Raw genomic sequence first — 288,358 nt, 5'->3', positions numbered from 1 at the left:
GAGAATGTTTAATCCCACGGATAGGTCCTACACGTTCCATTCGGCGGTCCATGGGTCCTTCTCTCGCATAGATTATATACTGTTGTCCACGTCTTTGCTCTCTGACACCACGGATGCCCAGGTAGGGGATATTGCTGTCTCTGACCACGCACCGGTGTCAGTCACACTCAGTGCTCGCTCTATGGGCTCCCGCCCCTTCTGGCGATTCCCCTCTTACCTTTTCCACTCAGAACAGTTCAAAAAGTTTCTTAGACTAAAATGGGCGGAGTTCTCGGATGACAATCTGGAACACTGGGACAACCCTGTCTTGTTTTGGGAAACGTCCAAGGTGGTAATGAGGGGACACATTATGTCATATGTAGCGAAAAGAAATAGGGTAAATAAAACACAACATGATGACTTGCTCCATACTATGCGGACACACTTGGCAGCGTACATCTCAGACCCTAATTCCCTCACTCACAATGCCTATGTCGAATCCCGCCGACTGTACGATAGTTTCTTGGTAGCACAGGCTCAGCAAAAACTGGACTACACTAAACAAAAATATTTTCGTTGGGGAAACAAAACAGGGACTTTGCTAGCAAACATGACCAAAAGCTTTAAGCGGCGTGGACACATTTCTACTATACTTGACAATAACACTAATACACTACACACTAAAACTGCGGATATCACACGGACATTCCAGGACTACTTCCGTCAGCTTTACACACCGACCCCACACGACCCGGTTTTGTCAACCAAACTATTAGATGAGGCGAATCTCCCTTGCATAACACCCTTACAGAGGGAGGACCTCGAGAAAGCGATTACAGAGGAGGAGATTGCTAAAGCAATCTCCTCTATGCATCTCAACAAAGCACCGGGACCGGATGGTTACTCCATAGAATATTACAAACTCTTGCACCATGATGCTGTCCCAGCATTACATACACTATACAGACATATCCAATCAGAATCTCCTATGTACCCCACTTTCAATCAGGCTTTTACAACCCTTTTACCAAAACCCAATAAAGATCACTCTCTACCATCCTCCTACCGGCCCATCACACTTTTGAACGTTGACTTCAAAATCTTAGCTAAAATAATGGCAGATAGGCTCCAATCCTTTTTAGCGTCCATGCTCACAGAGCACCAACTGGGCTTTACCAAGGGCAGACATTCAGTGAAAGGAATTCGTACTGCCATAGCTGCGGTGATGGCGGCGAGCCTCCAGACTGATACTCCGAATATGCTCTTAAGCCTAGATGCGACTAAAGCATTTGATATGGTCTCTTGGCCCTATCTATATGACATATTAGAGAGGAGGGGTTTTGGACTAACATTCCAATCTTTAATAAAATTTTTCTATAACCAACCAAACACCTCATTGCTGATTAACGGGATAAAGGGGGATAATATCGAACTTACCAGAGGGACGAGACAGGGTTGCCCCCTTTCACCCCTGCTTTTCAACCTGGCATTGGATCCTATGTTACGAGTATTACAAAATTGGCCTCAATTTAGAGGCATCAGTATTGGGGTAGAGGAGGTAAAGATATCTGCATTTGCCGACGATGTCATCTTATTCCTGTCAGAGCCGAGGAGGGTCCTGGGGCCGCTGATGGAGCGTGTTAAAGAATTTGGACGGGTGTCGGGGTTTGAGGTTAATTTTGAAAAATCCACGGCCCTGTATTTAAAACCAGGTTACGCACGCCCGGGTTGGTTCAGGGAAGCAACAATTGGATGGACAACTAAAGCGATCACTTACCTAGGGGTACAGATCCCAAAACAATTGAACAACCTGTACAGTCTCAATCTGAAACAAATCGTGCGCAGTATGAGGGAAGATACTGAACGCTGGAGACATCTTAAAATATCATATTTGGGCAGAGTGAACTTGGTGAAAATGATTCTATTTCCTAGGCTTTTATACCCATTGCAATCCCTTCCTATTTTACTATCTAGGAATGCCACAACAGAAATTAACAAAATAATACGTACATTCATTTGGAATGGTAAGCGAGCACGAATTAGCTTGGTGAAATTGCAGCAGCGTCGACACAATGGAGGTGTAAATCTCCCCAATGTGTTGGAATATAGTTACGCCTCCCACATACGTTATTTGAGAGATTGGCTACACGGTGAGAATATGTACTCCAATACGACCTTAGAGTCTGCCTTCTTGGATGGTGGTAGTATTATCTCCTTCTTGCATTTACACGAGGAAGAGATACCCACCTCGGTTCGAGCGAATCCACTATTAATGTCCACTCGGAAAGTCTGGCACATCTTACGTTGTAAATGCTCATTGAACCCACATGTATCCCTTTTCCTCCCTCTAGTCCGCAACACTCGCTTTCAAGACGGAGGTGCAAGTCATCCTTTCACTCTCTGGGAAAGGTACGGCATTACTTCTATACGACAAATTACAAGTGGTGAATCGCGAAAACCTCTCACGCTGACACAGGCAGTGGCACTCTTTCCAATATTGAATAGGTTCCCCTTAGCATACCTGCAAGCTCAGCATTACGTAGCTGCTGTCTCTAGATTATTGTCCCCACAGGATTATGACAACCCGTTAGATAAATTGCTACTGACTAGGAACCCCTCTTCCAAGGCGATCTCTACTCATTATTCATTCTTACACACGCCCTTACAATATGCTGATGTAACGACGGGGATGGCGCAATGGGTGGGCCATTTTCCGTCTCTTACTATGAAAAATTTGCTGAAGTATCTCGAACTATCCATCAGGCTGATACCTGCTGCATCCTACACTGAACTCTTTTTAAATGTGTGGCATAGAACATATCTATCGCCACACCGTAGACATCTAATGGGCTTGCTAGAAGACCCTTCATGCCCTAGATGTGGTATGCAACAAGCTGAGATATTTCATTGCCTCTGGGAGTGCCCTATAATCCGGAGATTCTGGGTCCAGATATGGAGATATGTTACCCAACACCTAGTTAATTATTTACCGCTTACCCCTGAATGGGCAATATTTGGTATGATGCCGGAAGGTACTAGGGTGGCACAGGGCGTTAAAAAATTGTTGATGATAACCTCCGCAGCTGCCAAAAAATGTATTTTACAGATGTGGATACAGCCCACTGCCCCGCCAATGTCACTTTTCCTAGGGAAGATCTTTCACGTTTTCAGAATGGAATGGCTGGAGGCTTCCTTACAAAAGGAAAAGTTTACTAAATTTTTTTTCGAAACATGGGAAAGCTATATAGAAACCCTGTCCCACCCTTTGAGGGAACAGGTGTGGAAATGTTTCCACAACACTTTATGGTACGAAACTAGAGTTTACGAACAGGACCCCCCAATCTCACTTGTGGCCGGTTAGTTTATTATCATGCTTAATTTAGGGGGAAACATAAAACCTTGCCCTGGGAGAGAGTGGGTGTGGATGTGGGTGAGGGCACGGATCCGGGCTCATTTTGTCTGTTCTTTTTAATTATTTGAAAGACACCCTGTTGTGACTTATATATGCATACTGGTCCTAACAGTGAATCACAATGCTACTTTGTATCTATTGTGTGATAAACCAATGTCTACGCTATAGATCTTCCTAAAGATATATTTTACTGTACTTTGATATACATCTTTGTTATGCTTCAATTGAAATAAAAAAGAATTTGAAAGAAAAAAAAAAAACATTGGGATAAGAGGTAGCATCAGTGGATTGGCACCAACGATCAAAGCTTGCGGCCTTCCAGAATGCAACAGACCAGTCCCCTATATCCCCGCCTCCTGGCTCAGGCAATTCAGTTTTTTTGTTGGTGCGGCAGGAGCCGGACCACAATCTTTGGGTGAAGTTTCTAAAAAGCGTCTTACATGTACCTTAGAAACAGTCGCTCCAACAACTCTCCGCCGGGTCGCGACAATGCTTAACCATGTGTACAGTGCTGTTTTCGACTGACGTCTGTGTAGGATGTGTGTAGCAAGTCCAGCAGACATTACCAGGCTGTAGCCGAAGCATGGGGAGAAGGTAAGGCATCAGTTCCGCTTAGCAGGGGAGATGCAAGACACAGCCACACCATTTCGGGAAGGAGACTACCGAACAGTCGCTGACGCGGCTGCCACCTTGGCTGCACCAGCACTAGGACTCAGGGATTAGAGGCTCCAGGGATTAGTGTGAGGATGCGATCCCTAGGGTTGATGTCAGCAGTAGGGATTAAGACGCTCCCTATGTCACCACTCCCCTCTGTTCATGACCAGTTTCCTCCGAGTTTCCTGCCATGAACTGATTTCCTGCTTCCGTCTGAGACACTGTGTATCTAAAGGACCCAGTCGCAGCATAGGCAGCTGTGTGACTGGTGAGTCGGTGTTCTCTTGGGCGTCTGTGTTCACTGTGGGTTCGCTGGGCGTGTGTACACTATTGGCGTCGATCCTGGAAGCGGGGTGAAGTCTCCCTGTATCCCACTTTCCTGAGCTAGGTGATACAGCACTAAGGGGGTAATTCAGACCTGATTGCTAGGCTGCGTTTTCGTACAGCAGGCGATCAGGTCTAAACTGCGCATGCGTATGCACCACAATGCGCTGGCGCGTGCACAGGTACAAAGCGGATCGCCGCTCAGCAATGGGTTTGTGCGTAGGATCCATTCGCACGGGTGTTCGCAAGGAGATTGACAGGGAGAAGGCATTTGTGGGTGGCAACTGATAGTTTTCTGGAAGTGTTTGGAAGAACGCAGGTGTGTCCATATGTTTGCAGGGCGGGTGTCTGACGTCAATTCCGGTCCTGAACAAGCTGAAGCGATCGCAACGGCTGAGTAAGTCCTGAGTTGTGCAGACACTGCACCAAATCTGTGTGTACAGTTCTGCTACACATGCGTTAACACACTTGCACAGCTAAAATACACTCCCCCTGTAGGTGGCGACTATTTGATCGCAGCAGTGCAAAAATCGCCTGCTAGCGATCAGGTCTGAATTAGGCCATAAGTCTCTACCTACCATTAAGTACGAGTAGTTGGATAAGTGCCTGATGCATAGGAGTCTGTAAACTATTGCTGCTGTTTTCTTTCGCTGTGCGACTGAATACGTTTAAAAGTCCTATATAAGATAATGCAGTAATATGTTTCTCCTACATACTTGAAATTTATCTGTAGTTGAATATGTGCTCATATTGCTTAATATACTAATGTATAACTTGTGACTGATTGCTAGTGTGATTGCTGACTTTACTATTCACTGTCAGTTTCTGTGTATATACCGATCCTCAATGCTGGTGCAAGGCAGGGAGGGATCGGATTGTATGTCACTTTAAAGGTTTTAAAGTGATTTCAGTCACAAATTGTGTAGTTAACACTGTACAGGTGTGTGATTGTTTGTCATGTCTAAGAGTTGCAAGGCTGAGGAGAATACACTCTCCACAGCAGCACCAATACCGATTTCATGTTTGTCTTGTGAAGCTGGGTTAATCTCTCTGGATCTGGTTCAAAATGGATTACGTGTAAATTGTTTTAGCTTTCACCAAATCCTCCTGAATAATCCAAGGCAGGCACAGGTTCAAGTTGAACCCCCATGGGCTTCTTTTGCACAGACATTATCCAATATAGCTGAGCGGATAATGCCAGCTCCTATACCAGTCAGTGGCGGAACTACCGTCAGTGCAAGCAGTGCCTTGCACTGGGGCCCGCCACTGTCCAGGGGCCCAAAGCAGCGCGGCATGTAATGAGTCAAACTGACTCATTACATGCCGCTGTGTGCTGCGGGCCACCGCCGCCCGCAGCACACAGCCGCCCGCCGAGAGGAGCGCAGCGGCTATGGGGGAGAAGGAGGAGTCAATGTAATTTGATAATCTAAACGAGATCGTTCATATCTGAGTAATATTGCCCAGTGTGTAGAGCCTATTAGACCAGGCTTTGCAAACCTTGGTCCACAAGGCACACTAACAGTGCAGGTTTCAGTGATATCCAGGCTTCAGCACAGATGGTTACATCAAAATAATTGAGTTACTAATCTAATTGGTTGCTTTGGGCAACACCACCAATTTTCATTTTTAGAAGCTTTAGTAAATTTACCCCTGTAGACTGTAATGGTGGAGTTTGGGAAACTCTGCCCTAGCCACAAGATATAACAGGAACAGACAGTCTGTAGACCTCCAGGAGCCATGGAAATGTAGAATTTGATGGCAGATAACCACTTGGCCCATCTAGTCTGCCCCTTTTGTAACCATATTGTTACCTCAAACCCTATTTTATCCTTATTTTTTTGTAAGGAAATCCTTATGCCCAGAGGTTAAAGTGAGCTGGAACGGGTAGAACTGCATTCCGTCAGTTCCGTTTGGAACCCAGAATGTCAGCCGGCGTGCAGGAAGATGCCGGGTGCCCACTGAGAATTTGTTGCCAGCGGGCGCCTGGCTCTTTCCCCACAGACCAGAGGGAGGAGCTCACTCCTGCGCTCCAGCTTCTGGCAGTGTGCGCTATGGGAGAGGTGTCATGACGTCTCTCCCATAGTTCTGAGGAGCAGGCAGCAAGGAAGGATGGCAGTGGTCGGATATAGGAGCGGGGCTTAAGTTGAGTATATTGTGGGGGGGGGGGTTGTGTGTGTAAGCGGTGCTGCTAGATGGGGCATATTTACTGGGGGCAATACTATATGGGGGCATTACTACTGGGGGCAATACTACATGGGGGCATTACCACTGGGGGCACTACTAATGAGGGCATTGCATAGGAGGCACTTTATAAGGGGCATCATTTCTGGGGATATAAGAGGCACTACTACTGGGGGTACTGCATAAGGGGCACCAATACTATGGGCTCTACTGTTATGCACACCAGTGCCTGCAGGAAAGTACTGGTGTCAGAACTGTTATGCACTCCAGTGTCTGCAGGAATGTACTGGTGTTTGAACTGTTATGCAAAACAAATGGACTCACAGACAAACTGGGGAATATGACATAACGTACACAGAAGGTGATAGGGTAACAAAATACACACAAAGTGAACAGAGAAGCCCAGAGGCTAAGGAACTGGGTATCTCCCTTGTATTAGAACTGCTCAGATAGAAAAAGCAAGATGTTGTGTTTTAATACGTAGAGAACCCGAAATGCTGTTGCTAAGGGCAACAGCAAAACCCTAAAGGGTTACCAACGGGTGTGGCAGTAAACTCCTTGGTCAGAGATGGAATGATAGACACAAGGAGAGTCTCCACAATCCTATTTCTCACTTGCAGTGCACAGGTTTTAGCTTACTGCCACTAAACTGACCCCTGACACCTAGCACAGTGAGACAGGATTAGACAGGCAAGTCTTAGAATACAGCCGCAAACTTGCTAAGTTCACAGAGTAGTAACAGAACCCCAGCAAGCTAAACGACTGACTCCAGTCTTACTGCTAGGTCTGGATTGGCAGAGTGTAATACCAAATCCCCAGGCCTATTTGCAGTAAGCAACAAACAAATACAAAGCTACACAGTACTGGCTAACTTTCATGAACTAACTAACCAACAAAGATTCAGCAGCATCTGCTTACTCTGAAAAGAGGCCTTATAAAGCAGGTGCTGTCCACGCCCCACTCAGACCTCACAGACTGTGAGCACAAAAACCAGCACCGGATCCCCTGCCGTGCACAGAGCCTATAACCACTGCACAGCAAAAGACCCGAACCGGAGTATCAGCTGCGCTCAGGTTACTCCACTAGCACTTGTCTCCCGGTTGCCATGACGACGTGGCAGCACAGGGCAGGAGACCCTAACAGTACCCCCCCTCTGACGAGGGGTCAAAGAACCCCTACCACCGGGTTTATCGGGGAACTGCGAGAAGAAAGAGCGTATCAGTCTGGGGGCATGAAGATCACAACTGCGCACCCACGACCGCTCCTCCGGGCCATACCCCTTCCAGTGCACCAAAAATGACAGCTGACCCCGAACCACCTTGGAGTCAAGAATCCTTTCAACAACAAACTCCCTCTGGCCACGTATCAGAAGAGGGGAAGGTCTTCCACTGGAAGAAGGATTACTAATCGCCCGTTTTAAAAGGGAACAATGAAATGTTTTATTGATACCCAAAGAACGGGGCAGATCTAACTGAAATGCCACCGGATTGATAACCCTGGTGATCTTATAAGGGCCGATGAACCGGGGGCCTAACTTATGAGATGGCTGTCTCAACTTCAAATTCTTGGTAGACAACCAGACAAAGTCTCCTAATTTGAAGCTGCAGGGTCTTTTCCGCTTATCAAAAACCCTTTTGGTCACTAATGACACAGACACAAGGGCTTTCTTCACTTTCCGCCAAATACCTCTAAGGACCGAAACCACAGAGGAACCACCAGGCGTGGAGTCCAGGGGGTCAAAAGAATTGGCCTTAGGATGATGCCCATACACACAAAGGAAGGGAGAGATCCCTGTAGCAGAGTGAGCCGCGTTGTTATAGGCAAACTCCGCCATGGACAGATGAGCAACCCAGTCAGTCTGACACTTGGAGACATAACACCTGAGGAACTGCTCCAAGGACTGGTTCACCCTTTCAGTCTGCCCATTAGACTGTGGATGGTAGCCTGATGACAAGCTGACAGAAATCTGGAGATCGGAACAAAATGCCCTCCAGAATTTGGCCACAAACTGGGATCCGCGGTCAGAGACCACATCAAGTGGCAACCCGTGGAGACGCACAACATGCAGCATAAATAATTCAGACAGGCGTCTGGCTGATGGCAGCCCAACCAGTGGAACGAAGTGCGCCATCTTCGAAAACCTGTCAACGACAACCCAGATGGCTGTCATCCCCGAGGATTTGGGCAAGTCCACCACAAAATCCATTGAAATGTGGGTCCATGGCTTAGATGGAATAGAGAGTGGATGTAATGGGCCAACAGGAACCCCTCTAGGAGTCTTATTTCGGGCACAGATGTCACATGCCCGAACCCACTGATCCACATCCTTAGCCACCGAGGGCCACCACACCGCCCTAGATAGCAACTCCCGAGTTCTGGCAATACCCGGGTGACCTGCCGACTTCTTGGCATGGAATTCCAGGAACACTCGCTGTCTTAACCTAGGAGGCACAAACAAAAGACCTACCGGAAGGTCTGGAGGAGCCTGCTCCTGTGCTCTAAGGACTAATGATAAGAGGTCCTGGGTAATGCCCACTTTAATACATGATGGGGAAACAATGGGCAACGGCTCCTCGGTGGTCTCCTGGATTGGAGCAAAACTCCGCGAGAGCGCATCAGCCTTGATGTTTTTTGACCCAGGGCGATATGTTATCAAAAAATTAAAGCGAGCAAAAAACAAAGCCCATCGTGCCTGCCTGGCATTGAGACGCTTCGCTGACTCTAAATATGCCAGATTCTTATGGTCAGTGAGAATTGAGACCACAAACTTAGCCCCCTCAAGCCAGTGTCTCCACTCCTCGAGTGCATCCTTAATAGCCAACAATTCCCGGTTACCCACGTCATAATTCATCTCGGCAGGCGAAAATTTACGGGAAAAGTAAGCACAGGGATGAAGGCGATTATCAGACACTCCCATCTGAGAAAGCACTGCCCCAATACCCATCTCAGAGGCATCCACCTCCACCACAAAAGGACGCTCTGGATCTGGGTGTCGCAGCACCTTGGCCGAAACAAATGCCCTTTTGAGACGGGCAAAAGCCGCTTTAGCCTCACAAGACCAGTGAGCAACATCCGCCCCTTTCTTAGTGAGTGCCACCAAGGGCGCCACTATAGACGAAAATCCAGCGATAAATCGTCTATAAAAATTCGCAAAGCCCAGGAAACGCTGAAGCGCCTTCAAACTAGTGGGCTGCACCCAATCCAGGACTGCCTGTACCTTGGAACCCTCCATTTGGAAACCTTCTGGGGAGATAATATATCCTAGAAATGCGATTTGCTGAACTTCAAATTCGCACTTCTCCAGCTTCGCCCCAAGCCGGTGGTCTCTGAGTTTCTGGAGGACTAAGCGTACATGCTTCCGATGTTCCTCCAGGGAATGGGAGAAGATTAGGATGTCATCTAAGTATACAACTAAGAATCTATCCAAATATTCCCTGAGCACATCATTCATGAAATCCTGGAAGACTGCCGGGGCATTACAGAGCCCAAAAGGCATCACCAAATATTCATAATGCCCTGAGTGGGTATTAAAGGCAGTCTTCCATTCATCCCCCTCTCTTATTCGGATTAGATTGTACGCACCGCGTAGGTCAATCTTAGAAAAAATGGTGGCAGTACGAAGCTGGTCAAACAAGACCGAAATGAGAGGCAGTGGGTATGAGTTTTTAATCGTGATACGGTTCAATTCCCTGAAGTCGATGCAGGGTCGCAACGAACCGTCCTTTTTACCCACGAAGAAGAACCCCGACCCAACTGGAGACTGTGAAGGTCTGATAAATCCCTTAGCCAAGTTCTCCTGAATGTACTCTGCCATAGCCTGAGTCTCAGGACGTGACAGGGAGTACAACCTGCTCTTGGGAAGCTTAGCATTTGGCAACAAATCAATGGCACAGTCATAGGGGCGATGGGGAGGTAGTACCTCTGCAACTTTTTTGGAGAACACGTCCGCAAAATCTGCATAACACCCTGGCAATCCTGGCAAACTTAGCTGCGAGAGCCTGACTGGAAGGCTCAAGCAACTCCTGAAACAATCAGTACCCCAACTAAGAATCTCCCCAGAGACCCAGTCAAATTGAGGATTGTGGGCCCTTAACCAGGGTAACCCCAACACCAATGGGGCAAAAGTACAGACAGTCACATAAAAGGACAATTTTTCAGAGTGTGTGGCTCCAATAAACAAAGAAATCTGGCTAGTGCAAGAGGTAATTTTACCTTGGGATAATGGTTCCCCGTTTAACCCACAAATCTCAATTTCCGATGCCAAGGGTACTAAGGGAACAGAGTGTTTCAGGGCGAATTGGCGGTCCATAAAAACCCCGTCGGCCCCACTGTCCACAAAGGCCTCAGTCTTGACAGTTTGACCGAGGATCTTCAAGGTCACCGGAATGATAAAAGTCTTCTTGGGAAATTCTGACTTCTGGCCTGACAGGATATTTCCCATCACCCTCAGGCCCTGAAGTTTTCCGGCTTTTCTGGGCATGATACTACCACATGACCTTTATTCCCACAGTACAAACACAACCCCTGCTGTCTCCTCCGCGTCTTCTCACGCGAGGAGAGGCGGGTAGCCCCAATCTGCATAGGCTCCTCAGAAAATTCCTCAGAGTCTGAGGTTCCCTTGGGAAGGAAGGAAATCTCAGTCTCCCTTTCAAGCCTACGCTCTCTCAGCCGTCTATCCACCCGGATGGATAACTGCATGAGCTGATCCAAGCTATCAGGCAAGGGATATTGTACCAGTTGGTCCTTTATCTGGTTAGAAAGACCTCTTCGGTACTGGTGTCTCAGGGCTGGGTCATTCCACTGGGTATCATGGGCCAACCTCCGAAACTCCGTACAGTAAACCTCAACTGGCCTTCGCCCTTGCTTAAGGATCGAAATCTGAGCCTCGGCTGAGGCCGTCTTGTCAGGGTCATCATACAACATGCCCAGTGCCGTAAAAAAAACATCAACACTTTTAAGCGACGGACAGTCAGGCTGCAACCCATATGCCCAGACCTGTGGGTCTCCTTGTAGCAAGGAAATCACTATGCCCACCCGCTGAATCTCCGACCCAGAAGACTGAGGCCTAAGCCGGAAGTATAGCTTGCAGCTCTCCTTGAAACAAAAGAACTGCGAGCGATCTCCAGAAAAACGATCCGGGAGATTTACTTTCGGCTCCTTAACCCCTGCAGGTGCTGCTGCTGCGGGAGCTCCGCCAGCAGCCTGGGAGGTGTGCATTTTAATGGACAAATCATTAAATTGTCGAGTCAGGACCTGCACCTGATCGACCACCTGTTGCAACGTATTTTGAGGGGTATGCTCCATATTCCCACAAAATTTCAACAGGAGTATTGGGCTGCTGAATATGTTATGCACACCAGTGCCTGCAGGAAAGTACTGGTGTCAGAACTGTTATGCACTCCAGTGTCTGCAGGAATGTACTGGTGTTTGAACTGTTATGCAAAACAAATGGACTCACAGACAAACTGGGGAATATGACATAACGTACACAGAAGGTGATAGGGTAACAAAATACACACAAAGTGAACAGAGAAGCCCAGAGGCTAAGGAACTGGGTATCTCCCTTGTATTAGAACTGCTCAGATAGAAAAAGCAAGATGTTGTGTTTTAATACGTAGAGAACCCGAAATGCTGTTGCTAAGGGCAACAGCAAAACCCTAAAGGGTTACCAACGGGTGTGGCAGTAAACTCCTTGGTCAGAGATGGAATGATAGACACAAGGAGAGTCTCCACAATCCTATTTCTCACTTGCAGTGCACAGGTTTTAGCTTACTGCCACTAAACTGACCCCTGACACCTAGCACAGTGAGACAGGATTAGACAGGCAAGTCTTAGAATACAGCCGCAAACTTGCTAAGTTCACAGAGTAGTAACAGAACCCCAGCAAGCTAAACGACTGACTCCAGTCTTACTGCTAGGTCTGGATTGGCAGAGTGTAATACCAAATCCCCAGGCCTATTTGCAGTAAGCAACAAACAAATACAAAGCTACACAGTACTGGCTAACTTTCATGAACTGACTAACCAACAAAGATTCAGCAGCATCTGCTTACTCTGAAAAGAGGCCTTATAAAGCAGGTGCTGTCCACGCCCCACTCAGACCTCACAGACTGTGAGCACAAAAACCAGCACCGGATCCCCTGCCGTGCACAGAGCCTATAACCACTGCACAGCAAAAGACCCGAACCGAAGTATCAGCTGCGCTCAGGTTACTCCACTAGCACTTGTCTCCCGGTTGCCATGACGACGTGGCAGCACAGGGCAGGAGACCCTAACATCTACATAAGGGGCACTACCAAGGGCGGATTGGGAACAAAGAGCGGCCCTGGAAAAAATTGTACTAGTGGCCCCACATGGGCAGCACCAGAGGTGTAAGGTCTAGCCATTCCAGATAGTGGGCATGTCCAGCATCAAGGGGGAAGTTAAAAAGAAATAAAATTAAATATGAGCACATTATATGATACACTGTCAGAATTTAGGAAACTACATCATTCTTTAGAAAGATATATTTTCTTGCTTATTACACCAACCGTATCCCAATCACTATTCACTCAATCTTATATGTCAGCCAAGCAGGTAGACAGAGCATACACTAGATCATCTGCAATCACAGGCTAAGTGGCAAAGTCATTTTCATATATGCAAATTATTTAGCATCTTATTCATTATGCAGGGAACTACTCTCTGGGTGTGAAGGCATCGCCACTGTGCTATGTTTTCGCACCTTTAGATTTAGCACATCTACGATCAGGTATGAATTAGGCTCTCTGGGCAGTGCCATCTTCCCAGTGATATTTAGGAAGATGGAGCATGTGCACCAGAGAGAACAGTGCCAGAATCTTTGCTTGCACATTGCGAAGCCATCTTCCCGAAGAAGTCCCTAGGAAGATGGCGCCACAGAGGAGACATGCGGAATCTGGATTTTTAAACTTGTTTAATATTCTAAAATTCCCCGACACGGCTGCCAGGGAAATCAGGAAATTGCCCCAATATATCATTAGTGTATAGGGGCCATAACATCCAACCTTTATCGATTCAGGTGCAGATTTCATGTGGAATCTGTTAAGATATGTAGCCTATTGGGGTGATCACAATAAGCATACCTCCCAACATCGGGAGGAGAGAAGGAGGGACGCTTTGGCGCGGCGAAGCCGCGGCCGCCCAGAAAGAGGCATAACCTATAGAAAAGGGGGCATGGCTTCACGGGAGTGACTCGATCGCTAGCCACGCCCCCATTTCCCGTCAGTATGGGGGCATGGCCACCGCTCATGGAGCTGCTGGCATGCCCCCTGTCCCTCCGTCTCTGCGCACAGCGTCTATTCACCTCTGCTCTGAACTGAGCAGAGCAGCGAGTGTCTGGAGCCTCCCAACTGCCCCCCCCCATACACACACACCGCGGGACACTGTGGCCCGCAGGTAGGACAGCGGGACAGTCCTAAAAAAACGGGACTGTCCCGCGAAAATTGGGACAGTTGGGAGGTATGTAATAAGTGCACCCCAGATGTGAAAGTGACTGCTAGGCCACACAGAGAGTTTTTAACCATTGCGACCCACGGGAGGGACAGCGGGACAGTTGGGAGGTATGCATTGCCACTCATCCCAGAGTTGTCTGATAGGATTAAGGGACCAACTTCTTTTTAATACCACTTTTAGACTGAATGAGGTGGGTTGCACCCTGGAGCCTGACACAGGTGCTTCCCGGCTGCTACCCGCCTCCGGCCCCTCGCCAATGCTGTTTCCAACTCGGCACATTGCCAGGTTAGTGACGTCAGCGGTGATGCGGTGGGGGCGGAGCTTGGAGATCCCATCCACACAGAGTGAATGGGAAACGGGTCGCATCGACCCGGCTTCCCGTTTACACAGTACAGGGAGTCAGTACACAGTACAGCGAGTCAGTACACAGTACAGCGAGTCAGTACACAGTACAGAGAGTCAGTACACAGTACAGCGAGTCAGTACACAGTACGGCGAGTCAGTACACAGTACAGAGAGTCAGTACACAGTACAGCGAGTCAGTACACAGTACAGCGAGCCAGGTTTAACCCGTGTTCAACCCTGCAAGGTACCCGAATTGGAATACCGGGTCACTCGACCCGGATTATTCCAACTGGGCCCATTTAAACCGCACAGCAACATGGGTTATGCGCGCTTATGTGCAATAATCCTTGTTAGAAGCTGGCGGTGTGAAAGGGGTATACATTGGATCTCAGGGGGATTTACCATCAGATAAGAATCAGGAAAGGTGCCAAATGGTAATCTACCTTTAACCCCAGAGATGGGAAGGTTGAGCATATGGTTATAACCCAGCCTTTGCAATGCCCCTGCAGCCTTTTAAAAATATGTCAATATAATCTTCAGAGATGTTTTATACCAATTTGTGATAGTTTACTTGGACAGCATATTCATTTCCACTCAGATCCTCCAAGAACACAGGAAACATAAGGCTGAAGTATCGTGGCACCTACTGGCAAATCATTTATTCTGCAAGTGTGAGAAATATCTCTTGGAACAATGGGGGTTATTCAGGTCGCAACGAGAAACGAATGCAATAACCCCGGTTCCAGCGCATGCGCAGGTCCCATCGTGTGCGTGTGCGGTCCGGCCAATGCAATTGCATCACATTGGCTGTGAATGCTTCTACTCGATTGACGGGTAGAGGCGTTGCCGGTGACAGAACATTGTGGGGACAGCATGTGGAAAATGGGGGCGGGTCGGCTGCATTTTTGGGGGTGGCTGCATGACGTCACACACAGCCGCTCCAATGAGAAAAATGGCGGCGGACCACCTGCATACGCAGCCTAGCTGCAGCTGCAGGGGGTCGTCCACAATTGCTGTGACTGCAATCTGACTGCGATAGCCGAGGGGCAGGAGTTAGCATGCTGGGCGGCCTTGTCCTGCAATGGGCGGCTCACAGCACGCTACAGAAGGGATTGCAGATTCTACTTTTCAGCAGAATCTGCAATCCATACTGAATAGGGTCCAGAGTCAGTTGCCCCTCTTAGGGGGGAATTCAACTGGGAACGAGGTCTAGTGAGAAAAAAACTTGCGTACCTCGGGCCCAGTTTTGGATTGCCGCTGGTATGCGCACCCCTGATACCTGCAGTATCCTATAAAAAATAAAAATAAATGGTTGTGTGGTTTTCAGTGCTGAAAACCCCATGGCGTTTAAAAAAATAAATAAATGACACTCACCTGTCCAGTGGTCGCTGTGACTCCAGGTGGTCTATCCTCCATCTTTCAACTGGGCAGAGGGCTGCTGGGAGGCGCAAGAGCTGCTGGGAGGTGTCGTTTTCCCAGTAGCTGGTTCCAGGGGGCTCACAGACACATAATGAATGATTTCGATATTAAGGGGGGGGGAAATCAGACTTGCTCTGGAGGTGAAAGAATAAAAAGACACGGTGAAATCACTACTTGTCATTTTAAATCCTGTAACTGAATAAACCCAGTGGCAATTGTCTAAACTCTTGTCAAACCTGTTAATCTTTGTATTTTACTCAGTACAACCTGCCGATTACATTACGGCCGGGAGAGTAGAACAAAAAAGCAGATGGTCTTTCACGCTCTTTTGATCCATGTGATGAAGACCCTTAAGTCATACTTGAACCTATTCTGAATCCAGATAATCTCTTGTCTGTTACTTCAGTGACCAGCCATAAGGTACTGGTGAGTAAAACATTTGTTCTTCCTAGGCTCCATGATTATGCTCTGGGGTCATGTCTCTCAATTTTCACGACAGGCTGGAATTGAGAAGACTTCAGGATTTATTCTTAGAAGATATTGGTGAATTTCATCACCGATTTGCCACCTTGTTGTGGATTTATTGTCACCTGGGTTGTGGTGGATACTGGATAGATTCTCCAAGGCTGCTTCATTCAGCTCCTAGACTGACTGCGTGTTTTATTAAAGAACTTACATGGATTTCCAATAGCGAGAACCTCAGACCAAGGGATTCAAGCCCTCATTCAGCATGGATCGCATTTGTAAAGCTGCTTGCCGGCAAATGCAATCCATAGTAATGCAAATGCAGTAAGAGGTGTAAAACACCTCCTTGCTGCATTTGCGATCCCAGTGCTGCGACCGCATTGCAGCCTGGGATCAAGATCGCAACCGATGGTCGTTATGTTCCCCGCAGACTGCCTGCTGAGTAAGCCTTAGCTTACTTGTCACGCCTGAGGGTTGGGTTTGGATTGGGCAGGAGTTTGTGGATGGAGCCAGAGGCGTCACCGGGTGTGGTGACACCCGGTGCGCACCCTTGAAATACCAGCGCTCGTGACAAATAAAGGGGCGTGGTCGCAAATAAAGGGGGCGTGGCCTCACAGGATCGTCACTCCGGGGGCATGCCCAGCATCTCCGGAGATGCTGGGCTGCCCCTGGAGACTGTTGCGCAGCGCTGTCAGCTCCTCTTCTATGACAGGAGCCGGGTGCTGTAGCGGACTTTCACACTGCAGCACCTGGCTCCTGTCACTGCGGAGGAGCTTACAGTGTGGTGTTACCCCTTCCAGGCGTCACACCCGGGTGCAGGCCGTACCCCCCGCACCCGTCTTGTGACGCCACTGGATGGAGTGGACACAGAGGGAGTATAAATAAATTGAGGAAGCTTTAACCAGGTATGATGCATGTACTTGAAAGAATCATTGGTGTTCTAGCAGTGACAAACCCAGAGGTAGATATAATAATAAATGAAGCTTTTATTAAAGAACAACATCCATGATTCACTGCAGATACTGTATGCTGACAATAGAAATGATGGCCGGAATGGAACCGGATTGGTCTGAAAAGACAAAGTTCAAATAACAATAATATCCGGAATGGAACTGGAACGAACTGGAGTGCTGACCAGGCTTAATCCAGAATCTTAAGACTGGTAGTATTGAAGAAAGACACAGTTCAAATAGCAATAGCATCCAGAATGGAACCAGAATGGACTGGAGTGCTCACCGGGTTTGATCCGGAGTATTAACACTGACAGCATTGAAGAATGACACAGTTCAAATATAATAGCATCGGAATGGAACTGGAACAGACTGGAATGCTCACCGGGCTTGGGGGGTAATTCCAAGTTGATCGCAGCAGGATTTTTGATAGCAATTTGGCAAAACCATGTGCACTGCAGGGGAGGCAGATATAACATGTGCAGAGAGAGTTAGATTTGGGTGTGGTGAGTTCAATCTGCAATCTAAATTGCAGTGTAAAAATAAAGCAGCCAGTATTTACCCTGCACAGAAATAAAATAACCCACCCAAATCTAACTCTTTCTGCACATGTTATATCTGCCTCCCCTGCAGTGTACATGGTTTTGCCCAATTGCTATCAAAAATCCTGCTGCGATCAACTTGGAATTACCCCCTTGATCCGGAATATTAACACTGATCGCATTGAAGAAAGACAAAGTCCTTATAACAATGGTAGCCGGAGTGGACTCGGGACTGACTGGATCATACAAAGTCACTGGAATGAATTAGCTCAGCACAGAGCTGTTACTTCCTGGATAGAGACTGTTGTACTGACAGTTTCTGAGAGCCAGAGGCTGGAAGATAAAACCCTGGGTTAACTGGGATAGGCTAGATGGAATCTGGTGGTGCAGGGAAGCTCAGACAGTCACATGATTGGCTGTGCAGCAGCCAGGTGATCAGAACTTGTCACAGCAGTGCTCCAGGCTTAAGCTCTGATGTGGAGTGAGGCCTAGTAGGCCCAAACACTAGGAAGCAGACAATACGAGTAAACACACTTAGAATTTATACACATTATGCTGAGAGAGCTAGGCAGGAACAGCATGTACAGACTTTACTGCCAGCTGGGCGTGATGAACAGAGAGCCCAGTTGCTGAACATTGGATCTTGGCAATTACTCATACAGAGGAATTCCTACTGAAGTGCTAATCATCAGTGCCATAACTAGGCATTTTAGCGGTGTGTGCAAGAAACGGCATTGCCCCCCCCCCCATGCAAGATAGGGGCAGTGCGCGCCGTAGGCGCTCTAAAAATATGTAGGGGCATGGCTTCATGGGGAAGGGGCGTGACCACAAAATAATACCAATTCATACTACGGTGCACAGTAGTCTCCATTATTCAAATGACTCTGCACAGTAGCATACCTCCCAACATGACACTCTCCAGGAGGGACAGACTATTCTGCTCCTGGACTTTTCTCTTAATTTATGATTGCCCTCACCTGTGCTGAAAAACCTTTCTTATCCATTTACCTGTTCAAAACAGGTGCAGACAATCATAAATTAAGGAAAAGTCCAGAAGCAGAGCATTGTGTCCCTCCTGGAGAGGGTCATGTTGGGAGGTATGGAGTAGCGCCACTACACCAGGTAGAGCCCCTTTTACACATTATGGCAGACAGTCCCCCTTTTTACACATTACGGCAGACAGCGTCCCCTTTTTACACATTACGGCAGACTGCGTCCCCTTTTTACACATTACGGCAGACAGCGTCCCCCCTTTACACATTACGGCAGACAGCATCCCCTTTTTACACATTACGGCAGACAGCGTCCCCCTTTTTACACATTACGGCAGACAGCGTCCCCTTTTTACACATTATGGCAGACAGTGTCTGTGGCATACTGGAATGTTAGGAGACAGGGCCGGATTGGCCATAGAAGCCACCGGGAGTTTCCCCGGGGGGGCGATTGGGCCGTGGGGCCGCCTGTCCTACGCAGCCCCGCCACCTCTGCGTCACCAGGCTGTCTACCGTTTATTGAAATAACTGCAGGCAGCGATCGCTATGGGGAGAGGTGGCCCTCCCTCCTCCCTTTCACAATACCTGCATAATGTAATGCTGTGGTCGCTGTCAGGAGAGACGGCCCCGCCCTCCGCACATCACCATCTTATGCTGCCCCCCTTCCCCTCAACAACTTATGCCTGTGTGCGGCCTCAGCCCCCCCCCCACGCACGTCACCAGTTCATGCTGAACACCCCCCCCCCCCCGCACGTCACCAGTTTTTTTCTGTGTGCGGCCGCGGGTCGCTATCTAGAGGGCTGCCCCCCCCCCCCCCCCCCGCACGTCACCAGTTTCTTCACACCAGCAGGCAGCAGCTTATTCCTGTGTCAGGTGAGCTGGCCCAGACCCCCCCCCCCCAGACCCCCCCGCACGTCACCAGTTCATGCTGCCACACTCCACCTCCCAAAAGCAGCTTATTCCTGTGTGCGGCCACAGCTTATTACAGAGCTGCCCCCCCCCCCCCCCCCCCGCACGTCACCAGTTCAATGCTGAACACCCCCCCCCGGTCAGCAGCTTATTCCATGGGCAGCTATCAAGAGAGCTGGTCCGAACCCCCCCCCATTTCACCAGTTCATGTTGCCACCCCAGTAGCTTATTCCTGTCAGGAGAGCTGGCCCGTCCCGTCCCCCCCCTCCTCCAGCAGGTCACCAGTTCATGCTGCCACACTCCACCTCCCCCCCCCCCCCCCCATCAGCAGCTTATTCCTGTGTGCCGCCATCAGGAGAGCTGGCTCGGCAACTCACACCCCCTGCACGTCAGAGGTTTATGCTGCCCCCTCTCCCCCTTCTGCGTCAAGTGTGGGCACTGCAGCTGCCAGAGAGCGGCTCCACCCCCACCCAGCTGACCTGTAGAGGAGGTCATCGGCGCGGACCGTGCGGGAAGGGAAGGTGCGGCCACGGTGGGTTCGGTTACTGCAGTAGGAGAGGTGAGGCTTCACGTACTGCAGAAGAGTGATTCCCCTAAATGCATGTTCCTCTCATGAGGTGAGGTGCCTCATGTCATGGGGGTGAGGTGCACCTTTATGTCTTGGGGGGGGAGGTGAGGTGCACTTTTATGTCTGGGGGGGTGTGAGGTGCACTTTTATATCTGAGGGGGTGTGAGGTGCAATTTTATGTCTGGGGGGAGGTGTGAGGTGCAATTTTATGTTTGGAGGGGTGTGAGGTTTAATTTTATGTCTCGGGGGAGGCATCATTTTATGTCTGGGGAGGGGTGTGAGGTGTAATTTTATGTCTCGGGGGGGAGGCATCATTTTATGTCTGGGGAGGGGTGTGAGGTGTAATTTTATGTCTCGGGGGGAGGCATCATTTTATGTCGGGTGTGTGAGGTGTAATTTTATGTCTGGGGGCGGGGAGTGAGGTGTAATTTTATGGCTGGGGCGGTGTGAGGTAATTTTATGGCTGAGGTGTGAGGTGTAATTTTATGTCGGGGGGTGTGAGGTGTACCGTATATACTCGAGTATAAGCCGACTTTTTCAGCACCTTTTTTTGTGCTGAAAAAGCCACTTCGGGTTATACTCAAGTGAGTATTTAGGAGGGACACGGAGGGCACAGCGCGCGGCTCTCCTGTGTCTCTCCGGCGGCAGCGGCGTGTGTGTGTTAAAGGAAGTGCACGAACCGGCACTTCCTTTAACACACACGCCGCTGCCGCCGGAGACGCAGGAGGGACACAGGAGAGCCGCGCGCTGTGCCCTCCGTGTCCCTCCTTTAGAAGACAGCGCGGGAGCGACGGGACAGCGCGGGAGCGACGGAGGGTAAGTAACAAACTGGCACTGTGGGGCATATCTGGCAGCATGAGGGCATATCTGGAACTGTGGGGCATATCTGGCACTGTGGGGCATATCTGGCACTGTGGGGCATATCTGGCAGCATGAGGGCATATCTGACACTGTGGGGCATATCTGGCAGCATGAGGGCATATATGGCACTGTGGGGCATATCTGGCACATCTGGCACTGTGGGGCATATCTGGCAGCAAGAGGGCATATCTGGCACTGTGGGGCATATCTGGCAGCATGAGGGCATATCTGGCACTGCGGGGCATATCTGGCACTGTGGGGCATATCTGACACATCTGGCACTGTGGGGCATATCTGGCACTGTGGGGCATATCTGGCAGCATGAGGGCATATCTGGCAGCATGAGGGCATATCTGGCACATCTGGCACTGTGGGGCATATCTAGGAGTATGAGGGTATATCTGGCACATCTGGCACTGTGGGGCATAACTGGAAGCATGAGAGCATATCTGGCACTGTGGGGCATATCTGGCACATCTGGCATTGTGGGGCATATCTGGCAGCATGAGGGCATATCTGGCCCTGTGGGGCATATCTGGCACATCTGACACTGTGGGGCATATCTGGCATTGTGGGGCATATCTGGCAGCATGAGGGCACATCTGGCACTGTGGGGCATATCTGGCAGCATGAGGACATATCTGGCAGTATGAGGGCTGTGTACGGCTAGAGCTGCATTTCCCACCCTAGGCTTATACTCGAGTCAATAAGTTTTCCCAGGTTTTTGTGGTAAAATTAGGTGCCTCGGCTTATATTCGGGTCGACTTATACTCGAGTATATACGGTAATTTTATATCGGGGGGTGGGTGTGAGGTGTAATTTTATGTCGGGGTGGGGGTGAGGTGTACTTTTATATCTGGGGGGTGTGAGGTGTAATTTTATGGGTGTGTGGTGTATTTTTATGGAGGTGTAATTTTGTGGGTGTGAGGTGTAATTTTATGTCGGGGGATGAGGTGTAATTTTGTAGGTGTGAGGTGTAATTTTGTGTTAGTGAGTAATGAATACACCTGTGCATCTGCTAGGTGACCTAAATAATGTGAGCTGTGTGGGGTCTTGAGGACCGAGCTTGAGAACCACTGTAATAGAATATAGCATGAAGTAGCTATAATTGCTTTACAATTTATTTAGTGAGTGTGCAGAGGATTATATGTCACCTCAGTTTTAATTTCTTAACTAATGCTACAGCACTATACTTTCTAAAGTTTTTAATGTGTTATATCCGGCTAATATAACATGCTCTGCCTTTTGTTGGTGTAACTCCATGTACATTACATTTTGAAGTATTAATCCCTCCTCCTTTGGTATTGGCTCCACCCACAGTTCATTTGGTGCCGCCCACATGAGGCCACTTTTAGAAATTTTTCCAGGGCCACTTTTGTTTCCCAATCCGCCCCTGTTAGGAGACAACAGATTTTGGAAAGTTCCAAAAGCCTTTTGATTCTTTTCAGTGAGTGGGGGAGTTTATGGCCCCAAAACCAGTTACTTGCAGACCCTGTGACATGTAAGAGGGTAGGACAGGAAGTGTAGGGGGTTTTAGTAGAAGGAACAAAGCACAGGCTAGAATTCAGTGTGTGAGCTGAGGACTGAGGATGGAAGGCACAGGCTAAGTGTCCAGGAGAAACGCAGTCTGGGGACTGTGGAACAAGCATGGTACTCCACAGTCCCTGGCATTATAGAACAGCATGTAGGTGCTGCTAGGAAGAGCAAGAGATATCAAGATTTGCAGTGTGAGAGCAGCAACAGCATGAGCAATCAGTGGAAGAAACAAAGGGGATCCCCACCTTCAGGGGTACCCAAGAAGCAGGACGGGAGGTGTGAGTCTTCAGGAGAGAACCTGGGTGAGTGGTAGGAAACCACGTTTGGCGGAAGGCCCCCAGTAACGTGTCCGTGATAGATCCCGTTTAGATAGAACCCCTAGCAAATTGGGGAGAGCACACTGAAATGAATCTCAGTTTGCGGAAGCCGCAGTACTGATTCCCAGAGACTGTACTGGTATGTACTGTACTGTAATGCTGTCACATCATTGTTAATGCTGTTATTGCCAGTGAAGCAAATAAAAAGAGATGTAACCTGATGTAACCCATATGAATATTATGCTGGAGAGAAGAACAAGCTGTTAAATGTTATTGTCGTGATAACTCTGACTGAACTGTGAATAAACTGCTTGCTTATGTGATGAAACGGCCTGGCATGCAATGCTTTTAAAATCACTGATGGATCTGCCGCTGCCCGGCTATCACACGTCCCCCTTTTTACACATTACGGCAGACAGCATCCCCCTTTTTACACATTACAGCAGACAGAATAGATAGAGAGAGACAGACAGACAGATAGGATACTTACCATCTCTCCCCGCTGGCAGTCAGGCTCCTCTGTGCTGGCAATGCTGGGATGAGGGTAGCGCATCCCAGCATTCACAGTAGCGCCGGGCAGCCAATGCGGAAGGAGAGGGGACTGCTGCAGTAGCGCCACTACCAATTACATAGCGCTGCTGCGGCTCCAGTCCCCCTCCCTCCTCCTCCTTCTCCCCTGCCTCCGGCTTTCCCAGCGCGGCGCACACAGCAGAGGCGGCTTGTAATGAGTAAATTTGACTCATTACAAGCCGCTGCCCGTTGCGCCTCAGGGCGACTGCACTGTGTGCCAGGCACACCTGGCACACACGTAGTTTCAGCGCTGCTAATCAGTAAGTAATCAAGACTGCAGTTAGTATGTGAAGCAGATGCATGTTTGCAGAATATGCTGAGGTAAGTCACAGAAATTCAATCAGGATTGTGACATTACTCAGGCTGGCCATAGCAGGAGGCCTTGCGAGGCCAAGAAATCTGCATCTGAGATGCAGACCTTAGCCTCCAGGAACGCCGCCTGTCTCCGCCCCCACCTGCCTCTGCCTGTCAGTCAGACAGAGGTATTTGCAAAAATGCGAGCCACATACAGGACCCACTTTGCACATGTGCAGAAGGGGTCCTGCGCAGTTTCCCAATAATTAGGAAACTGTGCAGGGGATCGCACAAGCGATCCATGCTGAATGAGGGCCTCACTTTGTGTCAGACCTCTGAAGGGCACTGTGTTTGATTGTCAAGCTAAACTTCTCCTTTGCTTATCACCCTCAAATGGTCAGACAGAATGGATTAACCAGAATTTGGAGGTTTCTCAGTGTTTATCTTTTGGCATCTCAAAATATCTGGGTAGAACTTCTACCATGGGCTGAGATGTCTCTTAATAATTTATGCCCTTCTTTATACAGTATGGGCGTATTCTCTTTCTGAAATGTCAGGTTGTCCTTCAGTACCTGTTGTCTGTAGTCTTGTTCAGGATTTCCATCCAGCAGCTGAGAGATCACACAAGCCCGTTGGTATGGTGCAACTGGCCTCAACAGTTTTATTGTGCAAGAAAATAGAAATAAACATCAAAATAAAAGGCCCATTTATCAACGAATGATAAAACGCATTGCGCATGATAATTGGTGTGCCAACCAATCAGCTACCAACTGAAATTTTTCAAGCACATGGCAGTTAGAAGATGAACATATGACAGGAGCCGATTGGCTGGAATATTATTTATTATATGACACGAGTTTTATCATTCACAACAAGTTTTATCACTCATTGATAAAACAGCCCCTAAATACATTGCCGTCCGGCACTAATTATATACAGGATAATGCTAACTCACTAAAAAAAACAATGCAAGAAGTTTGTACCAGGCACAGCTCACTGGATTTCAAGAGTAGGTCTCTCTAACAGAGACTCCATAGCCTCTACTTTTCCGCAAGCAGTGTAAGAGAGCCTTTTTAACACACCCATACAGCTGAGATCCATAACTTTCCTTATTTGAGGCTAAAAGCTCACAGTTCAGAACTGGGCCAAAATGGATGGAGAACCCGCCCTTTCTTCTCACATCCAACCCCAGGACCCTAATCCGGTTCTTGCCAAAAGTTTTCAGTAGAATCAACGCACTATGGGGGTCATTCTGACCCGTTTGCTCGCTGCTTTTTGTCTCAGCCGAGCGAATGGGTCCCTACTGCGCATGCGTCGGCACCGTAGTGCGCCGGCGCATGCCAGATGGCCGAAGGCCGTAGCAGGGCTGCGATCGCCTCTGCCTGATTGACAGGCAGAGGCGATCGCTGGACGGGAGGGGGCGAAACGACAGCGTTTGGCGCCGTTTTGTGGGATCGGTCCAGCCAACGCAGGTGTGGCTGGACCGAATGGGGGGCGAGCCGCAGCGGCTGCGTGACATTACACGCAGCCGCTGCGGGCCGGGGAGCGGTGGGTAGCTCTTGGCCAGCACGCTAAAGCTGCGCTGGCCGGGAGCTACTCTTGAATTGCAAAGGCATCGCCGCTGTGTGATGCCTTTGCACTTCTGCGGAGGGGCCGGCACTGACATGCGGGGCGGACTAGCCCTGTGCTGGGCGTCCCCCCGCATGTCAGTGTGAATGATCGTAGCTGTGCTAAATTTAGCACAGCTACGATCAACTCGGAATGACCCCCCATGTCCTGTGTTTTTAAAACACATAAGTAAGAAAGCTGGGTCAAATATACATGCCTTCCACCACTATTCCAGTGATCTTGTCACTATATAGATAATAATAATAATAATAATAATAATGGAGTTTTGTTATATGCTATCAGGATGTTAGTCGAGAGACCTGTTTATATAAGAGAACACCTTGTTTTCCTTGGTATACTAGGAAGTGGGTTGTATATTGTTGCACATTGTTATGCATAGTAGAATACGCAGGAAACAGTTAAGAGGCACTAAAACATGTATTGTGTCCAAGCAGAAACCAGCTATGCGGTTAGTGTATTTAGCACTCAAAAACACTTCACAGTTTGACACCTATAATAATGGTACTTTATACCTTCACCGGAACATATAGGGGCATGTTTATAAATTTTTGCAGTGTGCCCCTAAAGTGAACGATTCCTTATCGCCATAATTCACAGCCATAAGGAATCTTTAGTCGCAGGAATGTATCATTTCCTGAGTCCCCAGGAGAGGGAGCCCTTCCTAGTGATCAGTAAGAAGCAAAGTGATCGCATATGCATCCCGTGCAAATACCGAGCATGCACTGACATGATATCGTCCAAAGAAATATGTGGTAAATAGCTCATGGGCTAAAGTATATACCCTCTATACCCTACACTACATCCTTGACCTCTCTACACCATACACTACATCACTGACCCCTCTTTCACCCTACACGACATCCCTGACCTCTGTTTTACCCAACACTACATGCAGTGGCGGGTCCTACCTATGTGGAGGAGGAGGGCTGCCGCTGCCTGGTCCGCCGGAGGAGGAAGAGAGCCCCAGCTGCAGCCGCCGCTGGCCGGGTCCCGGCACCTGCATTAAGTGGGCGCTTGACTGCGCTTGCGCAAAACCATGGCTTCTATGGGCTGCATCGGCTGCAGCCCATAGAGGCCGGCTAGGGCAGACAGGGCAGGGAGCTGGCTTCCTACAGAAAGCCAGCTCTGCCTATCGCAGCCCAGTCTGGCAGTCCTGGAGTGAGGAAACACCTCCCAATGGGACTGCCTGTAGTGTCTGTGACAGGCAGGTAGGACTTTCAATAGGAAGTGGCCTCATCTGATATCATCACGGCCACCACAGGGGGAAAAAATAAAAATAAAAAGTCCCCATTTTACACATTACGCAGGCAGGTGTCCCCATTTTACACAGTGCGGCAGGCAGGTGTCCCCATTTTACACATTACGCAGGCAAGTGTCCCCATTTTACACAGTACGCAGGCAGGTGTCCCCATTTTACAGAGTGCGGCAGGCAGGTGTCCCCATTTTACAGAGTGCGGCAGGCAGGTGTCCCCATTTTACACTTTACAGCAGGCATGTGTACCCATTTTACAGAGTGCGGCAGGCAGGTGTCCCCATTTTACAGAGTGCGGCAGGCAGGTGTCCCCATTTTACAGAGTGCGGCAGGCAGGTGTCCCCATTTTACAGAGTGCGGCAGGCAGGTGTCCCCATTTTAAACAGTGCAGCAGGCAGGTGTCCCCATTTTACACTTTACAGCAGGCACGTGTCCCCATTTTAAACAGTGCGGCAGGCAGGTGTCCCCATTTTACACAGTGCGGCAGGCAGGTGTCCCCATTTTACACAGTGCGGCAGGCAGGTGTCCCCATTTTACACAGTACGCAGGCAGGTGTCCCCATTTTACACAGTGCGGCATGCAGGTGTCCCCATTTTACACAGTGCGGCATGCAGGTGTCCCCATTTTACACAGTGCGGCAGGCAGGTGTCCCCATTTTACACAGTGCGGCATGCAGGTGTCAAGTGGAGGGGAAGGAAAGGAGAGGGAGAGAGACTACTTACATAGAAGATCTTCCCGCTCTTCAGGTCGGGCCGCCTCACCTCCCTCGCGCCGGCCGCCTCCTCCTTCCAGGCTTGTCTGCTCCTCCTCCCTCTTGAGTACTCCTGCTCGGGGGGCGGGGTTTCGCGGAATGACGCGATTGCGTTGTGACGTCACGACGCAAACGCGTCATTCCGCGAAACTCCGGCCCCCGAGCAGGAGTGCTCGGGAAGAGGGAGTAGGGGGAGATAAGGACACACAAAGTGCCGCGGCGGGCGCCCCGTGCTCGCCCGCCGCTAGAAACGGCACTGCCTCTATGCCCTAAACGACATCACTGACCCCTTTTTTACCCTACACTACATCATTGACCCCTCCTTACCCGCATTGCCGGTCAGACCATTACACCAGATACGTGGCTGAGTAGAGCAACACAATTAGGAGGAACCTGCTGAAGAGATAGGTCACAGCATCAGGCTGAGGAGTGGCAGGGGCGAGGATTTCACAGTGGGCTGTGAGTTGCAGAACCACCCACATAACCTTCCTAAGCTATCCTACCCAATTATATCCCCTCTATACAGTTCACACATAACTTTACATGAGATATGGTTAGGATGCCGGCGGTCGGTGAATATCAACACTGGAATCCAAACCGCCATCATCCCAAACGTAAGTATGCCGTCGACTCCTAGGTTTTAGCCGCGGGGTGAAGGTTAGGTTTAGGCTGCGAGGGGAGGGTTTAGGTTAAGTTGTGGGGAAGGCAGGGTTAGGCTGCGGGGAGGGTGTGTTAGGGTTAGACACCCCCGGGGAGGGTTAGGTTTATGCTGCAGGGGGGGTTAGGCACCCCTGGGGAGGGTTAGGGTTAGGCTGCGGGGAGGGAGGGTTAGAGAGGTAGGTATGGAGAGGGTGAGCATACTTAAGGTGGGTACACACTAGTAGATATATCTGCAGATCAATTGATCTGCAGATATATCTATGGACGGATCGGGCAGTGTGTTGAGCATACACACTGCCCGATCCGTCGGGGACTGACGTCATGAACTGGCCGGGCGTGTACACACGCCCGCCCAGTTCACCTGTCAATCACCGCGGCCGCCGCAGCATGTGTACGGGCAGTCGGCCGACTGCCCTGTACACACACAGCGACGCGCCAATATATCGGTAGATATATTGGCCGTCGGCTGTGCTGCGTGGCCGACGCGATACGTCTGTGAACGACGGAGTTCACAGACGTATCGGCCGTACACACTGGCCGACGGTCCCGCGATATATCGGCCGTTCAAGAGAACGGCCGATATATCGACCAGTGTGTGCGGGCCTTTACCCTGCTGAGCATTGGGATGCCAGTGTCTGTCTTATGAATGCTGGCATCCCAAATGCCGGTATGCCGTATCACACCCCTATTTCTCTGACGTCCTAGTGGATACTGGGGTCTTGTACTTTAGTACCATGGGGTATAGATCGGGTAGACTGGAGCCTGGCACTTTAAATCCTTTAGTTTGTGTATGTGTGTGCTGGCCCCTCCCCTCTATGCCCCTCCTACCAGACTTGGTTTAGAAAAATGTGCCCAAGGAGCCGGGTGCAGTTCTCTGGAGCTCCAGAGATTTTTCTTTCATTTTAATTTAGTTTATTAGTTTCAGGTAGCTCTGCTTGGCAAACAGACTACCTGCTTCGTGGGACTTAGAGGGGGGACCAAACCAACCTCCTAAGGGTTAATGGTTCGTAATCCCAGTTGTCAGGACACTGAGCTCCTGAGGTGCTGATCACTTATCGTTAGTATGTGTGCCCACCCTCTAACAGATGCCGAAGAGCTTGGTGCGGTGAGTGTTATACCAGGGCCCCAGTTAGCGGGCCCCCTGTGCAGTTTGGCGGCATGTCACGTGGCGGTCATGGGCCTGGAGCTGCGGTGCTCGCCGCAGACAAACTGGCTCAGGCCTGTTGCCCCACAGTGCTCACTGTCTTTAAGGCTTTGTGTGGACTCTTTAATGCGTTTCTCATGTGTTTTACTACTGTGGCCAGTATAATGTTTTTGAGGGACCGCGCGCCATTGCAAGGGGCAGGACTTCCTGGAGCGGGACCAGCGGCGGGAAGGCGCCATTTCTTGCTGCTGCGGATCTGACAGGCTGCATGCACACTGCTCCTCCAGGACCCACGCTGTTACAGACTGTTGAAACTGGTATCAGTGGGTCATAGTGTGTTCTGTGTGCTGGGTCCTCTCCTCGGTGTCACTCCAAGGACTCCCTCACCCTGCCGACTCCCAAGAGGAAGGGGGAGGGGGGGGGGGGAAGAGAGGTGACCCTGATGTGATATTATTAAAAGAGGGGGGGGGGGGGGAGGCACATCGAGAGACATTGATGAGGGGGGGGCATACTTGCCTACTTTTGGAAACCAGTTTCAGGGAGATTCTATACGGTATGGGAGTTCTTGCGGCACACTGCTGAGTGAGGCATGTCATGCTCCGCCTTAAGGGCATGTCTAGCTCCACCTATGGGCGTGCCTACTGCAGGGGGCTGTCCTGCAGTGGCACACAGGTTAATGCCACTCTACACACACAGGAGTTATTGCTAGCCTACATATACACAAACAGGGCAGGGGCGCTTTAAGAGAAGAGGAGGCCCGTGTGCTCCTCCGTTCGGGCTCCCTCCTCTCTGCCGGCAGCGCTGGAGAGTCTGAGCACTAGAGGGCTCAGACTCTACTGCGCATGCGCAGATCACCAGGAAAATGGCTGCTGCACCCTTTTCACAGTGATTCTGTAGCGCTGCTGACTTCGGCGCGGGACTCCAGAGGGGTAAGTATTCAAACAGTGGGTGCAGCGTGTGCCCCCTCTTGACTCGGGCCCGTGTACAGCGCACATACTGCACCCATTATGGATACGCCAGTGACACGGGACAGTGTCAGCTTATACACACATGCCAGGTAAAGCCCCTTTAACACAATATTCCAGGTAGAGCCCCTTTTACGCATTACTCCAGGTTGAGCCCCCCTTTACATATTATGCCAGGCAGAGACCCTTTTACACATTATGCCAGGTAGAGCCCCTTTTATGCGTGTGTGTGTTATATTTATGTTTGGCTCTGGAGAAGCAGCTTCCACCAGCTGGCCCTTTTACACGTGGCTGTGTGTTCTTCACACCCTGCGGACAAGCTGGGAGGGACGGGAAGCTGCAGCACTGCCCGGCTACCTATGTAACAAGTAGCCAGGCTATTGCGGCGGTGGCAGCATGGCTGTGTGGGTGCTGCTGGTGGTTCTGTGCCATCACTGCATATTTGCTGTGTGTCGGCGATGCTGGCACAACCTCCAGTTAATGCTCTGGTACCTATTTACCAATATTAATTCATTAACATATTGTCCAGCCAAATTCTATAAATATAAATATGTAAAAAAAAAAAAAAAAGTCTCAGAGTAAATTACACACACACACACACACACACACACAACACACACACACACACACACACACACACACACACACACACACACACACACACACACACACACGTGGTGGCAGACTAAACACACATACATACAGATGTCAGTGGTGGCAGACTACACAGACACACACATACACACACAGTGGTCAGTGGTGGCAGACTACACATACATACATGGGTCAATGGTGGCAGACTATATACACACACACACACACACACACAGCACAGTGGTCAATGGTGGCAGAGTACAGTACACACACACACACACACACACACACACACACACACACACAGTGGTGGCAGACTACGCACATAGGTCACACACACAAATACAGACACTCCTACCTCTTCTCCTGCCTCTCCTCCGGACTCCCAGGTGCCTCACTCTTTCCACTAGAGCGCTCCGCGACACACCAGATCCCCCATCACTACCAACTAACAGTTGCTCCAGTCCCGATGTGCGGGGAGGAGGAGGGCGGGCAGGGGGAGTGATCATCTGCTGATGCCGCCGGTGATCCGCTGCTGATGCCGCGGTTACACTGCCTTACTGCATGGTCGGGCATCAAGCTCCGCCACCTGTCGCGCCCAGAGTCGCCAATGCTCAGTCCGGTTTTCAGACATGGCTGGGTAGATTCCGGGGGATTGTGAGGGCTTTCCGAGGTAGCGGGACACTGGGCGAGAAAACGGGAGCCTCCCGCAGAATGCGGGAATGTCGGTAAGTATGGGGGGGGGGGGGGGGGCACTGAGAGACAGAGGGGAGGAGAGACATGGGGTGAGAGACATAGAAGGGGGGACACCCTGAGAGACTTAGAAGGGGAAGATAGAGACACACTGAGAGACACAGAATGAAGGGGGGAGACACTGAGAGACACAGAATGAAGGGGAGAGACACTGAGAGACACAGAATGAAGGGGAGAGACACACAGAGATAGAATTAATGGGGGGGAAGACACAGACATAGAATGTGATGGTGTGCTGAGAGACTTTGCAGGGGGTAGGTCAATGACCTAGAAATAGGCCTGGAAAGCACAGTGTCAATCTTTGCAGATGATACTAAACTGTGAGGGGTAATTAATTCGGAAATAGATGTGGCGTCTCTGCAGAATGATTTATCTAAACTTGAAATCTGGGCGTCTAAATGAAGAATAAGGTTCAATATAAAAAAATGCAAGCTTATGCATTTCAGGACTAAAATCAAACTTGCATCCCACGTATTAAATGGGGAAAGTCTAGGGGTAACAGTATTGGAAAAATATTTGGGGGTACTCATTGATAATAGGCTTAATAACAGTATACAATGTCAAAGCGCAGTAAAGAAGGCAAGTAAGGTGCTAGCGTGCATAAAACGGGGAATTGAGACAAGGGACGAGGATGTAATCCTGCCGCTGTACAAATCATTGGTACGTCCGCACCTGGAATATTGTGTTCAGTTTTGGGCACCACAGTATAAGAAAGATATCGATGAACTCGAAAGGGTTCAAAGGCGAGCTACTAAATTGATGTAAGGGCTAGAGGAACTGGATTACGAGGCAAGGCTTACTAGGTTGAATATGTATACACTGGAAAATAGGCATCTAAGAGGAGACATTATTAATATCTTCAACTATGTAAAGGGACATTACAAAGAGTTATAACAGGAATTATTTTTTTAAAAGAACACTGTTTAGGAAACGTGGGCACTTGCTGAGGCTGGAGGAGAGAAAATTCCGTACGCAATGGAGGAAAGGGTTCTTCACTGTTAGGGTAATAAGGAGTTGGAGTTCCCTGCCAGGGAAGGTGGTAATGGCGGACTCTGTAAATGCATTTAAAAAAGTATTGGATACATTTCTGATTGAAAATGATATCCAAGGTTATAACATTTACAATATTGACGTTGATAATCCGGGTGTAACATGATTTATAGTTGTAAACTAGTCATAAAACATTACTTCAGCAGGTATATTATAATCAACTCAACTTAATACAGGTTGAACACGATGGGCATTTTGCCTCTATTCAACCTCAATTACTATGTTACTATGTTACTATGGTGTGCTGAGAGACAACACAGAGTAGGTGATGGTGTGCTGAGAGACGACACGGGTTAGGTGATGGTGTGCTGAGAGACGACACGGAGTAGGTGATGGTGTGCTGAGAGATGACGCAGGGGGTAGGTGATGGTGTGCTGAGAAACGACGCAGGGGGTAGGTGATGGTGTGCTGAGAGACTTTGTAGGGGGTAGGTGATGGTGTGCTGAGAGACGACACGGGGTAGGTGATGGTGTGCTGAGAGACGACACGGGGTAGGTGATGGTGTGCTGAGAGACGACATGGGGTAGGTGATGGTGTGCTGAGAGACGACGCAGGGGGTAGGTGATGGTGTGCTGAGATACGACGCAGGGGGTAGGTGATGGTGTGCTGAGAGACGACACGGGGTAGGTGATGGTGTGCTGAGAGACGACGCAGGTGGTAGGTGATGGTGTGCTGAGAGACGACATGGGGTAGGTGATGGTGTGCTGAGAGACGACGCAGGGGGTAGGTGATGGTGTGCTGAGAGATGACGCAGGGGGTAGATGATGGTGTGCTGAGAGACGACACGGGTTAGGTGATGGTGTGCTGAGAGACGACGCAGAGGGTAGGTGATGGTGTGCTGAGAGACGACGCAGGGGGTAGATGATGGTGTGCTGAGAGACGACACGGGGTAGGTGATGGTGTGCTGAGAGATGATGCAGGGGGTAAGTGATGCTGTGCTGAGAGACGACGCGAGAGGGAGATGGTGGTGTGGCTGAGAGACGCAGGGAGCAGGATGTGAGTCTGGTGGAACCGCTGTTGTATGATGCTGACCTTGTTAATTATCCTACACAGCACAGGCATCTTCTGGACGATGTGATCTCCTACATGAATAGTGAAAACCGACTGAAGACGCCGTCTGCTTTAGAGGATACAGTTCTTCAGAGGTTCCACATTGTGATCAACCATCATATAGGTAAGGTGCATTTGGAATTGAAAAGAATGTTCCAAGTGTGACAAGAAATAGGCGGCATGTCATGTTGACACGCCCCATTTTCAGTGACCACGCCCTTCTGGTATGTGGCCACACACCCTTTTTTACCGCACGCACATTATTAGCTCTGCAGTTCTTTTTGGGAATGGGGGCCCAACTGGGACCACCCATTATCAAATGTCTAGTTTTGCCTATGAGTCTGATTCTGATCAGCCTAATGTGGATGATGATGATATGGACGAGGACAGCTCTCTGTCCCTTGGGGTGGAGGCTCTCATTTTTGCTGTAAGAGAGGTCCTCCACATACTAGATCAGGAGGCGGAACCAGATGAGGAGTTATACTTTAATGTTAGACCCAAGAGTTCAGCTACCTTTCCGGTGTCTAAAGAGTTAAACTCCCTGGCCAGGGAGGCTTGGTTAAACCCTGATAAAAAATGCAAAATACCTCAGAGGTTTTTATCTACCTTTCCCCTTCCAGCTGAGGATAGGAAGGTCTGAGAAAACCCCCTGTCGGTCAATACATCTGTATCCAGACTGCCTAAGAAATTGGTACTGCCTGTTCCTGGGGCTATATTCCTGAAGGAGCCAGTAAAATTGAGACAACGCTCAAGGCAATTTATACGACAGCCGGCGCAGCACAACACCCCACAATAGTTTGCAGATGGATCTCCAGGGCTGTGGTAAAGTGGTTTGTTAGTTTAGACTCTCTAACCCGGGATGAGGTCATTACTCTGCTGCAACATATACAGGATGCTGCAAATTTTTTGAGCGAGGCTATTAAGGAGTTTTATAAGATAAATGGCCATGCTACTGCGATGGCTGTCTCAGCACGCAGAGCTCTGTGGTTACGTCAATGGGCGGCGGACGCTGATTCCAAAAAGGGTGTAGAAAATCTTCCCTTTACAGGTGATGCCTTGTTTGGAGATGAATTAAATAAGTGGATCTCCCAAGCAACGGCGGGTAATTCTACCTATCTGTTGTCGGCTGCGCCACCTGCTAGTCGTTCTTACTCCGGACACTTCTTGCAGTCCTTTCGTGTGGCAAGGTTCAGAGGCAGGGGCCTCCACCACTTCCAGAGGATCTCGTGGTAAGCCCCGTAAACCTAAACCTGCTGTCTCCCTGGACCAGACCACTGGATCCCTTGCCACTAAGCCTTCTGCGTGACGGTTGGCCCCAGCGACAAAGCAACTTTCAGGTAGGTGTTCACCTTCAACACTTCGCCCAAGTATGGGTGGAGTCCTGCCTGGACCCTTGGATAAGGGAACTCGTTTCCCAGGGATACCGGTTGGAATTTCAAGCACTTCCTCCATAAGTCAGGTTTACCAGCTTTACCCGCAGCAAAAGTTACCTTACAAGAGGCTATTCAAAAACTTTTGAATACAGGGGTGGTAGCTCCTGTACCTCCTCCATTACGCAACAGGGGTTTTTACTCCAGTCTTTTTGTCGTTCCCAAACCAGACGGTTCGGTGAGCCCCATCTTGAACCTGAAGTCTCTAAACCCGTATCTGCGGGTGTTCAAATTCAAGATGGAGTCCCTGCGGGTGGTGGTGTCCGCTCAGGAGGAGGGGGGAGTTCCTGGTGTCTCTGGATGTCAAGAATGCTTAACGACACATTCCCATGTGGCCCCCTCATAAGGCTTATGTTAGGTTTGCCAGCTTGGATGACCATTTCCAGTTTCAGGACTTACCCTTTGGATTATCCACAGCTCCGAGGATCTTCACCAAGGTCATGGTGGAGATGATGCTGCAGCTGCGCAGGATGGGTGTGAACATAGTCCCCTATTTGGATGATCTCCTAATAAAGGCTGTGTCCAGGGAGCGTCTACTGCACAGCATCGATCTGAGTACTCACCTAGTCACGGATCATGAGTAGATCCTAAATTTTCAGAAATCTCACCTGGAACCGACACAGCATCTTCAGTTTCTGGGCATGATACTGGATACGGTATCTCAAAAGGTGTTTCTCCCGATGGACAAAGCCTTGACTATCCAGGCTATGGTCCGCTCGGTGCTCAGTCCTCGCAGGGTGTCCATACAGCTTTGCATCTGATTACTGGACAAGATGGTGGCTGCTTACAAGGCAATCCAATACGGAAGGTGTCATGCCCGGCCATTTCAACTGGATCTGCTAGACAAATAGTCGGGTTCTCCCCTTTATATGCATCAGGAAGTGACCCTATCTCCGAAAGCCCAGATTTCTCTATTATGGTGGCTTCAAATTCCTCACCTGGTAGAGAGCAGAAGTTTCAATATCCACTCATGGATTCTACTGACAACGGATGCCAGCCTCCGGGGTTGGGGAGCAGTGACCCAAGGGGCCCAGTTCCAAGAGTTATGGTCAGTTCAGGAATCATCTTTACCGATAAACATGCTGGAACTCAGGGCAATTTACAATGCTCTTCTACAAGCCTCCCATCTCCTGAAGGGTTAGGCGATCCAGGTTCAATCGAACAACGCCATGGCGGAGGCGTACATAAACCGACAAGGGGGAACAAGAAGCAGAGTGGTGATGTGAGAGGTATCAAGAATCCTCCCCTGGGCGGAGGCCAGCACAATGGCCATCTCCACCATATTCATTCCAGGAGTGGATAACTGGGAAGCAGACTTCCTCAGCAGGCACGACCTCCATCCGGGGAAAGGGGCCTACATCCACAATGTTTAACAGTTTGTTCACCGTTGGGGCTGTCCACAGATATATCTGATGGCTTCTCATCTCAACAAGAAGCTATGCCATTACTGTTCCAGAACGAGGGATCGGCAGGCTGTAGCAGTGGATGCGCTGACGACACCATAGACGTACCGGTTTCTGTACATGTTCCCTCCACTACTGTTGATCCCAAGGGTGCAAAAAAGGCTAAGAAGGGAAAGCGTTCAGGCAATTCTAATTGCCCCAGATTGGCCTCGACGGGAATGATACTCGGACCTCCTGGCCAGGTCGCTGGAGGATCCCTGGCCTCTGCCACTCCAAGACGATCTTCTTCAGCAATGTCCGTTCGTCTACCCAGACTTACAGCGGCTACGTTTGACGGCTTGGAAGTTGAAAGGGAAATTCTAGCAAGAAAGGGTCTTCCCTCCCGGGTTATTTCCACCATGGTCCAGGAAGATGGTTACGTCGAAACATTATCATCGTATCTAGAAAAAGTATGTTTCCTGGTGTGAAAGTAGAAAAATTTCTCCCGTGGAATTTAGAATTGGTCGTTTTCTACTTTTCCTACAAGCGGGAGTGGATATGGGCCTACGTTTAGGCTCCATCAAAGTTCAGATTTCGGCGCTCTCTATTTTCTTCCAGAAACAACTTGCCATGTTACCAGAAGTACAGACTTTCCTGAAGGGTGTTCTTCATATGCAACCGACCTTTGTACCTCCCACGGCTCCGTGGGACCTCAATGTGGTTCTGTCCTTTCTCCAATCGGATTGGTTTGAACCCTTACATAGGGTGGAGTTGAAATTTCTCACCTGGAAGACGGTAATGTTATTGGCATTGGCGTCTGCCAGACGTGTCTCTGAATTAGGGGCCTTATCCTGTAAGAGCCCTTATTTGATTTTTCATGAAGACAGGGCAGAACTTAGGACTCGTCCTCAGTTTTTGCCGAAAGTTGTGTCAGCTTTTCATGCGAATCAGCCTATTGTGGTTCCGGTGTTATCTGATGCTTCCGTTTGTCCCGAGTCCTTGGATGTGTTCAGGGCTCTGAAGGTTTATTTCAAAAGGACGGCCCATCATCGGAAATCTGACTCACTGTTTGTCCTTTAAGATGCCTCCAAGATTGGTCAGCCAGCTTCTAAGCAATCAATTGCTCGTTGGCTCAGGTTGACCATTCAACAGGCCTATACTTCGGTGGCTCTACCTTTGCCGACGTCTATTCAGGCCCACTCAGTGAGGTTGGTGGGCTCTTCCAGGATGGCTGCCTGGGGTGTATCGGCCCTACAGTTCCTGCTTACCTGTGTAAGTATTTGGTTGGACAGACATTGCAGTCCCATTATGTTGTTGGGATAGCCATGCTATCTGGGTTAGGTTGGTGTTGCTATCCTCTGTTCTGGTTAGCGCCCTCCTTTCGTTCATGGTTGTGTGTTGGCTTGTTGCCTCACCGCTGTTGTATTGTTCTTCTCTCATATTATGTCCGTCTCCTCGGGCACAGTTTTCCTAGACTGAGTCTGGTAGGAGGGGTATAGAGGGGAGGAGCCAGCACACACATACACACACTAAAGGTTTTAAAGTGCCAGGCTCCAGTGGACCCGATCTATAATCCATGGTACAGAACCCCAATATCCACTACAGACTAGGAGAAAAGGAATTACCGGTAGGTATTAAAATTCCTATTTTCCTCTTTCTTCCCTTTCACTTTATTTTTACACTGCAATTACATTTGGGTTTGGATACGCCCCTCACACATCTAAAGCTGCATACATACGGATAGATTTGGCAAACGATCCAATATCATTAACGATTTCCAGGACAAGCGATTTGTTGTCAAATAGTGAACGATTGGACAAACGATCGATCTTTACCAATTGATCTTTAACGATTATCGTTTACACAAAAATACACAAGATTGATCTTGTCTTGTAAAATGTAAATAAAGGGTGTAACTGAAGTAGAATATATTAAAAGCACCTACCATTTTAGCACTGCATAAACAACGCTGGCCAGTGTCTGGGGGACATTTGTCACTGTGCAGAAGCCTATAGGGAGTGGCATGAGGGACACCTGGCCTAATTCAGGCCTGATCGCTGCTGTACGTTTTTGCACAGCGGGTGATCAGGTCTGAACTGCACATGTGCAGGTGCCGCAGCGCGCTGGCGCATGCCAGAGAGGCTATGAACATCTCAGCCCAGCTATCGCCACTGCCTGACTGACAGGCAGAGGCGCTCGCTGGACGGGAGGGGTCGGGCCGGTGGTGATGGGCCGGCATTTTGGGGGCACGGTCTGGGCAATGCAGGTGCGGGGCGGCCGCAACGGCTGCATGACATCACATGCAGCCGCTGCGACCCGGAGGGAGACGCTTTTGTACCTGTGTGGCAGGGGGAGGGCCAGACATGTGGGGCGGACTAGTCCTGTGCGGGGCGTCCCCCCGCATATCAGGGTGGCTGATCGTAGCTACAATCATGTCTGAATTAGCCCCACAGTGTGCAGAGTCATGGGGGACACTGCATAAACAATGCTGGCCAGTGTCGGGGGGACATGCTGGGGGACTTTACACAGGTATAGGACATATTGGTGGATGGTGAAAAATACATTGCTGCAAGGTTTATAAATACATTGGTGGCCATGAGACTTTCAGCAACATGTACACGCTGCTTGTAGATACTGTGAAAACAAAACCAATGAACTGCTGTCTGTGTCTCTTCTCCATCCATCCTGGCACAGAATGAGGAAATGGTGGTGGGGAGTGGTTAGCCAGTCGTTCAGCTTTCACCAAATTGTTCATCGTGCATACACACGAAACGATTTGAACACAATGCAAAAGATTGGTCTATGATCTTTCCGCATGCATGAAAGATCATAGACCCCTATAAACTAACGCCAGGTATGCGCATCAGCAGATATATCTTTCGGACACGGAGCGATTTCAAAGATTGGTCGTTCTTCCAATCAATCGGGAACACCCACATCTTATGTCAAATCTATCCGTGTGTATGCACCATTAATCTCTCTACACATGTTACATCTGCCCCCCACCTGTAATACAGCATGGTTTCACCCAGGTGCACACTCTCATGCTTTTTTTTTTTTTTTGCTTTATGCCTAACTCAGAATCAGCCCACAATGCAGTTTCAGAAGTATAGGAAAGTCTATTTCTGTAACTAGGCAGAACTGTCCCACAATATAGTCACTGCATTCCACATTTGGCCTTGAAATTTCACGTTTTACCGGTAGAATTTAGCCTTGCGTTATTCTTGTCCTACCAACCTCACAGCAGAATAAATTTACCATTGTCGTCCCACCTCTGAGCCTGATTCAGGGCTGACGTGCCCCTGTTTTGTAAAACGGTACCTGACGCCACCCCCCTCCCTGCCCCCAAACAGCTGCTGACTGTCACTCAGTGCCAGCGATGCGTCAGAAACGCACAATTCAAATCACATGGCACTTTTTATACACACCCATGACACTTACATGACTCTCCCATAAGTCAGAGTGGCTACGTGCAAACCACCCAGTTCACATCAAAAAAACGCCTATTTTGCAAGTTGCGTCTGACCCAGAATAGGACGGACATAAAAATGCATAAACATTCAATTCTGCACATTAGTAACATGCAAAAAATTTCCATTTGCGTCAGTGAAGAGAGATCCGTGCAAGTAAGAATCAGCCCCACAGTGCAGAATAGTAAAGCACAAGCGGAACTTAAGCTTTAAACTTTGCGATATTCCTATTCCTCCCCTTACTGCTGCCTGTTTCCCATATGCTATTGCCATACAGAGTAATATAAAGTCATTATGGAGGTGAATGCCTTCCAACTGTCCCGGTTTATGCAGGATAGTCCCTAATTTGGTGCTGTGTACCATAGTCCCGATAATGCTTCACACATACCCTCCAACCTTTTTAGCAGGTACAGGACCTTTTTTTTATGGTCTGTACTGATGTTTGGCTCTCCAAACTCATTTACCCGTGGCCGCCCCTCTTTTTCGAATTTGTACCAATTTTTATGTGTAAAATGTTGGAGGGTATGCTTCACAGGCAGCCAGTGGCGCCGAGAGAGAGTGTGGGGGGGGGGGGGGGGGGGGGTACAAATTACCTGGGCCCAGGTCTGTTGTTGGGGCCCAGTGGGGGCCCAGGTCCATACCTCCTGTGATTAGGCCAAGCCCCCTGAAAAGTACCTGGGCTCAGCCAGGCTGGTAGGCATGCCATGCTCCTGTGAGTGGGTGATTCTCATATGCTAGACACGCCCCCAAAGCGGTGTGGCCATGCCCCAGCAGGCTGTAGTCACACCCCCTCCAGGGGGGTAGGGGGGAGTCAGAAAGTTGTTACACCAGGGCCAAGGATTTCTCTTGGCAGCCCTGCAGACAGCAGACCAGCATCACATACAGAGCTGCCATCAGAAATTTTGGGTCCTGGGACTGACAAAATAGACAGGCACCGCCCCACATAAAAAAAAAAAAAAAAAAACATTCTGCTGCACTGATCCACTCCATGTGAGATGTCACATGTTGTGTTATTACGTATAGGGCTGATCACAGGGATGGCTTGTTGCAAGAAGTCCTCCCTGTGCATCAGCTCACTGTTATTGCGCAGCCTGGTGCAGCTCTCCAGGTATCGGTGACAGGAGCCAGGAGTAGGCCCCCCTCTCTGTCTGGGCCTACTTAGATTTGTACTTCTATTTAATATTTAGGCGCTTTATACAGTCATTCCCTGCTCCGGCAGTTACTTCTCAAACCACAGGTCCTCTAATGTCACTACTGTCCGTTATCTCTCATACTACATACTGGACTACATACTAATTAGATTTCATTCATCCTGTTACGGCCACGGCTTGGGAAAACACATTTAGAGCGTGGAGACTTTCCTGATATGGAAAGTGGAGAAGGGCGCTCCATCGCTAATATTGAGTCTGTTGTGCTACAGGAGGTAGATGTGAGAGTGGTTAACAGGATGTACAGATCTCAAGCACGCCATAAACATATAGTAGAGGCATATTTACATACCTACTTACCACCTCGCGGGGCGGGGCCATGCTGTCACGTCATTAGGCCCTTATGTGAATTGCACCATTAAGCCCCACCTCCTCCATTCAGCACAGCAATTATGGCGATTTTCTCCCCATTCTGCTCACTTACCGCATTGCGCCACCACTGTATGTGGGGGCCCTCTACGTGTGGCGCCTCCCCCAATTAATCTGGCCCTGGGTAGAGGCTGAATCAGGCATATGTCCAAAGTGTGGGGGCTCACCGGCTGATTTTCTTCATAATTTCTGGGAGTGTGGACCGATCACAACAGTCTGGAATAACTCTCCAGTGTATCTAAATAAACCATTTCAGCTGCATTTACAGCTTGATCCTTTAGCGCTCTTTTGTGCAAACTTTACAGGTTGGGCACTAGGAGTTGGGCGCTTTGGCCTCATCCCATTTCTCACAGTCACTGTGACAGCTGCCATAAAGGCCATCCTCAGACACTGGACTGCACGCTCCTTACCAACAGTGGCTGAGGTAACGCAACAATTGCTGAGTCCTATGTACTATGGTAGACAAGCCACACTCCCAGATGTGGGAAAGGTAGTGATCCATTTTTATCACAAATGGGGATTGTATATTTAACCATGGAACCTGCTATACAGTCCAATATTTTTCAGTTGCTCCAAGCTACTGATTGGTATCTACATAGGAAATTATCAGCTGCGCCTCGGTTTACGTTGCAATTTTCAGGTATTTTTAAGAGAATTTCTAAGTTGACTTTTTACATGTTGATACAAATATGTCCCTCATCCTCCTTTCTTCCCCTTTTCCCTTGTGTGGACCTATGTAACCCTAAGTCTTCCATTTCGACATTTGAGGTTTTATTTTTTCTTTCTCCTTGAGCCATGATGATTTGATATTTTTCCTGTTTGGTATAAAAAGGTACCCAGACCCTATGACAGGATAGTTGGCCTGTACCTATCTACCATAACCGTTTGGATGTTATTTACACTGATGGAGAGTTTGCACTAATACCCTGATATGTTGATATGTTGGAATACATATGTATAACCGGCAGACGGGATGCCGGCTGTCACTATACCAACAGCGGCATCCCTTATGTCAGAATCCCGGCAGCGAGTCCCCATGCGGACTCGATGCGCTCGATATGTTGTTCATTTTCTGCAGTGTACAATTATATTTTGTCTGATTCCGATTTTCTTTTCCTCTGCCTGGTCTGAGGTCCTACTAGGCCATCTTATGGACTTCCTTTGGGAGCAACTGTCCCCTTTCTTTGATGATATAGATATATAAATATAGATATATATATATATATATATATATATATATTACCCAAGACAATTGCCCTCTTTCGTACTGTCTTCCAATGAGGAAACAATGCATTTCACTGAAATCCTTAGGGCAGTCGGCACTTAGGGGTCTATTTACTACAGGGACGTGTAGTCAAGGGAGGCAGGGGAGGCAGTGCCTCCCCTGTCATTAATGATTAAAATAATTAGAAATGTGCAGCGGGCACTTTTCGTGTTTTGTGTTTTGGTTCTAGTTCCATCCTCGTGTTTTGGATCTGTATTGGTTTTGCCAAAACCACCCTTTTGTGTTTTGGTTTTGGATCTGGATGATTTTTGAAAAAAACATAACAGCTAAAATCACAGAATTTGGGGGTATTTTTGATCCTACGGTATTATTAACCTCAATAAAATTCATTGCCACTCATTTCCAGTCTTTTCTGAACACCTCACAATATTGTTTTTAGGCCTAAAAGTTGCACCGAGGTAGCTGTATGACTGAGCTAAGCGACACAAGTGTGCGGCACAATCACCCGGCCCATCTAGGAGTGGCACTGCAGTGGCAAGCAGGATGGCACTTAAAAAAACTAAGCCCCAAACAACACATCATGCAAAGAAGAAAAAGAAGTGCAATAAGGTAGCTGTATGACTAAGCCAGGCATGTCCAAACTGCGGCCCTCCAGCTGTTGAGAAACTACACATCCCAGCATGCCCTGACACAGCTTAAGCATTCTCTGAGAGCAAAACTGTGTCAGGGCAAGCTGGGATATGTAGTTTCACAACAGCTGGAGGGCCGCAGTTTGGACATGCCTGGACTAAGCTAAGCGACACAAGTGTGCGGCACAAACAACATGGGACGTGCTGGAATTTACCCAGATGTAATACACGCACAATATTGGTGGCACAGGAGAGCGTACCCATAAACCACACACGCACGTGGCAAAGCCTGTAAAATTAATTTGAATAGTAATAACCCTTTTATTTGCAGCTATTATAATAATATGCAGCAAAGGCGAGTGTACCCCTACAACACACAGGGCAAACCCTGTCAAAATGATTTGGATAATAATATAAGTAATGTATATAAGCCTTTTATTTGGAGTAAATGATATACAGCACAGGACACCACCACTGGACTTATGGCAGCACAAGACAGCACCACTGGACTGAACTTATACAGCAGTACCACTGGACTTATACGGCAGTACCCCTGGACTTATACGGCAGTACCCCTAGAGTTGTACGGCAGTGTCAGACAGGATGGCATTTTAAAAAACTAGTCCCCAAACAGCACATGATCAGAGGCGTAACTAGGGTTTTCGGAGGCCAGGGCAAGATGGAAAATGGCTCCCCCCCAAAAAAAAAAAACACACTCAAAGAGAAGCATGTGGGCGTGGACACACACCATAAGGGGTGTGGCTACGCTCCAGAAGGGGTGTGGCCACTGAAAATGGCCCACAGTGCCAGTTACATTGCCCCACAGTGCCGGATACATGCCCCACAGTGCCATTTACATTGCCCCACAGTGCCGGATACATGCCCCACGGTGCCGAATACATTGCCCCACAGTGCCGGATACATTGCCCCGCAGTGCCAGATACATTGCCCCACAGTGCCAGATACATTGCCCCACAGTGCCAGTTACATTGCCCCACTCAGTGCCAGTTACATTGCCCCACAGTGCCAGTTACATTGCCCCACAGTGCCAGTTACATTGCCCCACAGTGCCAGTTACATTGCCCCACAGTGCCGGATACATGCCCCACAGTGCCAGATACATTGCCCCACAGTGCCAGATACATGCCCCACTCAGTGCCAGATACATGCCCCACAGTGCCAGTTACATTGCCCCACAGTGCCGGATACAATGCCCCACAGTGCCGTATAAATGCCCCACAGTGCCAGATACATGCCCCACTCAGTGCCAGTTACATTGCCCCACAGTGCCGGATACAATGCCCCACAGTGCCAGATACATGCCCCACAGTGCCGGATACAATGCCCCACAGTGCCGGATACAATGCCCCACAGTGCCGGATACATGCCCCACAGAGCCAGATACATTGCCCCACAGTGCCAGATACATGCCCCACTCAGTGCCAGTTACATTGCCCCACAGTGCCGGATACAATGCCCCACAGTGCCAGTTACATTGCCCCACAGTGCCAGATACATTGCCCCACAGTGCCAGTTACATTGCCCCACAGTGCCAGTTACATTGCCCCACAGTGCCAGTTACATTGCCCCACAGTGCCAGATACATGCCCCACAGTGCCAGGCCCCACTTGGTGCCAGATACTTGCCCCACTGTGCCGCCGGACCCCCCCGTGCCGCCGGACCCCCCCCCCCCCGTCACTCACCGGCCGCTGGCTTGTTGTTATGTGAGGGGAGGAGAGCGCAGCGCCTCTCCTTCCCCTCACCGCTCCAGGTCTCCGGCGGCTGTCTGGCGCCGGTTCGCTAGCCAATCAGAGCTCGCGGACCGGCAGCCAATCAGGAGCCGGTCCGCAAGCTCTGATTGGCTAGCGCCGGAGACCGGACACAGCAGCGCTGCTAGTGCTGGCAGCGGCGGTGAGGGGAGGGAGAGACGCTGCGCTCTCCTCCCCTCACATTTAGGGTTGACGGGGGTGAGTGGGGCATGATGCCCTGGACGCCGGCGGCGCCCCTCTCTCCTGGGCCTGCCAAGGCGCCCAGGGCACGTGCCCCACTCGCCCTACCCTAGATACGCCTCTGTACATGATGCAAAGAAGAAAAAGAGGAGCAAGATGGAATTGTCCTTGGGTCCTCCCACCCACCCTTATGTTGTATAAACAGGACATGCACACTTTAACAAACCAATCATTTCAGCTACAGGGTCTACCACACGACTGTGGCTGAAATGACTGGTTTGTTTGGGCCCCCACCAAAACAGAAGCAATCAATCTCTCCTTGCACAAACTGGCTCTACAGAGGCAAGATGTCGACCTCATCCTCATCCTCCAATTCCTCACTCCTTTCACTGTGTACATCCTCCTCCTCCTCACAGAGTATTAATTTGTCTCCACTGGAATCCACCATCACAGGTCCCTATGTACTTTCTGGAGGTAATTGCTGGCAAAGGTCTTCCCGGAGGAATTTATAATTAATTTTGATGAACATCATCTTCTCCACATTTTGTGGAAGTAACCGTGTACGCCGATCGCTGACAAGGTTACAGGCAGCATTAAACACTCTTTCAGACTACACACTGGAGTGGTGGTGGGGGGGGGGGGGGGGGGCAACTTAAGTAAAATAAAGCCAGTTTGTGCAAGGGCATCCAAATTGCCTATTTTTCCTGCCAGTATACTAGTGACTATCTGACATGCCTACTTGGATGCTGTCACTCATATATTCCTCCACCATTCTTTCAATGGTGACAGAATCATATGCAGTGACAGTAGACATGTCAGTAATCGTTGGCAGGTCCTTCAGTCCGGACCAGGAAATCTTATCTTTTTCCTTGCAGCCCCAGTTGCAGGAGAAAGTGAAGGAGGAGCTGTTGATGGGTCACGTTCAGCTTGAGTTGACAATTTTCTCACCAGCAGGTCTTTGAACCTCTGCAGACTTGTGTCTGCCGGAAAGAGAGATACAATGTAGGCTTTAAACCTAGGTTAGAGCACGGTGGCCAAAATGTAGTGCTCTGATTTCAACAGATTGACCACCCTTGAATCCAGGCAAAGCGAATGAAGGGCTCCATCCACAAGTCCCACATACATTGCAGAATCGCTCCATCTTAGCTCCTTCTTCAATTTTTCCAGCTGCTTCTGCAAAAGCCTGATAAAATAAATATTAATAACCCCTTTATTTGGAGTAAATAATATACAGCACAGGACAGCACCACTGAATTTATATTGCAGCACCACTGGAATTATACGCCAGTACCACTGGAATTATACAGCAGTACCACTGGAATTATACGGCAGGATCGCTGGACTTGACTTATACGCCAGTACCACTGGAATTGTACGGCAGGATCACTGGATTTGTACGCCAGTACCACTGGAATTATACGGCAGGATCACTGGATTTATACGCGAGTACCATTGGAATTATACGGCAGGATCACTGGAATTATACGCCAGTACCACTGGACATATACGGCAGTATCACTGGACTGGACTTATACGCCATGTCAAAGTCAGAAAAATATCACGATGCACACTGCCATATTTGCACCTCATATGTGTCCCTGCTGCGCATGCGTGCGCTCTCCCGTGCGTGCGCATACTCGCTGTTGCGGGCACCCGCAGGCGCACGGTATGCGCATTTACGGTAGAGATTGTATGCGTCTAGCGGGCGACTCGTTCGTTACATATTTTCACCATATAATGTATTTTGTAGATTATGGTCCCTTTGATAGAATCTGAAAGTTTGGTTAATGTAGAATGTTCATGGACAGAGAAATCCCTCTTTGTTTGATACGAAGGGTCAGACAGGAGTAATACAGTGGTGTTTAGTATCCATCGGAAGAGTATTTAATTAGCAATATTCCGGTGTTGGTTTGAAGCGAATTAATCGCTCGTGCGAATAGTTATGGACATAAGAAGTTTATGTCCATTTACTATTATTTGCACTTACTTATCCATGCGGCGGGAAACCTAGTTTCCCACCCACCTGAGCAGTTGGAAATTGTCACAGCCCACCTGTATGAATCAACCTATGACCTTTTGTTATAATGCGAGGAGGAATTCCTGTGTCCAATGAACAATGAGATTGTAGGGACCATTGAATTGTATTGTGTGTGGGGCATAAATAGACAAGCCGATCACATCCAGCTCTTCACTCTTCAACGGTTCTCATTGCTGATAATCGGGAGCTGGATGTCCAGAGGCGCATGCGATCGTTCCCCTTTGTGCGTAAGTTTTCTCCGCAATCATATTGTATTTCTTGTTATTGTGGGCCATATCTCTCTCTCTCTCTCTCTCTTTCTTCTCTTTCTCACTCGTTTCTCTTATATAGTTGTTGTACTGATATTGTATTTCCTGTGTAGTTACCTGGTTAGTTAGTCTATGTTATATTGTAGTGTATGACTTGTACTGTATTATTCTTTTTGCAAGTATAACATTCATATAAGGCGTTAGACCCTAAGCCCGGTAGTTGTGTATTTCTTATAGTGTTAAGTATTCTCAGAGCGTCGGTGACGCTCAAACAGCTTTTAAGTTAATAAGGTTACACTGTGTTGCATCTACACCCTATCTCTACACTAAGGTTTTACTGCATATTACATTGTTTATGGTTTAGATATAAAGGTTTAACATTGTGAGCGTCTGCGCCGCTGGTGATCTCCTCGTGGTCCCGAGCGTCCGCTACGCTATAGCGAACCATTACGTTAGTCGGCAGCCAATAGCGTGCCTGCCTGTGATCTCTTGGCCGTGAGCGAACGTGACGCTCGAGCGTCTCGACCACGGCTTAGCGATTGTTACGCAACGTGCGTACCCTTACGGTACTCCATACGTCAATAGCGTACAGTGTTCTTAGACCTCTTAAAGGGTTTTAAATAAGATAAATATTTAGCTTTATCAATTGGCGGCTCGTCCTGTCCTTCACATATCTCTGCTAGGTAATTTCAGCAGACATTATCCATCAGCAAAGGGCGGGAGATCATATTCTTCGCAGTGCTGACGGGATAAGCGTCTGCTTCGCTTAGTAAAGGGTGCTGAAGGAATCCGGAACCGGAGGTAAGAACAAAACGCTAGTGTCTTTTAAAACTGTTTATTTCTGTCTTGCGTACGCACGCACATATCTGCATTTCTTTTTCATTCGTGTATTTTCATATCACTCTCCTGTTTGCCATTTTATAATTGATAAACGTGCTAAGAGAGATTTGTCGCTATTTCATAGTTAAAGTGTAAAAGTAATATATTAAGGGATAAAGTGTAAAGCACACACGCAGCTCTACCTAAAGGTACAAGGAGAGATTGGTGTGGGGTTCAGTAGAGGATCGAGGATCATCTACATTGATAAACGTGTTAGTTGTGTTACAGTGGACATTGGTTTTGTGTACACGTGTCTCTAACAAAGGGCTGAGACTCGCGTACGCAAAGGCCGACGCACGCAGCGTAAATTACGCTATGGAGCGTCTGGGTACGCCCACGTAACTCAAGTCACACGATAGTGTTGATTTTCAACAGGCGATAAATAGCGCAACAGGCGATAAATAGCGCAACAGGCGATAAATAGCGCAAATCTATTTTAATATCCGAAATTTAAATTAACAGATCCTTCTCCAAATTTACAACACATCTGGTCTAAAGAAAAATTTCTGCGCAGAAATAGAAATAGAAACAAAAGTGTACATGTGATGAGTGAGTGTTTTGTATATATAAGTTTTTACAATTTTGGGGATTGAACCACAGAAATCATCGAGTTCTCGTGAAGTACATACGTGTAAGTGACATACATGGTGGCTAGGGAGGCATCCCTTGTTAAACATATAAAGAGCATTAGAGTGTAGCAGACCAGGAGGTCATACTGTAACAGACCAGGAGGTCAGACCAGGAGGTAGCATAACAGACCAGGAGGTCCAGGTACAGCAGACAAGGAAGTCCGCTATAGAGTCAAGTAGCCCAACACCAAGAAGGGTTGGAGCGGAACCCATATAGGCCATAAAGCTCAGGCTGAAGGAATTCGCAGCTGCTGAATGTCGATTCCACTGGTCGCTCCGTACATAAGATTAGTTGCTTATGTACTGAACGATTGTACCGCACGTAATTGTGTGCATTAGTTAGTCTGACCAGTACCATTTGTGTACGAACCCGGTCATAAACACTATTTGTACATTCTGACGTGATTTGTGTAATTTTTTATTTTTTAAAAGGGAAGTTCGCTGGTCACTCAGGAATTATCCAACAACCCCACAGTTACTGGAAAGGGTTAATGCTCTTCGGATCACACTCACATGTTCCAGTAAACAAAGGTTCATAGGGGCCCTAGGTCGAGTACGCCAGCGCTAAAGCAGTGTGTGGGCGTATTGGTCGGCGTGGGCGAGTAAGTGGGGTACTCGGTAAACCACCACCGTCAACCTATCTTTGAATATTTTGGTTTTTTGTAAGGGTTCGCTGAAGACCCTGATATAAAGGTCAGAGGTAGAGCAAGCAACACCTGCAAATTATGGGGGCCAGTTGTTCAGGAAGGGGGCGATCAACCTCGGTTCGGGTTGATTTAGTGAACCGACCAATCGGGTCGGCAAGGTACGTAATGTGTGAAAAATACGGCTCACACACAGAAGTTTTATGTGATGAATGGGAAAGAATGACAATGCATGACGGGGAGAAATTCCCAAGAGTAGGTAGCTTCAGCCCAGAAGTGTTAATGAATTTAAGGAGGAGGATATATCTCATTAAATCAACAAAGAGACGAATCCAACATTATGATTATTTGCAGTTATGGCAACAGGAGGGTGAAATACAGAGAGGATTGGCTCAGGCGGCGGGATCTAATCCTATCAGGAAACTGGTAGCCACGGCCCCGCCGCCACCATACATATCAGGAGAGAAATTGGTTGCGGAGAATGACGCATCAGGGGGTAACAAACAGGCACTTAGCAACTGTATAAATGTTAAGGATAATGTTAATAAGTTAACCAATGCAAGTATTAACCCGTGCAAGTTGTACCCTGTTTTGAACTTTCCCCAGGAGTGTGATCAAGAGGACGACTCGGCAACAATATCGGCGCTCTCTCTAGCAGCCACCATATCAGAAACAACAGTAGGCACGGCCCAACCCATAAGATTAGTAACAAAGCCCCCTAGCGGAGGGACAGGTGAGGTCGTATCAACGGGTAAGTACGGCACCATACACTATGCTGAAACCATTTCACCACAGACTGTAGAATCTACACAGAATGATGTTGTTAAACTTGCTCCCGTGAGGGTAATAGCAGTTCCAAATGGGAAAACGGACACTACAGGAGTCACTCCTATCAGGAACATTGCCATGTACAGCCCGTTTTCCCGAATGGAATTAAGAACCATAGTGTCTGAATTCCCTGATCCTAGAAAAGACTTAGTTGCTAGCCAGAAATACATCAGAGACCTAGGGAACACTTTAGAGCCCAATAACAAAGACTGGCAGGTATTGCGGAGGGCTTGTTTACCCTCCAATGTCGACGCAGCTCAATTTTTAGCTGACTGTGGACTGGATCAGGATGTACCTCTTACAGATGTGTACAACAAAGACAATGTAAAAAGGATAAATTTACAGTTAAAGGAGTATTTCCCCGCTGTAGCCAAATGGAATAGAATTTTTTCCATTAAACAAAAAGAGTCAGAAAAAGCTGCTGATTATTTTCACCGGGCATTATTAGAAATGGCAAAATACACTGGCATAGAGGACATTAGGACCAATGCAAATCATCAAGAAGTAGCAGTATCTGTGCTAATGGATGGTTTAAAAGAAGCATTAAAGACCAGGGTACAGACCACGCAACCATGTTGGCGAGGTCTGTCGGTGGCTACTTTGAGAGAGGCTGCTATTGATCACGACCGGAATATCACCAGACACAGGGAGTCACAAGGTGATAAGTTAATGGCCGTAAGTATACAGGCCCTGACCACAAAGCAGCCTTTGTATAGATCACCAAACCCTGTGGGTAAGTCAAATGTGGTAACATGTTATTTTTGTCATAAACAGGGACACATAGCACGAGACTGTAGAGCGAAAAATTCACAAAGATCATACCAACCCCCTAGACAACGACATGATACACGAAATTGGGATCAGGATCCACAGAGACGGAGTTATGAGTCACATACAGGGGAAACAAAATGATATCCCCCAAAAGGAGACTGGCAAACTCCTGGCAGTTCCCATTTAACCCCTTCACAAGTAGTTGCTGCCAGCGGGATTCAGGGAGGTCACCATACCCAATAGGGGTGTGGCCATACCTGTAATCTGCAGCCAGTAAAATTGATTGCAAATCTTGGAAGTGAACCCGAAATTGCAATCAATGTAGCTGGTAAATCATTAAACTTTCTTGTAGATACGGGGGCGGCCAAATCAGTGATAAATTCGACAGTGGGCATGAGAACCACTGGTAAGACAATTCCAGCCATGGGAGTAACAGGAGTAGTCCAGCACTACCCTGTTAGCAAACCAGCCGAGATTACAATAGGGCCTTTACATACCAAGCATTCCTTTTTGCTGGCTGCATCGGCACCGACTAATCTCCTGGGAAGAGACTTATTGTGCAAAATGGGGTGCGTCATTTATTGTACTCCTGAAGGTGTATTCTTGGACATACCTGAGAATCACGCTCAGGAAGTGCGAGACATGTTAGACTCCCCATCAAAATTAATGTCACATACCATTATGACAAATAGGACTCCATCCCAAGTAGAAGAAATGACATCCCAGATACCAGAGTCACTTTGGACTAAAGATGGACAGGACACTGGATTAATGGCAAACGTAGCTCCGGTAGTTGTACAAGTAAAAGATGGTAGGATAGCTCCAAAAATCCCACAGTACCCTCTGAAGCCAGAGGTGGAGTTAGGAGTTTATCCCGTAATAGAGCGCTTGCTACAACAGGGCATTCTGGTAAGAACATCCAGCACTGCCAATAGTCCCATCTTCCCTGTGAAAAAGAGTGGGGGGAGGGGTTACCGGCTAGTGCAGGATCTAAGGGGGATTAACAAAATAGTTGAGAGTCAGTTCCCCGTAGTGCCAAATCCAGCTGTCATCCTTATGCAAATCCCTCCCACTGCGAAATTTTTCACTGTTATTGACCTCTGCTCCGCTTTCTTTTCGGTACCTCTGCACCCTGACAGCCAATATTTGTTTGCATTTACATACAGAGGAGTCCAATACACATGGACTCGATTACCACAAGGTTTCATAGACAGTCCAAGTATATTTTCCCAGGCTTTGCATGATTGTTTACAGTCTTTCCAACCAGAGAGTGGATCAGTATTAATACAGTACGTGGATGATCTACTACTGTGTTCTGATTCAGTGGAAGCATCCCTGAAGGATACGAAACAGCTCCTGTTTCATCTTTCAGACACAGGACACAAGGTTTCCAAAGACAAGTTGCAATTATGCCAAACTAAGGTAAAATATTTAGGACACTGTCTAACACAAGGACTGAGACACCTGACCGCTGATAGAATTCAAGCAATTAGAGACATGACTCTGCCACAAACCCAGCAACAGATCAGAACATTTTTAGGAATGTGTGGGTATTGCCGTAACTGGATCCCAGGGTTTTCCATTCTAGCGTTACCTTTGCAGGAGATGGTCTCCTCAAACAAACCTGATCGGATTTCGCATACAGACGAGTCCGAGATGGCATTTGAGAGACTTAAACAATGCCTAACGCAGGCACCAGCATTAGGTATGCCAGACTATGGGAAACCCTTTGAGCTGTACGGAACAGAAAGTGCTGGTTGCGCGGCAGGCGTCTTAACCCAAAAGCACGGTGATGCCAGCAGGCCAGTAGCATACTATAGCGCTCAGCTAGATACGGTAGCGCGATCCCTCCCCACATGCTTGCGAAGCGTTGCTGCGATAGCATTGCTAGTAACGAAAAGCGAAGATGTAGTGTTAGGTCACAACCTCACAATTCATACACCACATGCAGTGTCAGCCTTGCTAAATTCTGCCCAAACCAGGCACGTCTCATCAGCGCGGTTTACAAGATGGGAATTGGCACTAATGGCCCCCGTAAACATCACCATAAGGAGATGCAGTGCATTAAATCCTGCAACATATCTCCCAGGTGTGCCTGGACAGGCACAAAGGGTGGAGGATGAGAGTGGTGGGGAAGGAGGATTTAATACAAAGGAGGACACACATGATTGTATGGAATATTTGACCCAAAATTTTACCGCAAGGCCTGACATCAGTGACAACCCACTGGAAGATGTAGATCTAACTTTCTACACGGACGGTAGTTGTCACAGACAGTCAGACTCGGGAGACTTGTGTACTGGATACGCAGTCGTAGATGACCAAGGCACCATAGAAGCGGAACCGCTAGGCCCACCTCACTCAGCCCAGGTTGCTGAACTGGTCGCCCTAACCAGAGCATGTGAATTGGCTAAGGGCAAATCAGCCAATATCTACACCGACTCTAGATACGCATTCGGGGTAGTCCATGATTTCGGAGCCCTATGGCGCCTCAGAAATTTCATGACGGCAGCTGGTACACCGGTAGCGCATGCAGCTCACATCAAAAGGCTTCTAACAGCGATACAGGAACCCGACAGAGTGGCTGTTATCAAGTGTAAAGCACACACATATAGCCAAGACCCAGTATCACTTGGTAACAGCCGAGCAGACGAAGCAGCTAAGTTAGCAGCCGGTACCCCCAGACAGACAGACACCACACAACTGATGGTATTTAATACCATCAACACACAGAAGCTGTGTGAGATGCAAAATTTGTGTTCCACACAGGAAAAGGCAGTCTGGAAGGCAAAGGGATATGGCCAGGAGTCCTCAGGACTCTGGACGGATGGACAAGGTAAACCGGTGGCCCCCAGAGCATATCTTCCATGTTTAGCTGAGGCAGCTCACGGGCTGACTCATCTGGGCAAGGAAGGAATGTGCAAGTTGGTAAGAGCATATTGGTGCGCCCCAGGATTTTCATCTCATGCAAGTAAGAGAGCAATGTCATGCCTTACATGCTTGAGAAAGAATATCGGAAAGGCAATACCAACAGAACCATCTCATATCCCACCTACAGGCGGTCCTTTTCAGGTAATACAGATTGACTTTATCCAATTACCCCCTTGTCGAAATTTGAAATATGTACTTGTTTGTATAGATGTGTTCTCAAATTGGGTCGAAGCATTTCCTGCGGCCACAAATACCGCTATGTTTACTGCTAAGAAAATTGTGCAGGAATTTGTATGTAGATATGGTATCCCTAGAATTATCGAAAGTGATAGGGGTACCCATTTTACAGGTGATGTCTTTCAAGGAATGTGTAAGTTGATGGGAATTGATAGCAAGCTGCACACTCCATACCGTCCACAGGCGAGTGCGAAGGTGGAAAGAGTGAACAGCACTATTAAAAATAAACTGAGCAAAGTTATGGCAGAGACAGGATTGACATGGCCAGAAGCTTTACCCGTTGTACTGTACAGCATCAGAACCACTCCCAGGTCCCCTCTTAATCTGTCTCCCTTTGAAATCTTGTTTGGTCGACAACCGCATGTTATGATTAACCCTCAGGATGATTTGAAGTGTAACAATGAAGTGACTGTAAAATACTTGATTAACATGAGTAAACAGTTAAAGAATCAAAATGATAATTTGAAGTTGGTGATTCCTGATTTACCAGATAGTAATTGTCATGACATTGAACCTGGGGATTATGTAATGATACGGAATTTTCTACGCTCAGGTTGCCTTATTGACAGATGGGAAGGACCATACCAAGTCTTATTGACTAGCACTACAGCTTTGAAGGTTGCCGAGAGAGAGACTTGGGTTCATTCGTCCCACTGTAAGAAGGTTGCTGATCCAGAGAGGTCCCGTGATAAGGAACAGACGGTAGAGGAAGTTGTATCACTGGAGTGTCTGTTCCAGGAGGACTGAGGCGGCACCTGAGCATTGAGAATCACAAGATCAAAAGCAGTTGTCGATTCCCTGTTCCCTTTTATTGTTTTTCTCCACTTCCCATCCCCTCTCCCTCAAATTATTTTTTCCCCCTTCTCATTCTTCTTCATTTCCTCCTATAAGATGGACTTGCCCCAAGAGACTGTGATCCGGATTTTCCTGTTGACCATGATGTTGACCAGAGCAGTCTGTTCCGGCGAGAGTACCATGGAGGTCGAGAGAGGTTCTGGAATGGGTTCTGATGACAAAAATGGAGGCGTAGTTTTCCAAGAACAACTTAACCAACAAGTAAAGGCGAGTATCAGAAAACGATCCGATAACATAGACCATAGAAGGAATTGTGAAGGATTGTTAGCTGAAGAAAATTGTATCTGTAGGCTCTGTGACAATGTAGTTGAGGATGGGTGCATCAAGAAATGCCAATCCAGTTTTAATATCCACATGGACCGGCATCCCTTGAGTGACTATCACTCCTTAGTGGGTAGTGTGTTAAATCAGACAGATTGTTGGGTATGCTCTCAAGTACCTCAAGGCCATAGTAAATCAGGCTTAGTACTGATAGTGTAGGAGCTTCCGCAGTTTAGTATATATATATATATATTGATTCACGTTTTTCGCATTTATTAAGATATTTACTGTTAATCACAAAATGAGTTGATATGTCCTTAAGAAAAATGTGCAGAGCTGGTCAGAATGTTGTATTTGCTGAATAATCTTGTTTTAAGGCATGACTTGTACAAGACAAATGCAACATTAAATGTATTGGAAATGTATCTAGGACGGACAAAGCAACACCAGATATATCCAAGGCTAATTGAGAAGAATAAAGAAAGAAATCTTTTGAGTTTATGTCCGAAAGACTGATAAACGAAACAATAACCATTTTCAAGGCTGTCCTAGTTGCCACTTCTAACATTGTATAACAATCGATGTATTTTCAAGACATACATGGTGTATTCTGATTGGCTAAATATATTGGCAAGCATAAACCCTTTGTGTTCAAGCTATAAATAATAAAGCCATGACGGCCCCCAAACAGATCAACTATGAACTGCTTAGGTTACACAATGATCCGGTGTCACTTATTCATTCACTGATCTCCAACCGGTTGCTAAGGGAAACAGCATTCTGACTGATGACTGAAGAGAGTTCATAATCAGACCTATTGTTAACATACCCTATCATTTTGGGGATCTCGTCCAGGGATATTCCAGCATCTCCTCCACTGGCAATAAATCCTCTGATCTTTCAGGAACCGCTGATAACAAACAAAACCGGTAAGTGAGATTTACTGTGTAGATTTCTACCTGCTCACTTGAACTCAGCGCTTCTTGTGTAAATCAAGGGGAAGTCCAGTCGAGAAGGTCAGAGAATATCTTAAAGAGCCCAGCGTCAGTCAGAAGAAATTTTTTTAAGGTACCATACATGTATGTTATATTGTTGAATTGTGTTATATTGTTGAATTATGTTATATTGTTGAATTGTGGGTAAATAATTTCAGATAATTTGTCACAAGTGCACAGGGGGAATTAATCAAGTATGCAGAAAACTTTTAAATTGTGCAAATACTGATGTGTGTTTGTTGAGAAAATAGAGCCGTTTTATAAAAGTGGCGCATGGCCAAGATATGTTCTAATGCTGATAACCAGTTTGAATTGATAAATAACCAAAGAGGTGTATGCAAATCTTGTACCTGTGTTGTTGTGTTAAGAAAATATAAAGGGTCTGTAGCACCAAGATTGCTGGCAATTACAGGCACTGAAGTCTCATTTGGTTATGTGGAAAATGATGATGAATTTTATTGTACAAAAGGTTGTCATTTTAAAAAGAGAATTGTTGGAACATTAAGAATGATTGATTTAACATCATAACCTATTGGCCTAGGAACCACATAATTCCAGGTCTAAGACCCATGTGCCGTGCAGTCTCAAACAGCTGCCGTGCACGCAGATAACAGATATAGGATTTACTGTCATCTTTGTTTTTGTATCCTTGCACTGTTATATGTACTCTGTCAATATGTTTTGAAAAGGTGGGGGGGAGTCGGGTTGTCTGCTGAATAATGAAACTAGATTCTCCTACACACACTGATAGGTATTTCTCACATCCAAGCATTCCCGGTGTTAGCTGTTACTTTCTGAAGAGAAACAAGCATTAAACTACAACAGGGATACTGATACAAGCAGGAGTCCATATAGGCAGGGGGATAGACCCTTGGAGTAACTTAACAATAATATTAGGGACGCATCTCAGTGATCCAGAAGAAATAATCTATTATGCAGGTCTCACTTGGGGAGCAGTACTAACAAATTCTCCACCAACACAGGGAGGAAGGGGCAACACTACAACCCCAGTCATTTGTCCACAGACGGATTGAAGAAGCTCTTTTGGAGATTCTTTAACAGGAGATTTTAATTCCCTCATAAGGAGTTATTAAAATACCACATCAGGATGGGTTCAAACCCGTGGATATTGTTAATAACAAGGAGGGAAGCAAAGCTTTAAAAGGAGATTTTAAGTCCCTCATAAGGAGTTACTAAAATACCACATCAGGAGGGGTTCCGCGCACGTTCACCCAGGCATGGGAGCGCGGTCTGTAAAGATGTCAGGGCCCGACAAACCCGTGGATATTGTTAGTAACAGGGAGGGGAGGAAAGCTTTGAAAGGAATAAGTAAAATTTTTAAAAGAGCAGGTTTTCCGTCAGAAGGGACACCAGACTTAGAGAAATGGGAAAAATTTGCCTCCTGTAACAAGAGTTGGATAATTAAGCATAATAGTAGAGATCAAGCATCCATCTGGATCACTGTAGCAAAAGAATTAGGAGCAGAGAATAGAAGAAGAGATGAGGAAAATGATTTCCCCATTGTACCAGAGTACTCAATAGCACCACAACCAGCGTTAAACTCACTGCCTGTAATTGCAGCAACAGCACCTGCACACTATACCCCACCCCTATACCCAGACATGCATGCACACCAAGGTACCCCTAGTATGAACAGAATGCAATTACCTACAAGCTCACTAAAAGTGAAATTAAAAAGATACGAGCAAGGTTAAAAGAGTGACGAATAATCAGCCCTATCTTAGAAGGATCTGTGGTTGAAAATCCGAATGATTTACCTGAGCTATGTGTACAGAGTATGCCCCAGTGTCCTGATACTTCATCACAAGAAACCCCAACAAGGTTAAAGCAAAGAAATTTTCTACCTAATGCTTCCCTCATGTTTAAACGAGTGGTAGACACCTGCAATCAAGCTGAGTCCAGTAAACAATTGTCCACAATCAGGAACTATAGGCGAAAGGGTGCAAATCAGGTGAAGAGGAGAAGCAAGGGGTCAAGACACAGCCTCTACAGCTTTTCATGCCCAGGTGCATAATGTACAGAATAAACTGACATATTTTCCAGAAAGATTGTGTCCGGTATGTCAGTTTTGCGTTCCAGAAGGATATGAACATTGCCCAAATTGTGGAAACTGGATTTCACACCATGAACCACCATGCCAAGATATCTATGCGACTAGAAATACTGAAAGACGGTCATCATTGCTTGTTTCTCTGTATCCAGCACAAGTACAGGGAATACGCAACCCAGATAATGCAGCCAGGACGAACGAACCATACATCGTACAGAGCCAACACCACAAACCATGGTATGGCAATGACCTCGCAAATATAGTTGCAGAGTCCCCAGATCCTAGATAAAACCCAATAGCAGTTTATGCCTATATGGAAAGAATTCAAACCATATGGACACCGGCATGGGTCGACTACCACCAGTTGTGTGAAGCTATACTAGGACCAGCTCAGTAAGCACCATGTTAAAAGCAGATGCAGTAGATGATTGCCCAGCCATAACGGACGTTCCGACAGAGAAAAATAGAACAACGTTTGAAAGTGGAAAGATGTACATGACAAGACTTAAGAGATGGTGTCATGCACAGACACTCAGGGCACCAGCAGCCCCAGATTTGAAACAGGAAAAGACTGAGTCCATCAGAACTTACTATGATAAAGTCACTATACGACACACAAGATGATAGAATATGAAAGTGTGCAACTCCTGTGTCGGCAACAGTGTACTCAGTCACCACTGGCAGTTCGATAAAAGTGACTTTACCCACAGGAGACCCAAGGGTTTCAAGAGCTGTTTTTATGCACAACCAGATTCCTCTACGTTTACTTACAGATCAAGCCATTGCAACGACTGGATTGGGAGGTTAAGCCCTACCCTTGCAAGAAAGCAAAGATGTAACCTGAAATACAAGCTGCTATACAAGACTATCTCTCACAGGAAAAGTAAGACAAAGAGGAACAACAACTCCCAGCATAAACATCATTATGTTAAACACCAGCCTGGGTGGACTTGGACTAAGAAAATGACATGCCAGCAGCAGTGAGAAAGAATATGCAAGTGAAGAAAGGACAAAGTATGAAGAATAATGAATGAAACATAAAGAGAGGTGATTGGAAAAAGAAAAGTTGAGAAACAATATGAAGGTTGCATGAAAGTTTGGAGACTAAAGGAAGTCTGCTTTAAGAAGGACAAAGAAAGACATCTGACAAGTGGTCAGTACTACCTGGCAAGATTACAGAGATAATGCCATGATTTAAAGCAACAGAAGCTCCGGGGTTTAAAGCAAATAATAAGGAACAAGACAGAAAAAGTTCCAGAAAACAAATGAATGATGCTTCTTCTGCCAATATGAAGTACAAGCTCCTTCAGGTACTCCCCAGTGAACATAATATCTCCAGAGGAAACAGCAGAAGGTATGATTACAGTCACCTTGCCCACTGGAGAAATACGTCTGTGCCTAATGAATACTGGAGCCAGCACACGCAGAAGACAGCAGAGGGAGATACCACAAGAACTGGTGATATCAGAAATTCTTAAAGGGACAGGAGATGAGAGAAATGCAGTCACCAATACCAGCCCAATTCTTGACCTTGGAGTACATGTCCAGTGACTTTGCTGAAGCACAATGTACTAAAGCTTATCCAAGGAGAATACAGTACACATCAGCAGAAGTTTAACTTTCCAGCAACTTATCAAAGGAAAGAACAAAAAGCCATTTAGAAGCAAGTTAAAACAGAAGTTCAGTATTGACTCATTCCAGCAGTACCAGTTGTAGAAGAAAGGAAGCAATACTACTGGACCGGAATAGCCCAAGTGATATATCCACAAAACACACAGCTAAATACAGGATGTGAATGAACTGCTGATTGCCACCACTACTAAAAGAAGCACCAAGAAGGGGCAGTGTCCTTAGTGAAGTTTCTGAAAGACCAAGACTGCAGAGCCTCAGAAGGAGAAATTGCAGCTAGTCAAGCAAGAGTTAATCTTCCTAGGACACTCAAGGTACCAGACATCTAACAAAAGTGAAAAGGAAAAGATTCAGACTGCAAGCTAAGATGCCAACTAGTGTCAAGCAAGTCAGATGATCATTCCTGGGCCTAGTAGGACACTACAGAACACGGATACCTCTAGCACCAGTCTACATGCAAGCATTGTATGACAACACTGAAAGGGAGGAGGGTCCGCATCCTACATACAGCAACAGATGAATTAGGCTATTGAACAGTTGGAAACAGCAGTTGCCTCATCTCAAGCCCTAGAACTACCTGACTATTAAAGAAGGAGGCCATACATAGAAGTCCTTATGCAAAATCATGGACTGAGGTGAAGACCAGTGGCCTACAACTTAAGCAAGCTTGACAGCGGTAATCAAAGAGCACCTACCGGCATCAGAGCAGTGATAGCAGCAACAGCCCTAGAAGAGTATAAGAGCACAGACACAGTGATGAATCAGAAGTCCTAGAAGAGGACAAGAGCACAGGCATAGTGCTGAATCATGAACTTATCATCCAGGGTCCACATGCAGGTACAGAGAAGCTTCAACAAGCAAGAACCAAACACCTGTCAGTGGCAAGGCTGACCATGTATGAAGTAGCACTGCCAAAATGTGACAAGTAACCATCAGAAGATGTATTACCCTCAACGCAGCAACCCTTTTCCAACATTAATCAATAAAGGTGTTGAATCTCAAGATTCAAAAGGAGGGAAAATCAGATTATCTACTGATGAATGGGAAAGCCAGAAGTTTCTAATATTCACTCACGAAGGTAAACAATATGGTGGGACACAATTACCCCAAGGGGGAGCCACTAGTCCATCAGATTTCTCAGAGGCAATGGCATTAATCCTGCAGAAATGGAGACCACACTTTACAGACACCCAGTTAGTTCAATATGTCGATGATCTGCTTATTGCTGCACAGACAGAAGAGAAGTGCAAAAAGGAAACAGTATCACTACTCATCTTTTTGGCAGAAGAAGATTGCAGAGTGTCAAAAGACAAGCTTCAGCTAGTACAGAAAAAAGTTGTCTTCTTAGGACACTGCATATCTCAAGGAACAAGGCATCTTACTGATAAAAGAACAAAGGCAATAACTCAAGCAAAAACCCCAAGAACATTAAAAAGGAGGCGTCAGCAGAAAACAGGGACACCATTGAAGAAGCAGTAAGACAACTAAAGCAAACCATAATAACAGCCCCAGCATTGGGATTGCCTGATTACACTGTGTATACAAGTACCTCACGCTGTAACAGAAATATTAAGTCAAGAAAATAGCAAGCATCTTTCTGCAGCCAGACTTACCAAATATGAAGTGATTGCCTAGCCTCATGGAATTAGAGACTTTACCTCTTCCTAATGTCTAAGATACACCACTGGACAATCCAGACATGAACCTGTTCGTCGATGGATCAAGATATTATGATAATGGATCCCCAAAGACAGGATATGCAGTAACAACTGAAACTGAAGTCATAGACTCTGGAGCATTGCTACCAAGTATGTCAGCACAAGAAGCAGAACTCATAGCAATGACCAAAGCCTGCATACATGCTGAAAACATGACAGCTAACATCTAGTCCCAAGATTACGCTGTTATATGGAAAAGTAGGGACTTCAAAAGTGCAAACGGAAAACCCATCAAACATGCCAGTTTGATTATGGAACTCTTCAGAGCATTGGAACTACCTAAAAGAATTGGAATAATCAAGGTACAAGCACATACTAAGAGCCAAACCATGGAAGCTAAAGGAAATGCATTTGCAGATGCAGAAGCCAAGAGAATTGCATTACAATCAAAAGAACTTGAGCAAGTCTTAGTAGCTCAAGACGTGAAGCAAATGCCCTGTGAGAGGAGTTGATCAAAATTCAACAACAAACATCACAAGGAGAAAAGGAGAAATGGAGATGATTTGGGGGCAGAAGAAGATGAACATGGACTTTGGAAATAAAGAGAATTGAAGTACTGTCTACCAGCAGCTCTATTTCCACCCATGTTACAAGTAGCTCATGGACAAGTACACCATTCAAAGGAAGCCATGGTGAATAGAGTACAAGAGCATTGGATAGCTCCAGGCTTCAATAAAGCTGCAACAAACTTTGTAGCAGGATGCTGGATCTGTGGAATCAGCAATCCACGACAAAGAACCAAGACACCTCTAGGAACTATACCCAAAGCCTCTTACCCATTTGAAAGACTACCAATTGACTATATACAGTGGCGACGAAGCAGTCCATATGAATATGTACTAGTAGCAACGGACATGTTTAGTCACTGGGCCGAAGCCTGGCCAGTAAGCAAAAACCACTGCAAAGAAACTGATAGCAGAAGTAGTATGTAGATTTGGGATACCTGAGGTTATAGAATCAGATAGAGGTACACATTTCACAAGAGAAGTCATGCAGCATATAATGAAAGATTTGGGGGTACAGCAGGCCTTCCATGTGCTTTACCAGCCCCAGGCGAGTGGGAGGGGGAACATCTGAACTTTGACCTTAAGCTAAAACTACAGAAAATGACAGAAACCAAAAGAACTTGTCCAGAATGCCAACCTATAGTCTTGTTTAATATTAGGACCACACCCATGAAACCTAGTAAACTGACTCCATATGAAATATTGTTTGGGTCAGCTCTAAGAACAGGTTGTTATTATCCACAACAATTACAACATAATCATGATGATTTTTACAGGTTATGTACAGGAGGTCTGTAAAACATTGACTAACCTCCATGGCCGAGTGTTTTCTTCCATTCCAGACCCAGAAGGATCAGCTACGCATAAGCTAAATCCAGGAGATTGGGTCTATTTAAAGAGACATGTGAGAAAGACCTTTGAACCAAGATATGATGGTCCATATCAAGTGCTGCTAACCATGTCTACCTTAAATTAAGATGAAAGGTCGTGATACTTGACTACGTGCATCCCACTTGAAGAAGTTGACAGTGACTCTCCAGCCAGAAGAATGAAGTTGCTTATCCTTTGATTGTTGTTAGGGGTAATCCCCAAGGTTTGGACTATAAGTCCAGGGGACTGGTTTACTGAAAGAGAATGTTTCAGGCCTAGATAGTGTAGGTAGAATAGGGAGAAAAAGTGGAATCAAAAAGAGGGGAAATGATAGTGTAGGAGCTTCCGCAGTTTAGTATATATATATATATATATATTGATTCACGTTTTTCGCATTTATTAAGATATTTACTGTTAATCACAAAATGAGTTGATATGTCCTTAAGAAAAATGTGCAGAGCTGGTCAGAATGTTGTATTTGCTGAATAATCTTGTTTTAAGGCATGACTTGTACAAGACAAATGCAACATTAAATGTATTGGAAATGTATCTAGGACGGACAAAGCAACACCAGATATATCCAAGGCTAATTGAGAAGAATAAAGAAAGAAATCTTTTGAGTTTATGTCCGAAAGACTGATAAACGAAACAATAACCATTTTCAAGGCTGTCCTAGTTGCCACTTCTAACATTGTATAACAATCGATGTATTTTCAAGACATACATGGTGTATTCTGATTGGCTAAATATATTGGCAAGCATAAACCCTTTGTGTTCAAGCTATAAATAATAAAGCCATGACGGCCCCCAAACAGATCAACTATGAACTGCTTAGGTTACACAATGATCCGGTGTCACTTATTCATTCACTGATCTCCAACCGGTTGCTAAGGGAAACAGCATTCTGACTGATGACTGAAGAGAGTTCATAATCAGACCTATTGTTAACATACCCTATCAGTACCATTTCCTTTAACGATAGGGGAGGTACTTGAGCTAAGTGGTGGGAGGCCGGTGGACAGGAGGTTTAATATCTCCAGTCCTCCTAGTTTGAAGCTCCACCAATATCATGTGGATAGATCCCTAATATGTTTTAACATTTCCAATCCCCGAAAGCCGGGAAATTGGGAAGAGTCATGGAGTAACCAAACCATGACCTTTTCATATAGAGCAGATAGAATGCCTACAGATACAGAGCTTATACGCCACATAGCCAGTAGAGGGAAATCTTTCCGATATAGGTATACCTTAGGAAGTAGGATTACGAGAGTTGGAGAGGTATCACCAGGATACTGTGCACATATCGTACAAGCTGATACGTGTACTAGACAGATGGGAGAATTAGGGTTAGGAGATTTCACATGGAAGATGTGTAATATGGTTATGTCCTACTCCGTCCCATATGTTCTCCCCGATGATGCATATTTCATATGCGGGAGGAAGGCGTATAAGTGGCTTGCCCCAAACTCTGAAGGATTGTGTTATATTGGAAAAGTACTGCCTGAAGTAATGACTGTATCACATGCCAAAATGAAAGATATACACCGTGTTGCCCAAGCTCCTTATACTCACACCCACTACGAGCACGTAGTTAAACGGCACCTGATAGAAAGAACAGAGCATCCGGCCTCTGACATGATCCATGAATCCACCGGGATTCAGTTTCTAATCGCGTTAGACATCACTCGCACCGCCAGAGGAGTGTTGAATTATAAATACATATCTGCGCTCGCAAATTTGTTAGACAATATCACAGAAATGTATGATGACACGTTTAGGTATACTGGAAGAGAACTTCAAGCTTATAAAACAGAACTGGTTCAGCATAGAATGGTTCTCAATTATCTCACGGCAGTAACAGGTGGATATTGTGTCACACTGGCAACGCAGTACGGCGTGAAATGCTGCACATATATAACGAATAGTACCGAGGACCCGGTCGAGGTCATAGACCAAAAGATGGACGATATTCTCCAATTGAAGTGGGAATTTCGCAGGAGACACAATCTCACCCTTGCTGCTGTGAGTAATGAGCTGACTGGTTGGGTGTCATTGTTGAACCCGCGAAATTGGTTCTCTGGTTTAGGAGAATGGGCTCAAGGAGTCATAATGGATGTAGGGAAGTTTCTCCTATGTATCTTAGGTGTTGTCATAACGATTGGCTTGATATTTAGATGCGGTCAGGCTTTAATGAAGTGCAAACGTAGTACTAGGGTAATGAGTTTAAGGAGTGAGGAAATTGTAATTCCAATGGATTTGATTTATGACCCAACTGTAGAAACAATGATGTGATGAAAATGCGATTTCTACGGTCCGTTTCTTTCACCTGTTTTTCCGGTTTTTCCAAGGTAAAAAGACCCAGTTGGACGAGGAATTTGATGATCCTGTATACAGACAACTAATGGATTAAAGAAGAAGTTTTGACAACCTTATACACAGATATTTGATGAACTATGCCATGGACCCCCAGTTTCCCTAGAAATTTTAAAATTACGCTAGCCCAACACTTTTGTAAGTCTATGGACATTGACAAAGCTTTTTTGCCCACACGCCTTTTGGCAAAAGCACAAAGAAGACTGCATTCAACAGACACCGAACAAGACTTCAACCGACAAATGTTCATTAACCTGACATAGAATACCATTGCATTTACCGTAATTATGTCTTTTCTTCATCTCTACAACCTTCAGGTAATTACACACATAGTCGATAGAGAATACCAGCACAGATATCAGCAATCACATATTCCCCCATTCATGTATCATCAACTAAAATGTGCTCCCCATTTTGTTACAACCACAGCCGAAAAGAGCTCGGTAAAGTTTGACAGCCCATCCACAGACCCGTACCACGGGATAAGAAGGAATTCAAATGTATACTTCGCAATACCTCGAAGCTTGATTTAAAACACGTACGGCACGATGATACATGACCCCCAAACACTGATTCATACACACATGCTTCTGCTATCTCACTAGGTCATACCCTTTTCCTACCTTCTCCTCTCCTCTCCTCCCCTACCCAACCACGGAAATGTATTTACACTTGACATATATTTTTCTCTTTTTGAAATGTTTTAGGAAGTGGCAGTTATTGTTGACTGCCAAAGGGTGGACTGTCAAAGTCAGAAAAATATCACGATGCACACTGCCATATTTGCACCTCATATGTGTCCCTGCTGCGCATGCGTGCGCTCTCCCGTGCGTGCGCATACTCGCTGTTGCGGGCACCCGCAGGCGCACGGTATGCGCATTTACGGTAGAGATTGTATGCGTCTAGCGGGCGACTCGTTCGTTACATATTTTCACCATATAATGTATTTTGTAGATTATGGTCCCTTTGATAGAATCTGAAAGTTTGGTTAATGTAGAATGTTCATGGACAGAGAAATCCCTCTTTGTTTGATACGAAGGGTCAGACAGGAGTAATACAGTGGTGTTTAGTATCCATCGGAAGAGTATTTAATTAGCAATATTCCGGTGTTGGTTTGAAGCGAATTAATCGCTCGTGCGAATAGTTATGGACATAAGAAGTTTATGTCCATTTACTATTATTTGCACTTACTTATCCATGCGGCGGGAAACCTAGTTTCCCACCCACCTGAGCAGTTGGAAATTGTCACAGCCCACCTGTATGAATCAACCTATGACCTTTTGTTATAATGCGAGGAGGAATTCCTGTGTCCAATGAACAATGAGATTGTAGGGACCATTGAATTGTATTGTGTGTGGGGCATAAATAGACAAGCCGTTCACATCCAGCTCTTCACTCTTCAACGGTTCTCATTGCTGATAATCGGGAGCTGGATGTCCAGAGGCGCATGCGATCGTTCCCCTTTGTGCGTAAGTTTTCTCCGCAATCATATTGTATTTCTTGTTATTGTGGGCCATATCTCTCTCTCTCTCTCTCTCTTCTCTTTCTCACTCGTTTCTCTTATATAGTTATTGTACTGATATTGTATTTCCTGTGTAGTTACCTGGTTAGTTAGTCTATGTTATATTGTAGTGTATGACTTGTACTGTATTATTCTTTTTGCAAGTATAACATTCATATAAGGCGTTAGACCCTAAGCCCAGTAGTTGTGTATTTCTTATAGTGTTAAGTATTCTCAGAGCGTCGGTGACGCTCAAACAGCTTTTAAGTTAATAAGGTTACACTGTGTTGCATCTACACCATATCTCTACACTAAGGTTTTACTGCATATTACATTGTTTATGGTTTAGATATAAAGGTTTAACATTGTGAGCGTCTGCGCCGCTGGTGATCTCCTCGTGGTCCCGAGCGTCCGCTACGCTATAGCGAACCATTACGTTAGTCGGCAGCCAATAGCGTGCCTGCCTGTGATCTCTTGGCCGTGAGCGAACGTGACGCTCGAGCGTCTCGACCACGGCTTAGCGATTGTTACGCAACGTGCGTACCCTTACGGTACTCCATACGTCAATAGCGTACAGTGTTCTTAGACCTCTTAAAGGGTTTTAAATAAGATAAATATTTAGCTTTATCAGCCAGTACCACTGGAATTATACGGCAGGATCACTGGAATTATACGCCAGTACCACTGGATTTATACGGCAGTGTCACTGGAATTATACGCAAGTACCACTGGAATTACATGCCAGTGCCACTGGAATTACACGGCAGCGTCACTGGAATTACACGCCAATGCCACTGGCCTTATACGCCAGCGCCACTGGCCTTTTACGCCAGTACCATTGGAATTATACGGCAGGATCACTGGATTTATGCGCCAGTACCACTGGAATTATACGGCAGGATCACTGGATTTATACGCCAGTACCATTGGAATTATACGGCAGGATCACTGGAATTATACTGCAGGATCACTGAAATTATACGCCAGTACCACTGGAATTATATGGCAGGATCACTGGATTTATACAGCAGTACCACTGTACTTATACAGCAGCACTGGACATATGGCAGCAGAGGACACAACCACTGTGACTGGACTGATGCAGCATAAGACACTAGCACTGAATTGATGCAGGACACTGAGGACGGAGACACGTCCTCTCTCTACACTCTCCAATGCCGGAGTGAAGATGGCGGCGACGCGCGGCTCCTTATATGGAATCCAAACCCAGTGAGAATCCGACCGCGGGATGATGACATTCTGGTTTCCGAGTCAGACGGGAAAACCAGAGCCTGACTCGGATCCGGGCTCGGGTGGTGAAGTTTGTGCAGGTTCGGTTCTCAGTAGTGATGTGCCACTCCTAGATGGGCCAGGTGTTTGTGTCGGCCACTTGGGTCGCTTAGCTTAGTCATCCAGCGACCTCGGTGCAAATTTTAGGACTAAAAATAATATTGTGAGGTGTTCAGAATAGACTGGAAATGAGTAGAAATTATGGCTATTGAGGTTAATAATACTATGGGATCAAAATGACCCCCAATTTCTATGATTTAAGCTGTTTTTGAGGGGTTTTTATAAAAAACACACCCGAATCCAAAACACACCCGAATCCGACAAAACATTTTCGGGGAGGTTTTGCCAAAACGCGTCCGAATCCAAAACACGGCCGCGGAACCGAATCCAAAACCAAAACACAAAAAATTTCCGCTGCACATCACTAGTTCTCAGGGAACCGAACCCGCTCATCTCTAAAAATAATACAAATAAGATATTTATGACACATATTCTGTGTCAGAAATATCTCGTTTATATTAATTTAATCATTAGTACTGTCTAAATCGGGTTGGGAGACACTGATCGTGGTGCCTCCCGTTGTGAATGGGAAAGATGTGGGAGCGGGGGGCGGGCGGGGTCAAGCCACGGGCTGTAAAAGCACACTCAAAATGTATTACAAAGCGGCACCTACTAAAGTGCCGCTTTGCTACAGGGACGTACTTTTAACCCATGAAAGCACGCCCCTGTCAGTGAGGCCACAGTGATTAGCCAGCGGATCTGTGACTGCATCCGCTGTCATCACTGTGGGTGCGGCGAGACTTGGCGGAGGTGCGGGCTTCAGAGGCAGCGGGATGCGGTGGAGGTGCGCGCGACATTGGCGACGGGGTGCGGCGGAGGTAGCCATAGTGGCAGGCAGGGATCCGAGATCCCTGTCTGCCATTCTGCAGAGTTTGGCAGCGGAGCGGTACCAGTTTAAAAAATGGCGCCTCAGCTTCATTTTTTTAATTAAAGATGGCCGCTGCGAGCCAATCACGGCTTGCCGCGTCATCGCACCGCCCCCTCTGGCTGACTTATATAAGTCAGCGCGAGGCAGTCTGACGGCGGAGGAGGAGCAGTGAAGAGCTCCTGAAGATAGAAGACGCCGGAAGTCTTGGATGGGCAGCAGCTATGCAAAAGAGCTGAACAGCCGCCACCCAGCAGGTGAAGACTCCGGAAGCCCTGAGGAGGCGGCGGCCATGCAAAAAAGCTTAAAGGTCTCTGCCTTCCAGGTGAAGATGCCGGAAGCCCTGGGAAGGCGGCGGCCATGCAAAAGAGCTTAAAGGCCGCTGCCACCCATGTGAAGACGCCAGAAGCCCTGGGAAGGCGGCGGCCTCCCAGGTGAAGACGCCGGAAGCCCTGGGAAGGCGGCAGCCATGCAAAATAGCTTAAAGGCCGTCACCCCCAAGTGTAGACCCTGAATAATTAAACTTAAAAAAATAAAACATGTGGTATAATTTGTTTTTACATTTTCTTTACAGGCAGACTACAGGTGCCAGCGGACCCTTTATGTCCAGGCATGCTTGCACTTGTGGTTCTCCAAGCGCCGGCATGCTGGGACCTGTAGGCCGTCTGTAAAGAACAATATTAGCATACAATGAACCCCGGACCCACCACCACCAGGAGTGCGGGGAATAGCACTGTGCTATCAACCCAGTGCTGGTTGTTGCTCGGGAGGGGGAGGGGACCCCATTTCTATTTTATGGGGGCCCCACTTCCCAAGGAATTCCAGCCCAGGGCTGACTGGTTTGGGGGGTGCATAATGTTATGGCAGGGGGACCCCACGCTGAGTATTTTCCCTGCTATGGCATTACCCCTCCTGGCTGGTTCAGCCTGGTGCTGGTGTTAGTGATATATGGGGGACTACACTCCCCCCCCCCCCTTTTATTCCTCTATGGGAGGGGGAGGGAGGGGTTGGTTAGCTGTCAGTGCCTCCCCAGCATCTGACCTCACCGCACGTCACTGATTTACTAAGCATTGGAGAGAGATAAAGTACCAGCCAATCTGCCCGTAACTGCCATGTTGCAGGCTGTGTTTAAAAAATGGCAATTAGGTGCTGGCTGGTTGGTACTTTATCACCGTCAACTTTATCTCTCTTCAAGACTTAGTACATAGACCCTTTAGTGTTGAGGAATAAAATTAAAATAAAATATTGCCCATTCATGGTCATAGTGCTCCTAAAACATTGGCCCAAATGTATTAAGCCTTAACAAATGATAAAGTGGAGATAAAGCGAGATAAAGTACCAGCCAATCAGCTCCAGTCGTCTTTCAAACACAGCCTGTAACATGACAGTTGGGAGCTGATTGGCTGTTACTTTACCTCTGTCCACTTTATCTATGTCCAAGACTTAGTAAATAGACCCCAATGTCACAGCTTTAGTTTGCCTAATGGAAGCCCTTTTTATTTGTGCCATCTAATCGTGCAGCCAGGTGACGTCATGGCTGGATCCAAGTACGTTTTCCCTCATGATTCCAGACGGTTCGACAATACATCCAGACATTCACCGGCAACCCATGCACACGACTAGACTAATGCAACATAGGGCAGTCACAGTGCGCCCAAACAATAGGGATCTGGTTAACAACATCCTGACAGTTCCAATATGAATTATACATGAGTAACAGCTTGAGGTGTACAGGTGACTGTAACCTAACACTGCCACCCTTGTATAAACTGAAATCTGAAAGAATAAACACCTTAAAAATAATTAATATAATCACCCGTTACCAACAGATTGTATATACACCATGAATATTATACACAGGCTTATAGATGAGTATATGTTAGTAAATAATAAGATGGACTGGGAACTGAGCCAGAGTTAACATTTAACCCTTTCATTCCCTGCACCAGGCTCGCCTTTTATGACAGACCCCAGCCCCTGGAGCTGAATGTAGCGGATAGCATTCCATCACTGCGACACCCACTTTAACCACGCCCCCTTCCTTTCCTATTGGCCAAGTCTCTGCTGGGTGTGCGGTAGCTGTGAAGGGCCGGGGCGGGGTCTGGATGTTGCAGAAGTGAATGTGACGTCTGGATGTGCGGCGGTCAGTGGTGTCCTGGAGAGGGGGCTGAGGAATACAGCAGTCACTGGGGGGAGGAGGGCAGAGGGGGCTTCTTACCATTACATGGATGCACTAACACACTGCCCTGTGCTGGATTTGTAGAGGGTGAGACACTCTGGAGCAACAGCCGGGAGTGCTCTACATTGTGGTGGAAAAGACATCTGGAATAGCACGGACACTGATATGGAGGATGAGTCAGAGAAGGCCCCCCCAGATGGAGTTTATGGTAAGATACTAATTGTTATTCACATACAGACAGCTGCTAATTGTGTTTTACATATACGTACAGTAATGTAGGTCTTACATGTTACCTCTCTTATCTCCCCAATTACTTCATATAACTCCCCTACATTACTACATATTACCACTACCTATTTCTGCTCCCTTTATATATAACATAGAAACATCTCCCTAAACAGCTGTTACTCCTATGAACTCTCCCTATATCTCCTCCTATTACTCCATATAACCTCTCCTTATATCTCCTCCTATTACTCCATATACCTTGTCCCTATATCTCCTCCTATTACTCCATATACCCTCTCCCTATATCTCCTCCTATTACTCCATATACCTCTCCCTATATCTCCTCCTATTACTCCATATAACCTCTCCTTATATCTCCTCCTATTACTCCATATACCTTGTCCCTATATCTCCTCCTATTACTCCATATACCCTCTCCCTATATCTCCTCCTATTACTCCATATAACCTCTCCCTATATCTCCTCCTATTACTCCATATAACCTCTCCTTATATCTCCTCCTATTACTCCATATACCTTGTCCCTATATCTCCTCCTATTACTCCATATACCCTCTCCCTATATCTCCTCCTATTACTCCATATATCCTCTCCCTATATCTCCTCCTATTACTCCATATAACCTCTCCCTATATATCCTCCTATTACTCCATATAACCTCTCCCTATATCTCCTCCTATTACCCCATATACCCTCTCCCTATATCTCCTCCTATTACTCCATATAACCTCTCCCTATATCTCCTCCTATTACTCCATATACCCTCTCCCTATATCTCCTCCTATTACTCTATATACCCTCTCCCTATATCTCCTCCTATTACTCCATATAACCTCTCCCTATTTCTCCTCCTATTACTCCATATAACCTCTCCCTATATCTCCTCCTATTACTCCATATACCATCTCCCTGTATCTCCTCCTATTACTCCATATACCCTCTCCTTATATCTCCTCCTATTACTCCATATACCTTGTCCCTATATCTCCTCCTATTACTCCATATACCCTCTCCCTATATCTCCTCCTATTACTCCATATATCCTCTCCCTATATCTCCTCCTATTACTCCATATAACCTCTCCCTATATATCCTCCTATTACTCCATATAACCTCTCCCTATATCTCCTCCTATTACCCCATATACCCTCTCCCTATATCTCCTCCTATTACTCCATATAACCTCTCCCTATATCTCCTCCTATTACTCCATATACCCTCTCCCTATATCTCCTCCTATTACTCTATATACCCTCTCCCTATATCTCCTCCTATTACTCCATATAACCTCTCCCTATTTCTCCTCCTATTACTCCATATAACCTCTCCCTATATCTCCTCCTATTACTCCATATACCATCTCCCTGTATCTCCTCCTATTACTCCATATACCCTCTCCCTATATCTCCTCCTATTACTCCATATAACCTCTCCCTATATCTCCTCCTATTACTCCATATACCCTCTCCCTATATCTCCTCCTATTACTCCATATAGCCTCCATAATTTGCTGTCTCATCGAGAAAGGAATATCCAAAACAGGCCACTTTCAAATGAATGTTTAAGGCCTGAGCTGTGCGTTATAGCTGTACACTGTATGTACATGTTGGCTTGATCTTGTAAACAGGATGACATCATAAAACTGAGGCGATGGAGACTCTCTGGAAAGATGAGCCACTACATACAGTATGAGTCTCACCAGTGACGGTCAGTGCTGGGTGGCTGATGGAGCAATTCAGTTGTTACCCCGTTCAGAGACAAGCAGCTGCTGGCGCCAGCATTACGGTTTGCATACCCGTTGGCTTTGAGCTGAAATGTGCAAAAAGTCGGCTATTTGGGCACTCAAACTTTTCACGTTGCTCCCAATAGTTTAGTCAGATTTAGCCGAGGCTACACCCAGTCTGTTTGGGCGTGATTGGGTGAAAAGAAACCCCATTTGAATATTGCCCCTCAGATCCTTGCACCACCAGACAGCCCATGTTGCCTGTATATACAAATGTGTCCTCCTTCATCGTTGCTGTAGTCATATTAAACAGTCCTTCTAGATGCGCCTATTCGTTAGCAAGTTTACTAACGCCAAGCATCTTTTCGTGCATTTCCCCCCAGGGCTGGATTCAGGGGGAGGCAAACAGGGCAATCGCTCCCCCTAACACATACCTGATCAAGGTTAAAACCGGAGGTGGTGGAGCCCGCCGCGATGAAGGGGTCTGCTGCCAGCAGCCTGAACATTGCCCAGCCAGCACACTAATCTCAGGCATCCCTGCTAAAAGCCCCTAATCCCCCCCCCCCCCCCTGAACATGCACCTTATTCGCACCGCAATGTGCATAAGACGCACAGGCAGACTTTGCTGATTAACATTATATGCGGCATGTCTATATTCTGTGGGCGACTGCAGCTCTATCTGGATACAAAATGCTTGTTACAGCGCTTTCCAGGAAATTTGCGGGGAAAAAGGACACTTGGCCCTTGCCAAGTCGGACAGGAGCTGGCCGCTCTCATGTGCCCTGTGTGCCGCAACTCATTACGGATGGAGGCTAGATGAGGAAGGACGCATCTGTATGTCAATTGAGAGGACTTCATGCTGTCTCTCCATCAATTGATTATAAACAGATGATCAGTGATGTATAGACAGAGACTGGTGGAACAGGACAGATGTGGGAGGACAGAGACAGAACATGCAGACAACCCGTGAGAATAGGGAATTGAAAGTTATCACATGGCAGGATGTTTGCATACGTGTTTTAGTGCAAAGTTGTAACCAGAGGATGCGTGCTGCTCTGCTGGCACACCTTCATCATAGTCATCCCACCACTGATGTCAATATTAGTGTGAAATGTGGAGGCTCTGTATATTACTGCATAAAATATAGAGCAGGGGTGAGGAACCTTTTTTCTACCAAGGGCCATTTGGATATTTATAAAATCCTTCGGGGGCCATACAAAAATTATCAACTTAAAAATTAGCCTGCCCCCAGTCAGTAGTTATGCCCCCAGTCACTTGTTATGCCCGATTAGATTTGCCTCCAGTCAGTTGTTATGACCCATTAGATATGCCCACTGTCAGTTGTTATGACCCATTAGATATGCCCACTGTCAGTTGTTTTGGCCCATTAGATATGCCCCGTCAGTTGTTATGCCCCATTAAATATGCCCCCCTGTAGTTATGCCCCATTAGATATGCCCCCTGTAGTTATGCCCCATTAAATATGCCCCCTAGTAGTGCCGCTTACACATACACACATTAAAAGGAAAAAAAAAACACAATGCTCACCAGCCCTGCTCCTGCTTCCGAACCGCTGTCCTCCCTCTCCTCGGAACTATGGGAGAGATGTCATGACGTCTCTCCCATAGCACCGCACAGCCACACCTGCCTGAGCCAGAAGCTGGAGCTCAGGAGTGAGCTCCTGCGTCTGGCTGCTGCTGAGGAGCCGGAGCGCCCGCTGGTGGTAAAATCTCAGCGGGCGCTTGGCATCTCTTCTCGTTTAGGCGAGCCTGGCCGGGCCGGATCAAGTGGCTTCGAGGGCCTTATACGGCCCTCGGGCCTGAGGTTCCCCACCCCTGATATAGAGGTTTCCAGCTACATAACATAGTGTGCAATGTGGGGGCACCAGGCTCAATGTGCCACAGTATAAAAGGCCTGCAGGTTCCAGGTTCCTTGTATCACAGTACAAAGGACTGTGGGTTCCAAGATCAGTGTACCACAGTAGAAAAGTCTACAGGTTGCATGCTCCATATATCACAGTACAAATGTCTAGGAGCCTTATTCACGTTGGGTAACCACTTAACTGACGATTTTCCCCCCATAAAACGCTCCAAAATGGTCAGGGTTTTCTTTATGAGTGAATTAGGTGAAGAACATGAATTTAACCCTATCCAAAATGATTTTAGTTTAAAAAAAATATATATGTAAATATTTCTCTGACGTCCTAGTGGATGCTGGGAACTCCGTAAGGACCATGGGGAATAGCGGCTCCGCAGGAGACTGGGCACAAAAGTAAAAGCTTTAGGACTAGCTGGTGTGCATTGGCTCCTCCCCCTATGACCCTCCTCCAAGCCTCAGTTAGATTTTTGTGCCCGGCCGAGAAGGGTGCATGCTAGGTAGCTCTCCAGAGCTGCTTAGAGTAAAAGTTTTAAATAGGTTTTTTATTTTCAGTGAGACCTGCTGGCAACAGGCTCACTGCATCGTGGGACTAAGGGGAGAAGAAGCGAACTCACCTGAATGCAGAGTGGATTGGGCTTCTTGGCTACTGGACATTAGCTCCAGAGGGACGATCACAGGTTCAGCCTGGATGGGTCCCGGAGCCGCGCCGCCGGCCCCCTTACAGAGCCAGAAGAGCGAAGAGGTCCGGAAAAATCGGCGGCAGAAGACGTTCCTGTCTTCAATAAGGTAGCGCACAGCACTGCAGCTGTGCGCCATTGCTCTCAGCACACTTCACACTCCGGTCACTGAGGGTGCAGGGCGCTGGGGGGGAGCGCCCTGAGACGCAATAAAACATGTTTTAAACCTTATATGGCTAAAGAAATGCATCACATATAGCTCCTGGGCTATATGGATGCATTTAACCCCTGCCAGTTTTCCTAAAAAAAGCGGGAGAAAAGGCAGCCGAAAAGGGGGCGGAGCCTATCTCCTCAGCACACAAGCGCCATTTTCCCTCACAGCTCCGCTGGAAGGACGGCTCCCTGACTCTCTCCTGCAGTCCTGCTACAGAATCAGGGTAAAACAAGAGATGGGGGGCACTAATTGGCAGAAAATACATATACAGCAGCTATAGAAGGGAGAAACACTTATATAAGGTTATCCCTGCATATATATAGCGCTCTGGTGTGTGCTGGCAAACTCTCCCTCTGTCTCCCCAAAGGGCTCGTGGGGTCCTGTCCTCTATCAGAACATTCCCTGTGTGTGTGCTGTGTGTCGGTACGATTGTGTCGACATGTATGAGGAGGAAAATGATGTGGAGGCGGAGCAATTGCCTGTAATAGTGATGTCACCCCCTAGGGAGTCGACACCTGACTGGATGGTCGTATGGAAGGAATTACGTGACAGTGTCAGCACTTTGCAAAAAACTGTTGACGACATGAGACAGCCGGCAAATCAGTTAGTGCCTGTCCAGGCGTCTCAAACACCGTCAGGGGCTCTAAAGCGCCCGTTACCTCAGATGGTCGACACAGACCCAGACACGGATACTGACTCCAGTGTCGACGGTGACGAGACAAACGTAATGTCCAGTAGGGCCACACGTTACATGATCACAGCAATGAAGGAGGCTTTGAACATTTCTGATACTACAAGTACCACAAAAAAGGGTATTATGTGGGGTGTGAAAAAACTACCCATAGTTTTTCCTGAATCAGATGAATTAAATGAGGTGTGACAAAGCGTGGGTTTCCCCCGATAAAAAACTGCTGATTTCTAATAAATTATTGGCATTATACCCTTTCCCGCCAGAGGTTAGGGCACGTTGGGAAACACCCCCTAGGGTAGATAAGGCGCTCACACGCTTATCAAAACAAGTGGCGTTACCGTCTCCTGATACGGCCGCCCTCAAGGAACCAGCTGATAGAAAGCTGGAAAATATCCTAAAAGGTATATACACACATACTGGTGTTATACTACGACCAGCAATCGCCTCAGCCTGGATGTGCAGCGCTGGAGTGGCTTGGTCGGATTCCCTGACTGAAAATATTGATACCCTGGATAGGGACAGTATATTGTTGACTATAGAGCATTTAAAGGATGCATTACTATATATGCGAGATGCACAGAGGGATATTTGCACCCTGGCATCAAGAGTAATGCTGCATTCACACCGCAAATGCCGGGTCCTACCCGGTAAGACAAACGTGTACTTACCGGGTGGGATCCGGCATTTGCGCTCCGTTGCAGGCTTCCCGACCCGGCAATATACCGGGTCGGTTGCCATGACAACGGAGGCCGCAGCAGGGGCGGGGGTGGAGGCGGCGTCGGGAGATGAGCTCATCTCCAGCGCCGCCTCTCCCTATCTTGTGAATGGGAACCGTGTCGCATCGACACGGCTCCCATTCACACCGCACCTGACCCGGTAATCAACCCGGGTAAAACCCTTCTTTTTTACCGGGTTGATTTACCGGGTCAGGCGACCCGCTAAATCGCCCAGTGTGCTTTCACATCGCACACTGACCCGGTTCGACGCGGCAATATGCCGTGTCGGTACCGGGTTATTTGTGCGATGTGAAAGGGGTATAAGTGCGTTGTCCATTTCTGCCAGAAGAAGTTTATGGACACGACAGTGGTCAGGTGATGCGGATTCAAAACGGCATATGGAAGTTTTGCCGTATAAAGGGGAGGAGTTATTTGGGGTCGGTCTATCAGACCTGGTGGCCACGGCGACGGCTGGAAAATCCACCTTTTTACCCCAGGTCACCTCTCAGCAGAAAAAGACACCGTCTTTTCAAACTCAGTCCTTTCGTCCCCATAAGGGCAAGCGGGCAAAAGGCCACTCATTTCTGCCCCGGGGCAGAGGAAGGGGAAAAAGACTGCAGCAAGCAGCCTCTTCCCAGGATCAGAAGCCCTCCCCCGCTTCTGCCAAGTCTTCAGCATGACGCTGGGGCTTTACAAGCGGACTCAGGCACGGTGGGGGTCCCGTCTCAAAAATTTCAACGCGCAGTGGGCTCACTCGCAAGTGGACCCCTGGATCCTGCAGGTAGTATCACAGGGGTACAAATTGGAATTCGAGACGTCTCCCCCTCGCCGGTTCCTGAAGTCTGCTCTACCAACGTCTCCCTCCGACAGGGAGGCAGTATTGGAAGCTATTCACAAGCTGTATTCCCAGCAGGTGATAATCAAGGTACCCCTCCTACAGCAGGGAAAGGGGTATTATTCCACGCTGTTTGTGGTACCGAAGCCGGACGGCTCGGTGAGACTGATTTTAAATCTGAAATCATTGAACACTTACATAAAAAGGTTCAAATTCAAGATGGAATCACTCAGAGCAGTGATAGCGAACCTGGAAGAAGGGGACTATATGGTGTCTCTGGACATCAAAGATGCTTATCTCCATGTCCCAATCTACCCTTCTCACCAAGGGTACCTCAGGTTTGTGGTACAGAACTGTCATTATCAGTTTCAGACGCTGCCGTTTGGATTGTCCACGGCACCACGGGTCTTTACCAAGGTAATGGCCGAAATGATGATTCTTCTTCGAAGAAAAGGCGTCTTAATTATCCCTTACTTGGACGATCTCCTGATAAGGGCAAGGTCCAGGGAACAGTTAGAGGTCGGAGTAGCACTATCTCAGGTGGTGCTACGTCAGCACGGGTGGATTCTAAATATTCCAAAATCGCAGCTGATTCCAACAACACGTCTACTGTTCCTAGGGATGATTCTGGACACAGTCCAGAAAAAGGTGTTTCTCCCGGAGGAGAAGGCCAGGGAGTTATCCGAGCTAGTCAGGAACCTCCTGAAACCAGGACAAGTGTCAGTGCATCAATGCACAAGGGTCCTGGGAAAGATGGTGGCTTCTTACGAAGCGATTCCATTCGGAAGATTCCATGCAAGAACGTTTCAGTGGGATCTGCTGGACAAATGGTCCGGATCGCATCTTCAGATGCATCAGCGGATAACCCTATCTCCAAGGACAAGGGTGTCTCTCCTGTGGTGGTTGCAGAGTGCTCATCTTCTAGAGGGCCGCAGATTCGGCATTCAGGACTGGATTCTGGTGACCACGGATGCCAGCCTGAGAGGCTGGGGAGCAGTCACACAGGGAAGAAATTTCCAGGGCTTGTGGTCAAGCATGGAAACGTCTCTTCACATAAATATCCTGGAACTAAGGGCAATTTACAATGACCTAAGTCAAGCAAGGCCTCTGCTTCAGGGTCAGTCGGTTTTGATCCAATCGGACAACATCACGGCAGTCGCCCACGTAAACAGACAGGGCGGCACAAGAAGCAGGAGGGCAATGGCAGAAGCTGCAAGAATTCTTCGCTGGGCGGAAAATCATGTGACAGCACTGTCAGCGGTGTTCATTCCGGGAGTGGACAACTGGGAAGCAGACTTCCTCAGCAGACACGACCTCCACCCGGGGGAGTGGGGACTTCACCCAGAAGTCTTCCACGTGATTGTAAACTGTTGGGAAAAACCAAAGGTGGACATGATGGCGTCTCGTCTCAACAAGAAACTAGACAGATATTGCGCCAGGTCAAGGGACCCTCAGGCAATAGCGGTGGACGCTCTGGTAACACCGTGGGTGTACCAGTCAGTGTATGTGTTCCCTCCTCTGCCTCTCATACCCAAAGTACTGAGAATCATAAGAAGGAGAGGAGTAAGAACTATACTCGTGGCTCCGGATTGGCCAAGAAGGACTTGGTACCCGGAACTTCAAGAGATGCTCACGGAGGACCCGTGGCCTCTACCTCTCAGAAAGGACCTGCTCCAGCAGAGACCTTGTCTGTTCCAAGACTTACCGCGGCTGCGTTTGACGGCATGGAGGTTGAACGCCGGATCCTGAAGGAAAAAGGCATTCCAGATGAAGTCATCCCTACCCTGGTCAAGGCCAGAAAGGATGTAACCGCAAAACATTATCACCGCATTTGGCGGAAATATGTTGCGTGGTGTGAGGCCAAGAAGGCCCCTACAGAGGAATTTCAACTGGGTCGTTTCCTGCATTTCCTGCAAACAGGACTATCTATGGGCCTAAAATTAGGGTCCATTAAGGTTCAAATTTCGGCCCTGTCAATCTTCTTCCAAAAAGAACTGGCTTCAGTGCCTTAAGTTCAGACGTTTGTCAAAGGGGTACTGCATATACAGCCTCCTTTTGTGCCTCCAGTGGCACCTTGGGATCTCAATGTAGTGTTGAGTCTCCTAAAATCACATTGGTTTGAACCACTCACCACTGTGGAATTGAAATATCTCACATGGAAAGTGGTCATGCTGTTAGCCCTGGCTTCAGCCAGGCGTGTCTCAGAATTGGCGGCTTTATCATATAAAAGCCCTTACCTAATTTTTCATTCAGACAGGGCAGAACTGAGGACTCGCCCTCAATTTCTCCCTAAGGTGGTTTCAGCGTTTCACATGAACCAGCCTATTGTGGTACCTGCGGCTACTAGGGACTTGGAGGACTCCAAGTTGCTGGACGTAGTCAGGGCCCTGAAAATATATGTTTCCATGACGGCTGGAGTCAGAAAATCTGACTCGCTGTTTATCCTGTATGCACCCAACAAGCTGGGTGCTCCTGCTTCTAAGCAGACGATTGCTCGTTGGATTTGTAGTACAATTCAGCTTGCACATTCTGTGGCAGGCCTGCCACAGCCAAAATCTGTAAAAGCCCATTCCACAAGGAAAGTGGGCTCATCTTGGGCGGCTGCCCGAGGGGTCTCGGCTTTACAACTTTGCCGAGCAGCTACTTGGTCAGGGGCAAACACGTTTGCTAAATTTTACAAATTCGATACCCTGGCTGAGGAGGACCTGGAGTTCTCTCATTCGGTGCTGCAGAGTCATCCGCACTCTCCCGCCCGTTTGGGAGCTTTGGTATAATCCCCATGGTCCTTACGGAGTTCCCAGCATCCACTAGGACGTCAGAGAAAATAAGAATTTACTTACCGATAATTCTATTTCTCATAGTCCGTAGTGGATGCTGGGCGCCCATCCCAAGTGCGGATTGTCTGCAATACTTGTATATAGTTATTGTTACAAAAATCGGGTTGTTTATTGTTGTGAGCCATCTTTTCAGAGGCTCCTACGTTTATCATACTGTTAACTGGGTTCAGATCACAAGTTGTACGGTGTGATTGGTGTGGCTGGTATGAGTCTTACCCGGGATTCAAGATCCTTCCTTATTATGTACGCTCGTCCGGGCACAGTATCCTGAGGCTTGGAGGAGGGTCATAGGTGGAGGAGCCAGTGCACACCAGCTAGTCCTAAAGCTTTTACTTTTGTGCCCAGTCTCCTGCGGAGCCGCTATTCCCCATGGTCCTTACGGAGTTCCCAGCATCCACTACGGACTATGAGAAATAGAATTATCGGTAAGTAAATTCTTATTATTTCTCATACGTCCTAGAGGATGCTGGGGACTCCGTAAGGACCATGGGGTGTAGACGGATCCGCAGGAGCTTGGGCACACTATAAAGACTTAAACTGGGTGTGAACTGGCTCCTCCCTCTATGCCCCTCCTCCAGACCTCAGTTAGACTTTGTGCTCAGGAATGATGGGTCACACACTAGGGGAGCTCTCCTGAGTTTCTCTAAAATACTTTATGTTAGGTTTTTTATTTTCAGAGAGACCTGCTGGCTACAGCCTCCCTGCAGCGTGGGAGTGAGGGGGGAGAAGCAGACCTACTTCTCTTAGTTCGAGGGCTCTGCTTCTTGGCTACTGAACACCATTAGCTCCAGAGGGTTCGATCACTTGGTGCGCCTAGCTGCTTGTTCCCGGAGCCGCGCCGTCAACCCCCTCACAGAGGCCAGAAGACAGAAGCCGGGTGAGTATTAGAAGAACAGAAGACTTCAGTGACGGCAGAAGACTTCAGTAACGGAGGTACAGCGGTCGCGCTGCGCTCCATGGCCCTCATTCCGAGTTGTTTGCTCGTTAGTGGTTTTCGCAACGGAGCGATTTGTCGCAAACTGCGCATGCGCAATGTTCGCAGTGCGTCTGCGCCAAGTAAATTTGCCAAAACGTTAGGTATTTTACTCACGTCTTAACGAAGAAATTTCTTCGTTCTGGTGATCGGAGTGTGATTGACAGGAAGTGGGTGTTTCTGGGCGGAAACTGGCCGTTTTATGGGTGTGTGCGGAAAAACGCTGCCGTTTCTGGGAAAAACGCGGGAGTGGCTGGAGAAACGGGGGAGTGTCTGGGCGAACGCTGGGTGTGTTTGTGATGTCAAACCAGGAACAAAACTGACTGAACTGATCGCAGTGGCAGAGTAAGTCCCGAGCTACTCAGAAACTGCAAAGAAATTTCTATTCGCAATTATGCAAATCTTTCGTTCGCAATTCTGCAAAGCTAAGATTCACTCCCAGTAGGCGGCGGCTTAGCGTGTGCAAAGCTGCTAAAAGTAGCTAGCGAGCGAACAACTCGGAATGAGGGCCCATGCTCCCACACAACGGCACTCACAGGGTGCAGGGCGCTGGGGGGGGGGGGGCGCCCTGGGCGGCAGGATACTGTCGTTTTATTAAGACTGGCTTTGAAAGCGTGTTCGGTGCCTGGGCACCGTGTCTCATTCCCCCGCCAGCATGTGAGAGCGCGATACGCGCCATTGACCCCCCGCCGCCGGCTTCCACGGGTGCAGGGCGCTGGGGAGGGGAGCGCCCTGAGCAGCAAATTACATGTTCTTAGTTGAGGGCAAAATAGCGCTGCCGGGGCTCCGTGTCCCGGACCCCAGCCAGCGCGTGTTAGCGCACCTCGCGCCTTTTCTCCCCCGCCGCCGGCTTCCACGGGTGCAGGGCGCTGGGGGGGGGGGGGGGGGAGCGCCCTGAGCAGCAAGTTACATGTGCTTTATTGAGGGCAAAAAGCGCTGCCGGGGCTCCGTGTCCCGGACCCCCGCCAGCGCGTGTTAGCGCACTTCGCGCCTTTTGTCCCCCCCCGCCGGCTTCCGTGGGTGCAGGGCGCCGGGGTGGGGGGCGCCCTGGGCAGTATATAGAATATGTAGATGTAAGCCCCTGGCGCCGCACGCGATACCGCCAGTCGTAGCGGCGGCCACGCCGGTGCTCCCACACACCAACGTTTGACTTGGGTGCAGGGCGCAGGGGGGGGGGCGCCCTGAACGGCAGGTTTTCGATGCTATATAGTGTATCTACACTATATCTGAGTCCAGCCTGTATATTTATGATAAGGGGCTAGAGCGCGCCGGGAAGGGGCGGAGCTTAGCCCTTACACAGGAGTCAGCGCCATTTTCCTCAGATCCCAACCAGGACTTGCTATATAGTAAGATGGAGGGGGGGCACAGTGTTTTTAATGCTATATGCGTGTCATATAGCATTATGTTTGATAATGGACGCATAATCCTTGTTGTATTACATAAATTCACTGTTTCCCTGTGCGTTTACCCACTATTGGTTAGTCGACATATGTCGGCAGGTGTGAGGGCTTTGTCACGAGCTGCTGTGGGGATAACTGTCGGCTTCGCCGGTGCATGGCGATACTTGATTCGGAAGATTAAGTATTAGCAGATTGGTGTTTGTGTGCTTAAATCAGTAAACACGATGTGGAAGATACAGTTGTTTGTGGATGCCCTGTCGGCATCAACGGTATTTCCTGGGTAAAAAAATTATCAGGCTGTTATTGCCTTGTACCTGTATATCTATATGTATATTTATAGGTATATGTGGGGGAGTGTGATCAAAATTGTATTTGTATGCTTCCCTCGGACCCCTCGGGGTTCCAAGATTTTTATTATTTTTTGCCCGCTTACTATTCCTTGCTGTCGACTTTTACTAAGTTTCTGTCGACCATAACGTTCCTGGTAGTTCCACATCGGGGGCATGTCAGTACATGGTCATTCACAGCACATTACTGTCACTAGGGACCTGACAGGTCTGGACAATCCACTTGCGTATAGGTTATATCTATATGTGTATATATGTAGATATAGGTTTATATATGCATGGTTAGGATATATGTGTTTTATTGTGTATTACATGATGTATATCCATGAATGCTGAAATAATGGTATTCTTATCATGTGCTGGTCGCTCTGTTGATTAAGCTCTAGCTTGGCCGTGACAAGTTGGTTTTCGATCCTCTCAAGGAGTCCGAATATTATTCTCTTCACAACACGGAGAGAAAATTATGGCAGTCAACTCCTGGTCGACGCAGAGCCCGGTCACAAAGGATCATACACTGGAAGCTAAGTGATATTTTATTTCTATACTTTGACCTTATTTGCATTGCCTGCACATGAGGGAATGTTGTATTCGGGTAGGCATCCGATAGAATTACCCTACACAGAGTGGGTAAGCTTGCCTATGTAGATTCTGCATTATATCATTGCAGCAGGCTGCCACGTGACAGCAGGAGGTGTGACCGGAAAAATGCTGAGGATGTCTCCGGCAGATGCTGCAGGGAGGTATACGGCTGTTTGGTGTGGCCTCTGTTCAGTCAATCTCGGCGGATACCACTGGTAAGTCTAACTTCGTGAGTTAGCCGCCTTCACAACGGTTGGTGACGCACGCTTTTGTGGGATGCAGTCGTTTTAACCGGTTCGATACCGTTCTTTTTTTCCTTTTCTGTGCAGACAGTGGAAGGTGAAGAGGTAAGAGTTCTGCAGCCTTGCTAGGTTCGCAGTAGTGGATGTCTTTTTCTGTTTCCTCCACATCCACCGCTTGTCGCTGAGTCTATAGGGCTGGTCCCCGCTCCGGTGGGCACTCGGCTACTAATTTTCAGTTGGTCCAGGAATAGACTAGGACCTGTGGGTTATTTATAGAGTCCAAAGGGGAACATTCTGAGTTACGGTTGTTTCCCCTTGCTGTTTTTCTAATAGTTCTTGCCATTCCACTCTGGAAGGGAAGGTAGTAAGCAACGCCATACAGAGGTGTGTCAGGATCAGGACTTTGTCCGGTTGTCCCTGTATAAAGGTGCATATCGTTGTTTCTCTCTGACTGTTCTTCGACACAGGGATTGGCTGTTGTTTCCAACGACACAGAGGTCGGAGGTGTTTTTCAGAGTAGATAATGACCGGTTAAGGTTCGCTGTTTTTCCATGTGAAAGGAGGTCTGAAGATTCAGAGTTGGATCGGCTTTACTGTGACACTTCATCTATGTGTTCCGTTACTAAACCGGTTGGGTGCGACCTGAGAGGACTTTTTTTTTGGTGAGCGGGTCTAATGCCAGAGTGGCTTTCAAGAGACCAGTTGAAAAGGTGATCCGGGTCTCACCTGCACACGCACATGAATATAATCCTAACGGCCAGGACATCGCTCCTGTGGGGTCTGCTCTGTTCTCTCCTTCTAGAGGGATGAAGGTTCGGGTTCCGGGTGTAGATCCTGGTGTCCGTGCATACAGATCTCCGAGACGAGGTAGCAGTACTCGCAAGGGACGTATTTCCTGGGAATAACGTCAATTTTGAAAGCATGTCTGCTATAAGCTTTCTTGAATTAAGAGTTAGTTTCGACAAATGTATTCTTCAGGTTCTGCCTGTGTTAGTTCTGCTAGACGACTTGTCAGCAGTGGCGTAAGTAAACCGCTATGGCAGAACAAGGAGCAAAGCGGCAATGGCTGAAGATGCACAGTTTTGCCGTTGGGTGAAAAGTCTGATAAACGCTATACAGTATTAGCAGTCTTCGTTCCGGAGTTGACCGACGGAGAAATTGATTTCCTCTGCTGACGCGATCTCCATCCGGGAGAAATTCAGTCATCATCGAGAAGTTTTCACAGACGTGACAAGTCTTTGAGGAATGTCGCAATTGGATATGTTGGCATCTCGCCTCAACGAGAGGCCTCAGGGATATTGTTCCAGGTCAAGGGGCGTTCAAGCTATAGCTGTGGACACCCTCGTGACACCGTGGGTGTTTTTAGTCGACCTATGTGGCCTCTCCGCTTTCACCTTTTCTGAAGGTGATAAATGTGAGATGAACAAAGGTTCAGGCGATCCTCTTGGATCCGGTCTAGCCAAGGTGGGTTTGCTATCCAGTTTTTCATGACTTACTCATAGAAGATTCCTGCCCTCTTTCTCTACGTGAGGATCTGTTACAACAAGATCAGGGCGTGTTTCAAGACTTACCGCGGCTGCGTCTGACGTTGTGGCGGTTGAATGACATATCCTAAGCCGAAAGGGTGTTCCCAGTGACGTTGTTTCCTCAATTCTTCAGGCTAAGAAAGAAGTAACGGCTACGTTTTACCTCCGTAGTTGGCGTAACTATGTGTTTTGGTGTATCCAGGAAGGCTCCTATGGAAGGCTTTCAGTTAGGTCGTTCTTATCCATACGTTACAAACCGGTGTGGATGCAAGCCTAAAGTTGGGCTCCATTTCAGTGCAGTGTGGACTAATAATTTCTTTACAAAAATTTCTCTCTTGGAAAGTGGTCATGCTCTTGGCTTTGACATCCGCAGGGCGGGTGTCGGAAGTGGTAGTTTTGTCTCACAAGAGCCTTGTTTGATCTTTCATGTGGATAGAGAGGAATAGAGAACTCTGTTAGTAGTTCTGCCAAGAGTGGTTTCTGGGTTTCCCAGAAATCGGTCTATTTTGATGCCGGTGGTTACTTAGGTATTAGCTGATTCAAATTCTATCGATGTAGCCAGGGATTTGAATGTTTAGGTTGCCAATTTGGCTCAGTTTGGAGAAACAGGCTCTGTTTGTCTGGTATGTTCCCAGCATGGTTTGGGTGACTGTGTTATGCAGCCTGTTATATGCTAGACCTGGGATGCTATTTGGCATGTTCGTTCTACGACTGGATTGCTGTCACTGAAGTCGGTGGAGGCCCGTTCTACTGGGAAGATGGGCTCTTCTTGGGCGGATGCCCGAGGAGTCTCGGCGGTTCAACTTTGCCGAGTGGATACTTGGTCGGGTTCAAACACTTTTGCAAAATTCTACAAGTTTGATACCCTGGCTGATGAGGACCTCATGTTTGCTCACTCGGTGCTGCAGAGTCATCCGCACTCTCTCCCGCCCGTTTTGGAGCTTTGGTATAATCCCCATGGTCCTTACAGAGTCCCCAGCATCCTCTAGGACGTATGAGAAAATAGGATTTTGGTACCTACCGGTAAATCCTTTTCTCTTAGTCCGTAGAGGATGCTGGGCGCCCGTCCCAGGGCATACTGTGTCTGCAGTTATGGTTTTTGGTTACACTCTACTGGTGTTTCTTCTCTGTCAGACTGTTGCTGACGTTGTTCATGCCATGGCATGCGGTGTCTTCTTATTGGTTGTGTTGGCACACAGGTTGTGTTACTTATTCTCTCAGCATGTGGCTGTGTATTTTTCATGCCGTAGGCTGGTTTTCTATTGAATGCCACGTTCTGCGGTATGTTCGTGGTGTGAGCTGGTATGTCACTCACCGTGTTTATAAATTCTTTCCTCGAAATGTCCATCTCTCCTGGGCACAGTTTTCTAACTGAGGTCTGGAGGAGGGGCATAGAGGGAGGAGCCAGTTCACACCCAGTTTAAGTCTTTATAGTGTGCCCAAGCTCCTGCGGATCCGTCTATACCCCATGGTCCTTACGGAGTCCCCAGCATCCTCTACGGACTAAGAGAAAAGGATTTACCGGTAGGTACCAAAATCCTATTTTTTTTTATTTTTTTCCCCCAATCATCAAAACATTGACCGGGAACATTGTGAGTTTCATTTTGAAAGCCAGGACAGCCTCCAGGTACACAGGAAGGAAGGGGGAAGGGGGGTTAGGAAGGTTCATTTACACTCCCCAGTGGCTGCTATTGTCTGCAGCCGCTGGAGAGGGTCCTGCTGTACTGACCAATCAGCAGTGATCGGCTGCACGGCCATCAGTAGGGGAGAGTGCAGGGAGGCTGAGGGACCTTCCAGTCCCTCTGACAGCAGCAGCGGATGGAAGTTTCCCTTCCCTGCCGCTGCTAACAAAGTTTATCTGACTGGTCGCATCCTGTGCGACCAGGTCAGATAAAGCACTTGCAGGCAAAAAAAAGTCTCGTTATCATGCAATAACACAGGAGCTGCCGGGTTTCTGGAAGTCCTGCTGCCGGGAGCCGGGGCTCTGTCAAGCTGAGCAGGTATGTGTGTGTGGCATTAGTCATTATATATATCTATATATCTATATCTATATAGTCATTTGTAAAGGAGGGCACTCACCAATTTTTTGTAAAAAAGTCGATGTAGCTTTAATTATCAGATCATCAAGTCGACGTTTCGATCACATCCAAGTGATCTTTGTCAAGACATCACATAATGTTGTAAACAACAGGACACCACAAGCCGCATGTGGTGTCCTGTTTACAAAATTATGTGATGTCTTGACAAAGATCACTTGGATGTGATCGAAACGTCGACTTGATGATCTGATAATTCAGAGGTTCTCAAACTCGGTCCTCGGGGGCACACACAGTGCATGTTTTGCAGGTAACCCAGCAGGTGCACAGGTGTATTAATTACTCACTGACACATTTTAAAAGGTCCACAGGTGGAGCTAATTATTTCACTTGCGATTCTGTGAGGAGACCTGCAAAACATGCACTGTGTGTGCCCCCGAGGACCGAGTTTGAGAACCTCTGTGATAATTAAAGCTACATCGACTTTTTTACAAAAAATTGGTGAGTGCCCTCCTTTACAAATGACTGTCTATTGGAATTAATCGTTCCTTGGAGTGGAGCACCATCTCATGTGGACTTTGATGGGCAGTTTAGTGCGGATACTTTCTTGCTTTTATATATATATATATATATATATATATATATATATATAAAAAAAATCTTTTTTCTAGAGTGTGAAGGCCCATGTGTGGCAGGGTCTGTATATAACAGTATACATTTATACAGATTCCAGGCTCAATGTGTCACAGTGAGGTAGGGATGTCGGACATCAATGGCAGATGCGGCAAGATCCATCGATGGTATGAAACTATGCTATGTCATTCCATCGATGGTCGTTATCATTGAATGTTCAGAATATGCATATACTGAAGAGACGCACAGCTCAGGTGGCTGCAGCTGCACTGGCCCTGCTGCGGCTAATCCACGGAACTCAGGACTTCGGGTACTGTCGCAGCTGCAGTGCTGCTCATTTGTCATTCAGTCAAAAGGCTGGGGGAGGGACCAGGGGCTGGACTGCAAAAGTAAGCAGTCTGCTGGCTGTACGTTGTGGGCGAGGCTGCTGACGGCTGAGCTATGTCAGGTGGCAGGTGGGAGCACACGGCTTGTGGAAGAGCCAGCATAATCATTATGTAAATTGACACTAGGGAGGCCAATCCCGGGATCGTGATCGGCGGGATCCCGGGATTTGGGCCCAAAAATGCCGGGATTCACGGGATTACATTGCGCATGTGCGGGAGGGTGGGTGTGTAAGTAATACTACTTACTATTAGGCGGGCGGCAGCCATAGACAAACGCTGAACGCGGCGGAACTTCAAATGTAGCGCCGGCCGCCAGCCAATCGAAGCTGGCGGACCGGCAGCCAATCAGGGAAGCTGCCGCAGCAGCCAATCAGGAGCGACTGCTGTCGCCGCTTCCCTGATTGGCTGCCGGTCCACAGGCTCTGGTTGGCTGGCGGCCGGCACTTCATTTGAAATGCCACCGCGTTCAGTGTGTCCATGGCTGCTGCCCACCTAATAGTAAGTGGTATTACTTACACCCTCCCTCCGTGCAGTGCTAACAGCCTCCCTCCAGCGCCGCTACCTACACCCTCCCTCCTTCCCGCACCGCTACCTACACCCTCCCTCCTTCCCTCCCCCACCGCTACCTACATCCGTGCAGTAATCTCTCTAACAGCCTCCCTCCCGAGCCGCTACCTACACCCTCCCGCACTGCTACCTACACCTTTCCTCCCTCCCGCACCGCTACCTACACCCTCCCTTCCATGCCACCACCTACACCCTCACGCACCGCTACCTACCCTCCAGATGCTCCCTACACCCTTCTTCACTGATCCCTACTGCAATCCCGGGATCGAGCGTTTTTCAATCCCAAATCCCGGGATTGAAAAAACGGCCCAGGATTGGCCTCCCTAATTGGCACGCGCGGGGGGGGGGGGGGGGGGGGGGGGGAGCGCAGACGACGACAATAATTTGCCTACGGCATCCATCGATGACAGGAAACATTCTGATTCTCAACCATCGATGGTAAAACTAATTAGCATCAGCCATATACCATAGGTGATTTTAAATCAATCGAGGGCCAACCCTACAGTGAAGTAAGGCTCTACCCATCTGTCTCTCCACCTCTCTACAAAACTTCAAACGGGCTCTCAAGACCCACTTCTTCACCAAACCCCGTCATCTCTCCTCCTAACCCTCTTGTCTATGCTCACTGTCTACCCTGTCTGTGACACTCTGGTCTGTTAGCACCTCACCTTTTAGATTGTAAGCTCGCAAGAGCAGGGACTTCTTTCCTCATGTGCCTTTCCTTTTTTTACTTACACTATCTTATACTCCATACTCCCTTTAATGGCACCTAACCCTGGGTTATATATATATATATATATATATATATATATATATATATATATATATATATATACATATACACACACACATACATAATATATATATATATATATATATATATAGACAAAGGATGAGGTGGTAAAGAGCGACCAAAGGTGCCAAATGATACTTAAAAGCAGAATGGTAATATACAAAGAGTGTACAAATTTATTGCAATGAAACGCACTATATATATACACAGGTTGAGTATCCCATATCCAAATATTCCGAAATACGGAATACAGGTTGAGTATCCCATATCCAAATATTCCGAAATACGGAATATTCCGAAATACGGACTTTTTTGACTGAGAGTGAGATAGTGAAACCTTTGTTTTCGGATGGCTCAATGTACACAAACTTTGTTTAATACACAAAGTTATTAAATATATTGTATTAAATGACCTTCAGGCTGTGTGTATAAGGTGTATATGAAACATAAATGAATTGTGTGAATGTACACACACATTGTTTAATGCACAAAGTTATAAAAAAATATTGGCTAAAATGACCTTCATGCTGTGTGTATAAGGTGTATATGAAACATAAACGTATTCTGTGCTTAGACTTGGGTCCCATCACCATGATATCTCATTATGGTATGCAGTTATTCCAAAATACGGAAAAATCCCATATCCAAAATACCTCTGGTCCCAAGCATTTTGGATAAGGGAGACTCAAACTGTATACATTATATATATATATATATATATATATATATATATATATATCCTATTTTGTTATGTCTAGCTGCGAAGGCAGGCGGCTACCCGGCATGTTTTGGATCGGCACCTCCCGCATATGGTGCGGAAAGACCTGCGTTGTCCAGACCACGCCTCCCTCCCCCCGTCCCCTTCCACCCCGCGAACGCCTCTGCCTATCAATTGGGCAGAGGCGTTCGCATATGTGAGATGCTGCTGCACGCGTAGTGCGCCTTCTGCACATACACACACTTCACAGGGCATTAGTATGCGAATGCTGCCACATCATCGTTACATGATGAATTAGGTCCCTAGTCTCTTACGTGTGGAGGATGGAGGCAATTACAAGGGTTTTCCTGATCTGTGTGCATAAAGAATTTCATTTTATCACATAATTCTTAATTCTGCATGATATGTGTAACTTTCAGTATTTATTTTATTCTATACCCATGCACAGAACAGTACCACTTCTTCTATATGACCATTGGAAGCTAGGTGGCGCTAGTTTGCAACCTATTCATGCTCTGTAGTTTGGAATCCGCAAAAGCACCGAAAATCGGGTTCTACGTATGAAATTCATTGTGAAAGCAACAAGTTAATAGTGGAGCCAAGGTGGGTCCTGCTGGAGGCAGGGGAGAGAAGTTGCAGGCCCAAACCTGTGACCAGCTGGAACAGACATTAATTCTGTCCCTGAATCACTGGAACCGCCACTGTAACAGGATGACCTCACTGTGTCAGGCGATCACAGATTGTTGTAGTAGATAAAAGTAGCGGTGGTTATTTGTACTTTAGTAACCTGAGTGGGCTTACTTAGCATAGAAACATAGAAACATAGAATTTGTCGGCAGATAAGAACCACTTGGCCCATCTAGTCTGCCCCTTTTTTATTTTTATCTCTAACCTTATTTGATCCTTATTTCTTTGTAAGGATATCCTTATGTCTATCCCATGCATGTTTAAATTGCTCTACTGTCTTAGCCTCTACCACCTCTGATGGGAGGCTATTCCACTTGTTCACTACCCTTTCTGTGAAATAATTTTTCCGCAAATTTCCCCTGAACCTCCCCCCCTCCAGTCTCAGTGCATGTCCTCGTGTCCTATTGCTTCTCTTCATTTGGAGAATGTTTCCCTCCTGGACTTTGTTAAAACCCTTCATATATTTGAAAGTTTCTATCATGTCCCCCCTTTCCCTTCTCTGCTCCAAACTATACATATTGAGATTTCTCAGTCTTTCTGGGTATGTTTTGTGATGTACGCCATGCACCATTTTAGTTGCCCTCCTTTGTACAGTTTCTAATGTATTAATATCCTTTTGAAGATATGGCCTCCAGAACTGAATACAGTATTCTAGATGAGGCCGTACCAATGACCTATACAGTGGCATTATTACTTCTTTCTTTCTTTCTGCTGCTGATTCCTCTCCCAATGCAGCCAAGCATCTGACTAGCCTTCCTCATTGCCTTGTTACATTGCTTACCTGCCTTTAAGTCATCTGAAATAGTGACTCCTAGATCCCTTTCCTCCTCAGTAGCTTCCTCTGTAGTTCACCACTACTAGGGATTCCCTATCTCCATCAATACCTGCCTGTTACCGGCCGCTCCCACTCCCGCCACTGGCCTCCTAAAACAGCATCTGGAATAGTTTCTCCCTGGCTCCTACCGCTGGCACCTGCAACTGCTTACTTTTGGGTATGCACTGTCACACTGCTGCCGCACCTCCTGGGTGGTGTCCGCTAATTCCCTCTTCTCCCTCACTGTGGACCAGTCTGTACTGGGTAGCTGGCAGCGGGCTTGAGAATGGAGACACAGCAGGCTCAACCCACAACAGCGGCTCAAAATCGCAAAAAAGTGCTCGGCCCTCCATAGATGGCAATAGATCGAGAGAGAGTCTGGAAATTAATAAATATACACTAGATTATCCATACCCTGCAGAAAGGGAGAATATAATTTTAGTTTTCTGTGATTCAAGTTGTACTTGGCTTTACATACTTTTACTCCGAGTCTGGCAAAAAAAATTCACACGATTGTGATGTGATACATGCAGGGCCAGTTCTACATCTTGTGGCGCCTAATGCGAAAGTTTCCCCGCAGTAAAACAGTTAGTGTGCGCCAGAGGCGCGTGGCAAAAAATCGGTGCGTGGCTTCATAGGGGAGGGGCGTGGCCACTGTTATGCCCCCAGATTTGCCCCAAGTAGTTGTGCCCCCAGTAGTTGTGCCCCCTGTTGCTTTGCCCCCAGTAGTTGTGCCCCCTGTTGCTGTGCCCCCTGTACATTTGCCCCAGTAGTTGTGCCCCCTGTTGCTTTGCCCCCAGTAGTTGTGTCCCCTGTTGCTGTGCTCCTTAGTAGCCACTTACAAACACACACAAAAATAAAAAAATACCACTGCCCCGCTCCTGCTTCCCGACCGCTGCTGCTGCTCCGTCTTGGCTCCCGTGGCTCCGCTCTATGGGTGAGACGTCATGACGTCTCTCCCATAGCTGCATTGCATAGACACTAGAGGTCAATAATGACCTCTAGTGTCTGTCACTGGAGCCGGCTGCAGCAGATGCCCACACAGCCGCTACTGCTGCAGCCGGGGTGCGGGTAGGTGGCGGTGCCTGCGGGGTGACTGCAGCCGCGCCCTGGGCGCAGGCACTGCTTGCCCGCACCAAGAATTGCTCCTGGATACATGCAGCCACTTCGGGTACATACTGGCATTACTAATAATGGTATTTACCTGGAAATGCGATTAAAAGCAAAAAGAACAGTTCCCCGCATAAAAGCTGTCCTTTGAGTCTGAAGGACTTCCAGGTTTATGCAGGACGTGCGCTCAGCAGGTGACACTGGGTGGGATCTCAGAATGAATGCGAAAAGAAGCCCATATACATTTATATGGTAACGCCATCTAAAGATGATGGAACTTTGTGGCTAGTACTCTGTTGAATTTTTGGAGATTACCTTAAGTCCTTAAAAAAATAAACAAGTAGAGATAATTTAAAAGCAGTGTCCAGCAAGTCGTGGCAGTGGCCCTGCTCCTGGTGACTGGTTTCAATTTCCAAGGAGTTAAATGCGCTTCTAATGAATTTGTGTTATGTATTATAAAATGGAGGAAGGGTCATGTGTCCCATTTCCTTTCAAGATAAAAATATGTTCTTCAGCGAGAGCCTGTAATTACAGCCTAGGCAGGGCCAAATCATGCCCTTCTGTAGGAAACAGATGTTCAAAGATTAAGTTCTGAAATAGAAAGTAACCCATTTCCTGCCCCACGTAACGGAATCTGGTTCTCCGCACTCTCCCAAGTCCACTACCTGTCCCAATTTATTCTCCCATCCAATTTGCACCTGAACACCACCACACTACTGGTGACGGAGAAACATTTTCTGCCAGGATTTGTGCCATTATATTAGGCTAGTAGCACGGTCACATCAAACATTGGTATTATCTGCTGCAGATGCTGTATAGATTATTGGGTGTGTCTGTGTTTGTGTCCTGATAGAACGCTTGTATACCTTATTCAGTTAGGAGATGGCTGCTAATATCACATCTCTTCAGTCTGTACATACACAGTCATTCATAAATAGATCATTTGAGAAATACATTTGTATTTCTGCTAAGGTCATGCACTTATTCTTAACAATATTTAGTACCATAATATCCAACATTTAAAAAGCATCAACTTCTAGATTTTATTCTATACCATATAAAACCACTATACAGTCTAGAACAGGCATTCCCAACCTCGGTCCTCAAGGCACATTAAAAGTCCAGTTTTTAGTGATATGCATGCTTGAGAACAGGTGATTTAATTAGTACCTCAGTTATTTTGATGAAATTGTATTGTGTGATGTAGGTACATTTCTCAGCGACACCTCCTTCTCTTACTCTTGGATCTAGTGCCCTGTTCTAGCTCACCCGCCTCAGGCTTCGGTGCTCCAGTACAGGCAGGTTTAATAAGAGTGCAGTATGTGTATCACAGATGCAGCCGATGTAGTTGTGTCCAGTAACCAATGTTGAATCGGACAGGTGCCAGACCATGTTTCTCAACTCACACTCCAGAACAGCGCACTTTGCAAGGCAGCGCATGTTTTGACACAAGAGCCGACAGCCTTGCGTTGTGGGACAGTAACGCTCATCTTCTCTTTGCATGGTATTAGTCATCCGTAGTCTGCATCATTCACACTGGCTCATGGTCACATGTCCCCAAGTCTTCGCCATATCACTGACCTATCTCTCTGCATTCCAGAACCTCTTTTTGAAGAATTAATGTGCTCGAGCACAGTCATCATTGATATTCAACAACATCCAAAAAGTCAGAAAAAAAAGCAAATAGTATCCTGCATTAGGAGGAGGTGCAGGTCCTGATATGCCATATGGAGCACTATGGGGTTGCTCCAAGGTAGGTAGTTCTTAGCTTAGATGTATTAAGTAAGGATTTTTCTCTAACGTCCTAAGTGGATGCTGGGGACTCCGTAAGGACCATGGGGGATAGCGGCTCCGCAGGAGACTGGGCACATCTAAAGAAAGCTTTAGGACTATCTGGTGTGCACTGGCTCCTCCCCCTATGACCCTCCTCCAAGCCTCAGTTAGATCTCTGTGCCCGAACGAGAAGGGTGCACACTAGGGGCTCTCCTGAGCTTCTTAGTGAAAGTTTTAGATTAGGTTTTTTATTTTCAGTGAGACCTGCTGGCAACAGGCTCACTGCATCGAGGGACTAAGGGGAGAAGAAGCGAACTCACCTGCGTGCAGAGTGGATTGGGCTTCTTAGGCTACTGGACATTAGCTCCAGAGGGACGATCACAGGCCCAGCTTGGATGGGTCCCAGAGCCACGCCGCCGGCCCCCTTACAGAGCCAGAAGAGGTCCGGAAAATCGGCGGCAGAAGACGTCCTGTCTTCAACAAGGTAGCGCACAGCACTGCAGCTGTGCGCCATTGCTCTCAGCACACTTCACACTTCGGTCACTGAGGGTGCAGGGCGCTGGGGGGGGGCGCCCTGAGACGCAATAAAAACACCTTGGATGGCAAAAAAAAATGCATCACATATAGCTCCTGGGCTATATGGATGCATTTAACCCCTGCCAGAATCCATAAAAAAGCAGGAGAAAAGTCCGCGAAAAAGGGGCGGAGCCTATCTCCTCAGCACACTGGCGCCATTTTCCCTCACAGCTCCGTTGGAGGGAAGCTCCCTGTCTCTCCCCTGCAGTCCTGCACTACAGAAAGGGTTAAAAAAAAAAAAAAAAAAAGAGTGGGGGGCACTAATTAGGCGCAGTATTAACTATACAGCAGCTATAAGGGGAAAAACACTTATATAAGATTATCCCTGTATATATATAGCGCTCTGGTGTGTGCTGGCAAACTCTCCCTCTGCCTCCCCAAAGGGCTAGTGGGGTCCTGTCCTCTATCAGAGCATTCCCTGTGTGTGTGCTGTATGTCGGTACTTTTGTGTCGACATGTATGAGGAGAAAAAGGATGTGGAGACGGAGCAGATTGCCTGTAATAGTGATGTCACCCCCTAGGGGGTCGACACCTGAGTGGATGAACTGTTGGAAGGAATTACGTGACAGTGTCAGCTCTGTATAAAAGACAGTGGTTGGCATGAGACAGCCGGCTACTCAGCTTGTGCCTGTCCAGACGTCTCATAGGCCGTCAGGGGCTCTAAAGCGCCCGTTACCTCAGATGGCAGATATAGACGCCGACACGGATACTGACTCCAGTGTCGACGGTGAAGAGACGAATATGACTTCCAGTAGGGCCACACGTTACATGATTGAGGCAATGAAAAATGTTTTACACATTTCTGATAATACCCCTTTTTTGGTGGTATTCGTATTATGTTCGGTGAGGAAAAACTACCTGTAGTTTTCCTGAATCTGAGAAATTAAATGAGGTGTGTGATGATGCGTGGGTTTCCCCCGATAACAACGGATAATTTCTAAAATGTTATTGGCATTATATCCTTTCCCGCCAGAGGTTAGGGTGCGTTGGGAAACACCCCCTAGGGGGGATAAAGCGCTCACACGCTTGTAAGGGCTCTACCTTCGCCTGAGATGGCCGCCCTTAAGGATCCTGCTGATAGAAAGCAGGAGGGTATCCTAAAAGGTATTTACACACATACACGCCTCAGCCTGGATGTGCAGTGCTGGGTTGGCGTGGTCGGATTCCCTGACTGAAAATATTGATACCCTAGATAGGGACAGTATATTTTTGCCTATAGAGCATTTAAAAGATGCATTTTTATATATGCGTGATGCACAGCGGAATATTTGCGGACTGGCATCAAGTCTAAGCGCGTTGTCCATTTCTACCAGTAGAGGGTTATGGACACGTCAGTGGTCAGGTGATGCGTATTCCAAACGGCATTTGGAAGTATTGCTTTATTAAGGGAGGAGTTATTTGGGGTCGGTCTTTCAGACCTGGTGGCCACGGCAACAGCTGGGAATTCCACGTTTGTACCCCAGGTCGCCTCTCAACATGAGAAGACGCCGTATTATCAGGCGCAGTCTTTTCGTGGACAAGCGGGCAAAAGGTTCCTCATTTCTGCCCCGTGACAGAGGGAGAGGAAAAAGGCTGCAGAAATCAGCCAGTTCCCAGGAACAGAAACCCTCTCCCGCCTCTGCCAAGCCCTCAGTATACGCTGGGGCTTTACAAGCAGAATCAGGCACGGTGGGGGGCCCGTCTCAATGAATTTCTGCGCGCAGTGGGCTCACTCGCAAGTAGACCCCTGGATCCTTCAGGTGATATCTCAGGGGTACAAATTAGAATTCGAGACGTCTCCCCCTCGCCGTTTCCTAAAGTCGGCTTTACCGATGTCTCCTTCTGACAGGGAGACAGTTTTGGAAGCCATTCACAAGCTGTATTCCCAGCAGGTGATAATCAAGATACCCCTCCTGCAACAGGGAACGGGGTATTATTCCACACTGTTGTGGTACCGAAGCCGGACGGCTCGGTGAGACCGATTCTAAATCTAAAATCTTTGAACACTTACATACAGAGGTTCAAATTCAAGATTGAGTCACTCAGAGCAGTGATTGCGAACCTGGAAGAAGGGGACTACATGATGTCTCGGGACATCAAGGATGCTTACCTTCATGTCAAAATTTACCCTTCTCACCAAGGGTACCTCAGGTTTATGGTACAGAACTGTCTCTATCAGTTCAGACGCTGCCGTATGGATGGTACACGGCACCCCGGGTCTTTACCAAGGTAATGGCCGAAATGATGATATTCCTTCGAAGGAAGTGAATTTTAGTTATCCCTTCCTTGGACAATTCCCTGATAAGGGTAAGCTCCAGGGAACAGTTGGAGGTCGGTGTAGCACTATCTCAGGTAGTGTTGCGGCAGCACGATTGGATTCTCAATATTCCAAAATCGCACCTGGTTCCGACGACGTGTCTTCTGTTCCTAGGGATGATCCTGGACACAGTCCAGAAAAAGGTGTTTCTCCCGGAGGAGAAAGCCAGGGAGTTATCCGAGCTAGTCAGGAACCTCCTAAAACCGAGCCAAGTCTCAGTGCATCAATGCACAAGGGTTCTGGGTAAAATGGTGGCTTCCTACGAAGCAATCCCATTCGGCAGATTCCACGCAAGAACTTTCCAGTGGGACCTGCTGGACAAATGGTCCGGATCGCATCTTCAGATGCATCAGCGGATAACCCTGTCACCAAGGACAAGGGTGTCCCTCCTGTGGTGGTTGCAGAGTGCTCATCTTCTAGAGGGCCGCAGATTAGGCATTCAGGACTGGGTCCTGGTGACCACGGATGCCAGCCTGCGAGGCTGGGGAGCAGTCACACAGGGAAGGAATATCCAGGGCTTATGGTCAAGCCTGGAGACATCACTTCACATAAATATCCTGAAGCTAATGGACATTTACAATGCTCTAAGCTTAGCAAGACCTCTGCTTCAAGGTCAGCCGGTGTTGATCCAGTCGGACAACATCACGGCAGTCACCCACGTAAACAGACAGGGTGGCACAAGAAGCAGGAGGGCAATGGCAGAAGCTGCAAGGATTCTTCGCTGGGCGGAAAATCATGTGATAGCACTGTCAGCAGTATTCATTCCGGGAGTGGACAACTGGGAAGCAGACTTCCTCAGCACGACCTCCACCCGGGAGAGTGGGGACTTCACCCAGAAGTCTTCCACATGATTAAAAACTCGACAGGTATTGCGCCAGGTCCAGGGACCCTCAGGCAATAAGCTGTAGACGCTCTGGTAACACCGTGGGTGTACCAGTCAGGGTATGTGTTCCCTCCTCTGCCTCTCATACCCAAGGTACTGAGATTGATAAGATGGAGAGGAGTAAGCACTATATTCGTGGTTCCGGATTGGCCAAGAAGGACTTGGTAACCGGAACTTCAAGAGATGCTCACGGAGGATCCGTGGCCTCTACCTCTAAGAAGGGACCTGCTCCAGCAAGGACCCTGTCTGTTCCAAGACTTACCGCGGCTGCGTTTGACGGCATGGCGGTTGAACGCCGGATCCTGAAGGAAAAAAGGCATTCCGGATGAAGTCATCCCTATCCTGATCAAAGCCAGGAAGGATGTAACCGCAAAAACATTATCACCGCAATTGGCGAAAATATGTTGCGTGGTGCGAGGCCAGTAAGGCCCGACGGAGGAAATTCAACTGGGTCGATTCCTACATTTCCTGCAAACAGGAGTGTCTATGGGCCTGAAATTGGGGTCCATTAAGGTTCAAATTTCGGCCCTGTCAATTTTCTTCCAAAAAGAACTAGCTTCAGTCCCTGAAGTTCAGACGTTTGTAAAAGGGGTACTGCATATACAGCCTCCTTTTGTGCCTCCAGTGGCACTTTGGGATCTCAATGTAGTTTTGGGTTCCAAAAGTCACATTGGTTTGAACCACTTAAATCTGTGGAGTTAAAATATCTCACATGGAAAGTGGTCATGCTGTTGGCCCTGGCCTGGGCCAGGCGCGTGTCAGAATTGGCGGCTTTATCCTGAAAAAGCCCTTCTCTGATTTTCCATTCGGACAGGGCGGAATTGAGGACTCGTCCTCAGTTTCTCCCCAAGGTGGTTTCAGCGTCTCACCTGAACCAACCTATTGGTGGTGCCTGCGGCTACTAGGGACTTGGAGGCCTCCAAGTTGCTAGACGTTGTCAGTGCCCTGAAAATATATGTTTCCAGGACGGCTGGAGTCAGGAAATCTGACTCGCTGTTTATCCTGTGTGCACCCAACAAGCTGGGTGCTCCTGCTTCTAAGCAGACTATTGCTCGTTGGATTTGTAGTACAATTCAGCTTGCACATTCTGTGGCAGGCCTGCCACAGCCAAAAATCTGTAAATGCCCACTCCACAAGGAAGGTGGGCTCATCTTGGGCGGCTGCCCGAGGGGTCTCGGCTTTACAACTTTGCCGAGCAGCTACTTGGTCAGGAGCAAATACGTTTGTAAAATTCTACAAAATTGATATCCTGGCTGAGGAGGACCTGGAGTTCTCTCATTTGGTGCTGCAGAGTCATCCGCACTCTCCCGCCCGTTTGGGAGCTTTGGTATAATCCCCATGGTCCTTACGGAGTCCCCAGCATCCACTTAGGACGTTAAAGAAAATAAGAATTTACTTACCGATAATTCTATTTCTCATAGTCCGTAGTGGATGCTGGGCGCCCATCCCAAGTGCGGATTGTCTGCAATACTTGTACATAGTTATTGTTACAAAAATCGGGTTATTATTGTTGTGAGCCATCTTTCAGAGGCTCCTCTGTTATCATGCTGTTAACTGGGTTCAGATCACAGGTTATACGGTGTGATTGGTGTGGCTGGTATGAGTCTTACCCGGGATTCAAAATCCTTCCTTATTGTGTACGCTCGTCCGGGCACAGTATCCTAACTGAGGCTTGGAGGAGGGTCATAGGGGGAGGAGCCAGTGCACACCAGATAGTCCTAAAGCTTTCTTTAGATGTGCCCAGTCTCCTGCGGAGCCGCTATCCCCCATGGTCCTTACGGAGTCCCCAGCATCCACTACGGACTATGAGAAATAGAATTATCGGTAAGTAAATTCTTATTATTATTATGTGGCTCCTTGCTGGTTAATCATAGACCCAGATTGGGGGTAATGGAGGTGTGGGGCCCCTGGATTGGCTGCGCTGGATGGCTCTAGTGTGGCATACCTTTACATTCTATTAACACTTATCACTTACTAATTTCTTCACTAACATTATTTCTTTATTTTAATTACATCTCATTATTTTTGTATCACTTTCTGTATATATCTTCGGCTTCCTAACCCTAATTTATTAACACTGTAGTTTTTTCACTGGTATGCTGCCCTGGGCTTTCTGGCTTATACTGATTTTTGGGGTGCTGCACCCTGCACCTACAAATAGCGTTAGGGACCGCCAATATACAGAGAGGCCTTGACGCGGCTTGTGGGCTTATTCATACATTTGCGCAAATGTATGTAACCAAGATCTCTGAATTCTAATATTGTGTGGGATTTAAATCTGGTTACTGGTGTCATTTAGGGTTCTGGGGGAAACAAAATGCTTTTTTTTTTCTTGCTTAGAAATACCCCGCATCTGCCACTATATACGTCTTATCCAAAAAGTCTTTAGAATCAGAGGATAAGGGCTGTAACACACACTCCGGTTTTCCCAGATGGTAAAAAGCCGGACAAACTTTGTCCGGCTTTTTGCCATCCGGGAGAAACCGGCAGAGTCTGTCACACAGGACGGCTTTGAGCCGTGTATGATGCTGTGCGCATGCGCAGCATTAGACACGGCTTGGGGAAAAACCGTTGTGTTTGAAGGGGAGCTTTCACACTCAGGGGGAGATGTACTAAGCCTGAAAAGTGATAAATATCACTGTGATAAAGCACCAGCCAATCGGCTTCTAACTGCCATGTCACTTGCTGTGTTTGAAAAATGACAGTTAGGAGCCGATTGGCTGGTGCTTTATCACAGTGATATTTATCACTTTTCAAGCTTAGTACATCTGGCCCACACAGTTTACTGGCTGCAAAGACGGCCAGGCGCCCGCCCGGCAGCCGGACCTTCCAGTGGTGAGACCCGGCTGCAACCCGGCAGCCGGGCCGGGACCGTGCTGTGTGTAAGGACACATTGCGCTGCATGTGTCTTTACATCACGGCAGCGGTTCAAAGCTGGCCGGGTGTTTGCCAGGCGGCGCCAGCCGCCTCGTGTGTTTCGGCCTTTACAAGACTTGTGAACTGATAAAAAACAATCAGCTTTCTCGCTTTGGTTTTGTATTTTATAATCTGGGCAACCAATTCAGACTTCTGATGTAAACTCCAAAGTCCAGCGAAAACTCATACATAGTTTTTTCTGAGACCAAGTTCCAGCGACATTTCCGCAGTGCGCCAACCAATCCACACCGTGCATTTCTGCTTAGTAATGTGACCTTGCGGTCGGGCACAGTAAGCTAACATGGCAGCTTTGCGTAGGGCAGTGGGAGTAAGCCTGGTCAACAGAATTAAAAAAGTACAAAACACTCCAAACATAAACATCACATTTTAATATATTGTTACCACGTCCTGAACGTAACAGACTGGGGAGGGGGTTTGGTGGCATATGCAAAGGTTTAGGCACATTTTTTTGTTTCTTCATGGCCTTAAAACTCGATTGACGTATTAGGCCTTAAATCAAGCCATGGCCTCCTCTAAGCACCTGACAGGTGACTCGAAGACCAGGATAATTCACCATTGCATATAAAAGGGAAGGCTACAGAGAGGTGGGTATTGAGATCCCCGTGGTCGTCATCCAGACGGATCCTAGTAAGAATTTTAACCCTAACCAACCCCTACCACAGCCTAATCCTAACCTCCCCTACCACGCAGCGTCCCCCTAATGCCTAACCATAACCCTTAGTCGGGATGCCGCTGTTGGCATTCTGACCATTGATATCTCGGCCGTCAGGATATTGGCTTCATCCCCTACAGAGAGAGCTATACACTTCCAGCTTGGAACATTCACTGTGGGTAGCATCATTGGGAAATGGAAGTCGTCAGAAGCTTCACAATCTGGGACTCTTGTAGAACTGCTGGGGAGCTGGTCAGATATGGAAAGCAAGACTGACATCACTTCGAGGGACCTGCGGCAAATATTAGCCGACACCAGAGTAGTGGGTCCACAGGGCAACGCTGAGCGCGCAGAAAGCATCTGCATGAGAGCAGTCGTCAGGTGGAACCTTTCCTGTGACCTCATTACAAGAGCCAACATCTGAAGTATGCAAAACATTACACAGATAAGATGGAAACTTTTTGGAATAAAGTACTGATGAGACGCAGCAACTACAAAAGGTACAATTTAAGAGAAAAACAGAACAGCTGACTCATCTGTGGAAACCGATGCATCACCCGGCCTGCAAACATGGGCCTGTGCAGTCGTCCTTAGTGCCCAGTATCTATACTAATGTCTAGTTCAGGCCTGGCCACTGTGACTCTCCAGCAAAATACAAATCCCAGCATGCCCTGCCACATTTTGCCATTAGGAAATGCTAAAACTGTGGCAGGGTATGCTGGGATGTGTAGTTTCACAACAGCTGGAGAACCACAGTTTGGCAAGGCTTGGTCTAGTTTGGCTATTATAAAGTGGTAGGCATCGTGGTCGGCCTATTATGCTTTTTAGTGTTATAGTATTTCAGCAACACAATGATCCATAACACACCCAAAATTTAAACATAGAATTTGACAGCAAATAAGAACCACTTGGCCCATCTACACGGGTTGTGAGCCAATTAACCTACCAGTATATTTTTGGATTGCGGGAAAAAATCCATGCAAGCATGGGGAGAACATACAAACCCCACACAGTTAATGCCATGGTGGGACTCAAACCCATGACATCAGTGCTGTGAGGCAGTTATCTAACCATTACACCAGTGCTTGCAGGAGCAGAAGTGCAAGGTCCTGAAGTGGCTGTTGTGGTCCCTGCAGAGGAATTGGGGAGACATCAGACATGCATTGTATAGAGAGCCTAGGGATAGTCCTGAACTAGAAGCATTCTTTGAGGGAGAGCGAGACACTTCATGAGAGAATGGGAAGATTTGGCCGGCTGCAGGAAACGCTTGGAAACTCCAAATTGTGCCAAAGCTATATATAGCACAAGCCACAGTCACTGCTTTGTTTCCAATCAGATCATTTCAGCAAAGAAAAAGCAATGTGCAGATATTCCCTGTTTAAGCGGTATATTTACTACGGTGCAATTTTTTTTTTAGTTGTATTTTTTTTTTTTCAAGAAGTTGCAATGTTGCCAATAGCTGCTTCTAAAACATGGGTCTTCAACCTGTAGCCCTCCAGCTGCTGTGGAACTGCACATCCCAGCATGCCCTGCCACAGTTTTGCTATTAAGGCATGATAAAACTGAGATAGGGCATGCTGGGATGTGTAGTTCCACAGCAGCTGGAGAGCTGCAGGTTGAAGACCCATGTTCTAAAAGATAATTGCTAGAATCTGATTGTTTGCTATGGGCAACATCTCCACTTCTAAAAAAAATTCACACCTTAGTAAATTTACCCCCAGCCTGTATTATGTAACTTGAGCACAGCTCCCAAAATTTCTGCTGAATGCCAAATGCTGCCTTCCATTTCCTCACAAGTAAGGCAGATTAGAATGCAAAATCAAGTTAGAATGAAAGCAAACAATGAAGCGGTTAAAGTAAATTAGTTCCCCAGCTGCAACCTCTGAAGCTCCCGCCACTGCCCAGTTGGGTTCACTAGTGAATTTGGGTGAAGGGCCAAGTTACCAAACACAGAGGCCATTCCCACCTTTTCCAAGTTACCACACATCTTTTGGCTGTTGACTAGCAAAAAGTCCCAGAAACAATAGTTATCATGCCAGGACAAGTGAGCGATGATTGCATTGGCCGCTAGTCCTAACAAGACGTTGCTGGGACTTAAATATTGGTATCGGTATAGGTCCGGTTATTTCGCAGTAGTGCGTGTCTGTGTGGGGAGGGATGGTCGTGGGATCAATCCGAGCCTACCCTGTAGTTGGTCCACCCACCTGCTTTTGTCAGTGGTATGAACCCCAAAACTTAGGCAGAGGGCTTTTAGATAATGGGCATGTTAAAAAGCCGGAGGCATGGGATCAGTATGTTTTGCTGATGCCGGGATCCCAATGTTTGAGAAGCAGACATGGTGAGTAAGGGGTGTCCCCAAACCCCCCCCCCAACCACCTAACCCACCTTACACGCAGCCTAAACCTAACTTCTGTTGTTCCCTAACCACCCCCTGTAGGTGCCCAGCCCATCCCCTCCCCCACCCCGGGACGCAGCCTAACCACCCCCCTCCCCCCAAACCCGACTTGTGGCATGGTCTGTCATCGTTTGGGACCCCGGCTGACGGTATTCCAGCGTTGGAATGGTGTACCCATTCTGGATGCCGGTGTCGGCATTCAGAAAAGGGTAGGTATTCCGGCATCAGTATTTTGACTGCCGGGATATTGACAGCCGGGATCCTGACTGCATCCCGGAGGCATTTGTAGCCACGATGGAATGTTTTTATTGAGCAGTGACTGTCTTTATGCTAATTCCACGGCCAATGGGCTTCCTCCCAAGAAAGCCACCGACTACGGTGCTAAACTGCCGCTGTGCGTGTTAAGACACACCAGTTCTGTGGAGACACAGAATCTCCGCCTGAATATGGCCACCGATGTCAGTGCAACGTTGTCTTTAGACGCAGTCACTGACCATGACATACTTGCGCTGTGTCTTACATCCCACAATTATACAGCAGTTACAGTGTGATGACTATATACATAAAAGTAATCAGGTGCTAGTATTGCCATTATAGGGCTTGTAAGCATGCGAGCAGGGCCTTCCTACCTCTATGACTGTTTGTTATTACCCAGTTTTGTTTTATCATTGTTGTTTCCAATTATAAAGTGCAACTGAATTTTCTGCACTATATACTGTAAAGGTCCATACACATTAGACGATGTCGCTCTGTGAGCGACATCGTCTAATGTTTCCCCCTACCGGGCCGGCCGACTGTACACACTGAGCGATATGACCGCTCATATCGCTGAGTGACGTCACGCCTCCGCCGAGCCATGCATGCAGGTCGTGGACGACAGTCCAGATTCTGCATGCATGCCCTACTGACAACGAAGATCGTTGCCGACCCAAGCATCGATCGTAGCTGGAGGCATACACACTTGCCGATAAAAATGAGTGACGTCGCTCATTTTATCGTTAAGTGTGTATGGACCTTAAAGGTGCATACACACGGAGAGATTTTAACTATGAGAGATTTTGACTATGAGAGATTTCCTTTGAACTGGCAGTAGGAGATTTTGACTAACTTTACCAGCGATTTTGGCTAACTCATTTAAGCAGGGGGATGCTTTTTCTATTCCAGCGACCTAGCCAAAATTGGCTTGCCTGCACAGTCTATTTTTAGCAGCGATAGCGGCCTGGCGGGGACGCACATCACTATCACTGGCTGTGTACACACAGAGCGATATGCACCAACTTTCTGAGCAATTTTGACTATATAGTCAAAATCGCTCAGCTATATCGCTCCGTGTGTATGGACCTTAAGATACTGTTAATAAATAAATAAATAAAGGTCGAGTTTGGAACGACAGAACGCTGCAGCTATAGGCAGAAGGGCAGGTGGCATAAACAGGGTCCCAGGGGCAAATTCAGTCAGCCATCTGTCGTGCACGGATGCGGTCATGTGACCGGCGGTCAGGATCCCAGCGATCACTATAACGACGCCGGGATCCCAAACAATCAAAATGCCGGCAGACAGAATGCCGACCCATAGGGACTATTCCCATTTGTGGGTGTCCACTGAGCCCACAGCGTGGCAAGCGCAGCGAGCACGTAAAGGGCTTTGTTGCGCACACTCCCCCTGCCACAATTCTGCTGCCAGGATCGGTATGCTGACCTCCGGGATCCCAAGCGCCGGTTTCCCAGCCCCAACCTGTCGTGTAGACAAACTATAATCAGCCTCCTGTGTTGGTCACACTGACTGACTGGCCTGATTTTTGGGCTGTGCAGTTGGTCATACAGAATACCATGTATAATACAGAGCAAGAGATGTGTCACTGGGCCTGATTGGCAGCTGGCCGATGTTTTGTGTAATGCGCCAGAGCCGCAGTGTGCATGCAGCTCTGGTCGCAGAAGACAGGCTGCGGCAGCATCCAAACTGCCGACACAACCTATGGGTTGCTTAGATGTCAGATGTTCGCCACCGTATTGTCAGTGGCAATGCAATGCTGCGTTTTCAGGCGCAGGCAGATCAGAGAAGCCAGAGTTGGGCGGCTAATTACACAAGATACCACTTTCAGCCTTACCATAAACTTCTCTGCCCCACTGCCAAGGTAGACAAAGCACAGACACCACTTGTGTCCACCTCTAAATCAGGCCCACTGTGCAGTTATGCATACACGCAGGATAAGGACATGAACCGAGAATGTCTTGTCTCGTATAGAGTAAGAGAAGTGGCACTGTGCAATTGATCAGCCATACGGCATAAGGACAAATACTGAGATGGCATGTATCACACAGAGCAAGAGAAGTGGTACTGTGCAGTAGTTGGTCATACATCCAGCATATGAACATATACTGAGAATACTGTGCATGTTACAGAATAAGAGAAGTGGCACTGTGCCATACATACAGAGACGGTAATGCAGCCTATGGCATGGTTCAGTCAGTCTGTAGTACACATGAGGAATAAACCTATTACATTTGTGGCAGCTGCCAGCTTTGCATCTGTGTAAATATATATATGAGCTGTTTGTGGCCAGACGTGAGAATATGATCTGTGTGGGCAATGAAGCAGGGAGACAATGCACAGCCTGGGGAGGTGGGTGGGGTGGGGGTTGTGATGAAAAGGGTATGGAGTGGGAGGAGCATGAACACATATCATGGGTGAAGGAATGGCAGTCAGTAACTTACTGACACACCACAGGCAGTACTTTCTGTTGAAGTCTTCACCTGTACTTACCCCAGAATACCAGCCTGTCCCTGTTGTGTTTCTGGCCTATGAGTAACAAGGTCATCAAGCCTTTCACTGGATATGTGGTGGCCCTAATATGCCCCCTTTTGCCCCCCACACACCTTCCATCTCCAGCACCACACAAGTGTGTGCCTCCTTCATGCATCCCCCGCCCTTATAAACCTGACACTAGTTAGACCAGTTTGGGAGGTGTAATTGGGTAGCTGGAAGCAGCTGACAGGGGTGGGGGGGGAGAGGGAGTGAAATAGAGCTGAGAAAGAGCAGGCGGGGGAGACTGCTAAAGGGGATCAGCGAGTGGGCTGCAGGAGGTGGAGAGACCCAGCAGCATGGGGGATCAGGAGAATTACTATGGGAAACATGGTAAGGTGGTGCTGCTGTTATGTATGCTGTGTGAGGTGTCACCACGTCATGGCCTGGTGTATGCTTGTGGGACTCATCGTGTTAAATGTACACAAATGTGGTGTATGATTATCAGCGCTGGCCAACAGCCCGCCGTCATGGTATCATCTAGACCAGGCGTTCCCAACCTCGCTTCTCAAGGCACACTAACAGTCCAGGTTTTAGTGATGTCCCTGCTTGAGCACAGGTGACTTAATTAGTACCTCATTTATTTTGATTCACCCATCTGTGCTGAAGCCTAGCAAACCCTGAACTGTTAGTGTGTCTTGAGGACTGAGGTTGGGAATGCCTGAACTAGACTAATGTCGTTACTAGGTCACAGATTCCTGCTCACAGACTGTCTGAAACTATTACTAATACCTAATTTACATGGATGTATACCTAGTACTGTCTGATAACCTGTCCTGCACTGATATTATTTACACGGATGTATACCTAGTACTGTCTGATAACCTGTCCTGCACTGATATTATTTACACGGATGTATACCTAGTACTGTCTGATAACCTGTCCTGCCCCCTGCACTGATTATCTACACGGATGTATAACTAGTACTGCCTGATAACCTGTCCTGCACTGATATTATTTACATGGATGTATACCTAGTACTGCCTGATAACCTGTACTGCACTGATATTATTTACACGGATGTATAACTAGTACTGCCTGATAACCTGTCCTGCACTGATATTATTTACATGGATGTATACCTAGTACTGCCTGATAACCTGTACTGCACTGATATTATTTACACGGATGTATAACTAGTACTGCCTGATAACCTGTCCTGCCCCCTGCACTGATTATCTACACGGATGTATAACTAGTACTGCCTGATAACCTGTCCTGCACTGATATTATTTACACGGATGTATAACTAGTACTGCCTGATAACCTGTCCTGCACTGATATTATTTACACGGATGTATAACTAGTACTGCCTGATAACCTGTCCTGCCCCCTGCACTGATTATCTACACGGATGTATAACTAGTACTGCCTGATAACCTGTCCTGCACTGATATTATTTACACGGATGTATAACTAGTACTGCCTGATAACCTGTCCTGCACTGATATTATTTACACGGATGTATACCTAGTACTGTCTGATGACCTGTACTGCACTGATATTATTTACACGAATGTATAACTAGTACTGCCTGATAACCTGTCCTGCCCCCTGCACTGATATTATCTACACGGATGTATAACTAGTACTGCCTGATAACCTGTCCTGCACTGGTATTATTTACACGGATGTATAACTAGTACTGCCTGATAATCTGTCCTGCCCCCTGCACTGATATTATTTACACGGATGTATAACTAGTACTGCCTGATAATCTGTCCTGCCCCCTGCACTGATATTATTTACACGGATGTATAACTAGTACTGCCTGATAACCTGTCCTGCACTGATATTATTTACACGGATGTATACCTAGTACTGTCTGATGACCTGTACTGCACTGATATTATTTACACGAATGTATAACTAGTACTGCCTGATAACCTGTCCTGCCCCCTGCACTGATATTATCTACACGGATGTATAACTAGTACTGCCTGATAACCTGTCCTGCACTGGTATTATTTACACGGATGTATAACTAGTACTGCCTGATAATCTGTCCTGCCCCCTGCACTGATATTATTTACACGGATGTATAACTAGTACTGCCTGATAATCTGTCCTGCCCCCTGCACTGATATTATTTACACGGATGTATAACTAGTACTGCCTGATAACCTGTCCTGCACTGGTATTATTTACACGGATGTATAACTAGTACTGCCTGATAACCTGTCCTGCCCCCTGCACTGATATTATTTATACGGATGTATAACTAGTACTGTCTGATATCATTGCAGGGTATCAGGACAGGTTATTATCTACACTGATGTAACTAGTAGTGTTTAATAAGCAGTCATATTCCCTATGGTGGTGTTATTGCCTCCAGTCCGCAAGTACCACCGGCTGGTCATGTTTTGCAGGTGTCTTTAATCATGCACAGGTGAGTTAATCTATTTTGCTGGGTCAGTAGTTACCCACCGGCTATCACATACACAAATTCTTAAAACATGGCCTGTTGGGAAAACTAGAGGGTTGAGAACCACTGAAGTATACTAATGTATAACTAATATATTTACAGTATGTATACTTGGTACTATAGTCTTCATGCTAAGCTGTTCTAGCGTGGCGCCATGCCCTGCCCAATTTTTTTAAAGTGAAAAATGCGTCCTGCTAAAACAGACTGCCCGTAAGATAGATGCCATGCACACGCACGCAGAATCCGTTCACAATAAATGGAGAGCTTGGAGGGATGTCATGCTGGGCACGCATCCATTAGTGACGTTGAGGGGGTTGGACCACCACCAACAGGGATGCCGGTAGGGCCATGCCACCTTTTCGGGCATGCGCGCAACCTGCTTGGCACTCCTGTGCCCTGTCTAGCCGGAATCCTTAGGGGAACACTATACTATCTGATAACCTGATCCATGCAGTAATACTTTTCTATACTAATGTGTAACTATTACTGTCTCTGATAACCAATCCTGATATCCTGCAGTGACCTTATCCTATACTGATAACCAGTCCTGATATCCTGCAGTGATCTTATCCTATACTGATAACCAGTCCTGATATCCTGCAGTGACCTTATCCTATACTGATGTATAACTTGTGCTGTCTCTGATAACCAGTCCTGATATCCTGCAGTGATCTTATCCTATACTGATAACCAGTCCTGATATCCTGCAGTGACCTTATCCTATACTGATAACCAGTCCTGATATCCTGCAGTGACCTTATCCTATACTGATGTATAACTTGTGCTGTCTCTGATAACCAGTCCTGATATCCTGCAGTGACCTTATCCTATACTGATAACCAGTCCTGATATCCTGCAGTGATCTTATCCTATACTGATAACCAGTCCTGATATCCTGCAGTGATCTTATCCTATACTGATGTGTAATTAGTGCTGTATCTGATAACCAGTCCTGATATCCTGCAGTGACCTTATCCTATACTGATAACCAGTCCTGATATCCTGCAGTGACCTTATCCTATACTGATAACCAGTCCTGATATCCTGCAGTGACATTATCCTATACTGATGTGTAATTAGTGCTGTATCTGATAACCAGTCCTGATATCCTGCAGTGACCTTATCCTATACTGATAACCAGTCCTGATATCCTGCAGTGACCTTATCCTATACTGATGTATAATTAGTGCCGTCTCTGATAACCAGTCCTGATATCTTGCAGTTCAACATAACAACATGTAGAAACCTAGGTACTTAAATGTTAGTGGTATCCCTGTGCACTTATTAATGCCCGTTTGCTCAGGTTGATGACTTGTAGTCTGGAGATGATCTGCTTCGGAAGTGTGTATTGTTGTTTGACCGTGGCCGGGCTCACCAGAGGTCCAGACTTCCCTGGGTATGCAGGCCATATTTGTGTTCTCCGTTTCGGAGATAGCCTAGTGAGCCAAGTAAGGTCTCCCCTGTGGCTGAAGGTGGAGGGACATATCCTGCAGGTGCCACTTAAAACATCTTTGCATGCTACCTTGATGCTTCAGTGCCAAGGGTTGCCTACAGCTGTCCTACACTATTGTATAGTTTGCAGTCAGTTTGTTGGCATTCAGAATGTCCTCAAACTATACCACACTCCTAGTGTATAGCTAGTAGTCTGTAGTGATCTTATCCTATGCTAATGTATAACAGGTCCTGTCTCTGATAGCCGGCAGTCAGGGTAAATACATAACTGCTAACAAATGTATTACTGTTTATTTACCGTTATTTAGCACACACATTCCTCTTACAACCTATATATTCTCTACCACATAGACACATATACACTAAGGTTGTTGTTGTTTTGTGGCAGAAGCCAAATCTACGTGGATATTTTTGGATTGTGGGTAGGAAACCCATGCAAGTATGAGAGAACACACAAACTCAACACAGATATGGTCTTTGTGGAAATTCAACCCACTACCCCAGTTCGGTGAAGCAGCAAACTTATCATTGCGCTGCCCCAACTGATCCTAAACTAACCAGCACCCTCTGATTCAGCTGTGATAGCTTGTTATACCCCTTTCAGACTATCAAAAATTTCCCGGGTTATTGCACGTGAACGCGCATCAACCCGAGATTTTGCTTAGTCTGAATGAGTCCTAAAACAATATCCCGGGTCGAGCGTCCCGGCATTTCATGCCAGGTCACGACCTGGGTTGAAGCCGGAATCGACCTGGAATGTGTGCAGCATGAACGAGTAAGCCGGGTCACGGCGACCCGGCACCCGTTCTCTGCATAGGAGGAGGCGGCGCTTGGAGACGATCATCTCCAAGTGCCGCCTCTGGTGGCGTGAGCGGTGATGTCACCAACCCAGCAATATGCCGGGTCGGGCCGCAAGTCAAAAAGGGGTTTCAAACAGGGTCGCACCTGTGTACACATTCCCGGGTGCGACCTGGCTATGTAAGTCTGAAAGGGGTATCCCTGATAAAGGGGAAATGAAAGAGTACAAACACATCCACGCACAGTCCGGGCACACATTCTACAGCTGTATGAATAACAATCCGGTTATTAGATCAGTAGTGACCGGCAGCTTAGAGCAACACAATACTTTAATTCTGCATGTACAGACACTTGGGTTCCTAGCACGCCAACAGAGGGCGGCATGTAATGAAGTCCGAGTTCGGCGGCTGTGCGGGATACCTGCCGAAAGCAGGGGTTTTTTGTTTTGTTTTTTTTAAAGGGGAAACCATTTACAAGGCTAAACCATGCCTTTGTAAATGATTGCCCCTTTAAATAAACCCCCCCCCCTGTGTTCGGCCGGCATCCCGTACGGCCACCGAACTCGGACTTTATTACATCCTGCCCAGTATCTATAAATGTAGCCTTCATCTGATTCTTCTTTGAAACAAAAAAAATAAATAAATAAAAAGATTTAATTCACATTACATATATGTCCAGGTTCCAGGGAACATTCCGGGACCAACCCTGGTCGATTGCAGGGTTGAAATGCGGGGACAGAAATCCCGTGATTTTGTCCCTGTATACCCTTTCACACTCAGAATTTTCCCAGGTTGATGCGCGTTCATGTGTTTTAACTAGAGATGAGCGCCTGAAATTTTTCGGGTTTTGGTTTTGGGTTCGGTTCCGCGGCCGTGTTTTGGGTTCGAACGCGTTTTGGCAAAACCTCACCGAATTTTTTTTGTCGGATTCGGGTGTGTTTTGGATTCGGGTGTTTTTTTCAAAAAACACTAAAAAACAGCTTAAATCATAGAATTTGGGGGTCATTTTGATCCCAAAGTATTATTAACCTCAAAAACCATAATTTACACTCATTTTCAGTCTATTCTGAATACCTCACACCTCACAATATTATTTTTAGTCCTAAAATTTGCACCGAGGTCGCTGTGTGAGTAAGATAAGCGACCCTAGTGGCCGACACAAACACCGGGCCCATCTAGGAGTGGCACTGCAGTGTCACGCAGGATGTCCCTTCCAAAAAACCCTCCCCAAACAGCACATGACGCAAAGAAAAAAAGAGGCGCAATGAGGTAGCTGTGTGAGTAAGATTAGCGACCCTAGTGGCCGACACAAACACCGGGCCCATCTAGGAGTGGCACTGCAGTGTCACGCAGGATGTCCCTTCCAAAAAACCCTCCCCAATCAGCACATGATGCAAAGAAAAAGAAAAGAAAAAAGAGGTGCAAGATGGAATTGTCCTTGGGCCCTCCCACCCACCCTTATGTTGTATAAACAAAACAGGACATGCACACTTTAACCAACCCATCATTTCAGTGACAGGGTCTGCCACACGACTGTGACTGATATGACGGGTTGGTTTGGACCCCCCCCAAAAAAGAAGCAATTAATCTCTCTTTGCACAAACTGGCTCTACAGAGGCAAGATGTCCACCTCATCTTCACCCTCCGATATATCACCGTGTACATCCCCCTCCTCACAGATTATCAATTCGTCCCCACTGGAATCCACCATCTCAGCTCCCTGTGTACTTTGTGGAGGCAATTGCTGCTGGTCAATGTCTCCGCGGAGGAATTGATTATAATTCATTTTAATGAACATCATCTTCTCCACATTTTCTGGATGTAACCTCGTACGCCGATTGCTGACAAGGTGAGCGGCGGCACTAAACACTCTTTCGGAGTACACACTTGTGGGAGGGCAATTTAGGTAGAATAAAGCCAGTTTGTGCAAGGGCCTCCAAATTGCCTCTTTTTCCTGCCAGTATAAGTACGGACTGTGTGACGTGCCTACTTGGATGCGGTCACTCATATAATCCTCCACCATTCTATCAATGTTGAGAGAATCATATGCAGTGACAGTAGACGACATGTCCGTAATCGTTGTCAGGTCCTTCAGTCCGGACCAGATGTCAGCATCAGCAGTCGCTCCAGACTGCCCTGCATCACCGCCAGCGGGTGGGCTCGGAATTCTGAGCCTTTTCCTCGCACCCCCAGTTGCGGGAGAATGTGAAGGAGGAGATGTTGACAGGTCGCGTTCCGCTTGACTTGACAATTTTGTCACCAGCAGGTCTTTGCACCCCAGCAGACTTGTGTCTGCCGGAAAGAGAGATCCAAGGTAGGCTTTAAATCTAGGATCGAGCACGGTGGCCAAAATGTAGTGCTCTGATTTCAACAGATTGACCACCCGTGAATCCTTGTTAAGCGAATTAAGGGCTGCATCCACAAGTCCCACATGCCTAGCGGAATCGCTCCCTTTTAGCTCCTTCTTCAATGCCTCCAGCTTCTTCTGCAAAAGCCTGATGAGGGGAATGACCTGACTCAGGCTGGCAGTGTCTGAACTGACTTCACGTGTGGCAAGTTCAAAGGGCATCAGAACCTTGCACAACGTTGAAATCATTCTCCACTGCACTTGAGACAGGTGCATTCCACCTCCTATATCGTGCTCAATTGTATAGGCTTGAATGGCCTTTTGCTGCTCCTCCAACCTCTGAAGCATATAGAGGGTTGAATTCCACCTCGTTACCACTTCTTGCTTCAGATGATGGCAGGGCAGGTTCAGTAGTTTTTGGTGGTGCTCCAGTCTTCTGTACGTGGTGCCTGTACGCCGAAAGTGTCCCGCAATTTTTCTGGCCACCGACAGCATCTCTTGCACGCCCCTGTCGTTTTTTAAAAAATTCTGCACCACCAAATTCAAGGTATGTGCAAAACATGGGACGTGCTGGAATTTGCCCATATTTAATGCACACACAATATTGCTGGCGTTGTCCGATGCCACAAATCCACAGGAGAGTCCAATTGGGGTAAGCCATTCCGCGATGATCTTCCTCAGTTGCCGTAAGAGGTTTTCAGCTGTGTGCGTATTCTGGAAAGCGGTGATACAAAGCGTAGCCTGCCTAGGAAAGAGTTGGCGTTTGCGAGATGCTGCTACTGGTGCCGCCGCTGCTGTTCTTGCGGCGGGAGTCCATACATCTACCCAGTGGGCTGTCACAGTCATATAGTCCTGACCCTGCCCTGCTCCACTTGTCCACATGTCCGTGGTTAAGTGGACATTGGGTACAACTGCATTTTTTAGGACACTGGTGAGTCTTTTTCTGACGTCCGTGTACATTCTCGGTATCGCCTGCCTAGAGAAGTGGAACCTAGATGGTATTTGGTAACGGGGGCACACTGCCTCAATAAATTGTCTAGTTCCCTGTGAACTAACGGCGGATACCGGACGCACGTCTAACACCAACATAGTTGTCAAGGCCTCAGTTATCCGCTTTGCAGTAGGATGACTGCTGTGATATTTCATCTTCCTCGCAAAGGACTGTTGAACAGTCAATTGCTTACTGGAAGTAGTACAAGTGGGCTTACGACTTCCCCTCTGGGATGACCATCGACTCCCAGCGGCAACAACAGCAGCGCCAGCAGCAGTAGGCGTTACACGCAAGGATGCATCGGAGGAATCCCAGGCAGGAGAGGACTCGTCAGAATTGCCAGTGACATGGCCTGCAGGACTATTGGCATTCCTGGGGAAGGAGGAAATTGACACTGAGGGAGTTGGTGGGGTGGTTTGCGTGAGCTTGGTTACAAGAGGAAGGGATTTACTGGTCAGTGGACTGCTTCCGCTGTCACCCAAAGTTTTTGAACTTGTCACTGACTTATTATGAATGCGCTGCAGGTGACGTATAAGGGAGGATGTTCCGAGGTGGTTAACGTCCTTACCCCTACTTATTACAGCTTGACAAAGGGAACACACGGCTTGACACCTGTTTTCCGCATTTCTGGTGAAATACCTCCACACCGAAGAGCTGATTTTTTTGGTATTTTCACCTGGCATGTCAACGGCCATATTCCTCCCACGGACAACAGGTGTCTCCCCGGGTGCCTGACTTAAACAAACCACCTCACCATCAGAATCCTCCTGGTCAATTTCCTCCCCAGCGCCAGCAACACCCATATCCTCCTCATCCTGGTGTACTTCAACACTGACATCTTCAATCTGACTATCAGGAACTGGACTGCGGGTGCTCCTTCCAGCACTTGCAGGGGGCGTGCAAATGGTGGAAGGCGCATGCTCTTCACGTCCAGTGTTGGGAAGGTCAGGCATCGCAACCGACACAATTGGACTCTCCTTGTGGATTTGGGATTTCGAAGAATGCACAGTTCTTTGCTGTGCTGCTTTTGCCAGCTTGAGTCTTTTCATTTTTCTAGCGAGAGGCTGAGTGCTTCCATCCTCATGTGAAGCTGAACCACTAGCCATGAACATAGGCCAGGGCCTCAGCCGTTCCTTGCCACTCCGTGTGGTAAATGGCATATTGGCAAGTTTACGCTTCTCCTCCGACAATTTTATTTTAGGTTTTGGAGTCCTTTTTTTTCTGATATTTGGTGTTTTGGATTTGACATGCTCTGTACTATGACATTGGGCATCGGCCTTGGCAGACGACGTTGCTGGCATTTCATCGTCTCGGCCATGACTAGTGGCAGCAGCTTCAGCACGAAGTGGATCTTGATCTTTCCCTAATTTTGGAACCTCAACATTTTTGTTCTCCATATTTTAATAGGCACAACTAAAAGGCACCTCAGGTAAACAATGGAGATGGATACTAGTATACAATTATGGACTGCCTGCCGACTGCAGACACAGAGGTAGCCACAGCCGTGAACTACCGTACTGTACTGTGTCTGCAGCTAATATAGACTGGTTGATAAAGAGAAGATGTCTATGTAACTATGTATGTTTAAAGAAGACTGAAAAAAATCCACGGTTAGGTGGTATACAATTATGGACGGACTGCCTGCCGAGTGCAGAGACACAGAGGTAGCCACAGCCGTGAACTACCGTACTGTGTCTGCTGCGACTGGATGATAAATGATATAAAAAATATATATATATCACTACTGCAGCCGGACAGGTATATATTATATATTATATAATGACGGACCTGCTGGACACTGTCTGTCACCAGAATGAGTTTTATTTTTATAGAATAAAAAAAAAAAAAAACACACAAGTGAAGTCACACGACGAGTGTTTAACTTTTTCAGGCAATCACAATATAAGTATACTACTAACTATACTGGTGGTCAGTGTGGTCAGGTCACTGGTCAGTCACACTGGCAGTGGCACTCCTGCAGCAAAAGTGTGCACTGTTTAATTTTAATATAATATGTACTCCTGGCTCCTGCTATAACCTATAACTGGCACTGCAGTAGTGCTCCCCAGTCTCCCCCACAATTATAAGCTGTGTGAGCTGAGCAGTCAGACAGATATATATAATATTATATATAGATAATAGATGATGCAGCACACTGGCCTGAGCCTGAGCAGTGCACACAGATATGGTATGTGACTGAGTCACTGTGTGCTGTGTATCGCTTTTTTCAGGCAGAGAACGGATTATAAAGTAAACTGCACTGTCCTCACTAGTAAACTCTCTCCACTCAGTCTCTACACTTCTACAGTAACAGTACTCCTCCTAGTCAGCTCCAGTAAATCTCTCTCAGTCTCTTATAATCTAAATGGAGAGGACGCCAGCCACGTCCTCTCCCTATCAATCTCAATGCACGTGTGAAAATGGCGGCGACGCGCGGCTCCTTATATAGAATCCGAGCCTCGCGAGAATCCGACAGCGTCATGATGACGTTCGGGCGCGCTCGGGTTAACCGAGCAAGGCGGGAAGATCCGATTCGCTCGGACCCGTGAAAAAAAACATGAAGTTCTGGCGGGTTCGGATTCAGAGAAACCGAACCCGCTCATCTCTAGTTTTAACCCGGGAAATTTTGGGCTATGTGAAAGGGGTATTAGCGAGTTGAACCAGAATTGAGTGTCACTGTGCCACAAATTATTTATTTTTCTCTGACGTCCTAAGTGGATGCTGGGACTCCGTAAGGACCATGGGGAATAGCGGCTCCGCAGGAGACTGGGCACAACTAAAGAAAGCTTTTGGTCTATCTGGTGTGCACTGGCTCCTCCCTCTATGACCCTCCTCCAGACCTCAGTTAGAATCTTGTGCCCGGCAGAGCTGGATGCACAGTAGGGGCTCTCCTGAGCTCCTAGAAAAGAAAGTATATTTTAGGTTTTTTATTTTCAGTGAGATCTGCTGGCAACAGACTCACTGCTACGAGGGACTAAGGGGAGAAGAAGCGAACCTACCTGCTTGCAGCTAGCTTGGGCTTCTTAGGCTACTGGACACCATTAGCTCCAGAGGGATCGAACACAGGGCCCGACCTCGATCGTCCGGTCCCGGAGCCGCGCCGCCGTCCCCCTTACAGAGCCAGAAGCAAGAGGATGGTCCTGAAAATCGGCGGCAGAAGACTTCGGTCTTCAACAAGGTAGCGCACAGCACTGCAGCTGTGCGCCATTGCTCCTCATGCACACCTCACACTCCGGTCACTGATGGGTGCAGGGCGCTGGGGGGGGGGCGCCCTGAGCAGCAATATTAACACCTTGGCTGGCAAAATAATCACAATATATAGTCCTAGAGGCTATATATGTGAAAAATACCCCTGCCAGGATCCATAAAAAAGTGGGAGAAGCCTGCCGAAAAAGGGGCGGGGCTATCTCCCTCAGCACACTGGCGCCATTTTTCCCTCACAGCTCCGCTGGAAGGATCGCTCCCAGGCTCTCCCCTGCAGTTTCAAGACTACAAAGGGTAAAAAAGAGAGGGGGGACACTAAATGTAGGCGCAGTAGTATATATATATATATATATATATATATATATATATATATATATATATATATATATATACATATACACACACACACACACACACACACACACACACACACACACACACACACAGCTATAAGGGAAAATCACTCAGTTATAGTGTTCATCCCTGTGTTATATAGCGCTCTGGTGTGTGCTGGCATACTCTTTCTCTGTCTCCCCAAAGGGCTTTGTGGGGTCCTGTCCTCTGTCAGAGCATTCCCTGTGTGTGTGCGGTGTGTTGGTACGGCTGTGTCGACATGTTTGATGAGGAGGCTTATGTGGAGGCGGAGCAGATGCCGATAAATGTGATGTCACCCCCTGCGGGGCCGACACCTGAGTGGATGGTTATGTGGAAGGAATTACGTGACAGTGTCGACTCCTTACATAAAAGGTTTGACGACATACCAAATATGGGACAGCCGGCTTCTCAGCCTGTGCCTGCCCAGGCGTCTCAAAAGCCATCAGGGGCTCTAAAACGCCCGCTACCTCAGATGGCAGACACAGATGTCGACACGGATACTGACTCCAGTGTCGACGACGATGAGACTAATGTAACTTCCAATAGGGCCACACGTTACATGATTGAGGCAATGAAAAATGGCCCTCATTCCGAGTTGTTCGCTCGCAAGCGGATTTTAGCAGATTTGCTCATGCTAAGCCGCCGCCTACTGGGAGTGAATCTTAGCATCTTAAAATTGCGAACGATGTATTCGCAATATTGCGATTACACACCTCGTAGCAGTTTGAGTAGCTCCAGACTTACTCGGCATCTGCGATCAGTTCAGTGCTTGTCGTCCCTGGTTTGACGTCATAAACACACCCAGCGTTCGCCCAGACACTCCTCCGTTTCTCCGGCCACTCCTGCGTTTTTTCCGGAAACGGTAGCGTTTTTCCCACACGCCCATAAAACGGCCTGTTTCCGCCCAGTAACACCCATTTCCTGTCAATCACATTACGATCGCCAGAACGATGAAAAAGCCGTGAGTAAAAATCCTAACTGCATAGCAAATTTACTTGGCGCAGTCGCAGTGCGGACATTGCGCATTAAGCGGAAAATCGCTGCGATGCGAAGATTTTTACCGAGCGAACCACTCGGAATGAGGGCCAATGTGTTGCACATTTCTGATGTTACCCCAGGAACCAAAAAAAGGGTATTATGTTTGGAGAGAAAAAACTACCAGTAGTTTTTCCTCCATCTGAGGAATTAAATGAAGTGTGTGAAGAAGCGTGGGCTTCCCCCGATAAGAAACTGGTAATTTCTAAAAGGTTACTAATGACGTACCCTTTCCCGCCAGAGGATAGGTCACGTTGGGAAACATCCCCTAGGGTGGATAAAGCGCTCACACACTTGTCAAAGAAGGTGGCACTACCGTCTCCGGATACGGCCGCCCTAAAGGAGCCTGCTGATAGGAAGCAGGAGGCTATCCTGAAGTCTGTATATACACACACAGGTATTATACTGAGACCAGCTATTGCTTCAGCATGGATGTGCAGTGCTGCAGCTGCGTGGTCAGATTCCTTGTCGGAAAATATTGATACCCTAGACAGGGACACTATATTGCTAACCGTAGAGCATATAAAAGACGCAGTCTTATACATGAGAGATGCACAGAGGGATATTTGCCGGCTGGCATCTAAAATAAGTGCAATGTCCATTTCTGCCAGGAGAGGGTTATGGACTCGGCAGTTGACAGGTGATGCAGATTCTAAAAGGCACATGGAAGTTTTGCCTTATAAGGGTGAGGAGTTGTTCGGGGATGGTCTCTCGGACCTCGTTTCCACAGCAACAGCTGGGAAGTCAGCATTTTTACCCCATGTTCCCTCACAGCCAAAGAAAGCACTGTATTATCAGGTACAGTCCTTTCGGCCCCATAAGGGCAAGCGGGTTAAAGGCGCGTCCTTTCTGCCCAGAGGCAGAGGTAGAGGGAAAAAGCTGCAGCATGCAGCCAGTTCCCAGGAGCAAAAGTCCTCCCCCCGCTTCCTCCATGTCCACCGCATGACGCTGGGGCTCCACAGGCGGAGCCAGGTACGGTGGGGGCCCGTCTCAAAAACTTCAGCAATCAGTGGGCTCGCTCGCGGGTGGATCCCTGGATCCTTCAAGTAGTATCTCAGGGGTACAAGCTGGAATTCGAGACGTCTCCCCCCCCCCCCCCCCCCCCCCCCCCCCCCCGCCGTTTCCTCAAATCTGCCTTGCCAACTACTCCCTCAGGCAGGGAGGCAGTCCTAGAGGCAATTCACAAGCTGTATTCCCAGTGGTGATAGTCAAGGTGCCCCTCCTTCAACAAGGACGGGGTTACTATTCCACAATGTTTGTGGTACCGAAACCGGACGGTTCGGTGAGACCCATTTTAAATTTGAAATCCTTGAACACATATATAAAAAAAAATTCAAGTTCAAGATGGAATCGCTCAGGGCGGTTATTGCAAGCCTGGACGAGGGGGATTACATGGTATCACTGGACATCAAGGATGCTTACCTGCATGTCCCCATTTACCATCCTCACCAGGAGTACCTCAGATTTGTGGTACAGGATTGTCATTACCAATTCCAGACGTTGCCGTTTGGTCTATCCACGGCACCGAGGGTATTTACCAAGGTAATGGCCGAAATGATGATACTCCTTCGAAAAAAGGGAGTTTTAATTATCCCGTACTTGGACGATCTCCTGATAAAGGCGAGGTCCAGGGAGCAGTTGTTGGTCGGGGTAGCACTATCTCGGGAGGTGCTACAACAGCACTGTTGGATTCTAAATATTCCAAAGTCACAGCTGGTCCCTACGACACGTCTACTGTTCCTGGGGATGGTTCTGGACACAGAACAGAAAAAAGTGTTTCTCCCGGAGGAGAAGGCCAAGGAGCTGTCATCTCTAGTCAGAGGCCTCCTAAAACCAAAACAGGTGTCTGTGCATCACTGCACGCGAGTCCTGGGAAAAATGGTAGCTTCCTACGAAGCAATTCCATTCGGCAGGTTCCATGCAAGAACTTTTCAGTGGGACCTGTTGGACAAGTGGTCCGGATCGCATCTTCAGATGCATCGGCTGATAACCCTGTCTCCAAGGACCAGGGTGTCTCTGCTGTGGTGGCTGCAAAGTGCTCATCTTCAAGAGGGCCGCAGATTCGGCATACAGGACTGGGTCCTGGTGACCACGGATGCCAGCCTTCGAGGCTGGGGGGCAGTCACACAGGGAAGAAACTTCCAAGGACTATGGTCAAGTCAGGAGACTTCCCTACACATAAATATTCTGGAACTGAGGGCCATTTTCAATGCCCTAAGTCAGGCAAAACCCCTGCTTCAAAACCAGCCTGTACTGATTCAGTCAGACAACATCACGGCAGTCGCCCATGTAAACCGACAGGGCGGCACAAGAAGCAGGACGGCGATGGCAGAAGCCACAAGGATTCTCCGATGGGCGGAAAATCACGTGTTAGCACTGTCAGCAGTGTTCATTCCGGGAGTGGACAACTGGGAAGCGGACTTCCTCAGCAGGCACGACCTCCACCCGGGAGAGTGGGGACTTCATCCAGAAGTCTTCCAACTGATTGTAAACCATTGGGAAAGGCCACAGATGGACATGATGGCGTCCCGCCTAAACAAAAAGCTAGAAAGATATTGCGCCAGGTCAAGAGACCCTCAGGCGATAGCTGTGGACGCTCTAGTGACACCGTGGGTGTACCGGTCGGTTTATGTGTTCCCTCCTCTTCCTCTCATACCCAAGGTACTGAGGATAATAAGGAGAAGAGGAGTAAGAACTATAGTCATTGTTCCGGATTGGCCAAGAAGAGCTTGGTACCCGGAACTTCAAGAAATGATCTCAGAGGACCCATGGCCTCTGCCGCTCAGACACAGGACCTGCTGCAGCAGGGGCCCTGTCTGTTCCAAGACTTACCGCGGCTGCGTTTGACGGCATGACGGTTGAACACCGGATCCTGAAGGAAAAGGGCATTCCGGAGGAAGTCATTCCTACGCTGATTAAAGCTAGGAAAGAAGTGACCGCAAACCATTATCACCGCATTTGGCGAAAATATGTTGCGTGGTGTGAGGCCAGGAAGGCCCCAACGGAGGAATTTCAGCTGGGCCGTTTTCTGCACTTCCTACAGTCAGGGGTGACTATGGGCCTAAAATTGGGTTCCATTAAGGTCCAGATTTTGGCTCTATCGATTTTCTTCCAGAGAGAACTGGCTTCACTACCTGAAGTTCAGACTTTTGTTAAGGGAGTGCTGCATATTCAGCCCCCTTTTGTGCCTACAGTGGCACCTTGGGATCTCAACGTGGTGTTGGATTTCCTAAAGTCACATTGGTTTGAGCCACTTAAAACCGTGGAATTAAAATATCTCACGTGGAAAGTGGTCATGCTGTTGGCCTTGGCTTCGGCCAGGCGTGTGTCAGAATTGGCGGCTTTGTCATGTAAAAGCCCTTATCTGATTTTCCATATGGATAGGGCAGAATTGAGGACTCGTCCCCAGTTTCTCCCTAAGATGGTATCAGCCTTTCATTTGAACCAACCTATCGTGGTGCCTGCGGCTACTAAAGACCTGGAGGCTTCCAAGTTGTTGGACGTAGTCAGGGCCCTGAAAATGTATGTTTCCAGGACAGCTTGTGTCAGGAAAACTGACTCTTTGTTTATCCTGTATGCACCCAACAAGCTGGGTGCTCCTGCTTCAAAGCAGACTATTGCTCGCTGGATCTGTAGTACGATTCAGCTTGCACATTCTGCGGCTGGACTGCCGCATCCTAAATCAGTGAAAGCCCATTCCACGAGGAAGGTGGGCTCTTCTTGGGCGGCTGCCCGAGGGGTCTCGGCTTTACAACTTTGCCGAGCAGCTACTTGGTCGGGGTCAAACACATTTGCTAAATTCTACAAGTTTGATACCCTGGCTGAGGAGGACCTAGAGTTCTCTCATTCGGTGCTGCAGAGTCATCCGCACTCTCCCGCCCGTTTGGGAGCTTTGGTATAATCCCCATGGTCCTTACGGAGTCCCAGCATCCACTTAGGACGTCAGAGAAAATAAGATTTTACTCACCGGTAAATCTATTTCTCGTAGTCCGTAGTGGATGCTGGGCGCCCATCCCAAGTGCGGATTGTCTGCAATACTTGTATATAGTTATTGTTTAACTAAAGGGTTATTGTTGAGCCATCTGTTGAGAAGCTCAGTTATTGTTCATACTGTTAACTGGGTATAGTATCACGAGTTATACGGTGTGATTGGTGTGGCTGGTATGAGTTTTACCCGGGATTCAAAATCCTTCCTTATTGTGTCAGCTCTTCCGGGCACAGTATCCTAACTGAGGTCTGGAAGCGGGTCATAGAGGGAGGAGCCAGTGCACACCAGATAGACCAAAAGCTTTCTTTTAGTTGTGCCCAGTCTCCTGCGGAGCCGCTATTCCCCATGGTCCTTACGGAGTTCCCAGCATCCACTACGGACTACGAGAAATAGATTTACCGGTGAGTAAAATCTTATTATTAAGTTTTTCTTATAGCGCAGCAAATTCCGTTATGCTTTACAATTGGACACAATGATAAAACAAAACTGGGAAATAAACAAACAATCATAAAAGTAGGAAGGCCCTGCTCACAAGTTTACAAACTATAGGGAAATAGGCATTGATACACAATGAAAGCCATTGGCCCTCATTCCGAGTTGTTCGCTCGCAAGCTGCTTTTAGCAGCATTGCACACGCTAAGCCGCCGCCTACTGGGAGTGAATCTTAGCTTAGCAGAATTGCGAATGAAAGATTCTCAAAATTGCGAATAGAAATTTCTAAGCAGTTTCTGAGTAGCTCGACACTCTGCCACTGCGATCAGTTCAGTCAGTTTCGTTCCTGGTTTGACGTCACAAACACACCCAGCGTTTCTCCAGCCACTCCTGCGTTTTTCCCAGAAATGGCAGCGTTTTTTCACACACTCCCATAAAACGGCAAGTTTCCGCCCAGAAACACCCACTTCCTGTCAATCACACTACGATCACCAGAACGAAGAAAAAAACCTTGTAATGCCGTGAGTAAAATACAAAACTTCTTAGCAAATTTACTTGGCGCAGCCGCAGTGCGAACATTGCGCATGCGCAGTTTGCGGAAAATCGCTGCGATGCGATGAAAAATAACGAACAACTCGGAATGAGGGCCCTTATCTATTGCATATTTCTCTGACGTCCTAGTGGATGCTGGGAACTCCGTAAGGACCATGGGGAATAGCGGCTCCGCAGGAGACTGGGCACAACTAAAGAAAGCTTTAGGACTACCTGGTGTGCACTGGCTCCTCCCTCTATGACCCTCCTCCAGACCTCAGTTAGAATTTTGTGCCCAGCCGAGCTGGATGCACACTAGGGGCTCTCCTGAGCTCTTAGAAAAGAAAGTTATATTTAGGTTTTTTATTTTCAGTGAGATCTGCTGGCAACAGACTCACTGCTACGAGGGACTTAGGGGAGAGAAGCGGACCTAACTGCTTGCAGCTAGCTTGGGCTTCTTAGGCTACTGGACACCATTAGCTCCAGAGGGATCGAACACAGGCCCAGCCTCGGTCGTCCGGTCCCGATGCCGCGCAGCCGTCCCCCTTGCAAAGCCAGAAGCAAGAAGATGTTCCTGAAAATCGGCGGCAGAAGACTTCGGTCTTCATTAAGGTAGCGCACAGCACTGCAGCTGTGCGCCATTGCTCCCCATGCACACCACACACTCCGGTCACTGATGGGTGCTGGGGGGGGGCTGCAATAAGAGTACCTTACTGGCAAAATAACACATAATATAGTCATTAAGACTATATATGTGTAAAATCCCCTGCCATATATTCCATAAAAAAGCGGGAGAAGTCCGCCGGAAAAGGGGCGGGGCTATCTCCCTCAGCACACTGGCGCCATTTTCCCTCACAGCTCCGCTGGAAGGACGCTCCCCAGGCTCTCCCCTGCAGTTTCCAGACTACATAGGGTAAAAAAGAGAGAGGGGGGGGGGGGGGGGGGGCACTAAATTTAGGCGCAATCTGTGTAATATCAGCAACTATAGGGGAAATATCACTGTGGGTAGTGTGAATCTATATATATATATATATATATATATATATATATATATATATATATATATATATATATATATATATATATATATATATATATATATATATATATATATAGCGCTCTGGTGTGTGCTGGCATACTCTCTCTCTGTCTCCCCAAAGGACTTTGTGGGGTCCTGTCCTCAGAGCATTCCCTGTGTGTGTGCGGTGTGTCGGTACGGCTGTGTTGACATGTTTGATGAGGAGGCTTATGTGGAGGCGGAGCAGGTGCCGATAAATGTGATGTCACCCCCTGCGGGGTCGACACCTGAGTGGATGGTTATGTGGAAGGAATTACGCGACAGTGTCAACTCCTTACATAAAAGGTTTCGCGACATAGCAGATGTGGGACAGCCGGCTTCTCAGTCCGTGCCTGCCCAGGCGTCTCAAAAGCCATCAGGGGCTCTAAAACGCCCACTACCTCAGATGGCAGACACAGATGTCGACACGGATACTGACTCCAGTGTCGACGACGGTGAGACTAGTGTACATTCCAATAGAGCCACTCGTTACATGATTACGACAATGAAAAATGTGTTGCACATTTCTGATATTACCCCAGGTACCACAAAAAAGGGTATTATGTTTGGGGAGAAAAAACTACCAGTAGTTTTTCCCCCTTCTGATGAATTAAATGAAGTGTGTGAAGAAGCGTGGGCTTCCCCCGATAAGAAACTGGTAATTTCTAAAAAGTTACTAATGGCGTACCCTTTCCCGCCAGAGGACAGGTCACGTTGGGAGACATCCCCTAGGGTGGATAAAGCGCTCACACGTCTGTCAAAGAAGGTGGCACTACCGTCTCCGGACACGGCCGCCTTAAAGGAACCTGCAGATAGAAAGCAGGAGGCTATCCTGAAGTCTGTATATACACACTCAGGCATTATACTGAGACCAGCTATTGCTTCTGCATGGATGTGCAGTGCTGCAGCTGCGTGGTCAGATTCCCTGTCAGAAAACATTGATACCTTAGACAGGGACTCTATTTTGCTAACCGTAGAGCACATTAAAGACGCAGTCTTATACATGAGAGATGCACAGAGGGATATTTGCCGGCTGGCATCTAAAATAAACGCAATGTCCATTTCTGCCAGGAGAAGATTGTGGACTCGGCAGTGGACAGGTGATGCTGATTCTAAAAGGCACATGGAAGTTTTGCCTTACAAGGGTGAGGAGTTGTTTGGGGATGGTCTCTCGGACCTCGTTTCCACAGCTACAGCTGGGAAATCAGCATTTTTACCCCATGTTCCCTCACAGCCAAAGAAAGCACCGTATTATCAGGTACAGTCCTTTCGGCCCCAGAAAGGTAAGCGGGTTAAAGGTGCGTCCTTTCTGCCCAGAGGCAGAGGTAGGGGGAAAAAGCTGCAGCATACAGCCAGTTCCCAGGAACAAAAGTCCTCCCCCGCTTCCTCTAAGTCCACCGCATGACGCTGGGGCTCCACAGGCGGAGCCAGGTACGGTGGGGGCCCGTCTCAAGAACTTCAGCGACCAGTGGGCTCGCTCACGGGTGGATCCCTGGATTCTACAGGTAGTATCTCAGGGGTACAAGCTGGACTTCGAGACGTCTCCCCCTCGCCGTTTCCTCAAATCTGCCTTGCCGACGGCTCCCTCGGACAGGGAGGCAGTGCTGGAGGCAATTCACAAGCTGTATTCGCAGCAGGTGATAGTCAAGGTACCCCTCCTTCAACAGGGACGGGGTTACTGTTCCACAATGTTTGTGGTACCGAAACCGGACGGTTCGGTGAGACCCATCTTAAATTTGAAATCCTTGAACACTTTTATATACGAAGGTTCAAGTTCAAGATGGAATCGCTCAGGGCGGTTATTGCAAGCCTGGACGAAGGGGATTTCATGGTATCACTGGACATCAAGGATGATTACCTGCATGTCCCCATTTACCCCCCTCACCAGGAGTACCTCAGATTTGTGGTACAGGACTGTCATTACCAATTCCAGACGTTGCCGTTTGGTCTGTCCACGGCACCGAGGGTATTTACCAAGGTAATGGCAGAGATGATGATACTCCTTCGAAAAAAGGGAGTTATAATTATCCTGTACTTGGACGATCTCCTTATAAAGGCGAGGTCCAGGGAACAGTTGTTGATCGGAGTAGCACTAGCTCGGGCAGTGCTACAACAGCACGGCTGGATCCTGAACATTCCTAAGTCGCAGCTGGTTCCTACAACGCGTCTACTGTTCCTGGGGATGGTTCTCGACACAGAACAGAAAAAAGTGTTTCTCCCCGAGGAGAAGGCCAAGGAGTTGTCGTCTCTAGTCAGAGACCTCCTAAAACCAAAACAGGTGTCGGTGCACCACTGCACGCGAGTCCTGGGAAAGATGGTGGCTTCTTACGAAGCAATTCCATTCGGAAGGTTCCATGCAAGGATCTTTCAGTGGGATCTGTTGGACAAGTGGTCCGGATCGCATCTTCAGATGCATCGGCTGATAACCCTGTCTCCGAGGGCCAGGGTGTCGCTGCTGTGGTGGCTGCAAAGTGCTCATCTTCTAGAGGGCCGCAGATTCGGCATACAGGACTGGGTCCTGGTGACCACGGATGCCAGCCTTCGAGGTTGGGGGGCAGTCACACAGGGAAGAAATTTCCAAGGACAATGGTCCAGTCAGGAGACTTCCCTACACATAAATATTCTGGAACTAAGGGCCATTTACAATGCCCTAAGTCAGGCAAGACCCCTGCTTCAACACCAGCCGGTGCTGATCCAGTCAGGCAACATCACGGCGGTCGCCCATGTAAACCGACAGGGCGGCACAAGAAGCAGGATGGCGATGGCAGAAGCCACAAGGATTCTCCGATGGGCGGAAAATCATGTGTTAGCACTGTCAGCAGTGTTCATTCCCGGAGTGGACAACTGGGAAGCAGACTTTCTCAGCAGACACGACCTCCACCCGGGAGAGTGGGGACTTCATCCAGAAGTCTTCCAAATGATTGTACAACATTGGGAAAGGCCACTTGTGGACATGATGGCGTCCCGCCTCAACAAAAAGCTAAAAAGATATTGCGCCAGGTCAAGGGACCCTCAGGCGATAGCTGTGGACGCTCTGGTAACACCGTGGGTGTACCAGTCGGTGTATGTGTTCCCTCCTCTGCCTCTCATACCCAAGGTACTGAGAATAATAAGAAGGAGAGGAGCAAGAACTATACTCATTGTTCCGGATTGGCCAAGAAGAGCTTGGTACCCAGAACTTCAAGAAATGATCTCAGAGGACCCATGGCCTCTGCCGCTCAGACAGGACCTGCTGCAGCAGGGGCCCTGTCTGTTCCAAGACTTACTGCGGCTGCGTTTGACGGCATGGCGGTTGAACGCCGGATCCTGATGGAAAAGTACATTCCGGAGGAAGTTATCCCTACGCTAGGAAAGAATTAATTAAAGCTAGGAAAGAAGTGACCGCAAACCATTATCACCGCATATGGCGGAAATATGTTGCGTGGTGTGAGGCCAGGAAGGCCCCAACGGAGGAATTTCAGCTAGGTCGATTTCTGCACTTCCTACAGTCAGGGGTGACTATGGGCCTAAAATTGGGTTCCATTAAGGTCCAGATTTTGGCTCTATCGATTTTCTTCCAAAAAGAACTGGCTTCACTACCTGAAGTTCAGACAATTGTTAAGGGAGTGCTGCATATTCAGCCCCCTTTTGTGCCCCCAGTGGCACCTTGGGATTTCAACGTGGTGTTGGATTTCCTAAAGTCGCATTGGTTTGAACCACTTAAAACCGTGGAACTAAAATATCTCGCGTGGAAAGTGGTCATGCTGTTGGCCTTGGCTTCGGCCAGGCGTGTGTCAGAATTGGCGGCTTTGTCATGTAAAAGCCCTTATCTGATTTTCCATATGGATAGGGCGGAATTGAGGACTCGTCCCCAATTTCTCCCAAAGGTGGTTTCAGCGTTTTATTTGAACCAGCCTATTGTGGTGCCTGCGGCTACTCGTGACTTGGAGGACTCCCAAGTTGCTGGACGTAGTCCGGGCCCTAAAAATTTATGTTTCCAGGACAGCTGGAGTCAGAAAGACTGACTCGCTATTTATCCTGCATGTGCCCAACAAGTTGGGTGCACCTGCTTCAAAGCAGACTATTGCTCGCTGGATCTGTAGCACGATTCAACTTGCACATTCTGCGGCTGGACTGCCGCATCCTAAATCTGTGAAAGCCCATTCCACGAGGAAGGTGGGCTCTTCTTGGGCGGCTGCCCGAGGGGTCTCGGCTTTACAACTTTGCCAAGCAGCTACTTGGTCGGGGTCAAACACATTTGCTAAATTCTACAAGTTTGATACCCTGGCTGAGGAGGACCTAGAGTTCGCTCATTCGGTGCTGCAGAGTCATCCGCACTCTCCCGCCCGTTTGGGAGCTTTGGTATAATTCCCATGGTCCTTACGGAGTTCCCAGCATCCACTAGGACGTCAGAGAAAATAAGATTTTACTCACCGGTAAATCTATTTCTCGTAGTCCGTAGTGGATGCTGGGCGCCCGTCCCAAGTGCGGATTGTCTGCAATACTTGTATATAGTTATTGTTTAACTAAAGGGTTATTGTTGAGCCATCTGTTGAGAGGCTCAGTTCTATTTCATACTGTTAACTGGGTATAGTATCACGAGTTATACGGTGTGATTGGTGTGGCTGGTATGAGTCTTACCCGGGATTCAAAATCCTTCCTTATTGTGTCAGCTCTTCCGGGCACAGTATCCTAACGGAGGTCTGGAGGAGGGTCATAGAGGGAGGTGCCAGTGCACACCAGGTAGTCCTAAAGCTTTCTTTAGTTGTGCCCAGTCTCCTGCGGAGCCGCTATTCCCCATGGTCCTTACGGAGTTCCCAGCATCCACTACGGACTACGAGAAATAGATTTACCGGTGAGTAAAATCTTATTTTATCCACCGGATTGCAAAGGTTCTAGGCCAGTGATTTTCAACCTTTTTCAATTCGCGGCACACCGAACAAGATCTGAAAATTGCCAAGGCACACCATCCGTACCCCACGGAAAAACAACACACACAAAGGGAAATAAAACAAACCTATATTGGTCCCCAAGGGGAAAAACACACACCCATTGTCCCCAACAGTAATTAAAATAATGCACTGGCCCCCACAGTAATGCCACACATTGCCACCACACACACTGTCCCCTGTAGTAATGCCACCACACACACTGCCCCCCAGTAGTAATGCCACCACACACACTGTCCCCTGTAGTAATGCCACCACACACACTGTCCCCTGTAGTAATGCCACCACACACACTGTCCCCTGCAGTAATGCCACCACACACACTGCCCCCCTGCAGTAATGCCACCACACACACTGCCCCCCTGCAGTAATGCCACCACACATTGCCCCCCTGCAGTAATGCCACCACACACTGTCTGCCATATCGAAAAAGCACTGGCTAGTAAAAAAAAAAACACTGGTCCAAACCTTTTAATGTTCTTTTTCCCCCTCAGCGGCGGGAGCGGATTCAGCGGAGCAGCACGGGCGGGATGGTGGCACGGTGTATGTTCTCCCTCTATGTCATAGACACCCACAGAGGGAGAATAGCCTGTGTTGCCGGTATTCCGGCGTCAGCATTGTGATTGCCGGTATTCCATCTTAACCGCTGCTTCTTGAAGGGTAATCATTTTGTGGGCTGAGAAGATAGTCATGAGAAAAGAGCCTTTTAAATCACTAGGCATACCAGTGTCCTCTCTGAGGGACTAAGATCAAGTTCTTGGTGAAGAGAAGATGCAGTCCTGGGAATACCAGTTTAGCAAACAAAATGGCTGCCTTCTGTGTGCCTCAGTGATTCTCATTTAATATTCGCTCCGCTCACAAAATGGCTGCTCCTTTCATGTAGACCATAGGTGTAATTCATATTTTTTGGAGAACTATTTATAATATTTCTTTATTTTATAACAAAAGTACGTACTTTAATCCATCCTATGAAAAACTCTCTGGACAGATAGTAGATAGGCGTACAGCTTTAGCTCTATAAAGATATGTAAGAAATGTTGAGTGCAATAGACTGGGGAGATGCCAAGTGCTGGATTGAGTCCAGTACCTACTTTATCGCCCACAGTTTGTTACTGGCCAGGACTGATGAAAATGGTATTAGAAAAATATCTCGTAAATGGTCTCACTGAGGGATTAGAAAGAGCTGTAGGCTACTCCTTTTATTATTTAAAGGAGTTATTCATATGCAGAAAAACAGATGTCCTGACCATGACTTTTGCCAGTCCTCATGTTTGTAAGTAAAGCAAAAAGACAAGCAACCGTGCAAAACTAAGTTGCACTGCAGGGGGAGGGGGGGGGGCAAGCAAATGTAACATGTGCAGAGAGATTTGGGTGGGTTGTGTTTACGCGGAAATCTAAATTGAATAAGAATAAAGCTGTCTAACATTTGTGGGCTACATGCAAAAGCAGCCAGTATTTACCTTGCACAGAAAAAATATATAAATGTATTTGCTCCCCTTGCATGGCACCATGGTTCCAGACACTTTTTTACATGTTTTTTTTTTTGTTTTTTTTGCTTTACTTACAAACCTGAATCAGGCTGTAAATCCATGTTTGACCCAGTGGGTACCTAGAGCATGCCACCGTCCGATACCGCAAAAGAATTCAAACCAACACACTGTTTTGCCCTTGTTGAGGTTTCTTAGTGCCAGTTGGATATTTTCTGGAAACCATGGCGATGAATAGTAACCCTCTCTAAATTGGGAGATGAGGTCTGACATATGTAATATACATGGCACACAGCGATTGTACTGGCGCAGGTGGTGTAAGGGCTACAGGTGACCTATAGCACGACCCTCAGGAGCCCAAGATGAATGGTAACCCAAATTATTGGATTTGCAAATGTGCCTGGTTTGCTTGGGGAAAATAAAGGTGTACAGTAGGTGACTGTACGTCATTTCTTGACCTCATGTATTTTGCTTTAAGCATCAGCAAAAGCAAAATCTTCCTCTAATGGGCAAAACCATGTGCACTGCAGGGGGGCAGGTAGAACGTGCAGAGAGAGTTGAGGTCCCCATACACTTATGCGACTTCCCAGAGGGGAGAAGTCGCATAGGATTCCCTTGAGCTCCCTGGCAGCTTCCCGGGCAGCAGGATCACATACGATACATCGTATCCTGTTCTTTTGCATACGATGTATCGTATGCGATCCCAGCCAACGCTCCGGGATCCGACACATTTATAGTGCAGCCCTTGCAATCTCTGACTCCGATCCGATGAGCACAAGACCGTGCAACCGATCGGAATCGGAGGTAAAACATCTGCGATTTGACACTTTTCATCCGATTTTTCAGCCCGATCCGTCGAAATCGGATGAAATTGTCCCAAATCGCACATCTGATTCAGGATTCCAGCGAGATTCCTTACACCACGTGAACATGTGGCTGAATATATGTGCAGTGTTTTCGAGTGTCTTGTAGACTGCTTGCAGGAGACTGTGTGGTTACAGATTATGGGGGTAATTTAGACCTGATCGTTGCAGCAAATTTGTTAGCAGTTGGGCAAAACCATGTGCACTGCAGGTGGGGCAGATATAACGTGCAGAGAGAGTTAGATTTGGGTGGGTTATATTTCTGTGCAGGGTAAATACTGGCTGCTTTATTTCTGTAACGTCCTAGAGGATGCTGGGACTCCGTAAGGACCATGGGGATAGACGGGCTCCGCAGGAGACATGGGCACTTTAAGAAAGACTTTGGATCTGGGTGTGCACTGGCTCCTCCCTCTATGCCCCTCCTCCAGACCTCAGTTTGATACTGTGCCCAGTGGAGACTGGGTGCTTTCAGGGAGCTCTCCTGAGTTTCCTGTCAAAGAAAGTATTTTAGTTAGGTTTTTTATTTTCAGGGATCCTGCTGGCAACAGACTCCCTGCGTTGAGGGACTGAGGAGAGAGAAATAGACCCACTTCTCTGAGTTTCAGGGCTCTGTTTCTTAGGCTACTGGACACCATTAGTTCCAGAGGGATCGGTACGCAGGTCTCGCCCTCGCCGTCCGTCCCAGAGCCGCGCCGCCGTCCTCCTCGCAGAGCCGGAAGAAAGAAGCCGGGTGAGTATGTGAGGAAAAGACTTCAAAGGCGGCAGAAGACAGCTTGATCTTCATAGAGGTAATGCACAGCAGTAAAGCGGTGCGCCATTGCTCCCATTCACCTCACACACATCGGTCACTGTAAGGGTGCAGGGCGCAGGGGGGGGCGCCCTGGGCAGCAATATAAACCTCTCCTGTGGCAAATGTACATATATACATGTACAGCTGGGCACTGTACATGTGTATATAAAGAGCCCCCGCCATGTTATTAAGAATTTTGAGCGGGACAGAAGCTCGCCGCCGAGGGGGCGGGGCTTCTCCCTCAGCACTCACCAGCGCCATTTTTCTCCACAGCACCGCTGAGAGGAAGCTCCCCGGACTCTCCCCTGCTTGATACACGGTGAAAGAGGGTTTTAAAGTAGAGGGGGGGGCACATAATTGGTGCATATACATACTTAAAAAGCGCTACTGGGTGAACATTCTGTGTTTTTTCCTGGGTCATATAGCGCTGGGGTGTGTGCTGGCATACTCTCTCTCTGTCTCTCCAAAAGGGCCTGGTTGGGAACCTGACTTCAGAAAAGAGCTTCCCTGTATGTGTGTGGTGTGTCGGTACGCGTGTGTCGACATGTCTGAGGTTGAAGGCTCACCTAAGGAGGAGGGGGAGTGTATGAATGTAAGGTCTCCGTCGGCAGCGCCGACACCTGATTGGATGGATATGTGGAATGTTTTAAGTGCTAATGTTAATTTATTGCACAAAAGATTAGACAAGGCTGAAGCTAGGGTACAGTCAGGGAGTCAACCCATGTCTGTCCCAATGTCGCCGAGACCTTCGGGGTCTCAGAAGCGCCCACTATCCCAAATAGTTGACACGGATTCAGACTCCAGTGTCGACTACGATGATGAAAAATTACAGCCAAAAGTGGCTAAATGTATTCGATATATGATTATTGCAATAAAAGATGTTTTGCATATCACAGAGGAACCCCCTGTCCCTGACACGAGGGTACACATGTATAAGGGAAAGAAACCTGAGGTCACCTTTCCCTCCTCACATGAGCTGAACGAATTATGCGAAAAAGCGTGGGGAAACTCCAGACAAAAAACTGCAGATTCCCAAAAGGATTCTTATAGCGTATCCTTTCCCGCCAAAGGACAGAATACGGTGGGAATCCTCCCCTAGAGTAGACAAGGCTTTGACACGCTTATCAAAAAAGATAGCGCTCCCAACCCAAGATACGGCTACCCTCAAGGATCCTGCTGACCGCAAGCAGGAGGTTACCTTGAAGTCCATTTACACACATTCTGGTACGTTACTCAGACCGGCAATTGCGTCGGCCTGGGTTTGTAGTGCTGTAGCAGCATGGACGGATTCCTTATCAGCGGATATTGAGACCCTTGATAAGGATACCATTTTAATGACCCTAGGGCATATAAAAGATGCTGTCTTATATATGAGGGATGCTCAAAGAGACATTAGTTTACTGGGTTCCAGGATAAACGCTATGTCTATTTCTGCTAGGCGAGCCTTATGGACCCGACAGTGGACAGGTGATGCCGACTCAAAGAGGCATATGGAGGTTTTGCCTTACAAAGGTTAGGAATTGTTTGGAGAGGGCCTCTCGGACCTCGTCTCCACAGCTACGGCAGGTAAATCGAATTTTTTGCCTTTTATTCCCTCACAATCTAAGAAAGCGCCTCATTATCAAATGCAGTCCTTTCGTTCAAATAAAAGCAAAAGAGTACGTGGATCGTCCTTTCTTGCCAGAGGTAAGGGCAGAGGGAAAAAGCTGCACAACACAGCTAGTTCCCAGGAACAGAAGTCCTCCCCGGCCTCTGCAAAATCCACCGCATGACACTGGGGCTCTCCTGAGGGAGTCCGCTCCAGTGGGGGCACGTCTTCGACTTTTCAGCCACATCTGGGTTCACTCACAGGTGGATCCCTGGGCAATAGAAATTGTTTCCCAGGGATACAAGCTGGAATTCGAAGAGGTGCCTCCTCGCCGGTTTTTCAAATCGGCGCTACCGACTTCTCCCCTGGAAAGGGAGATAGTGTTACATGCGATTCACAAATTGTGTCTTCAACAAGTGGTGGTCGAGGTTCCCCTGCTTCAAAGAGGGAAGGGGGGTACTACTCAACTCTGTTTGTAGTCCCGAAACCGGACGGTTCGGTCAGACCCATTTTGAATTTAAAATCCCTGAACCTTTACTTAAAACGGTTCAAGTTCAAGATGGAATCGCACAGAGCGGTCATCGCCAGCCTGGAAGGGGGGGATTTTATGGTATCTCTGGACATAAAGGATGCATACCTGCATGTCCCCATATATCCTCCTCATCAGGCGTACCTGAGATTTGCGGTACAGGATTGTCATTACCAATTTCAGACGTTGCCGTTTGGGCTTTCCACTGCCCCGAGAATTTTCACCAAGGTAATGGCGGAAATGATGGTGCTCCTGCGCAAGCAGGGTGTCACAATTATCCCGTACTTGGACGATCTCCTCATAAAAGCGAGATCACGGGAGAAGTTGCTGAGCAGCGTATCCCTTTCACTGAAGGTGTTACAGCGACACGGCTGGATTCTCAATATTCCAAAGTCGCAGCTGAATCCTACTTGGGCATGATTCTGGACACAGACCAGAAAAGGGTTTTACTTCCGATAGAAAAATCGCAGGAACTCATGACTCTAGTCAAGAACCTGTTGAAGCCAAAACAAGTGTCAGTACATCACTGCACTCAAGTCCTGGGAAAAATGGTGGCGACATACGAAGCCATTACCTTCGGCAGGTTCCATGCAAGGACCTTCCAATGGGACCTATTGGACAAATGGTCCGGGTCACATCTGCAAATGCATCAGCGGGTCACCCTGTCTCCCAGGGCCAGGGTATCTCTCGTGGTGGCTGCAGAGTGCTCACCTTCTAGAGGGCCGCAGGTTCGGCATTCAGGACTGGATCCTGGTGACCTCGGACGCGAGCCTCCGAGTTTGGGGAGCAGTCACACAGGGAAGAAATTTCCAAGGCCTTTGGTCAAGTCAAGAGACTTGTCTTCACATCAACATCCTGGAACTAAGGGCCATATACAACGCCCTACGTCAAGCGGAGACCTTACTTCGCGACCGACCAGTTCTGATCCAGTCAGACAACGTCACCGCAGTAGCTCATTTAAACTGCCAAGGCGGCACAAGGAGCAGAGTGGCGATGGCGGAAGCCACCAGAATTCTTCGCTGGGCGGAGAATCATGTAAGCGCACTGTCAGCAGTGTTCATTCCTGGAGTGGACAACTGGGAAGCAGACTTCCTCAGCAGACACGACCTGCATCCGGGAGAGTGGGGACTTCATCAGGAAGTCTTCGCACAGATTGCAAGTCGGTGGGGACTGCCCCAAATAGACATGATGGCGCCCCATCTCAACAAAAAGCTACAAAGGTATTGCGCCAGGTCAAGAGACCCTCAGGCGGTAGCTGTGGACGCCCTAGTGACACCGTGGGTGTTCCAATCGGTCTATGTATTTCCTCCTCTTTCTCTCATACCCAAGGTGTTGAGAATAATAAGAAAAAGAGGAGTAAGAACAATACTCATTGTTCCGGATTGGCCACGAAGGACCTGGTATCCGGATCTGCAAGAAATGCTCACAGAAGATCCGTGGCCTCTTCCTCTAAGACAGGACCTGTTGCAACAGGGTCCCTGTCTGTTCCAAGACTTACCGCGGCTGCGTTTGACGGCATGGCGGTTGAACGCCGGATCCTAGCGGAAAAAGGTATTCCGGATGAGGTCATTTCTACGCTAATAAAGGCTAGGAAGGACGTGACATCTAAACATTATCACCGAATATGGAGAAAATATGTTTCTTGGTGTGAGGCCAGGAATGCTCCTACGGAAGAATTCCATCTAGGCCGTTTTTCTTCACTTCCTACAAACTGGAGTGAATTTGGGCCTAAAATTAGGCTCCATTAAAGTTCCGATTTCGGCCTTATCCATTTTCTTTCAAAAGGAATTGGCCTCTCTGCCTGAAGTACAGACTTTTGTGAAGGGAGTACTGCATATTGAGCCTCCTTTTGTACCTCCGGTGGCGCCTTGGGACCTTAACGTGGTAAGTTTTCTTAAGTCACATTGGTTTGAACCACTTAAAACAGTGGAGTTGAGGGGCGTGGCTTGTGGCCTGACTGAGTGGACGTGTCCCAGGAGAGCTCCTGCTGGACCCAGCCATAATACATTATTAAACTAGCCCTCATATTGCCTAAACCCCCTCTATATTGTCTTACATCCTATTCTACGCCTAGAGGCACTTGGGGAGCGAGTTGCGGAGCCGGAGCACAGGCCTGCCCTGTGCTTGCAGGTTGCGGCCCTCCCTCTGCAGCGAAGCCGGGACCTCGATTAACCTCCACCCCCGCCCAAGAACGATCGCCCCCCGGCCGCTTTAAAAAAAAAAACACGCTGGAACTTGCCCGGCTGTGCGCCCCTTACCTGGGGAGGACGAGAAGTGTGGCTGGAGTGTGCCCGGGTGCCGCGGAAACTGCAGGGCCGGAGCCGAGCTGCGGAGACCCGGTGGCGGCGGCCATCTTGGATGTGCCGGCGGACCGCAAAAACAGCGGGGGGGGGGGCTTAACTGGGGGTGCTGGGGAGATCAGAAACATTAAACTAACACAATCCCAATGAGGCAAAGCTGTGAATCCCCGTAGGGACACACCTCACACATTGTTGACGGCGGCCATCTTGGAGGTGGCAGGACAGGCCCCTCTCCTTTGAGTTGTGCTGGAACTGAATGGAAATGAGCTCATAGCAATATCAGGCTTATTTTAAAGGCTTTATAAATTCAGAACCTGAACCCTGCAGCGGAGGATATACCTTTCCATATACTCAGGGACAGACGTGTGATAAATCAGGCCGCTCTCCTTGGGATCCCTCTCACTAATTTAACGGATAAATAGGACCCTGGTCCTGTAAATGATGTAATACTACGGATGCCTGACTTCCCCCTCACCCGGACCAACTGTTGAACACGTAACATCCAAGCGGATCATTCTTGTTATCACTCCTTAAACGGTCGGTTTAATCCTACCAGATATTATGAGCAGAGCGAACACCAGAGCAAAAAAAACGGGAGCTTCACAAGATATCTCGCAACACTTCTCACGCCGGGAAAAACTGTCTGACACTTCATCCCCACCCTCACCGATGCCTACCCCCACTATGGATCAGGCGGATGCACCCTCAACTAAGGCGGACATTCAATCCCTTCAGAACATGATCTTAGACCTTAAGAACTCCTTCACGACGGCCCTCCAGTCAGCGATCGGGGAATTAAAATCTGACATGGCGGCTTTAGACTCCCGCACAGCCGCGCTGGAATCTCGGGAAGACCACCAACAAAATTTCCGTAAACAAGTGGGTGAGGACATGAGCTACCTATCCAGCGAGCTGGAACTCCTTAAAGATAAAGTTGAGGACCGCTAAAATCGCGAGAGACTGAATAATTTACGCATCCGCAATATCCCCGAATCTGTCTCTGCCTCCGAACTGGAAGCATACCTTCGACGCTTGTTTCTTCACTTGGTCCCGTCGCTCTCGGATTCTGCCATCTCAATAGAGAGCACACCGCGCCCTGAGACCTAAGCCGAGGGACTCTGACCCTCCCCGAGATGTTATCCTCCGGTTTCTGTCATTCAAGATTAAAAACAGTATCACACTGGCGTGCAGGAATTCAACCTCAATTTTTATTTGAAGACTCCCGGATTCAGATTTACCAAGACTTGTCGCCGGTGACCATTGCCAAACGGCGTGATCTCCGTTCCGTTACCTCAACTCTGCGTGACAATGGTTACAAGTACCGCTGGGGTTTTCCTTTTCGCCTCATTGTGGAGATTGACGGCAAAGTTCACACCATCCGCTCTCCTGATGAAGGGGACAAGCTTCTTCGAAAGCTGCAGCTGTCCCCAGCTGCCACTTCATAGATGTGATGCTCCTTACGGTTACGTTTAAATTCTGTGTTTTTGGAACGTTTAGTATACTTGATTTTGTTCTCTACTTTGCTCAACTGCTATGTAATTCCTGTTCTAGATACCGTTTTTGTATACTAACGACCTTTTTACTTTTTTCCCACAACGTTCTTGTTGGCGGACCTTTATACCTCACGATTGGCCGCGTTGTTGTTTCGCTGGTCTGGTCGGCGGGTTGGGGGCACGGCCTTGTAGTTGGGGTTCTGGATTGACTCTTTTGCCGCAGCCGTGGGGCCTGTCTCGGGCCGCCGGCCTGTTCAGCGACTTTACTGTATGCTCTAGTGTTATTATTTTATTGATACTAGCTGTAATATGATCACTTTTTCAATAGCGTTCTGTATCTAGGATGTTCCGCCTCAGTGTTAGGTCTTAGTTAGATGCAAGACGGTCCATTTTTTTTTTTTGTTTATTAATGGTTTCGGGTGGGGGGCGTCAGTGCCCTGTCTTGATGCATCCTCCCCCGACTCATAGGGATCAAAGTTACATTCAAACATAGTGGGTTGACACCCTCCTTTGCTATAGTGCATTTATATCCCGCAAGTGAGCTCTTTCTTTCTACTATAGCTCAATCTTGGCAGCCGAGTATCCTGCCTATTGGATACTACGTCTGCTTTTTTATTTTTTATTTTTCTCTTATTTGTTTCTCTTTCTCCTATTCTCTTCCTCTCTTAGGCCCCTGTTTCAGTACGCCTGCGAGTTGACATCTCTGTATTCACAGACAGACCTATTTATTAAATATTGATCGTATACAGTAATATACATTTCCATTTTTCCCTTTCTATTTTTCCTTTCTGTTCTTCTCGTCCACCCTAGCAGAGTCCGGGACCCTAGAGATTTCCAGCGAACTACTCCCTCTCTTGCTTCAACCATGCCGTTGACATGCCTGTCCATTAATGTCAAGGGACTGAATACGCCCCAGAAGCGCTCTCATCTCCACAGGTCTCTTAAAACATTAAAAGGTGACGTAATTTTCTTACAGGAGACACACCTGAAATCAGACTCCCATCCCTCCCTGACATCTAAACCATTTCCCATGGCCTGGTACTCCAATCACACAGCAAAAAGACATGGGGTGGCCATCTTGGTAAAGGGGTCGGTCCCTTTCCAATTCCTAGACTGTAAATACGACACTGAAGGTCGCTATATAATGGTGCCAGGAAAAATTGGACACGAGGAGGTGACCTTAGCTAATCTGTACGCTCCAAACACTGCCCAGTCCAAATTCTTCCGCAAATTTTTCTACGACCTTTACTCATATAGACGAGGCAAAACACTTGTTGGCGGAGACTTCAATATGGCTCTCACGAACCTGGACAGATCCGGCCCCTTGCGTAGTAGTCAAACCCTGAACTCCTCAGTATTACACAGGAGCATGGCCGAGGCTGGTTTGTTCGATGTATGGCGTTTCCTTAATCCGACCACCAGGGACTACACTTTTTATTCTAATCCACACGATGTGTACTCTCGCATTGACATGTTTTTGAGTTGTGCACCTCTTTCCCGGACCGCTTGCTCTTCCTCGATAACCCCGCTTACCTGGACTGACCACGCAGCATTAGCTGCGAAATTTGACATCTTTGATATCCCTGACGGTAGACCGACATGGAGACTTAACGAGACATTATTGAAGATCCCTAACTTCCAAGACCTAATTAAAACTGAGCTTCGGGAATATTTTGAGATTAATGTAGAAAGTGACTGCAGTATAGCCACTGTATGGGAAGCCCATAAGGCGGTCATCAGAGGATCCATTATCCAATTTGCATCCTGCCGTAAGAGAAACCAGGAAAACCAAATTACTCTGTTAACAAATAACATTGCAACATTGGATCAGGAACACAAACGTACACGCTCCAAAAAAACTTTAGCCGAACTTTCTAAAGCACGTGATGGCCTACAGTCACTTTTGGCGGAAAATATAGAGCGCTCGCTTCGATGGGCTAATCAATCGTTCTATGACAAAAGTAACAAAGCACACACATTGCTGGCCAATCGCTTACGTGCCAAAAAGGCTAACCAATGCATCCATTCTATAAGACAACCCTCGGGTAACATTACCTACGACCCCAAAAAAATTAATAGTGTCTTTTTTGATTACTACAAGACACTCTATAACCTTGAACCCCCGTCTGACCCTTTAGCACAAGCCGACCAAGCAAAACAATATCTAGACTCGTGCGCTCTCCCTCGGCTAGACGAGGAGACTAATTCAGCTCTCAATGCTGAAATCTCTGCTGAGGAAATTGAAGCTGCACTAAAAACCCAGAAGCCTTCTAAAGCACCTGGCCCGGATGGCTATCCGATGGTGTACTATAAAACCTTCGCCCCTCAACTCATTCCTCACATGGTTTCTCTGTTTAATAAAATACTACAGGGTACTCCTTTTCACACTGACTCCACGACGTCCCGCATTATAGTAATCCCGAAACCCGGAAAGGATCCCTCGCATTGCACAAATTATAGACCCATATCTTTGATAAATACCGATCTCAAACTTTTTGCCAAAATACTGGCATCACGTCTAAACACTGTGCTGCCATCATTAATAGATCCTGATCAAGTAGGATTTGTTCCTGGCCGTCAGGCCTCGGACAACACCAGACGCATAGTTACCGTATATACTCGAGTATAAGTCGACCCGAATATAAGCCGAGGCACCTAATTCTACCACAAAAACCTGGGAAAACTTATTGACTCGAGTATAAGCCTAGGGTGGGAAATGCAGCTCTAGCCGTACACAGCCCTCAGTGCCAGATATGCCCTCATAGTGCCAGATATGCCCCCACAGTGCTGCCAGATATGCCCCCACAGTGCTGCCAGATATGCCCCCACAGTGCTGCCAGATATGCCCCCACAGTGCTGCCAGATATGCCCCCACAGTGCTGCCAGTTATGCCCCCACAGTGCTGCCAGTTATGCCCCCACAGTGCTGCCAGATATGCCCCCACAGTGCTGCCAGATATGCCCCCACAGTGCTGCCAGATATGCCCCCACAGTGCTGCCAGTTATGCCCCCACAGTGCTGCCAGATATGCCCCCACAGTGCTGCCAGATATGCCCCCACAGTGCTGCCAGATATGCCCCCACAGTGCTGCCAGATACGTTCCCTCCCCAAGTGCCAGGTATGCCCCACAGTGCTGTTACTTACCCCTCCGTCGATCCCGCGCTGTCTTCTGGAGGGACACGAAGCACACAGCGTGCGCGGCTCTCCTGTGTCCCTCCTGCATCTTCGGCGGCCGCGGCGGGTCTATTATAGGAAGTGCCGGTTCGTGATCAGAGGTCACGAACGGGTATTTCCTGTAATAGAACCGCCGCTGCTGCCGCCGGAGATGCAGGAGGGACACAGGAGCGCCGCGCGCTGTGCGCTCCATGTCCCTCCTTCACACTGCTCTGCCTCTGCCTGCACTGACTCGAGTATAAGCCGAGGTGGCTTTTTCAGCACAAAAAAAAGTGCTGAAAAAGTCGGCTTATACTCGAGTATATACGGTAATTTGATTCATCAAATAAACTTGACGAAAACACCAGCGATTGCTTTGGCACTAGACGCCGAAAAGGCATTTGATCGCATCTCTTGGCCCTTTTTGTTCTCTACCTTATCTACATTTGGTTTCCATGGTAATTTCATCACTGCAATAGGGGCTCTCTATTCTAACCCCTCATCTGCGGTCTTGACCAATGGCTTGAGCTCACCTCAATTTAGCCTGAAGAATGGTAACCGGCAGGGTTGCCCCCTCTCGCCCCTACTTTTTGCCCTATGCATTGAACCTCTTGCGGCCCGAATTAGACTTAATACTGACATCGGGGGTGTTACAGTGGGACAAAACTCGTATAAAATATCTCTGTTTGCAGATGACGTGTTCTTGACTCTCTCTAACCCTCTGATCTCTCTCCCTAATCTACAGAAAGAATTACTTTTATATGGTTCCCTATCTGGTTACAAAATAAACCACACCAAATCTGAGGCCCTTACATTTAATGTTCCATCCCATACCCGTTTGATTTTAACTTCCTCCTTCCCTTTTCTTTGGAGACCTTCGGCTATTAAATACCTTGGCATATTTATTACTAAATCCTACATCAGCCTATATCAGGCTAATTATGTTCCCATGATTAAAACTCTCACTCAAGATCTAGATAAATGGGACCGTTTATTTGTTTCATGGATCGGACGGATCAATGCCCTAAAAATGAATCTCCTACCACGTATTCTTTACCTGTTTCAGACCATTCCAATAATGGTACCCCGAGTGACTTTGGCTTCCCTACAATCATTGTGCAATAAATTTATTTGGGCTCATCGTAAATCTCGATTGAGACGAACACTGTTGACTAAGAGTGCCACCTCAGGTGGTTTGGGATACCCTGACCTTCAGGCTTACTTTAACGCCTGTCACCTCAACCATATAGTGTCCTGGCATTCCCCCCAAGGGAACAGAAAATGGGTCGATATTGAGAACTCAATATATCAGGGGATACCCCTCGACTCTCTTCCATGGCTCCCCAGGTCCTGCAGACCAGCCTCGGCCTATTCAGTCCCCACGATTAAATTCACCCTTGGACTGTGGGACAAACTCCGCAGTACTCACAATCTATCTTCAGACCCCTCACCTTTATCGCCCATTTGGGGACACCCTGCCTTCCCCCCAGGCTGCGAACGTAGAATAGCGGCCCCATGGCAATCCCAGGGGGTCACGAGATTTATCCATGTTAAAGGCCACTCAGCACCGACCTCCTTTGGAGATTTTCAAGAGCGCTTTGGTATCCCTTCCTCTTGTCAATACCATTATGTCCAAATTCTTAGCTTCCTCAAATCTCAGCTTAAAACTACCCCTTTGAAATCACCCACCTCCTTTGAACATATGTGTTTACTCTCAATTGGCAAAAAGGGGAATATCTCAACAATATACAACTCAATCTTGGCTCCAGATCCCCCGACACGTGAACCCCATGAATTAGCTTGGGAATCAGATCTCTCCCACCCGTTGGAAGATGATCAATGGGAGGAAATCAGAACGCGCATAGCTAAAGCTTCTATTAGTGTAGCACTTAGGGAAACATGTTATAAGGTCTACACCAGGTGGTATCTGGTTCCCTCCAGACTTCACTCCATTTTTCCTACGACATCAAACCTGTGTTGGAGACTCTGTGGAGAGGAGGGCTCCTTTTTTCACATATGGTGGACATGCCCCTCTGTACGCCCCTTCTGGAACACGGTTGGAGCACTTATTGCTCAAACCTGCGGGCATAACCTTACCCTCTCCCCTGAAATCGCTTTGCTTCACGCCCCCATACCGTCACTACCCAAAACCCAAGACAAGCTTACCATGCAAATTTGCATGGCGGCTAAATCACTGATTGCTAAATGCTGGAAAGATCATAAACCACCCTCCAAGGCTGTACTGTTGACCAAGATTAACCACGTAGCCAATATGGAATATATTACAAGCCTAAGGAATAATACTGTGGCTCAGTTCCACAACGTTTGGTCCCCTTGGTACCTCGCACGCTCTTTATTGATGCCCGGACTCTGCTAACATTGCCAACACTGCTCACAATACTATTCCCTCTAACACTTCAATTGTCCCTCCCTCTGTTATCAATACAGAGGACTGTTCCCAACTTCTTACTTCCCTATAGGTAACATTCACTAAGTTCCTCCTTTATCAACATTTGTTTTCTTGCTTCTTCTCTCCTTTCCCCCGCTTTCTCGCTCTTGCTTTTATTTGCCACAGGATTATACTCTGTTTTGATATAGACTCGATCCGATATTTGAAAAAATAAAATGAGACTGATCAAGTACACATTCGGATTTATACAGAACACATATTGCTATTACCTGTTAGCCTATATTACCACAGAATTGTCTTTATTGGTATAGTATAATATGTACACTGCATGTTCTTATGTTCAATACCTTAACCTGTACAACTTTGTTACTGTTACTGTTTTGATTATCGATCATTCTCAATAAAAAAATCTAACTTAAAAAAAAAAAAAAAAACAGTGGAGTTGAAATATCTCACTTGGAAGGTGGTCATGTTGTTAGCCTTGGCTTCGGCTAGGCGAGTTTCGGAATTAGCAGCTTTATCACATAAAAGCCCCTATCGGGTTTTCCATATGGATAGAGTGGAATTGCGGACCCGTCATCAATTCCTACCTAAGGTGGTCTCATCCTTTCATATGAACCAACCTATTGTCGTGCCTGTGGCTACACGTGACTTGGAGGATTCCGAGTCCCTTGATGTGGTCAGGGCTTTGAAAATTTACGTGGCCAGAACGGCTAGGATCAGAAAAACAGAAGCACTGTTTGTCCTGTATGCAGCCAACAAGGTTGGCGGCCCTGCTTCAAAGCAGACTATTGCTCGCTGGATCTGTAACACGATTCAGCAGGCGCATTCTACGGCAGGATTTCCGTTACCAAAATCGGTTAAGGCCCATTCCACTAAGAAGGTGGGCTCGTCTTGGGCGGCTGCCCGAGGGGTCTCGGCACTACAGCTGTGCCGAGCTGCTACTTGGTCGGGGTCAAACACCTTTGCAAAGTTCTATAAGTTTGATACCCTGGCTGAGGAGGACCTCATGTTTGCTCAATCGGTGCTGCAGAGTCATCCGCACTCTCCCGCCTGTTTGGGAGCTTTGGTATAATCCCCATGGTCCTTACGGAGTCCCAGCATCCTCTAGGACATTAGAGAAAATAAGATTTTAAACCTACCAGTAAATCTTTTTCTCGTAGTCCGTAGAGGATGCTGGGCGCCCGTCCCAAGTGCGGACTACTTCTGCAAGACTTGTATATAGTTATTGCTTTCATAAGGGTTATGTTATAGTTTCGTCGGTTTTGGACTGATGATATGTTGTTTTTTCATACTGTTAACTAGATAGTATATCACAAGTTATACGGTGTGGCTGGTATGAATCTTGCCCTTAGATTAACAAAAATCCTTTCCTCGTACTGTCCGTTTCCTCTGGGCACAGTTTCTCTAACTGAGGTCTGGAAGAGGGGCATAGAGGGAGGAGCCAGTGCACACCCAGATCCAAAGTCTTTCTTAAAGTGCCCATGTCTCCTGCGGAGCCCGTCTATCCCCATGGTCCTTTTGGAGTCCCAGCATCCTCTACGGACTACGAGAAAAAGATTTACCGGTAGGTTTAAAATCTTATTTTTTACACTGCAATTTAGATTTCATTTTAAACACACCCAAATCTAACTCTCTCTGCACATGTCACATCTGCCCCACCTGCAGTGCACATGGTTTTGCCCATTAGAGGAAGATTTTGCTTTTGCGATCAACCTTGAATTAGGCCCACAGTACTGTATGTTGAGAACGGATAGGAGTCTATTGTTTTAGGGCCACATTGCGGACATAAACCACCATTCCTTTTTAATACAGTCATACCTCTTTCACACCGCAGCTATAACATGGTAAATTGCCATTTTTTTAAGCCTTCCAAAACGGTTCTAGCGGCGGTGTGAAAGGGCCACTTTGAATTTACTGGTTACAGATTACTGGTATTTTAAAACGGTTGAAAAGCAGGGTCCTACACGGTTCAGACCCGTTTCATTGTGCAATGTGAAAGGCTCTGAAACGGTATTTCCAAACCACAGAAGGTGATAGGCTGTCTCCATGCGTGATGTCACCAGGCAAAAGCAGGAAATAAACTGGAGGAAACACGAGAGTGAAGAAGCATTTTTTTTTTATACAGAATTCAGTTTAAAATGGCAAATTGGAGTGATGAGGAGGTTAGGGAGCTGCTTAGGATGAGAGGGGATGAAGAAATTGCTAGACAAATCACTGGGACAGTGAAGGATGCAGTAATTACAAAAACATGGGGGTAATTCCAAGTTGATCGCAGCAGGAATTTTTTTAGCAGTTGGGCAAAACCATGTGCACTGCAGGGGAGGCAGATTTAACATGTGCAAAGAGAGTTAGATTTGGGTGTGGTGTGTTCAATCTGCAATCTAATTTGCAGTGTAAAAATAAAGCAGCCAGTATTTACCCTGCACAGAAACAAAATAACCCACCCAAATCTAACTCTCTGCACATGTTATATCTGCCTCGCCTGCAGTGCACATGGTTTTGCCCAACTGCTAACAAACTTGCTGCTGCGATCAACTCGGAATTACCCCCTTGGTAAAGATGCTTGAAGCTGCTGGGTTCCATCGTACGACTAGCCAAATTATTAATAATTATTAAGTCCATTTAAAATGACAACCACTGTTTTCTATGGGAGAAACGGGTTCAGTGTGAAAGGTACCAAAACGGTACTGAAATGGTAATATACCAGTTACAACATGCGATGTGAAGGGGGTTTTACTGCTCAGACCCGTTTAAAGAACCGTTTCAAAAGCAGGGTTTGCGATGTGAAAGCGGCATTACTTATATAATGATCACATATTCCACAGATATGTACTAAGCAGTGAAAAGAGTGGAGAAGGTGCCCAAGGCAACCAGTCACCACTGAAGTAACATTTATAATTTGCATACTATAATATTATACGGAGCAGCTGATTGGTTGCCATAGGCAACTTTTCCACTGGCTCACTTCTCCACTCTTTTCACTGCTTAGTAAATCTCCCCCTGTGTTCCTTGTCATATGGACACGCATACACATGACTGGCAGTTTTGTTTTGACCAAAGCCAATTAAACGATCAGTGTGTTTGGATTGTGGAAACCGGAGCACCTTGAGGAAACTCAGACATTTTGGAGGACATACAAACTCCACACAGATGGACCATGACTAGTGCAGTGTTCAAGCTAGTTGGCAGGTTGGCACTCCCCTGTCCGTTTTTGAGGGTGTGGTATAGAAGATCTACAATGTCTAGGTCAATATTCATTAAGTCAACCCCATATTGTCGACATTGACAAAAGGTCATGGCCAAAATTCCTAGACTGAACAGTAAATTGAACTCGTGTCCTCCCTGCTAAGAGGCAATAATGCTAGCCACTATGCCATCCGTGGTATTATGTTCCTAGCCAGCCACTTTAGGGCAGTAATATTACTTGCTTTCTGATTTCTTAATCTGGGGTTTAACATGTACAAATCTGCCCATACAGTCTTTATACCTACACATTATAACCTATGAATTCAAGCCAAAAGCCTGTCGGTATGTTAATCCAGAAGCCACATGACTGACGAAATAAATATTGTAAAAATAAAATGAGGTTCCCTTCCCTATTGCCAGAGGCCAGAGAAATATGGCTGCCAATCTGTAATAATTCATTCACCAGCTTTAAATGGCGGACGATGGTGTAAGCGGGAGGACCAATCGCAAACTGCTGTCTTTTCATTGCAACTTGTGATTGGTCCTCCTGCATCCATTGAATGGATGGCTTTATAATGCCCCTTCAATACAGTTTTTAATAATGTATTTAATATAAAAGTAATGAGTGACTGCAATGGGACAATACACAGGAGCCATCACACTGTGGTCAGGACAGCCCAGAAGACCGGCTGAGCGGCCTCCTGGTTCAGTTGCTGAACCCGGTGAACTCAACTGTCGCTGCCGCCAACTGTTGCTGCTGCCAGCTGCACGGTGCCACCTCTGGCCCCCATTGATCCCTGTGTCCTCCTTGGTGACAGCCGCTAACTATGGGGAACCAGTGCCCTGGCTCTGTGTCCCGCACAGAGCATAATGCAAAATATAACCGGGTACACTTATACTCTGAGCTGGAGGAGGAACATATCGGTGCCCAGGCAGCACCAAAGCCTGCTCCTGAACAGGGACGAGGTTCAGGTAATGTAAATGGCGGACAGGCACATCTGCTGACTGTATAACTTTTCTACAATGACTAGCTCGTCCTCCACATCCCAGCATGACCGCCACATGCTCTTACAGCAAAACTGTGGTAGGACATGCTGAGATGTGTAGTTCCACTGCATCCCTAGTGCCACAGGTTGCCTACCTCTCCACTATACCCTTTAGATTGTTAAGGGGGTACTTACGGAGCGATAATCTAAGCAATCTGACTAGATTGCTTAGATTTTAAGCAGGATCGCTCCATGTGTAGCCCCCACAGTGATAGCGATGTGCAGCCCCGCGCATCGCTATCGCTGGTGCTAGATTGGCCTGCCGTGCAGGCCAATCTAGCAGGCCCACCGTCTCCCCCCGCACGCTCAGCACACATCGCGCTGTGCTGAGCGCCGGGAGATGTGTGCTGAGCGTTTCGCTCAGCACACATCTCTCCCACATCGGCCCGTGAGTACTGGCCTTTAGTTCATTGGGGCAATGGCCAATTCCTGTGTCATGTCATTGTATGGGATTTGTGTCATTATTCATCAATGTACATTGGTAATATATCACCACATAATAAAAAAAGGACAACAGCAGCTGGGTTTTTTGGATCATGTACAGCAGTGGTTCTCTACCTGGTGTTCTTAGTACCCACAGGGCTACTCGCTGTGATGTCTAGGAGTACTTGAGTAATGTACTGTAGTGTTGGGGGGGGGGGAGACCAGGTTACAATAATCTCTTGCACAATAGAACCCTAATAACAAAGTCTGTCTCTGTGCAATAAAGCATTTGTGAACTATATTGTTAATTACATTGTTTTCAGAAATTGTAATGTCCGAAATATACATGAACAGTTTTATCCTATTGTCATATTTCTTTTTTTTGTTTTTGAATCTTCTAGCGCATTTTATTGCTTTCATATATAGCGGTGCCTAGACTATATATTTTTTTTTTTTTTTTGGAATATCAATTATATTCTCGGCATATGTTGGTGCACACAAGTAATGCAAATCTGCTGCCGGAGAGGGGTGGTGGTGGCGGTTCCCAATAGAGGAAAGTGATCAAGAAGCACTATAATGTACAGGATAAAAGGGTCTTTATTTCTCTGACGTCCTAAGTGGATGCTGGGACTCCGTAAGGACCATGGGTAATAGCGGCTCCGCAGGAGACTGGGCACAACTAAAAGAAAGCTTTAGACTACTGGTGTGCACTGGCTCCTCCCACTATGACCCTCCTCCAGACTTCAGTTAGAATCTTGTGCCCGGCTGAGCTGGATGCACACTAGGGGCTCTCCTGAGCTCCTAGAAAGAAAGTATATTTTAGGTTTTTTATTTTACAGTGAGATCTGCTGGCAACAGACTCACTGCAGCGAGGGACTAAGGGGAGAAGAAGCGAACCTACCTAACTGGTGGTAGCTTGGGCTTCTTAGGCTACTGGACACCATTAGCTCCAGAGGGATCGACCACAGGACCCGACCTCGATGTTCGGTCCCGGAGCCGCGCCGCCGGCCCCCTTACAGAGCCAGAAGCAAGAAGTGTTCCGGAAAATCGGCGGCAGAAGACTTCTGTCTTCAACAAGGTAGCGCACAGCACTGCAGCTGTGCGCCATTGCTCCTCATGCACACCTCACACTCCGGTCACTGATGGGTGCAGGGCGCTGGGGGGGGGCGCCCTGAGGGCAATATAATACACCTTGGCTGGCAAATCTACACCATATATAGTCAGGAAGGCTATATAGGTGTAAAAATACCCCTGCCAGAATTCCAGAAAAAGCGGGAGAAGTCCGCCGGAAAAGGGGCCGGGCCATCTCCCTCAGCACACTGGCGCCATTTTCCCCTCTCAGCTCCGCTGGAAGGACGCTCCCTGGCTCTTCCCTGCAGTGTCAAGCTACATAAGGGTAAAAAAGAGAGGGGGGGCACTAAATTTAGGCGCAGTGTGTGTGTATGTATGTATGTATGTGTGTGTGTGTGTGTGTATATATGTATGTATGTATGTGTATGTGTATGTATGTATATGTATATGTATATATATATATATATATATATATATATATATATATATATATATATATATATAAAATATATCTATAAGGGAAAAACACTCATTTATAGTGGGATCCCTGTGTTATATAGCGCTCTGGTGTGTGCTGGCATACTCTCTCTCTGTCTCCCCAAAGGGCTTTGTGGGGTCCTGTCCTCTGTCAGAGCATTCCCTGTGTGTATGCAGTGTGTCGGTACGGCTGTGTCGACATGTTTGATGAGGAGGCTTATGTGGAGGCGGAACAGATGCCAATAAATGTGATGTCACCCCCTGCGGGGTCGACACCTGAGTGGATGGTTCTGTGGAAGGATTACGCGACAGTGTCGACTCCTTGCATAAAAGGTTTGACGACATGCCAAATGTGGGACAGCCGGCTTCTCAGCCTGTGCCTGCCCAGGCGTCTCAAAAGCCATCAGGGGCTCTAAAACGCCCGCTACCTCAGATGGCAGACACAGATTTCGACACGGATACTGACTCCAGTGTCGACGACGATGAGACTAATGTATCTTCCAATAGGGCCACACGTTATATGATTGAGGCAATGAAAAATGTGTTGCATATTTCTGATGTTACCCCGGGTACCACAAAAAAGGGTATTATGTTTGGAGAGAAAAAACTACCAGTTGTTTTTCCTCCATCTGAGGAATTAAATGAAGTGTGTGAAGAAGCGTGGGCTTCCCCTGATAAGAAACTGGTAATTTCTAAGAGGTTACTAATGGCGTACCCTTTCCCGCCAGAGGATAGGTCACGTTGGGAAACACCCCCTAGGGTGGATAAAGCGCTCACACGCTTATCAAAGAAGGTGGCACTACCGTCTCCGGATACGGCCGCCCTGAAAGAATCTGCTGATAGAAAGCAGGAGGCTATCCTGAAGTCTATATATACACACACACAGGTGTTATACTGAGACCAGCTATTGCTTCAGCATGGATGTGCAGTGCTGCAGCTGCGTGGTCAGATTCCCTGTCGGAAAATATTGATACCCTAGACAGGGACACTATATTGCTAACCGTAGAGCATATTAAAGACGCACTCTTATACATGAGGGATGCACAGAGGGATATTTGCCGGCTGGCATCTAAAATAAGTGCAATGTCCATTTCTGCCAGGAGAGGGTTATGGACTCTGCAGTGGACAGGAGATGCAGATTCTAAAAGGCGCATGGAAGTTTTGCCTTATAAGGGTGAGGAGTTGTTCGGGGATGGTCTCTCGGACCTCGTTTCCACAGCAACAGCTGGGAAGTCTACATTTTTACCCCATGTTCCCTCACAGCCAAAGAAAGCACCGTATTATCAGGTACAGTCCTTTCGGCCCAATAAGGGCAAGCGGGTTAAGGGCGCGTCCTTTCTGCCCAGAGGCAGAGGTAGAGGGAAAAAGCTGCAGCATACAGCCAGTTCCCAGGAGCAAAAGTCCTCCCCCGCTTCCTCTAAGTCCACAGCATGACGCTGGGGCTCCACAGGCGGAGCCAGGTACGGTGGGGGCCCGTCTCAAAAATTTCAGCAATCAGTGGGCTCGCTCACGGGTGGATCCCTGGATCTTTCAAGTAGTATCTCAGGGGTACAAGCTGGAATTCGAGACGTCTCCCCCCCCCCCCCCGCCGTTTCCTCAAATATGCCTTACCAACAACTCCCTCAGGCAGGGAGGCAGTGTTACAGGCAATTCACAAGCTGTATTCACAACAGGTGATAGTAAAGGTGCCCCTACTTCAACAAGGACGGGGTTACTATTCCACAATGTTTGTGGTACCGAAACCGGACGGTTTGGTGAGACCCATTTTAAATTTGAAATCCTTGAACACGTATATAAAAAAATTCAAGTTCAAGATGGAATCGCTCAGGGCGGTTATTGCAAGCCTGGACGAGGGGGATTACATGGTATCACTGGACATAAAGGATGCTTACCTGCATGTCCCCATTTACCATCCTCACCAGGAGTACCTCAGGTTTGTGGTACAGGATTGTCATTACCAATTCCAGACGTTGCCGTTCGGTCTATCCACGGCTCCGAGGGTCTTTACCAAGGTAATGGCCGAAATGATGATACTCCTTCGAAAGAAGGGAGTTTTAATTATCCCGTACTTGGACGATCTCCTGATAAAGGCGAGATCCAGGGAGCAGTTGTTGGTCGGGGTAGCACTATCTCGGGAGGTGCTACAACAGCACGGCTGGATTCTGAATATTCCAAAGTCACAGCTGGTCCCTACGACACGTCTACTGTTCCTGGGGATGGTTCTGGACACAGAACAGAAAAAAGTGTTTCTCCCGGAGGAGAAGGCCAAGGAGCTGTCATCTCTAGTCAGAGGCCTCCTAAAACCAAAACAGGTGTCTGTGCATCACTGCACGCGGATCCTGGGAAAGATGGTAGCTTCCTACGAAGCAATTCCATTCGGCAGGTTCCATGCAAGAACCTTTCAATGGGACCTGTTGGACAAGTGGTCCGGATCGCATCTTCAGATGCATCGGCTGATAACCCTGTCTCCAAGGACCAGGGTGTCTCTGCTGTGGTGGCTGCAGAGTGCTCCATCTTCAAGAGGGCCGCAGATTCGGCATACAGGACTGGGTCCTGGTGACCACGGATGCCAGCCTTCGAGGCTGGGGGGCAGTCACACAGGGAAGAAACTTCCAAGGACTATGGTCAAGTCAGGAGACTTCCCTGCACATAAATATTCTGGAACTGAGGGCCATTTACAATGCCCTAAGTCAGGCAAAACCCCTGCTTCAAAACCAGCCTGTACTGATCCAGTCAGAATCACGGCGGTCGCCCATGTAAACCGACAGGGCGGCACGAGAAGCAGGACGGCGATGGCAGAAGCCACAAGGATTCTCAGATGGGCGGAAAATCACGTGTTAGCACTGTCAGCGGTGTTCATTCCGGGAGTGGACAACTGGGAAGCAGACTTCCTCAGCAGGCACGACCTCCACCCGGGAGAGTGGGGACTTCATCCAGAAGTCTTCCAACTGATTGTAAACCGTTGGGAAAGGCCACAGGTGGACATGATGGCGTCCCGCCTAAACAAAAAGCTAGAAAAGTATTGCGCCAGGTCAAGAGACCCGCAGGCGATAGCTGTGGACGCTCTAGTGACACCGTGGGTGTACCGGTCGGTTTATGTGTTCCCTCCTCTTCCTCTCATACCAAAGGTACTGAGGATAATAAGGAGAAGAGGAGTAAGAACTATACTCATTGTTCCGGATTGGCCAAGAAGAGCTTGGTACCCGGAACTTCAAGAAATGATCTCAGCGGACCCATGGCCTCTGCCGCTCAGACAGGACCTGCTGCAGCAGGGGCCCTGTCCCAAGACTTACCGCGGCTGCGTTTGACGGCATGGCGGTTGAACACCGGATCCTGAAGGAAAAGGGCATTCCGGAGGAAGTCATTCCTACGCTGATTAAAGCTAGGAAAGAAGTAACGGCAAACCATTATCACCGCATATGGCGAAAATATGTTGCGTGGTGTGAGGCCAGGAAGGCCCCAACGGAAGAATTTCAGCTGGGCCGTTTCCTGCACTTCCTACAGTCAGGGGTGACTATGGGCCTAAAATTGGGTTCCATTAAGGTCCAGATTTCGGCTCTATCGATTTTCTTCCAGAGAGAACTGGCTTCACTACCTGAAGTTCAAACTTTTGTTAAGGGAGTGCTGCATATTCAGCCCCCTTTTGTGCCTCCAGTGGCACCTTGGGATCTCAACGTGGTGTTGGATTTCCTAAAATCACATTGGTTTGAGCCACTTAAAACAGTGGAATTGAAATATTTCACGTGGAAAGTGGTCATGTTGTTGGCCTTGGCTTCGGCCAGGCGTGTATCAGAATTAGCGGCTTTGTCATGTAAAAGCCCTTATCTGATTTTCCATATGGATAGGGCAGAATTGAGGACTCGTCCCCAATTTCTCCCTAAGGTGGTATCAGCTTTTCATCTGAACCAACCTATCGTGGTGCCTGCGGCTACTAAAGACTTGGAGGCTTCCAAGTTGTTGGACGTAGTCAGGGCCCTGAAAATTTATGTTTCCAGGACAGCTGGAGTCAGAAAGACTGACTCGCTATTTATCCTGTATGCGCCCAACAAGTTGGGTGCACCTGCTTCAAAGCAGACTATTGCTCGCTGGATCTGTAGTACGATTCAGCTTGCACATTCTGCGGCTGGACTGCCGCATCCTAAATCAGTGAAAGCCCATTCCACGAGGAAGGTGGGCTCTTCTTGGGCGGCTGCCCGAGGGGTCTCGGCTCTTCAACTTTGCCGAGCAGCTACTTGGTCGGGGTCAAACACGTTTGCTAAATTCTACAAGTTTGACACCCTGGCTGAGGAGGACCTAGAGTTTGCCCATTCGGTGCTGCAGAGTCATCCGCACTCTCCCGCCCGTTTGGGAGCTTTGGTATAATCCCCATGGTCCTTACGGAGTCCCAGCATCCACTTAGGACGTCGGAGAAAATAAGAATTTACTCACCGGTAATTCTATTTCTCGTAGTCCGTAGTGGATGCTGGGCGCCCATCCCAAGTGAGGATTGTCTGCAATACTTGTAAATAGTTATTGTTTAACTAAAGGGTTATTGTTGAGCCATCTGTTAAGAGGCTCAGTTGTTATTCATACTGTTAACTGGGTATAGTATCACGAGTTATACGGTGTGATTGGTGTGGCTGGTATGAGTCTTACCCGGGATTCAAAATCCTTCCTTATTGTGTCAGCTCTTCCGGGCACAGTATCCTAACTGAAGTCTGGAGGAGGGTCATAGTGGGAGGAGCCAGTGCACACCGTAGTCCTAAAGCTTTCTTTTAGTTGTGCCCAGTCTCCTGCGGAGCCGCTATTCCCCATGGTCCTTACGGAGTCCCAGCATCCATTACGGACTACGAGAAATAGATTTACCGGTGAGTAAATTCTTATTTTACTAAGCTTTGGAGAGAGATAAAGTGGATGGAGATAAAGTACCAACCAATCAGGTACTAACTGCCATTTTTATAAAGCTGGGTACACACTAGATGGTATGTCGTCCGATCTGGCGGATGAGACTGATTTATGGTACATCGTCTAGTGTGTGTGTCCGCTATGTCACTGATGATGGCTCCCGTGTGCTGTCAGTGACATCCTCTGTTGGCCCTGCATGCAGGGACGACGGAAGACATCGTTAGCGAGGGCCATGCTGCCTAATGCCGCATCGTCCCTGCTGTTGCTCCGCCGCTGCTGGCATCATCAAATCCATACACACATCGGCAACTGCACACTGGGTCCCGTCGCCCGCAGTGTCGCTAGGTACACCCATCGTGTAGTGTGTATGCAGCTCAACACCGCCTGTAACATGGCGTTAGGAGCTGATTGGCTGTTACTTTATCTCTGTCCATTTTATCTCTCTCCAAAGCTTAGTAAATCGACCCCAAACTTTGATCTATGGTGATTAACATTAATGGGGGGATTTAAATCTTCTGCATAAGTAATTGACTGTGAATTGGGGGACGTCTGTCTCTTGCATCTGTAGTTCTGATGAACTGGCGGCCTAGCACCAGATAACACTCAACCGGTTGCTGCAGAGGTAGAGCAGGATTTGTGTGTCACTCCCCGCAATTGAGAAGTCACCACAAAAGAAAGTGTTGATGGAGCTGGAATCCTATACTCCAGCCCATACCTGGCCTTGCCCTCTATTAGTCATTCCCAGTGAGGAGATGACTGTACACCAGGTATAAATGCACATAAGCCCCAGGCACTGGCGGCATTCAGAGTATAAACACAGGGTGTTTCCCCCGTACACATGGTAATACACTGCAGTGTCGGTCAATACATGGTAACAAAAGAAAACTCTTTCTGCCAACTGGACGCTGACCTGTGTTTATGTATAATTACAGTGTACATTTGCCACAGCGAGATTCCTTACACCACGTGAACATGTGGCTGAATATATGTGCAGTGTTTTCGAGTGTCTTGTAGACTGCTTGCAGACGACTGTCTGGTTACAGATTATGGGGGTAATTTAGACCTGATCGTAGCAGCAAATTTGTTAGCAGTTGGGTAAAACCATGTGCACTGCAGAGGGGCAGATATAACATGTGCAGAGAGAGTTAGTTTTGGGTGGGTTATATTGTTTCTGTGCAGGATAAATACTGGCTGCTTTATTTTTACACTGCAATTTAGATTTCAGTTTGAATACATCCCACCCAAATCTAACTCTCTCTGCACGTGTTATATCTGCCCCCTGCAGTGCACATGGGCCCTCATTCCGAGTTGATCGGTCGCAAGGCGAATTTAGCAGAGTTACACACGCTAAGCCGCCGCCTACTGGGAGTGAATCTTAGCTTCTTAAAATTGCGACCGATGTATTCGCAATATTGCGATTACTAACTACTTAGCAGTTTCAGAGTAGCTTCAGACTTACTCTGCCTGTGCGATCAGTTCAGTGCTTGTCGTTCCTGGTTGACGTCACAAACACACCCAGCGTTCGCCCAGGCACTCCCACCGTTTCTCCGGCCACTCCTGCGTTTTTTCCGGAAACGGTAGCGTTTTCAGCCACACGCCCCTGAAACGCCGTGTTTCCGCCCAGTAACACCCATTTCCTGTCAATCACATTACGATCGCCGGAGCGATGAAAAAGCCGTGAGTAAAATTACTTTCTACATAGCAAAGTTACTTGGCGCAGTCGCAGTGCGAACATTGCGCATGCGTACTAAGCGGATTTTCATTGCGATGCGATGAAAAATACCGAGCGAACAACTCGGAATGAGGGCCCTGGTTTTGCCCAATTGCTAACAAATTTGCTGCTACGATCAGGTCTGAATTATCCCCCCCCCCCCATTTTCCCATGACATGCAGTATGTGACTGCCTGAGGGCTGTGAATGTGACCATTCCATTTAGGCCCAGCATTGCAAACTTCCTATTACATAATTAAAGGCACACACTAGTCACTACTTTGCATTTGCTGTCTTTTTCATAACTGGTCACGCTTGCACCCACACACCCACACACACACACACAATCACTGCTGACGTCACATGCATTCATTACATCTTTATAAAGTTGTAAAGTGAACTTTGGGAGTAATGGGTAAGAGAAGAAAAACAATGACATCTGTACTAAATAGTAATCCCTGTGTGCAGATTTACTAAAACGCTGTGGAAACTATTCCTGTATTAAGACAAAGTCTGCATATGTCCCATTAGACAAATGCAAATAGAAAAGTATGTATCACAGTACAATATGCAGAGTGGTAATATAAATAGCATTGTGTTGGTTTAGAGATCCAATTTTTATCCATGGAATAGGTTGCTAGGACATATATGTCTGTCTTTATACATCAGCTGTGCTGAGCCAGTGGGAGGAACATGCAAAGTATGAGTGTATCCAACATTAACCACTGCCAGATAACTGTGTATTTCTGTTGGTTTCCCTCCCAGATTATCTCTTCCACCCTCGTCCTTTATTCTTGCACACAAGGCGACAATGGGGGTAATTCAGACCTGATTGCTGCTGTGCGTTTTCACACAGCGGGCGATCAGGTCTGTATTGCGCATGCGTATGCACCGCAGTGTTCCGGCGCATTGGACGACTGCACCGAGCATCGGTGCATAACGACGGGATGGTGCGAAAAAAGCGATCGCAAGGTGACTGACGACTGACAGGGAGAGTCCGTTTGTGGGTGGCAACTGACCGTTTTGTAGGAGTGTCCGGGAAATTGCAGGAGGGACCAGGCGTTTGGAGGGAGGGTTTCTGACGTCGGCTCCGGCACCGATCATCGCAGCGGCTGAGTAAGTCCTGGGCTGAGCAGAGACTGCACAAACTCATGTTTGTGCAGCTCTGCTACAAATGCGGTCGCACACCTGCACACAGCAAATACCCTCCCCCTGTAGGCGCCGACTACCTGATCGCAGGGATGCAAATAACGCACCCTAGCGATCAGGTCTAAATTACCCCCCATGTCTTGGTTCAGAATCTGCACAAGCCACAGATCATACACATAGTGGTGGTGGGATGATAAATGGTCTGGCTTTCCCACTATGATGCGTGTTGTATAAGGAAAGCTTTAGTATCCTTGGGGGATTACTATGGCATTCCAAATATCTGGTCTTCCAATTCTGACAAAATAAAACTGTGCATCCATCTTACACTTCTCCTCTGTACATAATAAAGGATGAACATTTTTTTTTTTTTTTAGGAGAACCAAAGAAATACGATCCAACTTTCAAGGGCCCTATACATAACAGGTAGGTGGCCAGCATGAGGGTGGGTGGTCTGCATAATGCATTGGCTCGTGGGTGTGTCTGTTTTGAGAATGAAGTCCCAACTATTCACTGTACAGCATTCCTCAATGATGTTACTAGTAAATTGATAGGCTGAACACGTTCTCCATCCCACAAAATGGCTGCCACTGTTTAGTTGTGTTTTTTGTTTTATTAATGCCTAATAGTGAATGTGTATTTCATAGGCAAAACATGGGAGTAAGTGCATGTGACGTAAACCAGGTGCTGCCAATCCAAAGCCACCTCGGCATATGTGCGGTTAATATCATTAATTTGATTTATTAACTGTTTCTGATATAGCGCAGCAAATTCCCTTGCACTGTACAGTTAGAAACAACAATGAAAACATGAAATTGGGTAATAACAGACAGTAATAGAGGTAGGAGGGCCCTGCTCACAAGCTTACAGTCTATAGGTAAATAGGCATTTGTACATAAGGATAGGTGCTATCTATTGCATAGTTGCAAAGGTTCTTGGTGGGCTGCTTGATATCGCATCACAGCTATGATGGCCCGTGGTCAGGAGGATGGGAAAGTGAAGAAAGAGAAAACTTGTGAGGATGTGTGGACTGTACATTGGTGATGCAGTTGGATAGGAAAGTTTATGATGGTTATGTGGCAGCACAGAGATGAAGGGGGTCAGGGAGAGTGAGCCGGGGGTCAAGAGTAATAAAGGGACCTGACATGTGGCACCAGGTAGGGGGCGCTGTGGTGAGAGGACCAAGGATGAAATTAGTTAACCTGATATCGGGTACCAAATAGGGCAGATGTATTATGCCTGGAGAAGTGATAAAGCAGTAATAAGTGCAAGGTGATAACGCACCAGCCAATCGGCTCCAATATGTAAATTCACAGTTAGGAGCTGATTGACTGGTGCATTATCACCTTCCACTTATCACTGCTTTATCTCTTCTCCGGGCTTAATACATCTGCCCCGATATTGTCTACTAATGACCTTAACTGTAATCTCCTCAATTGCAACACTTATGGAGGACTCCAGGGTATTAGAGCAAATTATGTTAAAGGTATTGGCTCCCAATGGGTATCAAAGAGTCAGCTTTCTATGCTAGTTCTTGTACATGTACGGCAGGAAGTTGTGGGGTCAGTATTGTGGTAAAGGCGAGTTGTAGAGGTTATTAGGGGTTGTCAGTGCAGTAGCGTTCCATAGATGTGGGGATTACCAGAGAGTGACAAATGTGCAGATATTGATAGAACACGGCATTATTATTTATTATTATTATTATTATTATTATTATTATTATTATATTATATTTATAAGGCGCCACAAGTGTTTTGCAGCGCAGAACAAAGGACAGTACAGGGAGACAAACTTAGCATTACAGTAAATAAATAACAAAAATAGAGTGCAGGTAACAGAGAGCACCACAATTCTCATACATAATACAGCTTAGATGTAAGTAGCGAGGGAGTAATCATTGTACTACTTGGGGCTGGCGGCCATAGATAGAGAGGAGACTTTACCAGCAGGAGAAAATGCGGGTAAAGATGGTCACTGAGTAAGGGAGAGATGCGAGTGAAATGTGAGGAGAAAAGGGCTTTGACAACAAGAGGAAAGAGGGCCCTGCTCTGAAGAGCTAACAATCTAGTTGGAATGGGCGACAGACAGATGACACGAGGTGCAAGCAAGTGGGAGGTAGCCTGATGGCAGTATGTAAGCAAAGCAGAGATGTTTGAGGCAGGGGGATGGAGGAGCAGCCTCAGGACTAGGTTATGCATCGGAGGGGTACGCTTTGATGAGTAGATGGGTTTTCAGTGCCCATTTGAAGCTTTGCAAGGTCGGGGAGAGTCTAATGGAGCGGGGTTGCATGCAGGATTTTCCCTGAATCTCTGTGAAGAAAGTGATGCAAGGTTGCTATGTTTCCGCCACATTGGCACACGTCGTCACCATACCAGCACTCCCCTGAGCGGAGGAGTAGCAGCCTGAGGGTTGCTGACTGGAGCCATGCCATCACTGTTGGATAAGCTTATTAGCTTTAACCATAGAAATGAGGTAAAACCCTATAACATGAATACTTGGTCACCTCTTAAAGAGGAAATAGCCCTATTTACAGCACGTTTACCGCTCATTTTTTCAGTAATATTTAGTGTTTGGTGTATGGAAGTGTCCACTGATAAGTAGCTCATAAAATGTGTTGAGTATCCGATTCCCAGAACAATGTGACAAAGCTCAGAGAGAGATAAAGTACCAAGCAGTTGGCTCCTGTCATTTTTCACGCAGCCTGTAGCATGGCAGTGAGGAGCTGATTGGCTGGTATTTTATTGGTCTCCAAGCTTTGATTAAAACTAGCCCGAAGTCTGTGGGATTTCAGTCCTGTGTAACTGGCATATGAAACTGCCTCATCAACCCTTTAGTGTAATGTAAGGGAGTAGTTATTTCATCGGAGTAGGGCAAAGACGGCAGAGAGACGGGAAGGGTTCATTGTAAAGTGTATATGCTGTACACTGCGCACTGAATCCGTGGATGAAGAATGTATCCCTCCAAACATTCAGTGACTGATGACCCAATCTTCTGATTACTACCTGGGCTTGAGAACGTTCAGATATGAATAACAGGTAAAGTACGCTGTTACCCTGACCTTCTGCTGCATCCCTGATAAAAGAGTAAATGATTTCTTCCACACTCCACAACAGACGCCTTAACCTTCTACTACATCTTTAGTTTAGCGACCTGAAAGGGTCTCGTGCACTTCAAAATCTGTGAATAAAGGTAACAGAGTTTCAGGGGAATCGGACTCCATTGTGTTTCATGCCCCAGCCCACATTGTATTTCTGCTAAGTCAGAGAATCCTCTCCCAGCCGGCTGCAGAGGAGTGTCTGCCGGTATGATGCACTTACATTATCAAGTATATCCAGTTATATTCTGAATTGTAATTATGGGGATACGGTCATTAGGTCGACCACTATTAGTCGACATGCATTAGGGCGACATGGTCATTAGGTCTACATGAGTTTTTCATATTATTTTTTTTTTAATGTTTGAACTTTTTCATACTTTACAATCCACGTGGACTGCAATCGGGAACGAGGCACCTTGCCCGAAGCATGGCGAGCGCAGCGAGCCATGCAAGGGATCACGGTGCACTAATTGAGGTTCCCCGTCACTTTACGAAGAAAACAACACCAAAAAAAGTTAAAAAACCCCCACCTCATGTCGACCTTTTGACCTAGTGACCCTGTCGATCTAATGCATGTCGACCAATAGTGGTCGACCTAATGACTGTCGACCTAAGGTGTGACGACCCATACCCTAATTATGTTAGGTACAGGATAGATTTTTCCATATAAATGTAAAATACTTTCTTGTTCTGTTCAGCACTTAAAATCAAGCTAGAATTAATTATAAAAATCTATATTGTTTATATAGAAGTGTATAGGGCATCAGAGACAGGCGAGGCCTAGCTACACCCATGTCATTAATGCCCATTTTTTACCAGTGTTATTCGTGCATAATATGTGCTGTAATATTTTTTCATCACATCGATTTCCTGCATATTAATAATGTATAAAAATGCACTTTCCTGTATTACAGAGGCTGCACAGACATCCTCTGCTGTATCCTGATTGTTCTGGCCATTATAGCATATGTAGCGGTGGGAATTGTGGGTGAGTATTTAGTCCGCTGCTTCCAATATAACCTAACGCTCCAAGTCATGCCCGTCATTATTGGTACCTAGAAACCTAACCTCTCTCCTCCACTCCCCCATCAAACCCTCCACCCCACAGGCCAGAAATGCATTCCAACAGGGGCTACTGCAGTAAAATAATCCCCATTTCCACCCTTTTAAAAACCATGGTTGGTTTACATGGTAAGCATTATTGCCTCATAGCACTGAGGTCATGGGTTCAATTCCCATCATGGCCCTAGCTGTGTGGAGTTTGTATATTCTCCCCGTACTTCCGTGGGTTTCCTCCGGGTTCTCCGGTTTTCTCCCATAATCCAAAAATATACTGTTAACTGGCTCCCAACTAAATTAACCCTAGTGTGAATGTGTGTGCGTGTACATGTGATAGGGAATATAGATTGTAAGCTCCACTGGGGCAGGGAATGATGAGAATGGGCAAATATTCTCTGTACAGCGCTGCGGAATATGTGTACGCTATATAAATAACTGGTAATAAAAAATAATAATGGATTTGTATGTGTATCCCATGTAAGTATGGAGCATGTTCATAGGATATACTGACTACAGAACACTGGAAGTACATTTTGGCTGGACATCACATATCCTAAAGGCATTGGCGTGTGACTATATCTTCTGTCATTTCTGTAGCCTGGACCTATGGCGATCCACGGAAGGTTATATACCCTACTGACAGCAAGGGACAGTTCTGTGGACAAGTCGGCACCCCCAACGAGTAAGTGACCATGATGTTATAAACTAGAGGCAATACCGTGTGGTGTGAGAGACTGGGAGGGGGAATTACTGAATAACTATTTTAAATAAATTAACACCGCTATTGTGATTCAACACAACAGTCCTGCAGCCCGTAGGTAAAAGCCACCACTGGTGGTGACCATCAGCCCCACACTGCTGGCTTTGTAGTGAGTGCCTCTCTTGACTGTGGGTCTAATTCAGACCTGATCACAAAAGCAAAATCTTTCTCTAATGGGCAAAACCATGTGCACTGCAGGTGGGGCAGATGTAAGAGAAAATTAGATTTGGGTGGGTTATTTTGTTTCTGTGCAGGGTAAATACTGGCTGCTTTATTTTTACACTGCAAATGAGATTTCAGTTTGAACACACCCCACCCAAATCTAACTGTCTCTGCACATGTTACATCTGCCCCACCTGCACTGCACATGAGAGAAAATGTTTGATGTTGCGATCAGGTCTGAATTAGGCATATATCAGGAATGTGCTGCATTAGGCGGTTTGCATAGACACCGCTGGTGGGTATTACTGTCCTCTACCTGTAGGCCACCTAAAGGAGATGCAGTGTCTTACACATTCCATGTACACTTACAGACCACAATAACTTACAGGGCAGGACATGGGCCCTCATTCCGAGTTGATCGGTCGCAAGGCGAATTTAGCAGAGTTACACACGCTAAGCCGCCGCCTACTGGGAGTGAATCTTAGCTTCTTAAAATTGCGACCGATGTATGCGCAATATTGCGATTACTAACTACTTAGCAGTTTCAGAGTAGCTCCAGACTTACTCTGCCTGTGCGATCAGTTCAGTGCTTGTCGTTCCTGGTTGACGTCACAAACACACCCAGCGTTCGCCCAGGCACTCCCACCGTTTCCCCGGCCACTCCTGCGTTTTTTCCGGAAACGGTAGCGTTTTCAGCCACACGCCCCTGAAACGCCGTGTTTCCGCCCAGTAACACCCATTTCCTGTCAATCACATTACGATCGCCGGAGCGAAGAAAAAGCCGTGAGTAAAATTACTTTCTTCGTAGTAAAGTTACTTGGCGCAGTCGCAGTGCGAACATTGCGCATGCGTACTAAGCGGATTTTCACTGCGATGCGATGAAAAATACCGAGCGAACAACTCGGAATGAGGGCCATGGTTTTAACTCCTGGAATAACATATAAATTAAGCTCTGCAAGCCCTACCGTCCATCATCGTGCAACTTCCTTCCCTGGAGCCTTGCAGTGTACCTAATAAATAAACGTGCCTTCTAATCTCTTTGCAGAAAGAAACCTTTCTTGTTCTATTTCAACATCATGAAGTGTGCGAGTCCACTCGTCCTCCTGGAGTTCCAGTGTCCAACCACTCAAGTGAGTGAGCGCAGTCAGTGTGAGTCTGTGTACCCCTCACTGGCAGTACGCGGCTTACGTTATGTGTGAGGGCAGGAATCACCAGAGCAGTAAAATAAGGGTTCACTACGGCTGGCCGGCGGTCGGGCTCCCGGTGACCAGCATACCGGCGCCGGGAGGCCGACCGCCGGCTTACCGACAGTGTGGCGAGCGCAAATGAGCCCCTTGCGGGCTCGCTGCGCTCGCCACGCTACGGGCACGGTGGCGCGCTACGCGCGCCACACTATTTTATTCTCCCTCTATGGGGGTCGTGGACCCCCACGAGGGAAAATAAGTGTCGGTATGCCGGCTGTCGGGCTCCCGGTGCCGGTATACTGAGCGCCGGGAGCCCGACCGCCGGCATACAGAAGACCACCCGTAAAATAAACCTGTTGGGCTGATTTGACGCTTGCCTCTTCCATATATTCGTGCCTGCAGGACGATAGGCCGGACTCAGGTGAATGCTATGCCATACCTCCCAACTTTCTTTTCCTGTGGAGCGGGACACTCGCGCGGCGAAGTCGTGCACGCTCCCGAAAAGGGGGCGTGGCCTACGAAAGGGGTATCAGGACCGTGTTCTGGGCGTCGCCTAATCAGTCACTGCTCATTTGTTTGCAGCTGCAGAGGTCCTGGGGTGTTAGGTGAGCAGCTGAGTCTGAGACAGCATAGGGTCACTGGAAGGTCCAGTGGTGCAGCCGACATGCACCTGTGTGCCCCCCTGGATCAGGCCCGTTGTTGCTATTATGGGACTTCCTTTTGCAAATAAAAGCTGGCATACAGGAGCTGATTCAGAGATGGAGGCGGCACACATAGCACAGCTGCTGTATGTACACGCTGAGGTGCCTTGTGTTACTGATACCCCTTTCACACAGAAATGTCTGAAAGTCCCGGCAATGGCGGGTAGTTTTGCCGGGACTTGCCTGATTTCGCCCCCTTTCACACAGACATGCAAATTGCTGGGTCGAGAATTTCAACCCGGTAATTTGCAGATCAACACGGGTATTTTGTCTGTGTGAAAGGGTCAGCCTGTGTCATAATTCCCGTATCTCCGACCCTGGTAAATTCCAGGGTCGAACTCCCAGGAATTACAACACGGCTTGACCCTTTCACACAGAAAAAGGACCTGTGTGTTTCATGAAATTACCGGGTGGAACTATTTAATTGTCTGTGTGAAAGGGGTATTAGCGTCTGTGATCCGCTGCTGCGTCTGAGCACTCTGCATTTCATCTCTGTACAAAACCATCAGCCATCTGACTAACCATCAGGTTACAGGATGGCCGGAGTTCTTGCCTTGCTGTGGTCAGGTAATCTACAGGCACTGGCCTTGGCACACCTGCAGAACAGGAGCGACATGCCCCTGCTTTGCAGAACTCTCCCCATCGTCGCCCCCAAACGACCACAGCATGTCATTCTTGCTGCCACTTGGGGGCAGTGTGAGCAGCGAAGCAGGACCCGTTCTGCACATACGCCGTCTTCAGAGAAGTACGCAAACCATTGGGTTTATGGACCGCATATCAACAATGATTATAAAATATCGTGCTCAAGCAAATCTCACATACCATTCACAATAATATATCACAGTGAATCTGATGGGATGAAAACATGGTATATGAGATTGGCTTGAGTGCTGGTTTTATATTCATGGTTGTTCTACTGTTTTTTCTTGGGGATTGACTCTGCCCACCCCCCTTACATCAAACAGCTGCTGGAGACAACCCACCCTTGGTAGCGCCTGATTAGAGCCATGCCTTATGTGTCTCTCCTTGCATTGGGCTTGCATACTACTGAATCTGACCCAGGGTTACACATGCACCAATATCATGGCTGCCACTGATAATGACGTGGAGAGTTTGTGCCTTATCCAGTACTTTTGGGAACGTATTTCTGCAAGTACAAGTGATGCAGTGTCCTGTGTATTTCAGACACATCTGTGTCCATGGAACGGTAGGCTGCGTAGATTTGGCCTTAAGCACACATATTTCTCTATCGTCCTAGTGGATGCTGGGGTTCCTGAAAGGACCATGGGGAATAGCGGCTCCGCAGGAGACAGGGCACAAAAAGTAAAGCTTTTCCGATCAGGTGGTGTGCACTGGCTCCTCCCCCTATGACCCTCCTCCAGACTCCAGTTAGATTTTTGTGCCCGGCCGAGAAGGGTGCAATCTAGGTGGCTCTCCTAAAGAGCTGCTTAGAGAAAGTTTAGCTAGGTTTTTTATGTTACAGTGATTCCTGCTGGCAACAGGATCACTGCAGCGAGGGACTGAGGGGAGAAGGAGTCAACTCACCTGCGTGCAGGATGGATTGGCTTCTTGGCTACTGGACATCAAGCTCCAGAGGGACGATCACAGGTACAGCCTGGATGGTCACCGGAGCCGCGCCGCCGGCCCCCTTGCAGATGCTGAAGACAGAAGAGGTCCAGAATCGGCGGCTGAAGACTCCTGCAGTCTTCTAAAGGTAGCGCACAGCACTGCAGCTGTGCGCCATTTTCCTCTCAGCACACTTCACACGGCAGTCACTGAGGGTGCAGGGCGCTGGGAGGGGGGCGCCCTGGGAGGCAAAATGAGTACCTATAAAGGCTAAAAATACCTCACATATAGCCCTAGAGGCTATATGGAGATATTTAACCCCTGCCTGATTTCTCAAAATAGCGGGAGACGAGCCCGCCGGAAAAGGGGCGGGGCCTATCTCCTCAGCACACGGCGCCATTTCCTCTCACAGCTCCGCTGGTCAGGACGGCTCCCAGGTCTCTCCCCTGCACTGCACTACAGAAACAGGGTAAAACAGAGAGGGGGGGCAAATTTATGGCGATATTTTTATATAACAAAGCAGCTATAGGGGAGCACTTATTATAAGGCTATCCCTGATATATATATAGCGCTTTTGGTGTGTGCTGGCAAACTCTCCCTCTGTCTCCCCAAAGGGCTAGTGGGTCCTGTCTTCATTAGGAGCATTCCCTGTGTGTCTGCTGTGTGTCGGTACGTGTGTGTCGACATGTATGAGGACGATATTGGTGTGGAGGCGGAGCAATTGCCAAATATGGGGATGTCACCTCCTAGGGGGTCGACACCAGAATGGATGCCTTTATTTATGGAACTACGGGATAGTGTCAACACGCTAAAGCAGTCGTTTGACGACATGAGACGGCCGGACAATCAATTAGTGCCTGTCCAGGCGACTCAAACACCGTCAGGGGCTGTGAAACGCCCTTTGCCTCAGTCGGTCGACACAGACCCAGACACAGGCGATGACTCCAGTGGTGACGGTGACGAATCAACCGTATTTTCCAGTAGGGCCACACGTTATATGATTTTGGCAATGAAGGAGGCGTTACATTTAGCTGATACTACAGGTACCACTAAACAGGGTATTATGTGGGGTATGAAAAAACTACCTATAGTTTTTCCTGAATCAGAAGAACTAAATGACGTGTGTAATGAAGCGTGGGTTGCCCCTGATAAAAAGCTGATAATTTCAAAGAAATTATTGGCATTATACCCTTTCCCGCCAGAGGTTAGGGAGCGCTGGGAAACACCTCCTAGGGTGGACAAGGCGCTAACACGCTTATCTAAACAAGTGGCGTTACCCTCTCCTGAGACGGCCGCACTTAAAGATCCATCAGATAGGAGGATGGAAAATATCCAAAAAAGTATATACACACATGCAGGTGTTATACTACGACCAGCTGTAGCAACTGCCTGGATGGGCAGTGCGGGGGTAGTTTGGTCAGAATCCCTGATTGAAAATATTGATACCCTGGACAGGGACAATATTTTACTGTCGTTAGAACAAATAAAGGATGCATTTCTTTATATGCGTGATGCACAGAGGGATATATGCACACTGGCATCACGGGTAAGTGCTATGTCCATTTCGGCCAGAAGAGCTTTATGGACGCGACAGTGGACAGGCGATGCGGATTCAAAACGGCATATGGAAGTTTTGCCGTATAAGGGGGAGGAGTTATTTGGAGTCGGTCTATCAGATTTGGTGGCCACGGCTACAGCCGGGAAATCCACCTTTCTACCTCAAGTCACTCCCCAACAGAAAAAGGCACCGACTTTTCAACCGCAGCCCTTTCGTTCCTTTAAAAATAAGAGAGCAAAGGGCTATTCATATTTGCCACGAGGCAAAGGTCGAGGGAAGAGACAGCAACACGCAGCTCCTTCCCAGGATCAGAAGCCCTCCCCGGCTTCTACAAAAGCCTCAGCATGACGCTGGGGCTTCTCAAGCGGACTCGGGGACGGTGGGCGGTCGTCTCAAAAATTACAGCGCGCAGTGGGCTCACTCGCAAGTAGATCCCTGGATCCTGCAGATAATATCTCAGGGATACAGGTTGGAATTAGAGACAGATCCACCTCGCCGTTTCCTGAGGTCTGCTTTACCAACGTCCCCCTCCGAAAGGGAGACGGTGTTGGAAGCCATTCACAAGCTGTACTCTCAGCAGGTGATAGTCAAGGTACCTCTTCTGCAACAAGGGAAGGGGTATTATTCCACTCTTTTTGTGGTACCGAAGCCGGATGGCTCGGTAAGGCCTATTTTAAATCTGAAGTCCTTGAACCTGTACATAAAGAAGTTCAAGTTCAAAATGGAGTCACTCAGAACAGTGATAGCGAACCTGGAAGAGGGGGACTTTATGGTATCCTTGGACATCAAGGATGCGTATCTCCACGTTCCAATTTACCCCTCACACCAGGGGTACCTCAGGTTCGTTGTACAAAACTGTCACTATCAGTTTCAGACGCTGCCGTTCGGATTGTCCACGGCACCTCGGATCTTTACAAAGGTAATGGCCGAGATGATGATTCTTCTTCGAAGAAAAGGCGTATTAATTATCCCATACTTGGACGATCTCCTAATAAGGGCGAGGTCCAGAGAACAGCTAGAGATGGGATTAGCACTGTCTCAAGAAGTGCTAAAACAGCACGGGTGGATTCTGAATATTCCAAAATCCCAGTTAATGCCGACAACTCGTCTGCTGTTCCTAGGGATGATTCTGGACACGGTTCAGAAAAAGGTTTTTCTCCCGGAGGAAAAAGCCAAGGAGTTATCCGAGCTTGTCAGGAACCTCCTAAAACCAGGAAAGGTGTCTGTACATCAATGCACAAGAGTCCTGGGAAAAATGGTGGCTTCTTACGAAGCGATTCCATTCGGCAGATTCCACGCAAGAATTTTCCAAAGGGATCTGTTGGACAAATGGTCAGGGTCGCATCTTCAGATGCACCTACGGATAACCCTGTCTCCAAGGACAAGGGTGTCTCTTCTGTGGTGGTTGCAGTGTGCTCATCTATTGGAGGGCCGCAGATTCGGCATACAGGATTGGATCCTGGTGACCACGGACGCCAGCCTGAGAGGCTGGGGAGCAGTCACACAAGGAAGAAACTTCCAGGGAGTATGGACGAGCCTGGAAACGTCTCTTCACATAAACATTCTGGAACTAAGAGCAATATACAATGCTCTAAACCAGGCAGAACCTCTGCTTCAGGGAAAACCGGTATTGATCCAGTCGGACAACATCACGGCAGTCGCCCATGTGAACAGACAGGGCGGCACAAGAAGCAGGAGGGCAATGGCAGAAGCTGCAAGGATTCTTCGCTGGGCAGAGAATCATGTGATAGCACTGTCAGCAGTGTTCATCCCGGGAGTGGACAACTGGGAAGCAGACTTCCTCAGCAGACACGATCTTCACCCGGGAGAGTGGGGACTTCATCCAGAAGTCTTCCACATGCTGGTAACCCGTTGGGAAAGACCAATGGTGGACATGATGGCGTCTCGCCTCAACAAAAAACTGGACAGGTATTGCGCCAGGTCAAGAGATCCGCAGGCAATAGCTGTGGACGCGCTGGTAACGCCTTGGGTGTACCAGTCGGTGTATGTGTTTCCTCCTCTGCCTCTCATACCAAAAGTATTGAGAATTATACGGCAAAGAGGCGTAAGAACGATACTAGTGGTTCCGGATTGGCCAAGGAGGACTTGGTACCCGGAACTTCAAGAGATGATCACGGAAGATCCGTGGCCTCTACCTCTAAGGAGGGACTTGCTTCAGCAGGGTCCCTGTCTGTTTCAAGACTTACCGCGGCTGCGTTTGACGGCATGGCGGTTGAACGCCGGATCCTAAAGGAAAGAGGCATGCCGGAAGAAGTCATTCCTACTTTGATTAAAGCAAGGAAGGAAGTAACCGTGCAACATTATCACCGAATTTGGCGAAAATATGTTGCGTGGTGCGAAGATCGGAGTGCTCCGACGGAGGAATTTCAACTGGGTCGATTCCTACATTTCCTGCAATCAGGATTGTCAATGGGTCTCAAATTGGGATCTATTAAGGTTCAAATTTCGGCCCTGTCGATTTTCTTTCAAAAAGAATTGGCTTCAGTCCCTGAAGTCCAGACCTTTGTTAAGGGAGTGCTGCATATACAGCCTCCTGTGGTGCCTCCAGTGGCACCGTGGGATCTAAATGTGGTTTTGGACTTCCTAAAATCTCATTGGTTTGAACCACTAAAAAAGGTGGATTTGAAATATCTCACATGGAAAGTGACCATGCTTCTAGCCCTGGCTTCTGCCAGGAGAGTGTCAGAATTGGCAGCTTTATCTTACAAAAGCCCATATCTGATTTTCCATTCGGACAGGGCAGAACTGCGGACTCGTCCGCATTTTCTCCCTAAGGTGGTGTCAGCATTTCATCTGAACCAGCCTATTGTAGTGCCTGCGGCTACAAGTGACTTGGAGGACTCCAAGTTACTGGACGTTGTCAGAGCATTAAAAATATATATTGCAAGGACAGCTGGAGTCAGAAAATCTGACTCGTTGTTTATATTGTATGCACCCAACAAGATGGGTGCTCCTGCGTCTAAACAGACGATTGCTCGTTGGATCTGTAGCACAATCCAACTTGCACATTCTGTGGCAGGCTTGCCACAGCCTAAATCTGTAAAGGCCCACTCCACAAGGAAGGTGGGCTCATCTTGGGCGGCTGCCCGAGGGGTCTCGGCATTACAACTTTGCCGAGCAGCTACGTGGTCAGGGGAGAACACGTTTGTAAAATTTTACAAATTTGATACTCTGGCTAAGGAGGACCTGGAGTTCTCTCATTCGGTGCTGCAGAGTCATCCGCACTCTCCCGCCCGTTTGGGAGCTTTGGTATAATCCCCATGGTCCTTTCAGGAACCCCAGCATCCACTAGGACGATAGAGAAAATAAGATTTTACTTACCGATAAATCTATTTCTCGGAGTCCGTAGTGGATGCTGGGCGCCCATCCCAAGTGCGGATTATCTGCATAAGTTGTACATAGTTATTGTTAACTAATTCGGGTTATTGTTGAAGGAAGCCATCTTTCAGAGGCTCCGCTGTTATCATACTGTTAACTGGGTTTAGATCACAAGTTGTACGGTGTGATTGGTGTGGCTGGTATGAGTCTTACCCGGGATTCAAAATCCTCCCTTATTGTGTACGCTCGTCCGGGCACAGTACCTAACTGGAGTCTGGAGGAGGGTCATAGGGGGAGGAGCCAGTGCACACCACCTGATCGGAAAAGCTTTACTTTTTGTGCCCTGTCTCCTGCGGAGCCGCTATTCCCCATGGTCCTTTCAGGAACCCCAGCATCCACTACGGACTCCGAGAAATAGATTTATCGGTAAGTAAAATCTTATTTTTTTCCTGGAAGTATAGGCTGGTGCATGTCTGATGACAAGTAGAAAACCATGCACACAGGGGGACACACACCATAACTTTGTATTTTGGTGACTTGTCACTTCTACTTAAGGCTTTTTATCTCTAGTATCAAAATATAGAGCTTTGGATTTGCATGAATTACAGAATCCATGAATATAATATAAAGGAGTGGCAGCCAGTTTGGGTCATCAGTTGCAAGTATCTTTCATCACACTCACAAAGGATATAGGTGAGATAGCCATTTAGACAAAATGCAGAATAGGCAATGCCTGGAACTGATGACACATATTGGGAGAGATAAGAATACTAGGTGAGATTCCTCAGAACCATGAATTGCCCATTCCACACAATAGAGTACCAGACGATGCCGCCAGTGTGGAGATAAGACCTACAAAGATGAAATGAACAGTTACAAATTGGATACTCACCGCATAAGTAGTTTAACGGGTTGTTCATCCTGCCCCTGAAAGTACCAGGTGAGGCAGCCATGTAGGGTGCACTACACAGGGTACAGTGGGCAGGATGGGCCATTCATAGAAGTGTAACATTCTGTGGGAAATTACAGAACAAAGAACATTAGGTAGAAGTGGATGCACATACTGGGTAGGTGGGATTGGGAAGAAGGGGTACATTGGAGGGATAGTAGAGTATGGACTACATGATGTGCAAAGCAGTCAGTATATTGTACATAGTAGCTGAAGCAGGCTGCACAACATGCTCTCTACCTGCCCCTGCTGCAGTGACTGACCTTGGCATGTTATAAGATGTGACCATTAATCCCTACTCATTTAAACATAACTGAATAGTTGTAAATGTTGCTGTGTCTTTGACAGATTTGCGTGGAGAAATGTCCGGACAGGTTCCTCACCTACCTGGCGGTGGCTACAGCTCAGGAGAATTTTAATTATTATAAGCAGTTCTGCAGAGAAGGATTCAATGACTTCTCCAAGGTAAGGATCCATAGCGCAATAGCTTTCAACTTGCCAAAAGTGAGTTTGGCTTTTTTTTTTTTTTTTTTAATTTGTTTGGGGTTTTTTGTTGAAGTGGGGGTTTGGTGTGTGTGTGTGTGTGTGTGTGTGTGTGTGTGTGTGTGTGTGTGTGTGTGTGTGTGTGTGTGTGTGTGTGTGTGTGTGTGTGTGTGTGTGTGTGTGTGTGTGTGTGTGTGTGTGTGTGTGTGTGGTTTTTTTTTTTTTTTTTAATTTGTTTGGGTTTTTTTGTTGAAGTGGGGGTTTGGTGTGTGTGTGTGTGTGTGTGTGTGTGTGTGTGTGTGTGTGTGTGTGTGTGTGTGTGTGTGTGTGTGTGTGTGTGTGGTTTTTTTTTTTTTTTTTTTTAAGGCAAACCAGGTTGGATTTGCCCATTTAAAAAAACAAAAACAAAACAAGCCTGGCGCTTTATATTCAGTGGCAAGTCATAGTAAAATTATCAATTTTTAGAATGTCCAAGGGGTATATGCAATTCTGGGCGAATTGCTGCACTTTTTCGCCCGTTTTTAAATTCGACCGTCGAATTCCGGCCGGCGGGTGCCGGAATTTGACATATTCAATAAAAAACGGATTCGACAGTCCCGCTGTCGAAAAACGGACCAATTGACTCGACTTTTCAGACGGTACAAAAAACACGAAAAAAAATTGCGTGGGGTCCCCCCTCCTAAGCATAACCAGCCTCTGGCTCTTTAAGCCGGTCCTGGTTGCAAAAATACGGGGGGGAAAATGACGGGATCCCCCGTATTTTAACAACCAGCACTGGGCTCTGCGCCTGGTCCTGGTTCAAAAAAAAAGGGGGACAAAAAGAGTACGGGTCCCCCGTATTTTTTGTACCAGCACCGAGCTCCACTAGCTGGACAGATAATGCCACAGCCGGGGGACACTTTTATACCGCTCCCTGCGGCCGTGGCATTAAATACCCAACTAGTCACCCCTGGCCGAGGTACCCTGGAGGAGTGGGGGTGTCCACCCCCCCCCCAGCCACCCAAGGGCCAGGGGTGAAGCCCGAGCTGTCCCCCCCCCCCCCCCCCCCCCATCCAAGGGCTGTGGATGGGGGGCTGATAGCCATGTGTAAAAATGAACGAATATTATTTTTTGCAGAAGAACTACAAGTCCCAGCAAGCCTCCCCGCAAGCTGGTACTTGGGGAACCACAAGTACCAGCATGCGGGGGGGAAACGGGCCCGCTGGTACCTGTAGTTCTTCTGCAAAAAAAATACCCAAATAAAAACAGGACACGCACACCTTGACAAGTACAACTTTATTACATACATGCCGACACATACATACTTACCTATGTTGACACGATGTTCGGTCCACTTCTCCAAGTAGAATCCATGGGGTGCCTGAAAAGAAAAGATAATTATACTCCCCTAAATCCAGTGTCCAGTGATATTTGTAATCCACGTACTTGGCTAAAAAAAACAAAACTCATACCCGATCCACACGGACTGAAAGGGGTCCCATGTTTACACATGGGACCCCTTTCCCCGAATGCAGAGACCCCCCGTGACTGCCGTCACAGAGGGTCCCTTCAGCCAATCAGGGAGCGCCACGTCGTGGCACTTTCCTAATTGGCTATGCGCGTCTGAGCTGTCAGACGCGCATCGCACAGCCCCTCCATTATAGTCAATGGTGGGAACTTTGTGGTCAGCGGTGAGGTCAGCGGCTGACCGCGGGTAACCCCACCACTGACCGCAAAGTTCCCACCATTGAAACTAATGGAGGTGCGATGCGCTGTCTGCCAGCTCAGACGCGCACAGGGAATCAGGAGAGTGCCACGACGTGGCGCTCCCTGATTGCCTGAAGGGACCCTCTGTGACAGGAGTCACAGGGGGTCTCAGCATTTGGGGAAAGGGGTCCCATGTGTAAACATGGGACCCCTTTTCAGTGCGTGGTCCGGGTAATGCGTTTTCTTTTTTTGCCAAGTACGTGGATTACAAATAAAAGACCAGGACACTGGATTTAGGGGAGTATATAAATTTTATTTTCAGGTACCCCAGACGTCGACAGATGGAGACGTGGCCAGAGTCGGCGTGTCCACATAGGTAAGTATGTGTGTGTCGGCATGTATGTAATAAAGTTTTACTTTCACGGTGTCTGTGTCCTGTGTTTTTTTTTTTTTTTGCAGTAGAACTACTGGTACCAGCGGGCCCGTTTTACCCCCGCATGCTGGTACTTGTGGTTCTCCAAGTACCAGCTTGCGGGGGAGGCTTGCTGGGACTTGTAGTTCTGCTGCAAAAAACAATATTCTTTAATTTTCAACAAGGCTATCAGCCCCCCATCCGCAGCCCTTGGATGGGGGGGACAGCCTCGGGCTTCACCCCTGGCCCTTGGGTGGCTGGGGGGGGACCCCTTGATTGAAGGGGTCCCCACTCCTCCAGGGTACTCCGGCCAGGGGTGACTAGTTGGGTATTTAATGCCACGGCCGCAGGGAGCGGTATAAAAGTGTCCCCCGGCTGTGGCATTATCTGTCCAGCTAGTGGAGCTCGGTGCTGGTACAAAAAATACGGGGGACCCCTACTCTTTTTGTCCCCCGTATTTTTGGCACCAGCACCGGACGCAGAGCCCGGTGCTGGTTCTGAAAATACGGGGGATCCCCTGTCATTTCCCCCCCCGTATTTCTCTAACGTCCTAAGTGGATGCTGGGGACTCCGTAAGGACCATGGGGATTAGCGGCTCCACAGGAGACTGGGCACAACTATAAAGAAAGCTTTAGACTACTGGTGTGCACTGGCTCCTCCCACTAAGACCCTCCTCCAGACCTCAGTTAGATTCTTGTGCCCGGCTGAGCTGGATGCACACTAGGGGCTCTCCTGAGCACCTAGAAAGAAAGTATATTTAGGTTTTTTATTTTCAGTGAGATCTGCTGGCAACAGACTCACTGCAGCGAGGGACTAAGGGGAGAAGAAGCGAACCTACCTAACAGGTGGTAGTTTGGGCTTCTTAGGCTACTGGACACCATTAGCTCCAGAGGGATCGACCGCAGGACCCGACCTTGGTGTTCGTTCCCGGAGCCGCGCCGCCGTCCCCCTTACAGAGCCGGAAGCACGAAGAAGGTCCGGAAAATCGGCGGCAGAAGACTTCGGTCTTCACCAAGGTACCGCACAGCACTGCAGCTGTGCGCCATTGCTCCTCATGTACACCTCACACTTCGGTCACTGATGGGTGCAGGGCGCTGGGGGGGGGCGCCCTGAGGGCAATAAATAACACCTTGGCTGGCAAAATATACATCATATATAGTCCTAGAGGCTATATAGATGTAAAATTACCCCTGCCAGTATTACAGAAAAAGCGGGAGAAAGTCCGCCGAAAAGGGGGCGGGGCTTCTCCCTCAGCACACTGGCGCCATTTTTCCCTCACAGTTCCGCTGGAAGGAAGCTCCCTGGCTCTCCCCTGCAGTCTGAATACTACAGAAGGGTAAAAAAGAGAGGGGGGGCACTAAATTTAGGCGCAGTATAGATATTATATATATATATATATAATATATATATATATATATAATATATATATATATATATATATATATAATATATATATATATATATATATATAATATATATAAAAAAGCAGCTATAGGGAAAACACTCATTGATAGTGGGATCCCAGTGTTATATAGCGCTCTGGTGTGTGCTGGCATACTCTCTCTCTGTCTCCCCAAAGGGCTTTGTGGGGTCCTGTCCTCTGTCAGAGCATTCCCTGTGTGTTTGCGGTGTGTCGGTACGGCTGTGTCGACATGTTTGATGAGGAGGCTTATGTGGAGGCGGAGCAGATGCCTGTAAATGTGATGTCACCCCCTGCGGGGTCGACACCTGAGTGGATGGTGCTGTGGAAGGAATTACGTGATAGTGTCGACTCCTTACATAAAAGGTTCGACGACATACCAAATGTGGGACAGCCGGCTTCTCAGCCTGTGCCTGCCCAGGCGTCTCAAAAACCATCAGGGGCTCTAAAACGCCCGCTACCTCAGATGGTTGACACAGATGTCGACACGGATACTGACTCCAGTGTCGACGACGATGAGACTAATGTAACTTCCAGTAGGGCCACACGTTACATGATTGAGGCAATGAAAAATGTGTTGCACATTTCTGATGTTACCCCCGGTACCACAAAAAAGGGTATAATGTTTGGAGAGAAAAAACTACCAGTAGCTTTTCCTCCATCTGAAGAATTAAATGAAGTGTGTGAAGAAGCGTGGGCTTCCCCCGATAAAAAGCTGGTAATTTCTAAGAGGTTACTAATGGCGTACCCTTTCCCGCCAGAGGATAGGTCACGCTGGGAAACATCCCCTAGGGTGGATAAAGCGCTCACACGCTTGTCAAAGAAGGTGGCACTACCGTCTCCGGATACGGCCGCCCTGAAGGAATCTGCTGATAGAAAACAGGAGGCTATCCTGAAATCTATATATACACACACAGGTGTTATACTGAGACCGGCTATAGCTTCAGCCTGGATGTGCAGTGCTGCTGCTGCGTGGTCAGATTCCCTGTCAGAAAATATAGATACCCTAGACAGGGACACTATTTTGCTAAACGTAGAGCATATAAAAGACGCACTTTTATACATGAGGGATGCACAGAGGGATATTTGCCGGCTGGCATCCAAAATTAGTGCAATGTCCATTTCTGCCAGGAGAGGGTTATGGACTCGGCAGTGGACAGGTGATGCAGATTCCAAACGACACATGGAAGTTCTGCCTTATAAGGGTGAGGAATTGTTCGGGGATGGTCTCTCGGACCTCGTTTCCACAGCAACAGCTGGGAAGTCTACATTTTTACCCCATGTTCCCTCACAACCAAAGAAAGCACCGTATTATCAGGTACAGTCCTTTCGGCCCAATAGGGGCAAGCGGGTTAAAGGCGCGTCCTTTCTGCCGAGAGGCAGAGGTAGAGGGAAAAAGCTGCAGCATACAGCCAGTTCCCAGGAGCAAAAGTCCTCCCCCGCTTCCTCTAAGTCCACAGCATGACGCTGGGGCTCCACAGGCGGAGCCAGGTACGGTGGGGGCCCGTCTCAAAAATTTAAGCAATCAGTGGGCTCGCTCACGGGTGGATCCCTGGATCCTTCAAGTAGTATCTCAGGGGTACAAACTGGAATTCGAGACTTATCCCCCCCGCCGTTTCCTCAAATCTGCTTTGCCAACCACTCCCTCAGGCAGGGAGGCAGTGTTATTCAAAAAGCTGTATTCACAACAAGTGATAGTAAAGGTGCCCCTACTTCAACAAGGAAGGGGTTACTATTCCACAATGTTTGTGGTACCGAACCCGGACGGTTCGGTGAGACCCATTTTAAATTTGATATCCTTGAACACATATATAAAAAAATTCAAGTTCAAGATGGAATCGCTCAGGGCGGTTATTGCAAGCCTGGACGATTGGGATTACATGGTATCACTGGACATCAAGGATGCTTACCTACATGTCCCCATTTACCATCCTCACCAGGAGTACCTCAGGTTTGTGGTACAAGATTGTCATTACCAATTCCAGACGTTGCCGTTCGGTCTCTCCGCGGCTCCGAGGGTCTTTACCAAGGTAATGGCGGAAATGATGATACTCCTTCGAAGAAGGGAGTTTTAATTATCCCGTACTTGGACGATCTCCTGATAAAGGCGAGGTCCAGAGAGCAGTTGTTGGTAGGGGTAGCACTATCTCGGGAAGTGCTACAACAGCACGGCTGGATTCTAAACATTCCAAAGTCACAGCTGGTCCCTACGACACGCCTGCAGTTCCTTGGGATGGTTCTGGACACAGAACAGAGAAAAGTGTTACTCCCGGAGGAAAAGGCCAAGGAGCTGTCATCTCTAGTCAGAGGCCTCCTAAAACCAAAACAGGTGTCGGTGCATCATTGCACGCGGATCCTGGGAAAAATGGTAGCTTCCTACGAAGCGATTCCATTCGGCAGGTTTCATGCAAGAACTTTTCAGTGGGACCTGTTGGACAAGTGGTCCGGATCGCATCTTCAGATGCATCGTCTGATAACCCTGTCTCCGAGGACAAGGGTGTCTCTGCTGTGGTGGCTGCAGAGTGCTCATCTTCAGGAGGGCCGCAGATTCGGCATACAGGACTGGGTCCTGGTGACCACGGATGCCAGCCTTCGAGGCTGGGGAGCAGTCACACAGGGAAGAAACTTCCAAGGACTATGGTCAAGTCAGGAGACTTCCCTGCACATAAATATTCTGGAACTAAGGGCCATTTACAATGCCCTAAGTCAGGCAAAACCCCTGCTTCAAAACCAGCCGGTACTGATCCAGTCAGACAACATCACGGCGGTCGCCCATGTAAATCGACAGGGCGGCACGAGAAGCAGGACGGCGATGGCAGAAGCCACAAGGATTCTCCGATGGGCGGAAAATCACGTGTTAGCACTGTCAGCAGTGTTCATTCCGGGAGTGGACAACTGGGAAGCAGACTTCCTCAGCAGGCACGACCTCCACCCGGGAGAGTGGGGACTTCATCCAGAAGTCTTTCAAATGACTGTAAACCAGTGGGAAAAACCACAGGTGGACATGATGGCGTCCCGCCTAAACAAAAAGCTAGAAAAATATTGCGCCAGGTCGAGAGACCCGCAGGCGATAGCTGTGGACGCTCTGGTAACACCGTGGGTGTACCGATCGGTTTATGTGTTCCCTCCTCTTCCTCTCATACCAAAGGTACTGAGGATAATAAGGAGAAGAGGAGTAAGAACTATACTCATTGTTCCGGATTGGCCAAGAAGAGCGTGGTATCCGGAACTTCAAGAAATGATATCAGAGGACCCATGGCCTCTACCACTCAGACAGGACCTGCTGCAGCAGGGGCCCTGTCTGTTCCAAGACTTACCGCGGCTGCGTTTGACGGCATGGCGGTTGAACACCGGATCCTGAAGGAAAAGGGCATTCCGGAGGAAGTCATTCCTACGCTGATAAAAGCTAGGAAAGAAGTAACCGCAAACCATTATCACCGCATATGGCGAAAATATGTTGCGTGGTGTGAGGCCAGGAAGGCTCCAACGGAAGAATTTCAGCTGGGCCGATTCCTGCACTTCCTACAGTCAGGGGTGACCATGGGCCTTAAATTGGGTTCCATTAAGGTCCAGATTTCGGCTCTATCGATTTTCTTCCAGAGAGAATTGGCTTCACTACCTGAAGTTCAGACTTTTGTTAAGGGAGTGCTGCATATTCAGCCCCCTTTTGTGCCTCCAGTGGCACCTTGGGATCTCAACGTGGTGTTGGATTTCCTAAAGTCACATTGGTTTGAGCCACTGAAAACCGTGGATTTGAAATATCTCACGTGGAAAGTGGTCATGTTGTTGGCCTTGGCTTCGGCCAGGCGTGTTTCAGAATTGGCGGCTTTGTCATGTAAAAGCCCTTATCTGATTTTCCATATGGATAGGGCAGAATTGAGGACTCGTCCCCAGTTTCTCCCCAAAGTGGTATCAGCTTTTCATCTGAACTAACCTATCGTGGTGCCTGCGGCTACAAATGACTTGGAGGCTTCCAAGTTGTTGGATGTAGTCAGGTCCCTGAAAATCTATGTTTCCAGGACAGCTGCAGTCAGGAAGACTGACTCGCTCTTTATCCTGTATGCGCCCAACAAGTTGGGTGCACCTGCTTCTAAGCAGACTATTGCTCGCTGGATCTGTAGTACGATTCAGCTTGCACATTCTGCGGCTGGACTGCCGCATCCTAAGTCAGTGAAAGCCCATTCCACAAGGAAAGTGGGCTCTTCTTGGGCGGCTGCCCGAGGGGTCTCGGCTCTTCAACTTTGCCGAGCTGCAACTTGGTCAGGGGCAAACACGTTTGCAAAATTCTACAAATTTGATACCCTGGCTGAGGAGGACCTGGAGTTCTCTCATTCGGTGCTGCAGAGTCATCCGCACTCTCCCGCCCGTTTGGGAGCTTTGGTATAATCCCCATGGTCCTTACGGAGTCCCCAGCATCCACTTAGGACGTTAGAGAAAATAAGAATTTACTCACCGGTAATTCTATTTCTCATAGTCCGTAGTGGATGCTGGGCGCCCATCCCAAGTGCGGATTGTCTGCAATACTTGTGTATAGTTATTGCTTAACTAAAGGGTTATTGTTGAGCTATCTGAGAGGCTCAGTTGTTATCATGCTGTTAACTGGGTATTGTATCACGAGTTATACGGTGTGATTGGTGTGGCTGGTATGAGTCTTACCCGGAATTCAAAATCCTTCCTAATTGTGTCAGCTCTTCCGGGCACAGTATCCTAACTGAGGTCTGGAGGAGGGTCTTAGTGGGAGGAGCCAGTGCACACCAGTAGTCTAAAAGCTTTCTTTATAGTTGTGCCCAGTCTCCTGCGGAGCCGCTAATCCCCATGGTCCTTACGGAGTCCCCAGCATCCACTACGGACTATGAGAAATAGAATTACCGGTGAGTAAATTCTTATTTTTTTACAACCAGGACCGGCTCAAAGAGCCCGAGGCTGGTTATGCTTAGGAGGGGGGACCCCACGCATTTTTTTTTCAGGTTTTTAACCCATTCCATAAAAAAAAAAAATACTTGTGCCTCCTAAATAGACAAATCAAGTACCTAATCCCTTCTAATATAAATAGATATGCTATTAGCAATAAAAAAAAAACACAAAAAAAATGTTTTTAAATTTTTTTATTACATTCCGCCAGCAAAGTGAGGCGGATTGAAAATGACGAATTTACTGTCGAAAAGCACTGTTGTCGAATTTACATTCTTCAATTGAATATACTTTTGTCGAAAAGCCACATTTGTACCATTGCAGAAATGTCGAATTTGTCAAATGTCGAATTTCAAAAAGTCGAATTTGAAAAGTCCTTTTTCTCTGACGTCCTAGTGGATGCTGGGAACTCCGTAAGGACCATGGGGAATAGCGGCTCCGCAGGAGACTGGGCACAAAAGTAAAGCTTTAGGACTACCTGGTGTGCACTGGCTCCTCCCCCTATGACCCTCCTCCAAGCCTCAGTTAGATTTTTGTGCCCGAACGAGAAGGGTGCACACTAGGGGCTCTCCTGAGCTGCTTAGTGAAAAGTTTAGTTTTAGGTTTTTTATTTTCAGTGAGACCTGCTGGCAACAGGCTCACTGCATCGAGGGACTAAGGGGAGAAGAAGCGAACTCACCTGCGTGCAGAGTGGATTGGGCTTCTTAGGCTACTGGACACCATTAGCTCCAGAGGGATCGAACACAGGCCCAGCCATGGAGTCCGGTCCCAGAGCCGCGCCGCCGGCCCCCTTACAGAGCCAGAAGCAAGAAGAGGTCCGGAAAATCGGCGGCAGAAGACATCCTGTCTTCACCAAGGTAGCGCACAGCACTGCAGCTGTGCGCCATTGCTCCTCAGCACACTTCACACTTCGGTCACTGAGGGTGCAGGGCGCTGGGGGGGGCGCCCTGAGCAGCAATAAAAACACCTTGGCTGGCGAAAATACATCACATATAGCCCCCAGGGCTATATGGATGAATTTTAACCCCTGCCAGATTACACTGAAAAACGGGAGAAAAGGCCGCCGAGAAAGGGGCGGAGCCTATCTCCTCAGCACACTGGCGCCATTTTCCCTCACAACTCCGTTGGAGGGAAGCTCCCTGGCTCTCCCCTGCAGTCACTACACTACAGAAAGGGTTAAAAAAGAGAGGGGGGCACTAATTAGGCGCAGTATAAACAATACAGCAGCTATAAGGGGAAAAACACTTATATAAGGTTATCCCTGTATATATATATAGCGCTCTGGTGTGTGCTGGCAAACTCTCCCTCTGTCTCCCCAAAGGGCTAGTGGGGTCCTGTCCTCTATCAGAGCATTCCCTGTGTGTGTGCTGTGTGTCGGTACGTTTGTGTCGACATGTATGAGGAGGAAAATGATGTGGAGGCGGAGCAAATTGCCTGTAATAGGGATGTCACCCCCTAGGGGGTCGACACCTGAGTGGATGAACTGCTGGAAGGAATTACATGACAGTGTCAGCTCTTTACAAAAGACAGTGATTGACATGAGACAGCCGGCTACTCAGCTTGTGCCTGTCCAGACGTCTCATAGGCCGTCAGGGGCTCTAAAGCGCCCGTTACCTCAGATGGCAAATACAGACGCCGACATGGATACTGACTCCAGTGTCGACGGTGAAGAGACAAATATGACTTCCAGTAGGGCCACACGTTACATGATTGAGGCAATGGAAAATGTTTTACACATTTCTGATAATACGAGTACCACCAATAGGGGTATTATGTTCAGTGAGGAAAAACTACCTGTAGTTTCTCTAACGTCCTAAGTGGATGCTGGGACTCCGTAAGGACCATGGGGAATAGCGGCTCCGCAGGAGACAGGGCACAAAATAAAAGCTTGAGATATCAGGTGGTGTGCACTGGCTCCTCCCCCTATGACCCTCCTCCAAGCCAGTTAGATTTTTGTGCCCGGCCGAGAAGGGTGCAAACTAGGTAGCTCTCCAGAGCTGCTTAGAATAAAAGTTTAGTTAGGTTTTTTTATTTTCAGTGAGTCCTGCTGGCAACAGGCTCACTGCATCGTGGGACTAAGGGGAGAAGAAGCGAACTCACCTGAGTGCAGAGTGGATTGGGCTTCTTAGGCTACTGGACGTTAGCTCCAGAGGGACGATCACAGGTTCAGCCTGGATGGGTCACCGGAGCCGCGCCGCCGTCCCCCTTACAGAGCCAGAAGAGACGAAGGTCCGGTGAAAGCGGCGGCAGAAGACATCCTGTCTTCAAGACTAAGGTAGCGCACAGCACCGCAGCTGTGCGCCATTGTTCTCAGCACACTTCACACTCCGGTCACTGAGGGTGCAGGGCGCTGGGGGGGAGCGCCCTGAGACGCAATATAACACACATATACCTTAGCTGGCAAAAGGAATACATCACATATAGCTCCAGGGCTATATGGATGTATTTTTTCCCCTGCCATTTTACACAAAAAAGCGGGAGTTAAGGACGTCGTGAAGGGGCGGGGTCTATCTCCTCAGCACACTGGCGCCATTATTCCCTCACAGCTCCGCTGGAAGGACGGCTCCCTGATTCTCCCCTGCAGTACTGCATCTGATTCAGGGTAAAAAAGAGAAGGGGGGGCATTTTGGCAGCAAATAACTAGATTAGATTAACAGCAGCTATAAGGGATTAACACTTATATAAGGTTATCCCTATATATATATATAGCGCTGGGTGTGTGCTGGCAGACTCTCCCTCTGTCTCTCCAAAGGGCTAAGTAGGGTCCTGTCCTCTATCAGAGCATTCCCGGTGTGTGTGCTGTGTGTCGGTACGCGTGTGTCGACATGTATGAGGAGGAAAATGAGGTGGAGGCGGAGCAGTTGCCTGTGTTAGTGATGTCACCCCCTAGGGAGTCGACACCTGACTGGATGATTGTGTTTAAGCAATTAAGTGATAATGTCAGCAATTTACAAAAAACTGTTGACGACATGAGAAAGCCGGCAAATCAATTAGTGCCTGTTCAGGCGTCTCAGACACCCTCAGGGGCCCTAAAACGGCCGCTACCTCAGTGGGTCGACACGGATCCAGATACAGATACTGAATCTAGTGTCGACGGTGACGAGACAAACGTAATGTCCAGTAGGGCCACACGTTACATGATCACGGCAATGAAAGAGGCATTGAACCTTTCTGACACTACAAATACCTCAAAGGCGGGTATTATGTGGGGTGTGAAAAAACTGCCAATAGTTTTTCCTGAGTCTGAGGAAATAAATGAGGTGTGTGATAAAGCGTGGGTTTCCCCCGATAAAAAACCGCTAATTTCTAATAAGTTATTAGCACTATACCCTTTCCCGCCAGAGGTTAGGGCACGGTGGGAAACACCCCCTAGGGTAGATAAGGCGCTCACACGTTTATCTAAACAAGTAGCGTTACCGTCCCCTGATACGGCCACCCTCAAAGAACCAGCTGATAGGAGGCTGGAAAATATCCTGAAAAGTATATACACACATACTGGTGTTATACTGCGACCAGCAATCGCATCAGCCTGGATGTGCAGTGCTGGAGTCGCATGGGCGGATTCCCTGACTGAGAATATTGATACCCTGGATAGGGACAATATTCTGTTAACTATAGAACATTTAAAGGATGCATTGCTATATATGCGTGATGCGCAGAGGGATATTTGTACCCTGGCATCAAGAGTAAGCGCAATGTCCATCTCTGCCAGAAGAGCATTATGGACCAGACAGTGGTCAGGGGACGCAGATTCCAAACGGCACATGGAAGTATTGCCGTATAAGGGGGAGGAGTTATTTGGGGCTGGTCTAACAGACCTGGTGGCCACGGCAACGGCTGGAAAATCCACCTTTTTACCCCAGGTTACTTCACATCAACAGAAAAAGACACAGTCTTTTCAAACTCAGTCCTTTCGTTCCCATAAGTACAAGCGAGCAAAAGGTCACTCTTTTCTGCCCAAGGGCAGAGGAAGAGGAAAAAGGCAGCACCATGCAGCCGCTTCCCAGGAGCAGAAGCCCTCCCCTGCTTCTGCCAAGTCTTCAGCATGACGCTGGGGCTTTACAAGCAGACTCAGACACGGTGGGGGCCCGTCTCAAGAATTTCAACGCGCAGTGGGCTCACTCGCAAGTGGATCCCTGGATTCTACAGGTAGTATCACAGGGGTACAAACTGGAATTCGAGGCGTTTCCTCCTCATCGGTTCCTGAAGTCTGCTTTACCAAAGTCTCCCTCCGACAGGGAGGCAGTTCTGGAAGCCATTCACAAGCTGTACTCCCAGCAGGTGATAATCAAGGTACCCCTCTTACAACAGGGGAAGGGGTATTATTCCACACTATTTGTGGTACCGAAGCCGGACGGCTCGGTGAGACCAATATTAAATCTAAAATCTTTGAACACTTACATAAAAAGGTTCAAATTCAAGATGGAGTCACTCAGAGCGGTGATAGCGAACCTGGAAGAGGGGGACTATATGGTGTCGCTGGACATCAAGGATGCTTATCTCCACGTCCCAATATATCCTTCTCACCAAGGGTACCTCAGGTTTGTAGTACAAAACTGTCATTATCAGTTTCAGACGCTGCCGTTTGGATTGTCCACGGCGCCTCGGGTCTTTACCAAGGTAATGGCCGAAATGATGATTCTTCTACGAAGAAAAGGCATCTTAATTATCCCTTACTTGGACGATCTCCTGATAAGGGCAAGAACCAAGGAACAGTTAGAAGTCGGAGTGGCACTATCTCAGGTAGTGCCAAGTCAGCACGGATGGATTCTAAATATTCCAAAATCGCAGCTGATTCCAACGACACGTCTACTGTTCTTAGGAATGATTCTGGACACAGTCCAGAAGAAGGTGTTTCTCCCGGAGGAGAAGGCCAGGGAGTTATCCGAGCTAGTCAGGAACCTCCTAAAACCAGGACAGGTCTCAGTGCATCAGTGCACAAGGGTCCTGGGAAAAATGGTGGCTTCTTACGAAGCGATTCCATTCGGAAGATTCCATGCAAGAACTTTTCAGTGGGATCTACTGGGAAAATGGTGCGGATCGCATCTTCAGATGCATCAACGGATTACCCTGTCGCCAAGGACAAGGGTGTCTCTCCTGTGGTGGCTTCAGAGGGCTCATCTACTAGAGGGCCGCAGATTTGGCATTCAGGATTGGATCCTGGTAACCACGGATGCCAGCCTGAGAGGCTGGGGAGCAGTCACACAGGGAAGGAATTTCCAGGGCTTGTGGTCAAGCATGGAAACATCTCTTCATATAAACATTCTAGAAAAGGGCCATTTACAATGCCTTAATTCAAGCAAAACCTCTGCTTCAGGGTCAGGCGGTGTTGATCCAGTCGGACAACATCACGTCAGTCGCCCACATAAACAGACAGGGCGGCACGAGAAGCAGGAGGGCAATGGCAGAAACTGCAAGGATTCTTCGCTGGGCGGAAAATCATGTGATAGCACTGTCAGCAGTGTTCATTCCGGGAGTGGACAACTGGGAAGCAGACTTCCTCAGCAGACACGACCTTCACCCGGGAGAGTGGGGACTTCACCCAGAAGTCTTCCACCAAATTGTAAACCGTTGGGAAAGACCAAAGGTGGACATGATGGCGTCACGTCTAAACAAAAAACTGGACAGATATTGCGCCAGGTCAAGGGACCCTCAGGCAATAGCAGTGGACGCTCTGGTAACGCCGTGGGTGTACCAGTCAGTGTATGTATTCCCTCCTCTGCCCCTCATACCGAAAGTATTGAGAATCATAAGAAGGAGAGGAGTAAGAACTATACTCGTGGTTCCGGATTGGCCAAGAAGGTCTTGGTACCCGGAACTTCAAGAGATGCTCACGGACGAACCGTGGCCTCTACCTCTAAGACAGGACCTGCTACTGCAGGGGCCTTGTCTGTTCCAAGACTTACCGCGGCTGCGTTTGACGGCATGGCGGTTGAACGCCGGATCCTGAAGGACAAGGGCATTCCAGAAGAAGTCATCCCTACTCTGGTAAAAGCCAGAAAGGAAGTAACCGCAAAACATTATCACCGCATTTGGCGTAAATATGTTGCGTGGTGTGAGGCCAAGAAGGCCCCTACACAGGAATTTCAACTGGGTCGTTTCTTGCATTTCCTGCAAACAGGACTGTCTATGGGCCTAAAATTAGGGTCCATTAAGGTTCAAATTTCGGCCCTGTCGATATTCTTCCAGAAAGAACTGGCTTCAGTACCTGAAGTTCAGACATTTGTGAAAGGGGTGCTGCACATACAGCCTCCTTTTGTGCCTCCAGTGGCACCTTGGGATCTCAATGTTGTGTTGAGATTTCTAAAATCACACTGGTTTGAACCATTGTCTACGGTAGATTTAAAATATCTCACGTGGAAGGTGTCGATGCTGTTGGCCTTGGCTTCAGCTAGGCGTGTGTCAGAATTGGCGGCTTTATCATGTAAAAGCCCTTACCTAAATTTTCATTCTGACAGGGCGGAATTGAGGACTCGTCCTCAATTTCTACCTAAGGTGGTTTCTGCATTTCACATGAACCAACCTATTGTGGTACCTGCGGCTACTAGGGACTTAGAGGACTCTAAGTTGCTGGACGTTGTCAGGGCCTTGAAAATATATGTTTCCAGGACGGCTGGAGTCAGGAAAACTGACTCGCTGTTTATCCTGTATGCACCCAACAAGCTGGGTGCTCCTGCTTCAAAGCAGACGATTGTTTGTTGGATTTGTAGTACAATTCAGCTTGCACATTCCGTGGCAGGATTGCCACAGCCAAAATCAGTAAAAGCCCATTCCACAAGGAAAGTGGGCTCATCTTGGGCGGCTGCCCGAGGGGTCTCGGCTTTACAACTTTGCCGAGCAGCTACTTGGTCAGGGGCAAACACGTTTGCTAAATTCTACAAATTTGATACCCTGGCTAAGGAGGACCTGGAGTTCTCTCATTCGGTGCTGCAGAGTCATCCGCACTCTCCCGCCCGTTTGGGAGCTTTGGTATAATCCCCATGGTCCTTACAGAGTCCCAGCATCCACTTAGGACGTTAGAGAAAATAAGATTTTACTTACCGATAAATCTATTTCTCGTAGTCCGTAGTGGATGCTGGGCGCCCATCCCTAGTGCGGATTGTCTGCAATACTTGTATATAGTTATTGTTACAAAAAATTCGGGTTATTATTGTTGAGCCATCCTTTCAGAGGCTCCTTTAAATTTATCATACTGTTAACTGGGTTCAGATCACGAGTTGTACGGTGTGATTGGTGTGGCTGGTATGAGTCTTACCCGGGATTCAATATCCTTCCTTATTATGTACGCTCGTCCGGGCACAGTATCCTAACTGGCTTGGAGGAGGGTCATAGGGGGAGGAGCCAGTGCACACCACCTGATATCTCAAGCTTTTATTTTGTGCCCTGTCTCCTGCGGAGCCGCTATTCCCCATGGTCCTTACGGAGTCCCAGCATCCACTACGGACTACGAGAAATAGATTTATCGGTAAGTAAAATCTTATTTTTCCTGAATCTGAGAAATTAAATGAGGTGTGTGATGAAGCGTGGGTTTCCCCCGATAAAAAAAATGATAATTTCTAAAAAGTTATTGGCATATATCCTTTCCCGCCAGAGGTTAGGGTGCGTTGGGAAACACCCCCTAGGGGGGATAAAGCGCTCACACGCTTGTCAAAACAAGGGCTCTACCCTCTCCTGAGATGGCCGCCCTTAAGGATCCTGCTGATAGAAAGCAGGAGGGTATCCTAAAATGTATTTACACACATACTGGTGTTATACTGCGACCAGCAATCGCCTCAGCCTGGATGTGCAGTGCTGGGTTGGCGTGGTCGGATTCCCTGACTGAAAATATTGATACCCTAGAGTAGAGCATTTAAAAGATGCATTTCTATATATGGGTGATGCACAGCGGGATATTTGCCGACTGGCATCAAGAGTAAGTGCGCTGTCCATTTCTGCCAGAAGAGGGTTATGGACACGACAGTGGTCAGGTGATGTGGATTCCAAATGGCATATGGAAGTATTGCCTTATAAAGGGGAGGAGTTATTTGGGGTCGGTCTTTCAGACCTGGTGGCCACGGCAACAGCTGGGAAATCCACGTTTTTACCCCAGGTCGCCTCTCAACATAAGAAGACGCCGTATTATCAGGCGCAGTCCTTTCGTTCCCATAAGGGCACGTGGGCAAAAGGTTCCTCATTTCTGCCCCGTGACAGAGGGAGAGGGAAACGGCTGCAGAAATCAGCCAGTTCCCAGGAACAGAAGCCCTCTCCCGCCTCTGCCAAGCCCTCAGCATGACGCTGGGGCTTTACAAGCAGACAGGGAGGCAGTGTTGGAAGCCATTCACAAGCTGTATTCCCAGCAGGTGATAATTAAGGTACCCCTCCTGCAACAGGGAAAGGGGTATTACTCCACACTGTTGTGGTACCGAAGCCGGACGGCTCGGTGAGACCGATTTTAAATCTAAAATCTTTGAACACTTACATACAGAGGTTCAAATTCAAGAGAAGGGGACTACATGGTGTCTCTGGACATCAAGGATGCTTACCTTCATGTCCAAATTTACCCTTCTCACCAAGGGTACCTCAGGTTTGTGGTACAGAACTGTCACTATCCGTTTCAGACGCTGCCGTTTGGATGGTCCACGGCACCCCGGGTCTTTACCAAGGTAATGGCCGAAATGATGATACTCCTTCGAAGGAAGGGAGTTTTAGTTATCCCTTACTTGGACGATCTCCTGATAAGGGTAAGATCCTGGGAACAGTTGGAGGTCGGTGTAGCACTATCTCAGGTAGTGTTGCGACAGCACGATTGGATTCTCAATATTCCAAAATCGCAGCTGGTTCCGACGACTCGTCTTCTGTTCCTAGGGATGATTCTGGACACAGTTCAGAAAAAGGTGTTTCTCCCGGAGGAGAGAGCCAGGGAGTTATCCGAGCTAGTCAGGAACATCCTAAAACCGAGCCAAGTCTCAGTGCATCAATGCACAAGGGTTCTGGGAAAAATGGTAGCTTCCTACGAAGCAAAGCCATTCGGCAGATTCCACGCAAGAACTTTCCAGTGGGACCTGCTGGACAAATGGTCCGGGTCGCATCTTAAGATGCATCAGCGGATAACCCAGTCACCAAGGACAAGGGTGTCCCTCCTGTGGTGGTTGCAGAGTGCTCATCTTCTAGAGGGCCGCAGAGTCGGCATTCAGGACTGGGTCCTGGTGACCACGGATGCCAGCCTGCGAGGCTGGGGAGCAGTCACACAGGGAAAAAATTTCCAGGGCTTATGGTCAAGCCTGGAGACATCATTTCACATAAATATCCTGGAGCTAAGGGCCATTTACAATGCTCTCAGCTTAGCAAGACCTCTGCTTCAAGGTCAGCCGGTGTTGATCCAGTCGGACAACATCACGGCAGTCACCCATGTAAACAGACAGGGTGGCACAAGAAGCAGTCAATGGCAGAAGCTGCAAGGATTCTTCGCTGGGCGGAAAATCATGGGATAGCACTGTCAGCAGTATTCATTCCGGGAGTGGACAACTGGGAAGCAGACTTCCTCAGCAGGCACGGCCTCCACCCGGGAGAGTGGGGACTTCACCCAGAAGTCTTCCACATGATTGTAAACCATTGGGAAAAACCAAAGGTGGACATGATGGCGTCCCGCCTAAACAAAAAATTGGACAGGTATTGCGCCAGGTCAAGGGACCCTCAGGCAATAGCTGTGGACGCTCTGGTAACACCGTGGGTGTACCAGTCAGTGTATGTGTTCCCTCCTCTTCCTCTCATACCAAAAGTACTGAGAATTATAAGACGGAGGGGAGTAAGAACTATACTCGTGGCTCCGGATTGGCCAAGAAGGACTTGGTACCCGGAACTTCAAGAGATGCTCACGGAGGACCCGTGGCCTCTACCTCTGAGAAGGGACCTGCTCCAGCAAGGACCCTGTCTATTCCGAGACTTACCGCGGCTGCGTTTAACGGCAGGGCGGTTGAATGCCGGATCCTGAAGGAAAAAGGCATTCCGGATGAAGTCATCCCTACCCTGATCAAGCCAGGAAGGATGTAACCGCAAAGCATTATCACCGCATTTGGCGAAAATATGTTGCGGGGTGCGAGGCCAGTAAGGCCCCGATGGAGGAATTTTCAACTAGGTCGATTCCTGCATTTCCTGTAAACAGGAGTGTCTATGTGCCTAAAATTGGGGTCCATTAAGGTTCAAATTTCGGCCCTGTCAATTTTCTTCCAGAAAGAACTAACTTCAGTTCCTGAAGTTCAGACGTTTTGTAAAAGGGGTACTGCATATACAGCCTCCTTTTGTGCCTCCAGTGGCACCTTGGGATCTCAATGTAGTTTTGGGGTTCCTAAAGTCACATTGGTTTGAACCACTTGAGTCTGTGGAGTTAAAATATCTCACATGGAAAGTGGTCATGTTGTTGGCCCTGGCCTCGGCCAGGCGCATGTCAGAATTGGGGGCTTTATCCTGTAAAGGCCCTTATCTGATCTTCCAGACAGGGCGGAATTGAGGACTCATCCTCAATTTCTCCCTATGGTGTTTTCAGCGTTTCACGTGAACCAGCCTATTGTGGTACCTGCGGCTACTAGGGACTTGGAGGACTCCAAGTTGCTGGACGTAGTCAGGGCCCTGAAAATATGTTTCCAGGACGGCTGGAGTCAGAAAATCTGACTCGCTGTTTATCCTGTATGCACCCAACAAGCTGGGTGCTCCTGCTTCTAAGCAGACTATTGCTCGTTGGATTTGTAGTACAATTCAGCTTGCACATTCTGTGGCAGGCCTGCCACAGCCAAAATCTGTAAAAGCCCATTCCACACGGAAAGGGGCTCATCTTGGGCGGCTGCCCGAGGGGTCTCGGCTTTACAACTTTGCCGAGCAGCTACTTGGTCAGGGGCAAACACGTTTGCTAAATTCTACAAATTTGATACCCTGGCTGAGGAGGACCTGGAGTTCTCTCATTCGGTGCTGCAGAGTCATCCGCACTCTCCCGCCCATTTGGGAGCTTTGGTATAATCCCCATGGTCCTTACGGAGTTCCCAGCATCCACTAGGACGTCAGAGAAAATAAGAATTTACTTACCGATAATTCTATTTCTCATAGTCCGTAGTGGATGCTGGGCGCCCATCCCAAGTGCGGATTGTCTGCAATACTTGTACATAGTTATTGTTACAAAAATCGGGTTATTGTGGTTGTGAGCCATCTTTCCAGAGGCTCCTCTGTTATCATGCTGTTAACTGGATTCAGATCACAGATTGTACGGTGTGATCGGTGTGGCTGGTATGAGTCTTACCCGGGATTCATAAATCCTTCCTTATTGTGTACGCTCGTCCGGGCACAGTATCCTAACTGAGGCTTCGAGGAGGGTCATATGGGGAGGAGCCAGTGCACACCAGGTAGTCCTAAAGCTTTACTTTTGTGCCCAGTCTCCTGCGGAGCCGCTATTCCCCATGGTCCTTACGGAGTTCCCAGCATCCACTACGGACTATGAGAAATAGAATTATCGGTAAGTAAATTCTTATTTTTTTTGACGACAAGTACTGTATTGCATTGTCGATTTTTTATTTTATTTTTTTGGGGTGAAAAAGTCCAGTTTTTCGACATTTTCGGGAATTCGACCGCAATTGCATATACCCCCAAACCTATAACATCTGGCTTACAAATTTCATCACCAAAACAATTACTAAAAAATAAAATGTATTATTTATATAGTACCAACATTTTATGCTGTGCTGTACAGGGTATACCCATTGGAGCTTACAGAAACCCAAGGAGAAAACATACAAACACCACACAGATAGGACCATGATCGTGAATTGAACCCATGACCCCATCAGTATGAGGCAGCAATACGAATCACTTTGGCACTGTAGTACTGTTAAACTAAACTACTACTGTTTCTCTGTCTGGCTCTCCAGTCAGACTGAGCATCCGCAAAAGATCTGGGATCCAGGAGATAATGTCTGGTAAAGGTAGGAAGAGATGACCACCCATAAACTGCCCATTGAGGCCTGCACGACCAGGAGGTCACCACTGCTCCTGTACAATGCGCCTTTATTCCTTATGGCACCTCTGCACAACGCCATCCTTCATCTATCCTGCAGGAGTCTCCTTGGCACAGTCCTGCAGGAAAAACAAAACAGTTGATGGTTTTTTCCTAATTTTTTTTGTTCTGGAAAGATGCAGAGAAATTACCTTGAGAACATCCAAGGTATTGAATCGTATTTCTCGATTGTTGGTTGCAGATACAGTAAAGGAAATATAAATTCCAGATTGATATGAGAAACGGAAGCTGCCTTTTGGGTAAAAAAATAATGTAGGATAAGTTAGCAACACCACCATGTCTGTATAGAGTTTTAGAAAAGTATCTGGACATCAGAGATCATGGAGCTCTGCTGCTGGCGGGGAAGATGCGGTTACCACTGGGATCTATTTAAATGTAGGGCGCATGAGAGGGACATCTTAAAGGTCATGGGGATCAGACATTTGAGCTTCTAATACTGGATCAAAAAGTGTCACAAAATCCTTCATGATGTCTAAATGACACCTCAACTATCAAGATGATGAGGGCAAAACTTATATACAATCCATTCTGAAGGAAGCCCAGAGTCTGTGCAATGGTGGTAGAATCCAAATGAAATAATTTAGTTTTGGACCAGAGAATTAAGGTCTTCCAAATCCTACGGTAAATAGAGGAAAAAAATTGCTTTCTAGTTTTAACAATTATCTCAATTATTGTCAGTCGTTTTACTTCTAGTAATGACTGCTCGGTCTCCATGCCCTCAAAGATTGTGCTTTTGGATTTGGATGCAGGTACGACCCCTGGTGAAGCAGAACTGACTGAGGTGGAAGAGACCAGAGCAGTCCCAGAAACCTTCACCCAGCCCCCTGCAAGCTACGGGCAGTGTGGTCAATATGGAAGTGGTGCTAGAACTTCTGTTCTTTTGCAGAGTGTGGGTGATGAGATGGAAAGGAGGGAATACATTTCCTAGTTGGAGATGGAGTATCTATTCCTTGGTTCTGGTGTCCCTATAGATTTATTACCTTGGTGTTTGATGGTGTGGCTGTCAGATCTAATTGAGGGAGTCCATTCTTCTGCACTCAGCATTGGATACAGTAAATCTCTTCATGCAAAGCCCAATCTCCTGGTTGGAGTTGATATTGATTGAGAACCCTTTATCTTGAGGACTTTGCTACATGCAATGCAAGGAGAGAGTTCAATGCTTTACAGCCCATTACATCATAGATACTTCCATCATCTTGGTCCATTTCTTGTGCCACATCGGTGCTTTATTTAAGCAACCACTATCTGATTGTTAGTGAATATCCTAAGACTTGTGTCTTGAGAGGCTAGAAATGCTGAATCCCATGTCGTACTGCCCTCATTTCTGCAGTGTTTGTATACAGAGCTATCTCATTCTATAGCTGCACAACTTGTGCAAATAGACGAGAACCTCAACCTCTGGAGCTGGAACCTGCGGTGATCTTCCTGCTCTGACAGGGACACTTCATAACCTTTCACTCTTGGATTTTAGCATCCTTGGAAATATTTCTTTAATCTTGACCGGTTGGAAAAGATTTAAAATTGAGAGATTATAATCCTTTTGAGTAGGCCTAGTTCAAGATGTTTTAAGCGTAAATGGTGAATAAAGACCTTCCAAGGACATAAGAGTCTATTTATTAAGCCCTGGATGGAGGTAGTCGCTGGAGATAAAGTACCAGCCAATCATCTCCTAACTGTCGTTTTTCAAACACAGCCTGTGACATGGCAGTTAGGAGCCGTTTGGCTGGTACTTTATCTCCAACGACTTTATCTCCATCCAAAGCTTAGTAAATAGACCCCATAGTCTCAGAAAGGGGTGCTGTTAAGAAAGTGTCTAAGGGTTCCATTTAATAATGATACTTAATGCAGGTGGTATATTTCTTTTAGTACTGCAGTAATACGTCACCGCCATTTAACACTACTTACCTGTCTGGTGTGGTCATCTTCAGATTGTTAACTAGTGCACATGTGTGACAGATGTCTCGTCTCGTCTCATATTTGGGAGTCAAAACCTTTTGCCCCTCTGTCACAGGAACAGGGGTCATTTTCTAATAGTCTGTAATTCCTTCCACTCTACTGGAAATTATGGAAGTCAGGATTTTCCGCAGGGTATAGGATAGAATTCAATCTTGTTCTTTATATGGTTTCATCTTTTAAGATAAAATTGCAATTGTCTGTGTGTTCCCGTTCCTTTTTTAATGAGCTCTTTAACAATTGGTGTACTATAAAGACCCTTCTCTGCTGATCCTAAAGAGCGGATCTTGGAGAGAAGTCACGCTATCATTGATCCCCCTGCTATCCATTTCAACACTAAGGACGAGTGGAACTTGTCCTCAGCAAGTACTTCAAAAGTGTTAATACAGAGTCCTGCTTGTTTCGGTATTGCAAGACTTCTGTGCGATAAATAAGTTTAATTGTTAGACCCCTAGGCACTTTTTATTATGGCATTACTTTTCTATTGCTGCATCAGTGGCCCCAAATATTTTGTAATGCCAGATAGTGTGTGTGTGTGTGTGTGTATTTATCTTCCAGCCACATAACCCCGGTCCCAATAATGCCAGCCTGTGTGCCAAATGGCTTGAACTTACCCAGTTTGGTAACCAGGTGTGGCTCTGAGTGGGGACTGTTTAGCCTGAGTATGAATAATGGATTACAATGTACAAACATAGTGCCAACATTTTAGGCTGTGACTTTCACTCTGTGAAACCACATGCTGAAGAGCAGCAGATCTTGGTTAAGTATTCGGCATGATAACTCTAAGGCAGGGAAATATATGTGGTGATAATTATGAGGCAGAGAATGTAATGAGTAACCATTGCAATCCTCATATCTTCTAGAGTCCTGTGGAAGTGCTGAGAGATAGAGATTGTCCAGCTATGATTACACCAAGCAAGCCATGTGAGTATGAAGTATAAACAATCACCCTATGGCGGGAGGGACCGATCCCATGTCACATAGCTCCCTCCTGTCTGTGTCACCCTGTGGTGGGAGGAACAGACCCCATGTCACATAGCGCCCTACTGACCGTGTCACCCTGTGGTGGGAGGGACAGACCCCATGTCACATAGCTCCCTCCTGTCTGTGTCACCTTGTGGTGGGAGGGACAGACCCCATGTCACATAGCTCCATCCTGTCTGTGTCACCCTGTGGTGGGAGGGATAGACCCTATGTCACATAGCTCCATCCTGTCTGTATCACCCTGTGGTGGGAGGGACAGACCCCATGTCACATAGCTCCATCCTGTCTGTGTCACCCCGTGGTGGGAGGGATAGACCCTATGTCACATAGCTCCATCCTGTCTGTATCACCCTGTGGTGGGAGGGACAGACCCTATGTCACATAGCTCCCTCCTGTCTGTGTCACCCTGTGGTGGGAGGAACAGACCCCATGTCACATAGCGCCCTACTGACCGTGTCACCCTGTGGTGGGAGGGACAGACCCCATGTCACATAGCTCCCTCCTGTCTGTGTCACCTTGTGGTGGGAGGGACAGACCCCATGTCACATAGCTCCATCCTGTCTGTGTCACCCTGTGGTGGGAGGGATAGACCCTATGTCGCATAGCTCCATCCTGTCTGTATCACCCTGTGGTGGGAGGGACCGATCCCATGTCACATAGCTCCCTCCTGTCTGTGTCGCCCTGTGGTGGGAGGGACAGACCCCATGTTACATAGCTCCCTCCTGTCTGTGTCACCCTGTGGTGGGAGGGACAGACCCCATGTTACATAGTTCCCTCCTGTCTGTATCACCCTGTGGTGGGATGGACAGACCCCATGTTACATAGTTCCCTCCTGTCTGTATCACCCTGTGGTGGAAGGGACAGACCCCATGTTACATAGTTCCCTCCTGTCTGTATCACCCTGTGGTGGGAGGGACAGACCCAATGTTGATTCATAGTTCCCTCCTGTCTGTATCACCCTGTGGTGGGAGGGACAGACTCCATGTCACATAGCACCCTACTGAGCATGTCACCCTGTGGTGGGAGGTACAGACCCCATGTTGCATAGCTCCCTCCTATCTGTGTTGCTTGATGGACAGCATCAGACAAATGTTTTTCACTTGTTGGATTTTTCAGTCACCAGAAGGTGTTTCCCAGCCCTTAATGTAAACAAAGGGGTGGTCATGGTTGGGAATTCAACAACGTTCGATGATGGAAGAGATCAAAAACAACGTAATGTGTCTGACCTGTTGGAAGGAGCCAAGTGAGTACACAGGGTTACCACTCTCATATCTCAGAGACTATGTGCCTGTTACTGCCAGTATACTACAAATGAATGGATGATTTTTACACACAGAAAGGCCAATGTGGTGCTGGAGGCCCGGCAGGTGGCTATGAAGATATTTGAGGACTACACCGTTTCGTGGTACTGGATAATCCTGTAAGACCATTCGTCTTCCTCTGCCTTAGGAAGACCGGTTCCTGTTGCCTATGTACATAATCTGATGTTGGTTGTTATCCCTCACAGAGGTCTTGTCATCGCCATGGTAATCAGCTTGATATTTGTGGTATTACTGAGGTTCCTGGCTGGAATTATGGTCTGGGTGATGATCGTTTTGTTGATTGCCGTCATGGGTTATGGTGAGTACCCCACATGAGATACCACCGGCTTGCATCTCCCTATTTAAGTTGGCCTTCATTTTCATATACTGCAAGCTAAATGTGTCCTCTCACTTCTGCCCCCTGCAGGAATCTTCCACTGCTACATGGAATATGCTCGATTGAAGGGTACAGCCGGGTCTGATGTCAAATTGACGGACATTGGGTTTCAGACAGATGTTCGGGTCTATTTACACCTACGGCAGACTTGGCTGGCATTTAGTGAGTCCTATCCCCTCATTTTGTTTTTGGCGGCGGGGGGTGGTTACGGGTGAGGTTTTGCTATTTGGCACACTGGCCAGCTGGATTGGGCATACTGATGCTAGATGTGATTGCGCTAGGCTGGTTCTGCAATGTCTCACTGTTCTGTTTCTCTTGCAGTGATTATTCTGTGCATTATGGAAGTGGTTGTCATCTTGCTGCTGATATTCCTCCGGAAGAGGATCCTAATTGCCATTGCACTTATCAAAGAATCTAGCAGGTGAGGAGGCAGCAATACTGTGTGTGTGTGTGTGTGTGTGTGTGTGTGTGTGTGTGTGTGTGTGTGTGTGTGTGTGTGATAGATATAGAGTGAGCATTGTATCTGGGGGATGATGCTGTGGTACAGCTTGTTAGGGGTGCATGTTTAAGCTCGGTTGTATGATTTCTTGGAGGAGAGAAGGGGGTCTTGTGTCTTGCAGGTGGCAGATACAGATGCAGGCAGTCGTTGTGTGTGTGATGGACCAGCTGGTGAGGCATGGGCAGTCGGGGTGTGTGAGAATGGACCAGCTGGTGAGGCATGGGCAGTCTGGGTGTGTGAGAATGGACCAGCTGGTGAGGCACGGGCAGTCGGGGGGGGGAGGGGGGGTGAGAATGGACCAGCTGGTGAGACACGGGCAGTCGTCGTGTGTGAAAATGGACCAGCTGGTGAGGCCTTGGCAGTCTGGGTGTGTGAAAATAGACCAGCTGGTGTGGCATGGGCAGTCGGGGGGTGTGAGAATGGACCAGCTGATGAGGCATGGCCAGTCTGGGGGTGTGAAAATGGACCAGCTGGTGAGGCATGGGTAGTCGGGGTGTGTGAGGCATGAGCAGATATGGAGTGTGAGAATGTCATGCCCTGCTGCTGAGGCACGGGAAGTTAGGTTGTGTGAGAATGTTAGCACCAGCTGGTGAAGCATGGGCATGCAAGTTGTGTGAGAATAGACCAGCTGGTGAGGCACAGGCAGTTTTGGTGTGTGAGAAAGTCATGCCCAGCATCTGAGGCACAGGCAGTCAGGTTGTGTGAGAATGTTAGCGCTGGCTGGTGAGGTACGGGCAGTCCTGGTATGTGAGAATGTCCTGCCCAATTGGTGAGGCACAGGCAGTCAGGGTGTGTGAGAATGTTGGCGTCAGTTGGTGAGGCACAGGCAGACAAGGTGTGTGAGAATGTTGGCGTCAGTTGGTGAGGCACAGGCAGTCAGGGTGTGTGAGAATGTTGGCGTCAGTTGGTGAGGCACAGGCAGACAAGGTGTGTGAGAATGTTGGCGTCAGTTGGTGAGGCACAGGCAGTCAGGGTGTGTGAGAATGTTGGCGTCAGTTGGTGAGGCACAGGCAGACAAGGTGTGTGAGAATGTTAGCGTCAGTTGGTGAGGCACAGGCAGTCAGGGTGTGTGAGAATGTTGGCGTCAGTTGGTGAGGCACAGGCAGTCAGGGTGTGTGAGAATGTTGGCGTCAGTTGGTGAGGCACAGGCAGTCAGGGTGTGTGAGAATGTTGGCGTCAGTTGGTGAGGCAAAGGCAGTCAGGGTGTGTGAGAATGTTAGCGTCAGTTGGTGAGGCACAGGCAGTCAGGGTGTGTGAGAATGTTGGCGTCAGTTGGTGAGGCAAAGGCAGTCAGGGTGTGTGAGAATGTTAGCGTCAGTTGGTGAGGCACAGGCAGACAAGGTGTGTGAGAATGTTGGCGTCAGTTGGTGAGGCACAGGCAGTCAGGGTGTGTGAGAATGTTGGCGTCAGTTGGTGAGGCACAGGCAGACAAGGTGTGTGAGAATGTTGGCGTCAGTTGGTGAGGCACAGGCAGTCAGGGTGTGTGAGAATGTTGGCGTCAGTTGGTGAGGCACAGGCAGACAAGGTGTGTGAGAATGTTAGCGTCAGTTGGTGAGGCACAGGCAGTCAGGGTGTGTGAGAATGTTGGCGTCAGTTGGTGAGGCAAAGGCAGTCAGGGTGTGTGAGTGTGTTAGCACCAGCTGGTGAGGTATGGGCAGATAGGGTGTGTGAGAACGTTATGCCCCATTAGTGAGGAGCTTGTGGGTAATGTGTTTCTTCTCTCTCTCTCTCTCAGGGCGGTCGGACATGTTATGTGTTCCTTGGTTTTCCCTCTCTTTACCTTCACACTGATTTGTCTCTGCATCGCCTACTGGGCCATCACCGCAGTGTATCCTTTGTTGTCCTGCATCCCGGCCTCAGTGTCTTACATATTCTGCCGCTGATAAGCAATTTAAGCGGGTAAGCGCGTCTCAAAGCTTTTAAAAGGTGATCCTAAAACCTTTTTATAGAAACCATCATCATCCTGCCTCTTAATTGGGAATAGCTGCATCTTCAGACATGGCTTGTTGAAAGGGTAGAGTAGTCCCTTTTGATGATAGAGAGCTGCAGACAGACTAGAAATAAAACATTGAGCTTGTTTTTATTAAGTTGGCGCCAGGAGGTACTTTTGGTACAGTTTTGTTTCTTACATATTCACCATAAGAAGAGTTTTTCTGTGATCTCCAGGATTCTTTCTCTCCTGATACGCTCGGTTTTTCCCCATGAACGTGTTTTTGCTGTGTGTGAACAGACACGATCCAGGTTAAAGTCTGTGTTTTTAGACCCGGGTTGGAAGAAAACTGTCTGATTGGCTGTTCAGCTAGTAGTTATAACATGACCCAGCTAAGTTTAAACTATTACACAGAGCTCAGAGCCGGATTATGGGAGAGGCGACATGGGCAGCCGTCCCGGGGCCCCCACAGACCCCTGCTTTTTAAATTGAAACCGTCTCCCGCGGCCGCGTGGAGCTCCGGATACAGCACACGCTGGTAGCGGCCGCTGAGGAGCTCTGTATTCAGCACACGCCTGCGGCTCAATCCGTGTCTCGTGGATTTCCCTTCACTATCCCGCAAGACACTGACAGAGTCGCCGGCGTGTGCTGCTGTCACCATCCAGAGTGTGTGTGTGTGTGTGGAGGGGGGTTAGTAGGTAATCTGTAGCAGCAATTGATGTATGTGTGTGCGTATAAACACTGGTGGGGAGCATTGCGTTTACACACGGTGGGGGGGGGGGTCTCCCACCAGCAATTTTAGTAGTAGTGAAGGGGGGGGGGGGGGGGGGGGGTCTCACAGCAGTTTTAACAGTGGGGGGGGCCCCCACACGTTTGCTACCCGGGACCCCCACCTGCCTTAATCCGGCCCTGCTATGCTGTATACTTACAGGAAGTTCACACATGATAAGGGCAGATCTGACACTGAGGAATGGTAATACTGGATGATAGCTGGGTGTGGGAGGGGGAGTGTGAGTGGGAGCAACTTAGTAAGAAAAAAATAATAATAATAATACTTCCCTAGTAAGTAGCACAGCTTTGAAGCAAAATGTATTTAAATAAGAAATAAAGCCACAAATTTGGCACTAACCGATATCGAAGGCTGAATAATATACATGAAAGCATCCCCTTTAAATACACACAAAATTCCAGGGCAGACCCAGGTTCAGTGTGAATGCATCTGACCTGGGAATTTCCGGAGTTTTGGTGTAGTGTGAATGGGGGGCTCGGACTGAGACGCAGGAAATTTCTGGGTTGATAGACCTGGGTCGTACCCGTGTATTTCCCAGGTCTTATGTCTGAAAGGGGTATTAGAGGGGTATGGGGTCCCACCAGGAGGCACTTAGAGGTCTATTCATGAAGCAGTGAAACGTGTGGCAACCAATCGGCAGTGAAGTAACATTTGTAATTTGTATACTATACAATTGTACGGAGCAGCTGATTGGTTGCCATGGGCAACTTCTCCGTAGGCTCCCTTCCCCACTCTTTTTACTGCTTCATGAATAGACCCCTTAGTCCTGAATGCTCAGCTTGGTCGGCATGTGACACACATGTAACAGCTCACAGGCCTTCTAGGGAAAGAGGTTAGATGTGACCTAACGCTTCAGAAAGATTGAGCATACAAACTTTTATGTTGCTGTGCATTACCGCAGCATGCACACATGCACAGTCCCAGATTGAACAGGGACCACAGTTGGAAGTATGTATCACTTATTACTGTCCAAATATACATATTTGGGGCTTGATTCAGAGATGGATGCAGGAGGTGTTCTGAGTAAATAGACGCCTCCTGCTGGCTTGTGTGATCCGCTCTGCGTCCGAACATGCAGTTTGGGATCACTTACGTAAACATCGGCCATCTGACTAACCCACAGGTTATGTAGGATGGCCGGGATATTTGCACTGATGGGGCCAGAACACTGCCCAACTCCGTCCACCCCCGCCGCCAAACGGTGACAGCCTGTCAATCAGCCTGCGACTCAGGGGACACTGGTTCCAACCAGGAAGGACCTGTTCTGCATAGGCACAAAACTGGTCCAGCACAGGCGCTGCATTTTTAAAAGACCCAAACCTAGAAAGCCACCATGCAATAATGATGAGAAGCAGAAAATGTGTTTCTTGGACACTTATAAGCTGTAAGTATTAAGTAAACGTGGAATTATCCTTTAACTCCTCCGCACAGCTTCCTCTCCACCTCCAGTGAGGCAGTCTATAAGATTTTTAATGAAACGCAATGTGATTTTGCTGGCAAAACCTGTAACCCCGAGGTAAGTGCCCAAGCGTCAACGCTCCAGATGCTTTTGTGAGTGTATTTACTTATTGTGTATTATTGCCCTTGTGGTGCTGTTAGTGTATGACAGTGGTGTCCATCATCTGATTATTGAAGAAAGAGTCGCCTTTCATCCCTTGCAGTGTGTACAGGTTTCTAGTGTTATTAACAAAAGTAAAGGGAACATGTGCTGTTAGTCTGACGGGGCATGTGTCCTATAAGTGGGCCACCCATTATTTTATGCCATATATAAGACCTTCTGTCTCAGGATCCTATGATTTTATGAGGGTGAGCAATATCATGTGCTTACCCTCATGTGCTCCTATATCCCTATAGACCAGGGGTACTCAACATGTGGCCCTTAGGCTGCTGGGGAACTACACATACTATCATGCCCTGCCACGGTTTTAGCATGCCCAAATAATGAAACTATTAGGCAGTGCTGCCATGGTAGGAGGGGTGCATCGAGAATACCCCTGCTATAGAGTGCAGGCTTGGCAGTCTGGATGTCTCTAATGCTTGGCCTAAAGTCCTATGGAGTTTCCTGACCTATAATAGTATTTTACTAATGCTATTGGGACATAATTGCAGATTACGCGTTGCAAACTTGTATGGAGGCCTAATAAGGACCCGGGAGCATCATTCACCTGTCTCCTGCTCTCTGACTTAGCCTGATTTCCCACTGACCTCCTTTCACCCCACTATAGCGGGATCTGCCTCCTGTAATTCTCCCATCTAGAAGCCCTTCTCATTCAGCAAGCCGTAATACAACCGTACACTGTTATCTGCTCCAAATAGGGCTGCTCGTGCCAGACGACGTTGCCCAAGCCTCAGCAAGCTTTAACATTGGCACACTTATCTTACAAAAAGGCTCCCATGCTGCTTTACATGACTCTCGTCCCAATCTGGTTATTGGCAAATGTGCAATAGGAACTGTACACGTGTAGAAGCTGCTAACCTCCTCCTTGCAGCCAAATGGAAAGGTGAATTTTACTTCCTCCTTCTCCTGAATATAGAAGTCTGTATAATGCTATTCAGCAACCCCACTCATGCAAATTCCCATTCCATCGGTATCTGCTATACTGCCCTCTACTGGCATTAGTCCAACTGATCATTCATGATAAAACCATTTTCTCTGTTCCAGTACAACCAACAAGCGTTCCTCAGCCCTTTGTTATGTCTGTCACCTCTGTAGGTAAACTGGTAGCTACATATGGCTTCATTTACCCCACTATCTCTTTTTATTCATAGATGAAACCTAAACGGTTCCTGACCTTACACCCTCTGTACCAGCTGAAAGACTACTTGATATGGTCTCATTGATATCCCAGATGGAACCTCATTCCCAAGATCGCGATCTTGGTGCCACTTTAGCTTTATTCCTCCCATAAACTCCATGTCCTGCCGCTTCCACCTCCCATAACACTTTCCCAAATACATCCTTCTTTCACACAAGGTACCATCAGGTTCCTGATTTATACCCGCAGTTGTGCTATAAATATGCTGAGCCTGGCTACAAGACACTCTGTAACTGTCCCACCACTATTCCCAACCTCACCCATAGATCAAGCATCTAAGCATGGATCTTTTCCTATGTACCCCCTTTAATTCAGACTGGATTGCTGCAGCGGCAGTGATTGCAGTCTGAAACCCTTTGCGGAGTCGGGCGCACTGTGCGTGCGCACCGCGGGAGCCCAGTGAGATGCTAAAAGCATCTCGGGGCTGCGATCGCCTCTGTTTGATTGACGGGCAGAGGCGGTCGCGGGGCAGATGGGGGCGTGCCAATGGCGTTAGGATGCCATTGGTGTGGCGTACCATTGTAGGGGCGGGGCACGGCAGCTGCGTGATGTCACATGCAGCCGCTGCGACCCGGGACGTGGCGGGCAGCCGCCTGCCAGCACAGCTAGGCTACACAGGCAGGGAGCTACTCGGCGGATGTAAAAGCATTGCCGCAGTGCGATGCTTTTGCTCCTGTGCTGGGGCAGGGGCAGGGCCTGACATGCGGGGCGGACTAGCGCTGTGCTGGGCATCCCCCCACATGTCAGAGAAACTGATCGTAGATGTGCTAAATTTAGCACATCTACGATCAGATCTGAATTACGCCCTTTGTACGTTTCCTCTCCATGGAGTATTTTGGAGTGTTGATACCCACATGTTTCCTGCAGGGTATTATTGCAGGTCTTACAGAGAACATATAACGTAAGTACAGTGAATGCATTTTGTTTTTGGAATTCATTGGATTCCAAAAATGTTTCTGTTTAACTCCTTTTTGCTTTGGTATAACCCACAAAATGGCTGCCTCCACTGTGCCAGAGATGGGGCAATTCGATGGTAAGGCTTGCCGAAGCTGAAATGCCAGAGCAGTGTTTCCCAACTCTAGTCTTCAGGGCACCCTGACAGTGCATGTTTTCCATACTCTGTGCCGGAGCACAGGTGTATTTATTACAGACTGGCACACAGGTGATGCTAATTATTTCCCATGTGATTCTGTGAGGAGACCTGGAAAACCTGCACTGTTAAGGTTCCTTGAATACAGTAGGAGGGAAACACTGAGCCCCCGCAATCAGTGCAGTGGTTCCGAAACTCTTTTCTCAAGGAACAGTCCAGGTTTTTGGGATATACATGACTGAGTACAGAAGGTTAAATCAAAATTAATGTGCTCAAGTATGGAGGATATCTTTAAAATCTGGACTGTTTGGGCACCTTGAGTTTAGGAACCACTGAATCAGTAAAATATTCTACAGAATGGATGGATTATAAACGGGGGTAATAGTCCTGAAATAAGTTTTTGTATTGATTATTCTATTTGTTGTATATTCTGTTTCCTCTCAGACGTTCAACACCACCAACATTACCCGCTCATGTCCAGATGCCAGCTGCCAGTTTGCTTTCTACGGTGGCGAGACCTATTACCATAAGTACCTGATCATCTTCCAGGTCTACAATGCGTTCATGTTTCTCTGGCTAGCAAACTTCGTCATTGCGCTGGGTCAGGTGACTCTGGCCGGGGCTTTTGCCTCCTATTACTGGGCCTACAAGAAACCAGACGACATGCCGGCCTTTCCCATCTTCTCTTCCCTGGGCCGTGCTCTCAGGTGAGGAGTTGGTGTTAGACAATAGGAGGGGAGGTTGCACACATTGCTCTGCATTGGCTGGGAAAATCCACTCTTCAGTTCCATGTTCTGTTTCTTAGTAGTGTTTCCTTCTATATGATTCCGATGCCTTTGTGTTGGTTTCTGACAGCAGCACAATACAGTGAAGCCATAGAGGGTAATTCAGACCTGATCACTAGGGTGCGTTTTTTTGCATCCCTGCGATCCGGTAGTCGCTGCCTACAGGGGGAGGGGGAAATCGCTTTGCAGGGGTGCGATCGCATGTGCAGGAGAGCTGCACAAACAGAAGTTTGTGCAGTCTCTGCACGGCCCAGGGCTTGCTCATCCGCTGCGATGAGTGGGGGCCGGAGCTGACGTCACAAATACACCCAGAAAACGCAGGGTCCCTCCTGTGTTTTTCCGGACACTCCCTGAAAACGGTCAGTTGCCACCCACAAACGTCCTCTTCCTGTCAATCTTGTGATCACCGGTGCGATCGGATTTTTCGCACCATCCCGTCACTTCCCAGCGCTCCCCGTCGCGCCTGCGCATTGCGGTGCATACGCATGCAGTTCAGACCTGATCGCGAAAACGCACAGCAGCGATCAGGTCTGAATTAGTCCCTCAGTTAGGTAGTCTCTTCCTTTTCCACCCCGGATGGGCCACAGCTTGTAAAGTTTCCATCCCACGAAGTTTGTCTCCTACATTAACAACATAGTGAATCATTTTCTTAACTGCATTACATGTAACATGAAGAAATACTAGAGCAGACCTGGGCAATCTGTGGTTCTCCAGCTGTTGTGGAACTAAAAGTCCCAGCATGCCCTGTCCCAGATTTGCAATTAAGGAGTGCTAAAACTGTGGCAGGTCATGCTGGGATATGTAGTTCCACGACAGCTGGAGAGCCACAGGTTGGCCAGGTCTGTCCATTGAACATCACTTTTAACATTAATTCCTCTTGGCTGCTTCCTTCAGATATCACACAGGGTCTCTGGCGTTCGGGTCCCTTATCCTAGCGATTGTACAGCTGATTCGGATCATGCTGGAATACCTGGACCACAAACTGAAAGGTAAGGCCAGGACATGGTTGTGGCTTCTGGGTTCCTACTATTGGCTTATAGGACCAGGAACACGTCTGTCCCTCTCTGCCATGAATGTTCGTGTATAACAGTCTGTATAAAGTGAAGATATTGATCCTTCGGTCATGGTGTATGATAACTCTTCTATGGCACACATCATGGAGAACATGTATGTTGTAGAGGTAATTGAAGATGATGTGGTGTAACCAGTAGCAACTACACAGATGTTTCCTTCTCACTGTGTAATGCATGCTGTTTCCTGGCTGTGATGGGCACCGCCATGCTCTCTGCACAGCCACCTGTAGCACAGATACCATGAATGTCCCCGGACCCAGTGGGGCTATATAGTGGCGGCTGGTGGACAGCACTTTCAAGTGGGCACCTGACCAATAATTCTGCTATCTTCTACCTCCCAGGGGCGGATAATAAGTGTGCTCACTTCCTCCTGTGCTGCCTGAAGTGCTGCTTCTGGTGTCTCGAGAAGTTCATCAAGTTCCTCAACCGCAATGCTTACATCATGGTAAGAGAGCAGCCCTGTGGGGGCTTAGTGTAAAATTGGAGGCTGCGGGTCCTTTAAAACCATGGGCTTTTTCAATTATGGGTGATGTACAGCCAATACCGGCGATGTGCCGTTGGAACAATAACAATGGCACCCTGTATCTCCCAGATTTCATCCCTAATTTATGTATTTTAGTTCTCAGCCCTTTAGATGTGTGTATTAAAATGTGCTATTTAGGGTCTGCCATATGTAACATGGCTGCATCACTGACATCTTGCATATTTGCACCAACCTACATATACCTTAATGTTGCATAAAATACCAGTACTGATATGACGCTAGCACTCTGATGGCTTCTGGAGACGATGGCTGACCTTTCTTCTAACCTTTATGTCTGGCCCTTGTCCCTCTCTGCATTTTCTACTGACGTGTATACAATAGATGAGTGCTTCTCAGATCCAGTCCTCGGGTCATGCTAGCAGTGCATGTTTTCCTCATCTCCTTGCTGGAGCACAGGTGTATTCATAAGTCACTGACACATATTGTAAGTTAAAAATGCAGAATGGTGTAACCTGGGCGCCCTCTTTCACCGACTATCGTACATATACCAAAGCAATGGTAAGTATAAACACCGGTATTTTAACTGGGTAGATAGTAATTTCAACCTTCTAATAATGGTGTCAATATGGCAAATGTTTAAAATCAAATAAAAGATTTAATATAATAACAAATGCAAAAAGACACTTAAAAAATGTGACAAAACAAATTTAAGACAAAAAGCGTAGCAAAGGAGCCGCAGGTGATATAATGTGGCAGGATGGTCCAGACTTCACCCTGCTCTGGTTCCTAAGCTTACCAAAGACCGCAACAGTCCTGGTCCAAATATGCTGATGTCCAGTAACCAACGCGTTTCGAGATATGCAATCTCTTCCTCAGGGCTTGATGCATAAAGCCCTGAGGAAGAGCTTGCAGGACTGTTGCTGACTGAAATTACTTTCTACGCAGTTAAAATACCTGTGTTTATACTTACCATTGCTTTGGTATATGTATGATAGCCGCTGAAAGAGGGCACCCAGGTTACACCATTCTGCATTTTTGACTTGCGTTTGTTTTGGGGAAAGAAGGAGAACCCCTAGGTAAACCCAAGGCAGCCCACTTCCTTTTTTGCGCCCAACCAGTCCCTCCACCCTTTTTCAAACTTTCAGAGACGTATTGAAAGTTGTACAGGTGGTTCTGATTATTTTCCTTGTGATTCTGTGAATGTGTGTTCCGAGGACTGGATTTGAAAAGCCCTGGTATAGGTGACGGGTGCCTTTTAAGGGTAGGAATGAAGAGTATTCTCATAATTTGAGCACTGCTGCTTGGCGTGGTGACCATAGAAAGGAGTTACACGTGTGACAGAGGAGACCTGCCATCTCCAAAGACTAACTGGTCCTTCCTGTTACAGATTGCTATATACGGCACCAATTTCTGCACATCGGCTCGTAATGCCTTTTTCCTGCTCATGAGAAACATTGTTCGGTGAGTACAAGTTCCTATTGCAGAGGTCCTCAAGGCACCCAAATTTTACAGGTTTTAAGGTTAACCGTTCTTGGGCATAGGTATTCTAATTAGCCCACAAGACCAATGTAGCAATAAGTCATTTGCTATCTAGGTTACAAATCTTTCACAGTCTAATGTCTGTCCTTCATGTGGCTCATTTAAGGGGGCTACTCACGGAGCGATATTCTAAGCAATCTGTCAGCATGATCGCTCTATGTGTAGCCCCCTCAGCGATAGCGCTGGTGCTAGATTGGCCTGCATGCAGGCCAATCTAGCGGGTCGCTCACTTCACCCGCTGGGTGAAGTTAGCGGCCCCCCCGTCTCCCCCCACACGCTCAGCACAGATCGTGCTGTGCTGAGCGGCGGGAGAGATGTGTGCTGAGCCACACATCTCTCCCAAATCGGCCCGTCTATATGGGCCTTTACACTGATAAATGCTAGATTCTTCTCTATCGCTGCCCCCTGGTGGTATCTGTCATTATTACACTTCATCATCCTCCCTGTGTAACAGTGATCTCCTTCTCTCTGCAGCGTTGCCGTCCTCGATAAAGTCACCGACTTCTTGCTCTTCCTAGGGAAATTGCTGGTGGTGGGCTGCGTGGGTAAGTATAGGATTGCTATCTGCCACGTGCATGTTTGCGCATTTTTCCCTGCAATGTATACTGTGCAATCTCCCTGGTAATATCACGCTTGTCGGATAATCCAGATATTATTAATTGACTCTTTCCTTCTGCCCCTCACCTGCTATGGTCTCCCTAAAGCCAGGGCATTACACGGGAAGGACATTTTCTGCAGCGGAACGTGTACTTTACTCTGAGGGTTCCCTTCTATTATAGCGATTCCGCCAACGAATCAAATCCTTGGTATCATTGCAGCAGCAATAACATGCCCTCTACTATTTATACCGTCCATAAATTCTGGATCGCATTACATTCACAACTTTATTCAACAACTCATAATGACGCCAGAATATCGTTGGAAGCCACGTTACCCAGAGACGGCCCACATAGACGAGGGAGAGAACATATAAACTCCACACCGATGGGCAACTGTTGTTCGACTCAAACCCATGACTCCAATGCTGCCATTCTTTAATGTTAGCTGCTGCTGTGCCAGTGTCCTGGCCCTGATTTGTACACTCTGTTGTTGGCACTATGGGATAATAGATGGGGTGATTGCTCCAATCATGGGTCCCCTTACTCTCTAGCCACATTACTTGCTGCAGAATTTTGTTAAGGAATCTGAAACCGTTTGTCATCCGCAGGAATCCTTGCTTTCTTCTTCTTTACTCACCGCATCCGGATTGTGCAGGACACAGCCCCGACTCTGAATTATTACTGGGTACCTATCCTGGTGAGTTTCCCATAACAGAGGGGATAGCTGGAAAATAAGAGAAGTGTGAGCTGCAAGTAACGCAGGAGAACTAGTTATGTGTAAGAGCTGGTTCTCCTATTTACAGTTATGGGCTCCACTCCCGTCCTCGTTCACGAGTCATGTGACTTCTTTGTATTGAAGTCTTCGGAACAATACAGCCAATCTGTCTGCATATAGACAGCTGTTGCCTGATATATTATATCCAGTGTGAAACGTGCATTTTTGTCAGGGAATGATAGGTGCATTAAGATGACTCTTTTTATGGTTACTTCTGGGATCAGGCATGGGGAGTCTTAAATATGGAAAGGTTTAGTCTTTGGAGGTTCTGGTAACGTTTCCCTGTAATTTTCCCTTTAACGTCTGTAATAGATATTGGGCCAGTTCAGACATTGGCTTGTGTGGGGCAGGTTTTTTATTACTACTACTAGTCTCCGAAACACTCTGGCTGGCCCTGCCCCCTCTCGGCTATCCTCTTCCTTTGAGTTTGGTAATGACACAACTTAATGAGTGACTGTTATAAACAGTAGACAGAAAGGATCACAGCTGCTGACCGTGAGAGCACACTGAGAACAAGGATAGTGCAGGGTGAGTACTAAGGGGGCAATTCAGACCTGATCGCTAGGGTGCGTTTTTTGCATCCCTGCGATCAGGTGGTCGCCGCCTACAGGTGGAGGGTATGGTGTGTGTGCTTTTGCTGATATGCCCAGGACTTACTCAGCCGCTACAATGATCAGGGTCGGAGCTGACGTCCGCATCCCTCCCTCCAAACGTCGGGTTCCTCCTGTGTTTTCTCGGACACTTCTTGAAAAAACTGTCCGTTGCCACCCACAAACTGCCTCTTCCTGTCAATCTCCTTGCGATCGCCAGTGCGTTTGAAATTTTCGCACCATCCCGTCGCTGACCGGCGATCCCCGTTGCTGTGGCACATACGCATGCGCAGTTCAGATCTGTTCGCAGGCTGTGAGAAAACGCACAGCAGCGATCGGGTCTGAATTACCCCCAAAGAGTGAAGGGTCCTGCTGTGAGAGCATACAGGGGAGTCTGGGTACAACTGGGAGATGAACTAGAAAGAGATGAGGAGGGGAGGACAGAGGATATGAGGGAAAACTATGAGCTGCTGGGCTTTAATGAACATGTGTAGATTCAAGTTTGAATTCATGCGGATGGTAGACAATCTGATAGGATGGGGGAGTGAAGCCCAGAGGAGGGGAGAAGTCTTGGAAGTAGGAGTGGGTGGAGTTAATCGGTTCAGGGCGAGAGGGAGTGTGGCTTGAGATCTGTGATGGGGGAAGGTTTCAAAGTGATTGTGAGGAGCTTTGAACTGGATTCTGTAGGGGAAGTTAAGCCAGTAAAGGAGAGAAGTCGAAATCAGAGCGGTGAGTTAGGAATATGAGCAACAGCACTGAAGATAGATTTTAAAGAGTAGAACTTGGAGAGAGTAAGACAGGATAGTAAAAGGTTGCAGTAGTCCAGGCGGGATGTGACAAGGGCACGAGTAAGAGATTTTGTAGCTCTCAGTGTGAAGAATGCCATTATCCTTGTCTAGTTATGTAACGCGCCATTGCTTACCCTACAGACGGTGATCGTTGGCTCATACCTGATTGCACACGGCTTCTTCAGTGTGTACGGGATGTGTGTGGACACACTTTTCCTGTGTTTCTGTAAGTATTACCTGCCTGTGTACACTAAAACATGGGTCCACTGAGAGACCTAGTTCCAAAAGCTTGCAATCTAACCTTTTCTTTTTCTGCCTGTTATAAAGAAGGTTTCTACTTTGGGGCAGACCTCCATCTCTTTAGTTAGGGCTTTCCCATATTGTTTAACAGAAGTCTGGAGCACTCAGGGACTAAGGATTGTCTGCTAGGATAAGGGGTATGTATGTATTCAATGAGGCTCCTGATTTGATGATTTTAACCAGGTGCTGCCTTCAGGTCCTCATGTCATTCCAGGTAGTTGTGAAACTCCTATGTGGTCCCTTTAGCAATGCTGACGCCTCTTTCCTCTTTTTATATAGGTGGGCACTAATAAGAGGGAGGGGGAGGTGCTGTCCCAAAGTGGAGACCTTTTTAATGTCTTTATGGCCTATTAATATTGTTTTTATTTTTCCATTTTTCCACACTTCTATCTAATCCCCAAACTCCTGTCTAATCCTTCTCCTTTTTGTCTGTATTCTGTCTCTCTGCTTTGCCCTCCAACATGCTGTCTCTCCTCTCCGCCCTGCCCTCTGACCTTCTCTGTCTCTCTGCCTTTCTCTCTGACCCTTTCTGCCTGTACCTCTGACCCGCTCTATCTCTCTGCCTTGCCCCGCCCTCTGACCCTCCCTGCCCTGGCCTCTGGCCATTTTTACCTCTCTGCCTTGCCCCGCTCTGGTCTCTGACCCGCTCTGTCCCTTATTCTCTCTATCTTGCTGACGGCCTGACGCTAAACAAGGTGAAGATTTGGAGAGGAATGATGGCTCCTTGGAGCGGCCATATTACATGTCCCCGGAACTCAGCCACATTCTGCTCAAAAAAGACCAAGAGCTCTCCAAATCCGGCGAGAGCCAAAGCTGAAACTACAGCGGTTGCAGTAACCTTTCCTTCTTCTACTGAAACCTCTAACACCTCTTCTGTATCTCGTATCCCGAAATGAGACCAGTGTGTATTGAGACCAGGGCACATCAAGGTGCTCATAGGTCCATCAGTGTGTGACAGACCGTGGCCTTAACCGAGCTGGTTATTTATAGCCGGGGCCTGCTAGAGCCTTCAGGCAACTAAGGGTTAATCTCTCGCTCTCCATGTGCATACAGGACACCTCATGTATGTAACCTGCCAACACCCAGTGCCTTGTTTTAACTATTGCATGACCTGCTCTCATATTTAATATGCCCCTCTTTATGTTTCTTGAAGAACCTCTTCTCCCTTTACCACCCCCTCCCCGAGCCTCTCTCATGTGTCCCCTCATTCCCTTCTGCACAGTGGAAGATTTAGAACGGAACGACGGATCCACAGAGAAACCTTTTTACATGTCCACCAACCTACAGAAATTACTGAATAAAAAGAACAAAGACCAGACTGAGAAATGATTTCTCTTCATAGCACCACCTCTTACACCTGCAGGACAGTCCCTGAATTAAAGGTGGACGCTTTGTGTACTGGGCCTGTGCGTGTTCCCTTAACAATACATGTATGTGTGTACCAACAAAAATGCATAAAGTTTTCTATGTATGTACAATATATATAGTACACTGTAAGTCAAACCTATACATACGCCGTGGTATATATGTATGATGAGATACAGCCACATATGCCTTCATACATAAAAGTATCCGTTTTCCTGCCGCAATGCAGCGAGGCTACAGCCATCTTTTATACTAATCATCCTCGGTCAATGCTCAGTTCAAAGATCTATTTATACATAAGTTTAACTGGATTGTCTTTTTTTTTTTTTTTTTTTTGTTAATGTTTTTATATATAATTGCATGGAAAGTGAGTGTTTTTATGTGTGTATATATAAGCATAATACAGTCTGAAATGTTTACTGAGATACCAAATGTAATTGCGTCCCCCAGTTTGTATAAACTTGCGCTTTGGAACCGCAGCGGAAACCAAATTTAAACAATAAAGTTCAGTTTTTTTGTATAGGCGTCATTGAAACTGCTGCTAGCTGAAAGTAAGTTTTCTGCTGAGGTGCAGATAGTATCTGAGTTATGTTGGGGATCGTTCGCTTGAGGCCCGCATCATGTCTTCATAGGTCTTATTCATAAAGCTCTAAACCACTGAGGTGCTGAGGTAAATCCTCTGGTGGGACCAGGAGGCACGATTCGTGCAAGAGCACCCAGATTTCACCCGGAGCACACTGATTTGAAGTAGAGCAGCAGGCATTCGCCGAGGCTGATGGTAAGACTTTGGTAGAGTCAGGGCAACTGAGCAGCTAGTTTTGTGGAGGAGTCTAGAAAATGTTTCACAGAAATTAAAATTTACAGTATGTGGAGGGAGTATTTCCATGAGTGATCCTTACTGAGCTAAAACGGCCACTTCCACTCCATAAAGATCTGCTCTGAGCTGGAGGAGATCGAGTGTTGTCCTATAGTTTTCTTAGTGGGAAACCTTTATTTGTCTTCACTTACATGTCAGCGAGGAGGAGGTTAGGTTTTGAGGTAACATTTATGCTCGGAGCCTAGGGATAATCCACTGTTCTGCCATCTATGGTCGATGTTTTGTCTATGTGCATAAGCATCACTGGACTGTCACTCACCATCGGGGATTAGTCACCAATGTTTAGCATCGATGGTAGGGGGAAAACGCTTCCCATCATACAATTGATGGTTGCTAATTATCGAGTGCCCACCCTATCAGAGTCCATCTCCAGTTTAGCTGCCTCTCTGGACACACGGGTGCACTTCTAGTTTGTTGAGGTGTCTCCAGGTAATGGAAAATAATGTGCACAGAGATTATTTCCTGTGCACGTGTGCAAAGCCAAGGGACAATGGGGGGTCATTCCGAGTTGTTCGCTCGTTATTTTTTTCTCGCAACGGAGCGATTAGTCGCTAATGCGCATGCGCAATGTCTGCAGTGCGACTGCGCCAAGTAAATTTGCTATGCAGTTAGGTATTTTACTCACGGCATTACGAGGTTTTTTCTTCGTTCTGGTGATCGCAATGTGATTGACAGGAAGTGGGTGTTTCTGGGCGGAAACTGTCCGTTTTATGGGTGTGTGTGAAAAAACGCTACCGTTTCTGGGAAAAACGCGGGAGTGGCTGGAGAAACGGAGGAGTGTCTGGGCGAACGCTGGGTGTGTTTGTGACGTCAAACCAGGAACGACACTGACTGAACTGATCGCAGATGCCGAGTAAGGCTGGAGCTACTCAGAAACTGCTAAGAAGTGTCTATTCGCAATTCTGCTAATCTTTCGTTCGCAATTTTGATAAGCTAAGATTCACTCCCAGTAGGTGGCGGCTTAGCGTGTGCAAAGCTGCTAAAAGCAGCTTGCGAGCGAACAACTCGGAATGACCCCCAATATTTACAAAGCTGCTTCACGGCAAGTTGGAGCTCAAAATGTAAAACTGCACGCACATTCATGATAAAACCCGGCATGCCTTACGCAGAATGTGAGTGCCACATCACATTTTCAGCTCCAACCTGCCGAGAAGCAGCTGCTAACAAAAGGCGCCGCTTCGTAAATATAGCCCAAGATGTGTTATGCTGTCCATTCTACGGACGGCCCAGTGGAAGCTGCCATCATTTAGCCAAACCAGTCACTGGGAAATGCATGTGTGCGTCACTACTGAATGGAGATGCTGAATGTTGTTGGATGATTGTAACATACCTGGAAAACGCTCCATTCACTTTTCAATACACTGCTAAATATAAGTGCTATGACCTCTGTACATACATGTATGTACATTGTTTCTGCAGTGACTGCTAACACCCCCTCTCTGCGCATCAGGTCCAATGAGAATCCGCTAGCGCCGGTCTTTTTTTTCTTGTTTCTTTTTTCCAAAAATGCGTCTTAGTCGCAATGTGTTGTGACTAGGACACACGAGGAAACTGTGCTGATTAATTTGCTATGAAACCTGTCTATCTGTGCAACTGAATCTCTGAATACAAAGTGCTACAGTGTAGCAGCTGCAGCTTTTTCCCATCCCAAGCTCCATTGTGCTACATAAAGTGACTCAGTTGCACACAGATAGACAAGTGCCACATATAGGGGGTCATTCCGACCTGATCACACGCTGCCGTTTTTCGCAGCGCAGCGATCAGGTCACTACTGCACATACGTATGCACCGCAATGCGCAAGCGCGTCATATGGGTACAAAGTGGATCGTTGCTGGACGATGGATTTAACGAAGAATCCATTCGCACAGCTGATCACAAGAAGATTGACAGGAAGAAGGCGTTTATGGGTGTCAACTAGTGATGTGCACCGGAAATTTCTCTAACGTCCTAGTGGATGCTGGGGACTCCGTCAGGACCATGGGGATAGCGGCTCCGCAGGAGACAGGGCACAAAAGCAAGCTTTTAGGATCACATGGTGTGTACTGGCTCCTCCCCCTATGACCCTCCTCCAAGCCTCAGTTAGGTTTTTGTGCCCGTCCGAGCAGGGTGCAATCTAGGTGGCTCTCTTAAAGAGTTGCTTAGAAAAAGTTTTTAGGTTTTTTATTTTCAGTGAGTCCTGCTGGCAACAGGCTCACTGCATCGAGGGACTTAGGGGAGAGAAGTGAACTCACCTGCGTGCAGGATGGATTGGCTTCTTAGGCTACTGGACACCATTAGCTCCAGAGGGAGTCGGAACACAGGTCTCGCCCTGGGGTTCGTCCCGGAGCCGCGCCGCCGACCCCCCTTGCAGATGCTGAAGATTGAAGAGGTCCGGAACCAGGCGGCAGAAGACTTTCAGTCTTCATCAGGTAGCGCACAGCACTGCAGCTGTGCGCCATTGTTGTCAGCACACTTCACACAGCGGTCACGGAGGGTGCAGGGCGCGGGGGGGGGCGCCCTGGGCAGCAATGTATAATACCTGTATGGCGAAAAATACATCACATATAGCCCTTGAGGCTATATGGATGTATTTAACCCCTGCCAGATATCACAAACTCCGGAGAAGAAGCCCGCCGAAAAGGGGGCGGGGCCTATTCTCCTCAGCACACAGCGCCATTTTCCCTCACAGAAATGCTGGTGGGAAGGCTCCCATGCTCTCCCCTGCACTGCACTACAGAAACAGGGTTAAAACAGAGAGGGGGGGCACTGATTTGGCGATATGAATATATATTAAATGCTATAAGGGAGGAACACTTATATAAAGGTTGTCCCTGTATAATTATAGCATTTTGGTGTGTGCTGGCAAACTCTCCCTCTGTCTCCCCAAAGGGCTAGTGGGTCCTGTCCTCTATCAGAGCATTCCCTATGTGTGTGCTGTATGTCGGTACGTGTGTCGACGTGTATGAGGAAAATGTTGGTGAGGAGGCGGAGCAAATTGCCTGTAATGGTGATGTCACTCTCTAGGGAGTCGACACCGGAATGGATGGCTTATTTATGGAATTACGTAATAATGTCAACACGCTGCAAGCCGGTTGACGACATGAGACGGCCGGCGATCAAATTAGTACCTGTCCAGGCGTCTCAAACACCGTCAGGGGCTGTAAAACGCCCATTTACCTCAGTCGGTCGACACAGACCCAGACACGGACACTGATTTCAGTGTCGACGGTGAAGAAACAAACGTATTTTCCTTTAGGGCCACACGTTAAGGGCAATGAAGGAGGTGTTACATATTTCTGATACTACAAGTACCACAAAAAAGGGTATTATGTGGGATGTGAAAAAACTACCTGTAGTTTTTCCTGAATCAGATAAATTAAATGAAGTGTGTGATGATGCGTGGATTTCCCCCGATAGAAAATTATTGGCGGTATACCCTTTCCCGCCATAAGTTAGGGCGCGTTGGGAAACACCCCTTAGGGTGGATAAGGCGCTCACATGCTTATCAGAACAAGTGGCGGTACCTTCTACAGATAGGGCCGTACTTAAGGAGCCAGCTGATAGGAGGCTGGAAAATATCCTAAAAAGTATACACACACATGCTGGTGTTATACTGCGACCAGCGATCGCCTCAGCCTGGATGTGCAGAGCTGAGGTGGCTTGGTCGGATTCCCTGACTAAAAATATTGATACCCTTGACAGGGACAGTATTTTCTTGACTATAGAGCATTTAAAGGATGCATTTCTATATATGCGAGATGCGCAGAGGGATATTTGCACTCTGGCATCAAGAGTAAATGCGATGTCCATATCTGCAAGAAGATGTTTATGGACACGACAGTGGTCAGGTGATGCAGATTCCAAACGGCACAAAGATGTATTGCCGTATAAAGGGGAGGAGTTATTTGGGGTCGGTCCATGGAACCTGGTGGCCACGGCAACTGCTGGAAAATCCACCGTTTTTTACCCTAAGTCACATCTCTGCAGAAAAAGACACCGTCTTTTCAGCCTCAGTCCTTTCGTCCCTATAAGAGTCATATCTGCCCAGGGATAGAGGAAAGGGAAGAAGACTGCAGCAGGCAGCCCATTCCCAGGAACAGAAGCCCTCCAACGCTTCTACCAAGTTCTCAGCATGACGCTGGGACCGTACAGGACCCCTGGATCCTACAAGTAGTATCCAAGGGGTACAGATTGGAATGTCGAGACGTTTCCCCCTCGCAGGTTCCTGTAGTCTGCTGTACCAATGTCTCCCTCCGACAGGGAGGCAGTATTGAAAACAATTCACAAGCTGTATTCCCAGCAGGTGATAATAAAATTACCCCTCCTACAACAAGGAAAGGGGTATTATTCCACACTATATGGTGGTACTGAAGCCAGAAGGCTAGGTGAGACCTATTCTAAATCTGAAATATTTGAACACTTCCAAAGGTTCAAATCCAGATGGAGTCACTCAGAGCAGTGATAGCGAACCGGGAGTCCGGGGACATCAGGGATGCTTACCTCCATGTCCCAAAAATTTGCCTTTCTCACCGAGGGTACCTCAGGTTCGTGGTACAGAACTGTCACTATCAGTTTCAGACGATGCCGTTGGATTGTCCAAGGCACCCCGGGTCCTTACCAAGGTAATGACCGAAATGAGGATTCGTCTTCAAAGAAAATGGACGACCTCCTGATAAGAACAAGGTCCAGAGAACAGTTGGAGGTCGGAGTAGCACTATCTCAAGTAGTTCTACGACAACACGGGTGGATTCTAAATATTCCAAAACCGCAGTTGTTCCGACGACACGTCTGCTGGTCCTAGGGATGATTCTGGACACAGTCCAGAAAAAGGTGTTTCTCCCAGAGGAGAAAGCCAGGGAGTTATCCGAGCTAATCGGGATCCTCCTAAAACCAGGAAAAGTGTCAGTGCATCATTGCACAAGAGTCCTGGTAAAAATGGTGGCTTATTACGAAGCGATTCCATTCGGCAGATTTCACGCAAGAACTCTTCAGTGGGATCTGCTGGACAAATGGTCCGGATCGCATCTTCAGATGCATCAGCGGATAACCCTATATCCAAGGACAAGGGTGTCTCTCCTGTGGTGATTACAGAGTGCTCATCTTCTAGAGGGCCGCAGATTCGGCATTCAGGATTGGATGCTGGTGACCACGGAGGCCAGCCTGAGAGGCTGGGGAGCAGTCACACAGGGAAAAAATTTCCAGGGAGTGTGATCAAGTCTGGAGAATTCTCTCCACATAAATATACTGGAGCTAAGAGCAAATTTATAATGCTCTAAACTTAGCAAGACCTCTGCTTCAAGGTCAGCCGGTATTGATCCAGCGGGATAACATCACGGCAGTCGCCCACGTAAACAGAAAGGGCGGCACAAGAAGCAGGAGGGCAGTGGCAAAACTGCAAGGATTTTTCGCTAGGCGGAAAATCATGTGATAGCACTGTCAGCAGTGTTCATTCCGGGAGTGGACGACTGGGAAGCAGACTTCCTCAGCAGGCACGACCTCCACCCGGGAGAGTGGGAACTTCATAGGGAAGTTTTCCGCATGATTGTGAACCGTTGGGAAAGACCAAAGGTGGACATGATGGCGTCCCGCCCGAATAAAAAACGGGACCGGTATTGCGCCAGGTCACGAGACCTTCAGGCGATAGCTGTGGATGTCCTGGTAACACCGTGGGTGTAACAGTCGGTGTATGGGTTCCCTCCTCTGCTTCTCATAACAAAGGTATTGAGAATTATAAGACGTAGAGGAGTAAGAACTATACTCGTGGCTCCGGATTGGCCAAGAGGGACTTGGTACCCGGAACTTCAAGAGATGCTCACAGAGGACTCAGGGCCTCGGGAGCTAAGAAGGGACTTGCTTCAGCAAGTACCATGTCTGTTCCAAGACTTACCGTGGCTGCGTTTGACGGCATGGCGGTTGAACGCCGGATCCTAAGGGAAAAGGCATTCCGGAAGAGGTCATACCTACCCTGGTCAAAGCCAGGAAGGAGGTGACCGCACAACGTTATCACCACATGTGGTGAAAATATGTTGCGTGGGTGAGGCCAGGAAGGCCCCACGAAGAAATTTCAACTAGGTCGATTTCTGCACTTCCTGAAAACAGGAGTGTCTATGAGCCTCAAATTGGGGTCCATTAAGGTTCAAGTTTCGGCCCTGTAGATTTTCTTCCAGAAAGAATTGGCTTCAGTTCCTGAAGTCCAGACATTTGTCGAGGGAGTATTGCATATACAGCCCCTTTTGTGCCTCCAGTGGCACCGTGGGATCTCAACGTAGTGTTGGGATTCCTCAAATCATATTGGTTTGAACCGCTCAAATCTGTGGATTTGAAATATCTCACATGGAAAGTGACCATGCTGTTGGCCCTGGCCTCGGCCAGGCGATTGTCAGAATTGGCGGCTTTGTCTTGCAAAAGCCCATATTTGATTTTCCATTCGGACAGGGCAGAACTGCGGACTCGTCCCCAGTTTCTTCCTAAGGTGGTGTCAGCGTTTCACCTGAAACAACCTATTGTGGTGCCTGCGGCTACTAGGGACTTGGAGGACTCCAAGTTGCTAGACGTTGTCAGGGCCCTGAAAATATATATATATATATATATATATATATAATTCCAGGACGGCTGGAGTCAGAAAGTCTGACTTGCTGTTTATATTGTATGCACCCAAAAAAAGCTGGGTGCTCCTGCTTCTAAGCAGACTATTGCTCGTTGGATTTGTAGTACAATTCAACTTGCACATTCTGTGGCAGGCCTGCCACAGCCAAAATCTGTAAATGCCCATTCCACAAGGAAGGTGGGCTCATCTTGGGCGGCTGCCCGAGGGGTCTCGGCTTTACAACTTTGCCGAGCAGCTACGTGGTCAGGGGGAAACACGTTTGTAAAATTCTACAAATTTGATACCCTGGCTGAGGAGGACCTGGAGTTCTCTCATTCGGTGCTGCAGAGTCATCCGCACTCTCCCGCCCGTTTGGGAGCTTTGGTATAATCCCCATGGTCCTGACGGAGTCCCCAGCATCCACTAGGACGTTAGAGAAAATAAGAATTTACTTACCGATAATTCTATTTCTCATAGTCCGTAGTGGATGCTGGGCGCCCATCCCAAGTGCGGATTGTCTGCAATACTTGTACATAGTTATTGTTACAAAAATCGGGTTATTATTGTTGTGAGCCATCTTTTTTAGAGGCTACTTCATTGTTATCATACTGTTAACTGGGTTCAGATCACAAGTTGTACGGTGTGATTGGTGTGGCTGGTATGAGTCTTACCCGGGATTCAAGATCCTTCCTTATTGTGTACGCTCGTCCGGGCACAGTACCTAACTGAGGCTTGGAGGAGGGTCATAGGGGGAGGAGCCAGTACACACCATGTGATCCTAAAAGCTTGCTTTTGTGCCCTGTCTCCTGCGGAGCCGCTATCCCCATGGTCCTGACGGAGTCCCCAGCATCCACTACGGACTATGAGAAATAGAATTATCGGTAAGTAAATTCTTATTTTTTCGGGTTTTGGGTTCGGTTCCGCGGCCGTGTTTTAGGTTCGAACGCGTTTTGGCAAAACCTCACCGAATTTTTTTTGTCGGATTTGGGTGTGTTTTGGATTCGGGTGTTTTTTTTCAAAAAACCCTAAAAAACAGCTTAAATCATTGAATTTGGGGGTCATTTTGATCCCATAGTATTATTCACCTCAATTACCATAATTTCCACTCATTTCCAGTCTATTCTGAACACCTCACAATATTATTTTTAGTCCTAAAATTTGCACCGAGGTCGCTGGATGGCTAAGCTAAGCGACACAAGTGGCCGACACAAACACCTGGCCCATCTAGGAGTGGCACTGCAGTGTCAGGCAAGATGGCCCTTCCAAAAAATACTCCCCAAACAGCACATGACGCAAAGAAAAAAAAGAGGCGCAATGAGGTAGCTGTGTGAGTAAGCTAAGTGACCCTAGTGGCCGACACAAACACCTGGCCCATCGAGGAGTGGCACTGCAGTGTCACGCAGGATGGCCCTTCCAAAAAATACTCTCCAAACAGCACATGACGCAAAGAAAAAAAGAGGCGCACTTGCAGGGGGCGTGCAAATGGTGGAAGGCGCAAGCTCTTCCCGTCCAGTGTTGGGAAGGTCAGGCATCGCAACCGACACAATTGGACTCTCCTTTGGGATTTCGAAGAACGCACAGTTCTTTGCTGTGCTTTTGCCGCAAGTCTTTTCTAGCGAGAGGATGAGTGCTTCCATCCTCATGTGAAGCTGAGCCACTAGCCATGAACATAGGCCAGGGCCTCAGCCGTTCCTTGCCACTCCGTGTCGTAAATGGCATATTGGCAAGTTTACGCTTCTCAGACTCTTTTGATTTTTGGGTAATTTTTTTACTGATCTTTTGTGTTTTGGATTTTACATGCTCTGTACTATGACATTGGGCATCGGCCTTGGCAGACGACGTTGATGGCATTTCATAGTCTTGGCCATGACTAGTGGCAGCAGCTTCAGCACGAGGTGGAAGTGGATCTTGATCTTTCCCTATTTTTTTAACCTCCACATTTTTGTTCTCCATATTTTGCGCACAACTAAAAGCCACCACAGGTATACAATGTAGATGGATGGATAGTATAGTATTACTTATACTTATGGACGACGAGTGCACTGACTACACAGAGGTAGGTACAGCCGTGGCCTACCGTACTGCTGCTTATATATATAATATACTGTATAACGGACCTGGTGGACACTGTCAGCAGACTGCTAAACTAGTATGAAGAAAGGAAAAAAAAAACCACCACAGGTATACAATGTAGATGGATGGATAGTATAGTATTACTTATACTTATGGACGACGAGTGCACTGACGACACAGAGGTAGGTACAGCCGTGGCCTCTACCGTACTGCTGCTTATATATTTATATATATATATATATATATATATATATAAAATAATCTGTATAACGGATCTGGTGGACACTGTCAGCAGACTGCTAAACAAAGTAGCATGAAGAAAGAAAAAAAAAAACACCAGTGTTTTTCAGGCAGACAAACGTATACTGGACTGGTGGTCACTGTCAGCAAAACTGTGCACTGTAGTCCTGCTATAACTGCTCCCCAGTCCCCACAATTAGGCAGTGTGAGCAGAGCAGTGCACTCAGCACAGATATATCATGCAGCAGTGCGGCACACTGAGTGAGCACAGCCACAGATAAGGTGGATCGTTTTTTTCAGGCAGAGAAACAAAGGATTAAAATCACTGGTGGTATAATCAAAACCCTGCACTGTACTCCCTAACAGCTGCTCCCCGTCCCCAATCCTCCCCACAATTATAACAATGTCACTCTTAGACTTAGTCTTTTCTATTACGGAGAGGACGCCAGCCACGTCCTCTCCCTATCAATCTCAATGCTAGAGATGAGCGGATTCGGTTTTACTCGGTTCTCAAAACGACATCTTATTGGCTCACGGATGTCACGTGTTTTGGATAGCCAATAAGATTCGGTTTTGAGAACCGAGTAAAACCGAATCCGCTCATCTCTACTCAATGCACGTGTGAAAATGGCGGCGACGCGCGGCTCCTTATATAGAATCCGAGTCTTGCGAGAATCCGACAGCGGGATGATGACGTTCGGGCGCGCTCGGGTTAACCGAGCAAGGCGGGAGGATCTGAGTCGCTCGGACCCGTGTAAAAAAAAGGTGAAGTTCGGGCGGGGCGGATTCCGAGGATCCGAACCCGCTCATCACTAGTGTCAACTGACCGTTTTCAGGGAGCGGTTGGAAAAACGCAGGTGTGTCCAAGCGTTTGCAGGGCGGGTGTCTGACGTCCTTTCCGGGACCGGACAGGCTGAAGTGATCGCAGCGGCTGAGTAAGTTTAGACCTACTCAGCAATTTGCACAAACTATTTTTGTAGTGCTCGGCTGCACAAGCGTTCGCACACTTGCAAAGCTAAAATACACTCCCCAGTGGGCGGCGACTATGCGTTTGCTCGGCTGCAAAAAGTAGCTAGCGAGCGATCAACTCGGAATGACCCCCATAACCTTAATCAGCACAGTCTCCTTGTGCATCCTAGTAACATTGTGTCGTGGCTAAGGCGCATTAGTGAAAAGACGCTCGTCGCAAAGAGTTGTATGAGACCCATTGTCTCACTTACTCCAGGCATCTCGTGACTAATGTCATATTGAGGCTATATGTAAGAGAATGCATCTGTGTGTGGCATTTAGCATCCACCACTAGAGGGCAGAGCTTCAATGAACAATTAGATGCCACTTGTGTTATATTCCTCTGCACATAATGGGCCAGATGTATTAAGCCTGGAGAAGTGATAAAGCAATGATAAGTGGAAGGTGATAAAGCGCCAGCCAATCGGCTCCTAACTGTCATTTTTTAAATTTGTAATGATTGGCTGGTGCGTTATCACCTTGCACTTATCACTTCTCCAGGCTTTATACATCTGCCCCAATTAAACTGGATATATGAATGTTTCATGCCTACCTCCTATCTGCAACATAGATGAAAGGAGGAGATATGGAGACTTACAAAACTACCCAGTCAATGGAGTTCTGGGTCATGCTTCAAAGACACATGGAAGTGAGTATTCACCTTCAGTGGGGTTACATGCATTAGGCTGGAGTTCCATTCATTGAACTGAATCAAGCTCCATTAGAACGGGCCAGTACACTGTTAAAACAGCTGAGCCATGCCCTGGACGTCACGAATGTCAGCTTGGATACAGAAAGAAATGACAGCCTCAGTGTAACCTGGCTGCCCATGATCATTCCTCCCACTCAGACTGCGCCAACTGCAGGTGACATCATGTCCTACAGGAACATAGTGACTAACGGTATTCCAATAGCAGCCTCCAGTCTATCACCCTGTATCATGCTTTATGTGGCTGGGAGCCAGTGGTCAGCAGCAGAGTACTCCTAACCAGCCACGATGAGGCCTCCAGCAATGTGTGCAGGTCTCTAGGTACTGCTATATTGAACTGTGATCTTATGACTTGGCTCTTGTAGATACTCAGTATCATTATTAAGCAATATGCATGTATAGGCCAGTGGTCATCCCTATAGCTCTTTTCATTGTCTTAGGGGCTTATCACTTTATGTGACTGGCTGCTGTGCAGGACTCCAGAAGAAAGACCAAGGGGGTCATTCCGAGTTGTTCGCTCGTTATTTTTTTCTCGCAACGGAGCGATTAGTCGCGCATGCGCAATGTCCGCAGTGCGACTGCGCCAAGTAAATTTGCTATGCAGTTAGGAATTTTACTCACGGCATTACAAGGTTTTTTCTTCGTTCTGGTAATCGTAATGTGAGTGACAGGAAGTGGGTGTTTCTGGGCGGAAACTGGCCGTTTTATGGGAGTGTATGAAAAAATGCTACCGTTTCTGGGAAAAACGCGGGAGTGGCTGGAGAAACGGGGGAGTGCCTGGGCGAACGCTGGGTGTGTTTGTGACGTCAAACCAGGAACGACAAGCACTGAACTGATCGCACTGGCAGAGTAAGTCTCAAGCTACTCAGAAACTGCACAGAGAAGTCTTTTCGCAATATTGCGAATCTTTCGTTCGCAATTTTGATAAGCTAAGATTCACTCCCAGTAGGCGGCGGCTTAGCGTGTGCAAAGCTGCTAAAAGCAGCTTGCGAGCGAACAACTCGGAATGACCCCCCATGTACACATAGTCCATCTAAATCAGAGAGGGACAACTCCCTTCCCCATACCTACTCCAATAGGGTCTGCATGCTTATGTGTGTGACAGTTGTGGTGTTAGGTCAATGCTGCAAATGGAACCATTAATACACCCATTGTGGTAAATTCCTTTATCCCTCAGTGGCGTCACAAATTCTTAGCAAACAACATGAGTTCCTCTGTACATGACCATTATACTTCAGGGAGTTGGACTGGCTGCGTCTTGGCCTAGTCTGTCCCACTTGAGATTTGCCGACACCTGGCCGTGCAGCAGTTTGCCGAGTTTGAATTTTCTGTGCTGCTATTCTAACACCCTGATGATCAGAAGTTGTTCTTTCAGACTCCATTCATAATGGAGTACTTACAGACATGCAGGAGATGATGGTATCCGGATGATATGTCAACACCATATGGTGGACATGCAGTAGCTCGATAGGAATAAAAGTTTTAGTTCTTTTTTTTTTTTTTTTGGGGGGGGGGGGGGTTTACATGTTTCCCTAACTTTTGCTTGATGCACTACCACCTGGACTACGATTGGGAATAGTCACCTGGAATAGTAAGCCACCTTGCCCAAAGCGTGGTAAGCGTACATGTTTCTACTGATTGTGGTCACATATGATGAAACATACAAAATAATACCCAAAAAACTTGTCAATCATTTCTCCGGCTGGGTCCACAGGTTATCCACAGGATAACGATGGGATATGATGGAGCGATAGCGGATTGGCACCAAACGATCACAAGCTTTCAGTCCTCCCAGGATGCTGTTTCTTCTTCATCCACTAGGGGTCACTGGAGTACTCTTGGGATATGTACGGGCGTTAGCAGGACAGGCACTGAATATTTAAATTAGTAACTCAACTCTCCATACTCCCATAGTACCTCAGTGTTTTTTTCGGTGCCTCACAAACACATGTGGATTCCTCCACAATTTTGTTCTAATTTTACTCAATCCCTTCCCAGCTTAAGAAAGAAGCTTGGGTCCGGGATTGTGGAAGCTGCTGCATGCAGCTCCTAGCTTGTCGGCGCTCAGAGAGGAGCACCGCCATAGACTAGAAGCAGCTCAGCTTTTTCACAGCTGAGGCTGCAGAAAGGAAGCTGGACGGAGCTTGTGTGAGAAGCCCCGTCATAGCCCCAACATTACCGCAGGTATTTATACATAAACTACAGTTCCGCATCCCGCGCCGCCCGGCCGCTAATACACGCTGTCCGCCACCGCTCCCCAGCTCCTGGCCGCTGTACAGGGGGAGATAGTGCCACAGCAGCGCCCGCTGCTAGCGCTCGGCGGCTCATCGCTTCACTAAGGTAGCACATTCGAGGGGGGAGCAGAGGGGGGAAGCTGCGGCGGCTCAAGCCCTCACTCAGACGGCGGACAGCGCTCACTGCTGCCGCGGTCTGTCCCTATTACAGGCAACGCAGCTGCAGTGTGGGGGGGGGGGGAAATAATGCCCACAGCAGCAGCACTATACAGGCTGCATGGTTTAATCTGTAACAGGCTGTTAAGCCTGTATTAATAATAAGACTGCATTGTTTTAACAGGGTTAAGAGTTATAGATGTACCAGGGGCACGTTTTATATCCTGAAATGTTGCTATGTTATACATAGAATTGGCCGCCGCACAACAAGAGCGGGAAGCGGCAAGATCTGAGACTCAGGTGAGACCGCCAGAGATACCAGAAGGGTCTCGGGAAATGTCTGTCCTTGCAAAGGTACAAGTCTAGTTCGGGTCACAAAGACACTTATCATTTGTCTTAGAATTTTCCAGTTTCTGCTATGCTGTATTCTGACGATTCAATGCCAGACCTCACTGCGCAAGATGAACATGAGGAAGGTGAATTGGACCAGCAGTCAGATAGTGAGGATATTGACAGCCCGGGCATTGATAATCTCATCAGGGCGGTACGTCAGTCTCTGAATTTTACAGAGACTGAAGACCCTCTTACAAATGATGAGGTGGTATTTGCTAAACGACAGATCTCCAGTGTGTTTTCCTTTTTCAGAATCTTTTAATAAGCAGTTAATAGAGGCATGGAAGAATCCGGATAAACGGTTTTCTATACCTCGCCGGTTTCTGTCTAGTTACCCGTCTCCAGAGTCGGTGACATCTAAATGGGAGAATCCTCCAATGGTGGATTCGTCGGTGTCAAAACTTTCTAAAAAGTTAACCATTCCAGTACCAACTGCTACTACGCTTCAACACCCATCAGAGCGTAAACTAGAAGCTATGCTAAAGTCAATCTATACAGCAGCAGGGGTGCTGCTTAGACCTGGTTTGGTTGGAGAACACGCTGAACGCTGCTAGCACTGGTGATCATTGGAAAGACGATACTCAGGCGCCGGGGCTCTGTACGGCGTCTGCCTTTGAACTTCCCGCCTTCTTCCGATTGGCGGAAGGGGCCGATGACGTCACCCGCTCACCACGCTCTCGTGGATGCCGGGCGCAATGGCGGCGCCCACACCCCGGGATCCCGCCGGAGGCAGCGCCAGCAAGATGCGACGACCCGAAGCCCACCGGGGGCGACGACCGCCGGGAGACCCAGTGCACCCGGAGCGGTAAGCGCGGCAGCCGCAGCGCCGCGAGTGTGACAGTACCCCCTCCTCTAGGAGTGGCCCCTGGACACTTTCCTGGTTTCGTTGGATGTTTAGAATGAAATATCCGGACTAGTCCGGGAGCAGTGACTTCAGAAGCTTTGACCCAGCTCCTCTCCTCAGGACCATAACCTTTCCATTCTACCAGATACTGTAAATTCTTGTGAAGATAACGAGAGTCAAGAATAGTTTTGATTTCAAATTCTGTTCCAACTTCAGTCTTTACCGAGGTTGGGCTAGGAGACTCCGAATGAAACCGATTTAAAATGAGGGGACGAAGGAGAGAAACATGGAAAGAATTTGGTACCCGAAAGTGGGAAGGCAATCCCAATTTGCAGACAACAGGGTTCAGGACTTGCAAAACGGGGTAAGGACCGATGAACCTCGGAGCAAACTTCATAGTGGGTACTCTTAAACGAAGATTGCGGGTAGAGAGCCATACCCTGTCACCAACTTTTGTATTGAGGAGCTGCTCGCCGTTTTCTATCCGCAAAGAATTTGTAGCGGCCAGAGATTTTCTTGAGATTAGCATGAATCCTACTCCAGATTTGACTGAAGTGCCGGAGAGTGGAAGCTGCAGCAGGAACATCCTCCGAAGGAAAAATTGGTAATTCTGGGACTCGTGGATAGAATCCGTAATTAATGAAGAATGGGGACTCACCAGTGGAAGAGTGGTACAGATGATTATGGGCAAACTCGGCCCAGGGTAACAGCTCCACACAATCGTCCTGTGAAGGAGAGAGAGAAACGCGGAGAAAAGTCTCTAAATCTTGATTGACACGTTCAGTTTGCCCATTGGTTTGTGGATGGTAAGCAGATGAGAACTTGAGTTTTATTTGTAAGGCTGAGCAGAGGGCTCTCCAAAATCTTGCAGTGAACTGTACCCCCCGAGGTAACCCGTGCAGGCGGAAGTGTTCACGAATAAATAGTAAAGCCAACTTGGGAGCCGTTGGTAAACCGGTCAACGGAACAAAATGTGCCATTTTTGAAAAGCGGTCCATAATCACCCAGATGGTATTGTAACCCTTGGAGAGGGGTAATTCGGTAATAAAGTCCATAGAAATATGGGTCCAGGGTTTCTTAGGAATGGACAGTGGACGAAGCAACCCCGCAGGAGGCAGACGAAGAGTTTTGTGCTGAGCACATTGAGGACATGAATTGACATAATCTTGTACATCCTTCTTCATGGTGTCCCACCAATATGACCTTTGTAGAAATTCACACATTTTTTGAACTCCAGGATGACCGGAAAACTTGGAGATATGAGCCCACTGCAGTAACTTTGGTCGAAATTCAACTGGTACAGACATTCTCCCAGGAGGAGGACCCAGAGAGGTGGGAGCTGCTGAAATAGAGACTGGACTGATAATTAAACTCTTTTCAAAGGAATTCTCCTCATCCGAGGCCGTTAAAGAACAAGACAGAGCATCAGCCTTAGCGTTAAGAGTCCTGGCCCGGTACTTAATAACGAACGAGAACCGAGTGAAGAAGAGCGCCCACCTAGCTTGACGGGGATTCAAGCACTGGGCCGTCTTGATATACAACAAGTTCTTGTGATCGGTGTAAATAGTAATTAGGTGTTTAGCACCTTCCAATAAGTACCTCCATTCTTCTAGGGCAGATTTTATTGCTAAAAGTTCCTGATCTCCAATGGTGTAGTTTCGTTCAGCAGGAGAGAACTTACGAGAATGGAAACCACATGGATGTAACTTCCCATCAGTAGAGTACTGTGAAAGGACGGCACCGATGCCTACTGAGGAAGCATCGACTTCCAAGAAGAATGGTTTTGAGAAATTCGGTTGTTGGAGTACCGGAGCAGACGTAAAGGCTGATTTCAACCGGGCAAACGCTTCTACAGCTTCGGAAGACCAGAGACTTGGGTCAGACCCTTTTTTGGTTAGGGCAGTAATGGGTGCAACGATGGTAGAAAATCCCTTAATGAATTTCCGGTAGTAATTTGCAAAGCCCAGGAATCTTTGTACCGCTTTCAATGAGAGAGGCTGAGTCCAGTCCCGAATGGCAGTGAGTTTTTCCGGATCCATGCGAAGCTCCATACCCGAGATGACATAACCGAGGAACGGAATCGAAGGGACCTCAAAGATACATTTGGAAATCTTGCCGTAGAGACGATTCCTTCGTAAGCGAAGAAGTACTTCTTTGACCTGTACTCTGTGCTCTGCAAGATTATTAGAAAATATCAGAATGTCATCCAAGTACACCACTACGCTTTGGTATAACATATCTTGGAAGATTTCATTTACAAATCCCTGAAAAAGGGCAGGGGCATTGCTGAGGCCAAACGGCATTACCAGATATTCGTAATGCCCGTCCTGGTATTGAAGGCCGTCTTCCATTCGTCCCCCTGTTGGATACGTATCAGATTATAGGCTCCTCTTAAGTCGAGCTTAGTGAAGACGTGGGCTCCACGAACCCTATCAAATAGCTCAGTAATTAGCGGCAAAGGGTATTTGTTCTTAACGGTGATATCGTTTAAGCCACGATAATCAATACATGGTCTTAACCCCCCGTCCTTCACGAAAAAGAAACCTGCTCCAGCCGGGGAGGTAGAGGGGCGAATGAATCCTTTCAGTAGATTAGATTTGATGTAGTCCGACATAGCTTGGGTCTCGGGTAATGACAAGGGATATGTGCGTCCCCAGGGTGGCATTTTCCCTGGGATAAGCTCAATGGGACAGTCCCAGGGTCTATGGGGGTGGTAACTGATCGGCCGCCTGTTCCGAGAACACATCTGTGAACTCCCGGTAGGCCTCCGGAATGAGCTCCTCATTCGGCTTGGAAGATGCACAGAGCGGGTAAACAGGAGTGAGACAACTAGAGTGACAAAACGAACTCCAGGACAATATTTGTGACGACTTCCAGTCGACGTGAGGGTTGTGAATTTTAAGCCAAGGTAGACCAAGAACAAGATCGTGAGGCATCTCCGGAATTAGTAGAAACTCCAAATGTTCTTGATGCAGAGCTCCGACCTGCAGCTTGATTGGCTCTGTGCGACTTGTAATAAGACCATTAGATATTTTGGTACCATTGATGACAGTCAACGTTATAGGTCGTTTGACAGACTGCAACTGTAAACCCAGACTCTGAACACAAGAAAGAGAAACAAAATTCCCTGCAGCCCCAGAGTCCAGCAGGGCCTTAACAGGTTTGGCTATAGACTCAGAAAACAGAGACACGGAGAGTAAACAATCCACTGTCGGAGAAGATTTAGATGTAACCCCTAACTTGAATCCTCCGTAACAAGCTAGGCCTGCCCGTTTCCCGGACGGTACTTGCAGAACTTGATAAAGTGATCCGCGGCTCCACAGTAGAGGCAGAGTTTACCCTCACAACGGCGCTGTCGTTCCTCCGGGGACAGCCGGGATCGGTTGATTTGCATGGGTTCGTCCGGACTCGTGGTAACTGTTTGCTTAGGTGGGAGAAGCCGGAATCTGGATCGATCCGACCGACTACGTTCGCCACCTCGTTCCTGCATGCGAAGATCCACCTTGAGACAGAGTGAGATCAACTCTTCTAAAGGATCCGGCAGATCCCTAGTGACCAGCTCGTCCTTCAGACGGTCAGAGAGCCCGTTCCAGAAAGCGGCCCTGAGAGCATCATTATTCCAGCGTAGTTCTGAGGCAATGGTCTGGAAGTGAACCACATACTGTCCCACAGAACGGGAGCCTTGACGGAGCAGGTCCGAGGAAACAGCGGTCGTTCTGCCGGGCTCATCAAAAATCCTTCGGAATGACGCAATGAAATTAGTGTAACTGGAAACCAATGGGTCAGATCGTTCCCACAACAGAGACACCCAATCCAACGCTGAACCTTCAAGCAAGGAAATAATGTATGCTACTTTGGACCGATCCGTGGGGAAATTGTGTGAGAGAAGTTCAAAATGCACCTCGCATTGGTTGAGAAAACCACAGCAATTCTTTGGATTCCCATTATAGCGAGAGGGAGTGGGAAGCTGAAGGCGTGACCTGGTTCCAGACGAGGATTGAACATTACTGGAGACGACTACTGGAGCGGGTACTGGAGCAGGAGCCGGAACTACTGAAGCCAGGGAGGCCTGAATTTGATCCAGCCGGCCGGATAATTCCTGGAGATACTGCATCACCTGGCTCTGTGCCGCCTCCTGACTCTGAACTCGGGAAGCCAAGTTTTGGATGGCGCTTGACTCTGGGTTCCAATCCCCCGGGTCCATGTGGCCTGAGTATACTGTCACTGATCTGGGTTGGGAGTGTTGAGAACTCGGGGGTTCTTCCGATGATAGGGAAGAGGAACCACAGCTGGGCCAGAGCAGGGATGGCCGGATGTAGGTTTTCCTCATGCAGAACTTAGCCGTTGTAACCGACGTGTAATGCTAAAGAATTAGTTGTGGCCAAGGCTTGGAGGCGATGCTGAAGTACACAGAAGAATGAAGAACTTGTGAGCGATGCTGAAGAGATGAATGAAGATTTGAGAACGTTGTAACTCTGGAAGTTTGGGAGACGTTTCACTTAGGGATACCCTATAATACTGGAAGCACAGGAGGTGTCCCTCTGAGAGATGCACTGTAACGCTGGAAACGCAGAGAATGTCCCACTGAGTGATACACTGTAACGCTGGTAGCACAGGGAAGGTTCCACTGAGTGATACACTGTAACGCTGGTAGCACGGGGAAGGTTCCACTGAGTGATACACTGTAACGCTGGTAGCACAGGGAATGTCCCACCGAAAGATACTCTGTAATGCTGGTAGCACAGGGAATGTCCCACTGAAAGATACTCTGTAATGCTGGTAGCACAGGGAATGTCCCACTGAAAGATACTCTGCAACTCTGGAACACAGGAGACGTTCAGCTTGAGAACACGCTGAACGCTGCTAGCACTGGTGATCATTGGAAAGATGATACTCAGGCGCCGGGGCTCTGTACGGCGTCTGCCTTTGAACTTCACGCCTTCTCCCGATTGGCGGAAGGGGCCGATGACGTCACCTGCTCACCACGCTCTCGTGGATGCCGGGCGCAATGGCGGCGCCCACACCCCGGAAACCCGCCGGAGGCAGCGCCAGCAAGACGCGACGACCCGGAGCCCACCGGGGGGGACCGCCGGGAGACCCAGCGCACCCGAAGCGGTAAGTGCGGCAGCCGCAACGCCGCGAGTGTGACAGTTCCATTTGGCGTGGTTCCAGACATCCACAGATGGGTGGATCCGCAACTTATTGTTAAATGGTTACAAAATAGAGTTCGATTGTCTCCCTCCAGAGCGCTTTTTCAAGACAGGACTGCTTGTGTCAGAAGACAAGAAGGCGGTTCTGCAAATCGCGATTCAGTCTCTGCTAGATTCAGCAGTGTTGATTCCGGTCCCAGTTCACCAACAAGGTCAAGGTTATTATTCCAGTCTTTTTGTAGTTCCAAAGCCGGATGGCTCTGTCAGACCAATATTAAACCTAAAGGGGCTCAATCAGTACGTCACTTACTACAGATTCAAAATGGAATCCCTGCGGTCAGTAATTGCAGGTTTAGAGCCACAGGAATTCATGATTGCGCTGGATTTCAAGGATGCGTACTTACACATTCCAATTTGGCCACCGCATCAGAAGTACTTAAGGTTTGCGGTACAGCAAAACCATTATCAATTTTAGGCTCTACCCTTTGGTGAATACCCGAGGCGCTGACGAGAGGCCAAAGTGATGTATGTGATGACAGCTCATCTCAGATCCCTGGGAGTGATAATAGTTCCGTACTTGGACGATCTGCTCATCAAAGCTCCGTCTCAACAGATACTCCTCCAACATGCCTTGCTGACGTACACTGTGCTAGTTCAGCACGGTTGGATTGTCAACTTCAAGAAATCAAATCTGATTCCGTCTCAACGACTTCAATTCCTAGGAATGATTCTCGATACGGTGAATCAATGAATTTACCTGCCAGAACAGAAGGTACAGAGTATTCGTCATCTGGTACAGTTAGTGCTCAAGCCACGCACAGTCTCTGTACATTTGTGCATTCGACTGTTAGGAAAAATGGTGGCGGCTTTTGAAGCGCTCCAGTTCGGAAGATTTCACTCACGTCCTTTTCAACTGCATGTGCTCACACAGTGGTCAGGCTCGCATCTGCAGATTCACCAGATGGTGCGGTTGTCTCCACGGGCCAGAGTATTACTGCTCTGGTGGCTCCAAGTACACAATCTCACCGCAGGGAAAAGGTTCGGCGTCTGGAATTGGATAATTCTAACGACGGACGTGAGTCTCAGAGGTTGGGGAGCTGTGATCCAAAATTGTCAGCTTCTGGGTCTCTGGGCAGATCACGAAAGATTGCTGTCTATAAATGTCCTGGAACTCCGGGCAATTTACAACGCGCTGCGACAAGCAGTGCACATGCTCCGGTCTCAGACTGTCCAGGTGCAGTCAGACAACGCGACGGCTGTCGCGTACATCAACAAACAAGGAGGAACAAGAAGCTGCATGGCCATGCGGGAAGTAGCTTGAATCCTCAATTGGGCCGAGCATCACCAAGTGATATTGTCGGCAGTGTTCATTCCGGGAGTGGACAACTGGGAGGCAGATTATCTCAGCCGTCGGGATTTTCATCCAGGAGAATGGGCATTAAATCCAGAAGTGTTTCACATGTTGGTCCAGAGGTGGGGTTACCCACAGGTGGACCTGATGGCATCTCGCCAAAATCATCAAACACCCCAGTATGTGTCCAGAACACGAGATCCAAAGGCAGTGGCAGTGGATGCTCTCACGATCGCGTGGCCGCACAGCCTCGTGTATCTGTTTCCGCTGCTTCCTCTGCTGCTAAAGCAAATCAAACGAGAGTCCACCATAGTCATACTAGTGGCGCCTCATTGGCCACGGAGAGCATGGTTCTCTGATCTCCGCGGGCTACTCGCATACGATTCTTGGCCGCTCCCGCTACGTCCGGACCTGTTACAACAGGGTCCGTTCCTTTACCCCGATTTAGCGCGGCTGCGTTTGACGGGGTGGCTGTTGAAACCGCCCTCTTAAGAAGAAAGGGTATTCCGGAATTGGTTATACCAACCATGTTACGTGCTAGGAAGCCAGTTACGGCAGCTCATTATCACAGAAATTGGCGTGCCTATATAGGTTGGTGTGAAGCTCAAAAGTTTCCGACATCATCTTTCAAGTTATCCCGTCTTTTGCTATTTTTACAGACTGGGTTAGATGGAGGACTACGTTTATCTACACTTAAGGTGCAGGTCTCTGCCTTGTCAATTTACTTTCAAAGGTGTTTGGCTCTTTTGCCGACTGTACACACCTTCCTGCAAGGTGTCCTCAGAGTACAACCTCCATTTATACCATCTACAGCGCCATGGGACTTGAATCTGGTTTTAGATTTTTTACAGTCTTCATATTTTGAACCCTTACAACAAGTGGATGTTAAGTTTCTCACTTGGAAAACAATTTTTCTCCTAGCCTTAGCTTCAGCAAGGCGTGTTTCAGAATTGGGTGCCTTGTCATGCAAGCCACCGTATCTGGTGTTTCATGATGATAGAGCGGAACTTCGGACGAATCCCGCTTTTCTACCAAAGGTAGTATCATCTTTTCACATCAATCAACCAATCGTAGTTCCTGTGTTATCAGAAGGTTCAGGAACTCCAGCTACTTTGGATGTGGTACGCGCACTACGCGTTTATGTCGCCCGAACGTCTACAGTACGTAAAATGGATACATTGTTTGTTCTCTATGATGCTGTCAAGATGGGTTGGCCAGCTTCAAAGCAGACCTTATCCAGATGGATTAAGCTGACCATACGTCAGGCTTATCTTCATGCCAGGCTACAGCCGCCGGCATCAGTTTCAGCTCATTCCACACGTTCTGTGGGAACTTCATGGGCAGCAGGTCGTGGGGACTCTACGACGCAGCTTTGCCGTGCGGCTACATGGTCATCAGTGCACACGTTTGTGCGCTTTTACAAGTTTGATACGTTTGCGGCATTAGCATCTAGCTTTGGCCGTCTAGTGTTACAGGTGCCAAACAGCTCTCCCACCCAAGGGGGAAACTTTGGTACGTCCCAAGAGTACTCCAGTGACCCCTAGTGGATGAAGAAGAAAATAGGATTTTGGTACTTACCAGATAAATCCTTTTCTTTGAATCCACAGGGGGCACTGGATGCCCACCCAGAGCAGTTTTGCCTGTATTGTGGTAAGTTCAGTGGATCTTATGGTAACAAATTCTCACCGACTTGTTCAAATGTTCAGGTTTTATCGATTATTGTGCCAACTGTTTAATTGTCCGCTACGTTATGTGTCAACTTCATTATTGTCCGTTATGTTATAATGCTATATGTAATTCTCCATTGTTAATCTTCTCTATCGCTCCTGTTCGGCCCAGTAAAAAACACTGAGGTACTATGGGAGTATGGAGGGGAGGAGAGTTACTAATTTAAATATTCAGTGCCTGTCCTGCTAACACCCGTCCATATCCCAAGAGTACTCCAATGCAGCAGTGGGGAGTCAGACGCTCTCCTGTTCGCCCCTCCCCCCAGTTCATGACCAGTTTCCGTCTGTCTCCCGCCATGAACTGTTGCCTCACTTCCGTCTCAGACGCTACCACGAGGGGTCTCGGTCGCAGCATAGGCCGCTGCGTCCGTGTTCACTAAAAAGCTACCACGAGGATACCCGGTCGCAGTACAGGCATCTGTGTGACCGGAGCGTCTGTGTGCACAGTGCGTCTGTGGTCGCTAATAGTTCCCGGAGCGACAGTGTACACTAGTAGCGTCTGGATCCACTCAGCGTTCGCTAACGTATTGAACGATCTTGGAAGTGAGGTGAGTCTCCCTGTATCCCACTCTACTGAGTACGGGTTATACAGCACTAAAGTTCTATCTACTTTTGTTAGTATGAATAGTTAAGTTTAGTGCCCATTGCATATGAGTCTGTGTACATTACTGTGGTTTTCTTCGCATTTGCGTCTGAATACGTTAAGATCTGTATAGAACAGAATTCAGTAATATGTACTACATACTTTGAAATGTGTTTGTAGTTGATAATATGCTCATATGACTAATATATAACATGTGACTGACTGCTAGTGTGATTGCTGACTTTATATATTTGTCAGTGGTTTCTTCTGAGCCTCAATGCTGGTGCATGGGTAGGGTCAGATTGATATCACTTTGAAAAAGTAAAGTGATTATAGTCACAAATTGTGTAGTACACGGTGAAAGTGCTGATTATTTATCATGTCTAAGAGCGGCAAAAGTGACGAGGTTACACTGACAGTAGCACCAACACTCATATCATCATGATTGTCCTGCAAAACGGTATTATCCTCTCAGGATCTGGTACAGGATGGTTTATGTGCAAATTGTTTTGCTTTTCAGAAGATTACAAGGCAGATCTCTGTTCGGCGTCAGGTAGATCCACCTTGGGCAATGTTTGCACAGACCTTGTCCAATATAGCTGTACGGGTAATTCCTACAGCTTCAATACCAGGAGTAGGGTACACTATTAACCCATACATGCAGCTCCCTTCCTACGGTATATCCCCAACAGCTTCTCCAATGAAACAAGCTGACAAACCGAGTGTAAATAAATCATCAAATTCACAGGCTGCACAGGATGATACATTAGATGATGATAGCTCTATATACTCTGCTTCAGCATACGAAGAACAGGTAGAAGGTATCAGCTCAGTGGATGTAGCTGAATTAACTAGAGCAATGAAGGCTATTCTGTCCTTAGAAGATTCAGCAGAGCCGGTGTTAAAAACTAAGGCACCTGTGTTTAAACGTCCCAAAACAGGTAGGATAGAGTTTCCAGGACCAGATCAGCTGGCGGAAATCATGTAAGAAGCTTGGGCTACACCCAATAAAAAATACAGAATTCCCAGAAAATGGGATTCCAATTATCCTTTTCCAACTAGGGACTGTTTAAAAAGGGAAGTGCTTCCTAAAGTAGGTACGCATGCCATTTGATTAGTGCAAAAATCTATATTGCCTTTGCCGTCAACGTCATTAGATGATGTCACAGACAGGAGAGTGGATGGATTTTTGAAAACCATATTTTCTCTGTCGGGGGCAGTCATAAGGCCAGCTATGGCTTCAGCTTGGATGGCAAAAGCAGTAGCTCACAGGTACTCAAACTCGGTCCTCAGGACCCCACACGGTGCATGTTGTGCAGGTCTCCTTACAGAATTACAAGTGACATAATTAGCTCCACCTGTGGACCTTTTAAAATGTGTCAGTGAGTAATTAATACACATGTGCACTTGCTGGGTTACCTGCAAAACATGCACTGTGTGGGGTCCTGAGGACCGAGTTTGAGAACCACTGCAGTAGCTGAATGGGCTGAGGTACTGGAAGACAGGCTTTCAGCACCTTCTAGGGAGCAAGAATCCCATATAGCTCACATGAAACAGGCTTCAATATTCTTGGAAGAAGCGGCAATAGATATGGGTACTATTGCTTCTAAAGCATCAGCCTTAACAGTAGCTGCTCGCAGAGCAGTTTGGTTACGTACATGGAAAGCTGATTCAGAATAAAAAAAAAGTTCTGGAATCTTTGCCTTTTGCTGGGAATATAATGTTTGGTAAGGAATTGACAGATATTCTGTAATCAGAAGCAGAATCCAAGAAGGTCAGGTTTCCTGCCACATATAACCCCAGGCCTAAGGGTCTGGTTTTTCTGACATTTCGGTCGCAAGGAAAAGGAAAAAGTGATCGTAAGCAGGCCCAATACAATAAGTTTGGTAAGGCAAAGAAGCATTGGGCCACCAGAGGGCCAGCTTCCAAACCGGAAGATAAGCCATCAGCCTGATGGTGCGGGCCTCCGCCTGGGGGACCCCATGGTAGGGGGCCGACTTCTTCATTTTGCATAGATATGGCAGCAGTCTACAACAGATGCCGGGGTGCAAGAAGCGGTATCTCTGGGTTACGGTTTCCCTTTCAAGAAGCAGCCTCCTCGAAGGTTCTTCTGCACCAGCCCATCTCGGGTAGAGGCGAAAGCCAGAGCCCTGCAAGAAGCAGTTCAGAAATTGCTTCAGTCAGGAGTAATTCTTCCAGTACCCCCTGCACAACGGGGACAGGGTTTTTACTCCAACCTGTTCTTGGTTCAGAAGCCAAATGGGTCATTTTCGGCCCATTCTCAATCTCAAAATGCTAAACAAATACATTTGGGTACCACGGTTCCACATGGAGACGTTACGCGCCATAGTTTTGGCCATGGAACCAGGGGATTATATGGTATCCCTGGATATACAGGATGCTTACCTACATGTTCCTATAGCACTGTCTCATCAGTGTTATCTCAGGTTCGCCATCCTCCAGCAACATTTTCAGTTCCAGGCTTTACCCTTTGGGTTAGCCACGGCCCCCAGAGTATTTACCAAGATTATGGTGGTTATGGCAGCTTATCTCCGCAAGCAGGAGACCTTTTAATCCTGGGACAATTCCAGGAATTGTTACTGGGCCATCTCCAACAGACAATAACTTGTCTACAGGAGCACGGATGGCTCATAAATTAGGCAAAGTCATCTCTGATTCTGTCACAACGGATGACTCACTTGGGGGCTGTATTGGATTCAAGTCTGCAGAAAATATTTTTTCCTCGGAACAAGATATCCAAGGTGGTTAAGGACTCAGAAGTTGTTACGCAGTCAAACAATATCAATTCATGCAGCAATGCGAATGATGGGTTTGATGGTGTCAACATTCAACATGGTGGAGTATGCACAATTCCACTCAAGACCTCTGCAGCGTCGGATTCTGGCCAGATGGAATGGAGTCCATCAGACAATAAAGAAACAGACCATAGTACTTTCAGAAAAGGAAAGAGAGTAATTAGTCTGCTGGCTGCAGACATCCCATCTAGACAAAGGGAGACCCTTTTGGATATCAGATTGGGAGATCCTGACAACAGATGCCAGTCTTCAGGGCTGGGGAGCAATGTCCGGAAAATTATGGTTCCAGGGACAATGGACCAAAGAAGAAAGTTGCCTGCCAATAAACCTGTTGGAACTTCAGGCCATATACATGGCACTGATTCAGGCAAAGGACACTCTGCAAGGAAAACCAGTCCAGGTCCGCTCGGACAATGCAATGGCATTAGCGTACCTCAACCATCAGGAAGGAACTCGCAGCCAAAAAGCAATGAAGGAGGTAAGTTACATACTAAAGTGGGCAGAACTCCATTCAGCCTTGTCCGCAGTGTTCGTTCCAGGAGTCATAAAATGGGAAGCGGACTTTCTCAGTCGACACGCTATTCAAGCGAATGGGCTCTACACCTGGAAGTATTTCAGACTCTGGTAGACAAGTGGGGTTTGCCAGAGATAGATCTCATGGCGTCCCGTCTGACCAACAAAGTGCCAGCATACGGGTCAAGAACAAAGGATCCCGGAGCGATCTTTGTGGACACCTTGTCAGTGAAATGGGACTTTCATCTGGCATATCTGTTTCCTCCGATCATCCTGCTACCCAGGGTGGTGAGGAAAATAAAACAAGCAAAGGGTGCCGTGATTCTAATAGCTACGGCTTGGCCCAGAAGGCATTGGTACATAGATCTGCAGAGGGGTGGTCTTCAGTATGCCGAATGTCGGGATCCCGGCACACAGTATACCGGCGCCAGAATCCCGACACCCGGCATACCGACAGCTATTCTCCCTCGTGGGGGTCCACGACACCCCTGGAGGGAGAATAAAATAGTGTGGCGCGCGTAACGCGGCGAGCCCGCAAGGGGCTCCTTTGCGCTCGCCCCGCTGTCGGTATGCCGGCGGTCGGGCTCCCGGCGCCGGTATGCTGGTCGCCGGGAGCCCGAGCGCCGGCATACCGTACTACACCCCTGCAGAGGATGTCGATGGATGCTCCAATTCTTCTCCCTCAACATCCAGATCTACTGATGCAGGGTCCTTGTGATCACAGGCATCTGGATCGACTGTCATTGACGGCGTGGCTCTTGAACCCTCTATCCTGAAGTCAAGAGGATTCTCACAACAGGTAATTCAAACTATACTCAGAGCACGGAAACCCTCCTCAGCTCGCATTTATCACCGAATATGGCAGGCCTATATTCATTGGTGCAGTGAAAGAAATATAGACCCAAAATCTTTCCAAGTTTCCAGGGTCTTAGATTTCCTTCAAGCAGGAATGGATAAGGGTTTGAAGGTGGCTTCCTTGAGAGTGCAAGTATCAGCATTAACTGTATGGTTCCAAAAGAAAATTGCCAATTTACAGGATATGCGTACTTTTTTCCAGGGAATGCTGCGCATTCAACCACCTTTTGTTGCTCCTACAGTACCTTGGGACTTAAGTCTAGTTCTCAAAGCCCTTCAAGTTGCTCCGTTTGAACCACTTAATAAAGTGGATCTTAAATGGTTGACAGCTAAAGTTCTCTTTCTACTGACTATGGCATCAGCTAGAAGAGTGTCAGATTTAGGAGCGCTATCATGTAAATCTCCTTTTCTGATTTTTTTTATCCAGATAAAGCAGTTCTCAGAACTAGGTCTGGGTATCTTCCTAAGGTGGTATCTAAATTCCACCTTAATGAAGAAATTGTAGTCCCGGCTTTTCAGGTATCGGGACTTTCTGTGGGAGAAGCGGGCGTAAGGTTCTCCTGTCCTATCAGGAGCATCCCCACCACTAAAAATTGCTTTGGGAAATCCCATTGTTATCCTGTGGATAACCTGTGGACCCAGCCGGAGAAATATACGTTATGGTAAGAACTTACTGTTGATAACAGTATTTCTCCTATGTCCACAGGGATCCCACGCTGAAGCACCTGATTTGAGGATCTTTCTACTCACTAAACCTCTTCCTTCTTGTACGGAAGGGTGTGCATGTGTGTTCTTCTCGCCTGAATAGGGCTCTACATGATGCTCCTGCCTAAATGCTTTGGAATCCAACTGATTTGCCTGAGCCAGTGGGCGGGTATATATGGATGGACCCGTTACATCCTGGGAGGGCTGTAAGCTTGTGATCGTTTGGTGCCAATCCGCTATCGCTCCATCATATCCCATTGTTATCCTGTGGAACCTGTGGACATAGGAGAAATACCGTTATCAACGGTAAGTTCTTACCATAATGTATATTTTCATGTCGACCTTTTGACCCTGTCGACCTTACCCACTGTCTGCCTTTTTTTATATGTCAACATTTTGACAATGTCAACCATATGGGATCGACATAATGACTGTCTACCTATACACTGTAGATCTTCTATACCAAACCTGGAGATGATGACTACAAGAACTGATCTGACTGCATTCGGACACCCCTAAAATAACATCTAAGATGAATTAGTGGGAAAATAAATAGCAAGAATGTCATGAGGTGCCATATACAAGTGCGTGTCTGTAACATGCGTGTAGTGCATCCTCTGCCAGTAAGACGTGTTATCTGCCGTCTCATCAGCTTGTTGTTAAACCTCATCTTCCTGTCTGACGTCACGGCTGCCTGGGTTCTCGTGAAAGGCTGTTATGTGGTCTCCCCAAACATGACTGGAAGTTGGCAAACTCCCTAGCCTTGCGGTTAGTCTATTATTTCTGATGGGTATGGCCTCTGCTTGAACTCAGAACAGTTCTGCTTAATCACAAAATAATTCAGAAGTTACCATGCCATATTTCTGCGAATGTTCATCCTTAGTCACTGAGGGTCATTTGTCAACTGCAAAATCTGCATTTTTCTTTGAGAGCTTGGAGCCCCAATCCCCTTACCTGGCACACCTCACAGTCATCGGAACACCCCTGTAAATGACCCACTCTCTCCATACATTTGATGTTGTTTAAATATCCCCTACACGCAAAATGTATTACCTTCTGAGAGGGATTGTGGTTTAAATATACACTTTTATTTTTGTTCCGCCATTCCATACTGTGTGTACCATAATGGGCAACTCAGTGCTGGAAGACAGCGGTGACAGTCGCACACAAAAGCAAGCGCAGCAGTATATATTGGGTGGCGGTTGGCTATCTGCGAGCAGTGGCGCAGTGAGGCAGAAGCGGGTACTCTATACCCGGGCCTGTTGGGAGGGCACAGGTCATGCTGTACCCGATGTACACAGCACCGACACTTGGAGTTGGGAGAGAGGAGTGACAGCAGCCCCTCAGCCCTGCACAGAACACAAGTTCTCTCTCCCTGGCTGCGTGATGTACAGGCTGGTGATCGATCTCACCCATCAGCTCCTGTGCGTCGCATGCACACCCGTCCCTTTTCTCCCAGCTTTCTGATACCAGCAACCAAGCAGTGTCCGCAGTGGCCGATAACAGAGGCCAATACAGGGTCCTTAATGGGAGTATGTATTCCGTGTATGATGTAATATGCAAACTACCATCTATAATCTATGTGCGACTAAAATAGTGTTCCCAAACATTGGGGCTTATTCAGTATGGACTGCAGATTCAGCTTTTTCTTTCACATGCTGGGGGACGCCCATCGCAGGGCAAGGCCACCCAGCATGCAGAAGGGCCTGCCCAGCGGCTGCGAGTGCAGTTTAATTGTGGTCACAGCAACTACGGACGACCCCCCTGCAGCCGCAGCTAGACTGCGTATGTAGGAGGTCCGCCGCCATTTTTTACATGATGTCACGCAGCCGGCCTGCCCTTGTTTTCCCTGCAAAGCTCCATTGCCGCCCCCAGCACGCCCTGCGAATGCCTCTGCCTGTCAATTAGGCAGAGGCATTCGCAGCCTATGCAATCGGATCACATTGGCTGGTCGCGTACGCGCAGGATGGGACCTGCGTGTGCGCATTGTCGTCGGGAATAGGGTTATTGCGGTCGCTTCGCTTAGCAATGCAACGTGAATAACCCCCATGATCCTGAAGGCACGCTAACAGTCCAGGCTTTAAGGATTTCCATGGCTGAGCACAGATGGTTAAATTAAAATGACTGAGGTATTAATTCACCTGTGCTCAAGTATGGATATCCCTAAAACCTGGACCGTTAGGGTGCCTTAATGTGTTTGCATATCTCCCAACATGACCCTCTCCAGCAGGCACAACAAGCTCTGCTTCTGGACTTCCCTCTTAAGTTATAATTGCCCTCACCTGTGCTGAAACACCTTTCTCATCCATTAACCTGTTCAAAAACAGGTGCCGGCAATTGTAAATTAAGAGAAAAGTCCAGGAGCAGAGCATTGTGTCCCTCCTGGGGAGGGTCATGTTGGGATGTATGAGTTACGCCTCTGCTTCCAGTTCTGACATACAGAGCAAAGACCCTGGTGCCTGCTGTATGTAGAAGTGTTGTTCTGTATCCCAACGCGTTTCGTCTATCTGACTTCATCCATTTTTTAGTATATACTCTGTTTTACTACATTTTTATCATATATGTAGTTCTGTGAAAAAAAATTTTTCTAAAAATTTGTGTTTTTTACTTTTTGCAAAATAAATTGTTTTTATTCTTTTACAAAAAAATATCTTTTTATTATGTCCTTCATAAATTGCATTTTAGTCCGCTAAATATATTTTTTATATAAACACCAGTTGGTCGCCAGAGCCCCTACCTATCCATATTCACCTTAATATTACACAGCATCTTACCAATGCTGAAATTTTAGGGGACGGCTGACACCCTATTATTCATAAGGGAGTATTTTTTACATATAAATATATTTTTTATTTTTAGGGTTTTTTTCCCTCACACGTGGCGCTATACTCCTATTTTTTATATATATATATATATACCTATTTTTTTTATTCAGAAAATTCCATACACGCACGCATGTATTTCGGGTGTGAGTATGTATATATATATATATATATATATATACATACATACATACATACATACATACATACATACATATAGCGAGGGGGGCACCAATATTTATCTTGCCTCCGGGCATCTGGGACGAACTTACGCCACTGGCTGGAAGCACAAATGATGCACAGAAGATATATTAGTGCTCAGCCTAGTAGACTGGCGCTGGAAGTGTTAAACCCCTTTGTGGAGTCCTGAATAAATGAGGCAGAATAGCTGGACTTGGAAAGAGCAATGTATTGGAGCAAATAGGATACGCTAGAGACCAGACCTAGCACCTGGAGAACACACAGCAGACGATGGATATACTTGGACTGTGGAGTCAAACTTTAAAACTGGAAGTATACAGGGAACTGCAGAAGCTGTACTGGCAATGCATAGTGAGGAGAAAGTGGTTTACATCATAATGTGCTTGTTGCAGACTTTGCAGCCCGGTCAGCACATATGGGGTGTTTTGCCTGCAAAGGTGGCCTGTGTGAAGGGAGTGGTGGAACAATCGCATCATCGTGGCTCCACCCGCCACACAGTGCAGAGAAAACAGGCATTGCACATCACGAATCAAGTCATCGGGCACCCTTGGACCGCCCACTTGTGCTCTGTAAGTGGGTGGCCGCAGGGGGTGTAAGCTGGCCGGGGGGTGTGGGAGACTTGCCCACTTTTCCTGGGAGCCTCCTGTCCATTCCAGGAGAGTAAGCGAGTATGGTTTATATAGGGCAGGGGTGGCCAACCCGCGGTTCTCGAGCCACATGCGGCTCTTTCACCCATCGCATGCGGCTCAGCCGGCTCCTGGCCACCACTGCCCTGGCCCCCCTTCCCCCGTGCTGGTCACCGCGCTGCTGCTGCCGGGTGACGCCTCCAGTCGTCCACATTAGTAATGCTGGAGCAGCGGCGGTGCAGCTGGGGTGCAGAGGGCGGGGGGAGAGGAGGATGGATAAGGGAGAACCCACACTAGCAGTTCTCTCCACTCAAGCAGTGCCGTAACTAGCTATGCGGCGGGTGCATACAGAGATTTTTTCCGCCTCACAGCGCATTGCGCTGTGTGCAATGCCCCTCTCCCACATAGCTAGTTACGGCACTGTCTGGTGTGTCCCTAACAGTAAGTTTGAATCCAGGGCACGGGGCCCCAACAAGACGGCGAGAGCTAGTCACCCCAGGGCACCTAGCTGCTGGTTGGTGGGCTACTATTTTTTGGCCATAAAGTATACCAAGAACCTTGTGGAGTGGGCACCAGCACTATACTTTCTTTCTTTATGGAATTACAAGTCCCAGCATGGTAGCACCTACTGCTATATATGTCACTAGGGTGTGCAGTCCGAGATCTCCCTCTCCCACACAGACAAACAAATAAATAACACAGATGGTATTTTAGCTTTTTACCTATATTCCAGTAGTCCTGTATATAGACTATAAGTAAAGATAATAAACCGCTAATAGTATCAAATAAATACACTTAAGGTATTGTAGCATATAACAATAGATATTTAATAATCACATATAAGTTGCATCTTAATAGTAATATTTAGTGAGGCTTTGTGATAAAAACATATATAAAATATATAGGTCTGTCGCAATATAGCAAGTCTCTGGGCATGAATATTAAGATCCTGTACTGGGAAACGGATGGACAATTCAATGAATGGTCTCTCTGCCCTTTGGGGCGATGGTCGAGCTTAAATATGAACTACCGTCTCTGTGGTAGGTTCATAGGATCCAATTAGCGATGGACCTAAGCTGCAGAGGTATCCAACACAAAGGAAGCGGGATCCTGATCCCACAGGTGGTATGCTGGTGTTGCAAACTGTCCAAACAAAGATGGAGGATCTCCTTCCAATTGTGCCCACTGACCTATCACAAGTCACTGATGCATTTCGCTGCTATATGCAGCTGTAACAAAGGTAGATAAAGCTGCACATAGCAGCGAAATGCGTCACAGATGTATGAAGCAGTGAAAAGAACGGAGAAGTGAGCCTATGGAAAAATTGCCCATAGCAACCAATCAGCTTTGAGGTAACATCTATCAAGTGCATAGCTATAAAATGATATGTAGCTGCTGCTTGGTTGCCACAGGCAACTTCTCCACTGACTCACTTCTCCACTGCTTCATAGTGTATCCCAATGTCTTGCGGATGTTGATGACAATCGGTAGCGGATTCTGATTGGCTGATTGCATCTGGTTCCCGCCCTCTGATAGTATATAAAGCATTAGTACGGCTGCTAAATGTTATGAAGTCGCGGCCATAGTAATAACATTGTCCGGACACCTCATTACAGGATTATATTGAGTGCACATTTGGTCATGTTTTATATTACTAGCGTGGACAAGTAAACATGGCACATACAGTATGTCTCCAGCTCAGCGTACATGAACATTTTTTTTTTCTCATATACATTATGTACCTGCACTTTGTACATAAAATGTGATCAACTGCAGAGAAACTTCATCGTACTTCTTACCCCACCCACTTGATGATGCCAACATGTCATCAAGCTCTGCCACCATCTCCTCCTCACACAGTACCATCTTCCTGGTGTGATCTTTAAACTTCCAAGAAATCAATTGGAGCACAGTGCAGGAACCTTACTGATCCTATAGATTGTAAGCTTGCGAGCAGGGCCTTCCTACCTCTATGTCTGTCTGTTTTTACCCAGTTTTGTTCTATTACTGTTGTTCTAATTGTAAAGCGCAACGGAATATGCTGCGCTATATAAGAAACTGTTAATAAATAAATAAATCCTAAAACTGCTGATAACAGAGGACAATAGCAGTAACCCCATCTACATAGAATGTGAATAACAATTCTGCGCATACAGTATGCATAAAGGCGTCTTTGGTGTTAAAGTGTTTTGTTTAGTTCCATGCTTATCAACTGACCTGTGACGTTCCCTTTTCCTCTATCCGCCCCCACCAGCAACAAGTGTTGAAATTGTGTCAAAACAGGGGGAGAGCAATACCGTTACATCATTTCCACTCCAGGAGCAGACATGTTGCCGCCTTAACACTGAAGGTACCTGTAAATGCCACCTAAAGTATTGATAGTTAGGGAAGCATAGATATTGGGAGTACTCCCACAGCACCCACTGAGTTGGCCCCCATGTATGAGGATAATACTTGCCTTATATATATGTGCTTGCTTCTTATTTAAGGCTTACCTTGCAGTTTAGTATTACTTTATATATAAATATATTCATTACATCTCTAATCAACTACCTGTCATGTTATACACGTTATATCATACACCTTCTCTCCAGTACCTGCATGAGCCACTGCTGAGCTGAGGAACCAGAAGTGTCACTTGCCTGTGACTCTACAGCTGACTCCCACATTTAAAGGGCCAGTCAGTGTGAGTGAAGGATCCCTGGCCCAGCAGGGAATGCTGCACCCCCGCAGCCCTCGGGAGGACTGTGTGTCTTTAAGAGAGGACAACACCTGGCTGTACCTGTGCTGCTGACGTCATACAGGTGCAGACAGGAAGGAGGAAGAGGAAGAGTCCAGCAGCAGCCATACATGACCTGGCAGGGTGACCAGAATAACTATTACACCTCCTCCTGCCCTATAATAGCCCTATCTCCCTCTGTGTAACTTTGCAACCAGCACCATGTCCGCCTCTGCTGTCTTCTTCCTGGACTTGAAGGGGAAGGTGAGTGAGCACTCAGTCATACAGTAACATTGCTGCTTGGGCGGTGGGGAGACTCTTGCCACACTGGCTGCTGGAGAACTACACTTCCCATCATCCCCCTGTAAGCGGCAGCTGGGCTGGGGATGCTGGGAGATGTAGTTCTGGAACAGACGTGGCAGGAGGCATGAGATTGTAGTGTGATAAGGTGCATCTAGGACAGATAGGCTGGAGAGCTCTTGCCTACTGATATATACTGCAGATAGCGCAGCTACAATGTCTACACAGTGTGTGCAGTGAGGGCTGTTATTTAGGGGTATTTGCAGAACTTTGTAATAGTTTTAAAATGAATATTCACAAACATACATATTGTCCCTATGAATGTCACATAGAAGATATTTCGATATGATGATAATTTAAATTCTCCTGGGGAAATCTAACTTGCAAAATGGTGACAGTTATTCATGGATTCAGTGAATGCAACATTGTGTCACTCCTGAGTATTTGTCCTTTTTCCTGTGATGCATTGTTCCTGTACTGCAGTATGTTCATTCTATCTGTTAAGCGCCTTGAGTACTATTAGAGAAAGAGTGCTATATAAATAAAATTATTATTATTATTATTATTATTGTTGTTGTTCTTTGCACTCCTGTGTCTGTATTGTGTATGGAAGCCAAGTAAGTATCATTGCACTTTGTTACATGAAAATGTGCCCATTAGGGGGCGCTGTGCAGTTGTCAATGTGTCTCTTCCCACCTGATGAATGTGGAAAAATCCTTTCTCTGTAGTCAGCGATTGGAGGCTGCTCTCTGAAGGTGCATACACACGGTGCGATGGGTGCTTGCGATTTTGACTATATAGTCAAAATCATAAGAAAAGTCTGCACATATCGCACCGTGTGTATACAGCTTATGATACCGATGCACTCTCCTGCAGAGACGGTATCGCAAGAAAAAATAGAATGTGCAGGCAAGGCAATTATGACTGTATTGTGTACAATCTAGTTTCTAGTATAGTCAAAATCACATATGGTCAAAATCGTAAGTAAATATACTCTATAACGGTGGGTCTGGGCTCCAAGATGTTCAAGGGAAATTGCAGTCAAAACAGACAGTTAGTCAAAATCGCACCACTGCACTACAGCAATTGCCAAGTATAACAATCTATTACTGGATTGCCACTGCCAGAGTGGGATCAGTACGAAATCCTGCCGGACGGGATCCCGGCGGTCGGAATACCGACACCGGGATCCCGACTGGCACAATCCCGACAGGGGGGAGAGCACAACGCTTCCCCTTGCGGGCTCGCTGTGCTCGCCACCCTGCGGACACGATGCCTCGCTAGGCTGTGATGGGGTGTCCTCACATAGGATACGTCCAGCGTGGGGGTGTTGATGGATTCCCAGGCTATGCAGAGTTTTGCTTCTGCGTAAATAAGCTTCTTTTTCAGACCTTTCTCTGGTGGTGCATGTCAGGTTTCCGGTTTCCTTCATGGCTGACCTTTGTGAAATAAGAAGTGCTGGGTCTACTCTCTATGGTTCATTCCATTACCTGGCTCCTTGTCCTTAAAGCCGTATATAGTATATACAGTGTATACACATACCTCTGGCTCTGTATCTCTACTCAACACCCCAACCGCATGCTTTCTGTGGGACAATGAGTAGCCGTGACCTCTTCCAGCATGTATTGTTAAGGGGTCCATTTTATTTATCTTGTATGGTTTTATAATTATATTATATATAATTATATTTATTAATAATTTATTATTATTATTAATATTTTTTTTTTTGGGGGGGGGGCCTTCCCATTTTGCGAGTCCCGGGCCCCAGAATTTCTGATGGCGGCCCTGCTAGCGGGACTTAATATCTGAGGACCATTTATCTCTCTGGCTTAGCTTGCTGAGCATATAGTGCACAATCAGTGGTATTGTTTGATGACCATATACGTGAACAGACATAGGCACTGTCTGATATGGCAGCCATCTTGAATGACTCCAGTCAGATGTTGTCACAGGATCACCAATCTCTTATAGCTTACAAATGCTACAATTTATGTCTGGTTCTAAAATGGCCTAATTGGCCGGCAAGCTTGCAGCATGTATGGTTAACATAAGGCAACAGTTAAGCCTAAGTAAGGGACCCTCCCCTAAAGTGCTTCATGGGGGTGATGTGTTTGGTTATGTGTTGTCAGGAGGTGGGCTGTTGTAAAGTGGAAAACCCTTAAGATTATTTCAAATATTTAATCACAAAATCTGATAGTAAAACCTAGAGAGCACAATAAGCATATTGCAGGGTTGGTGTAACGTAGGCATTTTGGGTAATTTCTTTTAAGAGTTATATGAAAGGTACCAGATGAGGCAGCCATTTTGGGCATACTAACACTCAGAGCAGGGTCCCACCATAAACGTCGGGTCCATGCATTTTTCAACCAATCCATGAGCGTATCAGGTGAGGCAGCCATGCTGGGCGCACTACGGAGGTTACACTGTGGGAGGTTGGCTATACAAGGACCCACGGCCTACATGGGAAAACAAACACTTGTGTGGAACAGGCATAACATACAGTGGGGGGGGCAAAGTAAGAATGCTTTAAAAAATAGAAGTGATAATAGTTTATTTTTATCAATCAACAAAATGCAAAGTAAATGAACAGAAGAGAAATCTAAATCAAATCACTATTTGGTGTGACCACCCTTTGCCTTCAAAACAGTATGAGTTCTTCTAGGTACACTTGCACACAGTTTTTGAAGGTACTTGGCAGGGAGGTTGTTCCAAACATCTTGGCGAATTAACCACATATCTTCTGGGGCTGTAGACTTCTGTCTCTTCATGTAATTCTAGACAGACTTGATGTTGAGATAGGGCTCTATGGGGGGCCGTATCATCACTTATAGGACTCCTTGTTATTCTTTATTCTGAAGATAGCTCTTAATGACATTGGCTGTATGTTTGGAGCCGATGTCCTACTGCAGAATACATTTGGAATCCATCAGATGCCTCTATGATGGTATTGCATGATGGATAAGCACCTGTTGATCTGCACATGGTGGTTGTTTATACACACTGACCAACCGCCATCGCCATCTGCAGATGTATCTGTTGTTGAGAACAGTGACCAATTAATCTTTCCTCTGTACACACTGGCAGATCATTGTCTGGAAATGTGTCAAATTTTCTGCAATTTACATACTGCATGAATCATAATCAATTGACCGGCCAATATATCTGCCAGTGTGTACCCAGCATAACTGTCCTCTTTCAAACACAGCCTATAAAATTACAGAAGTGGATTGGTTGGTTCTTTTTCTCCCCCTGTATGTGATATCTTGTATTATAAATTGCTCCTGGTCTGATCTGTGTACCATCATGTACTGACTCCTAAAGCCACCAGAATAAAAATGCTTGTTGAACCCCAAGTTTTAATGTATTTGGGGGAAATTTTTCTTCGTCTTCTTTCTTTTTTTTTTTTTTTTAAATATGGATCATTATTCTCTGAAGGCTTAAAACCGTTATTTAAAAAAAAAAAAAAATATCTATATCTATATATATATATATATATCTATATATATATATATATATATATATATATATATATATATATCAAATGGAAAAAGAAGGACTGCGGCACTCAGGGACGTTTTGAAAAAATAGCTGTATTAAGTTCAATACATCATGGCATCGACGTTTCGGGGATTTTAACCCCTTCCTCAAGATGCGGTAGAGACAAGAAGATTATATATATTGTAAACCATGGCTTTATTGGTAATGGACTAAACGCTCTTCTCTATTCCACAGCCCCTCATTAGCCGCAATTACAAGGGAGACCTTAATATGATGGAGATCGACCACTTTATGCCACTGTTGGTCCAAAGAGAAGAGGAGGGGAACCTGACACCACTACTCACTCATGGCAAAGTCCATTTCTTATGGATCAAACACAGCAATCTCTACTGTATCCTACCATTACAATATTACAGCGTGCTCATATCTAGTGTACATATTCCTGTAACATAGGCAAACATTGCTAGTTATTCTACCAGAGGTGGGCAGTCTGCTGTTTTTTATTGGCCCCATTAAGGGGCTGCCCTTAACCTCCATGGAGGGCCATGAGGTAACATTATAAAATCTGAACAGCGGAGACAGATTACCAATGGAGTAAATGGGAAGGTTGTTGATCATTGGGTCAACATGCAGTAGGTCTCCTACAACAAAAGGTCAACAGTCTATAGGTAGACATGAAAAAAGTAGACTTCACCGACAGGTACAAAAGGTTGACACAGTAAAAAGGTTGCCATGGAAACGGTTGACATAAAAAAAGATTGACAAATGTTTTTCTCTAACGTCCTAGTGGATGCTGGGAACTCCGAAAGGACCATGGGGAATAGCGGCTCCGCAGGAGACTGGGCACTACTAAAAGAAAGCTTTTAGACTACCTGGTGTGCACTGGCTCCTCCCACTATGACCCTCCTCCAAGCCTCAGTTAGATTTCTGTGCCCGGCCGAGCTGGATGCACACTAGGGGCTCTCCTGAGCTCCTAGAAAGAAAGTTTATTTTAGGTTTTTTGTTTTACAGTGAGACCTGCTAGCAACAGGCTCACTGCATCGAGGGACTAAGGGGAGAAGAAGCGAACCTACCTGCTTGCAGCTAGCTTGGGCTTCTTAGGCTACTGGACACCATTAGCTCCAGAGGGATCGACCGCATGGAACTGGTCTTGGTGTTCGTTCCCGGAGCCGCGCCGCCGTCCCCCTTACAGAGCCAGAAGCAAGAAGAGGTCCGGAAAATCGGCGGCAGAAGACATCAGTCTTCACCAAGGTAGCGCACAGCACTGCAGCTGTGCGCCATTGCTCCTCATGCACACTTCACACTCCGGTCACTGAGGGTGCAGGGCGCTGGGGGGGGGGGGGGGGGGGGGGCGCGGCGCCCTGAGCAGCAATAAAAACACCTTGGCTGGCAAATATATCACAATATATAGCCCCAGAGGCTATATATGTGATAAATACCCCTGCCAGAATCCATAAAAAAGGGGAGAAAAGTCCGCGAAAAGGGGGCGGAGCTATCTCCCTCAGCACACTGGCGCCATTTTCTCTTCACAGTGCAGCTGGAAGACAGCTCCCCAGGCTCTCCCCTGTAGTTTGCATAAAAAGAGAGGGGGGGCACTAAATTTAGGTGCAATATTGTATATACAAGCAGCTATTGGGAAAAATTCACTCAATATAGTGTTAATCCCTAAATTATATAGCGCTCCGGTGTGTGCTGGCATACTCTCTCTCTGTCTCCCCAAAGGGCTGTGTGGGGTCCTGTCCTCAGTCAGAGCATTCCCTGTGTGTGTGCGGTGTGTCGGTACGGCTGTGTCGACACGTTTGATGAGGAGGCTTATGTGATGGCAGAGCAGATGCCGATAAATGTGATGTCGCCCCCTGTGGGGCCGACACCAGAGTGGATGGATAGGTGGAAGGTATAAACCGACAGTGTCAACTCCTTACATAAAAGGCTGGATGACGTAACAGCTATGGGACAGCCGGCTTCTCAGCCCGCACCTGCCCAGGCATCTCAAAGGCCATCAGGGGCTCAAAAACGCCCGCTCCCTCAGACACAGATGTCGACACAGAGTCTGACTCCAGTGTCGACGAGGTTGAGACATATACACAATCCACTAGGAACATCCGTTACATGATCCCGGCAATAAAAAATGTGTTACACATTTCTGACATTAACCCAAGTACCACTAAAAAAGGGTTTTATGTTTGGGGAGAAAAAGCAGGCAGTGTTTTGTTCCCCCATCAAATGAGTGAATGAAGTGTGAAAAAGCGTGGGTTCCCCCGATAAGAAACTGGTAATTTCTAAAAAGTTACTGATGGCGTACCCTTTCCCGCCAGAGGATAAGTTACGCTGGGAGATATCCCCTAGGGTGGATAAGGCGCTCACACGTTTGTCAAAAAAGGTGGCACTGCCGTCTTAGGATACGGCCACTTTGAAGGTACCTGCTGATAAAAAGCAGGAGGCTATCCTGAAGTCTGTATTTACACACTCAGGTACTAGACTGAGACCTGCAGATAGTGCTGCTGCAGCGTGGTCTGTAACCCTGTCAAACAGGGATACTATTTTGCGAACATAAGACGTCGTCTTATATATGAGGGATGCACAGAGGGATATTTTGCCGGCTGGCATCCTGAATTAATGCAATGTCCATTCTGTCAGGAGGGTATTAGAGACCCGACACTGGACAGGTGGTGCTGACTTTAAAAGGCACATAGAGCCTTATAAGGGTGAGGAATTGTTTGGGGATGGTCTCTGGGACCTTGTATCCACAGCAACAGCTGGGAAGAAAAATTTTTTACCTCAGGTTTCCTCACAGCCTAAGAAAGCACTGTATTATCAGGTACAGTCCTTTCGACTTCAGAAAAGCAAGCGGGTAAAAGGCGCTTCCTTTCTGCACAGAGACGAGGGAAGAGGGAAAAAGCTGCACCAGTCAGCCAGTTCCCAAAATCAAAATTCTTCCCCCGCTTCCTCTGAGTCCACCGCATGACGCGGGGGCTCCACAGGCGTAGCCAGGTACGGTGGGGGGCCGCCTCAAAAATTTCAGCGATCAGTGGGCTCGCTCACAGGTGGATCCTTCAAGTAGTATCTCAGGGGTACAAGCTGGAATTCGAGGCGTCTCCCCCCCGCCGTTTCCTCAAATCTGCCTTGCCGACAACTCCCTCAGGCAGGGAGGCTGTGCTAGAGAAAATTCACAAGCTGTATTCCCAGCAGGGGATAGTCAAGGTGCCCCTACTTCAACAAGGACGGGGTTACTATTCCACACTGTTTGTGGTACCGAAACCGGACGGTTCGGTGAGACCCATTTTAAATTTGAAATCCTTGAACACATACATAAAAAAATTCAAGTTCAAGATGGAATCGCTCAGGGCGGTTATTGCAAGCCTGGAGGAGGGGGATTACATGGTATCCCTGGACATCAAGGAGGCTTACCTACATGTCCCCATTTCCATCCTCACCAGGAGTACCTCAGATTTGTGGTACAGGATTGCCATTACCAATTCCAAACACTGCCGTTTGGACTGTCCACGGCACCGAGGGTCTTTACCAAGGTAATGGCAGAAATTATGATACTCCTTTGAAATAGGGAGTTTTAATTATCCCGTACTTGGACGATCTCCTTATAAAGGCGAGGTCCAAGGAGCAGTTGTTGCTCGGAGTAGCACTATCTCGGGAAGTGCTACAACAGCACGGATGGATTCTATACATTCCAAAGTCACAGCTGGTTCCTACCACACGCCTACTGTTCCTGGGGATGGTTCTGGACACAGAACAGAAAAAAAGTGTTTCTCCCGGAGGAGAAAGCCAAGGAGCTGTCATCTCTAGTCAGAGACCTCCTGAAACCAAAACAGGTATCGGTGCATCACTGCACACGAGTCCTGGGAAAAATGGTAGCTCCTTACGAAGCAAAATTCCATTCGGCAGGTTCCATGCAAGAACCTTTCCGTGGGACCTCTTGGACAAGTGGTCGGGATCGCATCTTCAGATGCATCGGCTGATAACCCTGTCTCCAAGGACCAGGGTATCTCTACTGTGGTGGCTGCAGAGTGCTCATCTTCAAGAGGGCCGCAGATTCGGCATACAGGACTGGGTCCTGGTAACCACGGATGCCAGCCTTCGAGGCTGGGGGGCAGTCACACAGGGAAGAAATTTCCAAGGACTTTGGTCAAGTCAGGAGTCGTCCCTACACATAAATATTCTGGAACTGAGGGCCATTTACAATGCCCTAAGTCTGGCAAGGCCTCTGCTTCAAAACCAGCCGGTACTGATCCAATCAGACAACATCACGGCAGTCGCCCATGTAAACCGACAGGGCGGCACAAGAAGCAGGATGGCGATGGCAGAAGCCACAAGGATTCTCCGATGGGCGGAAAATCACGTCTTAGCACTGTCAGCAGTGTTCATTCCGGGAGTGGACAACTGGGAAGCAGACTTCCTCAGCAGACACGACCTACACCCGGGAGAGTGGGGACTTCATCCAGAAGTCTGCCAACTGTTGGTAAACCGTTGGGAAAGGCCACAGGTGGACATGATGGCGTCCCGCCTAAACAAAAAACTAGATATTGCGCCAGGTCAAGGGACCCTCAGGCAATAGCTGTGGACGCTCTAGTGACACCGTGGGTGTACCAGTCGGTTTATGTATTCCCTCCTCTGCCTCTCATACCAAAGGTACTGAGAATAATAAGAAAACGAGGAGTAAGAACGATACTCGTGGTTCCGGATGGGCCAAGAAGAGCTTGGTACCCAGAACTTCAAGAAATGATATCAGAGGACCCATGGCCTCTACCGCTCAGACAGGATCTGCTACAGCAGGGGCCCTGTCTGTTCCAAGACTTACCGCGGCTGTGTTTGACGGCATGGCGGTTGAATTCCGGATCCTAAAGGAAAAGGGCATTCCGGAGGAAGTCATTCCTACGCTGATAAAAGCCAGGAAAGAAGTAACCGCAAACCATTATCACCGTATTTGGCGAAAATATGTTGCGTGGTGTGAGGCCAGGAAGGCCCCAACAGAGGAATTTCAGCTGGGTCGTTTTCTGCACTTCCTACAGTCAGGAGTGACTATGGGCCTAAACTTGGGTTCCATTAAGGTCCAGATTTCGGCTCTGTCGATTTTCTTCCAGAAAGAACTGGCTTCACTGCCTGGAGTTCAGACATTTGTAAAGGGAGTGCTACATATTCAGCCCCCTTTTGTGCCTCCTGTGGCACCTTGGGATCTCAACGTGGTGTTGAGTTTGCTAAAATCACATTGCTTTGAGCCACTTAAAACTGTGGATTTGAAATATCTCACGTGGAAAGTGGTCATGTTATTGGCCTTGGCTTCGGCCAGGCGTGTGTCAGAATGGGCGGCTTTGTCATGTAAAAGCCCTTATCTAATTTTCCATATGGATAGGGTAGAATTGAGGACTCGTCCCCAGTTTCTTCCTAAGGTGGTATCAGCTTTTCATTTGAACCAACCTATTGTAGTGCCTGCGGCTACTAGGGACTTGGAAGATTCCAAGTTACTGGACGTAGTCAGGGCCTTAAAAAATTATATTTCCAGGACGGCTGGAGTCAGGAAAAACTGACTCGCTTTTTATCCTGTAGGCACCCAACAAAATAGGTGCTCCTGCTTCTAAGCAGACTATTGCTCGCTGAATTTGTAGCACAATTCAGCTGGAGCATTCTGCGGCTGGATTGCAGCATCCTAAATCAGTAAAAGCCCATTCCACGAGGAAAGTGGGCTCATCTTGGGCGGCTGCCCGAGGGGTCTCGGCTTTACAACTTTGCCGAGCTGCAACTTGGTCAGGGGCAAACACGTTTGCTAAATTCTACAAATTTGATACCCTGGCTGAGGAGGACCTTGAGTTCTCTCATTCGGTGCTGCAGAGTCATCCGCACTCTCCCGCCCGTTTGGGAGCTTTGGTATAATCCCCATGGTCCTTTCGGAGTTCCCAGCATCCACTAGGACGTTAGAGAAAATAAGATTTTACTCACCGGTAAATCTATTTCTCGTAGTCCGTAGTGGATGCTGGGCGCCCAGCCCAAGTGCGGATTGTCTGCAATACTTGTATATAGTTATTGTTAACTAAAGGGTTATTGTTATGAGCCATCTGTTGAGAGGCTCAGTTATGATTCATACTGTTAACTGGATATGGTATCACGAGTTATACGGTGTGATTGGTGTGGCTGGTATGAGTCTTACCCGGGATTCAAAATCCTTCCTTATTGTGTCAGCTCTTCCGGGCACAGTATCCTAACTGAGGCTTGGAGGAGGGTCAAAGTGGGAGGAGCCAGTGCACACCAGGTAGTCTAAAAGCTTTCTTTTAGTTGTGCCCAGTCTCCTGCGGAGCCGCTATTCCCCATGGTCCTTTCGGAGTTCCCAGCATCCACTACGGACTACGAGAAATAGATTTACCGGTGAGTAAAATCTTATTTTTTATTTTTTATTTTTATTATTTTTTTTGGGGGGTGGGGGGGGGGGTTGTGTCATTTTGTAAATGTAACCACATGTGAGCCAAATTAGTGTACTGTGTCACCCGCCACGCTACAGGCAAGGTGCCTCACTCAGCACAGGTTACTATTGCCATTTGTACTCCATGTGGATGGTTAATTATGATGAAAAAATTGGTAAAAATATAAAACAAAAAAGAAACCATGTTGACCATTTGAACATGTAGACGTTTTGTACCCATTGACCTATTGACTGTCGACCTATGACCCGGAACCCGATGGGACTACAGCTCTAGGCCACCTCATAAATATTGTCCCTTCATCATGACAGCATGAGAGTGACCAGCCACCTGCCATAAAGTCAACCATAAATCATTATTCAATCAAGTATTAAAATTGTATTTCTATTATCTTATTTTTCTACTTTTGCTTATTTAGTGAGACTTGGGGCTGACAGTGTAGGAGGTGAACATCTTTCCAAGGCTTAGTACATAGGGGTCTATGTCTAATAGTCAGGAAGGTCGCATAGTGCCTTGTGTCACTGTTTGCCCACCAGACAGCTTAGGAGAGGGGCAGTAAATAGGTCGACCACTATTGGTTGACATTAAGTAGGTCAACATGGTTTCTAGGTCAACAGGGACTCTACGTTGACATGAATTTTTCAAAAAAAAATTCTTATTCATTTTTTTTTTACTTTTTCATATTTTATGATCCACGTGGACTACAATTGGGAATAGTAACCTGTGCCAAGTGCAGCGAGGTACCTTGCCCAAAGCATGGCGAGCGGACACGGTGCACTAATTGGGGTTCCTGGTCACTGTACAGAGAAAACGACCGAAAAAAAGTAAAAAAATAAAACCAAAACCTCATGTCGACCTATTTACTGTCGACCAATAGTGGTCAACATAAGTCTAATCCACCAAACATACCACACCCAATCTGCACATAGCTCCCTATACTCTCTGCTCTCATTGGATGCTTGGCATTTGCTCTAATGATTTTAATTGTAATTATGCTTACATAATATAAGGCTGACGCTGCTCCTCACCTCTATGGAGGGAATTCAAGTGTTTTGTGTGCCGGCGGCCACTAGATGGCGCCTGACCAAAGCAATTGAAGTGTTGCTTTATTCGGGAGTGCACAGCCACCGTAACTGACATTACTGTTAAGTTGTTCCGTCATGTTGACCGGCTGGTAACTAGTGCTTACATACAGGGGTGTAGCAGGGTGGCTTTAGGCGCCGAATAAGTTAGAGGGCACGATGCTGCCTCGCCCCCCCCCTCTTCCCGCAGGCCACCGTACTGTCAGCTGTGCAGAGCAGAAGGAGGAGAAGCAGTGGGGGCTCACTCTGACCTCTACCCTGCATCACCACTCTCTGCGCCTGCTGCTGCAGCACCTCTCTCTTTCCTGAAAGCTGCAGAACATGTCTGTACTTCATATGCTGCAGCAGCGCTCTCTGCCCTAGCTGCTGCAGCACCTTATTCTGCAGAACCTCTCTCTGCCCCGGCTGCTGCAGCACTTCTCTCTACATTGATGCTGCAGCACCTCTCTCTGCCCCATCTGCTACTGCTGCAACACCTCTCTCTACATTAGAAGCTGCAGTACCTCACTCTGGTGGTCATTCCGAGTTGTTCGCTAGCTGTTTTCGTTCGCAGCACAGCGTTTAGGCAAAAAAGCGACACTTCTGTGCATGCGCAACGTACTTTCACAACAGCCGAAGTAGTTTCACACAAGGTCTTGCGAAGCTTTTCAGTCGCACTGCTGGCCGCAGAGTGATTGACATGAAGTGGGCGTTTCTGGGAGGTAATTGACCGTTTTCGGGGAGTGTGTGGGAAAAACGCAGGTGTGTCAGATACAAACGCAGGTGTGGCTGGGGAAATGTAGGCGTGGCTGACAGAACGCAGGGCGTGTTCGTGACGTCAAAATAAGAAATAAATAGTCTGAAGTGATCGCAAGGTAGGAGTAGGTCTGGAGCTGCTCAGAAACTGCACAATCCTTTTTTTTTTTTTTTTTTTTTTGCAGCCTCACTGCGATCCTTTCGTTCGCACTTCTGCTAAGCTAAGATACACTCCCAGAGGGCGGCGGCTTAGCGTTTGCACGGCTGCTAAAAGCAGCTAGCGAGCGAACAACTCGGAATGAGGGCCTCTGTCTCTCAGGCTGCTGTAGCACCTCTCTCTGCTCCTCAGACTGCTGTTGCATAGACACAAAAAAGTAACAAGGTACCAAGTACCTCCTGGCGCCAATTAAAAAGCTCAGTATTTAGTAATAGTTTGCCTGCAGCTCTCAAACACAAAAGGGACTACTCTGCCTTCACAGCAAAAAACAACAGGAAAAAAAGTCTAGAAAGCGCTGGCTTACTATATTTAAAAAAAGATTTTATTTTATTTTTACATAAAAATATCTGACTATAAACCTTTTGTAACTGGATATTTAATATATATAAATGACAATTGGTGGTTTCCACCTGTTTGCTATCGAAATATACACTGTATATACATGTACCATTGATATACATGCAGATAAAACACAGCAATCTTATTACACACTACTGTGGCTATGCAAAAAAGAGATACAGTACTTTATATCCCAAGATATATCCCTTGCAACACAAGGATTCTATAGCAGCATGAAGATAGATGAGCCATTGCAACAAAGTTTCTTATATCCTGTATAATGTTTCCTTTGCCAAGCCGTAGAAAGTTAATTATCATGCAGAATATAAAGCAGTTCTAGCAAAGTTTGTTATAGAAAGCAATTGCTATTAAACATGGCCACGTCCACACATGTGGCACTTGATATACCGGCTGTTGGGATCCCGGCGCTCACCATACCGACGCTGGAATCCCGACTGCCAGTATACAGACAAGTATTCTCCCTCTTGGGGTTTCTAGGAGGGGGCTCTTTGGCGCTCGCCCCGCTGCCGACATTCTGGCGGTTGGGATTCTGGTGCCGGGATCCCAAGCGCTGGGGAAACATACCACGCCCCGTCCACACAACCTCCGTATTATTGGGATTAGATGCACATCTCCGGATACGGCTTGCAATAAGGGTTTGGAGCACCAGAGCCGGGAGACAAAAACGCTACTCTTAGGGGCCAATTCAGACCTGATCGTTGCTGTGAGTTTTCGCACAGCAGGCAATCGGGTCTGAACTGCGCATGTGCATGCCAGAGATGCTATCGGCATCTCAGCCCAGCGATCGCCTCTGCCTGATTGACAGGCAGAGGCGTTCGCCGGGTGGGCCGGTGGCATTTGGCAGCCATTTCGGGGGCGCGGTCTGGGCAACACAGGCATGCCCGGACTGTGCAGGGGCGGGCCGTGGTGGCTGTGTGATGTCGCAGGCAGCCACTGTGACCCGGGATGCGACGAGTAGCTCCTGCCAGCGTGCAGGAGCTGCGCAGGTAGGGAGCTACTTGTCAAGTACAAAAGCATCGCCACTGTGCAATGCTTTTGTACTTGTGCGGGGGGGGGGGGGGGGGGGGGAGTCGGACCTGACATGCGGGGCGGACTAGTCCCATGCTGGGCGTCCCTCCGCATGTCAAAGTAACAGATCGTAGATGTGCTAAAGTTAGCACATATATACGATCGACTCTGTATTAGCCCCTTATTCCCAAAGGAGGACGTGGTAACAAATATACACCAACATTTGGTAACATGGCCATGTTTAATTGTAATTGCTTTCTATAACAAACTTTGCTAGAACTGCTTTATATTCTGCATGCTAATTAACTTTCTACGGCTTGGCAAAGGAAACATTATACTGGATATAAGAAACTTTGTTGCAATGGCTCATCTATCTTCATGCTGCTATAGAATCCTTGTGTTACAATAGTTTTACTAAAATCTAACCTTTGGATATAAAGTACTGTATCTTTTTTTTTTACATAGCCACAGTAGTGTGTAATAAGATTGCTGTGTTTTATCTGCATGTGTATCAATGGTACATGTATATACAGTGTATATTTCGATAGCAAACAGATGGAAACCACCAATTGTCATTTATATGTAAAATAACCAGTTACAAAGGTTTATAGTCGGATACTTTTTATGCAAAAATAAAATAAAAACTTTTTAAATATAGTAAGCCAGCGCTTTCTAGACTTTTTTTTCTTTTTCTTGTGTTACTTTTTTTTTTTTTTGCTGTTTCATAGCTCTGCCCCTCCGGCTGCTGCGGCCCAGCTCTCTCTGCCCCTTTGGCTGCTGCGGCCCAGCTCTCTCTCCCCTCAGGCAGTTCTGGGACATTATTTTCATTGAGGCATTGGGGGATTATCAAATCGGGATAGGTGGGAATTTTGGTGCATTATTTTCATTGAGAGTTTGAGGTGTTTCAGGTCTGTGGGGGTGCGTCCAGTTTTGGGGCATTATTTTCATTCACATATTGGGGGGGTTATCAAGTCTGGGGGGGGTTCACATTTTGGGCTTTATTTTCATTGAGGAATTGGGGGGCTGTAAGTTCAGGTCAGTTGGGGCATATATAGTGTTTTTAAATTATTTGAATTAAACAAGCAAATAGTTAAATACAGCTACTGCCATAGCGGCTCTACCATAGTGCAATGTGTATAAGGGGCACAACCTTAGTGTAATATGTATAAGTGGCTCTACTGTGTTGCATAACCTGTATAAGGGGTACTACTGTGTGGTGTAATGTGAGTAATGGACACTACTCTACGGTGTAATGTGAGTTGGTTCTAGTATTCTCCGGCCACGCACCATCCCAATGAAGCCATTATTTATTAATTATTACCAGTTATTTATATAGCGCACATATTCAGCAGCACTTTACATCGAATATTTTTCCATTCACATCAGTCCCTGCCCCATGGGAGCTTACAATTTATATTCCTTACCCCACACACACACACACTAATTTGTGTTGGGAACCAATTAACCTACCAATATATTTTTGAGCTCCACAAGGTATAGAACCAGCCCCCATCACCAATTTAAGATTTTTAAATATTGTTTATTTTCAAATGTAACATGCCAGCACATGTTGGCTAGGCCCCCAATTCAGGGGATGGAAGTGCCAAAACATACCCTTGCTCCAGCCACCATGGTGCTTAGCTACACCTCTGCTTACATAATAAGGTAGGTTGAAAAGAACAAATTTGATGTGCTGTAGAATTTTTTAAGGATATACTGTATCGTATTTGCCCTTAACGCTGTGCTGTATCAGTGGTGGCCTTAACCAATAAGAATGCAAATGCCGCCCTGGTGTACTCTTTCCTGTACAAAGTGGTGGAGGTAAGTGTTTGTTTGGTTGCTGTATAACACAAAATGTGGAGATCTTTGGGTCACCACGAAGGAAGATGTATGTATCATCCTCTTATTATCTTGAATGTGGGAATACTGGGGCCCATTTATCAACAAGTGATGATAAAACGCATTGCATATGATAGATGGTGTTCCAGCCAATCGGCTCCCAACTGTCATTTTTCAAACGCATAACAGGAACTGAACACTTGATGGTGTTCCAGCCAATCAGCTCCTATCATGTGTTCAGTTCCTGTTATGTGTTTGAAAAATGACAGTTTGGAGCTGATTGGCTGGAATATCATTTATCATTCACAACGAGTTTCATCACTTGTTGATAAATGAGCCCCAGAGTTACATAAAATGTATTATTCCATGGGCTCTATGTGACGCTGAAATGGTTTGAAGTGCAAATGGTTTGTTGGTCGTTGTACTAAATCCATGGGCTGAACATTTCAGTTCATTGCTCAGAAGACAACCCTGGGGACAATGGAGGGCATTAGACATGTTCCCTAACAGTCCTTTGCAATCACATGTAGCCAGCAGTGGCTGGCTGTATCTCGCTGATATTCAAAGTGAACAGATTGGACTGTTATTTAATACCCCTGTCTACCTTGTAAAGGTCTGTTCTTCCCATACCCAGGTGTTCACCGAGTACTTCAAGGAGCTGGAAGAAGAGAGCATACGGGACAACTTTGTCATCGTGTACGAGCTGCTGGATGAGGTCATGGATTTTGGGTTCCCCCAGACAACGGAAAGCAAAATTCTACAGGAGTAAGTTATGGGCACTCCCAGTCAGTATTCTGTGCCGGGTTGTCCAGCCCTGTTGTGGTGCTATGGGCAGACTTTGTCCACCAGCCCCAAGGGCTGCAGAACAGGCTGTTTCTCAGCTTCACGATACAGAAACCATAATATGGATTATACCCTTTAACAGTCCAGACCAAGACCTTGTTGATCCTGGGTTAAGTCGGTGGTCAATTGTTTCCTTTAAGTTACCCCAGTACTGTAAGTCTGTACAATTTAGTTGTATTGTAACATAAATAACATATTGCCATCTTCTCTCAGAATTGTGAACAACAGTTGTTGGTGTCCTTACAAACTACCAGCAAAGAATCAGGTCTCTATGTCCTGGTCAGGACTTTGACTTGATGAATGTAACCTTCCATCTTGTTCTCTAATTACTGATGCTTTCTCATATTGAACAAAAGTGTAAGCTGGGCCATGCCTTACATGAATGATGGCCTATCAGGATAGCCATGGGTTGTCCATGGAGGTGGCCATATTTATTCCTCACGTGCCTCTTGTCTGACATAGGTACATCACACAGCAAAGTAACAAGCTGGAGACGGCCAAGTCTCGTGTCCCCACCACAGTGACAAATGCGGTGTCCTGGCGGTCCGAGGGGCTGAAATACAAGAAGAATGAGGTCTTTATAGATGTCATAGAGTCTGTTAACTTGCTGGTAAGTGCCACGGCTGCTCCTTTTCCATTCCGTCATATTTTCCAAAACTCATATTTTTTTCAACACAAATCTGAGTTGAATCATTAACACAACTGCAATTATTATTATTATTATTATTATTATTATTATCCTTTATTTATATGGCGCCACAAGGGTTCCGCAGTGCCCAATTACAGAGTACATAAACGAATAATCAAAAACAGGAAAATAGCAATTTACAGTTGATGACAATATAGGACAAGTACAGGATAAATAAACATAGCTACATCAGCAGATGACACTGGAATAAGTATCAGGTGGCAGAAGACTGCTGGATTTTGTGCAGTTGAAGATTATTAAAGTAAAAAAAGGATAAGCACATGAGGGAAGAGGGCCCTACTTGTGAGAGCTTACATTCTAAAGGGGAGGGGCAGACAGACGGGTGACACAGACGGGGTACATAGAGAGCATGGAACAGAGAGTTAGGATGAGATTTGGCTGGGTTTGGTGAAGAAAAGGATTTCGAGAGCCCGTTTGAAGTTTTGTACAGAGGTGGAAAGTCTGAGGGCAGTAGCGGATCTTGCCACGGGCAAGCAGGACTTTTGCCCGGGGCGCCGCCTTCCGGAGGGCGCAGGGTGCCATCCGAAGGGCGCCGCACCAGGGCAAGATCCGCTGCCGCTGTGCCTGCCGCTGTGAAGGGAAACTAGACGCTACGCGTCTAGTTTCCCTTCGTGGAGAGGACCTTTGCTGTGCGGTGCGCGATGACGTCATCGCACACCGCACATCATTTCAGTCTGTACAGGGGGCGTAAATGACCACGCCCCCTGTACGAAGCCACGCCCCTATTGCCGCCCGGGGCAAACAGAGCCCCAGAACCGGCCCTGTCTGAGGGGGAGAGGTAAGGAATTCCAGAGAAATGGAGCTGCACGTGAAAAATCTTGGAGTCTGAATTGAAGTCTGCTGCGTCTCTTTGTAAAAGCTGAGCAAATCCGGCATGCTTACTTCCAGTTTGTCTGGAGTTGGCGGTTTCGGTGATAGAGAGGCGGGAATATTTCTAAATGATCAGCCATTGTGAGGTATATGTATGATGTTCTGCAGTATGTAGCACTAGGCAGGTCCTCAAATGCACTATATGCTATTGTGTATTTCAGGTGAACATTAATGGCAGCGTCCTCCTAAGTGAGATAGTGGGAAGTGTGAAACTGAAAGTCTTCCTCACCGGGATGCCGGAGTTACGCCTTGGACTGAATGACAGAGTCCTATTCGAGCTAACAGGACGTAAGTACTGGTCTATGGAAAGCAAGGTGGTGGACAGAATGGATTAGAATAGAAGCAACCGGGCCCTTGATCAGTTTGTCTTAGAGGGAAGAAACCCATACAAATAGCACACAGTCACCTGGTGGGAATAGACCCCAAGACCCTTGCACATTTAGGTGGTAGTGCTAACCCCTACATTAATGGTAATATAATCACCTTCAACAAATTGAGGCATTGTACTAGCTCGTGTAATGTCCATACCCTGGTTTAAATTGCAGGAAACAAGAATAAGACGGTGGAACTTGAAGACGTGAAATTTCACCAGTGCGTCCGTCTCTCCCGCTTTGAGAATGACCGCACCATCTCCTTCATACCACCAGATGGGGACTTTGAGCTGATGTCTTACCGGCTGAATACGCAGGTAACCCTAAGACACGAAGCATCAGCAGGCTCTGCATTTATAATCTGCATAGAAAGATGAGGCTATTTACCACAGTACAGAACATAGATGGATATTGGGTATTGCAGAGGCCTGATATTGGTGTCTGTGTATTCACATAGCCCAAACAAATACAGTGGTAGCTGCTCTATCACTCTGGCAATACTTATCAGGTGCATGAAATGGGAGGGGTCACAGCAAACAGAAAGGGGGGTGCATTTTCCTTCCTGGTGGTATCCCCCTGCACACCAACTAATACTTGTAACAAGACTTGAAAACTATATGGTGATAGAATTTCAGAGATATTTGTTACGGGAAGCGATTAACATGCCACCGCACGGGATCCCGGCAATCACCATGCCGACCCCGGGAATCCCGCACAGCAGTACAATGATGGCACAGGAGTACCGGCGAGGTAGGTGATTCTCCCTCTATGGGTGTCCACGACACCCATAGAGGGAGAATATAACCTGTGGCGGGCACAGCGAGCCCACAAGGGGCTTACTAGCGCTCGCCCCTCTGCCGGCATACTGGAGGCTGGGATGCCGCTGTCTGTACACTGATGGCCGGCATCCTGGCCATCGGTAATTCATACCAAACCCTTTGTTATATATTTACAAATACATGTTAAGCTGCCGAGTCCCTTCCCGGCTTCTCTGATATCGGCAGTCCCTAAGATTATTATTGTGTGTGTATGTATATGTGTGTATATGTATATATATTTCTCTAAAATTCTATCGGCATATAGTTTTTATAATAATACTTGTATAGTTTACCATATAAGTATTTTAACAAGTAGTAGTTGTGTGCAGGGGGATACCACCGGGGGTGGGGGGAAGGCGCGCGGGGGGGATGTACTCCCCTTTCTGTTTTCTATTCACATAACTCCTAAAGCTCTATGCATTGAAATCAGTGAATCAAAAAATAAAGCTGACTATGTATATAGTATATAATGGGAAACTGATCCCCGTCTCGGAGCTGGTAATGAAGCTCATTTATTCTACTTATACACTCCATTGGGTATGTAAGACTGTTTTTGAAAAATAAAAGTTAGAATCTAATTTGTTGGTACTTTGTACTTTATCTCTCTCCAACCTTTAATAAATATCCCCCCTAAGTATTTTATTTTTGTTTTACACCATGCAGGTTAAACCTTTAATTTGGATTGAATCAGTGATTGAGAAATTTAGTCATAGTCGACTGGAGATCATGGTCAAGGTAATATCCTACAAAGTTATGCGACCTGTGGAGCCATAGGATTGTGGGAGCGATGTAACATGGAGTTGACCCACAGACCATAGGGTGACCTGGACCAGAACAATCTATGGGAAATGAAGTTGAACCTCCCAGCACAGGGACAAACAGGATGGAGCTATGTGACATGGGGTCTGTCCCTCCCACCACAGGGTGACACAGACAGGAGAGAGCTATGTGACATAGGGTCTATCCCTCCCACCACGGGGTGATACAGACAGGAGAGAGCTATGTGACATAGGGTCTATCCCTCCCACCACAGGGTGACACAGACAGGAGGGAGCTATGTTGACATGGGGTCTGTCCCTCCCACCACAGGGTGACACAGACAGGAGAGAGCTATGTGACATAGGGTCTATCCCTCCCACCACGGGGTGACACAGACAGGAGGGAGCTATGTTGACATGGGGTCTGTCCCTCCCACCACAGGGTGATACAGACAGGAGAGAGCTATGTGACATAGGGTCTATCCCTCCCACCACAGGGTGACACAGACAGGAGAGAGCTATGTGACATAGGGTCTATCCCTCCCACCACAGGGTGATACAGACAGGGGGGAGCTATGTGACATAGGGTCTATCCCTCCCACCACAGGGTGACACAGACAGGAGAGAGCTATGTGACATAGGGTCTATCCCTCCCACCACAGGGTGATACAGACAGGAGGGAGCTATGTGACATAGGGTCTATCCCTCCCACCACAGGGTGACACAGACAGGAGAGAGCTATGTGACATAGGGTCTATCCCTCCCACCACAGGGTGATACAGACAGGAGGGAGCTATGTTGACATGGGGTCTGTCCCTCCCACCACAGGGTGATACAGACAGGAGGGAGCTATGTGACATGGGTTCTGTCCCTCCCACCACAGGGTGACACAGACAGGAGGGGGCTATGTGACATGGGGTCTATCCCTCCCACCACAGGGTGACACAGACAGGAGGGAGCTATGTTGACATGGGGTCTGTCTCTCCCACCACAGGGTGACACAGACAGTAGGGAGCTATGTGACATGGGGTCTGTCCCTCCCACCACAGGGTGACACAGACAGGAGGGAGCTATGTGACATGGGGTCTGTCCCTCCCACCACAGGGTGACACAGACAGGAGGGAGCTATGTGTCATGGGGTCTGTCCATCTCACCACAGGGTGACACAGACAGGGGGGAGCTATGTGAAATGGAGTCTGTCCCTCCCACCACAGGGTGACACAGACAGGAGGGAGCTATGGGGCAGACTAAATCTTTTTTGAGCATATACATATATATATCTCTCAGAGAGCTCATTGGTTTTATAACATTTATTAAACCATAAAATACAAAGAACTCTGCTTTGATTAAACACACACTTGTATAAAACACCAAAGGGTTACTTTGAAACACTGCAATAAAAATTGTAATTACATAGCTACAAATAGTATCCTTTTGTATGCACTAGGGAATCTTCCATCTATGGCCAGCTGATACCTAAGTAACCCTTTGGTGTTTTATACAAGTGTGTGTTTAATCAAAGCAGAGTTCTTTGTATTTTATTGTTTAATAAATGTTATAAAACCAATGCGCTCTCTGAGATATATATATATATATATGTATATGCTCAAAAAAGATTTAGTTTAATTCATTTTAGTATAACTTCAGAATACTAGGTGAGAGCAGCTTATATGTTTATAACTTTTTAGAGTGACCAGTTATTTTTAAGAAATATTTTTTATATATAAAAATAGATTTATTAGCTCTATTATTGCGCCTGAGAGTAATACACAAGCAGATATAAATATAAATTTTATTTTTTTGATATATAAAAAGAAATATTTGTATGTGTACATAGTACCTGTAGAAAGGGAATTATATATAGCTATGGGGCAGGTCCGCTGAAACTGCATGCACTAAGATTGTGAGTTACCCGTGCTTGCATCCCATAATAACTCTATGTCCATTTTCTCCTGTTACACCCAGATGTGTGCATTTGTCTCCCTCACACTACATGCAGATGACATAGATCAGACTGTGTGACTGGTGCAGTTTATCTTGGATATTATACCACAAAACTTTCTCTATTTTACAGTGACCGTAATAGGATAACCACTGTATTACTATCTACATGTGTAGGCATCCTCCCCATTCCTTCGTGTTATTATATCGTATGCAGAACTGGTTTCTCGTTTTAGGCAAAGGGTCAGTTTAAGAAACAATCTGTTGCGAATAATGTGGAGATTTCCGTTCCCGTTCCAAGCGACGCCGATTCTCCAAAATTTAAAACCAGTGTGGGTAATGCAAAATACGTCCCGGAGAAGAACGTGGTCATCTGGTCTATCAAATCCTTTCCGGTGAGCGCTGACAGGCCTAAGATCAGGCTTTGATCAGGTTATTTCTCAGATTGTCATGTATTAATCTGTTCTAGTTTGGGGTTAAACCACTCTGGGTGGGCATCGATCCTCTCCCAGGTTCCTGTGCCATTATCACCACTTTCTTCCTGGCTGTTGTCCACTTCCATTATGATTTTTGCAATTTTGCACTTAAATTAAGAGTAATCTTGAGAATATGGACAATCATTATTGACGATACGTTATAGTACACCTAATTAGGACTAAACCAATAGCTTGGTGGGTGGTCTGTCTGAGTAATTTTTTTTTTTCTTTTGTAAACTGTACATCTTTACTAACAAACCATATATTTATCTGCTGAAGGCAAGTTTCAGCTGGTATCCTAATAGTTTATGAAGAAACCTGTCCTGTACATATATGTCTGGTTTTGATTGTGTAGGGGGGTAAGGAGTACCTAATGAGAGCCCACTTCGGATTGCCCAGTGTGGAGACAGAAGAGTTGGAAGGAAAACCTCCAATTAGTGTCAAGTTTGAAATCCCTTACTTCACAGTTTCTGGAATTCAAGTAAGTGCACGATACATAGGGAACCATACACTGGATATTCCACATGTCATTCATTTATAATTCTGGATGATGACCATATCGATCTGTGAGGCCGTAAGCCTTTCAAGTTCAAAAGCGTCAGAGCAGTTTTGTACCCAGCCTGAAGTTGGCAGGGAGAGAACACGCTGTGGCCGATCTTTAGATTGTTCACAGCAGCCCAGAGTTTTTTAGTGGATGGATGTCCATTTTGTGAGAGGCAGTGACCTATCTACTATTCTACTTGGGTTATTACATTAGTGAGCACAGGGCTATAGGTCACAGTGGCAGTGCCATGATGTAAGGAGGAGAATTGAGGGAAACAGGAGGCCACAGACCGAGAATTATATAGTAGAAGGAGCAGGTTCCTCAACAGCACAGAGTAGTGATATGAGGAGGGGAATAGGAGAAACAGGAAGCAACAGACTGATAATTACATAGTAGAAGGAGCAGAGTCCTCAACAGCACAGATAAAGATTTTTCCACTAACACTTCTCTGTATGAAACAAGGTCCAGTCATACAACCTTTTTATTTTACCTACTCCTGGAAATACTTGATGTAGCAAGAGGCACATTGTGGGGGGTAGATGTATCAAACCTTCTAAAGAGGTCTAGGGGATGTGTTGCTATGGGAAACACCTTCACTTGGCCTCTTTAGAAGGATTGATAAATATCCCTCTATGTTTGTACAAGAAACAGTCTTTGGCTGCAAGCAATATTCATTTAGAATAGGGGGTAAGGGTCTCCTAGAAGTGACTTGATGACTGACACTTTTTTTGTCATATGTATGTAAGACTTCTCTCACTTTGTATGTATGTGATCTTTTCTCCTTCTCTATTTCATCTTTTTAAGGTTCGATACATGAAAATAATTGAAAAGAGCGGTTATCAGGCACTTCCGTGGGTTAGATATATAACTCAGAGTGGAGGTAAGTTGTATAAATGGAAGGATACCCAATTTACAAAGAGCCAAAGCTATAGATTAATTAGTAGCATAATAAAAATGGGCAGAAAATAAATAACCATTATAACTGCTGTAAGGTGCCCAACATCAAAGAAGTCTGTTGGTAATGGCTCACTTTCTTTTACTGTCACATGAGGTGCACCGTGTACCTTCAATGCGTCTTTATTGTGAAATTGCTCCTAAGTTCAGTGCATACACAAGAGGAGATAACGGGGGTGGCAGAGACAGAGACATGCCATCTGTTCCCTCCCTTCGTGGCACAGCTTGTGGTCGATCATCTTGCACTATGCTGCCCCCAACTCCCTGCTGAACAGCCAGAAATAGGTTGTCAGCTATTCAGGTTCCTTAGTGCCGAGTATGGGTCTGCATACTGGATTGGGCAAGAATATAGTTATTGGATAAGCACACAGCTGGGTCGGCTATCTGTTTACTGACCTGGAGCTAAATGATGAGACTGCTGCACAAGTGTATGCTGCCACATGTTACGGGACAGGCTCCCTGAGGTACCAAGGAAAGTTAGCATGTACTGTAACGGGACAGGTTCCCTGAGGTACAAGGGAAAGTTAGCATGTACTATAACGGGACAGGTTCCCTGAGGTACAAGGGAAAGTTAGCATGTGCTGTAGCCGGATAGGCTCCCTGAGGTACAAGGGAACATTAGCATGTACTGTAATGGGACAGGCTCCCTGAGGGACAAGGGAAAGTTAGCATGTACTGTAACGGGACAGGTTTACTGAGGTACAACGGAACGTTAGCATGTGCTGTAGCAGGACAGGCTCCCTAAGTTACAAGGGAACATTAGCATGTACTATAGCTGGACAGGGCGGTACAAGGGAACGTTAGCATGTGCTGTAGCTGGACAGGCTCCCTAACTTACAAGGGAACATTAGCATGTACTATAGCCGGACAGGCTCCCTGAGGTACAAGGGAATGTTAGCATGTGCTGTATCCGGACAGGCTCCCTGAGGTACAAGGGAAAGATAGCATGTACTGTAACGGGACAGTTTACCTGAGGTACAAGCAGGGGTGTATCTACCTATTGGCCAGGATGGCACTCGCCAGGGGTGCCAGGCAAGGAGGGGGCGCCGCCCGGCTGTGCCACCCGCGGCCAAAGGATAGAAAAGCAGTACTATCACACTGTACCTGGTGAGAGTCTGTTACTGCTGGAGCGGCGCTGGTGTCCGGCAGCACCGCACTTGTATTCAGACTCAAAATAAACTACAGCTCACAGCAGCCCTTGTTGCTGGGAGCTCCTGGCAGCAAGGGCTGATGGGAACTGTAGTTTATTGCGAGTCTGATTACAAGTGCGGTGCTGCTGGACACTAGTCTGATCACTAGTGCAGTGCGGTGCTGACGGACACCGGCGCCGCGCCGGCAGTACCAGACTCTCGCCAGGTACACAGCAATTGTTATATAGCACAGTGCTATAGATCTATTTGTTGTTGAAGATAATAAAAAGTGTCAGTGTTTGGGAGAAGGGACTGTAGTACCTGGAAAACTACACAATTCTCATGCATGTTAGATGTAAGTAGTAAGTAAGCGAAAACTTTAACTTGTCGAGTGTAATAAAGAAAATACATATCTTACCTATTTCAAGGCCATGTTCAAGGAAATGTATATCGGTTAATTGTATAATTGATCATTTTATCTTGGAAGTGATGGCACCCTGATGTTTTTTTTTCTAACAGGAAGCACTTCTACCATCCAAATAATGGTGTTTGGTTAATGGCTGGGTCCATTTGAGGCTCATTTCACAGCAGCTCATTAGCATTTCATTCAGGATGCAGTCAAGATGCCGGCGTTTGGCATGCCGGCGTTTGGCATCCCGGCGGTCGGAAAGCTGACGCCAGTGATAAAGCTAAATATTTATCTTATAACATACACTATATATGGGTAAGAGACTCAGTACGCAATTGGCGTATGGGGTACCGTAAGGGTACGCACTTAGCTTAGCAGACGCTTAGCCGTGGTCGAGACGCACATGCGGCATGCTCGCTCACAGCTAACGCTTGGTGTCGAGCACGCTATGGGCGGCCGACTACCGTAATGCTACGCTACTAGCGTAGCGGACGCTCGTGACCACGAGGGGAACACGAGCGGCGCAGACGCTCACGGGATGACACTCAGTAAACCTTGTATGCAACACACTGAAAGATTGAGTTTATACTGTAAACCTTACTACTGAAATACTGTAGCGATATAACGCTGCTTAACCTTGTTAATACAAAAGCTGCTTGAGCGATTGAGACGCTCCGATTACCCTCAGCAATGTAATAAACACACAATACCTTGCTAAGGCTCCAAAACCTTTACTAACAATATTTAGCTATGTAAAAAGGGGAAAACAGTTAACAGTTCATACACTACAGACTAACATCAATATCTAAGCAGAATAACTACACATAAATATACAATAGCGTCACAATCGCAAACAATAACATACAATGAGAAAGAGTAAAAGAGAGAAACGTGGCAAAATACAAACAGAGAAGAACTTACACACTGGGAATGATCGCTGCGCAGTCCTGGTACCAGCTCTCTAGTTAGTCAATGATGAAAACCGTTGTGGAGAGAGACTAGCTGGCCCAGACTGGCTGCCTTATATACACTGCGTACAGTACACTACAAAGGGACCTATAATCTCATTGTTCATTGGACACAGGAATGTCTCCCCGCATTATAACAAGAGGTCATAGGTTAGTTTGAACAGGTGGGCTGTGACTATATCGAACTGCTCAGGTGGGAGGGAATCTCAGGATTCCCGCCGCATGGATAATGAACCGCAAATATAGTAAATGTCCAGAAACTACTAATAGACATAACTATACGTAGGAGCGATTAATCTTTACCTAACCAGCACCGGATTGTTTCTAATAAAATGTTCTTTAGTTAGGTACCAAACACCACTGCTCAAACCCTGTCTGACCCTTCGTATCATGCAAAGAGGAATTCCTCTGTCCAGCGACCAGTTACAATAAACAAACTTACAGTTATTATTAAGGGGAACATTACCTATAAAACATACTATTTGGATTTACTATGTAACGATTGAGTCGCCCGCTAGACGCACACAAACTCTACCGTAAATGCACATACCACGCGCTCAAGCGCATGGCCGAGGAGGCGCCGTCATGCAACTGCAAATATGCGCACGCACGGGAGAGAATGTGCCCGTGCAGCGGGCAAGCGCATGGGGTGAATATATGGCAACGTGTAACATGATATTTTTCCGACTTTGACACCAGCATGCCGAAACTGCTCAGAATGCTGATGCTGGCATCCCAACATAGCTAGAGATGCAGAATGCCAAAATCCGGATCGCCACATGGGAGGGTTAGGGTTAGGCTGCGAGGGTGGGAGGGTTAGGCTGCAGGGAGGGAGATTAGGAAGGGTGGGTTAGGGTTAGGCACCACTGAAGAGGCTTTTGGGGGGGGGGAGGCGAGTTAAGGTCAAGCTGTGAGAAAGGTGGGTTAGAGGGGAGGGATGGTGTAACGTGAATACGAGACACTACTGTGCGGTGTAATGTGAATGAGGGACACTACTGTATGGCATAATTTGAATTGGAAGTACTGTTGTGTCCACGCCCTTACCCCACAAGACCATGCCCCATTTCCAACAATCACACCTTATTCCAAATGTGTGTAGGGGGGGGCCATGCCCTTGCTTTGCCAGGGGCGCTCGGACCCCTAGATACACCCCTGGGTACAAGGGAACATTAACATGTGCTGTAGCGGGACACAGGCTCCCTGAGGTACAAGGGAACGTTAGCATGTGCTGTAGCGGGACAGTTTCCCTGAGGTACAAGGGAACATTAACATGTGCTGTAGCTGGACACAGGCTCCCTGAGGTACAAGGGAACATTAGCATGTACTGTAACGGGACAGTTTCCCTGAGGTACAAGGGAACGTTAGCATGTGCTGTAGCGGGACAGGCCCCCTGAGGTACAAGGGAACGTTAGCATGTACTGTAGCACGACGGGCTCCCTGAGGTACAAGGGAACGTTAACATGTGCTGTAGCTGAACACAGGCTCCCTGAGGTACAAGGGAAGGTTGGCATGTGCTGTAGCGGGACAAGCTCCCTGAGGTACAAGGAAACTTTAGCATGTACTGTAGCAGGACAGACTCCCTGAGGAACATTAGGAGTTAGGGCTGCAGCAGTAACTGCTGGTCACTGTAATGAACATGTCACCCTCTACAGCTAAGGAAAAAGATGGGATTCTCTGCAATGTGAGTTTGCACTTAGACACTTTTCCAGCATTTACCATATAGAAGTTACCATTTTCCTGTGCATTGTGCCCTGCAAATCCATACTCTGCTCTATAAAAGCAAATGCAATGCCTGCCAGTAAACTTGCATGACATGATAACAGAACTTGAGGTATTCTGCACCGGTGCTTTTGGTTTAGATATGACTCGTTTTGTGGACAAACACAGACCAAAGTTTAACAATTTTCTGTTTTTCTCTGCAGATTACCAGCTGCGCACAAACTGATGCAACACTTGCACCTATGAATCCGTCTTTAGCGTGTGTGTGTGGAATATTCCTGTTGCCTTAAAATAAATTTGTACAAGAATACAGAAGAAAAAATATTTGTGACATGTACTGTATGGAACATGTTACACTGAAAGTTAAATTGTTACATCATTGGTGAAACATAACTTTTTAAGTAATATATTTTATTGATTTTTGAAAGACTGCAGTAATGAACTTCTAAGTGATGTCAATTTCATCTATTTTGTTTGGCTCTGGACTTCCTGTTTGGTGCTGAAATTGGTCCCACATGGGAGTCTTAACACCACTATAGTCCGAGCATTATATAAGACAGCCCTGTGCATAATTACCTTGCTGGTGATGCCAATCACCAGCATAAGCTGAATAGCGCCCTCTGCAGTTGCAGACACAAAAGACAGCCCTGTGCATAACTACACTTGCTGCTAAATTAGCTTGTTACAAAGTCTACAAAGAGTTTTATCAAAATGTTCTATTGAAATGTCATATTGATTTTAGTCTGTACACATATTTTGTTATAAAACTAATTAACATATGTCATCCCTCTGAGAGTCTAAAAAAAATATGTAATTCTATTATACTTCTTTAAAAAAAAAACAAAAAAAAAAATTTGAGGTAAAAATAATGGAAAAGTTGCAGTAGTTCATTCTTTTTAAGAATTGTCCGTTATGCTTTTGTGTTCCTCTTGGGTACAGTCAGTTGTCCACACATGGAAGCAGCCATTTTGTTACAAACAAAATTCGTTTTACAAACCCACTAGGAATGGCTTCCTCTACTATGTGTAAATTATTGTTTGGTTTTACTTTGAATGAGATTTTTGTGTTGGCACCCTTGTCCTTGGTGGGTGCTTTTGCTATTTAATTGAAAGTTTCCTTTTTTTTTCTTAGACAAGACAGATCAAATTATCAAAATGGCAGCTCCCATCTGGAGGCATATATAGATAGTATATTGGACAGAATATATTTACAAGTTTTCTGTACATGATGCAATATACCCAATTTTTTTCAATTGCAGGAGACAATAAACTGTACTTCTAATTAAATCATATTTAGACTTTTAATCACATTGTGACCATTCATAGATGTAAGTGGATTTCTGCATTGCACATAGGAAATAATTTACTATTCGTGTAAGTTTTGTGCCAATTTAGTGGCTCTGTATTCACATATTAAATCCAATTAGATTAGGCAATGTTTACAAACACTCCTAGATTGCTCACAAGGGGGCATAGCCATCCCCCCCCCCTTTCCCATGTGCCACAGAGAAAGCCCATGCTATGATGCCCCTTCCCACATATTACAATATATAGTGTGTGTGTGTGTGTGTGTGTGTGTGTGTGTGTGTGTGTGTGTGTGAATTAAACTTCAGCTATTTGAAAACCCTGCAGTGCCGTGTTTTGCTCTCTCTGCCAGGAGAGTATCTAGAGGACTATTTATTTACACAAGGGCACGCAGGTACTTGTTATCACTATCATGTAGAGTGCCGATCCAGCAGCATCCCTATATATATATATATATATATATATATATATATATATATATATATATATATATATATATATATATATATATGTGTGTAAAAGCAAGAGACTGCGGCACTCCCGAACTTGAAGAATAATTTACTGGTTCATATCAATGATGATCACATGCCTATAGCAGCCAACGTTTCGGTGCCGCAAGCACCGTTGTCAAGGCAGGCATAACTGGATTTACAAAGTTGTAATAAACAAGAACACACACAGACATCTTACCTAAATAGGTGGGAGTCATCTTGCCGCGGGAGAGCCGGGCCCGGCGGGCGTTTCCATCTGCAACTGGTGGTGGAGCGTCACTTCCGGTGACGTCAGCCGGCTTCCGTCCTGGTTACCTAGGCAACCAAACTACAGCATAGCTGTCAGGTTGCCATGGTGCCGGCGCGTTGCCGCTGAGTGATCTCCCCGGCCCTCCAAGGGGCAAGCTGTGTAAGAATACAGGCATCACATTAAGGGTGTGAAAAAAACAACAACAAGTGGCAAATAGCGAATAACCACTGACATAAACATACAGCAGTGCCCTCTAATTCTAAAGGGGCTAAGTGAGATGATCCTAAAAGCAGGTGAATACCACCTGCACTATGTCACAAGTCTGAGAAAGAAAACTAATAGCAATCCTGGCACAGGAAGTAATTGTATTAGAGATGAGGAGCAGATATAAAGAGATGAGGAAAGAGTAGAAACCAGATGCAGAAAAAAATAAGAAAAGGAAGATGAGAGAAAGGGAGATAGGAAAAAAAGTATGGGGAAAGGAACAAGAGGATAGGAACAGCTTAGAAAAGAGAAGTGAAAAAAGAAGGGAAAAAGAAGAGAAAAGCAGGAAAAGATAGAGAAGAGGCTGGAATAGAATGAAGAAGAAAGGGCAAGGGAAAAAGAGAGAAAGAGGAAAAGAAACAAGAAGGACAGAAGAAAAGAAGAAGAAAAAGAGAGAGGGGAAAAGGAAGTGGGAAAAGAAAGAAGAAGCACCGTTCAATGATACATATATCACATTCAGAAGGATGCAGCATATATCTATACCTATATTAATACTTGTGACATGTGTTGAGTCACATGTCTAAACCCCAGATCAAAAGAAACAGTGGGTTAGACATATTAATTACTAGCGGAGGTACAGACACACGGCGTGTGCCCAGTAGTGTCATTGAACCATAGAGATACACTAACCAAAGAGAAGACAAGTCTCAAATAAGCAAGGCCAAGAAAAACTGATTTACAATCTATCTATTAACACCAGCCGAAGAGAGTGTATTAAATAAAGGCTTGTCCTTCGTCCCAACCAATACACACCGGGATCTGAATTGGAAAGTCGAGTTACATCAATTTTCCCGTAAGCTAAGACTGCAAGAATTTTTTCAGAATTCCGCTTCCCTTACACAGAATACCCCCAATCATCGATTTCTGTCAAAAAGAAGCACCTCTACCTTTGACCCAGTGTCCTCCAACAACTCCATTAAAACATTTACGCGCATGATGGATGATTCAGTGAATAAATACGTCCACGCACAACCCACGCAACATTACAACCTCAGCCGCCAGGAACATCTAGCCTTACAGCAGCTGTCCTCTTACCGTGACATCATAGTGCGCCCCGCCGATAAGGGGGGCGCCATAGTTATTCAGAACTTAGAAGACTATATGGCTGAGGTCTATCAAAAACTACCGGGGGACCCCACAATACAATACCAATCAGAATTACAGGAGATCTTACAGGAAGCATTAACACAAGGCCTGCTGGATAGTAAAATCTTTAAAGCACTACAACAACCTTTTCCAGTGAGCCCCATCCTGTACAGTGTCCCCAAAATTCATAAAAATTCAACCCATCCACCGGGACGACCCATAATCTCGGCTCGAGATTCATTGTACAGCCCAATTTCTTTATACCTAGATTGCATTCTTCAACCACATGTAATCAAACAAGCAACACTAATTAAGGACACCACGTGCTTCTTACAACGATTATCAAGTATCGACGAGATTCCACAAGGTAGTATCCTGTGTACACTGGATATCAATAGCCTGTACACCTCCATCCCTCATTCAAAAGGATTGGCGGCAGTCAGGCGGTTCTATGAGTCTCAACCCATCACCGACTTGGACATTGAGGTATTTATGAAGCTTCTAGAACTCGCCCTGTCCAGGAACTACTTTATCTATGACGGTTAGTTCTACCGGCAACTGTCTGGTTGCGCCATGGGTAGTAACGTGGCACCCAGCTATGCGAACATTTTTATGTTCCAGGAAGAAACAGATGTTCTTCAACGATGTGGAGTACACACAGCATATTAAATGCTACATGCGTTACATTGACTAAAAGGGTTGAGATTGCCTAAAGGATAAAATAAAAAAGGGGCAGACTAGATGGGCCAAGTGGTTCTTATCTGCCGTCAAATTCTATGTTTCTATGTTACCTGTTCATTCTTTGGACAGGAAGTGAGGAGTTGTTAATACACATGATTGAGGGGATCAATAACCGGAATTCCACCATTAAAGTCACCCACCAATACAGTTACACCTCAATTCACTACTTGGATGTTTTGGTCTCGATTGGCTTGAATAGATTGCACACAGAAGTGTACTCCAAACCGACAGACAGAAATATGCTCCTGCTAGCATCAAGTCATCACCCCAAACCTCTCAAGCGTGGGTTACCAAAATCCCAAATGATGAGGGTGGCAAGAATTGCTGACAATCCTGCCACCGCAGCTACAGGCATTGATAAAATCATAGATAGGTTTGTAGCACAGGGCTATAACTTCAACTTACTGAGACAACAGAAACAGGAAGTTCTGTCCATCGGCCGAGACCAACTACTTCAACCGAAAAAACGTAACAGAGAGGAGACAATACCATGGAAGATGGCCTTTACAACGTCAAGCCAAGTGGTACAAAGAGCGAGCCGAGCACTATGGCCGATAGTGGCATCAGGTAAAGATCTACAATGCTTAAAAAAAAAAGCGCCCCATAGCTTGTTACACCAGGGGTAGAAATATACGAGATATGGTCGTACATACTGACATTATGGGATTTAAGAAAACGCAAGTGGAATCCCACTTCCTTACGAGACCGGCTGGATGTTATAGGTGCCCTCGTTGCACTACGTGTTCCCACATGATCACGGGAAGTGCATTTAAACATCCACATTCGGCCCGTACCTTTTCCATCAAATATGCTTTATCCTGCTTGTCAACACACGTCATATACATCATCATATGCCCATGTAATTTATACTACGTGGGCAAAACTACTCGCACTGTTCGCGAACGCATGGCTCTCCATCGCTCTTCAATCAACAAAGCCCTCAAGACTAAGGTGGCTGAACAACCCGTGGCACGACACTTCCTACAGGCGGGCCACACATTAGCTTAGTTTAAACACATTCTTATTGACCACATTCCAGTGGCGTTAAGAGGTGGGGACCGTGATGGAAAACTACTTGGATGCGAAAGCAAGTGGATCCATACCCTCAACACAGTGTTCCCATGTGGCATGAATGAACGTCTCAACTGGACTGTTTTTGGAGAACGCTGAACTATGGTTCAATGACACTACTGGGCACACGCCGTGTGTCTGTACCTCCGCTAGGAATTAATATGTCTAACCCACTGTTTCTTTTGATCTGGGGTTTAGACATGTGACTCAACACATGTCACAAGTATTAATATAGGTATAGATATATGCTGCATCCTTCTGAATGTGATATATGTATCATTGATCGGTGCTTCTTCTTTCTTTTCCCCCTTTTTTTCCCCCTTTGCTTTTTCCCTTCCTTTTCCCTCTTTCTTTCTCTTTTTCTTCTTCTTTTCTTCTGTCCTTCTTGTTTCTTTTCCTCTTTCTCTTTTTCCCTTGCCCTTGCTTCTTCATTCTATTCCAGCCTCTTCTCTATCTTTTCCTGCTTTTCTCTTCTTTTTCCTTTTTCCCTTTTTTCACTTCTCTTTTCTAAGCTGTTCCTATCCTCTTGTTCCTTTCCCCATATTTTTTTCCTATCTCCCTTTCTCTCATCTTCCTTTTTCTTATTTTTTCCACATCTGGTTTCTACTCTTTCCTCATCTCTTTATATCTGCTCCTCATCTCTAATACAATTACGTCCTGTGCCAGGATTGCTATTAGTTTTCTTTCTCAGACTTGTGACATAGTGCAGGTGGTATTCACCTGCTTTTTAGGATCATCTCACTTAGCCCCTTTAGAATTAGAGGGCACTGCTGTATGTTTGTCAGTGGTTATTCGCTATTTGCCACTTGTTGTTGTTTTTTTCACACCCTTAATGTGATGCCTGTATTCTTACACAGCTTGCCCCTTGGAGGGCCGGGGAGATCACTCAGCGGCAACGCGCCGGCACCATGGCAACCTGACAGCTATGCTGTAGTTTGGTTGTCTAGGTAACCAAGACGGAAGCCGGCTGACGTCACCGGAAGTGACGCTCCGCCACCAGTTGCAGACGGAAGCGCCCGCTGGGCCCGGCTCTCCCGCGGCAAGATGACTCCCACCTATTTAGGTAAGATGTCCGTGTGTGTTCTTGTTTATTACAACTTTGTAAATCCAGTTATGCCTGCCTTGACAACGGTGCTTGCGGCACCGAAACGTTGGCTGCTATAGGCATGTGCTCATCATTGATATGAACCAGTAAATTATTCTTCAAGTTCGGGAGTGCCGCAGTCTCTTGCTTTTACTATCCATACTTCACTGAAAGCACCCATCTGATGTATTTCAGCTACGAGTGATGGTTCTACTTCGTGTCATATATATATATATATACATATACATACACATACATACATACACACACACACACACACACACACACACACACACACACACACACACACACACACACTGGCGTATCTATAATGGATGCAGAAGGGGCCTACACTGCACCCATTTCTTCTATACTTACCTTTCCAGCGTCCATCGGCGACTGTGTGGGGGCCCCCTCCTATCCCGTAGTCGTCACCGCTGCTGCTAGAGCACTGAGTGCTAGAGACTCTGGCACAGTGCCACAGCCTACATCGCATGCGCAGGACTCCAGAAAAATGGTGCGGTGGCCATTTTTCGGAGTTCTGCGCATGCGCTGTAGACTCTGGCACTGTGCCAGAGTCTCAGCGCTCAGAATGCTAGCAGAGGTGGTGACGGCTACAGGAGAGGAGAGGCCCACACACACGGAGTCTGCACACGGGTCCCCTCCTCTCTAGAAACGCTGCTGTATGTATGTACGTGCATGTGTGTGTATGTATGTATGTATGTATATATATATATATATATATATGTGTGTGTGTATATATATATATATATATATATATATATATATATATATATATATATATGCGCTCTTCACACCGTCGAAAGGGGCTACGCCCCTTAACCCCAGCCCGCCTTGCTGGGGTTCAATATTTGTATTATATGGAGTATTACCTGCATTCCTAGGTTTGTTAGTGGTTAAAAATTGCATGACGAAAGGGCGTCCGATGGTGAGGGGGGCGTAGCCCCTTGTGACGGCGTGAAGAGTGGCTGCAGGGCACGATGTACAGAATGTAGCAGGTGGGGGTGGGACCGCAGATGAGGCAGGGAGTCTGTAGATGCTGGAGGGCGGGGGGGGGGGGGGGTGGATGCAGTGGGGCGGTTGGGAGGGTATACAGAGACGCAGGGAGGGGATACAGAGATGCAGGGCGGTAGGGAGGGGATACAGAGAGGCTGGGCGGTAGGGAGGTCATACAGAGACGCGGGGTGGTAGGGAGGTCATACAGAGACGCGGGGCGGTAGGGAGGGCATACAGAGACGCGGGACAGTAGGGAGGGGATACAGAGACGCAGGGCGGGAATACAGAGACGCAGGGCAGTAGGGAGGGGATACAGAGATGCGGGGTGGTAGGGAGGGGATACAGAGACGCAGGGTGGGAGGGAGGGGATACAGAGATGCGGGGCGGTAGTGAGGGGATACAGAGACGCGGGGAGGGAGGGGATACAGAGATGCGGGGCGGTAGGGAGGGGATACAGAGATGCGGGGCAGTAGGGAGGTAGGGAGGGGACAGAGAGACGCGGGGCAGTAGGGAGGGGATACAGAGACGCAGGGCGGTAGGGACGGGATACAGAGACGCGGGGTGGCATGAAGGGGATACAGAGACGCAGGGAGGGGATACATAGATGTGGGGCGGTAGGGAGGGGATCCAGAGAGGCAGGGTGGTAGGGAGGGGACAGAGAGAGACGCGGGGTGGTAGGGAGGGGATACAGAGACGGAAGGGCGGGAATGCAGAAACGCAGGGCGGTAGGGAGGGGATACAGAGATGCGGAGTTGTAGGGAGGGGATACAGAGAGGCTGGGCGGCAGGGAGGGGATACAGAGACGCGGGGTGGTAGGGAGGTCATACAGAGACGCGGGGCGGTAGGGAGGGCATACAGAGATGCAGGGTGGCAGGGAGGGGATACAGAGACGCGGGGCAGTAGGTAGGGGAGTCCCCAGTGAGGAAGCTGATGAAGAGAACATGGAAAGTAGTGGAGTCGGTGGACACCAGAAGGGTAGACCGGGGTGGCATTGCTCTCTCCTGGCTCCCAGTTTGCCCCCGACACTCACAGCGGTGCACTCTCTCCTGTGAAATTGGTGCAGCCTCCAGAGATTTCTCCCTCCACAGTATCACGCACTCTGTCCGTTTAATCCCCCGTCTCTGGACTGTCGGGCCGGCCGTGTGTTGTGGAGTTAGAGCCTCTGGGGATGGAGGGAGGCAGCTTTGGAATGTGGCGTGCGCAGGGGCGGCAACTGAATACTTGGGGCCCTGTACAGTGATAGCTTGGGACCCTCCCCTCCAAACCACCCTAGCCCCCCTCCTCAACATACATACACATGCATTTATATATGCATCCCCCTCCCCACACTCGTGCCGTGCGACGGCTGAAAAGTGGCGTGGCTTAATTTGAAAGGGGGCGTGGCCTTGCGGGTATTTTCTCTCTTGCTCCGGGGGGGTGTCCAGCTTGCCTGTAGATGCTGGCAGCCCCCGGAGACTGGAGTGTGTGTGTGTGTCGGCTCTTCTCTGTGCTGCAGAAGATTATCTCACTCGGCTCCTGTCACAGCAGAGACGCTGGTACTTTGGTGTGTTCCCCCCCCCCCCCCCCCCCCCGTGTTCGGCACCGGCGGGATGCTGCGGGTAGTGTGCACACCACAGGGCTGGCATCTGCGGTAGTTCCGGTGGTGAAGGGCAGGGGCAGCGGCACGACCCGAACGAAGTGACAGGCTAAGGTGAGGCGGCGGGTGGCAATTGTAATACTGTATACTTCATCACCGGGGCGCCTCTGACCCCCCTGTCGCCGTGTCTGGATGAGCGTGGAGGCGG

At 47.5% G+C, this 288,358-nt stretch overlaps 2 protein-coding genes across 5 annotated transcripts; both read left to right on the top strand.

Moving 5' to 3' along the window:
* The first annotated feature begins 71,664 nt into the window (after nt 1–71,664).
* Nucleotides 71,665–216,644, top strand: SLC44A2 (solute carrier family 44 member 2 (CTL2 blood group)). 4 transcript variants are annotated; one of them, XM_063931401.1, is made up of 22 exons: nt 71,665–71,886; nt 161,120–161,168; nt 164,754–164,827; nt 165,496–165,580; nt 166,866–166,950; nt 175,466–175,582; nt 198,883–198,943; nt 200,120–200,246; nt 200,340–200,423; nt 200,511–200,623; nt 200,732–200,863; nt 201,023–201,122; nt 202,936–203,028; nt 205,352–205,436; nt 208,271–208,533; nt 209,506–209,600; nt 210,026–210,129; nt 211,556–211,629; nt 212,182–212,252; nt 212,915–213,003; nt 214,601–214,685; nt 215,455–216,157. In XM_063931401.1, the coding sequence occupies exons 1-22, from the start codon at nt 71,844–71,846 to the stop codon at nt 215,574–215,576; spliced, it is 2,151 nt and encodes a 716-aa protein (XP_063787471.1). In that variant the 5' UTR covers nt 71,665–71,843; the 3' UTR covers nt 215,577–216,157. The 4 variants fall into 4 exon arrangements, with proteins under 4 accessions (XP_063787471.1, XP_063787472.1, XP_063787469.1 ...); XM_063931402.1 differs by lacking the exon at nt 71,665–71,886 and adding an exon at nt 108,845–108,955; XM_063931399.1 differs by lacking the exon at nt 71,665–71,886 and adding an exon at nt 150,729–150,957.
* Nucleotides 216,645–251,181: 34,537 nt separating this feature from the next.
* Nucleotides 251,182–280,552, top strand: AP1M2 (adaptor related protein complex 1 subunit mu 2). The gene is made up of 12 exons (XM_063931398.1): nt 251,182–251,556; nt 255,325–255,481; nt 266,671–266,738; nt 267,391–267,521; nt 268,062–268,209; nt 269,340–269,466; nt 269,724–269,866; nt 271,031–271,102; nt 273,303–273,461; nt 273,898–274,023; nt 274,891–274,966; nt 279,470–280,552. The coding sequence occupies exons 1-12, from the start codon at nt 251,515–251,517 to the stop codon at nt 279,490–279,492; spliced, it is 1,272 nt and encodes a 423-aa protein (XP_063787468.1). The 5' UTR covers nt 251,182–251,514; the 3' UTR covers nt 279,493–280,552.
* Nucleotides 280,553–288,358: the final 7,806 nt, after the last annotated feature.

The sequence above is a fragment of the Pseudophryne corroboree genome, chromosome 6 (assembly GCF_028390025.1).
Source record: "Pseudophryne corroboree isolate aPseCor3 chromosome 6, aPseCor3.hap2, whole genome shotgun sequence".
Classification (NCBI taxonomy): Eukaryota; Metazoa; Chordata; class Amphibia; order Anura; family Myobatrachidae; genus Pseudophryne; species Pseudophryne corroboree.
The sequence above is the reverse complement of the archived record's forward strand: the minus strand, read 5'-3'. Positions and strand labels throughout refer to the sequence as shown.

Bases quoted from the DNA above. Each gene is read 5' to 3' on its own strand.
- SLC44A2 (XM_063931399.1), top strand. From the start codon at position 150,813: ATGGGGAACCAGTGCCCTGGCTCTGTGTCCCGCACAGAGCATAATGCA. The intron at 200,864-201,022 runs GTGAGTCCTATC...TTTCTCTTGCAG, and splicing joins GCAGACTTGGCTGGCATTTA to TGATTATTCTGTGCATTATG. The intron at 213,004-214,600 runs GTGAGTTTCCCA...CTTACCCTACAG, and splicing joins ATTACTGGGTACCTATCCTG to ACGGTGATCGTTGGCTCATA.
- AP1M2 (XM_063931398.1), top strand. From the start codon at position 251,515: ATGTCCGCCTCTGCTGTCTTCTTCCTGGACTTGAAGGGGAAG. The intron at 251,557-255,324 runs GTGAGTGAGCAC...TCTATTCCACAG, and splicing joins TCCTGGACTTGAAGGGGAAG to CCCCTCATTAGCCGCAATTA. The intron at 255,482-266,670 runs GTATCCTACCAT...GTGCTGTATCAG, and splicing joins CAAACACAGCAATCTCTACT to TGGTGGCCTTAACCAATAAG.